This window comes from Nicotiana tabacum, chromosome 23 (genome assembly GCF_000715075.1).
Source record: "Nicotiana tabacum cultivar K326 chromosome 23, ASM71507v2, whole genome shotgun sequence".
NCBI lineage: Eukaryota > Viridiplantae > Streptophyta > Magnoliopsida > Solanales > Solanaceae > Nicotiana > Nicotiana tabacum.
The window spans coordinates 5,001,665-5,290,022 of NC_134102.1; the positions used below are offsets into that span (position 1 = coordinate 5,001,665).

Here is a 288,358-nt window from a genome sequence, read left to right on the forward strand (position 1 = left end):
ACACAGAGGTAAGTAATTAAGGATAATTATATGTGAGTAAGAATGTCAAAAAAAAAAAAATCTTTCGGGTATACGATGTAATAAGCTCGCAGCTTTACAGGAGTCAAAGGGTCTCTCTTAATTACTACAAAGAAAGACTAGATGAGGGAATAAGGAAGAAGGCTTCAACTTAAGCATAGTGACATAAGGAAGAAATGGTCTTGTAACAACAGTCTCACAACAACATTGTATGCACTCCATAAGAAAGTGGCACCTATCGTGGCTAATGAACGGGAAGAAGAAAAAAATCAAAAAGTGATATTCAAAATCATATAGGTTGCATGGAATTCCAACATGTGTGGGCACTAAGATGAACCAAGTATTCATACCACAAGTGGAAGAACGACCAGGAAAAGTCATTGCTTACATTTAAAGAAAACTGAGAAGGCACGAAAGGAAATCTAAGGTGCTAGCAATTTAAAGGAAGATTGCAAGTAGTATAGATATATATATATATGTAGGTCGCAAGCTAAAGTATGATAGAGTGACAAAGTTTTAGGTAGATAAGAGTAAGGATATAAAAAGATGAGTGAGAAGGTAACGAGAACAGGTAAGGCCTCGAGATTAAGCCATCAAAATAAGAGAGCTGGTGGTTTTCATAAGTTATAGAAACCTCGGTACAGTCTAAACGAACTCAAAGGAGTCTAAGAATATGAGCAATTAGAAGAGATGAAATGCAGTCCTGATAGTAGAATAAGGGTGTAATGGTGATAGATAAGAGGATGGCGCTTAGGCCTTTGATTAAGAAATAATTTAAAGAAAAGAGATTTCATGGATGGAACACTATTAGAATACCCCCATAGGATAAATCACGTTGGGATGATATGAAGTACGGTTATTGAAGTATAGTATCACCCCTGAATGGATCAGGAAAATCACTCCAGATGTTCCCCGATGAGACGTAAGCCCTAGTGGCAACAGTCATAAGAGATATCCGATTGTGAGACCAATAAGCGCAACAGTCAACATTCGAGGACGAATGTTCCAAAGGGGGGAATGATGTTACACCCCGCAGTATTACGTCGATGTTACACCCTGTAGTATTGTACGTTGAAATTTTCGTAAGATAATTGACCTCAGTTTAAGTACAAGATTATTTAGAGATTATAAGTATAATGCTACTTCAAACAAATAATAAGTAAATTTGTGAAGGTGAGAGAGTAAGCGAATCGAAGAAAGTGAGTTTTCGTCGAAGTTTGACAATTTGAGAATAAAATACGGTCCAAGCTATAATACCCCGTATTTATGGACTTATGCCATACAAGGTACGACATGACCATGATAGTGAGGTGTATAAGGTATGTTAAAAATGATTAGTATATTAAGTAATTTGGGATAATTCTTAATTATGTGAATAATTAGTTAATTATTGGATTAGTGGGGGATTAATAAGTTGATTAAAAAAAGGGATAAACTATTTTGGATAAACTTGATAGGCTCCTAACGTAGCAGCAAGTTTTGGCCAAATTAATAACTCCTAAGTCATGTAATTTGGTGGCACATTAGAGGACTTGTGGCCAAAGTCATCAAAGTGTGGGGCCCACACCCACTAATACAAAAAACTTCTTGAATTCACAAAATAAGATACTTACATCTCTAAAGTGACGGATGAATTTCAAAGAAGAATTATATAAGATTAGGATCAAATTCAAAAGTGATGGCAAATGGGGGTGGACCCCACTGTCCACTAACTACAACTATTATATTTACTTTTGATGGATAAACTTATGTCTTGAAGATCTATGTATATCATCAGCAACGGTTTAGCAAGTGTGGAAGAAATAAATTTTTTGCCTCTTCTCAACATAGTTTAGAAAAAGGTCCCCTTGAGAAATATGAGCTACAACGTGTGGAGGTAAAGATATATCCTTGTATGGAAGAAAAATGCGAAGAACGACATAGAGATTATGCCTACGTCGGTTTCCTCCGGATGATTTCAAATCGGCTTCGAAGCAAAGTAAGTTAGAAGAAGAGTGTAATCTTTCTCAAAAATAATATACAGGTTTTGCGCACCACCTCGATCTCGTTGTTCTGTTTTGGCATGTTGGTTAATCTGGGCTTTATTCTATGTGAAGTAAGGAGGAATAAGTGTATTTCTTGAAAAACAAGGTAATAATTTTCCTCTCCTTGGTATATTTAAATTCTTCCAGGTCATGGCTAAATTGTAGGATGAGAATTTTGGGATTAATAGTGAAAACTCGTATTTTGACGTTGCTATTGTTGTATCAGTTATTCGGTAATTTTCTAAGTTTTTTTTCGTGACTGAAAATCATTGGAGTAGCTTGGATATATAGTTGTAGTCATCACTGATATGTGTTTTAAAGGAAAGAAAATATTGAAAAAGTATGTTTGATAATCGTAGCCGAGCTTGCCGCTCGTTGTATCATAGTTTGGGTTGTAAAACTTGTTGTGGGAGTTGCTAGTTGTGTTATTGTATTACCTTGACCATGGTAGGCTTGAGCGAATGATAAGAACTGGGAGATGTCGCATGTTTCATTGTAGGATTGGTTACCTTCTCTTATGGATTAAGAGAATTGTTTGTGTGATTGACAATAGTATTATTCGTGTTATTGATAATTATGTATTGCTGGATTGCTCTGGTTATTGTTGTTGGTATATGGTATAGGAGGAGGCTCTTGTTACTGGGGAGATGCTGCCCAAATTTACATAAACGAGCTACTAGTTTAAGTTGCGGACTTAGCCTTTACTCAACACTAATTTTGAACCTCCTTATGGTATAGTAGATTGAGTTGAGTTGTTTGAAGAATTGCTTGGAAAGTATTACAGACTCAATAGAGTTAAGGTATGTTAAGGCTATCCCTTCTTTCTTTTTGGCATGATCCATATGATACAAACGAAACGTGCAAACGTAGAACTTTCATAAATGACTTTATTCATAAAAGTACTAAGGGTGTCTATATTCTTGATTCCCAATGTGAATTATTATTATATCTTATGTTCATGGGTCTCATAAAAATACGTATTTGATAAAGTTTATCCGAAAGGCATATTGATTTTATGACATTACGAGAAATTTTATTAACGTATTTCTTATGCATTTCATGCATTTATACATGTACATTGACCTATGACCAGATGGCGTTATATACGCGTATATTATATGTATATGGTATATGGGAAAATGTGGGAAAAGGTTACGGCGTTATATACGCACCACCACCTGATCAGCTGGTATACATTGATGATTTTGCCCACAGTGGCCGAGATGATATGATGGGATGCCCTCAGAGGCTTGATGATGTTATGAACGCATATACTTATGCATGGTATGGCATTTATACGCATATGCATGACATTGCAAATATAATTGATTCACAAAGCTAATTCAGACATACATGTTGAGTCTTTTACTCCATGTTTCTCTCATGTCTATTGCTTACTGATTTTCATTCCTTACATACTCGATATATTATTTGTACTGACGTTCCTTTTTCCTGGGGATGTTGCGTTTCATGCCCGCAGGTCCCGATAGACAGGTCGAGAGTCCTCCAAGTAGGCTATCAGCTTAGCGGAAGATGTTGGTGCGCTCCATTTTCTCCGGAGTTACTATTGGTCAGTATGATTAGGACATGTGTTGATTGGTATGGCGAGGCTCTGTCCCGATCTTTATGACAATTATGTATCCTTAGAGGCTTGTAGACATATGTCGTGTACGTGAATGATTGTATGGCCTTATCGGCCTATGTTCGGTGTAATTTTGATCTTATAGGCCAGTATGTCATATGTATAAGTTTGTATTCCCTCATGTTTTACTCCGGTTCATTTACCTATGATAGAATGATACTAAAGATATGTTACGTTCGTACTCGGTTGAGTAAGGTACCGGGTGCCCGTCGCGGCCCATCGGTTTGGGTCGTGACAACCTCGAGAGCGCCCCTGTTGTTTACCTCTATTTGCTGTGTTGTTACCTTTCTGAAATTTCTCGTTGTTCATTTCTGAGTCATTTCATTGTATTATTATATTCTCTGTCTCATTTCCTTTTATTCCATTATGGCCTTGACCTGACCTGACCTCGTCACTACTCTACTGAGGTTAGGCTTGGCACTTACTGGGTACCGTTGTGGTGTACTCATACTATATTTCTGCACTTCTTTTTGTGCAGATCCAGGTTCTTTTTACCATGCCAGATACAAGTAAACTCGACCATACGTGGAGACTCCAAGGTATATTTGCTAGCGTCCATAGACCTCGGAGTCTCCCTCTACCCTTATTATGTTATTTTCCCCATTCTCTTTAGACTCTAATGTATAAAGACACTTAGTATTTTCTCTTAGAAGCTTGTGAATCATTTTTATCGGGTTTTGGGAGTTGTAATTATTTGAATCGCAGTTTCTATTTATATATCATGTGTTGAGATTTGAGTTCAGTTTTATATTTAGTTATTCCGCAAATTGTTAGGCTTACCTAGTCTTAAATACTAGGTGCCATCACGACATCCTATAGAGGGAAATTGGGGTCGTGAGACTAAGCTATTAAAATAATTGCACAACTCATATATTAAAGTAATGATAAGATATTAGAGTACTTTTGTGTGATGTAATTTTTTTTATTAAATTGGCTAAGTAAGAATAGGGGTGGGTATTCGGTATTTCGGTTCGGTATTTAAGAATTTTGGTTCGGTATTTTGGTATTCGGTTTATCAGTTGTATATACTAAATACCGTACCAAATTATTTCAGTATGGTTCAGTATTTTTTATTTTAGTTCGGTACGGTTTCGGTTTAATAATTGCTAAATAAGCTTATGACGCCTGACAGCTTACAACACAATGAATTCACAATTCACTGACAGCCCTCTCCTAGCGGTTTGTCTCCTTTACCAAGAGCATGAAGCATGATGTTAAATGCATGAAAATCGGGTGAAAATCCATTTCGACCCATTCCATCTAACAATCTATGAAATTGATTCAGTGGGGCAACAAAAAAACAGAGAGGGCATCCCTCAATTCAAGTTTACACTAATAGTCTCGAATCAACTTAGTCTTAATTCTTAAATACGGATTTCAGGAAGACGCTCAAGACAACACCTAATATGCTTCCTTAAACTATATGTGCCATCCTTCTTTGGATGAACATTATAGACTCGACCACAATGTTTGCACTCTACTTTGCGAACTTCTTCGTTATCTTCTTTCACCTCAAAATATTTCCAAATATGATAGCGTACTTTAGGAGCACAGGGCATGATTGCACTTGAACCTAAAAAAAAAGAAAGATAAATCATAAGTTAGAATATTAGTTTTTTATGATAATAAAATAAAACTACAAAAGTATATCACCAAACAAATAGAGTATTAAACTTACCACTCAAGTTACAAGTTGCAACTATACATCAAACAATGCTAGTAGTGCTTTCATTATTTTTCATATCTAAAGATAGACCAAATATGTCATACAAATAAACAAGTATGATATATTATTTTGAACTAAAATACACACAAAATATTAAAGCTTACCAAGCTCGAGTTCCTCAAGATACTCTAAGTCTTCTTCAACACTAATAGGATTCTTCTCTTCTCTAAGCTAATCTTGAACACAAACAAGAGCTTGCACACATTTAGGAGTCAATGAACTCCTAAATGAATCAAGAATACGGCCACCAGTGCTAAACGCACATTCCGACGCCACACTAGAAATTGGAATGGCCAACACATCACGAGCCAACTCCGAAAGAATAGGAAATCTAGGAGCATGTATTTTCCACCAACTTAAGATATCAAATTCTTCACTAAAAGGCTCTTGTTCTTCACTAATGTATTTATCCAACTCCGATTTAGCACCCCCACTTCCATTGTCTTCCTTTTGTTTCTTCAAGTGAAGCTTTGTCCTTATTAATGATGCAGTTATAACACTCCCACTAGATGTATTAGATGCGTTATTAGATGAAGTAGAACTAGATGGAGGTTGAGGACAAGATCCAGTTGAATACTTTTTTAAATACTCTTCAAACAAAGAATTCATATAAGCATACACCTCAACATTTATTATTTTCCCTTTTTCCTCCCCAAAAAGCTCTTCAAGTGCAAGGCTAACATATTCAAATTTGTTACGTGGATCCAAGACGAAAGCAATAAAAATTATTTTTTTCATCTTTTCAGGCTCACCCCAATACTTCTTGAACTTTTCTTGCATCCGCTTAGTCATTTTTCTCAAATGCTCATCCTCACTAATTAAACACATTTTCAAATGACAATAAAGTTCAGATACATCCTTAAAATGAGAATTACAAGTGACATAACGTGAACCTGAAACTTTTTTGGTGAGCTCGTGAAATCTTGCAAGAAACACTATCACAATCCTCACATTCACCCAATCATCATATTCAAGAGGACCTGCACTACTACCATCTTCACAAAGATGAGAACATTGATAAGCAAAAAATCCATCATCAAAAAGATGAAACTTGTCAAAGGCCTTTTCAAAGTTTTGTGTCGTATCCAATATCAAATAGGTGGAATTCCACCTAGTAGGAACATCCAAATACAATGTTTTGGTACATTCTACCTTTACATGTGTACAACACTGTTTAAACTTTAAGGTCCTTGCATACGAAGATCTTACATACCTCACAATATTTCTAACACGTATGACAGAAGTATCAATTTTTTTCAAACCATCTTGCACAATTAGATTTAGTATATGAGCCATGCATCTCACATGAAGATGTTTACCACTCATCATATTAGTTTTCCACATATCTAACTTTTTAGACAATTCTTTGACTGTGACATCATTTGAAGAAGCATTATCCACGGTAATAGTGAACACCTTATCTAATTTCTATTCAAGCAAACAATTAGAAATAGCTTTAGCCATCTTTTCACCCTTATGACTAGTGATAGGGCAAAAATTTAGTATTCTTTTATGCAACTTTCAATCCCTATCAATGAAGTGGGCTGTCAAACACATATAATTTATTTTTTGCAATGAAGTCCATGTGTTTGTTGTGAGGCAAATTTTTGATTGTGCTTCTCTAAAAGACCTTCTTAGATTTTGCTTCAATTCACCGTAAACTTCATAACAATCCCTTGTTATTGTTGTACGAGAAGGAAGACGAAATAGTGGTTGAGTTATTCTCATAAATTTCATAAACCCTTCCTTTTCTATAAAGCTAAATGGTGGTTCATCAATAACTATCATCTCAATTAAGGTCCTCCTAACCACTTCTTGATCAAATTTCCAAAGTGATCCTCCATCATTTTGGCAAGATTGAAAATTTATCTTTGTTTGACTATTATCTTTATCAATGTTAAGTGGGTATTCTTTGTATCTAGCCAAATGATTTTTCAATCCTGTTGTTCCATTCCTAGATGAATTAGCAGCATAAGCTTGCTTACAATATCTACACCTTGCTTTACTGACCTCATTTACCTCAAATTTATCAAAATATTGCCAAACTTCGGATCTAGATTGCATGGCTTTTCTTTTCTTAGAATCTTGAGTATCAATTGTGTTGGTGTTGCTATCTTCAGTAATAGGTAAACTTTCAGTTGAACCGGCATCACTTACTCTACTTTTATTTGCCATCTATACAAAATTAAAACAAATATAAACATAAATTAAGACTTATATTTCATAACTTCATTCGAGTTGCTACTAGTTGCTATTGCTTAAATGAATCTCTAATATCCTTAATAGATTTTTTTCTACAATGTTGGAAATGAAATGATAAGATAAAAGAATTTAAGTCTTGTACATTGGTAAGCCGTGTAAAATAATTATATAATCAAATTAAATTTGTCTTTATAGCATACTTGATATTGTAACATGAAAATAGAGTGATAGTTTGTTATATCCAAATTAATTATAATAATTATATATTAAAAAGATAACACCAAAGTAGGCAGTATATGTAACTTAGTCCTAAATAAAAAGAAAATCTAAGAGAGAGATGAAGCCTTCATTAGTGGATATTTTACAAAAAAGAATAATTGAAACTTAACTTTAGTAATTAAGAAAGGACTTCAGAATGGGTCTAATGAAACTAATAATCCATTCATTCCCCAATCAAGCAAACCAAGATTATTCGATAAAACACTTTAAGATTCAAAATTCGTTGATCACTTTAAGTATAAACAAGTAAAAAGGAAATCAATGTATACGACTCAAATGCCCAAAATATCAAACCTATTCAAGATTCAAGCCAAGATGCAAATTGGATATGACAATTAAATTGGATATTCAGAGACAGAAAGAAAAATCAAAGGAATGGAGGGAGAGAATGCTTTTCGATTTGGTTAACGTCAGAAACTTTTATTTAACGTCGGAGGAGATTAAGGTCACCGTCGAAAACTTGTTAATAAAAACATGATACCTTTAAAGAAACTAGAAACATACCTTTGATTCTTTGAAGTCACAGTAGCCGATCTCTTAGTATTCTCACAGCAACCGTTCTCTTTGAAGTTTGAAGTCTTCGTTTTGGCTGAAAGCCTGAAAGGCTGAAACTATCGCCGTTTGCCGTTTCTGACTTTCTGAAACTATCCCTTTTTCTAAATTCCCTATCCCCTAATCCCTAATTGAATGAAAGACTAGAGATAAGGGTTGGGCTAGGGCGCTGGGCCTTATTAGGTTGGGCTGGGGTTCTGGGCAGTATGTATAGATATAGGTTCAATTTAAAAGTCTTTAAAAATTCGGTATTTCGGTACACCGAAATTTCAAGATCCTAATACCGAGGACCGTACCGTTATACCGAAATATCGAAAATGTAATACCGAATTAGACCGAAATACCGAAAAAAATGAAACCGAAATACCGAATTAATTTGGTCCGGTTCGGAATTTGATTTTTCGGATTTTATACCCATCCCTAAGTAGGAACAATATTCATCATTTTCAACAATTTGTGCTTTTTAAAATTTTATTTCAAAACTCAATCACATAATTTTATAATAATTGTATAATTTTTAAAATTTTATACTTAATCATTTTATATGTGCGCGTACCTCAAACTAAGTATAATAAAACATAATTTTATAATTGTACAACTATAGTGGGTAAAGTTATCACACCAAAAATTAACCCGATAAATTGCGATGATATATAATGAATAATCCAATGGTCCTAAGGAAGAAAAACCAGCAAATTAACCACCCATTACGCGCGTGAAGGGCAGAGCAAAAATTTTCACGCCTATCGTTTCATCTTGTGGCTGAAAAGCCAGCGAATGCCCCCAATAACAGAAAAGAGGATATAGCCTCCTCTCCTGTACAATTTCTAAGAGTGCGCCATTCGAAAATGGCCACTACGATTTTTTGCCGCCCCAAATTCATTCATTCCCCAAATGCTAAAACTCAGCAGCCGCATCACAATTGCTTTCAACTTGCCTCAAACCTCTACTTCAGTCACAACTTGAAAAGCAAACTCAGTGGAGCTCAGTCCATACGACGGCGGCGTAGTAGTTTGCGTGTGCATTGCCAAGCAGCTGCGACTGACCTTGAGCTTGCTGCCCGCGCTGGCAAAGACCGTCTATTGAAGGTCTGTTTATTGCGCCTTTTTTTTTTTTAAAGTTTAAGTTATATGCACTGGTGTTGTAAAAGAATTTGATCACTTATTAAGTAATTATAGTTAAATGACCTGGTTAGGAAATTAAAAAAAAGATTGCCCGGTGCACTAAGCTACCGCTATGCGCGGGATCCGGGTAAGGGCCGACCACAAGTGTTTATTGTACGCAGTCTTATCCTGCATTTTTGCAAGAGGCTGTTTCCACGGTTTGAACCCGTGACCTCCTGGTCACATGGCAACAACTTTACCAGTTACGCCAGGGCTCCCCTTCCGGTCAGTAAATTAAAGTTAAGCATTATTTGATAAAAATAGTAATTAACCTGATATCACATATTAAAATTCATTTTACCGATTAGGTAAATATAGGTAAATCTTTTGATAAGTATGACATTGGCTATGTAATAAAAATGGTTACTAACCAGCTATCACAAATTAAAATTTGAAATTTGCAGCTAACCTGATATCACATGTTAAAATTCATTGATAGTGTAAAGAATCTTAAACTGTCCGTGTGTCTATAACTTAAATCCTTTTTTTGGTGGATGAAAAGTCTGTTTCACCTTTTGTTTTTTACTTTAATTTATGCGCTGAAGGTACAAAAAATATTTACACGATGAGCTCACTTATTAAGTAATTATAGTTAAATCTTTTGGGTTTTCATTGTTTTATGATATTTCGTTAGGTGGATTAATTGGCATTTGCTATTTTGTATGTGTGTAGGTGCCCATCTCGAATATAAGGAATTTCTGCATAATAGCACATATTGATCATGGAAAATCGACGTTGGCAGATAAGTTACTGCAGATGACGGGGACTGTAGAGAGCCGAGAAATGAAGGAACAGTTTCTGGATAATATGGATTTGGAGAGAGAAAGAGGCATCACTATCAAATTACAGGTGCACATTATTTATTAATCCAGAACCCAACAAGAAACAAAAATGTTCTACTTGGTTTACGCGTGAGTTTTGAGTAACATTTCTGGTGTAGTTTTGGTAATTTGATAGTACATATGTTACAATATGTGTGCAGTTATACAATATTAGTCAAGACCAGAAATGGTTGCAGGTAGCAGACATAGAGGATAAATGAGAGAATATATTTTGAGACAGTTTGTCATGTACTGCATAGACCTCCAAATGCACTCATTTGTAGGCGTGGAACCAGGATGCTCGAATGTGTTAAAAGAAGATTGAGGTATGCCTAAAATAACATAAGAGGAAGTTTTCTCTAAAGACCTAAAATCTCTTGGAATCCATGCAAATTTAGTGAAAATAGAACATTACGGAAGCAAACGATTCGTAGATGATACCAATTAAAAGGTTTAGACATGTTGGTATGTTACATTAGGTATTTAGGTCCAATATTTATTAAGAGTCTTTTTAGTCTGTTTAGAAATTTGCATGTCAGTAGAAAATGTAGAGAATCTTTCGTGTTAGAGAACCCCCAAACTATTAAATATTTGGATAAAATGGATCCAAATGGAGCGGAATCGATAGTGACGATTTATATTGCCAACTCTAGTAGCTTGGGATAGAGACATAGTAGTAGTTGGTTTCTTTGATCTCTGATAGAATGGACTGGCTTCAAAAGGATTTCTTGCGGGGTGGATGTGGGGGAACCTGCATGTTGTCTTAGATTAAAGGAGGAGGCCTGCATTATTCACTTGCATGTGGCTGTTAGGTTTGTTTCTTGAGAATTGTGTCAATGAGAAATGCTACCGTTGAGAGAGATAAGCGGATACAACAAAGGGGGTGAGGAACAAACAAAACCTTTGGGTCGTGTGGAGTAATGTTGTAGAGAGATATTATGAGATATGAGATGATATTTATGGACACATTGAATTCGAAGTGGGAGATAGCACTAGTGTATGTTTTTGGAGAGAAGATAGTGGCGAGACCTTTGTATGATGGGCTACAGTAATATCACTTCCCAGAAAAAATAAAAAATAATCGTGGTTAGGATATCAAGGGTACAGGAAGCGAAAACTGTATAGGACCTCCATTTAGGAGAAACTCGCAATACTAGGAGGTTGAGTTTTAGAATTTGGCGTGAACTTTATATTGGCAAAATATCTTAGGTGGTGTTTGTTTCTGGATATTTTGTTTCAGTTTTTGCCACTAGTAAAAAGTTTTTCAGTTTTTGCAAAAAATGTAAAAACTTTTCTTCGATGGTATTTGGTCGGAAAAATATTTTCAGAAAAATCGAAAAGTTGTTTCGAAAAAAATTTCAACACTTTCTGAGAACAAAGTCCACCTATATGGGAGGGATAGAGAGATGGTCTCTTCGTAGTAAGATTATGCTATCAAAGTTCTATGAGAAGAGAAGGAAGGGGCTTTCCTAATTATTCAGTGTGAATTCCAAGAGCACCTATGTTTCTTTGCATGGCTAGCAGCAGGTGAGGCTGTCCTGATGCTGGAGAACTTGGGGAAAAGCAAGTATACATCTGGGTGTTTCATGTGCAAGAAGGCAGGGGCGGCCCAACCTCATCGGAGGCCTAAAGCAAAATCTTAATAAGAGGCCTTAATATATATATATATATATATATATATATATATATATATATATATATAATTTAATTTAATTTATATATATATATATATCACTTGTCTAAGTTTTTTAAAAACGATGTTAATTAAATTAAATTAACATCGTTTTTAAAAAACTTAGACAAGTGATATATATATATATATAAAATTTAATGAACATCGTTTTTAAAAAAATTAGACAAGTGAGGATGTGGAATTAAAAAAAATGAGAACTTAGTTTTATAAAATACAGAAAAATTAAATGAATTTAACGTTGATTGCATCACAACTGAAATGGGAGAACCCAGAAAACATAAGTGACTCCTTTTTTTTAGTAAGTCCCTTTCTATATTTGGTAACAATACAACTTTAGATTTTTCTTTTTACCATTAATGAGATAATTTCTAGCCCAAAAACTTTTATGATTTATTTAAGATTACAAGTTTCAAAAGCCTTCCTTTATTTCATAAAATCCATCTCCAGTCAAATACTTTCATACAAATTGGGATGGAGAGAGTATAATTTATGTTAGGAAAATAAATAATAAGTTAGATTATTAGATATAGTTACGTGACCAACTAATGAATAGAGAAATATAATTAATTAAAAAAAATAAAATAAGATTGACAGAAAACTGTTTTAGTTATATTAATTAGAGGAAGAAATCGAGTTATTAAAAATTAATATGACAATAAAGAAATAAATTTATCAATAATAAAAGATAATTATATAAATAATATACTACTATATATAAAAAAAATACTAGTAATTTTGGGGCCCTTAAATATTTGGGGCCTAAAGCAAGTGTTCACTTGCTTTAGGGTTGGGCCGCCCCTGCAAGAAGGCATGTGGGGATATCATTTTCTACTCCACTTCCCAGTTGCAGATGGGCTATGATTCCTAGTTTCGAAGATGGGTGGAGTTGAGGGGGTAATGCCCCAACACAAAGGAAATGCTAAAAGGATGGAAGTTCTGGAGGAAAAGCAAAGAAGTGTAGCACGGGAGGTAGCCCATGTGGTGCTATTGTTGATTGTTCAGAGACAAAGCATTTGAATGGGTTGAAATACTTTGTTCACTTAACAGTAACATTCATGTCTTTTGTAAATTTTTGGAGCAACCATGTGATACCAGTTTTTTTTTGATGAAGTAAGATGATTCATTGATGGCATCCAGAGGATGCAGAAATACAAAATAGGCCATTGTTAGCTCCGTTACAATGTGATTCAAATCCAGTCGGAGAGCTAACAACCAAAAAAAAAAAACACAAGAAACGAAAGTATGGTCCAAGTCAAAGTAAGTGAACTGATAAAATCTAGATAGGAGGCAACGTTATTTACAGGGATGAGGTTGCTCCAACTAAAAAGGTACACTAGACCCTTAGCTTTCAAAAAATGAGTAGTAGTGGAAACTCCATCAAAACATCTGCGATTCCTCTCTGTCCAAAGGACCCAAAAAATGCAAGGAGGGATCATCTTCCAGATTTTCCTGATGGCTCCGTCAACTTTCCACCTGTTCCACCCTTCAACTGCTTCCTTAATGCCCTGAGGTAGGGTCCAGCTTATTCCCATAATGGAAAAAAACATAGACCACATGGAAGTGGCTACTGGGCAGTGAAGAAGAAGATGGTTAATAGACTCCGAGTTTTGTTGGCACATGTAGCATCTATTAGCTAGTTGGAAACTCCTTCTACAGAGGTTATCTTGTGTGAGACAAGCTCCCCTTAGAGCTGTCCATGAGTAGCAGATGACTTTTGTGGGCAGTTTTGTCTTCCAAATCAGTTTCCAGGGCCAAGAGTCGATGATACCAGTTAGCATTAAGTCTCTCGCAGTTCCTGCAAAATGTATTGTGACCTTCACTACTTTAGTCTACTCACTTTTGCTTGAGGAAGAAAGCAATGTTGAGCATAGCTCTTATTTGCAGTCTGTGTTTCGAGGAAGTTTTATATGCTTTCGAAACCTTTCTTTGTCTCAGTATTGGTCATTCTGATGCAATCCAAGGAAATTCATGTAGCTTTTTGTTGCAGGCTGCTCGAATGCGTTTCGTTTATGAAAATGAGCCATACTGCCTCAATCTGATTGACACTCCAGGTCATGTAGATTTCTCATATGAGGTATGTGGCAGGAACGGTCTTAACATGAAAGTGTTGTGCTAACCCTCAATTTTGGTTGGTTTACAATATACCATCCATCCTGATCTTATAAGGTAGAAACTCTGTATGCATATGGTTGTTGTTTTCATGGTTTATATTCCGGGATAAGTGGGCAAGATGTTAATTTTGTCAAAAAAGTAAGGAATTTGTGTTGCACTCATGTGAAATTTTCTATACATGTGGAATGAATGCATCAGCATCTCATAATTGAAGTGATGAATTTTCGTATCTTATCTAACAATTTCTTTTGGTTTAAGTGATGAATTTCTCATCAAGGGTATTGTAAGTTGTTTTCACCATGACATATGTCACTTATTAGTGGTTGTTGCTAATTTGGCCCATTCTAAAAGATTCAACGAAAGCAAAAGAGATTGGAGAAGTTAAGCCTACTATGATGTACAACTCTTATTGATCTTGAAGGTGATTGGAGGCCAACAATTTGATACTACTTTAGCATTTATCTAATATAAGATAACATGTCCTCCAAATCCTTACCTGGTCACATAATTCAATATATTCCTGATCTTTTCTATAAATTTCATTTTTGAGTTGCGTGGTAGGGGGTGATCAAGTGAGTCTGGGTCCCAAATATATGTTGGTCCGACTGTAAAATACACCACTCCTTGGCGATTCTTATAATTTGGATTTGGAAATGTTCAAATATATACGATCTCTATTGACATGACCTGTTGGCTATTAAAATTGGTATTGAATATGAAAATAATGCATTTTCACTTAAAGACCCGTTTGGCCATAAATTTTGCCAAAATAAACTTGGGTTTTATTTGGCAAACACATGTTTGGCCATAGATTTTGCCTACATTTTGGCCAAATCCCAAAACCAGCTCAATAGCTGGTTTTGGGCCAAATATCACTATTATATTTTTTAAAAATTGCCCCAAGCTTTTGTATTTTATAAAAGAGCCCACCATTTATTATTTTGTAACGATGTTGCTTCCTCTTCTCGGTCATCTGATAGCGTATCATGTAGTTCATTATAAAAATGATAATTTTGTATCAAATTTATTTATGTTCAGGACTATGGTTTGCGATAATTTAATGACTGTTATTGATAATGGTATTGTTGGGTATTTATGATAGTTTTTAGAACTTGTGGGTATAAGTCATGTTTTATGTTTTTCCAAACCAAACTTCACCCAAAACAGATGTACAAACACGTTTTCATCTTCAAACCAAACTTCACCCAAAACAGATGTCCAAACACATTTTCATCTTCAAACCAAACTTCACCCAAATCAGATTTTTCAGAATAAATTTGGGAATCTATGGCGAAACGCTAGCTTAGATACAACTCTTTTGTTTTCTAGTGACTATTCAAGTGCTTTGATCTAATCACCCAATATGCTATAAATTAGCAGACCAAAGTCACCAAACTGCACAATGCATTTATAGTGTGGCGAAGGTGGTTTATTTGTGGAATTATTTCCTGTGAAGCACAGAACAGATATCCATTTTATGCCATATTAATTCTTCATTAATATCAGGTCTCTCGGTCTCTTGCTGCCTGTGAAGGTGCACTGCTTGTTGTTGATGCATCCCAGGTTTAAAGACATTTACCTCCTGTATATTTCAGAATCTATTCGTAAAATACATGCAATGATTCTAAGTAGCAGTTCTAATTAGTTGATATGGTAATGAATATGAACTGTCATATTTTATGCCTATTACAATAAATGGAGTTTTTTGCAGTGTCCAATTTTGAATTGAGTTCTTATGTTATAGGGTGTAGAGGCGCAAACACTGGCTAATGTGTATTTAGCATTGGAAAACAATCTTGAGATCATCCCGGTACGTTTGTTGGAATGCTACTGTATATCATTGGTATATCATGAATTACATACTAAGCACATACTTATATCAGACATCTCAATTATGGCAAATATCAACAGCTCTTTTCTGGTGTTACAAGCTGTACTTATTTTAATAATTTCAAGCAATTCCTGATGATTTTGACATCTAATAGGTGATAGCATCCTATTTCAAAGATGATCAAGGTTTTGAAAATTTTAAAATTGGCTTAGTTTATGCTTTCAAAACTATTGAAAGTCGAGAATTTACGAAGTTATATATATTAAAATGTGTCTGCATTCACTACATGTCTAAGTTTATTGAACTTGAGTAGAGAATCTTATGAAGAATATTCTGTAGCATATACTATATTCAATTTGTAGGAATTAATTACTTACCTTATTGTACATATACTAAGAATTGATTTGAGGTTCACAAAGAACTTTCACAACTGGGAAATGGCAGAATTCCAAAACCTAGTCTATTTGCTTCACAAACATGGAACACCGAAGGATAACCACAATGTATGGAGGTGGAGGGCGGGGAACAATGGAGTGTTTTCTGCTAAGTCATACTTTGAGAAGCTCCTGGTTATGGAGGAGGTTGCATTTCCACATAGATCTAGTTGGATCCCTAAGGTACCGAGAAAAGTGTGCTCCTTCACTTGTTTGGCAACAAGAGGGATGATATTGATGGTCGAAAATCTGAGGAAGAGGAAGGTTACATGCATTAGTTGGTGCTTCATGTATAAGTGCTCGGTTGAAGATGTTGACCATCTCCTCCTTGATTGTCGGGTAGCCTCGAGATTGTGGTGGGAAATCCTGTGTTGGTTTGGAAAAGCTTGGGTGAACCCAGGCACTTTGAAAGAGCTAATGTTCAATTGGAATTGTAGTTGGAGAATGGGAAGATGTAGGGCATGGAATGTTGCTCCACTAGCACTTTTGTGGGCTTTTTGGAGAGAAGGAAATAGGAGAGCTTTTGAAAATATAGAGATGAACTTTGTACAATTGAGGAATAGCCTCTTATTCCTTATTTCCTCTTGGTGCACCCATGAGGTTCCTTTATTTATAGAAAACCGGGTTTGTTTGTAGAAGATCATATCTTTTTGTAGGTTTTCTAAGTTTTGGTATACTTCTTGTATATGAGCATTTTTGTGCCCAAACATATGGCATTAAATTAGTACTTTATCAACAAAAAAATGTATACTAAGAATCTTATAAAAGGAGCCCCTCTTGTATATAATCAAACAACCAAATTCCTTAAGATCCCCTCTTATATATAATCAACAACCAAATTCCTTAAGAGCTTTTTCTCTTTTCTTTGTTCTCCTTTTACATGTTACCAGAGCTTCTAATTAGTAGAGACCTTAGTAACTTTGTTTAAGGGTTTCCAAAAGGTGTTAGAGAATGCTACACTTGTCCATATAAGGTTCCTAAGGGGTCGTTTGGTACGCGGATTAAATTATCCCGGGATTATAATCCTGGGAATAATCCCAGGACTAATTTATACCACACGAGAGATGGGATAAAATAATCCCACATTTGATGGGATAAGGTGGGATACGATGAGATATCCTAGATTAAGTCTGGGATTAAATTTATACCTTGTTTGGTTAGAGGTATAAATTTATACTGCCAACTATGGTTGTCCAACGGGACGGGACGACATTTAGCCGAGACGGTGGCGGGACGGGACAAATGGGACGAAACGGTAGGCCCATCCCGTTCCGCTAACAAACGGGATGGGACGGGACGGGACGCAACGGTAGGCCTATCCCGCCCCGCTAACAAACAGGATGGGACATGACGGGTTTGCGGGCCTTAAGTGCCGTTTTAAAAAAAAAATTATTTAAGCATTAAGTTTGGCAACGATTATTTTTTTGACAATGACTAAGTTTTTAAAGTTTGCAACGGTTAGTTTTTTGACTTATTTAATAAACTTAAAAATTAAACGGAAATTAGGAAACTAAGTAAAGAATTATAAAATATTAAAACAAAAGACTTGTAATGAAATATTCTAGTAATTATAAATTTATAATAAAGTTATAATTTATTTAATATAATTTCAAGCCATTAAGTAACTAAGTAAGAGTGTAAGACAATTCATAAAAAAAAATTCAACGCTTAGAGCCTTTTATTTTATTAATAGAACTTTCAAATCTCACATACAAATATAATTCTTTTGAAGAGCATATAATCTACGCAGCCACCTTCTAGGAAGGGTTCTGTTTGAACTAAGCCTCTTAGTAGCCAATTACGAATTATCATACTAATATTTGTAAGCTCCTATATAACTTCGTTGTAACTTATCTATAATTTCTCTCGGACATTGTTCTGGAATTGGCAATGTTGATTGATATTCCATGAGTTCCATTCCGAATTTTTTTTTGGGGGGGGGGGGGGGTGTTTTGGGAGGATGGAGGCCAATTATAGCCATTTTTGGCCGTTGGGAACGGCTATTTTTGCAATCGGAGCCGTTGCCCAACGGCTAGAATTCAAAAATAAAAATAAAAAATAGGACGCGTGACGGGACGGGACGAGACAAACGGGACGAAATAGCCATCCCGTCCCATCCCGTGTCCCGTTTAACATGGGCCCATCCCGTTTAGAATTAAGTGGGACGGGACGGGACGGCCCGTCCCGTTGGACAGCCTTACCGCCAACCAAACAGAATATAAATTTAATCCTACATCTTATCCCACCTTATACCTCATACCAAACGACCCCTAAGGGGTTTATAATGCCCTGCGCCACTAATCCATTGCCTTAAGGTTTTAGGTTAGGTGCACAAATTCTTTCAAAGCTGTGATGCACTAGTTTGCTTTTGTTTTTAAAATGTGCTCTATGTCATGCTAGGGATGGAGGAGTATTTTTGCTCTCGTCATTTCTTTATCAGTCATGACGCCCCAGTCTTTTGTCATCGTGGTGTTCAAATCATGTTGTTTCATATTTATTTGATTATGTATTTGCTTACAAGAGTGATGATTCTTCTCTTCAGGTTTTGAACAAGATTGATCTTCCAGGGGCTGAGCCAAATCGTGTTGCTCAAGAGATAGAAGAGGTTGGTTTATTGAGATAAATACAGTTAGGATTTTTATCTGTTAGAAGTATAGCTACTATTAGTGGTACAATTATGATTTTCTGCACTACTAAATGAATAAGCTATGGCTATTATTACTGTACAGCTCTGGTTGTCACTAAATTACTAATGCTGTTATAACCAGTATTACTTGCTTTATATGATTTTGGCAAATTTTCTCTAAGGCTAGATGACCACTAAAACGCCTTTATTGATAAGTCACATTTTTACATGCTGTGGTGTCAATGGTTTGTCTCTTACTGGTTCTCGTATTAGTTACATGTGTAACAAGCTCGGTACATATGATGTGTATGCACCGGCTTGAGGGGGAGTGTTAGTTTATAGATATGTATAGTGTAGTCTTGTCCCACATTGGAAGAGGAGTAATATCTCCTTGTAGTGTATAGCTATAAATAGGGACCTCTTGTATTGTATTTATCATCCAATATCAATAACATATTTTCTCCCGTGCCTTCTCACATGGTATCAGAGCATTAGTGAGAAAAGATCGCTGTGCGTCATTCCAGCGTTAACCGGGAAGAAAGAACTTAGTCATCGTGTAATTTTTTCGGTGACCTAAGGCTTGTCTAAGTGAAAGTCACTTTCTGTCGGTGTTGTGCTAAAACCAACACCACCATCAGGTAGATCACCCTCCGACTACCAACCCCTTGAAATTTTATCCGGCAGAAAAGCCGCCACGCTCCTCCATGCGCCGGAAACAACTTTTCCGGCGAGGGTTCCGGCCACTTTCCGGCCATTTTTTCGCGAAACTTCTTCAGGACAGTGTGTTCTCCTCAAAATTCCGAGCCTACCCATCTAATTCAAATCAAATTCCGGTCACTTATATATTTTTACGGCGTGAACAGTGACTTTTCTGGCCATTTTTTTGAAAATATTTCTTCAGGACAGCTTGCTCACAAACGAATTCCGAGTCTATCCATCCTGGTTACAACAAATTCTGACAACTTTGAAATTTTCTGGCGAGCTACAGTGTTTCCAGCGTGAACAGTGTTCTGTTTTCCTGCTGTAAACAGTGTTTTTCAAGCTATTTCTTCAGCTACTACTACAAATTGTAGCGACATGGGGACCGATGCTTTGAATAGTCGGATGGTTTCTTTAGCAGAGTATATTGAGTTCCTTCAGTATAAAGCATGTAAGCAGACATCGTCTGAGATAGCTTCTGTTGTTCAAACAGGTAATAGCGTGACTTGTTTCTCCCAATCTTCATCCTCTGAGTTTTGGGTCATTGATTCAGGTGCATCAGATCATATTTCTGGTAACAAATCTCTTTTCACTACTATTTCGTATTCTCAATCTCTTCCAAAAGTCACAATGGCCAATGTGTCTCAAACCATGGCAACTGCAATAGGTCAAGCAAGCCCACTTCCTTCCTTACCTTTAGATTCAGTCCTTTATGTTCCCAATAGTCCTTTTAATCTCATAGCTGTTAGTCGCTTAGCCAAATCACTTAAATGCGCTGTTTTATTTTTTGATGACCATGTTTTTATACAGGAACGCAGTACGGGGCGGATCATTGGTACCGGGCGTGAATCAAACGGACTTTATTACCTTATCCTTGCTAAATCACATGGACTCACATCTTGTCTTCCTTCTACAACTTGTCCTGTTACTGATTCACCAGATTTATTACATAAACGGTTGGGACATCCCAGTTTGTCAAAACTTCAGAAAATGGTATCTGGTTTATCTCACTTGTCAGCTCTAGAGTGTGAGTCATGTCAGCTTGGTAAGCATACCCGCTCCCATTTTCCTCGACGTCTTGATAATCGAGCAGAGTCACCTTTTACTTTAGTCCATTCAGATATTTGGGGTCCTAGTCGGGTCAGTTCCACCTTAGGATTCCGCTACTTTGTTAGTTTCATTGATGATTATTCCAGGTGCACTTGGATATTTTTGATAAAAAAATCGATCTGAGCTGTTTTCTATTTTCCAGACCTTCCACGCTGAAATTCAAAATCAATTTGGGGTTTCTATTCGCACATTTCATAGTGATAATGCCCGAGAGCATTTGTCTTCCCCATTTCAGCAGTTTATGAAATCTCATGGGATTATTCATCAAACATCTTGTCCGTACACATCTCAACAAAATGGGGTAGCTGAAAGAAAAAATAGACATCTTATTGAAACTGCTCGTACCCTACTCATACAATCTCATGCTCCGTTGCGTTTTTGGGGGGATGCCGTTCTTACATCTTGCTATCTTATTAATCGTATGCCATCTTCAGCTATCCAGAACCAAGTTCCATTCTTTGTCTTGTTTCCCCACTTACCTTTGTTCTCTCTTCCACCCCGTATCTTTGGAAGCACTTGTTTTGTCCATAACCTTACTCCAGGAACAGATAAGTTAGCTTCTCGTGCTATTAAGTGCGTATTTCTGGGTTTCTCGAGAACACAAAAGGGGTATCGATGCTACTCTCCTGACCTCCAGCAGTACCTTATGTCCGCTGATGTTACCTTCTTTGAAACCCAATCATACTTCACAGGTTCAGGTCATCACTTAGATATTTCTGAGGTACTACCAGTTTCATCTTTTGGAGATTCAGTCACTCCAGCTCCACCACCTACAACTCCAGTTGTAGCTCCACCACCTATAGCTCCAGTTGTAGCTCTACCACCTATAGCTCCAGTTCCACCACCTACAATTCCGGTTGTAGCTCCACCACCTATAGCTCCAGTTCCTCCACATAATCCAGTTCAACCTTCTGCAGCTCCACCATTCTTGACTTATCATCGTCGTCCACATCCAGCATCAGGCCCAGGTGATTCACGCCCCGCATCAGATTCTGCACCTACTGCGGACTTGTCTCCTCTTAGTCAACCAATTGCACTCCGCAAAGGTGTACGATCCACACTTAATCCTAATCCCCACTATGTCGGTTTAAGTTATCATCGTCTGTCGTCACCACATTATGCTTTTATATCTTCTTTGTCCACTGTTTCTATCCCTAAGTCTACAGGTGAGGCACTATCTCATCCAGGATGGCGACATGCTATGATTGACGAGATGTCTGCTTTACATGCGAGTGACACTTGGGAGCTTGTTCCTCTTCCTGCAGGTAAGTCTACTGTTGGTTGTCGTTGGGTTTATGCAGTCAAAGTCGGCCTGGATGGCCAGATTGATCGGCTTAAGGCTCGTCTTGTTGCAAAAGGATATACTCAGATTTTTGGGCTTGATTATAGTGATACTTTCTCTCCCGTGGCTAAAGTAGCATCTATTCGTCTCTTTTTGTCCATGGCTGCTGTACGTCATTGGCCTCTTTATCAGTTAGACATTAAGAATGCTTTTCTCCACGGTGATCTTGAGGAAGAAGTTTATATGGAGCAACCACCTGGTTTTGTTGCTCAGGGGGAGTTTAATGGTTGTGTGTGCAGATTGCGCAGGTCACTATATGGTTTGAAACAGTCCCTCGAGCTTGGTTTGGTAAGTTCAGCACAATTATTCAGGAGTTCGGCATGACTCGTAGTGAGGTTGATCACTCTGTGTTTTATCGGCATTCTGCTCCTAATCTGTGTATTTATCTAGTGGTTTATGTTGATGATATTATTATTACTGGTAATGATCAGGATGGTATTACTAATCTGAAGGAACATCTCTTTCAGCACTTCCAGACTAAGGATCTGGGCAGATTGAAGTATTTTCTAGGTTTTGAGGTCGCTCAGTCTAGCTCAGGTATTGTTATTTCACAGCGGAAGTATGCCTTAGACATTCTTGAGGAGACTGGAATGATGGGTTGCAGACCTATTGACTCTCCTATGGATCCGAATGCTAAGCTTCTGCTTGGACATGGGGAGCCTCTTAGAGACCCTACGAGATATAGGAGGTTGGTTGGCAAATTGAATTAACTCACAGTGACTAGACCTGATATTTCTTTTCCGGTGAGTGTTGTAAGTCAGTTTATTGGATTCTCCATGTGATAGTCACTGGGATGCAATTGTTCGCATTCTTCGGTATATAAAGTCAGCTCCAGGCAAAGGATTACTATTCGAGGATCGAGGCCACGAGCAGATTGTTGGGTACACAGATGCTGATTGGGCAGGATCACCTTTTGATAGACGTTCTACGTCTGGATATTGTGTTCTAGTAGGAGGTAATTTGGTCTCGTGGAAGAGCAAGAAATAGAATGTAGTTGCTCGATCTAGCGCCGAAGCCGAATATCGGGCCATGGCTGTGGCGACGTGTGAGTTAGTTTGGGTCAAGCAGTTGCTCAAGGAGTTAAAGTTCGGAGAAATCAGCAAGATGGAACTAGTGTGTGATAACCAAGCTGCTCTTCATATTGCGTCAAATCCGGTGTTCCATGAGAGGACTAAACACATTGAGATCGACTGTCACTTTGTCAGAGAAAAAATACTTTCAGGAGATATTGTTACAAAGTTTGTAAAGTCGAATGATCAACTAGCAGATATTTTCACTAAGTCTCTTACTGGTTCTCGTATTAGTTACATGTGTAACAAGCTCGGTACATATGATGTGTATGCACCGGCTTGAGGGGGAGTGTTAGTTTATAGATATGTATAGTGTAGTCTTGTCCCACATTGGAAGAGGAGTAATATCTCCTTGTAGTGTATAGCTATAAATAGGGACCTCTTGTATTGTATTTATTCATTCAATATATCAATAACATATTTTCTCCCGTGCCTTCTCACATATAGATTGTTGGCCTGGACTGTAGCAATGCAATACACGCCTCAGCAAAGGTAATTTCTTTTATTATTCTCATTTTCCATTCGTTCTAGTTCAAAGAATGCATGGCAGATTCTTCTTGTAACCAAACAGAAGAAATGTGAACTAGTGGTTGAATAAATGAGCCCTACTACAACTTGCGGAATTTGATGTGTGTTTTCCTCGTTAGGAAGGAATAGGTATTACGGAAATTTTAAATGCAATTGTTCAGAAGATTCCATCACCAGGTGATACTGCTGGAAGGCCTCTGAGGGCTCTTATATTTGACAGGTATATCTGATTGACAGCCCTTTGAATATATTCGCGTTAGTTTACTACTATTACAGATGTTAGAAAGCTTATGCATGGAAATACTCATTAGAAATTTGAATCATGCAGTTGCAATATCCAATATTAAGAAATTGGTTACTAATCTCAATATTACTGATGTTATCTGTTTTTACTTTGGAAGATGTTACACAGTAGCAGGAGAAATACCAGCATTATGAAAATAATTTAAAAGCTGCGAACATGCATTGATGAAAAACTTGGGATAGCACATCATAACTAACTGAAATTGTTCCCTTTATCTCTTTATGCAGTTATTATGATCCATATCGGGGTGTTATTGTCTATTTTCGAATCATTGATGGGACTATTAAAAAAGGTGATAGAGTGTTTTTTATGGCCAGTGGGAAGGTATGGTTTCTTAATCATATACTTTACCTTTTCTTTTGTCCAAGTGATCATTTGGAAAATCATCATCTAGCATTTCATGATATAGTTGCTGATTCTAGGTGCTCTACTGTTGAGAATAATAGTGCGACTTATTGTTCGAAAAGAAAGACCTTATTTGTTGCCCAAGGAAAATTTAAGGCAAGAATTACGTGGGCAGTCGACAACTTCTGCCTTTGTGTGTGAAAAACTAATCTTTTAAAGATCATAAGCTTCTTTTCATACAATTAGGGGTTCAATGCTAGAATTCCTAATATGTGTTAAAAAAAAACCTTTTACAGGAAATAGTAAGCTTCAACCCATCGAATTAGGAGTCCATTGCTAGAACCTTCAACATCCCTTGGATCTGATAAAATAATGTCATTGATCTCTTGATGTCTTAAAGAATTATACCTATTCTATGTGTTAAATTTTGAAGGCATCTTGTCCAGGAGTGTTGTACCGATCTCTACTTCAATCCTCTTTTCTTATATACAATATTTTTTTTTCATTCTTTACCTGTCTACAAGAGATGACCTTCTCAATTTTCTGAATTTTTCTCTTTTCTCTTATTTGGTTGATGGATAGATCAAAATACCTGTTGGCTTATTCTTAACTATAACAAATGCAGGATTATTTTGCTGATGAATTAGGAGTTTTATCTCCTAACCAGATGCAAGTTGATCAGTTATATGCCGGAGAGGTAGAATATCTTATCTGACTAATTTAATTCTAATACCTCTCTTCTTATTTATCAGGAAAAAGAATCTACCTCTTGTCCAAAGCATAATAAGCAATTATTCACCACTTCTCATTCAGAGTTCCCGGTCTGCTACATCCTTGATGACCAAGATAGATTGATTTGATTCTACAGTTAATTATTGAGAAATCATGCTCAACAGAGACAATAAACACTAGGTGATTTCTTCCCATCTGCCTAAGCTTTGGTGGGCAGAGTTACTCAGTATCATGCTAGTGAGAGGTAGCAAGTACCTCATGGAATAGTCCAGGTGCTCGCAAGTTGGATTGGACACCACCTTTATGAAAAATTATCAGGAAATCATAGCGTCAAATTATTGCAAATCATGGAAAAATGACAAAGAAACTAATATAATTGATGTGATAAACAATGACAAATCATGATGGGGCACCTTAAAATCTTCATTCAAATAGGTCAATTTACTTTAAGTGATGAGATTGTAAGATTTTCAGTTTATCATTTCAGGTGGGCTTTCTTTCAGCTTCCATAAGATCAGTAGCTGATGCTAGGGTGGGTGACACTATCACACACTTCAATAGAAAAGCAGAGCAGTCACTACCGGGATACAAGGAGGCTACTCCAATGGTTTTTTGTGGCTTGTTCCCAGTCGATGCCGACCAGTATATTTCTATTCTCATACTTTACATATATATATATATATATATATATATATATATATACATGAATTATACATATTTGCCACAGTAAATGGTTGTCAACAATTCTGCAGGTTTAGTGAGCTTCGTGATGCGTTGGAGAAGTTGCAACTTAATGATGCTGCATTGAAGGTAAAACATTTGCAATATAACTACTGATGGTTTTTCGATGAGTTCCTGAACTTTCTCATTGCAATGCTTTTGACTACTTGTCGAGCATTAGTTTTGTAGTCAGTGTTCAGAATCTTGTGTATCACGTATCGTTCATTCTACTCTGGCTTTTATGATGTACTCCCTATGTTTCAATTATATGGCGTAGTTTGAAGAGACACGACGTTTAAGAAAGAAATAAAGACTTTCGAAACTTGTGGTCTTAATCATTGATGTTGGAAATTGTACTTTTGTTCAAATTTATGCGTGTGCATGTAGTCGACCCCATCATAATCCTTTGACCAATATTACTTAATGAATTTGCAGATTTATGAGTATTCTTGTTTACTTATCATTTTATCTTCCTTTTATACTTATAATTTGTTAGAAATAACCGGGAGATGTAGCAATTATTATGGATATTGCTAATAAACTTGGAAGTTGCAAATTTACGCAAGATTTTTCTCTTATAATTCCAAATTTGCAGTTTGAGCCAGAGACTTCAAGTGCTATGGGTTTTGGATTTCGATGTGGGTTTTTGGGTCTTCTTCACATGGAAATTGTTCAGGTCAGAATAAGCTTCATGTTAACTTCACTGCTAGTAACTTGATTATTTTTTACCCTGACGGCTGTGCTTGTCATGTGCTCTAATATACTTTTGTTTCACAGGAAAGGCTCGAGCGCGAGTACGATTTGTCTCTAATAACTACAGCCCCGAGTGTCGTTTACCGAGTCAATTGCATAGATGGTGATATTGTAACATCTCTTGTCCTGCACTCAAGCTTTATATTCTGAGTTGTGCCTCTTTGTTCCAATGAAATTGTCAGAGTTTAGCTCTAAATGCTGACTTTTTCAAGGGTATCATAAATGGGATAATGTATTTCTGGTGTGGAAACCGGGCATTCTTTAAAATTATTTGGGTTTAGACAACCCTGTGAAATATCTGCTTGCATTCTTAAAACCATAGAATTTTATATTCTTTCTACTCCAGATAGCATAATAGGAAATACGAAAGCTTTTACCAGTAGAGCAGTTACAAGAATCTTTTCCTTGATTTAACCGCTAGTGAAAGGACTATTAGATTTGATGTTGTCATCTGGAGGCAGATAAATGGGTTAATTAATAGGAAAAAATTCTACTGCTTTAAGCGTTCTTTTACTCCCTCATGTCTAGTTGCATCCTTTTGCAAATTTATCATGGTTGTCAGGTTAATGAGCTAGTATTTATACTGTCTATCTACTAAGCACAGGTAGCTAGGAAGTTTTTAATCCTGCGGTTGATTGTGTCAAGCCATTAATACCCATTCTAGTTTACTGCAGTTGCTAGTACAATTATCCACTTAATTAAAAGTTTCATCCCGCAGACCTCCCCATAGGTTAACTGTTCAATGTTGTTTTTGCCTTTCTTCAAGTGTACTTTCTTTTAACCTTAATAGCTAAGTTGCTCCGACATGACAGATTAGGTGGCGCACCCGTGTCGACACGACACTAGTATGGGTATGGGTATGGGATCCATACCGGATTTGGTCAAACAATTTTGGGTACTTTGACCACGACGGACAGAAAAATTCGAGACGAGATACAATTTGATTCCCGAAATCAGAACTAAAACTAGGGTAAATTTGAAGAAAATAGCATACCTTATCTAGGAAATCAATCATTTACTTATCTACAACTTGAGAATAAAAAATAAATCCACACTTTACAAGCTATACGTAAGTATTCCACAAAATTTCTCATAATTTAGAGATATTTTTATATTTTTGAATTATTTTTAGCCGGATCCTGCAACTGTATCCGTACTAGGATCCGAATCCCCGAATCTTATAATTTACATCTCGAAGGATCCGACCTCTAAATCCGCACCCGTGTCGGACACCCGCACCCGTGTCCGAGCAACTTAGCTTAATAGTGTTGCAGCGTAACATTGACTGTCCTGCTGCTTTGTTTTTTCTGTACAAAATATCGATTTGCACCTTCACTTCTGACTTAAAGAAAAGAAGAACTACAAATTTAAACAACAAGATATCTACCAGGATAACAGTATCATCCTTACTGTTACCATTTTTTTTTTAAAAAGAAGAAGGCAGAATCGTCCTAAAACGCCATCAGGATTAACTGATTTCTTTAGTAGAATATTTCAGTATGCTTCTTTCTCACAAAGTTTTATTTCAAAAATAAAAGACTGATTTCATATTGAGATTGTTTGTGACATACAGGGATACTTTGAAATTATCACTGTTAGACAACACGAGGGGTTGTGTAATTTAAAAAATTACAAGGGGAACTTATGATACACTAGAAAGAGAGATCATTCTTATTGACAAAACTTTATCTTTTATAACTTAGAGTGTTACTTTTCATCTTTTAAGTTTTTCATCCTTTGAAGTAGTCTATGTTCATCTTCCAGTATTTGCAGTTTTTATATTGGAGCCTATGTTTCCATGTTATGGTCTTATATGCATGCATCTGATCTGATCCAGGTTGAGTGTTCAAATCCATCTTTGCTTCCTGAACCTGGAAAAAGACGGTCAATTGAGGAGCCATTTGTTAAGGTTGCTCTCTGAATTCATGACTATTTTCAAATTTGTCTTTTGTATGCAGTCTCAATTCTAACTAGTTGGACATCTGCTTGTGATTCTTCTCCATGCAGATTGAGCTGCTCACCCCAAAAGATTATATTGGTGCTCTTATGGAACTTGCTCAAGATCGAAGAGGAATATTCAAAGAGATGAAATATATAACCGAGAATAGAGCTTCACTGATATACGAATTGCCACTTGCTGAGGTACTATTTTGTAACTAGTTAACCAGTGCCCTGATGTAGAGCTCTTGTGGATTGAAAAAGGGTTAGGGTACAAAAAATACATGTCTGGAGGATGTAAAATATGGGTGGCTTTCGTTTTGCTTACTAGTTGTTTTTTGGTACTTCACAATGTATGTTGTGTATTCATTTTTCTTAAGGATTCCATGTTGAATTTTGTTTTGTTTTTCATTTTCTATTGTTTTTTTATCAAGGGATAATATCAATTTTCTTTTCTTTTTCTGTGAGCACGTCTATCAATGTTGAGCTGGGTCTTTCTTTGTCCAGTCATGATGTGTCAATTTTCTTCATCAGATGGTTGGAGATTTCTTTGATCAGCTAAAGTCAAGAAGCAAAGGTTATGCAAGCATGGAATACTCCTTTATCGGGTAAGACAACATATTATGCAGTGTCAAATCTATCTCCAATGATTTGATCTCCTAATATTCTGGAACTTGGACACACTTTTTAAATATTAACTTCATCTCTTGTTCTCAATTTAAATTGGCTCATGCTTCTAGTACGATTGAATTGATTCAGGTGATGAAAGTTGGTTCATTTTTTTTGTTCCAAGCTAAGGGAGACAATTCTGTATTCACATTTTCTTTTGTACCTATCCTCTTCCTCTTATGTCTGAGGAATAGGAGAAGTTCTAAATGTTAAAGGAGAATATATGAAATCTCTTTCCTCATAAAATGCCTATGTAGCTTCTTTTTCTTTTGCAGAAAGATTGTTAATTTGTACAAAATGATCTTATTACAGAAAGAAGATCCCAATTTTCTTCCCAAGAACAACTCGTAAAAATTTGTTAGGTAGATATTCTAAAGTTATGAACCCTTTTACTGTTGCCCTCCATGGATGTCTATCTGAAGAGAGCTCACACTATTTCTGCTGCGCGTGTCAATGGCAAACCTTTAGCTTGATATTCTGAATCAGGCGTACAGTTGGTATTATTGTCCAGCAGGAAAAGACGTGAATGCCCCTGGGTTAGTGATGCGGGCTGGAAAGGTAGAATGGGCCGGTCCTCTTTTAACTATCATAGGGTCGGGCAAGTTTTCAACAAATATAGGCCTGGGCCTCCACATATGGGCCCAACAACTTTTCCTAATTCTATTAAAATTGACCCCAAGGGGCCCAGATTGTATCAACTTGTGTCTGATAAGGCTCCTAAGCATATGGGAGCAGTCGCTCCTTCTTCTTCTGCCAATGTGCTTCACACAGTGGTATTTCTTCACCAAGCTCTAGTGACTTGCGCCCCTCTTCGGCCGCTGATCCAGGGGCAGCACCGGCTAAAGCTGGTGGTGTTATTCCACGACCTCTCGCCTCTGATGAACCCAGCTCCATCGCCCCCTCATCTCCCCCTGTGCTTAGTTGTGCTGAGGTTACACTACAAGGTCCTTCTTCTCCTGGGGAGATTGCTGCGCCTGCCCCAATTGATGTCAGTGGCGGTCCAGTAATACCAGTTAATATGCCGCCAAGGGTTCCATCCCGATACCCTGCTGGCATTTCTGGTCATTCCAATAGCAGCGAGGCGTTTATTTCAGAGGTTGGTGCCTCTCAAGGAAATGATGAGATCCTCCCTGCACCTAAAGTTCCTATTGCTAGCAATGCTATGGTCTTGTATTCCTCCGGTAGGGGCAAGAAAAGGGTACATACAGAAGACGCCTGTCCAATTTCGTCACGGATGGAGAAGGGGATATGTCCTTCTGGATGGAGGATAAACTATTAAACTTTGGGAAGTTCTTAGGTGTTTCTTTTGAAGGGAAGGAAGATAGTGTGCTAGAACTGTTGAGGGAGATTGAGCAACAGTCTTTTTATGAAGGTGCAGGGAGGGAGTTGGGTAAAGGTGTTAAGCAAAATAATTTAGGGGATGTAGTGTGTACCAGAGAAGGGGCCGGGTGTGTGACAGGGAGAAAGGGACCTAGGCTGGGGGGTGGGGAAAATTGGGCTATTGTTACTTATGGAAGTTAAGATTCTTTCATGGAATGTGAGGGGATGAATGACCCAAACAAAAGGGTCATTATCAAAGTGGAAGTTAGGGAGTGGGGTGCCAACCTAGTTTGTTTTCAGGAGACCAAAATGGAAGCTTTGTCGGATGCGATCGTGAGAAGTGTCTGGGGAGGTAGTTGGGTGAAATATGACTGCGTCCCAGCAGCGGGAAGTGTCGGGGGCATTCTTCTTATGTGGGATGATAGAAGCTTGGAGGTAAAGGAGATTAAGAAAGGAGTTTTTTCTTTAGCAGCTCTTGTCAAAGATAGAATGAGGGGTGGAGTGGGGATTTGGGGGAGTGTACGGACCGGTAGGGGAAGAGTCCAAGGTGTCTTTCTGGGAGGAACTGGCCAATATTATGGGGGAATGGGACATTCCATGGGTTCTAGGGAGAGACTTTAACACTATTAGATTCCCGGAGGAGAGATTAAGGTGTAGTTTGATTTCGAGGGCCATGGAGGAGTTTTCTGACTTCATCAATGATCACTTTCTTATTGATCTTCCCTTGTCAGGGGAAAGGTTTACTTGGGCCAGGGCGGAGGATTCCAACTCAAGGTCAAGACTTGATAGATTTCTGATATCGCCCTCCTGGGATGAGCTGGTGCCGAATGTGCTGCAGATTCCTTTACCTAGGCTGACTTCAGATCATTTGCCTATCTTGTTAGATGGATGCAGAGGGAGGGGGCGCGTGCTCCCTTCCGATTCGAGAACATGTGGTTGAAAGTGCCAGGATTTGGTGACAAAGTGAAAGAATGGTGGACAAGCTACGGGATATCGGGGTCACCTTCATTCCGTCTTTCGAAGAAACTCAAATTGCTCAAGGGAGATATTATTAGGTGGAATAAGGAGGTTTTTGGGAGGGTAGAGGTTAAAATGAGGGAGCTTATGTATGAATTGGGGGATTTAGAGAGAGGGGGAGGGGTGAGGGAGCTAGATGAATCTGAGAAAGCGAGATTGGGGGAGGTTAAGAGGGAAATAATCGAGTTAGCAATAGCTCAGGAGACTAGTTGGCGGCAAAAATCGAGGGCGCTCTGGTTAAAGGAGGGGGATTTGAATACTAAGTTTTTCCACAGGGTTGCGGTCGCAAATCGAAGGAGAAACTTCATAGAGTCCTTAATTGTGGACGGGGTGAGGATTAAGGGAGAGGAGGAGGTAAAAGGGGCGATAGTGGGGTTTTATGAGAACTTATACAAAGAGGAAGTTAGTTGGAGGCCTACTTTTGGGGGATAGAGTTCAACCACATAGGGGAGGGAGACAGTGAGTGGCTAGAAAGGGCTTTCGAGGAGGAGGAGGTGCACGAGGTTGTGTCGAGTTGTGCTGGTGATAAGGCCCCCGAGCCTGATGGTTTCTCCTTGGCCTTCTTCCAGCTCTGTTGGGACACCATTAAGGGGGAGTTGATGGAAGCCATTGAATTCTTCCACGTGAATGGTGTTTTCGAGAGAAGTATCAATGCTTCTTTTATCACTATTGTGCCTAAAAAACAAGGCGCATCTTGTATCAGAGACTACAGGCCTATCAGTCTCGTGGAGAGCATTTACAAGATTATTTCTAAAGTGCTCTCCAACAGACTCAAGAAGGTTCTTGACGTATCTGTCTCGTCCTCCCAGAATGTGTTTGTTGAAGGTAGGCAGATCCTGGATGCTGCTTTGGTGGCAAATGAACTTGTAGACTCCATAAGGAAAAATAGAGAACCCGGCTTACTGTGCAAGTTGGACCTTGAGAAGGCTTTCGACCATGTCAATTGGGAGTTCCTGGATTTCATTATGATGCGGATGGGGTTTGGGAAAAGATGGAGGGGATGGATCAAGTTCTGCATTTCCTCAGTCAGATTCTCTGTCCTGGTTAATGGTAGCCCGTGTAGTTTCTTTGGCAGCTCCAGGGGTCTCAGGCAAGGTGACCCCCTATCCCCTATGCTATTCATTCTAGTGATGGATCCCCTGAGCAAAATGATGGATCGTGCGGCGGGTGGAGGCTTCTTGAGAGGATTCTCAGCTTCGATCGGGGTGCTCAGTGCCCGAAGAGTCTCTAATTTGCTTTTTGCGGATGACACCCTGGTTTTCTGTGATGCCGATATGGACTAGTTGACCTGCCTGAAACAGGTCCTGCAGTGGTTCCAGACAGTATCAGGACTCAAAATCAACGTCGGCAAGTGTGAGATTTTTCCGGTGGGTGAGGTCGCTAACATTGATGCTTTGTCTCATGTTCTCAGATGTAAGTTGGGCTCTCTTCCCACTACTTACCTGGGTCTACCATTGGGCGCTTTGCATAAGGATACTACGGTTTGGAATCCAGTCATTGAAAGGGTTGAAAAAAGATTAGCAGGCTGGCAGAAACGGTACTTGTCAAAAGACGGTAAGGAAGTGCTTATCTAAAGCACTTTGTCGAGTATCCCTACCTATTATTTGTCCCCGTTGCAAGCTCCTGCGAGCATCACAGAAAAACTGGAGCGGCTTCAAAGGAATTTTTTTTGGGATGCGGCGGATGGAACTAGAAAGTTTCATCTAGTGAATTGGCAGACAGCCACTTCCCCAAAGAAGTGGGGTGGACTTGGAGTAAAAGATCTTAGGATATTCAACAGAGCTTTGCTGGGGAAGTGGCTGTGGAGATTCGGGGTAGAAGAGCATGCTATATGGAGAGAGGTCATAGTAGAAGTACGATTCCACGGGAGGGAGTTGGAGGACCAAGGCAATCACAACACCGTTCGGTATGGCATGTGGAGGAGCATCATGAAGAACTAGGAAGCTTTCTATGGCAACATCACTTACAGGGTGGGAGGTGGAAGGAAAATCAGCTTTTGGAATAACAGGTGGTGTGGAAAGGATACTCTGAGGGTCTCTTTCCCCCCACGTCTTCAGAGTTTCAAACCAGAAGGAATGGATGGTCCAACAGATTCGCAAGGAGCATGAAGGGGGTAGTATGAGACCTCTCTTTTAGAAGGAACATGCAAGATTGGGAGATTGCGGAGCTCCAAAATTTGATGGCACTGCTATACGGGCAAGACATGCCCCATCCATCTTGCGATTCTTGGAGATGGGGGTTGCATGGCGATGGTTTGTTCACCGTAAAATCCTTTTACTAGAGTATGTTGGTGAGAGAGGAGACTACTTTTCCATACTCCTCGATTTGGATTCCTAAGGCGCCCACGAAGGTGTGCTTTTTTGCATGGCTAGCGACGAGGGGAGTGATCTTGACAACTGAAAATCTGTGAAAGAGATGAATTACACTTGTTAGTTGGTGCTACATGTGTAAAAGCTCAGGGGAAGAAGTTGATCATCTTCTGTTGCATTGCCCTGTGTCCTCGGGTTTGTGGAGGGAAATCCTGAATCTTTTTGGTGTTCAATAGGTGATGCCAAACACTGTAAAGGAAATGTTATATAATTGGGCCGGTTTCCGTAGAAGAAGCAAGCAAAAGGCGTGGAAGTTCGCCCCGTTAGCTCTCATGTGGACAGTTTGGGGAGAGAGAAATAGGAGAGTTTTTGAGGGGATTGAATCTCCTTTTTCACAACTTAAGAATAGTCTTTTATCTTTGATCGCTTTTTGGTGCACCCATATAGCCCCTACTTGTGTAGAAGATTGGGCGTCTTTTGTAGAGAATCATGTTCTGATGTAAATTCCCTACTTTTTGGTATACTTCTTGTATACGGGAGTTTTTTCTCCCTTTTGATTAATACAATTTACCTTATCAAAAAAACAGTTGGTATTATTGTCATGAGTGCTCACTGTTAAATAAACATTTAGTTCGATGCACTGCTAAATCAATGGAGTATCTGGATGCATGAAAAGGTCTTTACACTGATCCCAATTGTAAGACGTAATTGGAACCTAGTTAATGTGTTCTTTGCTTTCCAATCTTTTACAGAAGTACCAATTTCCAATTCTCTAGCTTGAAAAAAAGGTTCTCTAGCTTGATGATTGTTCAGTTAAATCCCATTTCTGTTTGCATTTACTTATTAGTGGATTTCTTTCCCATATTTGAGAAAGGGAAAAACTGTTTGAAATGTCTAATTAGCATCCAAAGATTGTTGTTGAAGTTCATAAAATTGCAGATAACTTGCTAATGAGATCTGTTTACTCTGATTGTGCCTGCCAGGTATACAGAAAGTGATCTGATAAAGCTTGATATTCTCATTAATGGTGATTGTGTCGAACCCTTGGCAACAATCGTACATAAAGACAAGGTAACAAAGGGTCTAATGACATGTATATGTGGTTAAAATGGAAAGCAAATTCATGTGAGAGAAAAGAACCTACTGCATAAAATTCTTCTGCTGCACTTTTGCTCGACAGCTGTGACGGTGTTGAGATACTTCTTTTCCCCGCTAGCATTGTGTTTTCTTCGTGACAAGATTTTGGAGCTTTTTCTCGTGGTAAAAACTAAAATGCTTTCATCCAATGTCAGCCACATTATGCATTTAATCGGAAGAACTTCACAAGTACTAGAGTTGTTGCCTCATGAATATAGGTGAACAGAATAGAACTTTTGTCTTCCATGTGTAGTCATGAAGGATTTTTCAAGTCACAAGCATTCACTAGCTACCTGAAAATAGACTGGCAGACATTATCTATTGCTTTTCTTTTCTTAGTTATTGATGGAATCCATGTTGTCTTCTCCTATAATCTTTTTGACTGTTTATCATCTATTGTTGCTGGACTCTTCACTTCTGGTACCGCACCCGTGTCGACACGATGTGGGTGTGGGTGTGGGATCCGTACCGGGTCATGTCAACCGATTTTGGGTACTTTGACAAAAATCAAAAGTGAAATTTGGGACTTATACAATGATTTCTGAAATTAAAACAAAAGCTAGGGTGAAATTGAAGAAAATGGAATACCTTGTATATAGATATTTCTAAGTCAGTCCTATTCCTTTTATCTCCTTCTAGGATTCTCCTCTTGATCAATGTTTTCTCCTTTTTGGAATACCTTATAAGTTTTTCACATAATGTCTCATAATTTAGACATATATTTGTAACTCTATTTTTAGATATTTGAATTATTTTTAGCCGAATCCTTGCACCCGTATCCCTACATAGATCCGTATGCCCGAATCTTAAAATTTAGGTCATGAAGGATCCGACCTCTAGATCCGTACCCGTATCAGACACCTGCACCCTAGTCCGAGCAAATTAAAATCTTCATAGATTATGCAAAAATAAAAACATTTATTTGTTGAGTCTACCGTTCGCTGGTATCTTGCCCTTCTCCTTCGTTTACCAATGTGAAAGGTATTCCATCTTATCTGGTACAAATGATTGCCTTTGCATAGATTTGAAGTAACACTTGCATCTTTTCAGGCATATTCTGTGGGAAGGGCTTTAACCCAAAAGCTAAAAGAACTAATACCCAGACAAATGTTTAAAGTGCCAATTCAGGTACGACATCTCTTTCTTTATTTGGTCATCTTTTATGTTGTTCGTGATAATGGTAATTTTTAAGAGCTTTCATATTTCACATTGTTTTTCTTCATTACAAGAGGAAAAAGTTGTTCGTTTTTTTGCGTTTTTCGTCTTTGATAACACTGTGTAATTAAAGTGTGGGCTTTAATGAAGAAAGGCACAAATAGAGAAAAATGACAAATATGTATGTGTAGTCCAAGGCTAATATTTATAAGCATGAATATCAAATATATGGACAAAGAAATTGAAGAAAATTTATGACAAGGTGAAATATCAATTGTTTAGTGTCGCCTCTTTAGGATTACGCTCATTGGCAAGGAAACGTATGCCTTAGAGCCTTGATGACAACACTGAAGCGTCCGCTTAGCGAGGCTAAGCGCTCAACTTGTTTTGAGCCACGCTTCAGGGGTTAAGCGTGCTTTAAGCGCGCCTTTGATAGCACTGATATAGTGTTAGTATCATCACTATGCTTCTTAGGGAGAAAGGCTTGGTTACTTTGGTTAGTTTCCTACAACTATCCAAAGTGCCTATATCGGTGGCCATCCATTTGGAAGACGCTAGTGCACGGATTATACAATGTTTTCCTTCATTATATGAAAAGAATTAGGTTAGTTCTTGATTTCATGTTGCTCTTTGCTGGCTGTTTCATGAAGTATTTAAGTGAACTCGAAGAGTAGTGCATCGTCAATTAGTATGAGTGTTGCACTAGAGTAGCGCGTCACTATTTGGTATGTATTTCACATCAATCTGATTTCAGGGGTGTCTTCATACTTAGGTAAGAGTTTTGTATAGTCCACAAACTCTTTTGCTTTTTTCTTTTTGAGTTTTACGTTGAAATGTAGTGTTTTTATCGGTGGTAGAATGTACTATACATTTGAAGTAGTTATCTTTTGAGAGATTTAAGTTTAAGTCGATGCAATCTTTGATGACATTATCTTGTGGTCCCAATAACAAGTCAATTTCTTCGTCTCCACTCCCGTTTTGCTGTGTCGTTTAGAGAGCAGTCAAATTGTCTCTGAACTTCGAGTGCTGCATTAATTTTTCAGACTTTTATATTGATTTATGTGTTACAAAGGATACGTGCTTGTTTGAATGTGTACTTTGAGAAAGCATATGAAATCCACCGAGACTTTTGTATGAGCAGAAGACTTTTTTCAAAAGAGTTGCGGTGTGCTACTAATAAGCCAAAAGATATTTTACAATGGGACACATGTATGCACGTTATAGTGTAAAGCTATCAGTAATTTAAACGATGTTTTATTGTGTGTTTAAGTATCTCGTAGGCCTAGATTCAAGGTGAAGCAATGTTGTACGTGTTGATCGGGCTGTACTTATCATCTGATTAGAGCATGCTACTGTTTTACCTTATATTGAACAACTCATAGTGTTAGATGCAGCTTCTTTCACATTTGAATATCACTCTTTTTCTTTTCTACTCCCAGAGTAACAAAAAATACTTGTGGCATCCCATATTCCTCTATCATATAGTAACCAATTACATTTTGAACTCACCTTAAATTGTCATGCAAAGGCAAATCAAGACATTCAAAATGGAGTAGAACGAGAAGTTGTTTTCGCTCAACTGCAATAGAGCGGTAGGAATTTTGCTGTTACCTCATGAATACTATTAGAATGATAATGCAAGAATTTCTTAGAACCAGTGTGTCCCTTCAATTTGATTTCTGGTTAGTGGTTGCTTTACTGTTGAAGGAGCTGTGTCTCCAGCCAAAAACCAATTGATAAGGGAAAAGTAGTTAAGGATTTTACAAGATATTTTTGAACCTTTTACGTAATTAATGCTGGTAAAAAGACTAAATAAGAACTAGAGCTTTCATGCAATTTGGACTTTTATTGCTGTAACAAGATATGAAAAAAGGGCAATATGGCGAACCCAAATTATGAACTTAGGGCCAAAACACATGGCCGCTTGAATAAACCAATAGTTGCCATGGTGTAACATGTAGTAATGTCATGGATATGACAGGAGCTAATGTAGCAAATGCATGGAAGCTTTAATTTGCAAGGAGTTGACATGATATACATGATACGAGCATCAAGACTGCGCGTGCATCATTTGGTAAAGAATTAGAGTGTCCAAAGCAAAGTTTTATGGTTTTAGTCGACGATTTCACCTAGTTCCTTGGGACTAGTTTATTTTGACTCTTTATTGCATGAATGTCGGCAAATGATCCCTATCGGCTAAAGCAACTAGTCTATTTCATAAGTTAACTTCCTTTAGTGAACAATGATATTGGATAGTACCTTATAAAAAAAAAAAGAGATGGAAAAGGAAAACAATGATATTGGATAGCTTTGCTTTTGTTGATTACTTGTTTTTTCTTTTGGTTTTCTGGTCTGGAAGACGTAGGTCTCCCATTTTACTCTTTCCAAAATCATTGTTTCTGTTTTATAAATGAACACCACATAAATTATCCATAGAAAGGAATTTGTTATCGAGATATTCACTTATTAATTCATTGCATGATGCTTTTGCATTGTTCTCTGAATTTAGTTGAAATAAGGAAATCCGTATCTGAATAAATTGCTTCAAGTTTGGTTTATAACAAGCTTTCTTACTTGGTGTTAAGCGCCTTTGATTTATTTAGGAATAGTGCTATTCTTTTCTACTAATGAGTTCAAGCACTAAATAGGAAGTCGTTACTTAAATTCTGTAACAGTCTTGATCTTTGATACTATTCCTTGTATATTAGTTTTAGTGAATGCTTATTTTGTCACCACAGGCAACCATTGGCTCAAAAGTTATTGCCAGCGAGGCTATATCTGCTATCAGGAAGGATGTTCTCGCGAAGTGCTACGGTAAGATTATAAGATGCGTCCAACAGTATGATAATCTACAGTTAGAGTTGCATTGAACTGTTTCACATGCCAATGAAGTGCCTTTTATGTTATAGCTGTTAAGGTCTCTTAGTATTTTTTCCATGTTTTGAAATGAAAGCTTTCCAAAATATCCTGATTGTCTCTTATTCTTTGTGTCTTCATTTTATCTTAATGATCTGTTTCTTAGAATGATATACATATCAAAGTTGTAAAAATTCCCATTCCGCTTCTGCAGAGAATCTAGAATTTATGATGTTTCCTGCAGCATCTTAAACTCTCTTAATACTTAAGACATGTTTAAACACGTGTATGATCTCATAATTTGTTTTACATTCCATCTTTGTTCGTGTAGGTGGTGACATCTCAAGAAAAAAGAAACTGCTCAAGAAACAGGTACCTTGCACCCCTCTCCTGGGAAACAAATGCCTTATGTAATAAATATCATTGTTAGTTACAATTACTCGTGATGGATGTTTAGGCTGTATTCCATTTACAAAAATATTTGCATATGCTGTTGTTAGTTTCATGCTTAGCTGTGAAAGAAAATCAAATCTAGTTACAACACTCTTCACATTTTGGATTTTCAGACCATAGAATCTGCCAAGTCCCTTTCTGTTTCTGGATATTCAAATCAATCTCAGGGCATATTCCGGCATCTACAGAGTTGATTCGGTCCTACTGCTCTTTTTCCCCCATTTACTTTTCTTTCCTTTACCTCTCTCTTCTGCCTTCTGGTGCTACATCATCACTTAGCTCTTTTTTTTATGACTGAAAAATCCGTTTGGGCCAACCAGGTAGGACTAACCGCTGCCTTTGAAACTCAAGGATAATGGGTTCACCCCTCTACCCTTCTCCACTTAAATACCAGGCTTAGTTCGAATGGCTCAGGGCTTGAGCCTGTGACCCAAGTCACAAATCCCTCAACCTTTGCCACTTGAACTAAGCCCTTGGGGCCATCATCGTCTAGCTTTTGTTTCTTATCTTATTTTTTTGTTTAGCAAATAGCCTGGTCATCCTTTCCAATTGCATTGGGCCTTCAGTTATGATTTATATATTAGTTACTTGAGAATCTTTAATCTGGAGGAAAGAGTTGATGTCCTAGGCGCAAGACTATTTATCAACAGGTTATATTAATATGAGACGGTAATCAGAGCTTACTCTTCAATATATTTCTTGTGAAATTCTTGCTGGTAAACTATGCTTGCGTACTCGTGTCATTTCTTATGGTGGTTTTGTTTATTTGTTGTATGTAAACTGGGGTTACACAGTTTATGCATAATGATTCATTTCTCTATCTTTTTATCAGGCTGAAGGAAAGAAAAGAATGAAAGCTATTGGTAAAGTTGATGTACCTCAGGAAGCATTCATGGCTGTATTAAAACTTGAAAAAGAGGTCTTATAATTCATTCAGTAAAGATTTTTGGCATTGGGAAAATGCAATTAAGAAAGTGATGACTACATTGTCACAAATTGTGATACAAATGTCATGTGAATAGCCGTGGATTCTGGAATTTTGAGCGATTTTTCGTCAAAACAGAGTTACAATCAATGAATAGGAATTCAGATTGAGAAGTTCTCATTGTAGTGACTTTGTAAATAGAGGAACAATTTCTTTTGTTAATTACCGTAAATTTTGGTATCTATACCAGTGTAATTAGCCACAAAGTGCTATTTTACAAGGTAATTTTACAGCTTTTGCTATCAAGCAGTGATGGAGAATTATTTGTAAGATACCGCTGATCATTCAAATAGTTGATATATTCTCATTATGACCTGCTGAATAAATTTGAATTTACAGTTTATTTGTTTGGTTGAATTCTTTTTCGTCATTTCTGCTTTTTCTTGGATTTTATATCTACTTAGGTTAGTGATTTGACTGAGAGTTTTTGGTGGCATAGTAGGTACTAATGTACACACAGACACATATTTTTTGTGTGAATGCAACATTAACCTAATCAGCACGTTTCTTCCTCTTCTTTTTAAGACTACAATGCCCTAAACATCACTAATTTGTCTAACAACAAAAAAAGGTAAAATGATATATGAGATACTCAGCTGTTGGAAGGGGAAAAAACGATGAGTGAGATCTGTTATAGTGCTTACTGAGGTCTGCTTTAGTGGTTAAGCACCCCACTACCAACTAATAGGTTGAAGGTTCGAGTCACGTTAAGGGTAAGTGGGAATACTACGGATCCTTGATGGGGCTAAAAAAAATACTTTTCAACTACATAATGAACACAAAAAACAAAATGACGGCAAAATAATAAGTACATGATCGATAAAAATATCGAAAATAACCTCTCTACCCCTTAAGGTAGGGATAAAGTCTGCGTACACACTATCTTCCTCATACCCCACCTGTGGGATTATACTAGGTTGTTCTTGTTGTATAATCGATAAAAATAGTAGTAAAGGAGTTCCAAGATAAAACTGATTTGGCTACTCTTGTATCTCAGAAAAATACAGTAAGGGGTCGTTTGGTTTGAATACGGCTTATGCCGGGATAAGTTATGCTGGGATTAGTTATCCTAGTATTGTTTTTTATCCACTATTTGGTATGTTGTATTAAAAATGACCTGCATAATTTCTAAGAAGAGGTATAAGTTATCCCGACACTAATTACCCCACCCTCTACAAGGTATTAATTATTCCGGTACTAATTTTAATCCCGGGATAACTTATACCAGGTTTGCTAACCAAACAAAGTATTAAGGTGGTATTAAATTTTTATACCAACACTATAACTTCTTATAACTCATACCAAACGACCCTAAGTGTGCAGGCTATTAATTGTGGGCAATAAGGTTGAGCAGGTGAAGATAATGTTGTGCAGAGCCTAGCATTGTCAGGGGCATAGCCAGGTTAAGGCAAGAGGAGTCAATTGAATTCCTTGCCGAAAAAATTATAAATAAAAAAAATAAAAATAAAATAAAAAAATTATCGTACATAAATTGTTGAATTCCCTTAACATGAGTTCAAAAAACATGACGTGTGTCTAACCCACATAATGAGCATTGTGCTCACTGGGGTGCTAGTTATGCACCATTCTTCTTATTAACTATTTGCCTTTTGTAATCCAAGAGCAAATACTGTTTTTGTATTAGATACAGTGGTAATGTTTCTTTATCTCCATTTCAAACGATTTTAGCCAAGAGATAGACTATGTCTTCAGAAATGGATACTTTTCACTTCTGGAGGTTCGACTAAGGAAAGCAACAGTCCAATACCAAAAGGAAATGTTGAAGGCACAAGAAAGCTGTAAATGCAGAAGCGATAAGGAAAACATAAATGGATTTCCAATAAAGCTTATACGAATCTAAAAACTGAACTTAATTGATCATAAGAGATAATTGGAACAACACTTGGGTACACTTTAAAACACAATAATACAATGTAAGGTGATCTCCATTTCTTGACAAGAAAAATATTTTAAATCGAAGAACGAATCAAAACTTCAGTAAGAGTTTTCCCTCCACATTGGTTGGTTATCTACAGTTTGGAACCATGTATTCTAACCAAGCATAAGAGATATGCTATAGTTATTGCTAAGACTGTCGACTATTCTTACAAGATGCACAGGGATGAACCTACAACAATCAACTATTAACACTATATAGACAACATTTTGGAATTTACAGAGCGCCTTACAAATGAATTCCGAAGCCTTTGAGGTGCACAGCAGAGCCTAACAAACCTGGCACACATCTAAGAGCTGCAAACAAGTGAATAAACTCTACCTCTCTTTTCAAATAATAATGTCAGATCAGCAGAAGTAACCCCTGCAGAAAAGAACCAAGAAATTAAGGTTAAAAGTTTAGCCAATCTAAATACCATTGTTGACAAGAAACTAACTTCTAGCTTGTACGCATCGATGTTCTGAGAATGGAAAAGGAAACAAATTTTCTTATTTTTTCGGGGATAAATTGGACAGCAGGGCACACGATGATCTGAGGAACAACAAAATATAGCAATTATATCTTGAAAAACTTTTTTGGTAAGCATGTTTTGAAAATTCAACAAGCGCAGAAATAATTGACATTCCCAGCACGTTCCATGGAGTGATGGAATGAGTATATACCTTAGCAGCCCGAGGCAGAGTTTAGGAACTCAATCTCAGAAGCTTCACTTTGGAAGAAGAACCTAAAAAGACCGGCTTTAATTAGGTAGCTGAGCAAAAGTCCCAGTATTTGGGCTACAGCCCCCAACCATCATCTTCTCATAAACGGCATATGCACCATCCGGATCACCGGACTTGCTGTACCCTCTGATAAGAGCATTATATGTAAAAACATTGGGTTCAAGACCCAGCCGCTGAAGTTCTTCATACATCTTTCCGGCCTGCTCCAACATTCCAGCAATCCCAAGATTGAGTATTAAGGAATTATAGGTATAAAGGTTGGGGGTAACTCCTCTGCTTTGCATCTCATCAAGAAGATGCAATGCTTCCTTCATTTTACCAGACTTCCCGACTCCGTTGATCATAAGGTTGTAAGAAATCAAATCAGGATCAAGGCCAGCTGACTTCAGTTCCTCAAAGTAGTGCAGAGCATCGTCCACCTTCCCTGCAGTGCATAGGCAATCTACAAGAATAGTGTAAGTCTTTAAATCCGGTCTAACTCCTCCTTTCTTCATTCTGTTAAAGAGGCCACAAGCGGCTTCAAGATCACCTGCTTTCCCAAACCCATTTATGAGAATATTGTAGATAGCACAATTAGGTCTGCATCCATAGTCCACCATTTCCTCAAAGAAGTCCTTTGCTTTGTCGAAATTTTCAACCTTCAAAAGCCCATCTATAAGAGGACCATATGTACAAGGAGTAGGTGTAACGCCTAGACTTACAAGATCATAGTACAAATCTATCGCTCTCTCTACTTTATTAGACTTCACCAAACCAGAAATGAGGATATTGTAAGTTATCGTGATCGGCTTACATCCTCTGTGGAGCATTTCCTCGTACAGCTCAAAAAGTTCATCAACCTTCCCTGACTTACCAAGTTCATCAAGAAATAAATTATAGGTATAAACATCGGGAGAACAACCAGCATCTTTCATCTCCTTGAAAAGATTCCACGCCAATTCTTTAAGATGAACATTCAGAAGTCCTTCAACTACGGGATAATATGATCTTAGTGTTGGACGAATTCCGAATTCGTTCTTGAACTTAACAAAAAGTGCATGAGCATCAAGGGCTTTTTTCTGCTTGCACAGAACTCTAATAACAGGTACTATTATTAAGTCATTTGTGCAAAGACGATTAGATGCCAGTCTTTCTGCAAAAGAAATGGAATACTCTAATTCGGCTTCACCCAAAACACCTTCCATCAAGTGTAGCCAAAAGGATCTCTCTGACCTATTCAAACCCCGGTTAACAAAACCCTCCACAATCTTAACAGCATCCTCAATTGAACCATCTTTCACAAGAGTAGGAAGAAGAGCATACACAGTTACACAGTCGGGATATATTTTCTTCTTCATCTGATGGTATAGCAAAAATGCTTCGGTTACCCTTTTTTCTTTAGCCAACCCAAAAATGACAGTGTTATAAGTGACAACATCTGGAGAGCAATTTGGTCCGGACATTTGATAAAGCAGAGTCAAGGCTTTATCAACTTCGCCATTCTTGCAAAGACTATCTAAAAGTGTATTGTAAGTGATTGTGTTTGGAGGACACCCCTGAAGAGTCATGCTATCAAATAATTCATTGGCCTCTCGAATTTTTCCCTCTTTTCCTAATCCAGCCAGTAGAGTGTTGTAGGTCACAATGCTAGGAGCCAGTTTCATATCCTTCATTCTGTAAAACATTGCCCATGCCTCACTAGCCCGACCGTCCTTATAAAGTATGTCAATCAATGAATTGACTACAATCACATCAGGATCACAGCCCCTTTCCATCATCTCAGAGAGTAATTTAATAGCTTCATCAATTTTCCCTGCATTACTATAGCATTTCATCATCATGTTGTAGGTGATAGAATTCGGAACATATCCACTCTCTCTAATTCCATCAAATATACTTTTCGCCTCTCCAAGCCTTCCCATTTCTGCTATACTATACAAAGATGCATTGCAAGCAACAATGTTAGGCACAATTCCATGAACTTTCATCTTCTCAAATGTTTCAAGTGCTTTATCAGGCTCGCCTGACTTCCCATAATGGTCGATAAATAGGATATACGTGTAAGCTGTAAGCTTAATTCCAAGAGATTCCATACTATCAAACAGCTCCAATGCTTCATCGACTCTGTTAGTTCTTAGCAGGCCCCTAATCAATGAATTATAAGTATGAAGATTAGGTAAAATCCCTTTTCCCCTCATTACATCTAATGTAGCAAACGCTTCATTGACCTTTCCTACTTTGCACAAAGCATCAACAAGTATGGTGAAAGAAACGACATCCGCTTTATAGCCATCAGCCTCCATCCTGTCCAAGAAGTCCCTTATAGAGTCCAAGTCTCCATGATCGCTAAACCTGTCGAGCAAAGTGATGTAAGTTACTCGATCAGGTTTATGGCACCCAGATTTCATCTTGACAAAGACTTCTTTAGCAACATCCAACTTGCCAGCAATGCAAAGAGCATCAATGAGAACCGTGTAAGTAACAACGTCCGGTGCACAACCTTCATCATCCATTCTCTTTAATATAGCACAAGCATCGTCAATCTTTCCGGCCCTTCCAAGCACTCTAATGCAAATGGTAAAAGTATAAATATTCGGCCTTAATCCCAGCCCATCCATCTCGCTTAACAATCTCATGACCGTCTCAGTATCCCTTCTTTTACCACATGCGACCATTAACGCAGAATACGTTTTAAGACTCGGCTTAAGCTCTTCCGAAACCATCCTCCTATAAACCTTTAAACCTTCCTTCCAAAACCCCGCTTGAAGGATCAAATGTATTAACCCATTATACGAGTAGGCATTCAACACAAACCCCGCCTTTCTCATCCTTTCGAGAGCAAATGGAGCTTCTCGTATACCTCCCCTAATATTCAGACCCTTAAATATAATCAAATAAGTATCCAAACTCCTATATATTATCTGTTTTTGCATCAAATCAAACACTTGAGCCATATCATTAATCCTCTCATGAAACCTCAAATACTCCAGCATGTAATTACATGTCTCTGTAGTATGCACAACCCTAGGCATTTCCCCTACAGATTTAAACAAACACAAAGCTTCATTCGGTTCCGAAATAGACTTCAAATCCCTCAATACTTCCTCGGCAGAGATGCCATTTCTAAGTTTCTTCACATTAACCAATAAAGCATCATTTTTTGAACTTTTTATCACAAATCTTGAAGACCCCACATGTTTTTTCCTAATTTTCTTGCAATTCATCACATACTCACAAGGAAAAAAATTCAAGACTCTTGAACATGTTCCTCCTCTCACTAACCCATTATAACCAATTGATAAATGTAGTGTACCACTACTAGTAGTAGTAGTAAATTGTCTAGTCTCAGTTAAAGATATACAATTGAAATTATTGCAGCAAATTGTTGAGGAGCTAAGTACAATAACAGCCATGGATGGGAAAAAAAAAACAATAAGAACAATCAATGAATTTACATGCCTTTTAACAATTCTTACATAAGGAATTGTATAATCATGAGGAAAGAAAATGCTTTTTCTGCTGAATCTTCAAGCGACGCGTTTAAGAGTTGGTTATGAAGTTGAGCTAAAATTTACCTGTGTGGGTTAGGATTTTAGGATTTGAGGATGAGTAGAGATATTTTAAAATGGTTTGTGTGGGGTGAAATGAAATTCAGGTAGAAAATAAATTTAACAAGAAAAAACGAAAAACAAAAATGAGAGAGGGGAAAGGATTGGGAAATTAAGGTGGATTTGAGGAAGACGTAGATATTTTAAAGTTGGGAATTTTTTCTCTTTAAAAAAAAAAACTAGAAGTTTGGTGATTGAAAATAATTACTTTACTTAAATATCACTCCTCTGATCCACCATAATTTTTTATTTTTTTTTATTTTATGCTTTCACATATATTAAGGGATCCATCATTTAGCATTAATTAACAATAAAATTGAACATATTAACCTTAATTCATTCATTGAAATATGTCCATATTAAGGGATCCATCATTTAATATTAATTAACAATAAAATTGACCATATTAACCTTAATTTATTCATTGAAATATAATAAATACGCTCTCTACTCCAAGGGCAACTTTGAAAAAATGAAGTCAATTCCTCTTGATATTTGAAAAAAATTAAATATTATGGACCACAAAAAAAGAGCCGAAAAATTAATTAAAGTGGACCGAAGAGAGTATATTTGACAATTAGTTCTAATATTGAAGTTCAATATTCACAAATCACAACAAATCTTTATTGATAAACATTGAATTATTTACAAATAATAAATAACTATCGATGCAAATTTACCCCCCACATACTTCCTACGTTTCAATATATGTATTATAGTTTGATTAGACTCAAAATTTTAAAAAAGTACAAGAATGTCATATCCTATGGTCTTAAACTAAAAATGTAGATAATGTACCAAAATATCTTTAGATTTTGTGATTTTAAATATATCATATTCTTCCTCCGTCTCAAATTATCTGTCATATTTTTCTTTTACACACTCCTTAAAAAAATATTAATTAAGAGTAATTTGTAACTATTTCACCCTTATTTATGTCTTAATATATAATCTATATTAATTGAATATTTAACGTTTAGTCTTCAAAACACTACTATATAAAGCAAGGAGAAGCATGGACTGTCAAAGCTAAGCAAGCATCATGGCTAACTCAAAAGATTCTAGGTGCTGCCAGGTACCTAATTGAAGCAAATATTAAAGTGGAAGAGGTGATGACTGCAGATTGTTACTCCCGCTTAAAGAGCGTGATTCTTTAGTTTAATTAAGTTCAAATTAGTTAAATTAAAAGTCCTCGTTTGATTCAATTCATGAATTAGCCCACTATAAGTCTACTGCATTTTATTTTAATTATAATTATATATAATTAGATAATAATAATAATAATAATTAAGTATATCATTTGTGTCTCTGTTACAACACAACGAAACTAAATGGTTCGAATCCATCAGAGACATATACAACAAACTTAGGGGAGAATTTCCAAAGGTTGCATGGAGAAAATAATTAGTTGCCCTAAATGGATCTTTATCGTATACATAGCCATACAAGGTAGGCTATACACCAGGGGATATGCTTATCAAATGGAGTATCTTAACCAAACCAATTTGCTCCCTGTGTGAAGGTGCTGGCGAGGATCATGAGCACCTATTTTTCGAATGTAACTACTCAGCAGCTATATGGAGGAAACTACTACAATGGGCTGGAATAAACAGAGATGTCAAAGGATGGGCTTAGGAGATCAGTTGGGCTACACAGTTTGCATCAGGTAGGAGATCATTAGCAGCCATATACAGAATGCTACTAACGTGTATTGTATACCACATATGGCAAGAGAGAAATTAGAGAACTTTTCGTAATCAGAAGACAAGAAGTGAGGACATGGTCAGGTTAATGATTCAAGAGGTCCATTGTCGAGGGAGTTTGAAATCCAACTTAGCGAAGAAACTAAAAAATCTAAACTTCTATCCTTTGATAGTTTTCTTGTGTTTCATTAGATTTGGTGTTGATTAGTTACCAAGATCATTTATAGTTGGGGCTGCATGTCAAATTATAGAATGATAGTGAAGGGTTTCTGTTATACTTGTACATATTATTCTCTGGTAATAAAAATTTAAAAAGACAAATAATTCGAGACAATTATTTTTTAAAAATACAATAAATAATTTGAGACGGAGATAGTAAAGAGTTACTAAAATTAAAGAGCTACTAAATATAGAAAGAGACATTGATTACTAAAAAGTAAAGCAAGGCATGTGTTTTAGTATAAGCATGCACATGTAATTACTCTTTTGCTTTTATTGATTTAGCGTGAAAAAGCAGCCCGATACACTAAGCACCTGCTATGCGCGAGATCGGGGGAAGGACCGGACCATACGGCAGAGTCGGCTCCAATGTTATGGAAGGTAAGGCATGTGCCTTAGGCCTCCAAATTTGGGGAGCCCTATTTATAAAAAATAATAGGTTTATAGGCGTTTAAAAAATAATATTTAGTACTTTTAATATAAAAAGAAAGAAAACTTTTTAGATATATAAATAAAGTAATAACTTAACTTACTTAAAAATGGGTAGATTAATAGTTTCTCCAACGTTTTAATTTTTCACTTTTTACTCTTTCATTAGATAACGTGTAAAAATTTACACTCTGCCTTAATTTGTCCAAATCAATCTTTCTTATTTTCAATCTCTTCATATTTCAGAAACTCCTGTATATTTTTTCTTTGATATTGTTACTTACCTTCTTTTTCCAAGATTTCATCAGTTCAAGTGTTCAACAATACTTTTAAGCTTCAATAGTTCTATACTTCTATTGCTCTATAATTTTTCAAGAAAAATTAAATGATGAATTGGCTATATTATAATTGTAAAGGAATTATTGAAACAAAATTGATTATAAAAAAGACTATTAACAATTTTATATCTCAAAAGGTTAGAAGAATAGACTTCAAATAAAAACAATCTTATAACTTTCTTTTAAAAATTTAGGTCTCATATTAAACTTTGGATTTAGGCCTCACATATTCTTGAGCCGTCAATTATACGCAATCTTACTTTATATTTCTGCAAGAAATTATTTTTATGGCTTGAACTCACTACCTCAACTTTACCATTAACTCAACTTTACCAATAACTTTTACCGATTTAGTGTAAACGGATAAATTTTTGCCTAATTATTTATGGCCAAACATAAAATGAATTGCAAGTTGTACCTTATATGGCCTGGGACCATGTTCCCAAGCAAGAATCATCCAACTTTTGTAATTACTCTCTTCTTGCATGTTGCCAACTCCCCCCATTTATAGCTTTCAGTCAACTTTTGCTACTCTCAAAGCTTTGCGTACTCTTTACTGTTTCCTTCCCTCCTTACCTGCAAAACCCCACATTCCTTAAATGCTCCTCTAAATTAAATCTTGAAAAACCCCATCTTCCAATTTTGCTAAAAAAAACAAGATCCCTGTTCTTTCATATAGAAAAAAGCTGAAAGTTTCTATCTTTTTTTGTTTAAGATGAAAAAAACCCCTCTTGGGTTAAAGCTTGTAGCTTTTTTGGTTCTTGTTTTTTTTTCTGGTGTAAAGTCTCAAGAAAATGATGCCACAGTGATGTTGGCTTTGAAAAAGAGCCTAAATCCACCTCAAGAAATGGGCTGGTTGGATCCGGATCCATGCAAATGGAACCACGTGGGTTGTTCAGTGGACAAACGGGTCACCCGGATCCAAATTGGGCACCATAATCTTGAAGGTACTTTGCCACAAGAACTGTCTAAACTTACTGCACTTGAGCATTTAGAGCTTCAATGGAATAAAATTTCTGGCCCTTTGCCTAGTTTAAATGGATTAAGTTCATTGCAAGTGTTAATTATTAGTAATAATCAGTTTAGTTCAATTCCTGTTGATTTCTTTAGTGGTATGACTTCATTAATATCAGTTAATATTGATAATAATCCATTTGCTAGTTGGGGTATACCTGAAAGCCTTAAAAATGCTTCAGTACTTCAAGATTTTTCAGCAAATTCAGCTAATATTACTGGAAAAATTCCTGAGTTTTTAGGAGCTGATGAATTTCCTGGATTAGTGAGCTTGCATTTAGCTCTTAATAACTTGGAGGGTGAATTGCCTTCTAGTTTTTCGGGTTCGCTGATTGAGTCTTTGTGGTTAAATGGACAGAATCTTAGTGGAGGAATTGATGTTTTACAGAACATGACATTCTTGAGGGAGGTTTGGTTAAATGACAATGGATTTTCAGGCCCTTTACCCGACTTTTCGGGGTTAAAGTCTTTGGAGGTATTGAGTGTCAGAGATAATTCTTTTACGGGATCAGTGCCGACTTCTTTGGTGAATCAAGAATCTCTGAAAGTTGTTAACTTGACTAATAATTTGTTTCAAGGGCCAGTTCCCAAGTTCAAAGATTCAGTTTCTATGGATTTGATAAAAGATACCAATAGTTTTTGTTTACCAGTACCCGGTGATTGTGATCCAAGAGTCAATACATTGCTTTTAATTGCGAAATCGATGAATTATCCGAGGAAGTTTGCGGAGAATTGGAAGGGAAATGATCCATGTGCAGACTGGTTTGGGATAACTTGTAATAACGGGAACATTACCATTGTAAATTTCCAGAATATGGGGCTTTCAGGAATAATATCTCCTGAATTTGCTTCACTGAAGTCACTGCAAAGATTAGTTCTTGCAGATAATAATCTCACGGGTTCGATTCCTGAGGAACTCACTACCTTGGCAGGTCTTGTAGAGTTAGATATATCAAACAACCAAATATATGGTAAATTACCTTCTTTTAGGAATAATGTGATCTTGAAAACCAGTGGAAACCCTGATATAGGGAAGGACAAGGCTAATTCAACTTCCCAAGGCACTACTTCTCCCGGTACATCAGGTTCACCGGGCTCTGGTTCTGGCGGTGACATAAGTGCACAAGCTACGCATACAAAGTCCAAAAGCTGGATACAAATTATAGTATTTTCTGTAATCGGGGGCATCTTGGTGCTTTGTTTGATTGTGATAGCAGCTTTCTATCTGTACAGAAGCAAACAAAAGCGTTTTACTCAAGTGCAAAGTCCTAATGCAATGGTCATTCATCCACGCCATTCTGGTTCGGACAATGATAATGTGAAGGTCACAGTTGCAGGATCTAGTGTCACTGTCGGTGCAGTTGGCGAGACTCATACTGTTTCTATTAGTGAAACAAGTGATCTTTCAATGGCCGAAGGTGGAAATATGGTGATTTCCATTCAAGTTCTGAGGACTGTGACCAATAATTTTAGTGAAGATAACATACTAGGTCGAGGAGGTTTTGGCACAGTCTACAAAGGGGAGTTGCACGACGGGACGAAAATTGCCGTCAAGAGAATGGAAGGTGGAGTTATCACTGGGAAGGGACTCAATGAATTCAAATCTGAGATTGCAGTTTTGACCAAGGTTAGGCATAGGCATCTCGTTGCTCTACTCGGGTACTGTCTTGATGGGAATGAAAAGCTCCTTGTTTATGAATACATGCCTCAAGGGACACTAAGCAGCCATCTTTTTAACTGGGCGGAGGAAGGGCTTAAGCCGCTGGAATGGACAAATAGGTTAACAATTGCATTGGATGTTGCTAGGGGAGTAGAGTACCTCCACAGTTTAGCCCACCAGAGTTTCATTCACAGGGATCTTAAGCCGTCCAATATTCTTCTAGGTGACGATATGAGGGCTAAGGTTGCAGATTTTGGCCTTGTTTGACTTGCTCCAGAAGGAAAAGGATCTATAGAGACAAGGATTGCTGGGACATTTGGATATCTGGCACCAGAATATGCAGGTATATCTTTTTCCGCTTTCTTTTGCGTCCTTTGTGTTAAATTCCTGATGTAGTTTTTATGCTGCTTGTGGTTAGATATAAATGATTTCAATCGCCAACCTTTAAAGCATGCACTGAACCTAGACGGGTGGATCTAAAAGAAACTTGGTTATGGGTAGCTATCATTCTATCATTCGGGAGTTAGATGATTAGTGGTTAAGTCTAATCCAAAGATCTAGCCTTTTGATATTAGTTTATTAAATCTACTTGTTGGTCTAATCAATATTAGCGTTTTTCTTCTCCTACAAATTATGTATCCGAAAATTTATGTTTCTATCTCATTTCTTAGTCAATTGAGTTACGTTCAAGTCCATGGGCAAGAACTCTTGAATCATGCATTCGTTTGCTCTGTGTTAAACCACTTGATGTTGTGATTACTTAGTTAAAAATGGTAAATGTATTCTTTTTAAGGTTGAAGGAATGAGATGATACCACCTTCTAGTTTCAAAATCCCCTGTACTGATAAAGTGTGAAGTGAAGTTCCTCTTAAGGCCAGATTTACGTGCTTAATTCTCTGTCAGTTTGATAAGGCGTAAGCTAAACCTCTATTTGTAAATAAGGCATAAGCTAAACCTGTTTTTTTTCCACCTGTCTGCCAGTGACTGGAAGAGTAACAACGAAAGTGGATGTGTTTAGTTTTGGTGTGATTTTGATGGAACTCTTAACGGGAAGAAGGGCTCTTGACGAAAGCCAACCCGAGGAGAGCATGCATCTAGTAACGTGGTTCCGAAGAATGCACATTAATAAGGACACATTCCGAAAGGCAATTGACCCAACAATTGACCTCAATGAGGAAACGCTTGCCAGCATCAACACTGTAGCCGAGCTAGCTGGACACTGTTGTGCGAGGGAACCATATCAAAGACCCGACATGAGTCATGCTGTCAATGTTCTTTCATCTCTAGTGGAGCTATGGAGACCGTCTGATCAATGCTCAGAGGACATATATGGTATTGATCTCGACATGTCACTTCCTCAGGCTCTTAAGAAGTGGCAGGCTTATGAAGGTAGAAGTCAGATGGATTCATATTCTTCGTCGTACCTTCCAAGTTTGGACAACACTCAAACTAGTATACCAACCCGTCCCTCTGGCTTCGCTGACTCTTTCACATCTTCCGATGGCAGATGAATCGAAGCTTTTTTTGTCCGACGTTTCTATGTTCATTCTCTCTGCTTCTTGCTCTTTGCTGCAACTCAAAGCAAACCTTGTTTTGCCTCCATTTTGTATTATCTTACTTTCTCTTTTTCTCTTTTCCTTAATCTCAACTCCAGTCGGTTAATGTAGTCTAGAATCTAGAATCTGAGAATGGTTAATCATTCATAATTTTGGATGTAGTGGATAGGAAATTTTCTGTTGCCTTTTGACTCTCCTTTTCTCTTGTTTGTGCAAATGATAAAGTTTGCTGTTTCTTAAAGTGTGCATTTTCAGTCAAAACTTTAAGTTTTGCTTATGATCACATATTCACAGTTCAACTGCATATTAGAGTCAGACCTTTCTATAAAAGTCATTCTTTATAACAACATTTCATTATAACGGCCAAGATTTCTTGGAACCAATCTTTCATGTTATGCTATATAGTCAGACATTTCTATAACATCATCTTTATATTCTTATCAAAAAAATAAGGGCAAATATATAGACGGCCCCTTAAACTTGGTTCCAGTTTTCATTTTGACACCTTAATTTAGCGCTTTTTCTATTGAACACTTTAATTCTATTTTGGTGTATACCATTTAAACACAACGCATGTCCGGCCAAAAGAGCGTTATGTCCACACATGATAAGCGCGTGAATGTTATTAATATTTGCTTAAGTGGATATTCCAACAGTAAAAATAAAACCCACCCGTTAGACCCACTTTAAAACACCCGATTTTCCCATTTTTTCTCTCAAGAATGCCCTAATTCCTCTTTCGTCTTCTTCCCTTGCAAATTCGTCATTTTCCCCTTCTACACCTAAGCTTGAATCTTGATCTGATTTCTTCCTCATCTTTCTCGTTTATCAGTTCCACGTCACAAAAATCAACAATTTCTCGCAATGGAATGGAAATTTGCCAATGTGGATTTAATGCGCCACTGACTATATCATGGTCATCTGCAAACCCAGGTCGCCGATTTTATGGTTGTAAATTGGTAAGTCGATCGTATTGTTTTTGTTAGACCCTTGAATTTCTTAATAAAGAAATCTGTTTTTAATTTTTTTGGCCGCATTTCTTTTTGAATTTTGTAGGGTCGGGGTGGCTGCAAATATTTTAGATGGCATGATGATGAAATGTCTGACCAAGCTAAGAGGGTTATACGGGGTATGTTGAAGAGAGTCGAAAGAACTGAGAAAACAATTGCGTGGTTGAGGTGGTTATTTGTTGTTGTGGTGGTGCTGTTTCTATGGATTTGGCTTTGGTGATGCTGGTGGTTTGAAGAACAATGTAGTATTTTTATGATATGCTGGTGCTAATAGTGTTGTAGTTGCTGCTATTAGTTCAAGAAAAATGTAGTATGTTGGAAGTAGGTACTAGGAATTTGGCCTTTTGTTAATGTACACTATCTTGTTACGAATGAAATGGAAATGACCAATTTTTAATGCAAATTTAAGTTCAGCTGCACTTACATAATGTGTTATGAATGAAATGCAAATTCATATTCATGAATTGAAAACATAATTGCCTAAACATTCCATTGCATAATGTGATGGACTAGCATTTCATCCAAGCTCAAAAATAGAGCATTGTTTTGGTCTACAAATTACAAAAAACAGAGCATTGTTTTCCCAAACATATAACTACCCAAACTAGTAAACTCTAATAGAGCATAACTGCCCAAACAAAAAACTGGTAGTGACATCTTAGATAACATAAATAAAAACTAGTCTGCTTCACAGTGTAGATGCAGCTGAACTTGTTTGACTTGAAGAATCTTTTTTCCTTGCTGCACTCATTTGTTGAAGTTGTGACCTTGTCACTGCATTTCTTCCTTTAAACTTCAATCTGAGGGGCTTAAATCCAATGTCTATGTTAGTTGCAGATGTATCCTTGAATGTCCCAGCTGATATGACTCTCTCAGATGATATACCAGGCTGTAAAATACAATGAATTAGTAAAAAACAGAACAATTCCAACCCACAAAACTGCATTATAATAAACTATACACCTTTACATTCATGATAGTATTTCCAGTCATAGTGTCAGTGAAAATCCCAAAACCAGTATGCCTTGGCCTTTTATGTCCAATGGTTGTTGCATTAGTCGAGCCTCCTCCTAGTGTAGTTCCTCTTCCTTTTCCCCTACCTAGTCCATGGCCTCTTCCTTTTCCTCTTCCTCTACCAAGCTCAGTTGATTGGTTGTTGCTTTGTCTTTTGACAATATTTGTATCCTCACATATAGAGTATGGTTTACTTTGTTGAGATGGTATTTCCTGAGATGATCTTAGTGAAGGTAGTGGCATATTTTGACTTTGTTGAGTAGCACTTCTTGGAACATGCTGACAGAAGTAAAAGAAAAGAATATCAGAATTGCAAAAAATAGAATGTAAAAGACAGAATTACAAATATCAGAACTTACCCCTTTCCTACATCCAGATTTGTTGTGTCATGTTTGTTGGCAGTTTGAACAAGTCATCTTTACCCCTTTCTTTGATAGTTTACCATGCTTTTTTCTTGGTTCATCCTTGGCTTTTCTCCTACATTTCTTTGATCTACCTGGCATAGGTTTAGGTTCCGGAGGCTCTATAGATGGATTTGTTGAATCCGACCACATCTTCATGTTGGGAATTGGTTGAATGAAATACTGGTAAGCTTTAAGGAAAGTTTCCTTCCTATACCAGTGGGCAACATAATCATCTGGGTCCATTTCTCTATCATAGAATGCATATACTGCATGTTGACATGGAATGCCCCTCAACATCCATGATCTACAAGTACATGTCATGGTCCTAAAATCAACAATGAATCTGTACACACCTTCATCAACTTCAAACCCATGTTCTGCATTCCACATAACCTTACACCTCCTAGAAAGGGCTTTGTTCTCTTCCAGTATCATCCTAGCCATTGGTGCAATGTCAGTAACCCAAGTCTCATCAAACTTCCTCATTTCAATGGTCTTATTCATGATTTTATGTCTAATTTCTTCCAACATAGTTATAACAGACTTGTGCCTAGAACCTACTATCCAAGAATTGAATGTTTCACACATGTTATTCTCAATGACATCACACTTTGAATCTTCTCTAAAGTATGCCCTACACCAATACTCTTTATCATACTTCAACAAGTTTTCACATATCTTATAACCAAGCTTATTCATTGCTTCCAGTCCTTCCTTGAATTTTACTTCATAAGATGCTTTGGCACATCTCCAGAATTATTTCCTCCTTTCTTCACCTCTCCAATTCTTGGACCAGTTAGACCAAATGTGTCTAGCACACATTCTGTGTTCTGACATTGATAGTAATTCCTTTATAGTTGGTACTAGTCTCTACAAAAAATAGTAATAACTGTTAGTGGACAGTATATATAAAGCAAGAAAAAGAAAAATTAAAAGTTGATTGTAACTTTACCTTTTGCATATCTGACATAACAGTTAAGCCAACACCATCTCCCAACTGTAAATCTACAATCAAACATGTGATGAACCAGCTCGAGGAGTGTTTTTTCTCTTGATCAATTACAGCCCATGCAATATGAAATATTTAATTGTTCTTATTTCTACCAACTGCAACAAGTAACTCACCCTTGCAGATTCCCTTTAGAAAACAGCCATCAAATCCTATAATTCTTCTGCACCCTTCTAACCATCCTCTTTTCAAAACATCTAAACATAGATATAAATAGACAAACAGATTCTTGTCAGGAATAGTCTTACTATCTGTTCTGATCCAGCATGAACTCCCAGGATTTGTTTGCTTAATAATATCAGCATAATCAGCAAGTCTGTTAAATTCCATCCTCCAGTCACCCATGAATTGACTTATCACCCTACATTTAGCCCTGTAACAAATCGCCCTTCCAACATACAAACCTAACTTATCCCTGACCAAATTCTGAATCTCCCACAACTTAATATTTGGCTGGAAAATAATCCTATCTTTATACTTATTGACAATGTACTTAGAAGTACATAATTTGTTCTTATTTTTGGTGTTGCACTTATGAGCTGGATGGTACTTCTTCACAGTAAAGTCACATGAATCTCCATAATTGCTTGCATATAATTTCCAGTTACACTTGGCTCCTTTACACTTAACTCTAACCCTATCCTTTTCATTAGGCCTAATTGTTAGTTGCACTTTGTTCTCCACAGCATATGAAGCTACTGCTTTTCTAAACTCTACAGTATTTTCAAATACCATACCAAGCTCAAAAATAGCAAGGTAACCGTCAGGGTCAAACCTTACCTTTTTACTTCTCCTTCTAGGAGGTAAGTCAATACCCCTTTCAGCTAAAACATCTAACTCATATGTGCTATCATCACTTCCAATATCAGAACTGGTGTAGTAGTCTTCATCCCTTCCTAATTTTCCAGCAAACATGTCCTCCTTAGATGGTCTGCCAATATCCTCAAAGCCTTTATCTATTCCAGCTTCTCCCACAATAATCTCTTCAGTTGTAGTAGGTTTCTTTCTTTGTTTCTTCTGCTTTTTCTTCTTTCTTCTTTCATGCCTTAATGAAGTGAGCTCTTCATTCACATCACTATCATCTTCATCAGGAATGTTATCTAATCCAGACTCGCTACTTGACAGATCTGATGCCAAACTAGCATCTATGTTTGTTGTTTCTTTAGCACCTTGTAAATTCTCACCTGCAACCCCAACATCAGCTAGATTTTCCTCAGGCACAGATGTGTTATCTGCAGCACTTTCTTGGACATTTATATCCTCTGGAACAGTAGATGTTGCCCTACCCTCTTTATTTAATGTATTTTTACTTGGTTCAACAACTTCTGGCCCACATAAAAGGCCACACGGGACAGTCTCATCAAGCAACACAGGCTCATTAACTACATGCTTAATATACAAATCTAAATGATCAAGATGATTAAGATGACAAACTATATTATACAGTTGTTCATCATTTTCAATCAAGACAAAGTCATTAGATTTAGGATTAATTAAATAAAAACCCTTTACCTCAGCATAACCCATATCCTTTGTGTAGGACAGAAGCTCAAAAAGAGAAAAGTGGTCCTTGTCTATCATGTGACCATCCTCACCCCTCTCTCCTACATATCTTGGGACAAGATCCTTGACAATATGTCCACCATGGTGAAAATCGACAAGAATATATTCGTCTGCAGACATGTCTAGACCCTCGAAATTTCAGTCACGACCAACTCTAGTCACGACCAACTCCAGTTACGACTAACTCTACTCACCACCATGGTCAAAAGAAGCAAACGATTACCTGTATTAGTAGTATAATGGCCAAATAGTTGACGGAGAGTTGAATCTAACTCAAAATCGATGAAGATTCCACCGGGAATCGGTCTCAATATAGTTTATTAGGCTAAAAAAAGGGGGATTTTGGGTGGAAGATCGATTAAGTGAGGCGAGGTATGTGGGTAAGGTAAAATCGGAGTTTTTTTTATCCGACATGGATAAATAAACACGTGTCAGACTATTATTGGTATGTTATTCCATGTGGGAAGCGTTTAAAAACATGCGCTTAAGTTTTTACAGCCCGATCATGCATTGTGTTTAAATGGTATAGTCCAAAGTACAGTTAAAGTGTTCAATAGGAAAAGAGCTAAGTTAAGGTGTCAAAATGAAAACTCGAGCCAAGTTTAAGGGGCCGTACACCTATTTGGCCAAAAAATAACATCATCTTTCTATAACAATCATTCACTATAAAAGTCATTTTTTTTCTCGAAATCAATTTTATGTTATGTTATAATATATATTTTCTATAACATCGCTTCACTATAGCAGCCAAAAAATATCAGAACAAATGAAGTTGTTATAGAGATGTTTGATTGTAATATATGTTCTCTATAACAATACTTAACTATAGCAGCCTAAAAACTTCGGAACAAACGAGATTGTTATAGAGAGATTTGACTGTATTGGTTGTTCAAGAAGGCTATGAATATTAGCTTGTTTATGGTTAGATTTTCCATCTTGGACTTCTTTCTATTTTTAGCCTGTTAGGTTTCTATTTTGGGGCTTAATTAGGCCTATTTTTCTGAAATCCTAAAAATACATTTTTTTTTTGTGTAATATTGCTAAGTTCGGTTTGTTGTTGATTGAAACACTTGAGAGGTTCATAGAGTAAGTTGTAGACCTTAGTTCATCAATTAAGGTATATTTTTTCTTGCCAATGGTTTTGAGTTTTTATTCAAACTTGTGGTTTGATCTTCGTAAAAGGTTTAAATCTCTTTCTAAATTAGTTTATCATCTAATTTAGTTGTAATTGTCTATCTTTCCCAATCATAAACTTTATACAGCAAAAACGGGAAAAAATAACAATTGCCTATCATAATGTTATTAGAAATTATCAATATGTTGGCTTAAGATGACCATAATACATTCACCTCAACTACCAACTTAACAAAGGTCGAGAAGAAAGAGGGGTTCAATTTTCATCAGCAACCAAAAAAAAAATCTCACCAAAATTTTCTTTTTTCTTTTAATTTTTATGTTTCTTAAATACCGATTCAGTTTAAAAGATATTAACATCGGTTTGCTCAAGGACTAAAATAACACATTTAGGCCGTGTTTGGTACGAAGTTTTCTAATTTTCTAATGTTTGGTTGGCTAAAATATTTTGAAAAATATTTTTATCATTAACGGAGGAGAATGAGTTCCCTACCAAAAGTCTTTTTTTTTTTTTTTTGCAAAACTCTTTTTCAACCTTCCCCGTCCTATTCCCCACCCCAACCCTCTAACCTCGCCCTTACACCCCACTCCAAACCTCCACCCCCACCCCCATCCCAAACCCCGCGGCCACCCCCTACACGCTACTCTCGCTACCGCTACCCCAATCTAGTACCTTCCGCACCCTTACTCATTTCGTCTCATGTAGTGTTTGCCTAAATTACATATATTTGTCAAAAACTATTTTTTATTACCTAATCAATAACTTAATTTTATGAAAAATATTTTCTTTCGTACCAAACACACCCATAGGTTAATTGAAAATCAAATTTCAGCCAAACAAACACATGGACCAACATCGAAATAAAATAGTAACTCAAGGAGCAACATTAGGGCTCCTTATCGGGCGGATCGGACGGTTATTTACTCTTAACGGTTCGTCTTATCAGTTATCGACTTTTAAATGTATTAATCCGCTAGCCACCCGATAAGATATCGGGCGGATTGATATCGGTTTAGCTATTATCGGGCAGTTTATCAGCCTAGTTGAATATGTATTACAGAGGCCTATTTTGGTCCTTCGTGTTACATTGTTATTAGTAAATACCAGCAAAAAGCCAGTTTACTTTGCATGTATTCCCACCATTTTTTACTGTTACCTTCAATGATCCTAAAACACAAGCCATTACTTGTTACTATATTCTTTTGGCCAACAATTTGGTCCATTTGGTGGCATTAGGATCTCATTTACCTATATATTTATAACATGCAACGAAGGAGATTGTTGGCATGTTATAGGTTTGAGCAAAAAAAAAAAATGAAATTCTGATAGAGTACGGGAAGAAGTGGAAGGGTTTTTGATATTTAATATATATATATATATATATATATATATATATATATATAAGTCATGATTAAATAAGTCGTAGGATAAGGGGTTAACGGTTTATCCGATAAGAAAATTGAATAATCCGCCCCAAACTGATAAGCCGTTAATAATAAAATTTAATTCGTTCTCCATCCGTTAAACCGATAACCCGATATCAATAAGTCATTAAGCCAATCGGTTTTGGTAGGTTTGGTTTTGAACACCCCTTTGCAACATTGCTATTTTCTCTTAATATATAATTAAGAATAGGATATAAGTCATAACAAAATAATTTCAATGTGTGAGGAACGTGGTGAGCAATTCCATTTCCATCTTCTTTTGGCCTTTTGGCTCGAACAAGATTGTAATAAATTCAGAGAGGCAAAAAGAAGGAAACAGAGTCGAATAAAGTAAAATCACAAACAAGGCTACCATTGAAAAACCAGAAAAACGACCTCTTCCTCTTTGGGCGACGCATTGTTCAGTGTATACGCTTTTAAAATGGAAGCAGCAGTTTCAGTTGTAGATAAGCTAAAATCCTTTGCCAAATCTACCCAAGATTTCGCTTCCGGCGTTCTCCGCGGCGGCGACACTTCTAACCGTCGAAGTCCGGTAATTTAAATGTGACTTCTTTTCATTTATTTTGTTATCCCAGTCATTACATATAGACAAACCCAATTGCTCTAGTATGCATTGTCAAAATATAATTTTTGGGTGTCTCATTAGGGTTGTTTAAGTTTCCTTGGTTTTGTTTTCTCGTGTTAATTCTGATAAATTTCACTTTTTTCCCCTGTGCAAGCTGATTAACCTATAGAATAAAGATGAGAAATGTAAAAGAGTTTTATTTTATGCTGATTTTGTTCTGTGGAATGGATTAATTGTGTAGGCCTGAATCTGAATGGATTTTTAATATTTCAATACTATGAGGTAACTTCTCTGTTGGGTTCGATAGATATTTTTTCTTTGTAATGAGTAATGACGCTGGTGTCTGACTATTCTACTGAACCAGGTACCTACTACCTCCCATCAGCATAGATGCTGGTTAACTCTATGCCCACTATGGTTAAGGCAAACGGGAAGAAATCATCTGGTGGTTTTTGCATCAGCTTGGATTTGAACTTGAGACCTCGTTCTCCTCCCACTTCATTGACCAACGGTGCTAAAACGGTTTTTCAACTGTTAAGCCACCTCCTTGGGGACAGGTTGGGTAAATGTTGTTGTGAAAAAAAAGGAGATACTATTGGATCACATATAAAATATGAAAGTTCAAATTTTTATTTTCCCGAGAAAGTTAATCAGTGAGTCAAGGTGCACACGTGCTGGTCCGGACACCATTATCATTACAAAAAAGTTATTTAGTGAGGGACCCAATTGTTGATTGGATTTCTTTAATATTTCTTCAAGGTTACAGCTAATCTCGTTCATGTGGATCTTATATGAAGCAAATGAAAATCTATCGGGAAAATAATAAAAGTTATGAAAATATTATTTCTTATGTGAGGAGTGGCAGTCTTTAACTCTTTGTATATGGTGGTTTTTAAAGGTAGGGAGAAGGGTGAGTGTACATGTCCCTACTTTTGTACTATTGATCTAAAGTGGAGTTTATGTGTTACTCGTCATGCTTGGTTCCACTGCAGCGCAGTGATATAGAGGAAGTATTCAGAGCTTGAGCAGTCAAATTCTTACTTTACCAGTAACCACAAGATTTATTTTTTGTTGTTAATATAGTTAGCACAAGCTTTATTATTTGGCTCGCCTTATTCTGATTGGCCTCTTTAAGTATGAGAAAGCTCTGACCAGTGACTATATACCCTAACCTCATCTAGTTTCTGCCTATTCTTCTATTTTGTCTAATCTTTTTTAGTCTTAACATCAAATTCTTCTATGTTTACTATCTGCTGCTGTATTACTACGCCTGTACGATGAGCTTCCCAGGAGACAATACTGGCTAAAGACTTATCCAGATTTGTTTTATACATAGTTTGGTTCAGAACTATTTGTTAGTTGTTACTCTCATTAGCTTTAGGACATAACCATTTCCTAACCTGGCTGCCCTCGACAAGCTTTAGTTGCATATATTTGCCAATTCCTAGGTAGAAACAAGCTGTATAATGGCGCTTTACAACTCTTCCAATATTATCATTTACAGATTGAGATCTTGAAGAGATTGCAGCGAGAAGCTTTTTCAGATATTATGAAGCTAAGAGACAGACAAGAGAAGGTGGAGCGAGTGCTTGCTTTCTATAAATCGTCAAAAGGAAGTCCATTCCAAGAAGCTAGCACTAATGTAAGGGGAGAATTTGATGCTGTGGGGGCACTGTTGATGATCGGTACCATTGATGAACGCAAGCGCAATGCAATTGAAAGAACAATTAGGACTGGAATTGATTCTAGGCTGACTTTTGAAACAACTGTTCGTGAAAAAGATACACTTGTTGCAGAGTTTGTTGGCAGCGAAAGAGGCCAAATAAATATCCAGGGCACTCCACTTTCTTTAGCAAAAGTTCTTTATGCAGCAAATATTAGTGATTGGTTCTCCGCAGTTGCCATCCCAGTTGGTGGTCGGTGTAGAGATATTGCAGTACCTACAAGTTCACGTGAGGTAAATGTTTCTGAGTACTGAGCTTGCTTTCTGATTTCTAATACTAATAGTTATCAATTTCGCATTCTCGTGATATTTATATTCTTATTGTTATCGTCAAGTATCAGGGTTGGCATGAACAAGTGCATAGCTATCATATAAAAATTGCTAAACTGCTAATGTTATGCACATAACACTAGAAATGTAAAATCGAATTCGAATCTCTTTTAGCTTTAGGAAATGACAGGGATAAAAGTGGATATGGCAAACCTACAGTACTATCAAATGGAAACAGAATTTAACAAATAAATGAAAGGCATGCATAAGCTTTAACAAGCAGTAATTAAGTCTACAATCCGCCAAAATCTCGGTAGCAACAGGTGAAGAAAAGGAAAAGAAAAAAAGAACAAGGAGTTGCAGATGCACTTTACCAAAAAAATTGAATAGAGAAAAGTCAAGTTGCAGATTTGTGGTATAAAAATTCTCACATATTAGGAATTATGAGAAATCAATTAGCTAACAAGGAAGATCACATGGGAGGTCATTAGATGGTTGTTGCATATTGTATTCGATACTTGTATTGCTTCATCTTCATTTGCCTTTCTGTGTAGCCTCGTATAAAGCAAGGACAAAATGACTAGTATAACAATTTTCCTTTTGCAAAAATTTTCCAGGAAAGGGGCTTGACAGATTATTCATCATTTGGGCCGCCTCTGCTGAATCAACTAAATGGTAGTGCAATTGCTGTGATGGTAAAAAAGTTAAATACTGTTGCTTCCTTGGCTCAGTTTGTCTCTGCATTGCCACACTCCGGTAAACTTTTGTATTGTTTTGGCACTTTTGGTCAAGTTGTTTGCCAACTTACAAGCAGTACAAAGCTATCCATCTTGGGCATACACAAAGCGGCTACTCTGTCAAGTGAACAGCATAGACTCGCAGCTATGACATTCCCTATTGGCAGTTTACAACAGTCAGGGCATTCGGAGGCGCCCTTGGAGGAAAACGGCCTCTTAGATGGATCAATCGCTATAACACTAGAGTCACAACGTGTCGAAAGTACAAGAATTGGTGGTTGGGTAGAGATGAAAAGATCAAATCCCAAATATTTGCAGTGGGCAGTTAATGTATCCGATACCCCCGACGATGATTTCGGATGGGGTTTTAGCCTTGGTGGTTTGATGCAAGGTCCAAGAAGTTTGGAACATTTTCAAGTTGAAAGCTTTGTCAATTTTAACTTGGGAAAGAAATGCAAGTTGCAACCTGGTCTGCTCTATGTAAGAGATGGAGCTACTCAGTTTCCTGCACTGATGTTTTGTACTAGTTGGTCCTTGTGAACAATTCTCACCCTATCCCTAAAACAGAAATAGCCATTAGAAATTCCCACACAGAAAACAAAATAGGAAGGATTTTGTCTGCTTAGGAGGAAATTAGCTCCTATGACCAGTTACAATTTGAACAGAAGAAAATGGTCCTACATAGATCTTATGTGTTCTATTTACTGATTTCATGTGTTATTTTTGGTTGGTCTCATATTCTCATGTGAAAAGAGATATATAACTAAAATAACACTTGTAATGTGTCATAAAACCGATCTCCTCCCTCTCTGCACAGCAACTAACTAATTTTATTAATCCAATCAGTTATGTAACCAGGGGCGGATGCAGCTTTCGGGCCGTGGCCCGTGGGTTCACCTGAACCTAATACTTCTCATGAGCTGTATAAATTTACTTACAAAAATTCATTGAAATTACAATAATAGTAGATATGAAACCATAACTTTAAAAATATAATGGGTCTAATACTAAAAATTTTAAATGTTGAACCCATAAAGTTAATGTGATGGATCAAGCTTTGTTCACTATATAATATCTTTGGCCAAGCTTTTAGATACTGTTTATTTTGAAAGATGCTTTTCGTTAAATGGAGTTTTAGCATAAATATTTTGGGAAAGTAACAATTTATGTTTGGCTAAATAATTTAAGGAACACTTTTATTGTATTAGAAAAGTAGTTTGTGTTTGACACTTCTTTTCAAGGAGTGTTTTTGTAAGTATTAAATTACAAAAGGGGATATATAAAGATTCATTTACACGATTAGTTCTACTTTGAGTAAATAAAATAAATTAAAAAATTTATTACTATGAGACTTTAATTAGGCATTAAATTTTATTTAATTAAAAAATGAAAAAAATAAAATTACAAATTAAGAGATGGAGCAAGTTTTGTGAGGCTTTGGTCATAGATGTGTTGTTGACAAGGCATGGGGTTAGTTTTTTCTCATATTGTGGGATAATTTGATAAACATAAGAAACGGAAGCGCTTTCAATTATTCAGAAACTTGGCCAAATGAACTAGTTTATTTTAAGTGACCATTTTTTAAAATTTTTAGATTATTTAACAAAAATTGACATATTTTTATATTTACAAATTTTTTAAGTCTGAATATTTTATTTTATCCTTAATAACATGCTTGTGTAGCCACATAAATATCATTTATATTTAAGATAAATTTCAAAAGTTCTTTTCTTTTCTTTCTTTCTTTCTTTCTTTCTTTCTTTCTTATTCAGTGAAATAATATAAATTAAGTGAAATGAAAGAGCAAAGAATTGTCATATGAGCCTAAGAATTAATTTTTTTCCCCATCAGCATAAGAACTAATTGTGGTGAGCTTAACTAGGCGTTGACAACTGTCATAAAAATTAAAAGAAAAAAGAAGAGACAAAATAGAATTGTGAATCCTCTACGTAAGGCATTAATGTTTCGGTTCGACTGATTATTTTAAGAAATTTATATCATTTACAAACTGAACTTAAAATACTTCTTTCAAAGTTAACTTCAAATCTTTTTTTTCTTCAAATCTCAATCGAATCATGTTCATTGCCCTCATAGAATTCACCGATCATATTCAATAGTGGTTTATCAGTTGAATCTTTTTACACCTTTAGTAAATATGTGTCATCTTATATCGAAGAATAACTCATTCTTATGTATTGGAGAAATCCACATTTTTTTTTGGTAAGTCATTCTCTATCGAAGCATTATAAATGAAGAGTAAGATTTGAAAAAGATACTTATATGGAACTAATAATGAAGTCCAAGATGGGAATTGAAAAGGCTTGTAAATCGAATTAATCAATGTCCTTTATTATAACCATTGTTTCAAAAGTCGTTTTTGGGGCGAGTCCTTCGGCGAGGCACACCAAAAACGCCTCGAGTCGATGGTGTGGGGCGAAAGTCTCAATAGGCGTGCGCCCAGCAATTCGAGGCGTACGCCCGAACGTTTGAGGCGCATTTTTTTAGTGATGCAAAAGTCCCAAAGACTTTTTCAAATTAAAACAAATTTTATTGAATAAATCCTTCATATAATACCCAAATTCTCAAAAGTCAGCTTGATAATTACTCAAAAAATTTAAAAAGGAACTGAAATGTATTAAATTTAAAAGTCAAGACTTTTTTTATTGATTTCATGGTCTTTCCCAATTCTTTATCTTATCTGTTAGTCTGCTAATATCTCTCAAAAGTAACGAATATTCAATTTATTTTTTACAAATACAAAGAGAACTACATTCTCCTTCGTAGCAGAAAGTTCAAAGTTCAAATTACACGTTAGTCATCCTTCGTGTAGAAAATTTTATTCTTTTCGACTCAAGTTAGTTGTGCTTCTAAGTAGCGTATAATAGGTTGTTTTGACTAGTTTTTTTGTGGGGATGGAGCATATCTATATATATATTTTTCACACATTTATAGTTTTCTTCAATTTTTATTTTCTTTAATTTTTATGTAATTTTACTATTTATAAATATTTAATATAATTATATTATTTTATAAAATATTAAAAATTAAATACTCATGAGACTTACGCCTCGTGCCTCGGGGCTTCACACCTCGCTGAGACATATGTAAAACGTTTCGCCTTATGCCCTTTGAAACACTAATTACTGCAACAACTACTCGGTAAAATACCGCTAAAACGCTTTATTAATCGCATTTAATTGCAGTTTATGTCTGATATATAAATCGCCTAAACATCTCTGACGTGGCTATTCCTCTCTCTCCATAATCTTTGGCCTTCTCCTCCCTCTCTCTCTCCATTCTCAATGGCGGCGAGAATCGCACTGTTGAAGTACCTGAGAGTGGAAGCTCGGCCGGCACAACTTCGAAACCCTAGGCTAATTGGAGGCTCTTTCAGTCAGCTTTTCAGGCGTCAGTTCTCTGACGAAGTAAGAGGCTCATTTCTCGATAAGGATGAAGTCAGAGATCGCGTCATCAATGTCGTCAAAAACTTCCAAAAAGTTGATCCCTCCAAGGTAAATTTTCTAACATTTCTCATTATATATATATATATATATATATATATATATATATATATATATATATATACAGTATTACAGTATTTGTTACTCAGGAAATGACTTAAAGTGAAATTAGGGTTTTATTCAGGTTCCGACTAATTTAGGCATGGGAGTGTTTTGTTACACTTCTGTTTTGTGTTTTTAACGTTATCCATTGGCGTTAATAGTAGTGGAGTCAGGAATTTTATACAAGGGAATTCAGAAAAAAATACTAGAATGTCACGCTTGTCATTTGAACTTGAACCTGTTGAACCCATTTTGCCATTTCACTAGACTTTTTCCTTATATCAAGGTGACTCAACAGTTTATATATAACAAAAAAGATTAGATTTTTCCTATTTGCACAGTAAAATTTTGCAACGAATTGGATCCCCTTCCCTCCATTTAGCTCCGCCACTGGGCGTTAATTTGTTGTAAGGCTGCTGGTCCTTTTTGGTTTATACTGTGTGTAATTTTTATCGAGGATAGTGTGATTATATCTTTTAGCTAGAGAATATGGTGATAGATTTTTTATTTTAGAATTGAGAAGATAAAAATAGGAGCTGTACTGCACCTAATGGGGAATTTGATAAAATTCTGGTATTGAGTGGACGCTCAAAAGGATGCTGATGTCCATCTATTAATCAGCTTTAAGATTGATTCAGCCTCAGGGAAGTGGTGTAACTGATATCTGACTGGAGGTAAGACAAAATGCAGCAAAAGTTACGAATAATGAATATGTCCTCGTTGTGGTTCAGCAACTTGTGGATTGCCGATCTATGGCGAAGAAATTGGCTCATTACCTCTTTGTGGTCTGAAAGCCCCAGTCTACTGCCCTTTGTGTTTACTCATGCTTACAATGTTAGGTGGTACTTTTGAATAGTGATAAAGATGCAGATTGTTCCCTTGTAGTTTCTATACTAGTGTTATTAAGAGCTATCACTCCGTCATTTAGAGTGACGGAGAGATATGAGCAATGAGGTAGGGAGCTAATCTGCTGCTAAATATCATGGGGAGGTAACTTGCAATTCGCCCTTATATCTATTGTGCATAATTAAGTTATAGTATAAGTCTAGTGTACAATATGGTGAAGTGTTATCGGTTCTGAACTCTAGCAAGGAAATACAACAAATAGAGAGGAAAACTTCTTCCATAGCAACAAGTTCTTGAGGTCATTGAAGAATAGGATTCTTGTATAAGTTCTCATTATAAATAAAAAAAAGGATTCTTATATGAGCTCTGTTGAAAGGAAAGAGGTCAGAATAAGTAGAATCTCTATCAATTTCACAACTTAAAAGCGGTGTTCCGAGTCTATGACAAGGCATCGTAGGGGGAATTGTGATGACACTGCTTTTTAGGATTATTCTCTCACAAATGCTTTGTTATCATGTGAGGAGTGGATAAGAGAAGAAATATTCTAATGACTTGATAATGTAATGAATGCTACACATGCCTATTTACCGGCGTTAAACACAATATACATGTGATATTTGTATTGATGTAGACACTGTCCAATTTTTGTATAGAACTCTGCAAATATTCTTAACTCTAACGTTCTTAAGCTTATATTTTAACATTCTAGTAGGAAATTTACTTATGGAAGAGTTGAAGAGCACAAAAAGGAAATGGAGAGCTTGTCATAGTATGACTCTAGATTTTTAACCCTCGTATTTACATAAACAGTAAATATGTAGATGTGACATACAAAGTAAAAGATTTCTTAAACTAAGAGGAAAACTTCAATAGTTAAATCTCATTGAAATTATGTATTTTAGTGTTAGTGGTTAGTTTCCGTTGTCAAAAGAAGTGTTGGTGGTTAGTTTATGGGAGCAATTTCTCCCTTGTGCTTTTTGGACAAGGTAAATAATTATTAATTATGGAGAACCTCCTATACAAGCCAAATACCAAAAAAGTAGAGAACTTACTCAATATACGATTCTCACTAAAAGATGCAGGGATTTCATGGTTGCACCAAGAGAAACCGAAACATAAAAAAATCATCCCTTATATTAACAAAATCGTATTCTACCCCTTCGAAAGATTTTCTGTTTCTGTCTATCCAAACAACCCACACGAGAGCTAACGGGACATCCATGCCCTAGACCTTCTCTTTGTCCTTCTAAAAGCTCATCTATGTAGCACTTTCTTCACGTTGCCCGACATCACCCACTGCATTCTAAACCAATCCAGGGCCAGCCGCCACAAACACAACGCCACCATTGTACTGCAGAGGATATGATATATGTCTTGGCTCGAATATATGCACATGAAGCACCAACACATAAGCGATTCTCTTCTTTTTAAGGTTTCTGTTGTCAATTTCGCATCTCTAGCTGCCACCCGTAAGAAGAAAGCACCTTCGTGGATGTCCTAAGGATCCAATTCGTTTGGTTAGAGAAGTCCGAATCTTCTCTTATTGGGAATTTATGACTGTAATATTCGGCTATAAACAAACTGTCGCTTTTCAGTCTTCACCCTTCATATCTATGAGTTCAGTGTATCATTTGGTATGATGTGCTTGTGAAGTAGTTCCACCAGGTTTTGAAACTCGTTCATCTTCCAATTCTGAAGATTCCTCCTAACCACGATTTCCAATGCACATGTCTTTCATGTATTCTACGGATGTGTTGCAGAGTCATCTTTCTCCGGCATGAGTATGACACTCGAAATGTTGGGGAAGGAAACCTCTTAACACACTTCCTATCTCCACACCAACAATGTCCCCCTTGTTTCCCATGTCTATCCCATCTCCCTAAATCCTCTTCCAGTTCTATTTCACGTCAGCACATTCTTGGAATGTCCGTGACTGCTTGTTAATTTTTGTTGCTAGTGATGCTACCACTGTTTCTGTTACCTGTTTATGGTCTTGCTGATGTTTATGTAAATGTTACCTGTTTCAGCCTGGACGCATATCCTTTTCTCTGACAAAAACGGCTGTCCGAATTTGTAGTCTTTAGTTTAGGTTTACTTGTGATCTTTGAGGTTGTTTTCTGCATTTCATTCTTTGTTAGTTTCATGAAGTAGTACTGTTACTATTATATTTACAGATGTCATTTTACATTTACTTGGCAGGTTGTCCCAAATGCTCACTTCCAAAATGATCTTGGTTTAGATAGTTTAGACACCGTGGAAATCGTGATGGCCCTTGAAGAAGAATTTGTGTTTGAGATTCCTGACAATGAAGCTGACAAGATCCACTCGATAAATTTGGCTGTTGATTTCATTGCATCTCATCCTCAGGCTAAATAAAGGAACAACTGTAGCTTGATGAATGTCCATTTCCGTTTATACCTTTCTTTTCACAGTTCAAGTATGAGCTGCTCTTCATCTACTCACTTCTAGCATGTGGTTAATCTGCTCTATGCTCTTTTAAGGATTTGGGTCATTCCAGAAGATGAGTTACCATTATCGGCTAGATTTGTTATAATGTCTTAGACAGCAGTTTAATCTCTATTAGATTTGTGGTCTATGCTGTTAGAAAGATTATTGCTGATGAAAATAAACCTAGCTGCATGGTGGCATGGGACAACATGAAGTTTTTAATCCCTTGTCTTCTCATCGTTGGCTAAGCCAAACATGTCTACAGTTTAATTATTGCCCAGAACTATGATCATTTTGGTTGTGTTTTGTCGTTCTTGAGTGAATCATTTGACTAGATACTGAACATGTTCGCCAATCAGGCCTAATCCATCAAGGCCTACCCAAGCAGGTTAGACCTTATGTCACAGTTGGTCCTCAATTTCTTGTAGGTCATGTTAGCCAACAATGGCTCTACAGGTTATGAGTTTTGGGTGTAATTACACAGTTTGGCCTTTTTATTTGGCCAAGTATGGGTATAATTGAGGGGAGTCAATTACACTTTCCAATTCTCAAGGGGTTGAGAATTGGTGGTAATTACATCATGTAGTCATCAGATGGCCTTCTAAATTCTTTCCTTTTTCTCTTTTCCAAATATTTATCTCTAAAAAAAGGAAGATTCCTGTCATCTTGTCAAATTTCTCCTTAAACCCGAAGCCACATCCTTTTTTTTTTGGTAAGTAATGTATGTTATATAGCAAGTAAAAGATCTATACAGTAGAAGAACATAACAAATCCGAGTCTTGAGCTTCACGCCTCAAAGTCCTCTGTCTTCTATCTCCTACTATCCTCCAACCTCAGTATCACAATTACATATATTCTATCTCTCAGCCTATAAAATTACTTTGGATAGAAATCTAGGATCTGCAAAGTCCTTGTTAGTCGTGGCTTCATATATCCTCTGTAAAATACTTCTTGTACTATCTGTCGAACAATAGCAGTTGCACATCTCTGTTGCTGCTGGTAAACTCTAATGTTTCTTTCTTGCCAGAGAAAATAGACTGCAGCAGCCAAGCACATTCTATACACCGCAGCCTTAGCGCAGCAGTTCTTCCCCTGCAGTGAGTTGTAGCCCAATCCAGCTCACTCTTCCAATCCATGGGTACCCTGAATATGCCCAGCTATTTAAGTCTTGGACCATATTTCTGCAGAAGTTGCACATATGAAAAACAAATGGGAACTACTCTCATTTACATTTGCACATAGAGGATTGGTCCCCTTGTTTTGTAGCCTTTCATATGCTGCCAACCTAAGAATGATATCCATCTTGGAGCTCCAAAATTGTTGCACACAAGTCTTCTCCATGTGACCTTCTGAAAATCCCCTCTGAGTAATGCATACATTTTCCTGATAGAAAACTTCTGCAATGCCTTAAAAGAATCCTCCCTAAGCCCTACTTCATCAACAAACTTCCTTGCCTTCAATATTTTTTGCACCACCTAGGAATAGGGGTGACAAAATGGTTGAAAGAAAATAATTATTCACCCATATTATTCATTAAAAAATAGGTTGGATAATAAACTTTTTTAAAACGGGTGAAATATGGATAAAAACCATATTATCCACTTAGAAAATGGATAACTAATGAGTTTAAATTTTACATTTATAAAGTCTCAAATTTGGGGTTCTCAAATTTGGGAGATTAGGAATTCTCCCAAAAGTGATCACATTCAAGAAGTCATGAATAATATGTATCTATATTTTCTGATGGTTAACCCGGTTTTCTCCGTATTAAATATGGGTCGGGTTGGATAATTTATCCGTTTTTACATTACCCGTTTTCGACCTGCCCATGATCCCATCCGCCCGTTTGCCACCCCTACCCAGGAAGCTTGCTTTCCAGTGGTTTCCCAGATAGATTTACCTTTACTATAGTAGATGTGTACCCAACAAATCCACAGCTTATCCTTTTTGCCAAAGGAGCTTGCATATTGCAGCTGAGTTCCGCATCCTGATATCTAAGACATTTAGCCCCCCCGCAGATTTCGGAACACATATTTTGTCACAGGCGATTAAGCTTTATCCCAGGCGAAGCCACATATTTGCTCCCATCGTTCGGTTGGAAAGAAGTTATTCCATAATTAATTATTCCGAGATTAGTTATTCCACCTTTCCATGGGGATAAAAAAACACTACAATTCCGGGATTAATTATTCACAGTTTTCTACCAACCAAATATGGGATAAACTCTTTTTAAATTTAGTCGGAGGATTAATTATTACTTATCCTTCGTACCAAACGAGCCCTTATAATAGATAATAGTATTAGTAACTTTATAACTCCTTTAATTTTTCTTCTTCCTTTTTAAATCTTTTCTCTTATTGCTGCAATCGTAGACACTAGTACAAATTGTAGTACTTTGTAGTTTGGTGTATTGGTAATAGTAATGAACTCAATGACTTGCTATATTGCTATTTTCCTTCCCTTTATATCTTTATTGAAATAATTATTTTATCGGAAGAATTTTGGTTGATTATATGATAATTTGAAAAAAATATTAGGTTCATAATAACGAGTTTCTGTATAAATTATATTGTAGATAGATTGATAATAATGTTGGTATTTTTTTCCATAAATAGTTTTATGTTCTATTAATTAGTATAAATGTTTATTATAGAAAAGTCCTTTTTAAAATCATATTTATCTTCTTCTTTTTTAATTTAAAAAAATAAACAAATCATGATTTTCATATTATATTCACGTAAGTTGATAAACAATTATTAGATTTTTTATTATGATCTAATTCAAGTTAAAATATTATTTGTTTGAAAGATACTGATTATTCTTTACAGTATTAGTTACTAATTTATAATTCTTTAATATATTTTACATAAAAATATGTATTTTTAAAATAAACACTCATTTTCATGTCTTATATATACATATATTTGTCGTAAAACTTACTTACATGTTCACCCGGAAAAAAATCTTTACTTTTTATTTTAGAATACAAAATAGCTACTTATCTAATTACTAGTCTCTATGATCGTGCTTTGCACGAATATCTTAAGTCAAGTATCACATAATTTGTACAAAAGATATTAAAATTTTAATATATATATATATATATATATATATATATACACACATACCCCTACCTTGGGATAGAGAGGCTGTTTTCGATAGACCCTCGGCTCCCTCTCTCCAAGAACTCCCACCTTGCTCTTGGGGTGACTCGAACTCACAACCTTTTGGTTGGAAGTGGAGGGTGCTCACCACTAGAACAACCCACTCTTGTCAATCTTCCTTTTCGCAAGTCACTAATTTTCTACCGATACATGTATATATATATATATTCTAATAGTATCATTTAGATCATTACATATAATGAACTAATTGATGTATCTAATTAACTATCGTCGTTAGTAAATTAATATATCAATTCAAAGCGTAATTGGCCATTGCTTTGTAATTTATATGGAACTAGAATGATCTTTCGAGTCAAGTGAAGAGTCGTAACACCAGCATCTTCAGCGGCTGATCATCCAACACACGTTCGTTTGCAGTCAACTATCAAACCTAAAATTGAGTTTTTTTAATAAAGTAATTACGATAGTATACATCTTATTCAAACTTTATGAGAGAAAGTTCACCAGATTTATAAATCCTTAGTGCAAATTAGTTTGAGTCAGTTAGTAGATAATTCACCATTGTTCAACAATATTTTGTGAAATTAGTATGAATTAGAGCTTCAGTTTAAAGAATTTAATGTTTAGCTAGTTTACTTCAAAATATTAAATATGATTGTCCTAATGTATTACGATTTTATTCAATGTGAAATAATTTATATGAAAAATAATTTAAGCCTAATCCCAATAGATTTCAATTTCTTTCAGTCCAATGTGATTTAGTATTGATCGTGCATTTGTAAATGTGATCCTATAGTCGTTCCTTTGATCTACAGTTATGCTAGCTTATAATTATTAATATAGCTATCTTATTAATAAAAAATAAAAAAGTATTAATGTCCGGAACTTGAAAAAGTGGGTCAAAATTAAATTTCTAAAACTATAAAATCAAAGACAAAACTGTTTAAGTATGTTGGATTTGTAATAATATACAATAAAAAATATACAAAAATTCTTTTGAATAACAATGCGTTGTTAGTTTCGGATAACAAACTCAAAATGTTTTAAGAAAATAAAATTAGTCGAACCTTTGTTTTTCACGTCTTGGAATTCAAACGAAAACTAAAAAGTTTTCTTCAATTTTGTAAACTAATTATTTTTATTGTAATACTCTGAAAATATCTGACTATACACAATTGAACTAGCTTCCTTCAATTCTAAAGTATTTGTTCCACATTTAGCTAGAGGAAAGTTTAGAATATTTAGTTTTAGGATTTACTTTTTCTTATTCATTCATAACTCTACTTCTTCCACTATTAAGTCCCTATTCTACTACAACTCTTCATCCTAACGTGTCTAACGTGTCTATTTCTAGTTGTGTCCTTCCATTATAAATTCCTATCAAAATTAATATAAATAGTTAAGGGTATAAAAGTCGATTAATATTTTAAAAATATTTTAGTCACTCAACATTTAGCACGAAACATTCGTGTTTTTATAATAAACTAGTTTCTACGTTCGTGTGATGCACGAATGTTTTCAATCTACTATTACCAAGCACGTTCAAAAAGTAGTAATAAATTTTCAATTGCATAGTATTCTAAAACTAATTGTATCTAAATATATGCGAAGTTTAATAATCAGTTCCTGAAAATATAGTATTTCATTTTTCTTGTAATTCTCTTCGCATAGCAAAGTAAAAGTCACTAATAAAAAGAATGGGATATTATATTTTTTAGGACAATGCAAAAAACCTCCAATAAATATTATATTTGATCAGCATCATTTTTCTTTCTACAGTAAAAGATGTAGAAGATTAGGTGAAACCAAAACAACAATTATATTGATTTCACCAAATTATTTCATTGAATTTTAACCAATTAAATATTCATAAAAGTTAGAAATTTAAACACATAAGATTATCATGTAAATAACATAGTCATATGATCACTTAACATAACAGTAATTATACAAAAAATAAAATACTGATTATTGAAACATTAAAATTATGCAAATAAATAGCAATCTATCTTAACTTATGTATTAGAGTAGTATTCCAAACGGTATTAAAAGAAAAATAAAATAAGTACAACTGCAAGTTCCAATCAATTTTTTTCATAGATGTTTTATGCCTAGATTTTCTTGGTTATCCATCTTCCATGCGAGATAGGATAGAAGTTCGTCTTTATAAATTTAATTAGCTCTGCTTTTTTCGTGATTGTTTTTTTTTTTAAAAGAAACGAATTTGAGCTAGACTTGATATTTGGGCATCATAGAATAAAGAATTAGCAATAAGAACCAAAATCTAAAAGCATTATTTGTTTGGATTTTGGAACTCTAGTTCGATAGCCAATAGCCTAAGTTGTCTTCCAAATTGGAATCAAATTTTTCTTGCTTTGGGAATGTAATATGGCCAAATTTTCATGACATTTGTCATGACATAATATCCATTATAACAAATTTGTGGATCATGACATTTGCCATGACATAATATCCATTATTAGGCCAAGGATTTCTTGCTATAAATAGAGGAGTTTTTCCTCATTTGCAAACACACTAATTCAAGAGCTTTTCACTCTTGTCTTTCTTTCTCCTCCTTTATTTCATTATAGAGTATTTTGTAAGAGAGTGAGTATTGGAAAACACTTGTGTGAACCCTTTCTTTGGAGTGATCTTGTGAGGTTATTCTCTTGGGGTATTTGGGATTAATTAGAGTATTTACTCTAATTTTGTACTCTTGTTGGTATAGTGAAATTGCTCCTCTCCGCTTGTGGACGTAGGTCACCTTGACCGAACCACGTTAAATTTGTGTCTTCTTTATATTCTTTAATTGCCGTTATTATCACCTTCCATTATCTTTGTTATTGTCATTATACCGTTGTTTGGCTAAATTTCATACTACCCGGGTTCCCGATCCTAACAAATTGGTATCAAAGCCAGATCTAACCGGCCAAAATGACTCTAACAAAGTCTTATGTTGAGAAATTTGACCGAAGTGCAAACTTTGGAATGTGGCAATTAAAGATGGAAGCTATCCTAATTCAGGATGGCTTAGCTTTGGCACTGCAAGGAAAGGAGAAGATGCCGGATAAAATGACGGACGAGGAGTTTGCCGTCATAGACAAAAAGGCAAAAGCAGGTATTATTTTAAATCTTTCAAATGAGGTTTTGCGTGAAGTTGCAACAGAAAGCTCAGCCAAAGGCATATGGGAAAAGCTTAAAACCCTATATATGAAAGAACAGTAGAAAACATACTTTACCTAAAGCAAAAACTCTACACTTTTCGTATGGCTGAAGGTACCTCTATACTTACTCATCTTGATACTTTTGATTCTCTTCTTATGGATTTAAGTAACATAGATGCTGAAATCAAAGATGAGGATCAAGCTGTGTTATTGCTTGTTTCCTTATCCCAGTCGTTTAAACATATAAGAGATACTATGTTTTATGGAAAGGATAATATCTCTTATAAAGATATCAAATCTATTTTGAAATCAAAAGAACAAATAGATAGAGATATTACTGGGGAAAGTAGTGGGAACCAAGGGGAAGGCTTATTCATAAGAGGTAGATCCAATAAGAAAGATTCAAGTAGTGAGAAACCTAAATCAAGGTCAAAATCCAAATACAGAAATGTCATGTGCAAATATTGTCATAAGAAAGGTCATATTATTTCGGAATGCTTTAAATTGAAAAACAAAGAAAAGCATACAGAAAAGAAAAATGAGCACAAAAATATTGACACTGCCGAAGCAAGTGTAGCTGCTGATGAGACTAAGGGAACTATTTTTTTAGCAACTAATAATAGTTTCAAATCTAACAATGAGTGGATTTTAGATTCGGGTTGTTCTTATCATATGTGTCCCAGTCGGGATTTATTTACCACATATGAATCTATTGGAGGTGGAGTTGTCTTGATGGGCAACAATGCTGCCTGCAAAGTTATTGGAAAAGGTACAGTCCGAATCAAAATGCACGATGGTGTGGTGAGAACTCTTACCGATGTTAGACATGTTCCTGACTTGAAGAAAAATCTCATCTCTTTGGACACTCTAGAATCTCTTGGGTGCAAGTACACAGGTGAAGGTGGAGTTCTGAAAATTTTTTATGGTACTCTTGTGATCATGAAAGCACGCAGATCTGGTACGTTGTATACTCTTTTGGGATCTACTGTTACAGGTGCTGCTGCAGTTTCAATATCAGATAAATCAGATTCTGACATCACCAAATTGTGGCATATGCGATTGGGGCATATGAGTGAAAAATGTCTTTCCATCCTTAGTAAAAGAGGTCTCTTATATGGCCAAAGTACCGAAAATATGGAGTTCTGTGAACATTGTATGTTCGGAAAGCAGAAAAGAGTCAGCTTCAAATCTCCAGCGATTCATAGAACAAAAGGTACTTTGGATTACATTCATTCAGATCTTTGGGGTCCTTCACGTACCCCATCAAAAGGTGGTGCTAGGTATATGCTAACTTTCATTGATGATTATTCAAGAAAAGTTTGGGTTTATTTCCTGAAAAATAAAAGTGATGTTTTCTTAAATTTCAAACAATAGAAAGTTTTGATTGAGAAGCAAACAGGAAAACAGGTTAAGCGGCTTAGAACAGATAATGGCTTGGAATTTTGTAATGATGAATTCAACGAATTTTGCAAGAATGAAGGAATTGCTCGACATCGTACTGTGAGAATGGCACCTCAGCAAAATGGTGTGGCATAAAGGATGAATAGAACTCTTTTGGAAAGGGCTCATTGCATGATTTCAAATGCTGGGTTGACAAACGCCTTTTGGGCAGAAGCTATCTCTACAGCTTGTTATATTGTCAACCGAGCTCCTTCTGCACCTTTGAACTTTAAGACTCCAGAGAAAATGTGGTTAGGTACTCCTGCTAATTATTATGATTTAAATATATTTGGTTGCCCTGCATACATGCATGTAAATGATAGAAAATTAGAGCCAAGGGCTAAAAAGTGCATTTTCCTTGGGTATGCATCTAGGGTGAAAGGATACCGACTATGGTATCCTGATCCCACGACACTAAAATTTATAATTAGCAGAGATGTAACCTTTGATGAATCCTCTATGTTACATTCTAGAAAAGAGTCTTCTAGTTCTTGTAATACAGATAAAGGAAAGAGTACACAGAACCAGGTGGAGATTGAGATTGGCATTCCTTCTGAGCCAAGCTCATCAACTTTGGAGCAAAATACAGTTGAAACTCCTGAAGTTGAGACAGAAGCTGAAATTCCTGAAGTTGAGACTCCTGAAGTTGAACCAGAAGAAGAGGAGTATTCTATAGCCAAACATAGACCAAGAAGAGAAGGTAAACAACCATTAAGGTTTGGAGATTATGTTGCATTTGCTTTTTTAGTTGCACAGGAAACTGAAGAAATTGGAGAACCATCAAAATATTCAGAAGCAATTTCTGGTGCTGACTCAGCCAAGTGGCTGATTGCAATGAATGAAGAAATTGAGTCTCTCCACAAGAATGGTACTTGGTCTCTTGTGAAGCTGCCATCAGAAAAAAGAAATTGAGTCTCTCCACAAGAATGGTACTTGGTCTCTTATGAAGATGCCATCAGGAAAAAGAATTGTTGGTTGCAAATGGGTCTTCAAGAAAAAGGATGGCATTCCAGGGGTTGAAGATGCGAGGTATAAGGCACGATTAGTTGCAAAGGGCTATAGTCAGGTACAAGGAGTTGATTTTAATGATATTTTCTCACCTGTTGTTAAGCATAGCTCTATTCGTGTCTTGCTTGCCTTCGTTGCCATGTATGATTTGGAATTAGAACAACTTGATGTTAAGACAACTTTCTTACATGGCGAACTTGAGGAACAAATATACATGCATCAACCCGAAGGATTTGAAATTGAAGGAAAAGAAAATCATGTTTGCTTGTTAAAGAAATCCTTATACGGATTAAAGCAGTCTCCAAGGCAATGGTATAAAAGGTTTGATTCCTTTATGTTGGGTCATGGTTATTCGAGGAGCATGTATGATAGTTGTGTTTACTTCCGGAAGTTAAATAATAGTTCATTTGTGTACCTATTATTATATGTTGATGACATGCTCATTGCTGCTAAGGATTTAACATAAATTCATAATTTGAAAAGTCAGCTGAAAAGTGAATTTGAGATGAAAGATTTGGGAGCAGCTAAGAAAATCCTTGGCATGGAGATCAAAAGAGATCGAAAAGCCAACATGCTATTTCTGACCTAGAAGAAGTATTTAGAGAAAGTCTTGGAGAGGTTTGGCATGAAAGATACTAAACCAGTTAGTACCCCTCTTGCTGCTCATTTTAAGTTATCAGCTGCTCAGTTCCCGCAGTCAGAGGAAGAAGAAAGGTACATGGCATAGGTTCCTTATTCCAGTGCAGTCGGCAGTATTATGTATGCAATGGTTTGTACACGTCCAGACATTTCATAAGCAGTGAGCGTGGTAAGCCGGTATATGGCTTGCCCTGGTAAAGCACATTGACATGCTGTGAAATGGATTCTCAGATACTTGCGAGGTACTTCAAACACATGTTTGGAGTTTGGGAGAAATACTAACACTTTGGTTGGTTTTGTAGACTCAGATTATGCAGGTGATCTTGACAAAAGAAGATCACGGACAGGCTATGTATTTTGCATCAGGGGTTGCGCTATTAGTTGGAAAGCTACATTACAACATGTAGTAGCTTTATCTACTACCGAAGCAGAATATATGGCAGTGACCGAGGCGATCAAAGAAGCTTTATGGTTGAAGGGTCTATTTGCGGAACTCAGTTTACACCAAGGTGGTATTATCATTTTTTGTGATAGTCAATGTACCATTCACTTGACTAAAGATCAAATGTATCATGAGAGGACGAAGCACATTGATATAAAGTATCATTTCATCCGAGAAACCATTGCTAAAAGAAAAGTCTCTGTTTAGAAGATCAACACTAGAGACAATCCTACTGACATGTTCACAAAACCTCTTCTAGTATCCAAGTTCAAGATTTGCCTGAACTTGATTGGCATTTATGAAGAATGATTTTGCCCATTGGGGTTTTTGCGGAGAAGGTGGAGCAAATTTACTATAAGCCGAAATTAGGCCAAGGTGGAGATTTGTAATATGGCCAAATTTTCATGACATTTGCCATGACATAATATCCATTATAACAAATTTGTGGTTCATGACATTTGCCATGACATAATATCCATTATAACAAATTTGTGGATCATGACATTTGCCATGACATAATATCCATTATTAGGCCAAGGATTTCTTGCTATAAATAGAGGAGTTTCTCCTCATTTGCAAATACACAAATTCAAGAGCTTTTCACTCTTGTCTTTCTTTCTCCTCCTTTATTTCATTATAGAGTATTTTGTAAGAGAGTGAGTGTTGGGAAACACTTGTGTGAACCCTTTCTTTGGAGTGATCTTGTGAGGTTATTCTCTTGGGGTATTTGAGACTAATTAGAGTATTTTCTCTAATTTTGTACTCTCTTTTGTACTCTTGTTGGTATAGTGAAATTGCTCCTCTCCGCTTGTGGACGTAGGTCATCTTGACCGAACCACGTTAAATTTGTGTCTTCTTTATATTCTTTAATTACCGTTATTATCATCTTCCATTGTCTTTGTTATTGTCATTATACCGTTGTTTGGCTAAATTTCGCACTACCCGAATTCCCGATCCTAACAGGGAAGATGCCATTGGTTTAGGGAAAGTTCTTCTTGTCTTACTTTTATTTTGCTTTGAACCGGTTTATTTCTTATAATTGAAAATAATAATTTTTGTGAGATCAGATTATCTTATTAAAATGAGAAGGAAGAGTCATTGACTAACTTAAATTTGTAACATAAACCAAGTATACTTAAATAGAGAATTCTACTTTTTTAGCGGAACTCAACGTCCAGATAGTTTAACTTTTTTTTAATATTTCAAGTTTATCCAACATGTAATTTGTTTCTTTAAAGGAAATTTTAGTTTACGAAGGGTATAACTGTCGGTCAATTTTATAAGAATATTTTCTTCGTTCAACATTTAATTTTTTAATATTCGTACTTTTATAATAATATAGATAGATAATTATGCAATCAAACATGTCGGTAATTATATTATAATTATGTTAAAACAAATAATGTGACTTTGTAATTATATATTATGTAATTACTAGATTGCATAATTACAATGTGATTTTCAAACCGACACTAAAATAATTATATATAATCATGTCTCTTGACAAGATCTTAACAACTAAATAAAGTATTTTAAATGGAAAAAACTTTCGTCTGAATCAAGCTACGTACTGCTTTTTTTAAAAAACAAAAAGAAAACAAAATTGAGGCTCAAATCCCTAAACAAAGTCACGTGACCTGATCTTGGGCAATTGCCAAGCTGGCATCACCACGTTGGATTCGTCTTTCTCGTGGGCTCCACTTCTCTGCTGCCACGTGTCTAACGTGCTTGTGGGCCCATCTTAAAAAGAACATGGGTTCGTACTTGCTCGCACGCTCTCTGCACGTGACCTCCAGTTCAACTTTTATTTTTTTCCTTTTTTATTTACGTGACAACCACACATAGGCACGACCAAAATTATGAAATTTTGATTTTGGTTCAATTTTTGAAGGAAAATGTTGAGAAAAATCTTATAGTTGACGTTTAAATTTGGTTTTTATTACTGTAATAAAAGTCCATTTTCCAATTCTTATAAAATTTAGCGAAATGAATGAGATATTTTTTTTATGTTGTAGCGACTTCAAAAACAACAATTCAAACATATTATTGCAATTATGTCAATACTTCTATTTAACTTTACCTCAACTAGTTCTTATATTTAACTCTTTTTAAGTTTTAACTACTCACATGAGATTAGGTAGTAGGTATCGAATACCTAAATTAATGATAATTTATATGACCTGTTGAATTAATTTTTTATATAATGTATACACATGGAGGGTGCAGTTATAAACTTTTTTTTTGGTTTCTCACCCGTTGTTCGGTATCCGCATTAGAGCCCGATTATATCCGGATTAGCGACGCATAGGGCCCCATTCGGGAGGAAGCGCTCCCTATCAAGAATTTTTTCATACCCAAGACTCGAACTTGAGACCTCTGATTAAGGAAAGAATAGTCTCATACACTGCACCATATCTGGTGATGCAGTTATAAACTAGAGTAGAAGAATTTGACCTAAAAGCCTATATTGGTTTAGAGAAAATATGATAATAAATTAACAATAGGTCCAACTTCAAGGGAGTTAGGAGAAAGTTAGGGGACAACAATATACAAACTATCATTGTAACAACTAAAAGATTTACTTAGAGTAGTGGTAACATCTAGAAAATATAACTCCCCTCATTTTTTAATTTATGTGAACCTATTTGATTGAGCATGAATTTTAAGAAAAAATATAAGACTTTTAAATTTGTGGTGTAAAATTAGGCACGTATATTTTGCTGGGCTATAAATTATTGCATAAAGGTAAATTATTTCCAAAAATATAAAAAGTTATTCTTTTGTGCACAGATTAAAAAGTAAATAAGTTCACGTAAATTGAAACAGATGATATAATACTATTTTGTTCCATTTTATGTAGTATTGTTTTCTTATTTGTCCATTTTTAAAAGAGGTAAAATTTTATATCTAAAAATAATTTAATTTCAATTTTTTATTTTATCTTTAATGATATGTTTTTTAGACATATTTTAAAGCTTCAAGTTCTAAAATTTTGATGTTCCTTTTTAGACAACAGATCACTCGAACACTGTCACGTAAATTAAGGTAGATGATTTCTGTTTGGAACGTGTCTAAGAATAAGAAAAGGGTCTAGTGGTACGGTTCTTATCATCTGTGTTGAGAGAATTCTCTAAAATGCTACTGCACTCATGCTAGGTCCTCTAAAAATATATTACTTTAGGAGAATTCTAATATGCATCGAAAAATATTTTTGAAGAGTTCGAGCAATACAACTTACTGTAATGGAGCTTTGATTCGAAATTAGGCAAAGAAACCTCTTTATAGTTTGTTTATTAGACATTTTCTAAGGGAACGTTGATTTGATGCATGTAATGTGAAGTCTAATGTAAGTGATCTATTTCTAGATTTGCATGTACATTCCCATGTGCAGCTACCCCAATTTTCTGAAAAGGGCGGCCGACGAGTTTTGTGACATAAAGCCAAATTTTATGAGGTGCCTTAAAAAAAATTAAAGAAATTTATTTATTTATTTGAAGTCTATTTTTCTATCGTTTCTAAGATACAAAGTTATTAATAATTTTTTTATAATCAATAACTCCTAATATGTCTTTCTTAATTAACAATATAACTAATCTACTTAACCTTTTTTGAAACATTGTTGATCTTAGGTAAGATTTTATCAATTTTAATTTTAAAAACTTATTTCGTGAAGTGACAGTAACAAGAGTTATTAACATTATTCCATAAGCAATATAGGCATTGGAAGAGAATCTAACGGAGTATATCAATCAAACTGTTATCTTCTAATTGTTCTATTTTCCTTAATGCTTTTAATTCCAAAAATAAATCTAAACCATCAATACCGAATTGATTATTATACTTTAAGGAACATTCAAGATTAAGGCAATATTTTTTAAAATTTTCATCATCTAGTGATCTTAATTTTTACCGCTAAATAGAAAACCAAAAATATTTTCATATCCTTCGAATTGTTCAAATCTATTTTGAAGTAAAAAAAATAGCCTTGTCTAATATATATAAAATAATCAACTCCAAAGGATTCTTCGCAAGATTTTTAGATTTTATTATCAACATTCTCATCAAATTGTTACTTCCTATATATCACACGTTTCTTACGAAATTCGGGTTCGATATTCATTTCAAGTGCAATTTTCTTGGCAGAAATCGTAGCAGTTGCAAATACTTCTTCTCTATATTTGTAAAAGAAAAAAATCAAACTTTTTCACTTCACAAAATATTTTTTTTAAACTTATACATAACCTATTAGGTGTAACAAAAAATGGGACTCCCATAAATGTGGGTCCTAAAGCATTTGTTTTACTTTATGGAAGGGTCACCCTTGTTTTATGATAGCATGACCTCATATAGTATTGTTTTCTATTGACATTTTTTTCTTCTTCTCAGTCTAAGGATTTCTAATTACATTTGTTGAAAGCTTTTAACAACAAAACAATTAATATAATAATTATTACATGTCAATCCCAAATTAGTCGAAATTTGTTCTATGAATTTTCAATATTATAGTGCTCTGTTAGCATTCATAATATTTTTATACGTTGTACTTAAGGATTATTTATAACACTAAGGGGTCCTTTGGTTTGAAAACAAGTTATAATAGGATTAGTTATACTGGAATTAGTTATGATGTGATTAGTTATCATGATATTAATTCTTATTGACCATTTGATATGTTATATTAATCCTGAGATTGTCAATTTTAGTTATTTATCCTGAGATTACTATTTCACCATCTGCAAGTATAAATTATTTCGGTACTATTTTTAATCATGAGATAACTTTATCCCAATATTAGTAATCAAACAAGAGATAAGACGATACTAAATTTTTGTACCATGATAATTTTTGCTTATCAATCATACCAAACGACCCCTACGAGTTCTCTAATACTGTATTTTAATAATTACATCTCTAATATACGAAGAGTCTTTTTGGTAAATATTGATCTTCTAGTTAATATCACCTATTCACCTGTATGAATTTTCAATTTTCGTTATTTTTTATCTTTTACTAGATCTGCATGAATTAAGAAAGACAAAAAAAAAAAAAAAATGTCATGTGCATTTGCAGATAGTGCAAACTAGTGTAGATTCTTAAACTTATGTGACTGACACAACTACTTAATTGTTTATCTTCGAAGTGAAGGAAGTGACAATCATTAATTTGGTTTTAGTTTTTCTTATATAAAAGACTTTGTTTAACTAATCAATATGATACTTATATTTTAATTTGTTTGAGCAATTTCTTGTTAAAAGAACTTTTCTTCCACTTTCACTGAAAATAATCAAATCTTTCATAGTTAAGTGTTGGTTGTTTCTTTTATTATTTTTTGGTCGTTGAGAAATTTTACTTTGCCCATGATTAATTATTAATGAATAATTGAATAATTTTAGCACTCAATCAAACGACGTATCTTTGCATAATGAATCCCCATAGTTGAGGGCGGGGTTAAGCATCTGATTCGACAATGAACACTAAATAAAAGAGGCAAATTAATTTTTTTTACCCCGCCTGCCCTTAGATTTTCAGGCATCAAACTCTCACTAATGTTTGTGTTATTAAAGTTGATATTCTCGCTTCTGCTTCGTCCATCACCGCTCGCGCAGGTGGAGCGCTCCCTACCGATGTATTTTTACATCCCACAGTTTTGGCAGATCGCCTATCCCTGTTCATCTTCGGCACAAGAGTGCTCGAGCGAGAAAATAGAAATAACGTCTTAAGCCATTGCGTATAGGCGCTTTCCACTTATGACAAACTGCTCTCTCTACACATCACTCCAAAAACATTTGTTACCTAATATATTTTAGGAAAATTGTGGGTTGCTTCAACTGATTAATTTGTAACCATCGGACTAAAATTGAAATATAGAGATCTACCTAAATTATTATATTGTTGTTTAAACTTATTAAAATTAAAGGGGACAGTATTTTGGAAGGAAGATATTCAAAGAGTACAATCCAAGTTATATTAAAAGTGCAAGTAAAAATAAAAATGAAAAAGAAGCCCATTTCTTATTCCCTTTTAATAAAGAAACACTAGTAGTTAATATTGACAGAGGCGGCTCTACAAGAAACTATTAACTTATAATTTTATTAAACTGTTTAAATTTAAATTCTGAATATGCTTCTGAAAAATGAATTGCCAAGTATAAATGCAAGTGTATATACACATAGCCAATCATTGAAGTTATTTTATTTAGAACTAATCTGATTTGTTTAAAGTGATTTTTATTTTGCGCAATAATTTAAAGACAAGTTTAGTAAATCTGTTGCCGTTTACCGTACATCCTTTTGTCATTTAGTAACGACAGTTATACTTTTTACCTTGTTCGATTTTTGCTCCAAAATCTCCACGCGATAGGAAACGTTTCCACAACACTCGCCTTCCTAATTGGTACATACGACGTCAATCAATCTGTGTGTAATGATATCATTAGTCAGTGAGTTTCACTTGCTCATAGGATACGGAAGTCAAATTCGACAATTAAAAGAACAAACTGAAAGCATCTCAAATGTCAAAAATAACGGCCGTTAGCAATTGACGCGCTTTAGCTTTTCCAAAACCGGCAATAATTACGGGCGAACACTAACGTTAAGGTTCCGCAATTAAATCAAAATTGGAAGTCAAATTAATTGTAATCACTAGCCATAAAGTATATTAAATATTTATATTATATGCATCTAATATATATATATAAGTATTTATATATATATATATAAATTTTTTCGGTCGGCTATTATTTTTGAAAACGGCTAATAATATATATTTTTCTTCAAAATTCATGCCTATATAAATTTTTATAAACTGAAGTATATATAACTTAAACTATTTATTTTATAATGGTGAAATTCATTATAAACTGAGGTATAAATTAAACAATAATTTGTGTTGGTCAAACTTTTCAAAAAATACTTTTAAGTACCAAATTACGAATAAAAATATGAATATATTTACTTAATAATTAATATTATAAGTAAATAAATAATCTCAAAAATTTATTATTAAAGACAGTAATTAAATCTTTTTATTTTATTTTAGTAAAATATGAAAATAAAATTAAAAAATACTTTAATTCTTATAATATGATTTAACTATATTAAAAATTATTCAACAAATATAAAAGTATTCACATCTAAAGTCACTATATATTAGAGAGTTATCCTAAAAATAAGAAAAAATACTTATATATTAATATAAAAGTATTAGGTTTAAAATAAGTAAGGTTATTTTGTTAAGAATATTTTTGTTAAAAATAAAAGTCAAAACTGTTTTTCTTTTTTGGGAAGAAATTATCTTTTTTTACTTTTCAAAAAAGTGCTCGTGCTTCTTCCCAAAAGTATTTTTTTTTTTTCCAAAAAAGATTGGCCAAACACTTTAGGTTGAAAAAAAATTAATTTTTTTAAAAAAAATACTTTTGACTTTTTGAGAAGTTTGGCGAAACAGGTGAAGCCACATTGAACGAAGGGTGTCAAATGACACGCCTTTGCCGGAAAATTATTTTATATTGCTAAATAATTTTTTTTATTTTGATGTATATTTATACATTACTCGTCTTGACTTTTCGACGTAATTTTTATATTTTGATACTTTTATGAAATTTTACACAAACCGGCTATCAAAGATGACGACGGTGGTCAGCTGAGCTGAGATTGGTAAAAAGGTACAGCTAGCAATGAATAAGAGCCTCACCTACTCAGCATCTTCCTTTTCTCTTCTTCCCTTTTTTAGCTTTCTTCATTTTCATTTCTACGTATAAGTTTCTTACTCATAAACCCTTTCCGCTTCTCTTAATTCTTTTCTCTTCAGGTACACTTCTTTCATTCACACTACCTATAGCCTATAGTTTTAGTCTTGTTTTTCCTTTTTCGTTTGTTCTATTTGAATCCCCTGTTTAGAATTGCTGGTTCTGTTTATCATTCCTCAGAAATGTTCTGTTTTTTTTGTAAAATTGAGTATCCCTCTTATCCTTTCCTAAAATTTTACCGCTTCTTTTAAAACTCTGTTTATTTGAAGTTTATGAGTTTAAGATTGTAAGTCTTTTTAAGTTATTGAATTTTAAATTAATAATTTGAACGAATTTTCCCCCACAAATATATGGTTTAAATTAAAGTTAATATTGCAGTATTATTCGAAGTGGCAAAATCAGGAATTTTGCGGAGTGTGTTCAACCACATAGGCCCGTAATTTGTTGAACACATTTTGCCCGAAAATTATACTATGTTGTATAGAAAATTATACATTACTTTTTATATATATATACACGGTGACATATATTATAACATAATATAAAAATCGATTTTGAGAAAAATATAGCTTTTATAGTGAATGAATGTTATATGATGAGTATGTTGTTACAGAGTAATTTTGAACATCCTTGAACAATTTTTGTCAAATTTTTTGGCTTTGTCGCTATTTATATACACTATATAATTTTTTGACAAATGGTGTTCAATTGCTATCTTTGTACTTTTCTGTAGTTTGATACTTATATTTGAGGCCCCTGTTTAGTTGCTGGTACTGTTTTTCTTTCCTCTTGTGCTTTCAGAGTTTTTCTTAGGTATTTTTCTGCTTATCTTTAAAATTGAGCGAAGCTAAAACAATGTTATGTATTTCTGTTACCCTTTCCTAAAACTTCACTATTTTTTTTTTTTTACTTGTTTTGCTTGAAATGAGCCAAACTTTGACTTCTATGCATAAAGTTTCAATTTTTACTCTGCTATTTGCATTATTTTGATGTGTTCCTAACATTTTTTTCTTGATATATTTCAGGGGAATGTTCATTAGTGGAGTGAATTTTTAAGAAGTTTTGATTACTCAGAACTTTTCTGCATTTTAAGGGCTCTGTGACTTCCTGCATTTCTTGAGAGGTATGGTTTTGAATTTGTATTTGCAGTTTTGAATTTTCTTCGATTTATTTAAGTATTATCAGTTCATCCTCATTTTCATTAGTGTGCTTGTTCATTCTCACACCAGCTTATTTGTTTTATTTTCTAATTTTCCTTTTTTGGCCAACTGTAAATTAATTTGCCAAATGTAAGTGACAAGAATCCAAAAAGAATTTTCAACCTTTTTCTGCTAAAATGGGCCACGCTCCCCTTTGTGCTGGCTAGCATCATTGTGACAACATTGCTCCAGCTTGAAGCTATGTTGGGGCTGATGGTGGCCCCTATCCTTCACCGTATGCTTACGCCAAAAAATACTCGGTCCGTCTCATTTTATGTGAAGGTGTTTGATGGTGCAATGTTTAAGAAAAAAACATTTTTGGAACTTATGTCTTAAAATTCCGGTGAGTATAAATTCATGTCATTAAGGATAATCGCTGCATGCTTGCGCTAGTAAATTCTCGGTCTGTTTTATGTGAAGGTGTTTGATGGTGTGATGTTAAAGAAAAAAAGTATTTTTGGAAATTGTGGTCTTAAATATGCCATAATATTACTGTTCTATAAAATTATGTCATTAAGGATAAAATGAGAAGTTTAACTTAAAATGTTTCTGAATATCAAAAAGGTCAATTTTTGGAACATACCGAAAAAGGAGTGTCACATAAAATGTAGCCAGGGGCGGCCCAACCATAAAGCAACTGAAACACTTGCTTTAGGCCCCAAAAATTTAAGGGCCCCAAAATTACTAGTATTCTCTATATATAGTAGTATATTATTTATATAATTATCTTTTATTATTGATAAATTTATTTCTTTATTGTCATATTAATTTTTAATAACTCGATTTCTTCCTCTAATTAATATAACTAAAATAGTTTTCTGTCAATCTTATTTTACTTTTTTACTTAATTATATTTCTCTATTCATTAGTTGGTCACGTAACTATATCTAATAATCTAACTTATTATTTATTTTCCTTACATAAATTATACTCTCTCCGCCCCAATTTATATGAAAGTGTTTGACTGGACATGGATTTTATGAAATAAAGGAAGGCTTTTGAAACTTGTAATCTTAAATAAAACATAGAAGTTTTTGGGCTAGAAATCATCTCATTGATGGTAAAAAAAAATAATCTAAAGTTGAATTGTTACCAAATATAGAAAGGGACTTACTAAAAAAAAGGAGTCACTTATGTTTTCTGGTTCTCCCATTTCAGTTGTGATGCAATCAACGTTAAATTCATTTAATTTTCTGTATTTTATAAAACTAAGTTCTCATTTTTTTTAATTCTACATACTCACTTGTCTAATTTTTTTAAAAACGATGTTCATTAAATAATATATATATTAAGATTTTGCTTTAGGCCTCTTATTAAGATTTTGCTTTAGGTCTCCGATGAGGTTGGGCCGCCCCTGAATGTAGCAGAGGGAGTACCGCTCATCTTCTTACTCTATAATGTTTATATGCATTCCAATTTCACCTTCATTGCTATAAAGTATAGGATAATTGGAAGATGATGAATTGTTATCTAGGCATTCATTATTCATCGTATTGTTTTATTTTTTTTACAGGTAACAGCTATAGTTTAGAGGGAAAAAGAGTATATAGCATGGCGTCAAATTTAGTGGATGAGATAGATTGTGCTAGCTTCTTTGACCATATTGATGATTTGGTTGAATTTTCCCCAGAAAATGAGTGTGGTGACCTTGACTCTACTGATTGCAAGAATTTTCCAAGCATTTGCAACGACCCCTTGCCGGATTCCGGCCCACTTTTCTTCAGCAGCCACAGAAATTCACCTTCCGACTTCTCAGCCGAGCTCTTAGTTCCTGTGAGTGCAGCAACTTCACTGTGATTCTCTTAAATTTGCTATCTTGATTGTCGGATATTTGAATACTAAGCAACATTAATCAAAATCTAAAACTAGTGCGTCATAAATTTAAGCAACTGTTGAAGGGACCTATTGTATGCGAATGTCTTGTCACGTGATTGGTTGCCTTTTTTGAGCATTTGACTACCAGGTGGTGTTCAGGCCAGCTTGCGCGCATAAGTTTTTTGTTAAAATGCTTTTTGTCTTAACTAATTATCTTGATTGTTCCATGCGTAATTATCTTAAATGCATGGTAATGGTAGGTTGGATTTAAAAAATTTCTGTTCAAAATCTTGCTACAAGTGCAGTCAGTTCAATCATTTGGAGCTTTTAGAATCTGACGATTTTGTCCACACATTCTACTGATAACGACTTGTTAATAAGTTTTTAGTTCAAATTTCACTTTCAAATTCAAACCTTCTATTATGAGAGTATTTACCTTCTGATGGGTATTTGCAAAATGATACTTTGTCTTCCTATTTAATGCTCAAAAGAGTGTCCTTATAGTAGGTAAAGTCAGTCAATTTCTCTTCAATCCATTGGCACTTGCACATGGATGTTGTAAAGGTTGGTGGGTGTCTGAGGGACCATCATAATAAATGAGCAGGTACTAGTTTGCAATAATAAGTCACTTGAACTAACGTTCTGTTGAAAATCTTGTCATGATTGAAAACTAGGTGTATCGATTAGGTGCTGTTTAGTGTCCTAATCTTGATTAGGCGTTAAAACGGATAATCAGACATGAATTCGTATGTTGTCTTTTTACTCTTGTAGCTTCTAATTTGGTGATGTTTATGCAGTTTCATCGCATACTTTATAGAAACTCTAATGATATCATTTTCTGTTTTCTCTTCTGTATTTGTAGTACGAGGATATAGTTCAACTCGAATGGCTTTCAACATTTGTGGAGGATTCCTTCTCTTGTGGCGGATTGACAATGGGGAAAGAACATTTTCCTGTCAACAAGGAGCCATCTCATAGCAAATTCCTGTCCTCAAGTCCTGTTTCTGTGCTTGAGAGCAGCAGCAGCAGCTCATCAAGCTCAGGGGCGGGGAAAACGACTCCTCCTCTTAGTCCATGCCACCGTGGTACACAACGTGCTCGGAGCAAGCGTCCTCGCCCTGCAACTTTTAATCCATGGCCAGTAAGTCAACTCATGTCTCCAACATCATCCTTTACCGAGATTCACCAGCAATTTGTTGCGCCTGAAGATACATTGGAATCTGACAATTTCGGGGAGTCTCACATGAAGAAGAAAAAGAGAATCAAATTTTCCATTCCTCTAGCTCCAGTTGACACGAATCAGAATTGCCAGCGGGCACTACAAACAGTTAGGAAATGCATGCATTGTGAGATAACAAAGACGCCTCAATGGAGGGCAGGTCCAATGGGACCAAAAACCCTCTGCAACGCGTGTGGCGTTCGCTACAAGAAAGGTCGACTCTTCCCTGAGTACCGCCCTGCTGCAGCCCCCACATTTGTTCCATCCTTGCACTCTAACTCTCACAAGAAGGTCTTGGAAATGAGAAGCAACCTCATCCCCGAGGATACACACGACAAGCAGGCTGCGCCACACTCAACTCGTCCCCTAAGCCCTGGCCCGCCCGAGAGCAATGCCACAGGTGGTACTTCAACTGCGCAATCAGATTTCAACCCTGAGTAACAAGAATGCAGATAATAGTTTTTCCTAGTCTTTTTATCTCCTCTGCCTTGTCATATCAGTTCTTAGTTTAATTTGCTTACTGTTTTTATTATTGCTTTGTTCATTGGTTCTTTGTACAAATATGTAAGGAGGATAGGGGAAATAGAGAAGAAATAGATGACCATATTTTAGGTGATAGCTAGGGAGAAAAGGGTTAGAAATAGAAATGGAGTTTCAGGTTAGGCAGCTGTAGTGTTATTTAGGAGTCAGTGTTAGTTATCTTTTTGTTAGACTTATTGCTATTTCTTTTTCCCCATCCTTACAATATGGGAATTCTTTTTGCAGTTACTATAATTTGTTTTTAGCATATTCTTGAATGAGTAATGGTTTGAAATATGTCTTCTAAATCTTTTTCCTCACATCAATAATCTGAGAATACATATTAATTAATCATAATCTGAGAATACATAGTGAAATTAGACAACATGATATGGCAATTTTTTTTAAAATGATCTTTTCTATTATATTGGGATCAGGTAAAGAGATTAACCAAAAAAAAAAAAAAAAGACAATAAGAATTAAACACCCGTCTAGTAGACGAAAAAGTCACTTGGTACAACTAAATTGTAAATTTACTAATTACTTGGGATTAATTTATGGTCACATAACTTTATTTGTTATAACTACAAAATCACAAAACTATTTTTGTCACGTTATAATGTGTAAAATACTTTAGTGACTTTATTGTTACAATAGATAAAATGTGACTTCACATTTTTTCTTTCACTTGACTTGTGGAATGTTAGGGGCGGATGCACCTTCAACGAAGCGGTGTCACGTGACGCCGCTTCGTCTGGAAATTTTACTAAATATATGTATTTATACTGTGAGAAAACGAATAAGTAGAAAAAAATGACACCACTTGACACAGAGTGTCTCTTGGCATATTGGTTGTGTTTGATTTTGCTCTAAGAGGTCAAATATTTGAGAGAGCCTCTATGATTAAAATTTGTGATTAAGAGGGTGTTTGGCTAAGCTTATAAGCTGGTCAAACTGACTTATAAACTGGTCAAACTAGCTTATAAGCACTACGCGTTTGGTAAACACTCAAACTACTTATAAGTCAAGTGCTTATAAGCTAAAATCAGTCATAGGTTGGTCACCCTCAACTTATGGTTTTTCAGCTTATAAGCACTTTCAGTTTGACCAACACTTTTACTAGTTTATCCTTAATAATATTTTCTAATTCACAAAATACTTTTCCCAAAATAAATTTCTTGACTTTTTCTTCATTCCATATTCGTTGTTAATTATTTTCTTTACAAAGAAATTTTTTAATTTATATTCTTTTGAAAAAAGTTTATGAGTATTTTTGTCATTTTAACAAAAGAATAGCTTATCAATATTTTTTTATTAAACACATTAACTGTTTATTATCAGTTTCATCACTTGTATCCAAACACGTAAATGCTTATCTTAAAAATCAGTTTCAACAGTTAAAAAACTTTTCAGCACTTCAAGCTTATCAGCTATTTATAATCAGCTAATCCGAACAGGCTCTAAGTAAAATTGAACTCAGACCTTTTCTAACTTAACACTCAACAAAACCAATGGTCTAATGGTTATTTCTAGTCTAGAAATATGATAACTAAAGTTATTTATTTCCGTTCTTTTAAAAATTTCGACACCACAAAAATTTCTACATACGCCCCTTTGGAATGTAACTAATGGACGCCTTCACCACTGTCTTTGCATGGTAGGAGTTATCACTGTCAGTGGTGAAGTCAGAAAATTCAATAAAAGTGTTCAAAATTTGAATATCCTTTGTCAATGGGCTATGCAATGGTGTTCAAAGTGTATTTAATCAATAACAAGTAATATTTTATTTTATACATTATATTATTTTTGGGTAAGAATGTTCAATTGACCATCCTTGGCCATACATAACTTCACCCCACCCTTGATCACTGCATCTCTAAGGCTTTAATTAGCCAACATAATGCCTTGCCTTTGCCTTTGCCTTTATTATTTCTTATATTCTTGATCTTACCTTTGAAAAATGTGATATAGTCCCCTCTTTTTTCTTGTGTTTGATGAGTTTTTGAGGACTATGTGAGATGGGTTTTTCTTGAGGATTGAAGAAAAGGTAATTCGGTGCACAAAGTATCCCTATTTACGCAAGGTCTGAGAAAGGATGCAAGCATTAGTGGCTAATTCGAGCTGTACTCGTGACTTACGGATCACACGAAGATAATTTTACCGTTACTCCAAGGCTCTCTTCTTATTGAGAAATGAGTTTTCCACGAAAAATAATATCTTGACGATATTTATGATGATGATAACCCCCTTCTTGATTGAAGAACTCAAACAAGGTGACGAAAAGAAAGACAAACTTCTTCTTCTTGATCTACAATTGCTAACTTGTTGAATTTCATCTTTTTTCTCCCCCTTGATGATACTAAGAGATGTTTATAAATACATCTAAAAGAGAGCGTTCATTCTATTTTGACGTATGATAACTTTTTAAGTGCTTATTTGAATAAATAATAATATTTGTGAAAAATAACTGAAATCACGAAACAAACGATTAAGAATATTTTGTTAATCAATATGCGAGTAAATTAAACTATGAATATCCACTAATCTGTCTCTAAGTTATTCGTATAGTCTAGGACAACTATAACTTTTTTTTGAGTGCCATATTATGAAGTTTAAATTCACGAAGGCAAAAAGTAACATAGAGGAGAGACTCATACGCATCTATGAGTGTAGCAATGTGTATAAATTGAAACAAAAGGAGAACATAATACCCTTTACTATACATATGTAATATCTTAAGTTTACCCTTTGGTATACTTTGGATCACTCATATTATAATTCTTTTTGTCAAACAAATTGTCTTATGTGCTTAACCTTAAAGGAAATATAGCGTAAAATAAATGAATTTTGCATGTCAAATACTTTGTGACAACGATTCAGATTTATCCATCCGATTTCGATTGTGCTTTATTATTACTCTTCACTAGTTGATTATACTTAGGTTAGAATCCACATTGGAGCTCTATTAGCATCAAAACTAAATATAATATAATTTGCTAACAATAAGGATATGAATGATTCCAACGTATAAGAATGATATAATTAAAATATTTGATAAATTAAACACAAACCCTTGTAATCAACTACATTTGGATATACAACTTTTTATTTTAAAATTAAATACTTATACTCTCATACTATATAAGTTCAATATAAATATTTGACAATTAGAGTTTATTAAATATTTAACGGAGACCGAAAATACTAATATTGGCAAACTTAAAGGATTAAAGCTGCTAAAGAGAATGTTTAAGGGACTATTTTAAGTCTACTCCAAAATATAAGGACCAATTGGGTCATTTTTTCTCAGTACCCATTGATAACTTGCACGGCAAAAATAAAACTCGCGAAAATCCAAAACCCAGCTTAGAACAAAGTGTTTGAAAAATTCGTCTACAGTTTTGTGATCAAAGCCATGAGCGGAAACGAGTTCCGCTTTTTCTTATCTTGTGATATCAATCTTCCTGTCACTTTCCGTATTGAGAAATTGGAAGGCAAATTGTTAACGCCTAAGCATTCCGATTCAGGTTAATTCCCTCTTATTTTACCATAAAATTTATCTGCTATCTTCTCTTTATTCGGTTATTAAATTGCGCTTCTTCGAAAGCTATTTTTTTTTTAATTTAGTGATAATATGCGTTTATAGTTAAAAGTTCGTTTTTTGAGCTAAATTATAGTACTATACTAGACAATTTTCTGTTAATTTGAGATGATCATGTTTAAATCTGGTGTCCGGACTTAGGAGTACGTCACGGGTTTGAACCCTACGCGGCAGACAAAAGCCTGATAAGTAAGTGAAAAAGCGTAGAGGGGTGGACCCGTTATCCATCAATTTAGAACCAAGTGTGCCAGTGGCCCTTGAGATTTCTTAGTTATAAAAAAAAAGGTCTGATGTCTGAAATCCCAGTGTAGGCAAATAACACTAGTGATTTCTTTCCATATGCTTAAGCCTTTTAGACTCTATTAACTTTTTTGCCTACTAGGATTTTAGACTAGTCGCTCATTGTGTTATTTTTAGCTTCATGGATCGTTAAAGCTCGATTTTTTAGCTAAATTATACTCCCTCCGTAGTTCCATTACATTTTATGTTAAGTGTTTGACTTGGCATAGATTTTAAGGAAGAAATAAAGACTTTTGATCTTTGCGGTTTGAAACATGTCATGACATTTCTGTGGGTATAAGATTATGTCATTAAGGTTAAAATGGGAATTATAAGATAAAATTGTTTGGAGAAAGAGAAAGGTATCATTCTTTTCCGGACAGTCTAAAAATGAAAGTGTGTCACATAAAATGGGACCGAGGGAGTAGTAGTAGACTAGCCAATTTTGCATAAGCGGAGAGAATCATTGTTAAATCTAGTGAAAATGCAATCATGGGCTGACAGTATTGTTGGTTATCACAGTTGTCTGACCTCTGCATTTACGAATTTTCTATCCTTTTAATTTGTGTAGATAATGTTGATTCTACTGCTGAGGAGAAAAAGCCAGAGCTATATGTGGAGAGTACATTGTATATAGATGGTGCTCCCTTTGGGCTTTCCATGAGAACAAGGTTTCATTTAGGACAATGTGTTTGACAGTTTCTAATTTAACTACAATGGAAATTGGAGTTGAAAGAACAGTCTTTCCGAATTGTAAGTTTGTAACTTAATTTCTTAATTATTAATTGAGAACCTTTCCCTGGGCAGGCTGGAATCAAGAGGTCCATCGTTTTGCTGGAATGAACTTATCACATTGAGTACAAAGTATAGAGACTTAACTGCAAATTCACAACTGGCATTTACAGTGAGTTTTTTCGTCTTCTTGAGCTGAGGGTCTCTCGGAAACAGCCTCTCTACCCCTCTGGGGTAGGGGTAAGGTCTGCGTACATTCTACCTTCCCCATACCCTCCCCAGACCGCACTTGTGAGATTTTACTGGGTTGTTGTTGTTGTTGCATTTACAGTGAGTTGAGAGCATATTGATTATCTTCCTTTCAGCTATAAAAAGACTATTTACTATTAGTTAGGAGTTCTTTAACCCAAAGCTTAATGCTCTGTTGAGTTTATTAGTAACCATCTTAACATGTGTCTTAACTTTGTTTCGTGTCCATAGTGTTGTGCAGATTTGTTTGTCTGGCAAAGCAAGACCTTGAGTATATCCACTTTTCCTACATGTACTTGTTATGCCCTGTCTGCACAAAGAACTCATGTTTCTTTCTTGAATTGCATTAGAGGAACACCAAATCTACTAAATTAGATTGCAGAGAATTTCAAAATTCGGATTTGGTTGGGTCTAATCCTGGGGTCAACGACATTTGCCCAACAGTGCTTTCTTGTTCGACTAAGTTAGATTGATATGGTTAATTTGGGTTTCTCCTTTCACTTAAAGGTTTGGGATGTTTCTTGCGGGAAAGGTGAAGGATTGATTGGCGGGGCGACAATTCATCTCTTCAACATGAAAAAGCAGCTAAAGACAGGGAAACATAAGCTTAGGCTTTGGCCAGGCAAAGAGGCAGATGGATCTATTAATACAACTACACCTGGAAAGGTTTCTTTTGATCTTTAGCTTAGCTTCATGGTTTCCATTTATTGTTCGCAAGAGACTTGCTATGGAAAACTTTCTACTTACTCACCAAGGTTGACTTCCATTAGGTCCCCAAGGAAGAACGTGGGGAGTTGGAGCGTTTGGAAAAACTGGTTAACAAGTACGAGAGGGGGCAGATTCAACGAGTTGATTGGCTTGACCGCCTTGCATTTAAAGCTATGGAGAAAATTAAGGAGTCTGAAAATAGTCAAAATGGAAGTTCTCATTTATATCTGGTTATTGATTTTTGCAGTTTTGAACACCGAGTTGTCTTCCAGGTATCTCTTTATCAGTATGTAGTGATATATCCATTTTACTTTTAATTTTCTGGAAGCTCTTCTTGTTATTACATATGATTTATGATTTGCCAGCTAATCTTTCTTCTTATTCATCAAGTTTTTGTTGGATTTCTGACTTTCCTCCTTTTATTTCACTGTTCGTATACATTTTTTGTTTTGTTTTGATAAGTACAGTTCCTATAGAAGATTTTGTACGGCTTATTTCTGTCATGATCCAAATCTAAAGGGCTGCACACGGTTACTGCCCAAATCAATCCCTTCAAGCCATGTTTCATGCCCAAATCATACATACACATTCATATCACTTTCCAAATATCAAAATCAAGCATTCCACACTTTTCTACATGTATTTCATGTAATTTGATTAACATAGAATACGAAGCACGTCGGAAAAAAATTGATATTCTGCGGAACATGACAGCTTTTCGTGTTGCTTTTTTTTTGCAGAGAATAAAAGATGAGAATAGTTCACTGCTAAGAGATGAAAAGTAAGCACAACACAACTAAGGGAGCATAGTAGGAAAATCTGTAATGTTGTCCTTCAATTAAGTCCAATAAAATAGGAACAAAATCATGAGGGAATTTTTTTCAAAAACCGTGGTGTCTGGGCCAGCTTGCACACACCTCGACTAATTCCACGAGGTACCTGCTACCTCCCACTAGGATAAAAAATGAGATAAAGAAAACCAGCAGGATCCCAACGTGAGAACATTTTTGCCAGAGTTTGTTTTCTAGGTTTAGTTACCTGGTTGTCACCTAACTTTTTTGCCAACTGATTTCTGGTACTAAAAGAGTTCATATTAGCATTTTCTTTAGCCTAATATCTGGCGCCAAATGTGCTCATAATTTTCTTTTACTCGTGACTATCAACGTAGTGTTATAGCATGGTATTTTTCCAATGAGGTGCAGTATGTTGATTTTGTTACCTTATTGTGTAGGAATCAGGAGCAAACTTCTTATTACCATCTCCTATTGCTTCAACGAATGAACTGGTTACTGTCTACGATCCAGAAGTGGGAAAAATAAATCCCTCTGAGCACAAACAACTAAAGCTTGCTAGGAGCTTAAATCGTGGCATCATTGACCGAGATCTTAAACCAAGTTCTACAGAACGAAAGTAAGACACAAACCAAATTTTTTAACCTTTTTCAATCAATCAATTAATCAATCAACTATGCCCCATGGCAAATTAGTTGGAGCCGGCTATATGAGTCCTTTGTACTCATTCCACTGAATCCACACCTATAACCTTTTTGTTTAAACTTTGTGTTCACTTTTCTAATCCTTCAATGTATTTTCTTTCTCCACCATTGTTGGAGACCACTGTCTGGGGTGTGGATGTCCAATAGTACATTGTGTAGTTTAGTCAGATTTTTGAGCAATCAAAGAACCTTGATCTTTTTATCCTAAGCACTAACCTTAGAAACAGGGTTGTCCTTCCATTCTCTTTTACATCTCTCTCTAGTTTCTTCTTCTGTGCTTATTTCTGTAGCTTGTTCAGATTCAGTAACTTATCTTGATGCCTTCTGTCTGTACAATTTTATAAATTATGCAATTTGCTGATTCCATGATCCTTAATGTTACTGAGTTACTCTACATTCAGTTCCTATTTCTCTTTGCTTTTTGTGTATCTTGTTTTTCTTTTTTATTTAAAATTTGTATCCCTTTGGTAGAATGTAACCAGTTGTATATTGCATGACTATTAGGTCAATACAAAGAATTTTGAAGTACCCTCCAACGATAAATTTGAGTGGAGACGAGAGGCAGCTGCTTTGGAAATTCCGTTTCTCGTTGATGTCCGAGAAACGGGCTCTGACTAAGTTTCTTCGATGTGTTGAATGGAGTGATGTCCAGGTATAACACAGGCCTCTCTTTCCCTTAAATCACCTTTCTCTCCTTTCTAAAACCCAATAACTGAAGCTGGACAACAGAATAGTCCTTGATAATCCCACTCCAATAAAAACAAAAAAGGGAGGGAGAAAAGAGAGTTCAAGTAGTGACAGAATTTTATTCTTCCTCTTGTCGAAATGCTTGGCATTAGGAAGCAGCGAGACTATGACACTATATCTCAATCAACTCTCCCTCAATCCCAAACTGGTTGGAGTCGGCTATATGTATTCTCTATTCCAGATATCTTTACTATTTGGAGGATTCATCTTAATTAGACTATTCCTATGCTGGCTGTTAATCTACTGCAACCCTCATTTGTTCGGGTTTAGGACCGGCTGTGCTTTCACATACGTTGAATTTACTATCAGTAGACATAAAAAATGAAATAGAGAAAGAGACATATAGGGTTGGATGTCGGCTTATTGAACACGAACTGCAAACTTTCTGCATTATTTCAGTACTTCTCCTGAAGGAATCTCTCTGAATACAACATTTGAGAAAATCCTTTAATCTCAAAAAAATATTTATACTGTTTGAGAAAATACTCGATATAACCCCTAGTTGTTTCAGTTAAGCCCGGCATATACGGTCTCAAGGAGGAGATGCTATCATCTGTTCACGATATGCATCTTCTTAATTGATCTCTTCTGATCAAGGCTTCCACTTTTCCTCTATTTGTTTGCTAACCCTTGTATTTATCTGGAGCATGAGTTAATCAAATTTTTCTCTGTTTGGAAAAGAGGAGTACATCAAGTTTGTGGAAGTCTTCTGACTAGTATTTTAGACTTTGAATATTTTCTTTGTGCACAAATACTACTTTCATGGACCAAGTTAAATCAATTTCAAGGACAAAATTTGAATTTTTATGCAGGAAGCAAAGCAAGCCTTAGAACTGATGCACAAGTGGGAATCAATTGACTTATGTGATGCATTGGAGCTTCTATCTCCCGTCTTTGAGAGTGAAGAGGTAAGAGTTAGACAGTTATCCTTGCAAGTGAAAATTTACAGGAAATTTGCTTTTATCATGTGCACTCGAAAATAGCTACTTACAAGAGTATCATCCAAGAAATATAGTTCCAGAAATTCTACAGGTTTGGGACAGGGAGTTTTATTGGAGATAAATACTTGACCTTAAATATGCTGCCCTCAAAGTCAAGGTTCTTGAAATCTCTCTCCCAGGTGGCTACGAGTATACGGTAGTACCAAAGGAAAAGAAAAGAAACTGTTTAGTGAGAACAAAATTGTGTAGGCTGTTGATTCTTCATAAAGTTGCTGAGAATTGGTAGTAAAATTTGATACTACTTGCTTCTTCACTGGTCTTAATAGTTTCTCGAAATGGAAATCTTTTCTATAAAATGTCTCTCATGGTTATTTACGGGTTTCTTTTTCATTTAAACGATAATTGAAGTTGTATGTCTTAAGTCATTTCAGATAAATCTTTTTTTCTTTTTGCTGTTTTTCTATCATCGCCAGCTATTACATCTTATTCGGATTTGAAGGAGTTCTAAGTTGAAATAATGTGGCAGGTCCGTGCCTATGCCGTTAGCGTTCTTGAAAGAGCTGATGATGAAGAGCTTCAGTGCTACCTCCTTCAGTTGGTTCAAGCTCTTCGTTTTGAGCGTTCAGACAAATCTCGCCTTTCTCATTTCCTTGTGCAACGCTGTATGCTTACTGTAATATACACGAAAGTTTTCTAGGTGCATCGTGAAGATCCATGGCCCACTTATAGGATAAGCAGGTAACCATTTCGTTTTTTGTATTTTTTTGCAGCATTAAGGAATGTTGAGTTGGCAAGCTTTCTCCGGTGGTTTGTAGCAGTGGAACTTCATGATCCTGCATATGCAAAACGCTTTTATTGTACCTATGAGATTCTGGAAGAAAGCATGTTGAAGGTGGGAGACAGTTATTATATCATTAGTCATTAGATAGGCTATTTAGATTATCTTGTTGTGATAAGTGTCTGAATATAGATAGTTATATTAAAAAGAACTCTTGAGTTGAGTGAGATGCTAGTTTTAAAAACTTCCTTGGTTTTGACATTTCAACGGAGATACATATATATTATGAATATGTATATGTGTTTATGTTATATACATCATATATTATATCATATATGTATATACACAGACACAGACACATATTATGAGAATGATCTGGAAAGCATTAAGAGATCTTTTTTCACTTGTAGTTTTTGCATAAGGATAAAAGAACATGTTGTATGGATAGTTGGTGAAACTGGCGGAAGACAATGTACAAGCAGAGTCACACGACATCTTGTAAATAATTTTGGATACCAACTTGGTGTTTTTTAATGAAACTTTTTGACTTATAAAAAAAACTTTGGAGGGAAATTTAGCTTTAGATAAATTTGAAGGTCAGTTCTTCCGACCCTTTTCCAGTTTCGAAATTAGGGGGAAAAGCTTGGCCTCCAGGGGAAAATTGGCGTTATAAACTGTTGTCTCCTTAAAGGTAAATGGGGATATTGAGATTAAATTTAAGACTTGAATTGTTGGCTAAGTGCCCTATGAATAAGTTGCCACGGGTAGAGCAGATATGATAACATTTGGAGTAAATAACAGCGTGTTCAGTGGTTTCTTCCACTCTCTATTCTTCGTTGCTTGTGCTGGCTACTGACTGCATATATGTCATAATAGTTAGGGGCTGGTGCAAGTGGAGATGAAGATGGCTTTAAGTTGTGGCAAAGCTTAGTGCGCCAGACTGAATTGACTGCTCAGTTATGCTCTATAATGAGAGATGTAAGAAATGTCCGTGGTGGCACACAAAAGAAGATTGAAAAGCTTAGACATCTTCTGTCTGGCCTCCTCAGCGAGCTCACTTACTTTGATGAGGTAATTACATTTTTCGACTGGTCCGCCTGTCATTAAATTTGTAAACGTCTATAATACATGTATATTGCATGTCAATTTCTGAAATCATAATATGCTGATCATTGATGCTTTGCAGCCGATTCGATCTCCTCTTGCCCCTGATCTATTGATCACAGGGATCATCCCATCAGAGTCTTCAATATTTAAAAGTGCATTGCATCCATTACGGTTGGCATTTCGAACAGCAAATGGTGGATGTTGCAAGATCATATTTAAGAAAGGAGATGATCTTCGACAAGATCAGCTGGTATATGCTTGATATTGTACATTGCTTTTGCTGTAACCATTTAGACACAATGGGTTCATTTGTGATGTGCTTTGGTCTGTCTCCCTCCGAGGGGACAAGTTCTCTTTTGTCCCAACTTTCACATGAGAAAGGAAATGAGATTTACAGATAGAGGCATACCTTGCCTTCAGTTTTTGGCATCAGAATTAGTTTCAAATTCATGAGGGAGCCAACTAAATATTGTAAGATTTATTTTTAAAAAAGTGTCTGAGAGAAAAAGAAAACTGATGGGTGGGCAACTGTTTCCTGCCTCTAGTGATCCTGTTTGAAGACACAGCGTACTGACTTCTTGTTCTTGCAGGTTGTCCAAATGGTATCACTTATGGATCGATTGCTCAAATTGGAGAATCTTGATTTGCATTTGACTCCATACAGAGTATTGGCAACTGGACACGATGAGGGCATGCTGGAATTTATCCCGTCTAAGCCTTTGGCACAGGTATGTAACCTACAATGACAGTAAAAGCACCAAGTGCTGACTCTCAAACTTCTGCATTTAAGATGAATTACTTCTGTTATAGTCTTGAGTCCTTTTTACATATAAAGCTTCAAGAGCATGGTCGTGCTTAATGTCAATGTGCATCATAGTCTACGTTAAATCGCTCGTCTTGTGCTTTTTTATGACTCTTTAATGGAATTATAGATGAGGTAGTATATTTTCAATTTGAATTTTGTTCTTAAAAAAGTTTCTACATACAAATATTATATTAAACTGCAACTAAATTTACTCTTAGTTTATTTTATCAGATTATTTCAGAGCATCGAAGCATTGTAAGCTACCTGCAGAAGTTTCATCCTGATGAAAATGGACCATTTGGTATTACATCTACATGTCTTGAGACGTTTATAAAAAGCTGTGCTGGATACTCCGTCATCACGTACATATTGGGCATTGGGGACAGGTGACTATTAACTTGGAATTCTTGCTTCCCTCTTTCCTTTTCTTTTCACTATTGAAGTGTCATTGTAAGTTCTAGATAATGTGGTGCAGGATTTCTGGTAATCTTAAAATCCTTGGTCTTGAATGATAAGTTTAGATAGATAAAATATTTGACAGCTAATTTGGTGCTAAGTCAATTACGTCTAACTTAATCTCGGTCAAGTGTAGAGAATATCATTACCATGTAAGTGTAGACGTGTGTTTCTTTGAGGGCAAGTCACAGTTTCTTATGAAACTTCTAATGATTAAAACTGAAATCAGCAATTAAGGGTTGATCTCTTGGTTCTCTAACATCCATTACCATGCTTATTCGAAGTGATATGTTTCTTTTTAACTGGATCTATAATAATCATGTTTCTGATATGCAGGCATCTTGACAATCTTCTGCTAAGAGATGATGGGCGCCTTTTCCATGTTGATTTTGGTTTCATTTTAGGTCGAGATCCTAAGCCCTTTCCACCGCCGATGAAGCTTTGCAAAGAAATGGTTGAAGCTATGGGTGGAGCAGAAAGGTACCTAATTTTGCTTTGAAGTAACCTGTCTCAAGATCCAAACTGAGTTTTGTCAAGTTCGTCCTGATTTGGAAGTTTCCATTTATAAATCCTCTGTAGGCATTGTGGAAAGTGTGTGATGAAACTTGAAAAGCAATATTAAATTGTCCTCTTCTTTTCTTGCAGTCAGTACTACACCAGGTTCAAATCCTATTGTTGTGAAGCATACAACATTCTACGAAAATCAAGCAACCTCATATTAAATTTGTTTCATTTGATGGCCGGTTCCAATATTCCTGACATAGCTTCTGATCCTGAGAAGGGCATTCTTAAGGTAGCTTTATCTATTTATTTATCTATGTTACAACTCTCATGTTCGCGTTGATCGCTCCTCTTATTTCCATCTTCTGACTTTAACTCTTTATGTTTATTAGCTTCAAGAGAAGTTTCGGTTAGACTTGGACGATGAGGAGTGCATTCACTTCTTTCAGGATCTTATTAATGAAAGTGTCAGTGCATTATTTCCACAAATGGTTGAGACAATTCACCGTTGGGCCCAGTACTGGCGTTGAGTTATGGGTGAAAGTTCATTTCGTTCAAAGAGCATCCTCTAAATTAAGGTAAAGACAGCGAAATTTTCCCCTAAATCAGACCTAGTTTCCTAAAGCTATCCATATTTGGTACGCCACAATACTTGTTGTAGTGTGTCGTTGGCTGGGTCCTGGTTCAGCTAGTGAGCTTCTCTGGGTTTTATAAGCTTGTGCTTGCCAGGCCTTTATTGGTTGGAATACATAGTCACATGTTAATAATTCATCATTGGCTCCTTTCGCTACCCTTAACATGAGGGTATTACAGACCTCATTTGGAAACTCGAATTGACTTGCAATCTTTTGGTATTCTCATTAAGTAGAATAATTGGTGCTCAGACACTATCGTGTATTACTTGGTTTCTAGTGCAAACACCAACGGTATCACTTCTTGTTTCAGGTTTGGCTGATAAGTTGGCTGCTGCAGAACGGAAATGATGCATATGAGGACATGTACTTGTGTTGTATTTGTACAGTTGACTAACCTTACATTGCTATAACTATACATAATGTTTTATATGGCTTTTTAAAATTTGTCTGGAGTGTTCATTTTAACTTATTTTAGCTTTATGTTTGTATTTTAACAAGAGCAGTTATAATCATATAAAGCAGGTTAAATGAAATTCAAGCTTTCATGTGGAAATACTGGCTATACTTTTCATTCTCTTTCAAATCCTTTAATTCAGTGTTTCATGTAAGAATAGTTGGCTGTCTTTTTCATTCTCTCTCAAATCAATGTTCAAATGAACTTATGCATTCCTTGTGGTTGGACCATAATATTTGGCATAGTAGGGGCCAACTTCTTAAAAAGATTTATATATATATCAGAATCTAAAAGTCAAATTACCAAATTACCCCTTTATTATTTATTAAAATATCTTTTTATTATTATTAACCAAAAACACCGTATTAAAACCTAAACTACGCGCCATTTCAGCAAAAATCAAAATCCCCTAGGGGCTAGGAACCGACGTTACCCTACGAGACATTTCGATGTTGAATTAATTAGAGGAATGAGGCTTAAGATTCAAAGTCAGAATCTCAATTTATTCTCTAATATATTTGATTGTTGCTTCCAAAGTAATAAGCAGTGTTTAGAGTTGGCAGGCATTTTGTTTTGAAGTTTATAAGGATTTTGAGTTTTTCCTGATTAATAGCAAGTTCAACTAAAATTATTGGATCATTCCAGGTCATCATTTATTTTTTGCATTATTTCGTTTACAGTTTATTTTTCAAATTTTGAAAATAATTGTATGTTAAAATTAAATTTATAAATGTCATAAAATTATATATAAAAGAGCCATCACATATGTAAGAATAGTAATAAGAAATATAAAGGAGTTTCGCATGATCGTGAATTCAGATTGCATCTTGCCGTAGTTTATGTGTGACTTTTTATTTTTGTCCCATTTTAGTTTATTTTCCCGTCGTATAATTTTTTTTTTTTTGAACTTATGTTGTCTTTATCTAAGGCTCATTTAATTAATTGGAGAGAGCTCCTCGCAGTGATAAGGCAAATGTGAAGAAGGACCAGTAAAAATAGCACGGGTTACTCCATTTTCGGACTGGTAATTCAAAAATAACCACCGTTTGCAAAGTCATTGAAAAATAGCCACTATTTTGCTGCAACACGGACCGGTTGTTGCGACCAAATACACTCACGCAAGTATACGCGGTCGTCAAGTAATAGAGTAGTGAGTAGAGTATCGTTCCCACGAAGACTTATGATTAACTTTTGACTAATTCAAACTCAAATAACTTATCGATTCAAGCGATTTCTTATAAAATAGATAATTTTCTAATTTACTACCTAAAAACTATCAAGTAATGAAATACTAGAAATCAACCACTACATTCAGGTTATCTAACAATCATATTGCATTCTTAGCTTAAAATAACTAATTGACTTATCTGGATTGTTGATTGACAGGGTTGATATTACTCATAAGAATCTGTCGAGTCCTTACTCGCCTATTTAAGCTAACTTAATACCTATATGTCTATGGAATTAAGATTAACAAGAACGCATTTACAATTCCTGTATTGCAACTGAGCAAGGCAATTAGGTATATGTCTATCTTAATTGCGAATTCGTTCCCCGATGTCCGGGTTTAAGAACTTGCTCTATTTAATTCTATATGCAATCTAGAATTCCCACTTTCGAGTTCAACTCTAGATTCGTAGATAGTATTTCACTGTTAGCTACTCAGCAAAATAATTAAAAATAGAATTAAATAAACAACCCAATATGATAAAATCAACTTCGTCAAATTAAACTTCAAACGTCAACATTCATGTATACCCATGACCATAGAACAATAGGGTTTTTAGCCCCTCATGTTCATACAATCATCAAAAATAATGTTTTCAAACATAAAATCAATGAGTACTAGGAAAGGGATGGAAGAATTGATCAAATCCTTGCTTCCGAGTGTTTGGCGCCTCCCTCTTCTCTCTAAGTCACGTCCTCCCTCTAAAATATAGGTTTAGGTTGGCTTTTATATGAGTTGGAGGCGTCTAGGGGTCGAAATAACCGAGTTCTAGTCGAAAATGACTACTTTTCCGTCTTGAGCGTCCAGGGCAGCGTGGGGCGCTAGCCCTGGTGCTCACAAATTTTAGCTGTTGTAAATTACGCCACAGCCAGCGCCCCATGCTAGTTGTGGCCCTCAAATTTCACTTTTTGCGTTTTTGTCCCAATTTCGCTCCAATTCGCTCCCTTTCGTCTCAAATTGCATCCGAATGATCCCTACACATAGAAATACCAAAATTTAGCACAAATAATCATATTAAATATCTCAAATCATCGAGACATGAGCAAAATGTGAGGCGATATATATCAAAATATGCATACATTAAGCCGATTATCAACACCCCACACTTAGACTCTTACTCGTCCTCGAGCAATGGAACTATATTAACACCCCCAAAACGTACTTAGCACTATGAAAGAGGACTTCACAATTAATTCAGTCAAACACCCTACCTTTGGACTATGATCGATGCCGGCAATTAAGCATGAACACACAAATTTCACATTCTTCCCGATTTTAAATAGCCCAAGTATACTCAATGTTATTCAACCAACTCAATCAACTCAAGCAACCTCTCTACAACCACCTTACCTCAATAGAAGACTCGTTACCACTGCGCATCCTCAACTCACGCACTTACTCAACACAAAAAAGTGTACAACATCACCAATCCGTCATGAGATCAAGCGCCCTCTCCACAAGCAAAAAACATGAATATCAAAGTAGTCCAAAAATTCAAATATATCATTGAACATAAATTAAGGACATCACACAATTGAACAATATTCACTCACTCTCACAAAGAATTCATGTGCATCCCGTGGTCGTACCATAAACTTGCCCGTAGTGTACATCTCTACTAATCTAAGCTAGTTAAATCTAGGATCAATTAGGACTTTAAGGTTGTAATGTAGGCTAAGGGATGGGTAGGATACATTTAGGCATAATGACTAATCCTCCTAAGCACTTTAATACACTACACTCACAATTCAAGCGGAATTGCTTCGCAACCCATTTACTTGTCATACACCATAACTAACATAGCCCTATTTTCCATCAAGCACCTCTATGATTTTACTAGCACGAGTGAGAAGGATTAGGAGGTGTGTCTTTCTACATTATTTGAACTTTTGTTTGCTCTTTCTTGCAAAAAATTTCCTCTTTTTTTTCCCCCTTACACACTCCATACATTGAAGTTCATAAGCTAGTGACCTTTATTCACAATTTTAGTGCACCTTAAGGGCCTTTCCATGGTTCCACTCGAAAGCCACTTCCCAATCTCTCACCTTACTTCTTCTAGCGACTAAGTGCCTTAGGAGGTAAAGGTTCAACAATCTCACATTAAGAACAAAGTAGGAGTACGACTTGTAATGGGGGTGACAAGGAAATGGTCTATAGGCTCAAAGGGGATAGCAATGGGAAAATTTTATTTTTACAGTGACAAGCACCTTTATGGTCAAGCAAGAAACACCTACGTCATCTCCTAGACTAGCACAACTTAATGATTTCGCGTTGATTAACACACGGGAAAAGTTCTAGACTACACAGGATAGCACAAAATATCAACAATCCTTACACACACATGGCACTTGACTCACTCAAAACGGTTCTGTGTGAATCTCAGGTCAAGCAAGCATATCAAGTTGAGAATTTGTAAGCAACAATGCACTAAGTGGCATACAAGTCAATCAACTGAGAAAAAGCCGTCAAAGAGTAGGCTACTTAATCTACTTGGGTATTACAATTCAAATCATATATGCAGGAAGACATAGCACATGCCCTAACTTAACTTGCCAACACCAAACATGTCAAAAGGTATCTCCGAGCACCTCAGTTTTCTCCTTTATCCTACTAAAAAAAATAAAACAAAACACCCTGTTCGAGCTACGCCCTTGGAAAAGAACCGGCGTCCAAAGAAAAACCAAGGGATACTAACTAACTATCAAAAATAAAGCAAAAGAAAATCTTTTTGGTATTTTTAATCGGACTTTAATCCCTCAAGAAAATTGTCCAACAGATCCATTGTCGGGAAAAGTCTAAGTTTTTGTTAATTTATATATTTTTTAAAATGTAATCTAGCTAATTAGACTATGCTAGTCTTAAACTAAGCTAAAAGGTGATAAAAGAAAAAAAAAAACAATAACACTAAAAAAAAAGTTTTATACAATTCAATGAGTATTCCCCCACCCCACACTTAAACAATGCATAGTGCAATGCATAATAAATTCAAAAATAAAGTAAGGTAGAAAGAAAGAACTCCATGTTAGTCGGAGTCTGCCTCATCAGGATGCCAACCAGCTGCGGCAATGGGCTCATCATCATCTCCTAAGGGTACCAAAGCCATTGGTCCCATAACTTCATCATCATCCGCATCCTCATTATCAGATTCCTTGTAAGTGTTTTCATCCTCAGACGGATGAACATGACTGCTTGGTTCTATGCCCAACATCTCCTTGGAAGAACTGGAGAGATCACTTCGCAATCGCGTGCGCTTCTCATCTGACACCCCTAGCCTGCTCATAATAACATTGAGGGATTTGTAAAGATACCTGTTGAAATTTTTGTCCCTCTCATTCCTAGCAGCTTGGGTGAGCTTGGATGTGGACTCTAGCATGGATGTGATGTTTAACAATGTTGTGGGTGCCTCCACTACCTCATCATAGCCAGGGTACTCTGGTACCCCACGAGAGAGCATGTATTGTGTTAGGATGTTGCCAAAAAAAAAGCTTTTGATCCTTCCTCCAAAACGGGTGCGGGTCATCTCCCCAAGCATGAGCTCACCCACATTTATGGGGCACCCGGTCATCAAAAAGGAGATCACGCACACTCGAACTCGAGTGCACTTACTATTATGCTCAACGAACATTAATCTAGCTTGCACAAAGTTTTGCCAGACCTTGGCCGTTTTGTTGAAGTCGAACCGGAGCATTTCAAGGTGAATATTTCCCCTAGTTCGCGTCCACTTTGCATTAGAATCAACGCCACAAAGCGTGTGACGTATTGCTTAGTAGCGTGGACTTTTGACGAACTTTCGAAGCCTTCGTGGGTTAGGGCTATCAACTCCCAAAAAATGACACAAGGCTTCCCTATCCATTGGAATTTCCTTTCCTCTGACCCACGACTCATCATTTTTCTCATTCCAGTTGGCATATAACTCTCTTACCATGCTGAGATTTGTCGGGCCCGGACATTCGAAGAGCTTATCCATCTTCTTTTCGATCAATGTAGCAAGTACATCTGGGAAGTTCCGTTCTAAAGCCTTCACATTTATCCCCATTTCAGACACATATCTCCCATATGGAACAAAAGTATCATGCCATTTGATGGCGTTATCCTAAACAAGTTCCACCCGAGGCCGTGGTGGCCTCGTAGACCCGCTAGCCACTTGCTTTCCCTTGGCTTGTCGGGAAGAGCTCTCGCCTTGCTTGCGTTTCTTTGGAGGGGGAGCAGTAGTGGAGGACTTCCCCGCCCCTTTTCCTTTAGCGGTATCATCACGATCCATAGTAACCTACACATGATAAACACAAAGATGAGAATGAATCAAGAGATGTTGCCTAAGGTCATCGTGAGAGGCAAGATGACCCTATACTTAAAATCAAAGTCTATGTATAATCGAATCATATTATTGATTTAACGTGCACCAATGTGTCATCACAAGGCTATAGGTACTTAGACTTCCCTATGCCATAAAATTCAATTAGTCTAACATGGCCGTAACTTAACTATGGTGCAAGCATAACAAAGCTAAAGTCTACATTACTACACTATTTTAGTACACTAACTACAACTTACAAAAGTTTACAACAAGATACAATACCCCCAAAACACCCCACACTTCGCCCAAACTCATATACAACTACACTCGGCTACTTAGACTTCACCGGTGTTCAAATTTACTCTCTTAAGCATTTTAGCAAATACCTTGTGGGCATCAATTTTTCTCTTCTATTTCAACAATGGTGGGAGAAGGTGGGCCTCCCAAATTTACATGAAGTAGAGGGAATTATAGTTTACTACTTCAAACACAACTGTACAACCAATTTTGCACCAATTTCGTGTATAATCATTCCACTCACAATAACATCAAAGTATGTTTAAGAGACCTAGGGGATTTGAGGATTGGGGGAGAAAGAAGACTACAAATACTCTAAGAACTTCCAAAATACAAGAAAAAAGATAACAAGAAGAACATACCTTAGAGTCTTGAGATGGAATTGAGCAAGGAAGATGGAAGAATATGAGAACTTGAGAGAAAAGGGGAGAAGAGGAGCGGGCAGTGTTCAGCGTTTTTGGAGAAAGGAGGGGTTTTGGGTTTTAGCTATTTTAATTTAGGTGAGGGATGGGTTTGGGTAATTGGGTATGGGTTGGGTTGTGTGTATATATGGGTAATTGGGTTGGGTATTTTTAATTAAACAAAGAAAACGAAAATAAAGAAAAAATAAAAAAAATACATACCTGACCCGCCAGCCCAGCGCCCCATGCTGGGGCTGGCGTTGAAGCTTCAGACATACTGGAAAGTGCGCCCCAGGCAGCGTGGGGCGCTGGCCTGGGCGCTCAATTCACTGATTTTCAATTTTTGTGCTCAATTCACTATTTTTTTTTAAAAAATAAACAATCCCGACTACCCGAGCACTCAATATATACATTACACATATTCCACACCATTTCCACCTAAGATTTTTTTTTTTGCAACTACAAAGAAAAAATTAGCCTATTCTAACTAAAAGAAAACAAAAAAAACTATGCTTCGAAAGCGGTAAAAATTGGGTTGCCTCCCAACGAGCGCCTGATTTAACGTCGCGGCACGATTCAACACGTGTTTAAGCATCTGCCAAGTCCACTGAGGTCTTGTGACGTGCGATGTCACCGCCCCAATAATGTTTTATTCTCTGACCATTTACCAAGAAGGTACCACTTAAGCTCGTATCACGCAGTTCCACCGCTCCGTGAGGCTTCACACTTACCACAACAAAAGGACCTGCCCAACGAGACTTAAGCTTTCCAGGGAATAACTTCAACCTCAAATTGAATAAGAGAACTTCTTGACCCAGCTCAAACTCTCAATGTTGAATGTTCTTGTCATGCCACCTCTTCGTCTTTTCTTTATATAATTTGGCATTTTCATATGCGTGCAATCGAAACTCATCAAGCTCGTTGAGTTGCAGCAACCTCTTCTCACCAGCTGAGTCCATATCCATATTTAGATTTTTGATCGCATAATAAGCTTTATGTTCAAGCGCAACGGGCAAGTGACATGCCTTCCCATAAACCAACATGTACGGAGAAGTACCTATGGGAGTCTTGTATACAGTTGGATATGCCCATAATGCAACATCCAGCTTCCAGGCCCAGTCTTTTCTATTTCCAATTACTATTTTCTCCAGAATCTGCTTTACCTCTCTGTTTGAAACTTCTACTTAACCACTCGTTTGGGGATGATAGGCAGTGGAAACTTTGTGCTTAACTCCATACTTTGCAAGAACATTATTCAGCAATTTGTTACAAAAATGAGTTCCTCCGTCGCTTATTAACACTCTTGGAGTCCAAAAGCGCGTGAAGATGTGCTTCTTTACAAAGCTTACCACTACCTTTGCGTCATTAGTAGGAAGAGCAATGTCCTCCACCCACTTAGAAGCATAGTCGGCCGTCACCAAGATGTACCTGTGACCATTAGAATATGGGAACGGTCCCATGAAATCAATCCCCCAAACATCAAAAAGCTCTACTGCCAGAATATTTTGCAAAGGCATTTCGTGCTTCCTCGTGATAGTTCCGGTTCTTTGGCATCTGTCACACTTTTTAACAAAGGCATGTGCATCCTTAAATAATTTTGGCCAATAGAAACCTGATTGTAGCACTTTTTGGGTGGTTCTATCCCCACCGTGATGACCTCCATATGGCTAAGCATGACAACCATGCAATATTGCATTTATCTCTTCCTCAGGAACACACCTTCGCACCAACTGATCTGCGCACTGCCTATACAGGAATGACTCATCCCACATGTAGAGCCTCACATCATGTAGGAATCTTCTTCTATTGTCAAGTGTCAATTCTGGTGGCGTCACCCCACTTGCAATAAAATTCACATAATCTGCATACCACGGGGCTTCACTTGAGGTGACTGCTAATAACTGCTCATCAGGAAATGTTTCTTTGATCAACCCCCCTTTCAGCTACATGGTTCTGATTTTCTAATCTGGACAAGTGATCAGCCACTTGATTCTCTGTTCCTTTTCGATCTCGGATCTAAGTCAAATTCTTGTAATAGGAGGACCCAACGAATCAGCCTCGGCTTGACGTCTTTCTTTTCAAACAAGTATCTGATAGCTGAATGATCTGTGTAGACGATAACTTTGGTTCCCACTAGATAAGATCTGAACTTGTCAAACACCCACACCACTGCAAGCAAATCTTTTTCAGTAACTGTGTAATTCATTTGAGCTGGATTCATAGTTTTGCTCGCATAATAAATGGAGTGAAAGTTTTTGCCCCTTCTTTGCCCTAAATCAGCTCCGATTGCTATGTCACTTGCATCGCACATCAACTCATATGGTTGTCCCCAATCTGGGGCGATGATAATTGGTGCAGTCACCAACCTTCCCTTCAGATCCTCAAATGCTTTCAGACATGCATCATCAAACTTGAAGGTGACATCTTTCTCTAGAAGCCTGCACAGCGGAGAAGAAATTTTCAAAAAATCTTTAATGAATCGACGATAAAAACCTGCATGGCCCAAGAAACTGCGAATGCCTTTGACGGATGTCGGTGAAGGAAATTTTTCAATCGCCTCCACCTTTTCTTTATCCACCTACAGACCATTTTTTGACACCTTGTGCCCCAAGACTATATCTTTACGTACCATGAAATGACACTTTTTCCAGTTTAGTTCCAAGTTTGTCTCTTCACACCTAGCAAGCACTTTATCAAGGTTCATTAAACAATTATCAAAAGAACACCCAAACACAGAAAAATCATCCATGAACACTTCCACAAATCTTTCAACCATGTCACTAAAAATAGCCATCATACACCTTTGAAAAGTCACAGGTGCATTACAGAGACCAAAATGCATTCTCTTGAACGCATGCGTACCGTAGGGACACGTAAATGTGGTTTTCTCTTGGTCCTCTGGGGCTATAGCAATCTGATTATACCTCGAATAACCATCTAGGAAGCAGTAGTATTCTTGGCCAGCTAACCTATCAAGCATTTGGTCAATGAAAGGGAGGGGAAAGTGGTCCTTTCGGGTGACATTGTTCAATTTTCTATAATCTATGCAAATTCTCCACCCAGTGACAATTCTTGTAGGAATTAATTATTATTTTCATTAACCACTACAGTCATCCCCCATTCTTAGGAACACATTGAACGGGGCTTACCCATTTGCTATCAGAGATTGGGAATACAATACCTGCATCAAGCCACTTAATCACTTTTTTTCTTACCGCCTCTTTCATGATTGGATTTAGGCGGCGTTGTTGCTCTACACTTTGCTTGTGTCCGTCCTCCATGAGGATTTTATGCATGCGGAAAGCTGGACTAATGCCTTTAATGTCAGACATCGTCTACCCAATTGCTCGCTTGTGCTCACCTAACACTCTCAACAACTTTTCTTCCTGCAATTTAGACAAGTCAGAAGAAACAATAACAGGTAAAGTGTCAGAACTACCCAAATAAGCATATTGAAGGTGAGGGGGTAGGGGTTTAAGCTCCAATTTTGGAGTTTCTTCAATTGACGGCTTTGGAGGAGATCCACTTGGCCTATTCAGGGGCTCAAACGGGTGTATTCCCTGCATGTAAGCACAAGATGCATCTAGGATATGCATCATCTCCTCAACCTCATCATCAATCTCCAAGCTATCGAACAACATGAGTGCTTTTTCTAGAGAATCGTCTAGATATACACTCGTGTCAAGAAGTTGCTCATCCACCTCCACAACAGATATCATAGAGAGCTCCTTATAGTGGCGGGGAAGTTGGATCACTTTGTAGACATTAAAAATTGCTTCCTCGTTGTCCACCCTCATAATCATTTTCCCCTCTCTTACTTTAATTATTGCATCACCAGTAGCCAAGAGAGGTCGTCCCAATATGAATGGAACTTGTTCATCAGCCTCAAAATCTAGAATAATGAAGTCAGCTGGGAAGATAAATTTCCCAATTTGCAGCAACACATCTTCAATCACTCCTTCAGTGTAGGCTATGGACCTATCAGCTAATTGCAATATCACAATGGTTGGTCTTGGAGCTCCTAGACCCAATTGCTTAAATAAGGACAAGGGCATTAGATTTATGCTTGCCCCCAATCACAAAGAGCATGACCCATGTTAATATTACCAATTCGCACAGGGATGGTGAAGCTGTCAGGATCCTTAAGCTTTTGAGGAAGCTTGTTTTGGACCCTTGAAGTGCACTCCTCAGTAGGTGCAACTGTCTCGAACTCAGTCAATTACCTCTTGTGAGCCACTATATCTTTTATGTACTTAGCATATTTTGGAATTTCACAAAGTACATCTACCAATGGAATATTCAATTGAACCTGGCTCAATATAGAGAGAAATTTGTTGAACATGCGATCATCATTCTTTTTCTGCAATCTCTGGGGGAAAAGTGGTGGTGGCCTTGCAGCCTCCACTGGCTCTGAACCTGCATCATTTTTCTTTGACTCGTGTATTGCCTTAGGGATCAGCTCCACCTCAGGTATAGGCTTGTCATTTCTCTTCTTTGGCACTTCTTCTAATTCCCTCCCGTTTCTGAGTGTAACTGCATTAACTTGAGGGTTCTTCTCTGTATCACTGGTAAGAGCGCCTGTAGGTCTAGTGTTTTGATTTGCTGCTAACTGTCCTATTTGCCTCTCAAAATTTTTAAAATCGGTCCTGAGCTGTTGATTGTCAAGCAACAACTTCTTCAGCAAGTCATTCGTACTCTCTTTTATCTGTTAGGGTGGTTTCTGAGGTTGATTGAAATTTCCTTGGGGCCTATAGTGATTCTGATTCGGCTGATTTCCTCCCCATGAGAAGTTGGGATGATTCTTCCAATTTGGATTGTAAGTGTTCCTATATTGTGCATGCTGATTCATTGGACCTCTACTCTGTTGCCCCATATAGTATATAGATTCAGGATTCGTAGAGCACATGTCACTCATATGACTGTCACCACATAGCTCACAGCAAATAGACATCTGCTGTACATGTTGCATCTGTTATGTTTGTTGCATTGTCATTCTATTCATCTGATTTGCCAATTTTGCTATATCGGCTCTCATGGCTGAGAAGTCATCAAGCTCAATCAACCCGGCTGCCTTCTGTTTAATTGCCCTTCGTGAGTCCCCATCTTCTTGCCAATTATGGTCATTAGCAATGAAGTTATTTAGCAAGAGTTGTATTTCACTATACGGCCTCGCCATGCAACTACCCCCACAAGCTAAATCAAGATTCATCTTTGATGCCTCATCTAGCCCATCAACAAAAGTGTGACCCAATACCTCATCAGTCTGACAATGATGCGGGCAGTCTCTGACTAGCTTCTTGTATCTTTCCCAAGCTTGACGAAGTGTCTCGCCATCCCGTTGTTGGAACCCAAGAATTTGGCTCCTCAGCGACTTTGTCTTCTTAGTGGGGAAAAACTTGATTAAAAATTTCCTTGTTAAATCATCCCAAGTGTGGATTGAGTTCGCGGGCTCCTTTTGCAACCATTCCTTAGCTTCCCCCAACGGTGAAAAGGGAAATACTGTCAGCCTCACATAGTCCTTGGAAACGCTCGGATAATTATAGGTGTCCGTAATTTCCAGAAAATTCTGAATGTGCCTCTGCGGGTCTTCATGAGATAGACCCACATATTGCCCTGTGGACTGAATCAACTGTATCATGTATTGTTTGAGTTCAAAATGCCTTGTGATATCAGGCTTCACAATAGCCTGAGTCATATTAGCAAGATTGGGCCTTGCGGCTTCTATCACCGCACGCTCTTCATTACCTGCCATCTCTATTGACTGTGGTTGAACTACGATGTCCAACTCTCCTTCTATTCTAGTTCTTGCTTCGACTTCCCTCCTCACTCTGTGAAGTGTTCGTTCAATTTCAGGATCAAGAGGAAGGAGATTGTTTGCACTTTTACTCCTCCGCATTCAAAAGAAGAGCATGCATTAACACAAACAAGGTAAACTGAAAATTAGAGCTTGAACAAATAACTAATAAAAAGCTTAACTCAGTCAAGTAGCTAATTTCTAAGTCTCCGGCAATGGCGCCAAAAACTTGTTGCGACCAAACACACTCACGCAAGTATACGTGGTCGTCAAGTAATAGAGTAGTGAGTGGAGTATCGTTCCCACGAAGACTTATGATTAACTTTTGATTAATTCAAACTCAAATAACTTATCGATTCAAATGATTTCTTACAAAATAGATAATTTTCTAATTTACTACCTAAAAACTATCAAGTAATGAAATACTAGAAATCAACCACAACACTTAAATAATTTCGAATAACAATCAATAGGAAATAATATTCCAGGGTCAAGGGTTATCTAACAATCATGTTGCATTCTTAGCTTAAAATAACTAATTGAGTTATCTGAATTGTTGATTGACAGGGTTGATATTACTCATAAGAATCTGTCGAGTCCTTACTCGCCTATTTAAGCTAACTTAATACCTATATGTCTATGGAATTAAGATTAACAAGAACGCATTTACAATTCATGTATTGCAACCGAGCAAGGCAATTAGGTATATGTCTATCCTAATTGCGAATCTGTTCCCCGATGCCCGGGTTTAAGAACTTGCTCTATTTAATTCTATATGCAATCTAGAATTCCCACTTTCGAGTTCAACTCTAGATTCGTAGATAGTATTTCACTGTTAGCTACTCAGCAAAATAATTAAAAACAGAATTAAATAAACAACCCAATATGATAAAATCAACTTCGTCAAATTAAACTTCAAACGTCAACATTCATGTATACCCATGACCCTAGAACAATAGGGTTCTTAGCCACTCATGTTCATACAATCATCAAAAATAATATTTTCAAACATAAAATCAATGAGTACTGGGAAAGGGGTGGAAGAATTGATCAAATCCTTGCTTCCGAGTGTTTGGCGCCTCCCTCTTCTCTCTAAGTCACGTCCTCCCTCTAAAATATAGGTTTAGGTTGGCTTTTATATGAGTTGGGGGCGTCTAGGGGTCGAAATAACCGAGTCCTAGTCGAAAAAGGCTACTTTCCCGTCTTGAGCGTCCAGGGCAGCGTGGGGCGCTGGCCCTGGCGCTCATAAATCCCACGCTCGCTGTGGCCCTCAAATTTCACTTTTTGCGTTTTTGTCCCGATTTCGCTCCAATTCGCGCCCTTTCGTCCCAAATTGCATCCGAATGATCCCTACACATAGAAATACCAAAATTTAGCACAAATAATCATATTAAACATCTCAAATCGTCGAGACATGAGCAAAATGTGAGGCGATATATATCAAAATATGCATACATTAAGCCGATTATCAACACCCCACACTTAGACTCTTGCTCGTCCTCAAGCAATGAACTTCTAGCATATTATGCTGGAACTCCAACACGTAGAAAGTTCAAGCATAATATACTAGAGATTGGAGCACCTGTGTATGAACTTCCAGCATATTATGCTGGACCGGTATATTATACTGGAACTCCAGTATATTATGCTGGAATATTTTTCGGATTTTGAACAGTGTTTTCGTTCAGATTTATCTTTACATGAAAAGTGACTAAATTTCGATTACTTTTAAAATTGTGGCTATTTTTCAATTACCACTTGTAAATCTGGCTATTTTTGAATTTCTCCCGAAGGACCATAATCACTCTAATAAGATATCAAGTTCAAAGATTTTAATGAAAATATAAAATTGAAGCAATTTTGAGTAGCACATTCTATATTGTGACCTATTGATTACCTAATTTTCAGTCAGCAAATAAAAGATGACTCATTATGCGATTCAAATTATTTTTTCCTATGATGATATATATGCTCAAAGATTTTACTGAAAAATATAAAATTGAGTATTTTAAATAGTGCAGGGCATATGTGAATCTTTTTATTTAATTTGTCTTACATGGTTACCTATTTGTTTCCAGTCAATAGATAAAAAAGGACTCATTTGGCAATTCAATTCTTCATTTCAATGATGAAATTTGAACTCTAACACTTATTAGTGTATTAAATACATATTACTTGTAGATGTACACAAAGAAATTGAAGATTTTGTGCATGACATGTGTGTTGAAATATAACAAAGGAGGCTTCAATATTTCATAAACGACCAATCAACCTTGAGAAGATAGCTATGCCAATACACAATTGACACTGTTAAGGTCGAAGTATATAGAGAAGATAGCAATCAATTTTCATATGGGAGATGTAAACTTCTTGTATATCTAATTTTCTACTTTATAACACAATCAAATGTATTTCGGCTATGTATGCATATAAAAAATTTATAACTATTTTTTAGCATTTAGTAAGAAATTTATATGGAATACACGTAGAGAAACTAGCATATATATATATATATAAATATTTAGATGTTGTCTCTAAATTTGTACACTAGATAATTACGACTCTTTGTAACTCGAACACCGGATAATCAAGACAGTTTATTTTTTCAATATCTGATGTGTATAATTTATATCAGTTTATTAAAATTAATAAATACGGAATTCATGTTTTTTCAACAAACAAAACTTCTTGATACAATTTTATTTATCAATTTGATTCATTTGAGATCATATTTAGTATTCAGAATTTGACTTAGTTGCGACAGCTATCTTACTTAAATCACGTTGATTTCCTTTACGCAATCGAGAGGTTTAAATAACTAATCTTAACGCGGTTGAGCGCATCAAGTTGACTAATCCCAACCAATTATCAAGTAAGTACAAATAGTAGTTAAAACTTCCAACCTGCTATATTGTCTTTAGTCCAACGAGAAATACATAGAATATTTGTTGTAATCTACTTTTGACATTTTCCTATGTCAATTCTTCTCTGTCTTTTTATTCATCTCGTATTCTAAATTTACTGAAAAGTACATAAATAATCAGAGGCGGATCCAGGATTTAAATTCTATGGGTTCAATTTTAAGGTTTTTAACATTGAACCCATTATTTTTTTAAAGTTATGGGTTCATATCTACTATTTTTGTAATTTTAATGAATTTTTACATATAATTTCTTCTCTGTGTCAAAAGTTATGGGTTCAGTTGAACCCGTAGGTTGTACACTACATTCGCCTCTGCAAACAACCATTCTTAGGGCTGTTATTTAGGGATTAGTCAATACCTAATTTGTCACGAAATTTTGAACTAAAAATCTTAATTTTCAGGACAATTTAGGACATTTCTGTCCTAAAAAATTGAACTGGAAAAATGAATTTCATGACACATTGACTCATTCCTAAATAGCAGCCCTTTAAAATGGCTACCTAATGTCATTTCTACGAAATTTACTGATCTAACTAACTGAAGTTAGAATTTGATCTATAATTTGAAGTTTATGATTCTGACGACCTCTCGCTTGCCGTCAAAGCCACAACCCATTTATGCTATATGGTTCGTAATTTATTATATAGGGTCTGAAACAAAGCTATTAAATTATCATATATGGTACATACTCCTCTACATTAAAGGAAAAATAAATTTCTTTATTCTTAAATTTCTAACTCGAGAATTCTATATTTTTTTTGCCAGATTAAATTAATCAAAAGTGATTTTGGTTATTAAAGCTTTGGAGCTTTTCGTCCATTCAAATTATGCCTCGTATTCAACGGTATATGAATTAAAAAAATCATGGCAAAAAAGTCAGTGAATATCCCATGTGAATTTGTAATGAGAGTTTGCCAGCCAATCCCAATCGAGTATTCTAAATTAGACAAAAAAAAAAAAAAAAAGTGCTCCTCTTACCTGTTAGGTCAATTGCTCCAAAAGTGGCTAACGTAAGAATTTTTTTTTTATATAATTAATTATTTTTGTAACGTAAGAAAATCTTTATTTTTATTATTTATTATTTTTATAACGTCAGAAATCGAGAAAAAGTGTATCCCTTAATCAATACTGTTCTCTACTTCCCGGTACCCAATAGTGGGGTTATGTGAAAAAGAAGGGAATTAGAATGTAAGTACAGCTCTAATTCACACACAAATACTATTTTTAATGATTTTCATTTCGACTTTATTGATGAATTAATATTTTTTTCATTCTAATTTATGTGACATAATTTGACTGACGTGAAATATAGGAATTAATGAATTAAATTTTGTTTGTCTTAATCGTCATAACATTTTGTGTGACTATTCTAATTTAATTTAAGGTAAAATGTAGGGTCGGATCCAATGATTTGGTATTCGCTTGTCCAAATTCAATATTTTTGACGCGAAGTATAATTTTTTATGTGAAAACCCATAAAATATTTAACAAATATATGATCCAAACCTATAATTGTAAAAGTATTATATTTTCAGTGCTAAGAACGTCAAAACAAATCAAGTTAAAATTTTAAATTTGCCTATGATAATACAAGATTTTAAATTATTATTTTTTAAATGTAAAAAGCTAGTATTATTCTTAGAATAGTTGTGCCGAACCACCAAAGGTTATGGTGGGATAGATATGATACCTCCCTTACAACTTGTTTAGTTAGTAGTTGTGCATCGTTTCATTATGTATCTTATCATTGTGTTGTATTGTTTTGATTCATTAAATGTTTGGATAAATTACATTACGCATCGTCGTTCATGATGTCATATATCAACAATATGAAGAATAATCTTGCAATATTACAAAGAAAAAGTATAGTACGCGATAGAATTATTATATAAGAAGGTAAGATAAAAGATTAAATAATATTATTTAATAATAAGAAAGGGCAATATGAGAGGAAAAAGAAGGTAACGATGCGATACGCGATACCACCAAATCGGTCGTTACATAAAGTGACATATTTTGTCTTTAAGTAACGATAAATTTAATGATACGATGCAATCTCAGGTATGAGCCTCAGAGAAAGGAAAATATTATGGTTGGAATGCTTCCCACTTTACAACTTGTTTGGATGGTTGTTACATATCGTTTCATAATGTATTATATTGTATTGTATTGTACTGTATTGTTTTGTATTTTATTGTATTATATTGTACTTTATCGTTTGATAAATACAATGTTTGGATAGATTGTATCGTTTGCCGTTGTTTCATGATATCACGCACCATCAATATGAAGAATAAACTTGCAATATAAAGAAAATTATAATACGGGATAAAATTATTATATAAAAAAGTAGGGTAAATGATAAAATAAAATTATTTAATAATAATGAAGGGTGAGATGAGAGAAAGAGACAAGGTAACGACGCGACCACACCAAATCGGTCATTACATTTCGTCGTTACGTAACGACGGATTTAACGATGCGATACAATAAATTTTAAGTAACAATCAAAATAAACATCGTATTTTAAATAACAATACGATACAATACAATAAGTAACAACCATCCAAACAAGCTTAGTGACCTTATACAGCGTAAATTCGTATTAGTCGACAACAATGAAATTTTTTAAAAATAATTATGACGAAACCATCAATCATGCAGTGATTGTAAACCCCAAAAGGTGGATACTTAGTAATATTACCTTAGGTTAATTTTTACTTGTTCACTGTAAGTTTTGCACCCTTTAAGAGATAATAAATTAAGTGTATAATTTATCATAATACTCATATTAATTAATGCATACTTAATTTAATGGATTTGGAAAAATAATTTAAAATAAGTAATTAATATTGTGAATATAACAAGAAAAAAGAAATTATCTTCTTAATATGCTAAAAATAATAAATAAAAATAAAAATTTATTTTTAAAATACTGGACAAATAAAAGTGAACTTCAATAATAATAGTAGAAAAAGAGAAATTGAGCAGTGAGTTGACTAAAATAGTCCACTTTCAGTGGCCACAAGGCGGCGATTAAATTGGTTTTAAAATATGTGTAACTTCGTTATGTAGGAATCTTTTAGATCAAATCTCCAACTACTTAACTATAATTCCAAGAATTATTTTAGAGATCTGTGCATCTGGGTATTCCTCATTTTAGTGTGTAGTACCTTTATGTCATTTTCATTTCCTCCTGTCCAGTACTATTCAATTATTGTCTTTCTCCTTGTCTCATTATTTTCTTGAAAAAAAAATTGTGTTTTTGTCCCTTTGTTTTTCACTGTATTTGTTACTACCTCACCTTGTTATCTGTATAAATTCAAGAATTGTAATCATGTGATACATGTGCAAAAACATTTTAGCCCCCCCTGTACATAATTCTTGAAAAAGATCCCAGCTTTATTTTGTGCCTATTCATATTTTCTGTGTTTTGATTCAATTTATGGAGAAAATTCCCCCCTTTGTAATTTGCTTGTCATTGTTGTTTTTGAGTAGTTGTTATTGTTCCATAAATGTAGAACAATTGAGGGATAAAATTACTTATTTGCCTGGTCAACCAGCAAATGTACAATTCAATCAGTATTCAGGTTATGTTACTGTAAATGAACAAGCTGGAAGAGCATTGTTTTACTGGTTAATTGAGTCACCAGTGAGTAGAAATCCTGAGAAAAGGCCACTAATTTTATGGCTAAATGGAGGGCCAGGTTGTTCTTCAGTAGCTTATGGAGCAGCTGAAGAAATCGGTCCGTTTCATATTGATTCTGATGGGAAGACACTTTACTTGAATCCATACTCCTGGAACAATTGTATGTAGCGGTTTTTAACAACTCTGTGTTTTAAATTCTGTTTTTTCTTGAATTTTTCTGATGAAGTTGTGTTATTATGGGCAGTGGCAAATTTGCTTTTCCTTGAATCGCCAGCTGGGGTTGGATTTTCGTATACGAATACTTCCTCAGACTTGTATAATGCGGGTGATCAAAGAACAGGTAAGGATAATTGAGTAATTGAATGTTTGTATATTATGTATGTGCTTTCAATGTGAGAAATATTGAGGATTCATAGTAGTTATGTTGTTTAAGCTGAAATGTTGAATCCTGGCGTTTTGATTTGTAGCTGAAGATACGTACCAGTTTCTCGTTAAGTGGTTCGAAAGGTTTCCCCAGTACAAGCATAGAGAATTTTACATTGCTGGAGAAAGTTATGCAGGTAATTATTCATAACACATTACTTACGAGTAGCATTTATCTTTGTCATTCTGACTGGTTGCTTACACATATTTTGCCAACACCTAGTATCATCAGAGGCGGATTTAGTATTTTAAGTTCTATGAATTCAACTTTTAAGTTTCTTAGTATTGAACCCATTGTATTCTTAAAATTATGGGTTCAGACCTACAATTTTAGTGAATTTCTACTTCCGTGCCGAAAGTTCTGAGTTACCCGGTGCACGAGTGCTATCATAAGATACTAATTTCATTTTTCTTGTATATGTTTAGGGCATTATGTTCCACAGCTATCTCAACTTGTCTACCGAAGGAACAAGGGAATCAAGAACCCGATTATTAATTTCAAGGGCTTTATGGTAGTAGTAATGAAAATTTTAACGTTGAATGCAATGTTAAGTTACAGTCTGTTTTTATCAAGGTCTATTTCTCTGGCTGTACTTTTTAGGTGGGGAATGCTGTTACCGATGATTACCATGACTATATTGGCACGTTCGAGTACTGGTGGACCCATGGCTTGATTTCGGATTCTACGTACAAGCTTCTCCAGATAACATGTGACAAAGGATCTTCTGAACATCCTTCCACTGATTGTACTAAAGCTCTTCTTCTTGCAGAACAAGAGCAGGGAAATATTGACCCTTATAGCATATATACTCGTCCTTGTGCTAGTACTTCATCACTTCGGCGCAACTTAAGGGGTCATTATGTGAGTCTTTTTCTTTATGTTCTTATGTCACTCCACTTCGCAGTCGCAAATGCAGGTAATTGCAGAATGTTTAACTAAGACTGGAAAAGAATAAGAAGATATACTACTTGTGATAATATTGGTTTGATTCTGTAAACACTTACAAAACTTTAGTTTTCTAGAATGCCTAGAAAAACATTACATGCTTAAAAAAATCAAAGAGACAGATAAGTTCCTGCAATGTGAAAGAATTGGAGCTTTAGATTATATGGTTGAAAGTGTGCGTACTTAGAATTGATATCTCAATCTGAAGTAGAACCCTCTTTCTGGTGCCTGACTTGGCAAGTGGTTAGCTTTACCAAAATTTTACATCCTTAAAGATGACTAACAAAGATCCAAAAACATAACTGCCGTTTTCTTTTTCACCTTGTGAAGATTTTGAAGTTCTTAACCCTTCATCAAAATATAAGCATCTATCAAAGTAATGTCTCCTTATGATATGGATCCCTTTCTCAGTGGATCAGTGTTTTATGCTGGTACCTGCCAACTGTTAAGTTAAATTGGAGGATTGCATTTCTGATGGTTCGGAGGCGCTGAATGGTTTATTATCTAGGTGCCTGTATTTTCATCTGAATCTATTTGTTTGGTCATGTGTGAGAGAGAACGCAAGCATTAGAGTATCTTTCTTGTGCAGTGAGTAACACTGATCCCTTTTTTAGTGAGACAGTGCCATAAATGACTAACTTTCGCCAGTATACAAGATCTTTATGTTTTCAAATGGTCGGTCTATCTTTGATATTAGGTCATAGAAAGAAAGCTTACTGTATTTTTGTAAACTTTCCTTCAGAGGAGTGCCTCTTCAATATGGTTTTTGGAGGGAGAGGATTTGGAGTATCATCAATTCTTGAAAACTTGCATCTTTACTTTAGCACCCTCAAATAGACAGATGACTTGTGAAATAAAACCTGTGGATGTTGCTATATCATAAACATGCATCCCCATCCACTCCCTCCTTCCCCCTTCGAAAAGAAAAAGACAGAAGAAAAACTATCAGAGTTCTTTGTGGTAAAAGCTGTCTGTCAGAGTTGTGTTAGAAGCTACTAGCAGATTCCGGAGCTGTTCTTCACTTATCATCGATAACATGCTTGTTGTAGATTTCCATATACTTCTTTCCTTTTCTGTGGATGCTCCCATGCAGTAAAATCACAAATGACTTAATTTTTTGGACCTGTAAAACAAGCGCGTCATCTGCAAGGAAACCCGTCGATGCCAGCAATTTCCCTTAAATCTCCTTTCTTGACTAGTAGTCCACCTATCTTTGTTTTTGTTTCTAAAACAAGTTCTTACTTGACCCTATTTTATTTCAAGTTACATGTTTCAGATTCTTTTTATTAAAATACGTTTTGACACTTTATCATTCTAGACTTCACCATTTGGTTGTGTACACATCTGATCTTGATATTTAAGTCCTTTTGGTTATCTATTCGTTCTTGTACATTCAAGTTTTTAAACTTCTCTTCCTGTTTCAAACATGCAGCCGTGGATGTCCAGAGCATATGACCCATGTACCGAGAGATATTCTGAAATTTATTTTAATCTCCCCGAGGTACAAAAGGCATTCCATGCTAATGTAACTAAGGTTGCCTATCCTTGGAAAACATGCAGGTCTGTTTGAAAAACTTTGGCAGTTGAAAAGTTTCCTATCTTCAAACTTGTTGATAGATTTTAATTGGATCTTTTTTGGTTTCCAGTGACATTGTTGGAAACTATTGGGCCGATTCTCCTCTGTCAATGCTTCCCATCTACCAAGAGCTAATAGCTGCTGGTCTCAGGATATGGGTATTCAGGTAAGGCTAAGTAAATCCTCCTTTTCACAGTCTTCTTTTGCCCCTCTATTTTCATTGGTTATTAAACATCATTTGCACCTTTGGAAACCTTTAATTATTTCAATATCGGTAATTGGAAGTGACATGAATACTATACCATAAATTTGTCGTATAGGAGCCTATACATTTATTCCCTCTTTTATCAGTGATTTATTCTTATTAGACGCAAAAATTAAATATATTACTACGGAAAGTCCAGATCTCCCTATTGTAAATCCAATAAGCAGTTAAATCAAGCAAGAATGGTGTTTGTTGCTTGATTTTGAAATGCGTCTTTCTTCTGGTTCAACTTTCATAAAATTCAGTGATTACCTGTATCTCATAGAAGACATATTCGCACATGTACCTATCATTAATGATTAAAGTAGTCAGGAATTTAAGTTCATAGGGAGCTAGTGTAAAGTTTAATCTCAGTGATCCTTGATTTAAGCGCTATTGTTATTACTTCCCAAGAAAAAGGTGTTGAACTAGCTCGTAATCTTGAGCTGGACAGGATAACCATATGCAAAGTTTTCAAGCACAGAAATATTGTTGTTCAGACATCAGTAACTAGGTCGTCTTTAACCTTCAAATACTATGTAATCCCTATAAAGTTTACTTTAGCATCCTAGTTTCTCATCCTCTTTTCTTTTTCGTGTTTTTGTTTTTTCCCCACCGTTCTTTGTTTTCCTTGAACGTTTTGTTTTCTTTTATGTCAGAGTGAACTTTAAATAATTAAGTCATTATTGATGTATAGATAATTGTTTTAATGGACTTAGAGATGAACATGTTCCTTTTTGTAAAGATAAATTATTAACGATTAAACTTGTGTTTTACATATGTTGATACTGCCTTGATAGGGCTTAGGCTGTTTTGTTGAGAGATTTTGTCTGAACCAGGATCTAAACTTTGGTAGTTGTATACCAAATAAATGGTTTATGTGTCATCGTATAGAGGACTTTGGCTTCCTTGTTCCTAGATCTTGTCTGTTTGACACTCATCTCACTCTCCCTAACCAACTTTCATAAAAATAGGTTGCTGTATAGCAGATCCTTGGCATAACTACTACCATGTGACCAGGAGATCACGGGTTCGAGCTGTGGAAACAGCCTCTTGCAGAAATGCAGGGTACGGCTGCGTACAATAGACCATTATAGTCCAGCCATTCCCTGGCACATAGTGGGAGCTTAGTGCACCAGGCAGGCTGTATAACAGATCCCTTGCTCTTCAGTCATCTCTTTTCTTTGGTTATCCCGTACTATTATTTACGGGAAAGAACTTCATCTATAAAAATCTCATATTTGAAAGAAGTACTCCTCTTTTTCTTTGAAGAAATAGTTTTTTTTGGGCCTGTGTTCTTCTATGTGATGTGCTGATAATATTTAAGCTAAGAGTTGCTCTGCTAGCGAGGCGTACTGCATTATTTCAGTTACTCCTTTTAGGGATAAGGTTCAATATGCTACAACAAAACAACAAACCCAGTATAGTCCCACAAGTGGTGTCTGGGAGGGTAGATAGTACGCAGATCTTACCCCTACAGTGAATGTAGAAAGGCTATTTCCAGTAGACCCTCGGGACGAGAAAAAATGAGAAAAGAGCAGTAGCAACAAGCAATAACGAGAACAAGATAAAAGAAAACAAGGTGAACGGAAAAACGTGTAGTGATAGAAATTTACAATATTAGAATACAAGACTGCCACTAATAATAGGTTCAATATGCTAAAGTACTATAATTAACTTCTATGATAAGGTTCAAGATGCTTTTTGAATTTCACGAAATGATATAATAAATGGTCAATTGTCAGCTTCCTATTTTTTGGCAGACAAAGGTACCTCAAAAGAGATTCAGCAGGAATTTCTATCTATTCGCATTATATATAGCTGATTTGTGTAGGTTTCACCGTTAGTATTAGAAGTATACTATTCTGCCATAAGACTTGAGCATTTTTCAGCCCCGACCTAAGAAACATTCATTTGGCTTTTCAAATGAAGAATATCAAGTATGAAAGATGAACTGGAAACGTCTCACATTATGTGTCTCCTCTTCTAACTAAGTAATAGAATGGACTGATACGTTTGTTTCATCTAGAATCATCATCATTTATGCATAACTGCCTCGTCAGTCGTCACAGAAGAAAAAGGGCAGCCCGGTATACAAGGCATATCGCCTTCGCGCAGGGTCCGGAGAAAGGCCGCACCTCAAAGAGTGTGATGTAGACAGTCTATCCTACTGCACGTATTAATGGCTGCTTCAACGGCTCGAACCTGTGACCTATAGGCCACACGGGACAACTTTACCGTTGCTCTTAGGCTCCCCTCCAAGACAACCCGTGCCATAACGTCTACTTTTCAGCTTATCTTTTATCAGAACCTGATTTTCCTAAACATTTGACTTTCTTTGCAGTGGGGATACTGATTCAGTTGTTCCTGTAACCGCAACTCGTTATTCTATAGATGCTTTGAAGCTTCCAACTATCACCAACTGGTACCCTTGGTATGACAATAAAAAGGTTAGTCATAATTGAGAAAATGGACATGCAAACTGTTTTCTTCTTGACAACCTTGCATCTTTTCCTCTCCTCTATCGAAAATTCATGCTTTCGTTTGTCCTTGTATTTATTCTATAAATAGGTTGGAGGATGGAGCCAAGTATACAAAGGGTTGACGCTTGTAACTGTAACAGGAGCAGGGCACGAAGTGCCACTTCATCGCCCTCGTCAAGCTTTCATTCTATTGAGATCTTTTTTGGAGAACAAACCAATGCCAAGCTAAAAACTGCAGGTTCCTCTGTCTATTCGCGAACAAACAAGTGAAAATCTGTAGAATAACCATATAATCGCGCTGTTCTTTCCCTTCGACTGTCATATTTCTGCTTGCAGCTGGAAATTATGAAGTAAAGGCCGCGGGGAGATTCAAGATTGTTACACCTTAATAATGCTTTACGGTTTACATTTATATTAGAATCTGCATTCATATATTGGTTTGTATTCATTGTATAGATAAAAATATTAATTCCATGTAAATGGAATTCCCAGTTCAAGACATTCATTCTTATAGGGAATACAATTTAATCCTACTAGTTTGTATTGTAGTTTTTTTTTTTTTTTTTTCTAGAGACAAATTTGACTCCATCGGGGTGCGGTCTTTCACCGTACCCTGTGTAAACGCGGGATGCTTCGTGCAGCGGACTGCCCTTGGCCCAACTTTAGCTTTTCTAAAGATCAGTCTGTGGACAAAACTATGTATTCTTTATGAGTATTATACCTTGTGGCTTAGTACTTGTACCTTGGTTTGCTAAATTCCTTTTTTTTATCTCTAATTTTTTTTTATGAGGGTCTAGAGTTATGAGTTCCCTTAAGCATCTATATCTATATATAAATATAAAGCAGGACCCTTAGAAAGTGATGTGTCATCTCTTGTTGATGAGGAAATGTATTTATCTATTTTCTTAGAATTTTAGGGATTTTTATTCTCTTTTCACACAATAAACTCAATTAATAAATCTAAAAGATTAATTTCCTAAAACGGTGCATTAATTTTCTTATTTTGCACCTATTACGTCGCCTCTTTTTCCTCACTATTATGTATCATTACCTCTGTTTTAAAAGGCGTTTTCGGGGCGAGCCCCGGGGCGAGGCGTACCAAAAACGCCCTGAGGCGATGGTGTGGGGCGAAAGTCTCAAGAGGCGTACGCCCCGTAATTTGGGGCGCACGCCCGGGTGTTCGGGACACGTTTTTTTAGTAAGTAGTAAGCCCCAGAGACTTTTTCAAACTAAAACAAAATTTGTTGAATTAGTCCTTCATATAATGCCCAAATTCTCAAAAGTCAGTTTGATAATTACTCAAAAGGTTTAAAAAGGAACTCAAAAGTATTAAATTTAAAAGTAAAGACCCCTTTTTATTGATTTAAGCCCTAATTCATGATTTTCTCAATTTTTTATCATGTCCGCTAGTCTGCTAATATCTCCCAAAAGCAACGAATATTTAAATTTTTTTACAAATACAAAGAGAACTACATTATTCTTCATAGCAGCAAATTCAAAGTTTAAATTGTAGGTTAATCATCCTTTTTTTTCCTCCATATAGAAAACTTTATTTTTTTAGATTCAAATTACTTGTGCTTGTAAGTAACGTATAATAGATTGTTTTGATTAGTTTTTTGTGAGGATGGAGCACACATATATATAGTTTTCTTCAATTTTTATGTAATTTTACCTGTTTATAAATATTTACTGTCATTATATTATTTTATAAAATATTAAAAACTAAATACCTATGGGGCTTACGCCCCACTGAGACATATATAAAACGCCTCGTCTTACGCCCACACCTTTTAAAACACTGATCATTACAACTTTTTGTTGAAACGTGTCCTTTTTTCACCGCAAGCGTCTTCTCAACCTCTTTGTTTCGATTTCCTTCCTTGAAATATATGCATTTACTTTCTTCCTTTACTCACTTTTATGATTGCCTTTAATTATAGATTATCTTTATTCCTTTCTTCCCAGCCTCCAAATCTTCTTCTACACATTTTTTTGGTCAGGTTTAATTATATCTCACTTTTTGTTAACACCTATATATAACATTTCTAAGTGGTAAGATTAGGGAAAAAGACAAGAAGAAAGTACGTGCATTTCTTTTTCCATTTTTACCTAATCTGAAACTTTTTGATTTTTATCTTCTTCGTCTTTTTTCATCTTTTAAATTTTTCCCTTTTTCTTATTTTGTTTTGTGGGTTTATTTTCCATTCTCTTTTCTTTATCGTAAAAATAAATCTCAAAAAGGAAAAGAAGGTGTAGAGTGTAGATTTTACATATATATTCCTATGGCCAAAGAACACGTATATATTTTTTCTCTTCTTTTTTTCCTAATTAGCTTTGTTCTTTTTACCTCCCCTTATTTGAAGAATCCCGCTTGGTGAAGATTAAGGATCAGACAATCGTGTTTAATTTAGAGTAGGAAACTGATATAAGAGAAATGACTTTCTTGAAAAGTTTTTTCTCTTTCTTTTTAAGAAAATTTAAGAATACTAGAATTAGTTAAATCGCCGACCGAAAAAACATAAAGTTTTTCACGAAAAAATAGATAACAAAGATAAATATTCCCCAACCATTACTTGAAATGTAGAGACACTGAGTGAAGTTGAACGCTAGGAATCTAGGATTGCCTTGATCATATATATTCTATCATAAATGTCTTTAAATCCTCCATATATATATAGAGAGAGATCACATCTCATGCATGTAGACAGTGAATAAAGTAAATAAAATATAATTTCCTTTTTTCCCTTTTAGTAATGAAGAAGTAAAAGAGATTTTTAGTTGGAGAAATCTACTACTTCAATGGAGAAGTGTAATGTCACAATGAATATAGAAATTTCTATTGTGGTTTATAGATTACTTAATTTACAAAAGAAAAAAATTGCTAATGACAACACAATTTTACTAATTATGAATGACGAAAAAGTTAAATCATATACTATGTGTTTTTATTACTAATTATTGTTTTTTTACCACAAAAAGATTTTTTACGAAATGGTTGTATATATGAAGTTATTAAGCATATATCATTGTAGTTTTAATATCATTCTTTTTGTTGACTTCAAATTATTTTTTGTAAAACTGAGCTAACTGTTAAAAATATAAATATGTTCTACATATTCAACTTATAGAATTAAAATTATAAAGGAAATTTTTAAATCTCAATTATTTATTTTATGACCGCGCAGAGCGCGACAAATTCACTAATTGCCTAATAAAATTGCCACCAAAATTATCTCTAGTGTAAAATTATATTGTTGCACCTAGTAGAATAAGAAACGAAAATGCCATCCTTTAATCAAATTAGAATACAAGAAACTCTTTCGTGGTTGGTCATTATTAGAATAAACAATGTATAATAATGAGCTTATATGATTAAACATTTGGATTCCTAACAGCTAGGATATCTCAATTTTGTTCATATTTCATATTTTATCCGATATAAAATAATACATTACATAGAGCCAAATATTGTATATTTATTTTTATGGAGAGTTTTATATAAATTATGTTTTGTACCTATATTCCCTTCATCCCATTTTATATAATATTTTTTTCTTTTTAATCTGTCCCAAAAAAATTATCACATTTTTCTTTGGGCGTAAGTTAGCATAACCTACACCATCCATAGGAAGGAGAGCTCGAATTCCTATGGAGAAGGTGAGAATGGCGCAGGAACAAGCACAGAAAATACGCAACCAGCAACAACGACAGAAAAATCAAGCATAAAAGACGAAAAATAGTAACCCAAAAGCATCGGAGAAAAGGAAAGAGGTGAATGAAGAACATGGTACATCAAGTGGAAATTCTCAAATTATAGAGGAATGGTCTGCAATCCAAGCATCCAGTAGCAACGGGAAGATATCATGGGCAGAAGAAGTTGAAGCAGAGCCGATTGAACCGGAGAAATCAGGAAAATCGACCTGGAAGAGCTCAGTTTGGGACAATTTCGACATCAACAAGATATCGAATGATGGTTTCAAATTAGTTTTTGTTACGCCAGAGATAATCGATGAGGTACCTGTTTGTGAAATTGAAGTAGATGACATAACTTCTGAAATTGAGTATTGGCAAACTGCTGTTGTTTGTTGTGCGTTGGGGGCACACTCCCATTTTTCAGTACTGAATGGCTACATATAACGTTTGTGGGCTAAATATGAGATAAATAATATACTAATGCTAAAAAATGAGATAGTAGTAGTAAGGTTTGACTCTGTAATTGGGAGGGATGATGTTGTTCAGGGAGGCATTTATCATTTTGATAATAAGCCGTTCATAGTGAAAGCTTGTAATCCAGAGATGGAGTTCACGAAAGAGGAACTACATACAGTACCCATTTGGGTAAAATTACCTGGATTGGATTTTAAATATTGGAGTTCCAAAGGACTAAGTAAAATTGGAAGTTTAATCGGGAAATCACTTATGGTGGACCAAAATACAGAAAAAAAGGTGGGTTTGAGCTTTGCTAGGCTTCTGATTAAGGTGACATTGATGGCAAACTACCTGAAAAGATATTATTCCGGAATGAACGGGGAAATCTGGTTGAACAAAGGGTGCAATATGACTGGAGACCTACGTTGTGCAAGTTCTACCAGAAATATGGGCACACTGATGAAAACTGCAGGAAGAAGAATAAGCCTAATGGGGAGGAAACAAAGGGACCTATGCTAATTATAGTGAAGGAAACAAATGAAGGAAGACAGGTTACAGAAGAGAAAAGGATATAGGAGAACTAGCAGAACCCTGGGCAAAAGGAGGAGAAAGGGAAGGCACAGAAAGCTAACCAGCAAATTGATAAGGAAGGATGGATTACACCTCTGAATACTAGGAAGCAGTAGACAAAACAAGTGACTCAGATGCAAGCTACAAATACATTTCAGGCATTGAATATGCAAGGAACTAGTAGGCAAGGACCACTGAATAAGGACCGGAATGAGGGAGGACATCAATTACCTCCCTTGGGGAATGGATAACATGATATGTTAGAATGTAAGGGGCCTAAACAGCCCCAATAAGCAGAAGGAGGTCCAACTCCTCTGCAAAAGAGAAAGTGTGGTAGGTTTAGTAGAAACAAAAATAAAGAAGGAAATGATAGAACAAATAGCTGATAAACTATTCTATGGGTGGAGCTATGTTACAAACTTAGAGCATCACTACAATGGTAGAATTTGGATGATTTGGAGACCAGATCAATATCTAGTGCAGTATGAATCTGGCAATGCACAGGCCATCACATGTGAGGTGACTAACAAAACTAACAATATAATGGTTAGACTGACTGTGGTATATGCATACAATACAAATGATGAAAGGAGTCAAGATCCCTGAATCACAATTTGTGACTTTAATGTAGTCCTTAATATGGAGGATCGAATTGGAGGAAACCCGGTGACAATGAGGGAAGTAATAGATTTCCAGCACTGTGTGGAGTCTAGTGGTCTGATAGAATTACCTACAGAGGCGGATCCAAGATTTAATTTCTATGGGTTCAATTTTAAAATTTATAACATTGAACCCATTATATTTTTAAAGTTATGGGTTTGGATCTACTACTTTTGCAATTTTAATGAATTTTTACATATAATTTTTTACTCCGCGTCGAAAGTTATGGGTTCAGTTGAACCCGTACGTTATATACTACATCCGCCTCTGCCTGATTACCTACCACAGGGAGTAGATTCACATGAAATGATAGACAGGGAGGAAATAGAGTGTACTCTAAAGTTGACTGGGTGTTCATCAATAATGATTGGCTGAATCATATGCCTGCATATGGAGCTAGATATCTACTAGAGGGCATAAGCGATCATGGTCCAATTAAGGTAGAACAATTACACACAAAACAAAATACAAGTAGACCTTTCAGATACTGCAATATATGGGCAAGTCATCCAGATTTCTTGGGGAGAGTTAAGACAACATGGCAATTGCAGGTGCATGGATCTGCTATGCATCAGGCAGTGAAGAAACTAAACAAACGCCATTTTAGGGATATCCTAGCAGAAGTAGAGGAAGACAGAACACAATTAGAGGAGATACAAAGAGAATTACACATAACCCCCAAAGACCAGGATCTACAGAGAAAGGAAATAGCACAATACCAGAAGTTCAGAAGGTCTTCCTACCTGGCAAAAAGCTTCCTACAACAACGAAGAAAAGAAACATGGATAAGGATTGGAGTTGACAATTCAAGATATTTTTTCTCAATAATTAAACACATGAAACTTCAAGAGGTTGTTACACAATTGAGGGATGGCAATGATGGGATACACACAGAACCAAAAGAGATAGGCATGATCTTTGTAGAGTATTATAAAGAATTATTGGGGAAGAAATCAGTAGACAGAACAAGAGAAGTAAGAAGAATTATGAGGAATGGGCATGTGCTATCAACAGTACAACAGATGAACATGATACAACCATATATATGGAAAGATGTGAGGGATGTTATATTTAGTATTGACAACAACAAGAGCCCAGGCCCTAATGGATATGGAAGTGACTTTTTCAAAAAGGCATGGAGGATTGTAGGGAAGGATGTCACCATCGCAGTACTCCAATTTCTAAACAATGGGAAGCTACTAGCGCAATTGATCATGCAACAATAATAACCTTGATACCTAAAGTACCAAGCGTACAGTATGCTGATCTCGTCCAAGTCACACCTCTATTCGGGGTTGTGAAATGGTCGATTGCAATAATAATACCCAACAAGGAGTCGAGATCGAATCCACAGGGAGCTGCGATGGGATTAGTGGTATATATTTGAATAAAGCACGAGAAGTATCTTGGTTGCACTTTCACAAATATAATTTTGTTTTTACTTCTAAAATTACGTTAAGGATTACAATTCTAAAGATATAAAACTAAAGAATATTATTTTTGGATGGTTTTCAAATATATAAAAAGTCCTACGGGTATAATCTTCACCTAGGTGTTTGCCTAATGGGTTGTAAACTTTAAAACTTATTTGTTGGTCAGGGTGTATTATAGCATTCAACACTCAAATACCCACTCAATACCTATCGGTAAGAGAGTAATTTTGCTCAATTTGGCTTTCTCAAGTCCAAGTGGCTATTGAATAAAACAGTTGATAAAATGCTCAAGTCGGATTTTACTATCTCTAGGTTCAACCCTTTAATTGGGACTATCAATATCTTGATTTTATCTCAAATTCTTATTAGCCAAGTTTTCCTAGACTAAATCTCTCTTTCTCAAGTTGAGACCAAGTCAAATAGGCATAAACTAATATTTGCAACCATTAATTCTACAATTAAAGGCAAGAACAAGGCTAAATAATAAATACCCAACCATAAATAAGCCATAAATCAAACATCCATTAGGTTCACACTCTAGGGTTAGGTCACAACCCTAGCTAAAAATTTAGCTACTCATAATGGGTATAGAAGAAAATAAAGAAGAGAAAATGATAAAACTCATATTACAAGATTAAAAGATAAAAATCCAATGTTAAATAACCAAAATAAGCTAAAGTTGCCTAAAGGGGTAAGTAAAAACGGCTACAGGACTTTCAATATTCAAAATTTGACCTAATTTCGTGAAAGTAGTCTATTTATATAAAGCTAAAATTTTCGGACAAAATTACCCTTTCGGAGGTTCTGTGGCCGCACAATTATATGCGTGGTCCACACTTCTCTTCAGATCTTAACAGTAGTTGATTCTGCAGCCGTACAATTCTGTATTGCGGCCGCATCTCTCATGTTCTGTGGTCCGCACAATTCTGGGTGCGGCCGCACTGGGGTCTTCTGCGGACTGCACATTTCCTGAGTGCGGCCGCATATTTATTGTGCGATCCACATTTATTCTTGAGCTTGAAATGAAACTCTCTGAACTTTGGATCTTACGTAGCTTCTGCAGTCGCACAATAATTGTGCGGTCCGCACTTTGCACTGGGGGTCTGTTGATTTTTCTTCACATTTTGTGGCCATAGATAGAAATCTGCGGTCTGCACTTGAGCTTTTGTGCCTGAGTTTTGTCCTTGTTCAGATCACTCCTCCTTGAGTTGGATTTCATCGTAGTGGCTCATTTTCCAATATTCCTGCAGGTAAGCATATTTTCTATCTGCGGCCCGCACTTGAGCTTCTGTGCTTGATTTTTGTCCTTGTTTAGATCACTCCTCCTTGAGTGTGATTTCATCGTAGTGGCTCATTTTTCAATACTCCTGCAGGTAAGCATATTTCATCAATTTTCGAAAATACAATTAGACACATTTGGACTAAAACGAAAGCTAAAAGGCGCTAATAAGTAGTCAAAATTCCCACTTATCAACTCCCCCAAACTTTAAGATTTTGCTTGTCCTTAAGCAAATAAGGTAATTCCCACCTCTACAAGATAAGATCTATTCCAACTAATCTAAGGTGAATCAAACACACATCAATTGGGACCAACAATTATCCACAACACTTATGAATTATCAACAAGGCAATGATTTGAAGTTTTAAGCACAAATAGTTCTAATGTGACACTAGAGCATCAAGAATTGACTTTACTCATCAAGGAAGTTTGCTCTTTCATGTAGTTCATTGTGGATCCCAAACTCCTCTTCGTCTACTCTATGTTAGCATATCTCTTCAAGGATTTGTGAAAAGTTCTCTTATCTCTCTCAAAATAATGTCAGAAGTACGGCTCTAAGTACCATATACTTGCCCCTCATATAAATCACCACTAACGTAAGTTCACTCGGCTTGAAATCACGTAGGGCTTTTTTGAAATGTAATGAAGGCTTTTGGACTAAGGTAAGAATTGTTGGAATAGAACGGGTTCATCTTTCCTTAAGCACTCCATTTTCTCTTTTTGGCTCATGCTTTTGTCACGACCCAAACATATGGGCCGCAACATGCACCCAGTACCTTACTCAACCGAGTACCAATATACATATCTTTCTTATCGTACTCTCATTGGCAAATGGGCCAAACGGGACGTCATGGGCTAACTAGAATAAATATAGGGGCATACTCAATATAGGACGAACAAACCTGATATAAAAACTTATAAATGTGACATGTGGGCCTATAAGGCCAACATGATCATTTGTAAACTAAACATAGGCCGACAAGGCCATACAAGTATTCGTATACATGACATCTGTCTACAAGCCTCTAAGACTACATAAGTATCATAAAGGTCGGGACTGAGTCCTGCCATACCAATCAATACATATCCTAACTATACTGACCAAATAAGAAACTCCGGAGCAAATAGAGCGCACCAACATCTTCCGCTGAGGTGATAGCCTACTTGGAGGACTCTCGACATGTCTATCGGGACCTGCGGGCATAAAACGCAATGTCCCCAGGCAAAGGGACGTCAGTACGAAATAATGTACCGATTATGTAAGGCACTATACTGAAAGCTGAAACTGAACTGATAATATAATAACTGAAAGCAACTAGAAGTTAATAATAATCTGAAGATATTCTTACCTGCTGATACTGACTCAACTCTCTCAATATAGTAATTAAAATAGTTATCCGGCCTTATAAGGCTAGGTATATATATAAATACTCTGCCGTAGTAGGCTCGCTCATAGGCGCTCGGCCATACTAGGCTCTATTTCTCGACCAACTGGGCTCGCTCATAGGCGCTCAGCCACATTAGGCTCGGTATATAACTTACCATCTGATCAGAGGCTGCCCAATAGGGGCCTGCCCATTGATTATAGCTCGATGGTAATGAAAATATTGTAATACTATATATATAGACTTTCTGCTCTCTTGACTGGAAAAGAAAAATACTCAATTGAATATGAAGTCCCGATAAGGAGAATGTTGTAACTTACAAGGCTAGGAAAATATACGTAAATTCTGGGACATGAACGTTTTTCTTTATACCTTGTGTAATTACGAGATCATGCCAAAATGAAGAAAGAGCTTAACCTTAACATACCTGGAGTAGGAAAAAAATCCGTATGATATTCTTGGAAAAGGTTGCACCGTACTCCCCTTAGAATCGCAAAATTCCGTTGCTATTACACAGTATAATTTCGGATAAAATAATTTTGTTGAAGCAAAATCACGTTGATTTATCTCACTTTGTAAAATTTTTGCATGAAATCTTGTTTGAGACTTTTCTCGTTTCTTAGCAACACAAGTGTTCTATTTATTATTGTGATTCCCTTCCAGTTTTCCAGTAAAGCTTTTCTTTGGAGTATAATATATTTGTATATAATCTATCAGTAGGATATAATAAGTATATTGAAGTATAGTTACAGAAGTTACGACTGAGGGTTAGGTGTATCACAATTATTTTCTTGTAGTTTCAAACAATGGATTTCCTTCTCTTATTTCACATTACTTGTAGCAATTCATATGTCGACAGATTATGAGAAAATAGAGGGCAAAATAACCAATTTACTATTAGTCTTTTATGTAGTTATCCACATTCTCTTATTTTAAAGACTTGTGGGCCCCACTTTTGGGGTTTATTTAATCCAAAACTTTCCCTACACATGCCACCTATTTATCAAGACCAATGAGTCATAATGCCTTAAGGCCTTGCTGCCACGTTAAAAGCCTTCTTAAACTTATCCAAAATCTTAATTAATCTTTCACTAACCAATAATTAATCAATTACCCACATACTTAAGAATTATTCAAAATTACTTAAAATACTACTCACTTTTATACACCTTACTATCATGGTCATGTGGTACCTTGTAATGGTACTAGTCCATAAATACCGGGTATTTTAGCTCGGGCCGTATTTTATCCCAAAATGTCAAACTTTGACGAAATTCCTTTTCTTCGATTTTCTTACCTCTCACCTTCACGAATTTACCGATCACTTGTTGAAATAGCATAATGCTTATAATCTCAAAATAATCTCATTCCCGAACTTTACGTCGATTAACTTACGACGAAACTTTAACATACGAAAATGTGGGATGTAACATCATTCCCCCTTTGGAACATTCGTCCTCGAATGTCGATTGATGCACTTATCATTTTCATAACTGTTGTCTTCCGAATACTTTAGTACTCTCCTTGCCATCTAGGCAACTGTTTTGTGAATAAATCTAAAGGCCTGGGCATTCCCCCCTTTAGGCCTCTTTCTTACACCACGACTTGTGGTCAGAATCCTTCTAATCTTGTAACTGTCGCTACCTTCTGTCATGCACCCTATACGACTCTGACCTTTTAAGTGTACCTATGCGACTCTTCTTCCTTTTTTTTCCATTCATCTTTTAGCCAATCTCTAGGCCTCACTTCGTAAACATATACAGAGCTTGATAAGATATCCCTCTGGACATCTCTGAGTATACTGAATTCTTTGCTCGGTACTTTGTTGAACTTTACGAATATCGTTATACCTTATTTCATAGGTCCGTTTATCCATCCGTATGAATTTACTGCCATAACTCTTACTATGATTTATCGTTACTGAGGTCTGCTACCAAACTCCAGATTACTCTCGTGCTTATCCTATATGTATAAATCTAAGTCCTTTAATGTTTCGTCATTACTGTTCATCTTAAGAATGGTGGCCTAATCTCATCTCATAATTTGTGACTTTTGTCCATCCATTTTTGATTCACCTCAATATTGATCTACAATTTACCACTGATAACTTGAAATTTCTTACGTAATATATTGTCACTAGGGCTCACGTCTCATTGGGGAAACATCTGAAGTGATTAGACTGATCCACCTAGGGGCGATACTATACTTCAATAACCATATTTCATAGCATCCCAATGTGATTCTCCTTATGAGGGTATGTTAATCCTTTACAATTCATCAAATCATTACTCAATCGAAGGCCCAAACGTCATCCTCTATCTAACACAATACCAGGGCAGCATTCCATCTCTTTTTAAATTCTACTAGTCTTAGACTCCCTTGAGTATATTCAGACTATACTGAACTTTCTATAATTTTTGTTCTCAGGGATTAATTCCGAGGACTTATCCCTTCTCGTCACCTTCTCACTTGCCGTTTATTATCCTTACTCCCGTCTTCCTAAAACCTTATCTTTTTACCATACCTTAGCTTGCGACCTACACCTATCTATTTATACTACTTGCGACCTTTCTTCAGCTTGCTTGTACCATAGATTTTCTTATGTTATTATGGAACATCAAGCGAGCCATCGCATCGTCTCTAACTATTCTTTACTTTCTTAACTAGTCCTCTCGATACCTAGAAACCATAGGCTGGATGATATGCCACTGACGATGCCGCTATCATTACTGGAATACTGAATCCCAGCGCTTCTAGTCTTCTATCCGAAGTATAGACTATTCAGAACCTTCTGCACTTGAGTATCTCATACGTTGTTCACCTTTACCTTATTTGCTTTAAAATCTTGCATCACATCTTTTATTTCTTTCAAGACTTCCTTTCCACATAGGTATAATTTACATCCACAACTTGATGCTCTATTATAATACTTGCACCTCTAGTGCATACACAATCTGGTGGGAGCTTCATACTGACTTCTTATGAGCATGGTACTCTTCTAACTGGCTTTCTCGTAGAGCCGTTATAGAATATTATTGTTGTAATATCTCTCTTGTACCTTTGATATTAAGAGTGATTCTGCTATGTTCTCAAACACGGTTCTTGTAAGTTTCTGGGTCCAATAATCAGACTCATGATTTACTTCATTGATGTAACTTTTTAGTTTTCTCTTCCTTCTGATCAGCCTTTATGTAGTCTTAAGCTATCATCTGATCTGCGGCTCATGGTATTATTTATTATTTTAGCCTTTCATGGACGCTTTGGAATATACATGATACAATCTTCTAATAATTCAATCCGTTGTCTATGACCTTGACTCAATTTCTTCTTTTTAACTTATACCGGAGTCTTCTACGGTTGTATGATTGTCAACACATATACTGCACGGATAATACTCTGAAGTCTTATGTGCGTCCATAACTAATTCTGGATCATTGATCAAATATTTTCTTCTGTTCCTTCTCAACTTTCCTTAAATGCAAGCAATTGCTTTTCTTGGTCATTCTACCACTTGTTGCATGAATACCTGGCTTATCTTAGTGCCCACGCATATTGAAATTCCATACAACCCATATGATCTTGAATATCACCTTTTGGTTTTTTTTTTCTTCCCGTTCATTAGCCACGATAGGTGTCACTTTCTTATGGAGTGCATATAATGTTGTTGTGAGACTGTTGTTACACGATCATTTCCTCTTTAGGTCACTGTGCTTAGGTTAAAGCCTCCTTCCTTACTTCCTCAGCTAGTCTTTCATTATAATACTTAGGGAGGACCCTCTGATTCTTGCAGGGCTGCGATCTTAGCACATCGTATTATTATTATTAGTTTTTTTTATATTCGTACTCACCTATAATTATCCTTAGTTACTTACCTCCACACTTATGTGCTCGTACGATTACTTCTGAACTGAAGTTTTGACTGTCTTCCCAGTGAGACTCTCTTTTATTTTCGTAATACTCATACAGTGCCTTTAACTACCCCAACTCCTATCTGAATATTTCTCAAGGATCACGATGTCATTTCTGCGAGACTGAATTTGCCATGTTGGGTTTCACTACGTTTATCTTGCACGATCTGTTGATTTGTCTGTAACCTCTTGTCTAGCCATGACTAGGCTCTTCATGAATCAACTACTAACTACTCGGTGGCCCATACTCATGTCAATATTCCGCATAATCTTTCTTAGGTTATTTCTTTTGTCTTAATTTATGTCTCGCACTGGCTCCTTATTTATCAAAAATTTCCCGGGCCGGAACCCTTACTTCCTCTCCTTGACGTCGTTCTTGCATAATGTTCTGGAATCGTAGTATATCTGTAGGATTTGGATAAGTGCAATCCCATTCCTTTCTCATTTTGTTTTTCGCATTCTTCCTTCACTATTCCATAGTTACTAGAACCACTTAATTCCGACTTAATGCCATATCACCCATATTCCTCACTTTAGGGGAGTACTAAGAGTTGGATCCACAAGGACCTACCTATAGATGTTTTACCTTTTCCTCTTTAGAATCTTTTCATATCATCGATGACCCTTGCTTGCCTTTCGGTAATCTTTCTGTATCAAGGACAACAAAATTTCTTTACTCGTGAGGGTGGCACTTAGTGTAACTGGCATATATAGTCACTTAAGCTTAACTTTACTCACCTTGCTTGCTTTAGTGAAGCGTCTTCCTGAATGACCATTCTCTGAATTTCTCATGAATCTTCTTCTGCTGTCCACTCTATTATCGCCGGAACGAAATCTGAAATTCTCATGATGCTGACTATTATCCAATCACTCAGTCCCTAATTCATGTTTAGTTTATCTTGTTCACCAGCCCATACTGATTTCTATTGTTTTGGAGTCTAACTTTTCCTTCCGGTAGTCGAGTTGGAGTTGCAAACTTATTTCTTGAAATGAGGATATGACTTTATGGCCTATACTCTTTTGTTGTCTCAAGGCCTGTCAACTCTCGTCTTTTCCTTCGATTGACTATAGACTCTATAATACTATCATCTTTTTGATCCACCGTTGTCATTCATGTATCATATCTTACTCATAATGCTTCATTAACTCTTTTCTTATTTCCCGCTAATATTTTTGCCTATCACTTTCTTTTGAAAACTTCAACAAGACATTCTTTTGTTTTTAGCTCCCCTTGCTTCATCCATTGACTCTTCGGGTTGCCTAGCATTTTCGCTCTACTAGGGACGGGAGCCATACTAAGGTAATATTTATTCCTTCCAGGATTCCAGTGCCCGTCTTTGAACATTCTAGAATTCATATCTACCTGTACTATTCTAGAGTGCACCATCTGGGTGTCTCATAAGGAGATCTATTAGCACATTTTCTATATCCTTCGAAAATATCAACTAATGCAAACAATCCATTCCAATATTTTGGGTTACTCTAACCCAAGCCGGATCTTGATATCCATCCTTTTCTTATACTACTTCTGTTAGCTCCCATATAGGGTATAACTGAGATGGGTGTGGCCAATTATACATACCTCTGTTATTGTTGAAGGTAACTCAAAAGGCTTATATTCCTCTGTCTGAATTGTAAATACTAATAATCTTCATTAGCTGGGCCCCTCGTACCCTTCTTCCTCTTGCTTCTTTTACTTATTGAAACTTGTATCTATCTTCTGGATCTCTCATTGCCTTTCACCATAGAGGTGGATAGATATTCCTATCTTAAGGCTCCTTATCAAAAGGCTTACCCGTCTTAGTACACACATGATCTACTGAAAACCTTATATTTATCCATTATAAGCATCATGCAAAATTGAGATCCTCTGACTCGACTGTTTCACATCCACATATAATCTCTTACCAACCGTCTTTCTAGATATAGGCATCATCGTAATATGAATAAGATAGAGTTTAGGAAATTGAGTACCTACAACTGAGCGCTACCACACGATCTAGAGTAAGAAGAAAAAGTGACAGTCCTAAATGCCTTGTAGCCTCCTGCTTATAAGGGTGGTTCACAACACACCCATAAACAAGACTCTACTAGACACGGCTTGTAGACTCCCTAGGACAAAACTGCTCTGATACCACTTTTGTCACGACCCAAATATATGGGCCGCAACGGGTACCCGGTACCTTACTCAACCGAGTACCAATATACATATCTTTCTTATCGTACTTTCATTGTCAATTGGGACAAACGGGCCGTCATGGGCTAACCAGAATAAATATAGGGGAATACTCAATATAGGACGAACCAATCTGATATAAAAACTTATAAATGTGACATATGGGCCTATAAGGCCAACATGATCATTTGTAAACTAAACATAGGCCGACAAGGCCATACAAGTATTCGTATACATGACATCTGTCTACAAGCCTCTAAGACTACATAAGTATCATAAAGGTCGGGACTGAGCCCTGCCATACCAATCAATACATATCCTAACTATACTGACCAAATAAGAAACTCCGGAGCAAATGGAGCGCACCAACATCTTCTATTGAGCTGATAGCCTACTTGGAGGACTCTCAGCATGTCTATCGGGACCTGCGGGCATGAAATGCAGCGTCCCCAGGCAAAAGGGGCGTCAGTACGAAATAATGTACCGAGTATGTAAGGCACTATACTGAAAGCTGAAACTGAACTGATAATATAATAACTGAAAGCAACTGGAAGTCAATGATAATCTGAAGATATGCTTACCTGCTGATACTGACTCAACTCTCTCAATATAGTAAGTAAAATAGTTGTCCGGCCTTATAAGACTCGGTATATATATAACTGCTCTGCCGTAGTAGGCTCGCTCATAGGCGCTCGGCCATACTAGGCTCTGTATCCCGGCTAACTGGGCTCGCTCATAGGCGCTCGGCCACAGTAGGCTCGGTATATAACTTACCATCTGATCAGAGGCTGCCCAATAGGGGCCTGCCCATCGATTATAGCTCGATGGTAATGAAAATATTGTAATACTGTATATATAGACTTTCTACTCTCTTGACTGGAAAAGGGAAATACTCAATTGAATATGAAGTCCCGATAAGGAGAATGTTGTAACTTACAAGGCTAGGAAAATATACGTAAATTTTGGGACATGAACGTTTTTCTTTATACCTCGTTATCAAACTTGTGTAATTACGAGATCATGCCAAAATGAAGAAAGTGCTTAACCTTAACATACCCGGAGTAGGGAAAAATTCGTATGATATTCTTGGAAAAGGTTGCACCGTACTCCCCTTAGAATCGCAAAATTCCGTTACTATTACACAGTATAATTTCGGATAAAACAGTTTTGCTGAAGCAAAATCACGTAGATTTATCTCACTTTGTAAAAGATTTGCATGAAATCTTGTTTGAGACTTTTCTCGTTTCTTAGCAACACAAGTGCTCTATTTATTATTGTGATTCCCTTCCAGTTTTCCATTAAAGCATTTCTTTGGAGTATAATATATTTGTATATAATCTATCAGTAGGATATTGTGTACGGTCAAAACCGATTCTCAGTCATAAAGACTGGTCGAGACAATGACGTTTCAATCGAAGGGTATCCACATGACAAGCTCGGACGAATTCCGAAGTAGGGACGTCGAGCTATAAGACCAATCAACGGCAAAACTCGATATCATTATCGAGCCCGTGTCCGAATCGGACTACGAGGCAACACCGATCGATACAGGCCCTGAATATCGATGCCCCAAGGTAGAACCGAGCTCGAACCAAGACTGGGGGTTCGATCTAACATCGAGCTTGAGCCCGTGCCAAGCTCGCAGACAAGAGCCGTTACAACCGCACCGAGGGAGAGAATCTTGGCGAGAATCAAGGAAGAAACAAACCATCACGGGTCCTCCACTATACGTATTATTTTATTATGTTGTTATAGATAAAGCAGTGACCCTCTACTATAAAAAGGGGGATAGACTGCAATAGAGGCAAGTCCTCCAAGATACATTAAGATTTTATTGTGCTTGTTTTTCTAACTCATTTCAGTCTTCCCGTCCATCATTCCCATTTTATAGCAAAAATACTTGTATTGTCATTTTGTATCAAAGGAATTTGCATACCCTTAGAACCACGTCTAAATTTAACATTATCCGATTTTTCGGGTAAACAGTTGGCGCCCACCGTGGGGCTAAGGGTAACAGTGATTGTTTGATATAAATCTACAGTACACTCCAGCTTACAACTTCAAAATGGCTCTACCTATCAACCTCGAAGCCGGCCTTCAAGATGAAACCAACAACTTGGCGGCCGGGGCCGGAAGGCTACCTGACGACGGCAAAATTCGAGCCGAAGTACCATTGGATATCAATTCACAAATAGCTCTAGAAGCGAATCAGCGTTCTGAACCGGAAAGAAGCATTCAGGGCGGTGCTCGACCCATAGCCCGAGACGCCTACAGCATGGGGGAAATCGGGGTCAGCTTGCGTATGATTTTTGAAATGTTACAAGCCCAACAAACAGCGATAGCTCAGTTGCAGAGCCGAACTCATATGTAAAGCGGGCCGAACTCCAATCCGCTTCTTCGAGAATTCACCCCCAGAACGAAGCCCGCCGTAGTGAAATCAAACGAGCAGGAATCGGGGACCGCTCCTGAAATTGCTAAATTGCTCGAGGAACTCACAAAACGAGTCGAAGCTAACGACAAAAATATGGAAACGTATAACGCTAGGGTCGATCAAATCCCGGGGGCTCCGCCAATGATAAAAGGGCTCGATTCAAAAAAATTCATACAAAAGCCTTTTCCCTCGAGCGTGGCCCCAAAACCAATCCCCAAAAAATTCCGTATGCCCGAAATTCCCAAATATTACGGTACGACTGATCCTAACGAATACGTCACCTCTTACACATATGCCATCAAAGGCAACAATTTGGAGGATGATGAGATCGAATCCATGTTGTTGAAAATGTTCGGAGAGACCATCGCAAAGGGAGCAATGATATGGTATTATAACTTACCACCAAATTCCATTGATTCTTTTGCCATGTTAGCAGATTCGTTCGTAAAAGCACATGCTGGTGCCATAAAGGTTGCAACAAGGAAATCAGATCTCTTCAAAGTAAAACAAAGGGGTAATGAAATGCTGAGGGAATTCGTATCCCGATTTCAAATGGAACGTATGGACTTGCCACCGATCACAGACGATTGGGCCGTGCAAGCTTTCACCCAAGGACTGAACGGGCTAAGTTCGACAGCATCACGTCGGCTGAAACAAAATTTGATCGAGTACCTAGCAATAACTTGGGTAGATGTACACAACCGATACTAATCAAAAATCAGGGTTGAAGATGATCAATTGGGAGCTCCGTATGGGCATGTACGTCAGAACCACACAACCACTAAAAATCAGAGGCAAATCAACAGAGAACAAAGGTCGAACAGAGACCGATACCAACCATACGACACAGATCAAATGAACAACGGTTCAGCATGTGATGCAGTTCGGAACAACCGAAGGACTGATCAGGGACAAAATTCTCGAGGACTTATGAGCAAGAGCGGCTTTGATAAATATGTCGATCCTATAGAAGTCCCTCGATTATCGGAGTATAACTTCAACATTGGTACATCTGCCATCGTATCGGTCATCGGACGCATCAAAGACACCAGATGGCCTCGACCCATGCAGACTGATCCTGCCCAAAGGAATCCTAATCAAATGTGCGAATATCATGGCACCCATGGCCATATAACGGAAGATTGCAGGCAACTAAGAGAGGAAGTGGCCCGCTTATTTAACAAAGGACACCTTCGAGAATTTCTGAGTGATAGGGTGAAGAACCATTTTAGGAACAAGGAATTCGGCAAGCAAAATGAGCTAGAAGAACCGCAACACGTCATTCACATGATCATCGGCGGCGTCGATGCCCCTCAGGGACCGATGCTTAAACGTATTAAAACATCGATTGTGAGAGAAAAGCGATCTCGAACTCAAGATTATACACCCATAGGGACTTTGTCCTTTAGTGATGAAGATATAGAGGGAACCATCCAACCCCATAACGATGCACTGGTAATATCTGTACTCATGAATAAAACTAAGATTAAGCGTGTGTTAATTGATCCAGGTAGCTCGGCCAATATCATCAGATCGAGGGTCGTAGAACAGCTCGGCCTGCAAGATCAGGTCGTACCCGCAACTCTGGTTCTAAACGGATTTAATATGGCATGTAAAACCACCAAAGGCGAGATTACCCTACCAATAAACGTGGCCGGAACCATCCAGGAAACAAAGTTTCACATGATCGAAGGTGATATGAGATATAACGCCCTTTTTGGAAGGTCGTGGATCCACAGTATGAGAGCCGTACCCTCGACCCTACACCAGGTCCTCAAATTTCCAACATTGGGAGGTGTCAAATAGTGTACGGAGAACAACCGGCCGCAAAGGAAATGTTCTCCATCGAAGAAGCAAAATCAATATCCTCGTCTTCTCCGATAAAATGATCAAGTTCAGAAGGAGACACAATTGGAGAGCAGAGCGCCAAATAGCAATCATAGACATCGGCTTCGACCCAGCCAGGTAAGCAGAACATTGAAGAAGATGATAATGATCTATGGATCCCTCGATCCTTCGTAACCCCCGATGATTTCGATTCCACCAAATCAACAATTGAGGAACTGGAGCAAATCATATTGATCGAACACTGGCCCAAACGAAAGGTATACCTGGGAACGGGTTTGAGCCCCGAACTCAGGAAGAGACTCATTCAATTTCTTATCAATAACATCAACTGTTTTGCCTGGTCCCATCTAGATATAACAGGGATCCCGCCGGACATAACGGCGCACCAGCTAAGCTTGAACCCTAGGTTCAGACCGGTGAAGAAAAAAAGAAGGCCCCAGTCTGAGGAAAAGGACGAGGTAACCAAACTTCTCAAGATAGGGTCCATTCGGGAGGTAAAATACCCCGAATGGTTAGCCAATGTGGTTGTAGTACCTAAAAAAGGAAACAAACTTAGAATGTGTGTGGACTATAAGGATTTGAACAAAGCATGCCCCAAAGATTCCTTTCCACTGCCCAACATCGATCGCATGATCGATGCCACAGCCGGCCACGAGATCCTCACCTTTCTCGACGCCTATTCCGGGTATAATCAAATTCAGATGAACCCGGACGACCGGGAAAAGACTTCATTTGTGACCCGATATGGAACATATTGTTTTAACGTAATGCCCTTCGGGCTAAAAAATGCAGGAGCTACTTATCAACACCTAGTGAACAGAATGTTCGAAGAACAAATAGGTAAAACAATGGAAGTCTATATTGATGACATGCTAGTTAAGTCCGTACGCGCAGAGGACCATTTGGCCCATTTGCAGGAAACGTTCGAGATTCTGAGGAAATACAACATGAAGCTCAACCCCGAAAAATGTGCTTTCGGGGTCGGTTCGGGCAAGTTCCTCGGCTTCATGGTGTCAAATCGGGAAATTGAGATCAACCCCGACAAAATCAAGGCCATCAAAGACATCACCATCGCGGACAACGTGAAAGCTGTACAAAGGTTAACGGGAAGAATTGCAGCCTTAGGCCGGTTCATTTCAAGATCATCAGATCGAAGTCACAAATTTTTCTCCCTACTCAAAAAGAAGAACGACTTTGCCTGGACACCAGAATGCCAACAAGCGTTACAGGATTTGAAATGATATCTATCGAGCCTACCACTGCTTCACACTCCAAAAATCGATGAAAAACTATACTTGTACTTGGCGGTGTCGAAAGTCGCCGTAAGCAATGTCCTAGTTCGAGAAGATCAAGGTACTTAATTTTCTGTTTATTACGTAAGTCGGACCTTAGGAGAAGCGGAAACTAGGTATCCACACTAAGAAAAATTGGCACTTGCACTGGTAATCGCATCTAGAAAGTTAAGGTCGTACTTTCAATGTCACCCCATAAGCGTATTAACCACCTGCCCACTCCGTAATATTTTATATAGGCCCGAACTATCAGGCCGATTGGCCAAATGGGCCATCGAACTCAGTGGGTACGATATCGAATATCAACCCCGTACGGCCATCAAGTCTCAAATTTTGGCAGACTTCGTGGCCGACTTCACGCCAACCCTCATACCCGAAGTCGAAAAGGAACTCCTTTTGAAATCAGGTATGTCGTCTGGGGTATGGATCTTTTTTACGGACGGTGCTTCGAATATAAAGGGGTCCGGGTTAGGCATAGTTTTGAAACCCTCCACGGGTAACATTATTAGGCAAGCTATTAAAACTATCAGATTAACTAACAACGAGGCCGAGTATGAAGCCATGATTGCAGGTCTCGAACTAGCTAGAAAACTTGGGAGCATAAGTCATTGAGGCGTATTGTGACTCTTTGCTGGTGGTGAGTCAAGTAAACAAAACCTTCGAAGTCCGAAAAGGTAGGATGCAAAGGTATTTGGACAAACTGCTTATCACTTTACACCATTTCAAACAATGGACCCTACGGCATGTTCCACGAGAACAGAATAATGAGGCCGATGCTCTTGAAAATTTGGGATCGTCGGTCGAGGTAGATGATTTGAGCTCAGGGACTGTCGTTCAACTTTCAAGATCGGTAATCGAAGATGGGCACGCCGAAATAAATTCTACTAGCTTAATCTGGGATTGGAGAAACAAGTATATTGAATACTTAAGAAACGGAAAGCTCCCTTCAGACCCTAAAAATTCCAGGGCCCTACGGACTAAAGTTGCTCGATTCACGTTGGCTGCGGACGGAACACTATATCGAAGAACATTCAATGGACCGGTGGCGGTATGCGTGGGTCTAGGAGATACCAATTACATCCTCCGGGAAGTACACGAGGGCACTTGTGGCAATCACTCCGGTGCCGACACATTAGTTCGAAAAGTGATCAAAGCGGGGTATTATTGGATCGATATGGGCAAGGATGCGAAATAATTTGTTCGTAAATGTGACAAATGTCAACGGTTTGCGCCAATGATCCATCAACCCGGAAGAGCAACTTCACTCGGTCCTATCCCCATGTCCATTTATGAAATGGGGAATGGACATCGTCGACCCTCTGCCATCCACCCCAGATAAAGCCAAATTTATTTTATTTATGACTGACTATTTTTCTAAATGGGTTGAAGCGCAGGCGTTCGAGAAAATAAGAGAGAAAGAAGTTATAGACTTTATTTGGGATCATATCATATGCCGATTAGGGATACCCGCTGAAATAGTGTGCGACAATGGGAAGCAATTCGTTGGAAGCAAAATCACAAAATTCTTCGAAGATCACAAAATAAGGAGGATATTATCAACACTATACCACCCTGGTAGGAACGGTCAGGCCGAATCAACGAACAAGACTATTCTTCAAAACCTGAAGAAGAGATTGAACGACGCGAAGGGAAAATGGAGAGAAATCCTGCCCGAAGTCCTTTGGGCATACCGAACAACGTCAGAATCCAGTACGGGGGCAACCCCATTCTCCTTAGTATATGGTTCCGAAGCATTAATACCAGTCGAAGTCGGTGAACCTAGTCCCAGATTTTGATTCATAACGGAAGAATCAAATAACGAGGCTATGAACACTAGCCTTGAATTATCAAACGAAGGACGAGAAGCTGCCCTCATCCGATTGGCCACCCAAAAGCAACGAATCGAAAGGTATTATAATCGAAGAACTAAACTTCGCCATTTCAAGCCCGGGGACTTAGTGTTAAGAAAAGTCACCATCAATACTCGGAATCCAAACGAAGGAAAATTAGGACCAAATTGGGAAGGACCATACCAGGTGCTCGAGAACGTTGGAAAAGGATCATACAGGCTCGGCATCATAAACGGCAAACAGCTATCAAGCAGTTGGAATGTATCACATCTAAAATGGTACTACTGCTAAGGTACGACCTTTCCATTTTCATCTAACTGACCCATGCAGAAGTCCGAACAAGAGCTGAAGAAGATATTTCGCTTAAAAGCATGCATTGCACTCTTTTTTCCTTAGACCGGTTTTCTCCCAAATGGGTTTTTCGGCAAGGTTTTTAATGAGGCAACCATCGATCGTGCTGCACTTTTAACAATATCCGAGGCCTCTTTCCAACCGACCTCGAATACCGGGGGGGCATCAGGGCCCTCAAATATATCGAGTTCAGATGCAATAAAGTCATCTCACAACAATAGGGTTCCAACAGGAAAAATTGTAAGAGCCAAATGGTCAAAATGAACCATGCTCATATAGATTGGCCCAAACATAAACACATGTGCAATGACTTGAGATTTATTGTGCAACCAGAATTAAGCCTACGGGCTACTTTCATTCCGAGTTCAAAATGATCAGTCGAATATTAAGCCTACGGGCTATTGTTATTTCGAGTTCGAGCAAGCACTCACTCGACCATTAAGCCTACGGGCTACTTTCATTCTGAGTTCAAAATAATCACTCGAATATTAAGCCTACGGGCTACTTATATTACTTCAAGTTCGAATCATTCACTCGACTAAGCCTACGGGCTACCTTTATTTCGAGTTCGAGCAAACGCTCACTCGACCATTAAGCCTACGGGCCACATTATCTCGAGTTCTTCATTCGACTATTAAGCCTACGGGATACCTTTATTTCGAGTTAGATCAAACACTCACTCGACCATTGCGCCTACGGGCCATATTATCTCGAGTTTGAAACATTCACTCGACTATTAAGCCTACAGGCTACTGTTATTCTGAGTTCGAGCAAGCACTCACTTGACCATTACGCCTACGGGCTATAATATTTCAAGTTCAAAACATTCACTCAACGGCTAATAAGCTACTTTTACTCCGAGTTTACATTAACTCAACCAGTACATTACACCTACGGATTATGTTCCTTCAAAGTTTGAATCATCGACTCAACAAGCAAACCCAGGGGCTACAAATCTGATCGATCAGAGAGACTACAAGGTCAACATTCGATTAAAAGTCTTCATAAAACAAAAACAAGTCGACCTCGTTATACATATATATACAAAAATTGCCTACGTGATTAAATTGCAAACATGAAAAATTAGAAATTAAGCTTCCTGGTCGAGCTCTTCCCCGTCCTCGGATCCGCTTTTGCTACCATCATCATCATCAGAAGCCAAGGCTTCAGCTTCAGCTTCGAGCTCTTTTGCCTTTTTAACATCTTCGGTAAGGTCGAAACCTCGAGCGTATATCTCCTCGAGGGTCTCCCTCCGAGACCTACACTTGGCAAGTTCGGCAACCCAATGAGCTCGAGTATCGGTGGTCTTCGCCGCTTCCCGGGCCTCCATCTGAGCAGCCTCAGCATCAGCTCGATATACAGCAATGGACTTATCTGCCAAGACTTTCGACGACTCAACCTCCGCCTTAGCCTCAGCAAGTCGTGCTTCAAGCTCCTCGTTCTTCTTAGCTTGAACCGACCCCTTTTCTTGGCACTTCGAAGTTGAATGTTGGCCGATAATAATTTTGTTAAGATGGTTTCTTTTTCCGCTGCCAGGCGGTCGAGGGTCTCCTTCCACCGATTGCATTTAACTCGGATTTGATCGACTTCTTCTCGAAGTAACCCGATCTTTTCGATCTTTTGCTGCAACTGAGACAACGAAGGGTTAACTTCCACGGTTGAGTCAGACCCATACTTTAACAGAACGAGGCTCACCTGCTTATCGAGCTCAACCCCTTCTTCATGGACCTTAGCCAAATCCGCTTAGAGGTCCTTTATAGCCTCGTCCTTTTGGCTGCAAAGAAGCCGCAGGGCATCTCTCTCACCTGAGACATTCCGGAGCTCGGCCTTACACTAGCTAAGATCGATTTGAAACCTACTAATGGTCTGCACAGTAAGAAACACGAGTCAAGTATGGAAAAGAACAAAGAAACTAAGCATGGAAGAATCATTACCCGAGTAATGAAACGCTGAGCCTCCTCTAATAAAAGAGAAGCGTCACCAATATCGGAACCATCGTCGACTCCAATAAAACAATCCCTAAAAGGATCCCCTGCACCAGAGCCTGTGCTGATATCGGGAGCCTTCAACTCTCGAGCTTCCTTCAACGCCTCCTCAGAAAAAGATGGAAGAGAAGGCGAATGACCCATTGTCATAGCCCCGAGCAAATCACTCGGAGTACTCCAGTCTAGACTCAGGTCTTCGGAAACAACCCCGGCAGTCACAGCCGCGATCATCTCGGGAGCTCTGGCAACCTCGATGGCCTCCGTAGATCGGACTAGCAAAGCCGAGGAGCTATTTTCTTCTTCTTCTTCTTCTCTCAGTCGTTGGACCGAGTCAATCGAAAGGACAATTACTTTTCTCCTCACCCTTCTAGTTTTGGGCTTGGGGTCCTTTGACTGAGAGGAAGCTCTTCGCTTCTTATCTTCCCCCTATTTAGGGACTTGGGACTTGTTTCCTTCTTCACCACTCGAAGGCCTCAAAGCGACATCCCTGGTTACGCCTGTACAAAAGGAAATCGGTAACGAATAGAACGCAAAGAATACTTCGAAGGAAACAAGAAGCAAACCTCACCATGGTTCTTGGCCTCCCATCTGCCTTTTGCCAAATCACGCCAAGCGCGCTCGGCATAAAAGGAGGTCGAGGCTAAATTTCGAACCCAGTCCTCGAGGTCAGGCACCGCTTGTGGCATCCAAGGGGCAGCTAAACAACAGGGAAGGACATCAGAAAAAATTGAAAAAGGACATGAAAAGTGAACAAAAATCACTTACGGTCAAAATTCCATTCTTCAGGGAACGACATCTTCTCCTCCGGAATGAGATCACTAGTCCTCACTCGAATATAATGACCCATCCAACCCTGATCCTTGTCTTTATCGATGCTCGACATCAAAGACTTCGATGCCCGACGATGAAGTCTGATTAGTCCTCGAAAGATCTGAGGCCGATACAGTCGTATGAGGTGGTTCAGAGAAAAATCCAACCCCCCGGCTTTGATAGAGAAGAAACACAATAAGATCACTATACGCCATAGAGAGGGATGAATTTGGCCAAGGGTGACTTGATACCTTTTGTAGAAATCAATAATCACCGGGTCGACGGGTCCCAGTGTGAAGGAATAAGTATAAACGCTTAAAAACCCCTCCACGTAAGTGGTAACACTCTCATCGGAAGATGGAATTTGCAACACGACCTCGGAACCCCAGTTGCAGTCTTTTCGGACGGCCTCGAGGTGATCCTCCGTTATAGAGCACGTATACATCGATACGTGTTCACATCGACCTGGAACGGAGGAAGGATTCTCCACCTTAAAATCGGTCTTCAAAGTGCACGGGCCAGGAACATAGTCATGAACTGACGGCTCCACCGGCGCCTTATCATCAGACGGCCGTGAGGAAGAAGCTTTCTCCTTCTGAGGTACGATTTTGGATGTTTTCGCCATTGATATGAAAGGAAAGAGTGCAAAGGAAGGTGATGAAATAGACAGCACCAAAATTCTGGTGTGGGTGACCCCGTAGCAGCGAAATAGAGAGGATAAATAAGAAAGTTTGGAAGAAGAGAAGGCGCAAAAGTGGTAAAGGTTGTATGGAAAGACTATTTATAGACTAAGGCATGACGGTTCGGTATCAGCGGTGGCCGACCACCGTCTAACACATATTAAATGCTTCGGTAAAACCGAGTTGATGGGACAGCTATCACATATGTTAAGATCGGGTTCGATAGAAATGTTAACATAAATTTGATCGAGCCGCAGGGAAATCATATCGTTCCTCGCCACATCCTTTTCGAGAAACGAGGGGACTATCTGTGTACGGTCAAAATCGATTCTCAGTCATAAAGACCGATCGAGACAATGACGTTTCAATCGAAGGGTATCCACATGACAAGCTCGGACGAATTCCGAAGTAGGGACGTCGAGCTTCGAGCTATAAGACAAATCAACGGCAAAACTTGATATCATTATCGAGATCATGTCCGAATCGGACTACGGGGCAACACCGATCGATACAGGCCCCGAATATCGATGCCCCAAGGCAGAACCGAGCTCGAACCATGACTGGGGGTTCGATCTAACACCGAGCTCGAGCCCGTGCCAAGCTCGCAGACAAGAGCCGTTACAACCGCACCGAGAGAGAGAATCTTGGCGAGAATCAAGGAAGAGACAAACCATCATGGGTCCTCCACTATATGTATTATTTTATTATGTTGTTATAGATAAAGCAGTGGCCCTCTACTATAAAAAGGAGGATAGACTGCAATAGAGGCAAGTCCTCCAAGATACATTAAGATTTCATTGTGCTTGTTTTTCTAACTCATTTCAGTCTTCCCGTCCATCATTCTCATTTTATAGCAAAAATACCTGTATTATCATTTTGTATCAAAAGAATTTGTATACCCTTAGAACCACGTCTAAATTTAATGTTATCCGATTTTTTGGGTAAACAAATATAATAAGTATATTGAAGTATAGTTACAGAAGTTACGACTCAGGGTTAGGTGTATCACAATTATGTTCTTGTAGTTTCAAACAATGGATTTCTTTCTCTTATTTTACATTACTTGTAGCAATTCATATGTCGACAGATTATGAGAAAATAGAGGGCAAAATAACCAATTTACTATTAGTCTTTTATGTAGTTATCCACATTCTCTTATTTTAAAGACTTGTGGGCCCCACTTTTGGGGTTTATTTAATCCAAAACTTTCCATACACATGCCACCTACCAATGAGTCATAATGCCTTAAGGCCTTGCTGCCACATTAAAAGCCTTCTTAAACTTATCCAAAATCTTAATTAATCTCCCACTAATCAATAATTAATCAATTACCTACATACTTAACATTTATCCCAAATTACTTAAAATACTACTCACTTTTATACACCTTACTATCATTGTCATGTAATATCTTGTATGGTACTAGTCCATAAATATCGGATATTTTAGCTCGGGCCGTATTTTATCCCAAAATGTCAAACTTTGACGAAATTCTTTTTTTTGAATTTTCTTACCTCTCACCTTCACGAATTTACTGATCACTTGTTGAAATAGAATAATGCTTATAATCTCAAAATAATCTCATTCCCGAACTTTATGTCAATTAACTTACGACGAAACTTTAACATACAAAAATGCGGGATGTAACAGCTTTGCCGACTCTTTGAGTCATTTTCTTTTTCCTTAGGGGAACTAGAGAGACTTAACATCATTCTTTCTTGGTCATGATATTCATTTTCTCCTTCTTTGTTTTCTCCATGCTTTGTATTTTTGCTTTTCTTTGAATCCCTTCAACTCTTCAACTTATTCACTTTCTCTTTGCATCTTTTTTTCTTTTTCTTTGCCTTTCCTTTTCTTCATTTTTTTTCTCTTTTTGTACCTCGATACCACTTTCAAATTTCTCGTCTCTCCCCCAAACTTATGTTTTAGCCAATTATTTCTCAAGAGTGTTAAGAAAAGCTCGGGTGCCAAGAGAGGATCACTACAAAACGGGTAAAGGCTTATAACATAGTTATCAAATAAGAAAGGTTTTAGGCTCAAAAGAGTTGACTAGGGATAACAATATTGGTGGATCATGAAAAATTTCAAAACGGGTCAAGGAGAGCCTACAATCACTTCTCAAGCCAAGCAAAACTTAGAATTTCGCCTAGAAACACATTCAGGGCAAGTTCTAGACCATTCGCACAGGTACTTGGACTTGCAACAAAACATCTCACCTCGCACAAAGCTGGATTATTCAAGAGGATAGAGTCGAAGGCCCACAACAACCATATTCGAGATTGAAAATCACTAATGGTTCAACTAAATCACTCGATGATTGCTTAAGTCAACACAACAGTCAAACGGTCACTAACTAGAGCTATTTCTCTCCAAGAACTTATTTTTAATCATAAGCATGTACTTAAGTGTATTGGTACCAAGTGAAGAATGCTTGACTCTTCTAGTTCGACTCAATTAGGTCCTCTTATTCATTATTACTATTGTTCTTACCGATACATCAAAAACGGACTCAATCCCTTAAGAAGGTTGTCACGCCATCCATTGTTGGGAAGAGTCACCCGGTTCACATAAAAATTACCTTTGGAAAGAACCGTGGCATTAAAAAAACCAAAGGCTTATTGATCACTTAAACATGAAAAGAAACTACTAAATTAAAAAGAAGCTATTAAAGTAAATAAGAAGCTATTAGACTAAACATTGACTACTGAGAAAACAAAATAAAGAAGCTATGAAATAAACTGCTGAAAGCATAAATGAATATACAAACTGAGAAAGGGAAAGAGAATATATACATCAATAGAGAGAGAAAGAATATGTACATAATGAAAGTAAAAATAAAAAGAGAATGTTATCAGTTATTACATGCCAATGTCAAATGTCAAATGTCAAATGTCAAATCAAAATAGACTCCACCCCCTGAATAAAAATAAGCATTATCCTCAATGCTTAGCAAAATAAAAACAAGGAAGGTAAAGAATATAGAGGACTCCCTATGTGGTCTCAGTGTCCATAGAAGCATCACCTCCCTCAGGCTCCTCCAACTGGATCTCATCATCCTCTGCTCGGAGAGTAGCTGGATTGGTGAACATCTGTAGCACCGTCTCAGCCGTGTGGACAGTAAGGTCTGGCTCTTCAGACTGGCCAGTTGGTGCCACTGGTACTAATAGTGTTGTTGGGTCTGCTAGTACTGATGGATCTGTCTCCATCAATAAGTCAAATGGAAGATCCCCAACAGCTGCTATCTTGGTCACTTCTCATCTCAATTTGTCAACTGATTTCCTTGAAGCCTGAGATTTCCTCAACTTCTTCACCTGCTACCCAAACTCCTCAATTTCTCCCCATGTGCCACCAAGGTGTCCATGATAGTCTTTTGATTCTCCAATATTTTCTTTAAAGTTTCCTCTACTGACGAAGGAATCTGGGGTGCTGGGGTAGAAGTCTGAGCTGCAACAGCACTGGATAGGTCAGACAGCTTTGCAGTAGCTGCCTGCATCCAGTTATTAAGACTCGCCAGGGAGACTCGCAGCGCAGAGAGTGGATGAGTAGAGGAGGAAGGCACTGATATTGATGGCCCTGAAGATGGACGTGAAGATATGGTAGCTGTATCAGTGGAAGGCCCGGCTGTTGTGAAAGGCATGGCAGTTGAATCTGCAACTACCATCGACGGCCCATCAGACTGGCCTATGGTAGTAGTCGACTTACCCTTGTTCTTCGGGTTCCTTGGGTCCTTCATAGAGTACCAGGAGAAGGGCTGCTTAGCCCTAACCTTCATATCAAAGATCTTGGGCTCCACCCCCGTATCCGTGAGATACTCTGTGATAGTGTTGGGATACGGATAGGAGCTTTCACCCTGCCTGACAACTTGAGATATGTTGGCCGACATGATGTCACTCACATTGATTGGGTACCCGGCCATGATGGAAGCAACCAGGACTGCCCGAGGGATTGGGAGATTGTTTTCATTTCGGCTTGTGTCTATGCGACTGCACACAAATGTTTGCCACCATTTTGCTTCAAAGTTGAGGGTGTTCCGCTGAATAGGAACCCCTGTTGTGATCCATAGTGGTGGTGGTCCTGGAGCTGCTAGTATCTCAACTAGCCAAGGGCGAGCTACATCACCAGTGCGAACTTCTATAAATACTGCACCGACTCCTTATCCTCGAGCCCTAAATAAGTGTTCAGATTGGTTTGATCAAATCGTACTTTCAAGTTCCGCACCTTAGTCACCTTAGTCCCCTTCTTGATGTGCGCCACATTGGCGACTAAGTACTCATTGGCATCCAATATGCTTTTCATGAACCATTTTCACCCTTTTCTTTCCCGAAATTATCTTAACACATTCGGGTTGTATCTATCCAGATCTTTCAACACAAACTGTCACTCAAGAGTGAGCGATCTCTGCGGCCACCACTCTCGAAACTTGTTAAATGCAGTCAGGCTTACAAACCTATCTTCCCAAACTTCCTTCTTCTTTGGCCTCTCTAGGCCTGCAACTCTGGTATCCCCCCGTCCCCCGACCGTCATCCGGAATACCATCATCATCATCAACTGTGACTGGTGCAGCGGGGACATGAGTAGCTGGGGGCTTCAAAGCCTGATCGTTCCCTTCCGACCCCTCAGAAGTACTCTCAGAAGAGGTAATCTCATCTCTCAGTAAGTATCTGTCCTGGGGCAGCTGTGGTTGTGATTGCATAGTAGGCTGCCTTTGCACTGAGTCGCCCTCTGATGCTTCCCTAGATGGGGCATATAAACTTGATTCAGAGGGCTACGACTGTCTACCTCGGCCTATTGTTGCTTTTTACTGATCACTTTTTGCACGAAGAGTGGTATGGTAACCCTACCTCAGCCTCGAGATGGTTCACCCTTCCCCTTAGATGTATCACCTCGTCTCTGTGATCTAACCATTGTCTACAATACATAGCAATAGGAATCAGTTATAGTTAAATACAGGCAAGCATAAAATTTGTAGAACAAAACATGTTGCAGATTGGGGAAGTGCAGGCCGTACATTTTTTAGTGCGCCCGCAGGTGGGGTTGTGCGGACCGTATAATTTGAAAGTGCGGCCGCATTGATGATTCTGCGGTCCGCACAATTTTAAGTACGGCCGCACATCTAAAGTGCGGTCCGCACAATTTTGGGTACGGTCGCACATTGAAACTTCAAAAATGACAACTCTCTGGATACAGAGAATTGCTTGATCTGCGGCTGCACACACTTTTCTGCGGCCGCTGTTGAATTTCTGCGGACCGCACAATTTCAAGTACGGTCCGCACAATCATTCTACACCAAATGCCCTAGCCTACTGATCTGTGGACCGCACAATTCCTTGTGCGGCCACACAATTCAAAAATTTATCGGGTAGATTCTTAGGGTTTCTAATTCACGCACAATTTAGACATGGTAGTAGCAATTTAGACATGATGCACATTTTACCCATCCCCCAAATAGCAAATAGGAAGTTACCCACACAAATTTAAGCTCACATGATGATGAATTTGACATTAGGCCTAAAAATAACAAAACTAATTATGAACAAAATTAAGAAAATTGAAAAATTTAAAGATGAATTGAACATACTAGTAATGTAGTGATGCTAAGTAAGAATCAAAGATGATGAAATGAGTATTAGATGCGTGAATCAGTTGAGTGCACTGTATTTGCCTTTGTGTTAATTGTTTAGAGTTCATAAAGTCTCAACAGTAGTGAGAAGGCTACTATTTATACTTGACCGGTTAGGGCAAAAGTTTAATAGATGACTGCGGTCGCACAATTTTGTGTGCGGTCCTCACTCCTTTACCTATTACACATTACCCTTTTGTTGATCTGAGGTTCGCACATTTTTGAGTGCGACCGCAGATTTTTGTGCGGACCGCACATTTTTGAGTGCGACAGCAGATTTTTGTGCGGACCACACATTTCCTTGTGCGGCCGTACTTTGTCCATTTCTCTGACGTGCACAACTTCAGAAAGTTTGCAATTTTTGATCTCCAGTTGTGCGGCCGTAGATCCCTTTCTGATATGGCCTTCAAAATTATGCGGTCCGCAATTTTTTTTACACTTAGCCACTTTTCCTGAGCACAGTTCCTGCAAAGCACTCATTCTTGCAACACACTTCAAAACCAGTTAGCACAAAACAAGACCTATCTAAAGAAGAAAAAAAAGGAAAAGAAACATGGGTTGCCTCCCAAGAAGCGCCTGATTTAACGTCACGGTACGACACAGATTACCATCAATCACTTGAAATGAATCATTGTCACTACGTGGCCATCACCAACTTTTCCCAGATAGTGCTTTACCCGGTGACTATTGACTCTAAACACTTCATCATTTTTATTCTTCAAGTCCAATTCACCAAAGGGTGTCACACTCACAACTTCAAACAGGCCACTCCATTTAGACTTCAACTTTTCTGGAAACATCCGTAACCGAGAATTGAACAATAACACAATATCACCTTCTTTAAACTTCTTGTTCTGAATGTACTTGTCATGGAGGTACTTCATATTCTCCTTGTATAAGGATGAACTTGTATATGCATGGTACCAAAATTCATCTAGCTCATTCAATTGTGCCACCCTTAAGTTGGAGGCGACATCCCACTCAAGATTTAGCTTCTTCAAAGCCCACATTGCCTTGTGCTCAAGTTCCACCGGAAGGTGACAAGCTTTCCCAAACACTAATCGGTATGGAGACATCCCAATCGATGTTTTGTAAGCTGTCCTATAAGCCCATAAAGCATCATCAATTTACTTTGACAAATCCGTCCGGTTGGCATTCACTGTTTTTGACAAAATACTCTTGATCTCCTGGTTGGAGACTTCCACTTGTCCGCTTTCTTGAGGGTGATAAAGGGGTCGTGACTTTGTGAGTGACACCATTCTTGCTAAGCAAGGTATCAAAGGCTTTGTTGCAAAAATGCGACCCCTCATTGCTTATAATGGCCCGCGGAGTACCAAACCTTGTGAAGATGTTCTTTTTCAAAAATGCCACCACACTTCTAGCTTCGTTGTTAGGTAGAGCAACGGCTTCAAACCATTTGGACACATAATCCACAGCTACCAAAATGTAGGTGTTCCCACAAGAGCTTACAAACGGTCCCATGAAATCAATATCCCACACATTAAAAATATCAATTTCCAAGATGGTGGTGGGGGCATCTCATTTTTTTTTGAAATCCCACCAGCCCTTTGACATTTATCACAACGCTTGAATAGATCACTGGCGTCCTTGTAGAGAGTAGGCCAATAGAATCCACAAATCAACACTTTGGTCGCCGTTCTTTTTCCCCGATGGTGACCACCGTAGGGTGAATAATGACAAGCCCCAAGAATTTTAACTTGTTCCTCCTCCGGCACACATCTTCTAATCACGCCATCGGTACAAATTCGGAAGAGGTGTGGTTCATACCAATAATAGTCTTAACAATCCCGTTTGAGCTTTTTTCTTTGATTTGAAGAGAACTCATCCGGGATGATACCACTCACAAGAAGATTTGCTAGATCTGCGAACCATGGTACCTCTTTCATTGAAATGGCTAAGAGTTGCTCATCGGGGAATGAGTCATTGATTTCAAGGCCATCATGCGGCCTCCCCTCCTCCTCCAAATGAGACAAGTGGTCCGCCACTTGGTTTTCACTACCTTTGCGGTCTTGGATGTCTAGATCGAACTCTTGAAATAAAAGCACCCATCTCATTAACTTAACCTTTGAATATTTCTTGCTCATAAGGTACCGAAGTGCCGCATGATCCGTGTGGACAATCACCTTTGTACCCATCAAGTACGGGCGGAACTTCTCCATAGCAAAAACAATAGCAAGGAGCTCTTTTTTGGTCACAGTGTAATTGACTTGGGCATCATTCATGGTCTTACTAGCATAGTAGACCGGATGAAAAGATATTGTTGACACGTTGCCCCAAAATTGCTCTGATCGCCACATCACTAGTGTCACACATGAGCTCAAAAGACAAGCTCTAATTCGGGGCGGTGATAATAGGAGTAGTTGTCAATTTGAACTTGAGCAATTCAAATACCTTATGCAATCCTCATTGAAATGGAATTTGGCATCTTTCTCCAAAAGCTTACACAAGGGGTTCACCACTTTGAAAAAATCCTTGATGAAACGCCGGTAGAACCCCGCATAACCCAAGAAACTCCTCACTCCCTTCACGGATGTTGGAGGTGAAAGTTTAGAAATCACCTCTATTTTTGCCTTGTCAACCTCAATGCCATTCTTTGAAATTTTGTGGCCAAGGACAATACCTTCCTTAAACATAAAATGACATTTCTCCCAATTCAACACCAAGTTCGTCTCTTTACATCTTGCCAAGACCTTATCCAAAATTTTCAAGCAATCATCAAAAGAATTCCCGACCGCCAAAAAGTCATCCATGAATATTTCAAGGAAATCCTCCACCATGTCCATGAAGATAGCCATCATACATCTTTGAAAAGTCGTCGGTGCATTCCATAACTCAAATGGCATCCACGAGAATGCGAAAGTACCATAAGGACATGTGAAAGTAGCCTTCTTTTGATCCTCCAGAGCAATAAGAATTTGATTGTAGCCGGAATACCCATCAAGGAAATAATAGAAAGCACGACCGACCAACCTATCAAGCATTTGATCTAGGAAGGGAAGCGGGAAATGATCCTTCCTTGTGAATTTGTTGATCTTGCGGTAGTCCATACACACTCTCCACCCGGTCACCGTTCTTGTAGGAATCAACTCGTCCTTGTCATTGGTAATCACCGTCATGCCCCCTTTCTTTGGGACACATTGTGCCGGAGAGGTCCACGAACTATCGGAAATAGGGTAAACAATCCCTGCATCTAAACACTTGATGATCTCCTTTTTGACCACCTCTTGCATTGCTTCATTTACCTCCTTTGATGTTCAATGGAGGGTTTGGAATATTCCTCCAAATTAATCTTGTACATGCAAAATGCGGGGCTTATTCCCCGAATATCCACCAATATCCATCCAATAACTTTCTTACTCTTTTGTAGCACCGCCAACGTGGAGTCTACTTGTATGTTAGTCAAACAAGAGGAAAGAATAACCGGTAAAGTAGAACAAGGGCCAAGGAATTCATACTGAGATGCGGAGGCAATAGTTTTAACTCCAAAGTGGGAGGCTCCTCGATTGAGGGATTTGTTGGAGGAGTCTTCCGATTTTCAATATCCAAGGACAATTTGTAGGGTCCAAAGTGTACGACCCCATTCCTTGCAATGAGTTCACGCATTCCACATAGCCATCCATCTCGTCATCATCAAGGTTAAGCAAAACGTCCTGCAAAGTATCATCAACATTCATCGTGGCACTAGTATCATCAATAATCACATCGATCAGCAAGTCCACAAACGAACACATTTCATTGCTATTCGGTTGCCTCATAGATTTGCACACGTGGAACACCGCCTTTTTATCACCCACCAGGAAAGTGAGTTCACCGATTTTCACACCAACAAGAGCCTTCCCCGTAGCAAGGAAAGGTATACCCAGAATAATCGGCACCTCATAGTCCACTTCACAATCAAGAATCACAAAATCCGCCGGGAGAATGAATTTATCAACACGAACTAACACATCATCAATGATACCCAACAGTCTCTTCATGGTACGATCCGCCATTTGTAATCTCATAGATGTAGGTCTTGGTTGCCCAATTCCCAAAGTCTTGAAAACTGAATAGTGCATCAAATTGATACTTGCCCCAAGATCACAAAGAGCTTTAGCAAAGTCGGCACTTCCAAGGGTACAAGAGATTGTGAAAGTGTCGGGATCTTCTAATTTAGGAGCCATTGAGTGCACAATTGCACTTACTTGATGAGTCATCTTTATAGGTTCACAATTCATCGACCACTTCTTTGTCACCAAGTCATTCATGAACTTTGCATAACCGGGCATTTGCTCCAAAGCCTCAACCAATGGCACATTAATAGATAGACTCTTCATCATGTCAATGAACTTTTTGAATTGATTCTTGCCATTTTCCTTGGCAAGACTTTGAGGATATGGAGGAGGAGTCCTTGGCATTGGTGCCTTAGCCTTTAGCACTACCTGTCAACAATGTGCTCCCTAGACGGGTTCACTTCCTCTCGAGTCTCCTCCACATTATCATCAATATCAATTCTTACTTTATCATTTACTTGCACCACATTGTTCGGGATCTTATCTTCTTATACCACTTGCTCATCATCCACAATTTTCCTTTGACTTGAGGTGGGTGCATCCCCACCTTTTCCACTCCTTGTAGTCACGGCCATGGCATGTCCCGTATTGTTTTCACCCTTTGGGTTCACCACCGTATCACTTGGTAGTGCCCCCTTAGGATGAGTGTTTAAAGCTTGCGAACTTTGCCCCAATTGAACTTCCAAATTGCGAATTGAAATGTTGTGAGAGGCATCGGAGTTGGCATTCTTCTCCATCATTTGTTTGAACATATTCTCAATTCGTCTCATCTCACTGTTGGAAGAGCTTGGACCATTGGAAGGATAAATAGGTGGGTTACTCGGTTGTTGATACATCGGGGGCCTTTGAAAGTCTGACCCCCGATTTCCTAGGTTATTGTTCCACCCCCCTTGGTTGTTGCCTCCCCAGTATCCTTGACTATTGCCACTCCATTTGCCTTGGTTATTTTGACCATTCCAATTTCCTTGATTGTTTTGATTGTTAAAATTCCCTTGATTACCATGAGGTCGCCATTGTTGTTGATTTGGGCCTTGAGAGTTGTTTCTTTGCCCTTGGAAATTGTTCACATATTGTACTTTCTCCTCTTGGTCATTGTAAGATTTATCTTGATCAAACCCACTATCTTCTTGCACATAATGTTCCGCATGGTTTTGCACTTGAGGACCCTTTTGCCTTCTCCTATTTACCATCATATTAACTCCCTCCATTGCATTTACTTTCTTAGGACCTTGCACTTGTTGAAGTTGAGCCTTGGCTAATTAATTCATTGTGGTGGTCAAATCGGCAATTGCTTGCCCATGATCATGCAATTCTTTATGTAGGTGAATCATGTTTGGATCACCTTGAGGAACATTTGCTCTACTTTGCCATGCCAATGAAGTATTCGCCATTTCATCTAAGATCTCACAAGCTTCCGCATATGGCATTGTCATGAAATTTTCACCGGCAAGTTGGTTGACCACGCATTGATTTGTAGTATTGATCCCCCTAGAGAAAGTTTGTTGAATCATAGCCTCCATCATGTCATAGTTTGGGCACTCTTTCACCATAGTTCGGTACCTCTCCCATATCTCATGCAAAGGCTCATTGGGTTCTTGTTTGAATGCTAAAATCTCGTCTCTAAGAGTAGCCATATGCCCGGGAGAAAAGAACTTGGAAATAAATTTCTCCGCCAATTCATCCCATGTATGGATGGAATGGTTTGGCAACCTTTCTAACCAATCCACGACTTTCCCCCGTAGAGAGAAAGGAAATAGCCTCAACCTTAAAGTATCCTCGGAGACGTTTGTCTATTTACTCCCCCAGCAAGTGTCCACAAACCCTTTCAAGTGTTTGTACGCATTTTAATTCGGAGCCCCGATGAAGAATCCATGTTGCTCTAGAAATGTGAGCATAACATTTGTGATTTGAAAGTTGCCCGCCCTAATGCGGGGCGGGACTATAGTACTTGCATACCCTTTATTCGGCAACACCCGGTGTGGAGCCACTCTTGGTGGATTTGGGGGTGGAACGGGAGCGTTGTCTTGAGGCGGTCGGCCTCGTCTATTTGCTTGAGGTTCAAGAGAAACCTCTTCAACTTGGTCATTTTCCACGTCCATATCCTCCAAAGGCATGTTTCCGAGATAATCATTGTTGTTGAGAGCCATTGTTTCACCTACAATTGTTTCACCAAAACGATTAGTAACACCGAAGGAAAAGAAGACAATTCACATACAAAATCAAATATATAGCTAAATCCGTTTTTATGCTCCCCGACAACGGCGCCAAAAATCGATCTCGTCCAAGTCACACCTCTATTCGGGGTTGTGAAACGATCGGTTGCAATAATAATACCCTAACAAGGAGTCGGGATCGAATCCACATGGAGCTGAGATGGGATTAGTGGTATATATTTGGATAAAGCATGTGAAGTATCTTGGTTGCACTTCCACAAATATGATTTTGTTTTTACTTCTAAAATTACGTTAAAGATTACAATTCTAAAGATATAAAACTAGAGAATATTGTTTTTGGATGGTTTTCAAATATATAAAAAGTCCTAGGGGTATGACTTTCACCTAGGTGTTTGCCTAACGGTTTGTAAACTTTAAAGCTTATTTTGTTTTTGGGGTGTATTATAGCAATCAACACTCAAATACCCACTCAATACCTCTCGGTAAGAGAGTGATTTTGCCCAATTTGGCTTTCTCAAGTCCAAATGGCTATTGAATAAAACAGTTGATAAAATGCTCAAGTCAGGTTTTACTATCTCTAGGTTCAATCCTTTAATTGGGACTATCAGTCTCTTGATTTTATCCCAAATTCTTGTTAGCCAAGTTTTCTTAGACTAAGTCTCTCTTTCTCAAGTAGAGACTAAGTCAAATAGGCATAAACTAATATTTGCAACCATTAATTCTATAATTAAAGGCAAGAATAAGGCTAAATAATAAACACCCAACCATAAACAAGCCATAAATCAAACACCCATTAGGTTCACACTCTAGGGTTGGGTCACAACCCTAGCTAAAATTCTAGCTACTCATAATGGGTATAAAAGAAAATAAAAAAGAGAAGATGATAAAACTCATATTGCAAGATTAAAAGATAAAAATCCAATCTTAAATCACCAAAGTAAGCTAAAGTTGCCTAAAGGGGTAAGTAAAAATGGCTACAGGACTTTCAATATTCAAAACTTGACCTAATTTCGTGAAAGTAGTTTATTTATACAAAGGTAGAATTTTCGGACAAAATTGCCCTTTCGGATGTTCTGTGACTGCACAATTATATGTGCGGTCCGCACTTCTCTTCAGATCTTGACAGGATTTGATTATGCGGCCGCACAATTCTGGATTGCGGCCGCATCTCTCATGTTCTGCGGTCCGTATAATTCTGGGTGTGGCCGCACTGGGCTCTTTTGCGGACTGCACATTTCCTGAGTGCGGTCGCGTAGTTGTTTCTGCGGTCGCACAGTTATTGTGCGGTCTGCATTTCTTCTTGAGCTTAAAATAAAACTCTCTGAATTTTGGCTCTTACGTAGCTTCTGCGGCCGCACAATAATTATGCGGTCCGCACTTTGCACTGGGGCTCTGTTGATTTTCCTTCACATTTTGCGGTTCTGTGCCTGCTTTTTGTCCTTATTCAGATCACTCCTACTTGAGTTGGATTTCATCGTAGTAGCTCATTTTTCAATACTCCTGCAGGTAAGCATATTTTATCAGTTTTCGGGAATACAATTAGACACTTTTGGACTAAAACGAAAGCTAAAATGCGCTAATAAATAGTCAAAATTTCCACTTATCATATTCCGGTAATTTAGACCAATATACTGCTGCAATGTCCTTTACAAGTGTATGTCCACACTAATATGCAAGAGATTGAAATAAGCTTTGAACTATCTTGTAGCACCAAATCAGGCAGCATTTGTGAAAGGGAGATCCTTGGTAAACAATGTCCTTATATGCCATGATCTTATGACACACTATAACAGGAAAACATCACCAAGATGTTTAATAAGGATAGATTTAAGGAAGACATATGACATGGTGAGTTGGGAGTTCATAGCTGAAGCACTGATTGGATATGGGTTCCCTGAGACTTTCATACAGCTAGTCATGACATGTGTTACCACCATTAATTTTACAGTGAAGGTTAATGGAGAAGGTGTTGGGTATTTTGAAGGGAGAAGAGGACTGAGACAAGGGGACCCAATATCCCCACTACTATTTGTCTTAGTCATGGAGTACTTATCCAGAACACTTAAAAAATGAGTGAGCTTCCAGATTTCACATACCCAATGTGTAAGGCTCTCAAGTTAACTCATCTGATCTTTGCATATGATTTGATGATTTTCTGTAAAGGTGATCTAAAGTCCATTGCTAGAGTGATGGAGACCTTAAGCCATTTTAGCAGCACTACAGGTTTAGTTGCAAATGTTGAGAAGACTAATATTTATATGGCAGTAATTGATGCTGCTACACAAGAACAAATACTAGCTAGAACAGGATTTACTACAGGGATCCTCCTATCAAGTACCTTGGACTTCCCCTCTCTTTCAAAAAATGGAGTAAAATAGAATGTCATGAACTAGTGGAGAAGATAACTAATAAGGTCAGAAATGCCTACTCAAGATGCCTATCATATGCAAGGAGGTTACAAATTATAAATGTTGTATTGTTCCCAATATATAACTTCTGGAGAGCTGTGTTCATCCTACCTCAGAGTGTTCTGAAAGAGGCGGACAAAATATGTAGGGATTATCTTTGGGGTAGTACTGAAGATCACAGGAAACTTCCATTATTAGCTTGGGACATAGTGTGTACTCCTAAGAAGTATGGTGGGCTGAACATCAAAGGGTGCAGGAACTGGAATATAGCTGTTGTAGGGAAACTACTCTGGCAATTGGCAATAAAGAAAGATGTATTGTGGGTAAAATGGGTGCATGGGATATACATGAAGCAGGAGAGAGACATTTGGAATCACAACCCTCGTATTGATAGTAGCTTGTACTGGAGGAAATTAAATTCATTAAAAGAAGTGATGACACAATGGTACAATAATGGGAACTATGTGCTCACAGAGAATGGAGAATACTCATTAACAAGGAGCTATATAGAATGGGAACTATGTGCTGACAACAGTGAATTGCTCAAGTGGTGAGCACCTTCCACTTCCAACCAATAGGTTGTGAGTTCGAGTCATCCCAAGATCAAGGTGGGGAGCTCTTGGAGGAAGGGAATAAAAACTTAATTAAAAAAAGGAGCTACAATGCACTACCAGGACCACATGTAAGATTGCAGAAGGCAAATTTGGTGTGGAATAAAGTGATGCAACCTAAGCACGGATTTTGTATTTGGTTAGCTAACCAAGACAGGTTACTAACCAAAGAAAGAATGATTCGATTGCATATTCCAGTGGAGGATCAAACATGTAAACTATGTGATCAAGGGAGTTTGGAGACTTAGAAGCACTTATTTGCAGAGTGTACATGGGCTAGAGCAGTAAGAGAAGGACTGTCCAATTGGATGGGGATCAAGTTGCCTCAGATGAATATTCAACAAAGTATCCAGTGGATTAAAAGCAAGTATTGGAAGCAGAAGAAGAAAGAGATAGTTGCTGCAGTACGGGGAGCCATGATTTATCATATCTGGCAAACGCAAAATTAGAAGATCTTTAGGAAAACTGATGTACATATAAATCGTGTAATAGCACAGATATAAAAGGAAACAAGAATTAGAGTAGAAGATATGCAACATAGGAGAAGAGCTAATAGTTGTCAGGGATTGATTGTACGAATTTGTAATTAGTATTTGACTGTCCGAGGCTTAGCGAGATATAGCACCCTTCCTAGAAGTAGGTTATATTCCCAAGTGCAGGTGTATTGGAAAGTTGGTTATATTCCTAAGTGCTCTCCGGTGTCCAATATTCGTACTAGGGTCCGATTAAATTTGAATTTGCCTCGAAAAATCTAAAGCGAAACTTTTACTTTCGTTCATTTAAAAGTGTTTCTAAGTGTATTTTTCTCAAACTTAAAAAAAAATATCGTTGTAAAAAATTGTCCAAACACTTTGACTTAAAAAAAAATAGAATACATTTGGCCAGAGAAAAGGATAATAGTTATGCATAAGTTTATTCTAGGATTATTTTTCCTTACACAAAATCCAAACAACTCCTCAATCTGGACTGAAGGAGCGATTATATTTGTAGGGGCAAAGGGCCAGGCTACCGCCGGATAATCTGCAGCTTCATTCAACGAAGTATTGCTCAGCTCAAAGTCAGAGGGAGAAATTCATTGAGTTTAATGCTGAGTGATTGAAGGTATTAATCCATTGACAGCACCACGAAAATGAATGTTGTAGCATCGCCATTGCAAGTACCATATTGCTGCTGTACAAAATCCCTAAGCAGGAATCGGAACAGAAATCCAAAATGTGTGGCCTCAGCCTCTGGCGCTACTTCTCTTGTAATTGATGATACCATTCAAGGGCAAACTTCGACTTCAATGGAAACCCCAACGACACAGTCAGTTACAGCACGTCGACTCATATTGCTTCGACACGCAAAGAGTTCTTGGGACAATCGCTCCATTCGGGGTACCATTATTCACTCATTTCACCCCACTAAAATTTAAAAGAATTTTAAGTTATTTATAAAGTTAGTGTAAGAAAATTTAGGATTTAAGTTATAGGGGTTCAATCTTAAAATTATGGATTCAGACCTATTATTTGTTATAATTTTAGTAGTTTTTTATACATAAATTTATGTTCTGCGTCAAAAATCCGGTGTGTGAGTGCTACCGGTGGCAGAGCCAGAATTCTCATCAAGGGGTATCAAAATATAAAAAATTAGGTACCCGAAAAAGGCAAGGGGAGTCAACATACAATAAATATACATAAAACAAAAAAATTTATCTAGCAATACAGTATAATTTTCCAGGTAAGGGGTGTTGAATATGGGTCGGCCACTGAGTGCTGCATCCGCCATTGAATCAAGTTACCTTTACCTATTGTAGCAGGTGATATGTTATTTCAAGATAACAAACATAGATATCCTTTGCCTGACATGATAGTCTAAAAAATTCTTTAATATGATAGTGTAATAACTTAAAAACCAATATATGAAAAAGTTGCATGTTTTGCAGTGTGAGTAATTTTTTCACCTTTATTTGTTGTAGCAATTAACATTGTCTTATTTTTAATATTACAAATTGCCTGTAGATATCTTTGATCATCTGGTAGTGTAAATTTTTTTACAGGTGTTTATAACTTAAAACTCAATTTTTAAAAGGTTTTCTGTTTGGTGGATTGATTACAAATAACTTAATCAACTTATGGGAATTACAAGTTGCAACTTTAGGAGTTTGCAACTTTTAACAGTAAGTCAGTAAGTGACAATGGGTTTGATCGATTACTCGAGCTATATACATGAATCCTTTTCTTTTCCTGTTATGTTGGATGATTCAGCACCTAACCTATTCAAATCTGTGCCGTAGGGCACCAATTTCCGTATGTCATTTCATCTATCCTTCTATTTGGATGCTAAATGATATTATTACAAGCCTGCAAGGAAGAAGTCAAAGGCGGTTCCAAGATTTTAACTTGATATGTTTAACCTTTGAAGTTCTTAACGCTGAAAATTCGCTATACTTTTAAAATTTGAAGTGAAGAGAGACAGGAAGAACTCTTTAGATTCTGGTTTTTGTATGACTGTGAGTTGTAACAAAGACATAGCTCAAATATCATGCTCCTAAGACTTGAATTACTGCCTCGTGGAAATGTTCCTTTGTAAAAAAACAATTACAGTAAAAAGTTCATTGTGTTGCTCTATAAACAAAAGATACCAACTCTAACAATATAACCAAAAATTAAAAAAAGAGTACTTATTCATAGGTTTAATATAATATTTCATCATTATGTTTGAGCAGATCATGATCGTCCTTTGAGTAGAGCTGGACAACTAGATGCGATCAAGGTCTCGCAAAAGCTCCTAGAATTGGGCTGGATTCCAAAACTTATTTTATCAAGGTAAGTGGTTCTTTAAGAGTATCTAGAGAGGAATTTTCTATGAGATTTTTAAGCTGCCGGAAAACTTAATTTCATATTTACAAACTAAGTGGTTGTTTCTTTTTCTTTATGGCATAGTGATGCAATGAGAACGCGGGAAACACTGAAAATAATGCAGGAGCAAGTCCAAGCCTTCTTGGAAGCTGAAGTACATTTTATTTCAAGCTTTTATTCTGTTGCAGCGATGGACGGGCAGACCGCTGAGCACCTACGACAAGCAATTTGTAAATACTCGAGGGATGAGATCTTTACAGTCATGTGAGTTTTCCTTCTGCCTTTGATTCTTTGGTGGTGGCATTTGACATAATGAAAGAGCATTAGTACACTACATGGAAATCTATTATGGTGCTTGATTGAAAGAAGTTATCTGGAGCTAATATGTTTTCCTGTTTTTTAATTTGGATTTCTAACAATGGAAGTCACTCTTGTGTGAATTTTTCCCATCATTTTTAGTATTACCAACCATAAGAAGCAGTAGTTGCTCAGAATTCAGACTATATAAAGAGCAAAGAAGAATTTTATAGGACTTGAAACTCAAAAGAAATTCGCAAGACTCAAAAAAACGGAGAGCTCAAGCTGCTTGAATTATTATACAAAAACATGTCTCGCTCACTGACAAAGACCACTGAAAATATTAAGGGTAGAGGGACGGCATGTTGTTTGTGAAATCGTATCATAACAGGCTACTTAGGAGGAAGGACAGGAATTTTCTTCATTCCTCGATATGAGTGTTTAGGGTACAGAGAGAAGTGTCATTTATTGGACCCAACATGGGGAGCCATTCTTCATTGCAGAAAACTTGAGGGAAAGGACGACCCATATTTGTTGGTTGTTTTTGTGCGCATGGAGACATGAGAGATGTCAATCATTTGTTACTTCACTATCCAACTGATATGGAATATGTTGGGAGTTGAATTGGGTGGTGTCGTGATCGTCAAAGATATGCTACTAGTGTGGGCATTCGGCAGGAGGATGTGGAGGAGAGCATAGTAAATAGCTCCTTTATCACTTTTGTGGATCAGATGGAAAGGGAGAAACATAAAAGAGTTTGAAAGAGTTAATGAATTCCTCTTTACAATTGGTGAAGTTTCTTTTCTTTTTTGTACACTTTTGGAGCATAAATGATATTTCAGTCAGTATTGACGACTAGATGCTCTTTATAAAGAATCATTTTTTTGTGAAACCCTTTGCTTTTTGTATACAGTTTGTATGCAAAAGGTTTTTCCCATTATTTCGAATGATTTAACTTGATTAAGAAATAAAATTGAGACATGTACAATCTTCTGTTTCATCTTCAGCGAGAGAAATGACAGTTTGATATGTCAATTTCCAGTTATTGGGTAAAGTGCTTCATAGCAAATTACTAAGATTTAATCCTCTATTCAGGTGCATGGGTCATAATAGAGGATGGGAGGAGGCAGCCTCAATGTTTTCAGGTGTTACTGTGGAACTAAAGACTTGTAATGCTGCTTTGCTTGAAGCCACTGGGAAGTCGTGGGAAGAGGTTTGGTCATTCTTCTGTAACTTTTGGTTCCATTTTTGCCAGTCCTACTTTGCAAATTCAATTGCATCATGAATGTCAAAGTAGCATATGGTAAGTTGGTATAGAGAGTTTCAATGTGAAGTGAAAATGCTATTGACTGCAAAATAGGGCCCCATCATCCCGAGAAAATAACTTAAATCCGCAAACTTGTCAGTAACGAACCATATTCGAATCTTGAGATGTGATGATGACGACGTGCATGCTTTATTGAACTTTAATAGTTCCCTAATCTGCAAAATGAAGTTTCTAAGATATTTGATCTTATCTGACTTAAGTGCTCTCCTTAGGCATTTTCTCTGGCTGGACCTGGTGGGTGGAAACTTCAAGGGCTTGTGAAGCCAGACACTGCTGTTTAGAGTTATATCAGTTAAAGGAATATAATCAGCCATTTGAGAACCAGCAGCCACAAAATTGCAGGATAGAAGCAGAGTGAATTAAAATTTGTCAATTGTTCGTTCCGATCCGTATTCAGGTATCTTACTAACACCACCACCCAGGCCTTCACTTACGTTCGACACTGTCATTAAGATGTATATTGTCTTTGTACTCAAAGGTTGATTTTCACTCACAAGGTAGAGGCTATGCCAACAATCTCATTGTAGAATAACTTTGTTGGATAATTCAAGCCTGCTTGTCTTGCTAGATTTATACTCATGTAACCACTATGTAGCAGAACAATAAATTTGTAAATTTGAATATGGCCAAAAGTTTGTAGTTCTTGCACATTTTTCTGGTTGAATTCATAAATTTAATGCCGAAATTGATATGGAAGAGGATGTATGCAAGTGATTTTAACATCGTGTTATACATTCTGTCTTTCAGAAATATGGTCAATATGGTCGATGAAGATTCATATACTAAGGGGTCATTTGGTAGGATGCATTAACTTTGTGTATTAATAATGCATTGTTTGATACACTTTTTGAACCTATGCATAAGTTATGCAAGCATTAGTTATACACCCTATTTGGTATTATCATATGTATAACTAATGCATAAGAAATCATGGTATTAATAATGCAATGAGTTTTAATGCATGCATTAACTTAGTTAAAGATAAAATTGTCCTTCAAAATTTATGCTTGATTAAAATATGCTATTATATTAATGCAAGTTTGAAATAATCCAAGAAAGTGAGAAATACAATTATATCCCTAGTAAATAAATAAATACTTAGCATATTTTCTTTTTTTTATAAATAATAATTAAGTTATATACTACAATATAAGTAGACAAATCAAATAATTTTTAAAGCCTTTTTCATATAAAAACATTCCGCAACATATGTTTCTTTTAAAAAGATAACGTGATGGACTGATTATGATGGTATTTTTGTAAACAAATAATTCTTTTAGAAATTGTGCAATGCTTTAATATATCAAAGCAAACAATGGATAAGAAATATGTCAGCATAACTAATATAAGCATAATTAATAACTACACCATATTCAACATTATTCTTATGCATTCAACCAAACAACCTCTAAGATGTATATTGTCTTTGTACTAAAAGGTTGATTTTCACTCAAAAGGTAGAGGCTATGCCAACAATCTCATGTGTTGAATAACTTTGTTGGATAATTCAAGCCAGCTTGTCTTGCTAGATTTATACTCATGTAACCACTATGTAGCAGAACAATAAATTTGTAAATTTGAATTTGGCCAAAAGTCTATTAAACTAAATTTGTGGTTCTTGCATGGTTTAGTCCATAAATTTAATGCCGAAATTGATATGGAAGAGGATGTATGCAAGTGATTTTAGCATCGTATTATACATTCCGTCTTTCAGAAACATGCATAGTCAATATGGTAAATGAAGATTCATATAAGTGTTTGTAACTAACGCACTCAAAGCTTGCACGAGATAAACCCCAAAGGTCAAAGCACGCACAATAGGAACTTTATCGGCGACTCCTTAATATTCATGTCATTGTTTTATTGCGATGCTTTAATGTAAAATAAAAAATAATAATTTCACGTATTATAGCAATAATTTTTTCTTTTTTTACTTATAATGGTCTCAAATTTCGGCTATTCTCCACACTCAAATCTATCACCAACAGATTCAAGTCCCAACATTTGTCATCGAGGTTCCTTTTCACGTTACTATGGTCATCCGTGATCCGATAGTGAATGGACTTCTCAAGACGTACAATTTGAAGAAAGATTTCTATTGCTAATTGAGAAAAAACAAAGGGGAAAATATTCAAATTTGTCCTTATACTATCCAACTTTGCTTAATTTTGTCATCTATTAATAATTGAAGCGGGCAACTCGGTACCCTAAGCTCTCGTTATGTGTGTAATTTGGGGAAGGGCCAAACCACAAGGGTCTATTGTACGCAGCCTTACCCTATATTTCTGCAAGAGACTGTTTTCACGGCTTGAACCTATGACCAAAATAGTTATCCACTTAACCGCTTAAATTCAAAACAACTAGCAAATGTACAATCGTATATAACCAGTATATAATTTATGTATGCCGGCTAATATTAGTCAACAACAATAACAACTTAGTCGAATCTCATTAGTGGGGTCTGGGAGGATAGAGTGTACGCATACCTTACCCCTATCCGAAGGGGTAGAGAGACTATTTACGGAAGACCCTCGGCTCAGAAACAAAAGATCCTTAACAACACCGACTAAAAAAAAGTAAACAACAAAAATACACCTATGTTTGGACCATTCCTATTCTTTTTGGACTAACATCCGATATTGGAAATTCATTGGTATGATTAATTCAAGTTCATGTCAAGCAAAAATTATAACTTGTGATTAGGGATTAAGGCAGTTAATCATTTCTCTAACTTTTTTCCATAAATCATTTCTAACTTTTAACTATAATTTTAAAAAATTATGGAAACTTCGTCAAGGAAAAAAATAGACTTTCTCCTAAGGGCAGTTAATATTAAACCAAAATCTAATGGAGATTAATGTGTAAATAGAAAGTGAGGTAGCAGTGAGAGCTCCTCCAAGTAGTACTATATCCCAACCCCCAGACGTCTGCAATTAGAATCTCATCCCCTAATATTTCCAAAAATAAATCCAGCATTTAGATCGCTTTAAACTTCTCGCAATGAACTATTGAAAATTACAACAATATTGTACTGCCATTACTGTGATTTCTACTTATCTCAAATCCTCATTTTGCCCACGCGATGCAGTTTCAAATTAAGCTCTTAAACCACTAATACAGCAGCTTTAATTTGGTCTAAGTATAGTTTGGATGCGAGTTAATTTAGAATATGATTGAGCAGTTCATCAATTTTGTTATTCGTCCCCCGAGGTGAGTGCGTTTATCCACTAATTTCCTTTTTGTCTTTTTAGGGCACTGTTTGAGGATTAAATTGAATTTTACTCTAGTTGTTGCGTATTTTACTTTTTATTTGATTATTTGTATGCTTAATTGGGTAATGTAGGTTTTTGATTGCATAGTCCATGTTAGAATATTTTATGTTTTTTTTTTCCTGCTCATTATAGCTCATAAGTTCATTCTTTGAATCTTTTTCCCCTTGTAAAGTACTAAAGTAAGTGAATGCGAAGATTAAATTAACTCATATGTAACTGTCTCAGTAAAAAATAAGCAAATTGGAATGATACAGAGAAAATTAGGATTGGCCCCTGAGCAAGGATGATACGCACAAGTCGAGAAATTGTCCTAATTTTCAGCATCCAATGGTGTGATGTAGTGGCCAATAAAGTGGAAGGAGAATCATGAGGTCTTGTTCATCTTACAAGAACTACTTATAATTCTTTACAATGATCCTAGAAAATCAAGTAAAGATTCAGCAACCTGTACATAATTTTCTTTCAACACTAGCGGAGTTAAAGAAAAATATAGTGAACTAATACATTCTCTATGTATTTTCATAATATTGACATGACATGAGTTTAAACAGAGTAATTGAGTAATATGGTTAGTGAGAATTCATACAACGGACCTCAACTTGTTTGGGACTGAGGCTAGCAGAAGTAGTTGTTTTTGTATACACTACTATGCATTAACATTTTAAGATATGCCTGCAGTATGTTTGCCATTGCTTTTCTAGGTCCATGAGTTTTCAAATTATTCAGTCAACTCTTCTAACTAGGTCTCCAGCTTGAGTTATGGAGCAATCACTGCTCCATTTTGTATTTGGTCTTCGATGCAATAACCTCTAACCTAATGCTATAAAGTTTCAATCTATCATCTTGAGTCTTTTTAGTTGTTTGATAGTTCTTGAGAGGTTTGTCAACTGCTCTCCATTGTATAACAGGGCAGATTACAATCCAGAACAGTTTTTATGGGAGAAAGAGTTTAGTGTTGGGGGAAGAAAGTACAAAAGAGAAGACTTTGAGGCAAGTACGGTCACCTCTTACCTAAAGTGGTCACCCTTGCTTGTTTGTGTTGTCATGGTCTTCTATATAATTTGATTATCCTTGTTTCATCTATCTTCTTCTTCTTCTTCTTCTTCTTTTTTATTTTTTTATTTTTTTTTATTTTTGCAGCTTAAGAATGAAAGAGGGCATACCTTGCAATGCAGTCATTATACTCCATCATCGTTTCCTGATGGTGCTCCTCTTCCTTGTGTTATATACTGCCATGGAAACAGGTTTACTGTTTGCATCTATGACTTTTAGTTCATTGAAATGAATGCTAATCTGCTTAGGCTATGAGCAGTTTATGAAAGTCAAAATATTAAATATTCAATAATTAAGTGTTCCATTAGTCTTGTTAGGCTGTGGACCTTTTTTATACAATCACATACATTCTAGTATGTTAAGTATTGAGTAAATACGTACTCAAATGCATCATATTTTCTAACATATTATTCTCAAGGTTGAGCTTTTACTAACTTTCTGGACCCTGCAGCGGCTGTAGGGCTGATGCGAATGAGGCAGCTGTAATACTTCTTTCCTCAAACATCACTGTGTTAACCCTTGACTTTTCTGGTTCGGGCTTGTCAGATGGTGATTACGTTAGTCTTGGTTGGCATGAGGTACTTCCTTTTCCTTGTCTTGCATGAATTATTTTAGTGGTGCTCTTGATATATGAAAATTCTTCGTTTCTTTTTCAGAAAGATGACCTCAAGGTAGTTGTGTCACATCTGAGAAGCAACCTGAAAGTATCACGCATAGGTCTATGGGGGCGGTCAATGGGTGCAGTTACAAGGTATTTCACATTGCACTCATCTGCTCGTTAATTTGCAGTCCAAGTTCTTCTGAAAGACAAGTTAGATTTTAGCAGACAGTTTGGCAATGGTTCTGATTTTTACGTTTCTCACTAATTCCATGATCACGATTTTAGTAACTTTGTTCAATGTCCAGCCTTCTATATGGAGCAGAAGATCCTTCTATTGCTGGAATGGTCTTGGATAGTGCTTTCTCTAACTTATTTGATCTAATGATGGAGCTTGTAGATGTCTACAAAATCAGGCTTCCTAAATTCACTGTATGGATCTCCTTCTTTTCTGTAAATGGACATCTATTATGTGATCTTAAATAAGTACTTGCATATTTATGATTCTTTCTTAGAAAGGGGGGTTAAAAAGAAATTCTTTATGGTAGAAAAGGTAGTTATAAGTCATACCATGCTCGATGTGTGGTAAGAGCATAACGCATGATGTGTTGGTTAGGCACACATCACATGTTCAAACTCTGCCTTAGACAAAAGCCTTGTATTTAAGTGGAGAAGGCTAGAGGAGTAGGCCCATATCCACCGAGTTTCGAACCATGCACCACTGGCTCTCGGGAATTTCTTGGTTATAAAAAAAAGCTGTACTATGATTGTTGTTTAATGAATCTGCATGTGGTCAGATATGGTTTTTAGAATTTTGGTTTCGCAAGTATGACTTACGCTGCTGTACCGACGATGTTTCTGCTTTATGCCTGTGTTTTAAGTACTACAAATGTTTTATGGATGCGCCGAATAGGTGTTTTACCCCTGAATGTCTAGTCAACAGCTGCGCCTCCACATACCAAACCCTCCCCATTCTTTTGATTTGCGCCTCCACATACCAAATCTTTGGATTTTACAAACCAGTTGAAAGAAATTGGAGGTATTCTCTGGAATGTGATATTCCACCCAAAAGTTTGCTTTTGTTTTTAGATGGCATGCCGCCACTAGCACTCAATTATATGCTATTCCTTAATGTGTTAGTTTCATCATCTTGTGGCGGAGACATCAATTTCTGTCTCAATATAATTTTATTATTTTGTGTAGGGAGACATCGATTTGTATCTAACTATTCTTTCTGACAAGTAAATTGCTATCATGTGGATATTATGTCATTATTTTTTTGGACATTTCACTTGGTCCATTTATTTTGCATGGGAATGTGGTTTATTTCCCAGTTTTTGTTTGTTCTCTTCAAACAATTACACAAGGAACTAGGAAGAGGAAAGAAGAGACTGAATTATGAGTTTAAAATGTACTTTTCTCCTTGGCTCTACTAGCTCAAGATCACAGACAAGAATATGATTTATGGATCGTGTCTGCTGGATAATTTGCTGAAAACTAGGAAACATGCTGCATGTAATCCGCCTTATTTATGTCCTTTCTAGCTAAAAATTGCATATTTTGTCAAGGCTCCCTACTGTTACATCAAACAGAAGGAGAAGGCAACAAGAAGAGTGTTAATTGTCTTAAGAAAGTTGTAAGGTAGTCTTGAAGTACTTCAGAAGACCCGTGTCATTCTCATAAAGTAGTGAGACCTTTCTCTCTCTTTCTCTGCAGGTAAAGGTTGCTGTGCAGTATATGCGGCGCGTCATTCAGAAGAAGGCCAAGTTTGATATCATGAGCCTTAATTGCTTACAGGTACTTGAGCTCATGACTGTGTCGAGTATAATCAATTTTGCCTTTGAAGTTGATAAAAGCTTGTTTAGTTCATGTAGTTAATATATTTATAAATGCACTTAATTCTGGGCGAACATATAACTAAGCTGAGTATTACAACAGGCATGAATCTTTTTCTACTATGCACATATCTGATTTGGATTAAATAGGTATTAATCATGATGCTTCAAAATTTTACCGAATCTGGCAGGTGGCTCCTAAAACTTATATTCCTGCTCTCTTTGGACATGCTAAGGATGATAAGTTCATTCAACCCCACCACTCTGATCTCATTTATAAGTCATATGCGGTACAGAATATTTTGGAGATCTTTGGAGTAAGTTACAATGTGGTGAATTATGCATAATCTGTTATTGTTCTTTGTACAGGGTGATAAAAATATTATCAAGTTTGATGGTGACCACAATTCCTCCCGGCCACAATTTTATTATGATTCTGTGTCCATATTCTTCTACAATGTCCTACACCCTCCCCGGATTTCACCAACTTCAACTAAAATAGAGAAATATTACGATCTAGGCGACATCAAGGTCGGTGCTGGAATGGATGAGGTAATTTTTCCCAATTGCATTGTACTTCCAGATGAGAATAAAAAACTCATTAATTATCCAAGATTTGAAGTTTAGCTTATTTCTTACCAAGAATTATATTTAGCTGGTGAATTCAATGTAAAAGAATATTACCTTTTGTGTCAATAAAGCAAAAAATACATTCCTAACAATTTTGAAAGCAGAAGAAATCAAATTTGTTATATGAAATTCTTGTTTTTTTTTTGTTGGTCAAAGCGGGAGGATATTTTGAAAGATCTTATAGTTTTTGGCTATTGTCTTCGTTCGTGTAACACCACCTATGTGAGCTTTGCAACATGTAATCAGTCCCAAAACCAGATAAATGATATGGTTTGCAGTAGATTGACGGCCAACATGAAAATATTCTTAATATGTTGAACCCTCTAAATACTATATTCCTAGGAACATAACAACCTAGACATGCACTACATTAGTACCTATATGTAGTGTTAAATAAGCAACGGGGTCCATCACATTGACACATGGGAGCGAAGGAGTATGAACAATGGTTCAGACACCAGGTGTGGGTAAAGTAGCCCCACCTCATTTATGCCAAGATTTGGTGCAATGGTACCATACCTTTCGGAACACATGGAGTACCTAAATTAGTGACGCAGAGAATCATATCTTGGCTATAGACTTTTCTAGCTTATGTGAGCGGGGTTTTGGATTAATCTGGAATTGTATAATTAATTAGAGAATAATTACTTTGTCTCGAAGCTAGTTTTCTAGATTATGTATTGTTCAGAGAAGAGTGTTCATAGGATTCACGCAATTTGACTAGGCATAGTTACCTTTTTTTTTGTGGATAACTGTTAGGACCCGATTCTTTGTCAATTGGACGTGGCGCGGCTATGGCAAGGATTGGGGCGTGATGGCCTTGCCGTTGGCCTATGCGGGAGCAAAACGATCATGCGGGACAATGGACGAGAAACATTGTCATGAGAACAAGTATTGGCCAAGGTCTTGAGACAGGCAAGACGGGCTTGGCAAAGGCTTGATGAGGCAGTGCGGGCAAGTTTGGGCGGCATGAAGCGGCATGCGCGCCAAAGACAAAGGTACGGGCAGTTCAAGTTGTGGGAGCGCCAAGTACAAGCTAAGCTAAATTGCGGAGGCACGGAATGATGGCAAAGGGTTTCAATAGCCAAGGCAAAGCTATGTGAGACAAAATACAAACAATGGCATGGATGAAACAAGTGTTGACAAAGACAAGGCAGAAATGCGGCTAAGGCAATGTGCGACCGACAAGCGTCGGGCGTGTGCGGTAAAATCATGGACAGCAGGTTGCGGACGAGACATTGGCGCGGAGCAATGTCAGAATCAGCCAAGGCTGGGCGCAATGCCAGACTTGGGGCGTGCAATAGCTGACCAAGAAAAAGGGCACATGTAGTGCACATGCCAAAGCAGTGGGCCGTTGTATTTTTGTAATGACTTGTATCCATGTCTGTTTAGTGCTTGTAGCTAATGTCATTTCGTGTAAGATAATGGCCTATGTAGTTGGGGGATGTCAACTACAAGATAGGATCAGATTTAGTAATGCTGTGTGTAAAGGCTTGGTTCAGTGGGAGGTGGGACCAGTGCTCCACCAGTGGGCTAAGTGCTCCACCAGAAGAGCTGAGTGTTCCACCGTGAAGGCTGAGTGCTCCACAAACAGAAATAAGTGCTGAAGAGGGCCATTTCGTGGGTAAGTGCCCCATTAAATGATTAAGTGCTTATTAGTGCTTTGACTGGTCAAAGCACAATGACGGAATTGCCCCTTTGTATGTTGTCCCTTCAAATCTGCCAGTGGAAGCCCCTATATCTATATATATGGGGGCATTTCGTGAAGTAAATGCATCAAGACTAAGAGAGTCTTGCATCAAGCATCAAGACTGAGAGAGTCTTGCATCAAGGATCAAGACTGTGAGAGTCTTAGATCAAGACGAAAATCAAGACTGTAAGAGTTTTGAGCAGAAGGAGAGGGTCTTCAAATGAAGAAGAGGGTCTCCGAGACGAAGACGAAGTGGTACTAAGGCTGGGCATGGGCAGGTCTTAGTGTGTCAAGATCGGCTTGTGATCTTGACTAAGTGGGCTATGAACGACTTGTGTTCATAGCAAAGAAACGGAAACAGGTTAGGAAGGTGATTCTTTCTAAGTGTTTCAAAACGGGGGCTAAGGCTAGGCTTTGGGCAGGTCTTAGTGAGCAAAGATCGACTTGTGATCTTTGCAAAATGGGAAAACAAGAGAGAAACGTGAGGGTTTCTAAGTGTTTTCAAAAGTGGGCTAGGGCTTGGCATGGTCAGGTCTTTGTAGTTATGAACGACTTGTGTTCATAGCAAAATGGGAACCAAGAGGGAAACGTGAGGGTTTCTAAGTGTTTCCGAAAGTGGGCTAAGGCTGGAGCGTTGGCAGGTCTTAGTGTGACAAGATCTATTTATGATCTTGGCCGGACGAAGTGGGCTGTGAACGGATTGTGTTCATGGCAAAGAGGGGTCCTTTGTATATTTTGTTATTAATACAAAGGTTGGGTTTTTCCCGTAAATGTTGGTGTTCTCTTTATGTTGCTGCCAAATCTTGTGGGAAGCCAAACTTGATGAAAAGTTGGCTAAGTGTTGGAAAAGGCTGAGTAACTTGAGTGTCAGGTTGCTGCCGCGCGGTGTCAAGTTGGGCGCGAAAAATTGGCCCAAAATGGCCCCGTGACAATTGGTATCAGAGCAGAAACGGAATTATTCTGATACCATGGGGTACGTGCTACCTCCTACCAGCAACAGGTAACAGGTAACTCTATCCACCAAGGTTTTGATAGATGAGAAGAAATCACCTAGTATTTTTTGCTTCCGCCGAGATTTGAACCTGAGACCTCATGGTTTTCACCCACTTCATTGACCACTAGGCCACACCCTTGGGTGCTTAAAGGCATAGTTACCTTCTTAACCTTGTAAGTTGCAAAATGACAAGTGATTTCACAAATCCATGAGAGCATCCAAGAGGAGAACTTGTCTAGCTCCAAAGACCCCTTAGCCACTTTATTTGAAAAAATATGCATCTTGTTACCTTATCCAAAGTGGTGTAAGATATGTGTGTGTGTGTAAATATGTACATGTATGTATCAGTGTTTTAAAAGGCGTTTTTGGGGCTAGTCCCGGGACGAGCCCTGGGGCGAGGCGCACCAAAAATGCCCCGAGGCGATGGTGGAGGGAAGGTCTCATGAGGCGTACGCCCAGCAATTCAGGGCCTACGCCCAGGCGTGGAGGCGCGTTTTTGAAGTGAGGCGTAAGCCCAAGGGACTTTTTCAAATTAAAATAAAATTTGTTAAATAAGTCCTTAATACAATACCCAAATTCTTAAAAGTCAACTTGTAATCACTCAAACGTTTTAAAAAGTAACAGAAACATTAAATTTAAAAGTAAAGACCTTTTTTTTATTTCTAGAAGCCCTAATTTATGGTCTTTCCTAATTCTTTATCTTGTCCACTAGTCTGCTACTATCTCCCAAAAGCAACAAACAATCAATTTTTCTTTTTTTGCAAATACAAAGAGAACTCCATTATTTCTCCCCAATAGCAGCAAGTTCAAAGTTCAAATTGCAGGTTAGTCATCCTTTTTGTTCTTCATGTAGAAACTCAAGTTACTTGTACTTATAAGTAGCGTATAATGAATTGTTTTGACTAGTTTTTTTTATGGGAATGGAGCACATCTATATATATTTTTCACTTATTTATAGTTTTCTTCCATTTTTATGCAATTTTACTTATTTAAAAATATTTATTGTAACTATATTATTTTATGAAATATTAAAAATTAAATACCCATGGGGCTTAACTTGTCTGACATAAATTCTCCACACTATTGTGTATTACTAGTTGTTTCTTGTCTGGTTGATCTGATGTTAACGATGCATATTTACTTGAGTGCTGTTTTAACACATGCAATCTGATGCAATATTTTTGGTGATTTGTTCCTAGAATCTCTTATATGAGATAATTGCAAGTCTTAGGAATGTTACTTCTGATACAGCAAGCTCTTCATCTGTGCCACCTAGCATTTCTACAGCAAAGTCTGCTGCCGAACTTCTTTCTAACATTGCCCCAGTCGCCTGTCTAATTGTAAGAGTTCTCCTTAACTATCAAGTTCCGATTTTCTTCCACCCCTATCTCTTCGTCAGTGAGGTTTTCTCTATGGCAGTGATGTTAAGCTGCTTTACTAAAAGTTGATTGATATGTGTACTGATTACAGAATCCATTAACTAATAAAGGAGAAGAACTCATTGGTCATGACACTCCACAAACAGAGGTATGTGTTTTAGCACAGTTTACTCTTAAAGGTGTTGACTAGTCGATTAAAAGATTAAAGCATTAGCGTGCCTTATACTTTAAGAATAAGTAGAGCTCTTAGTTCCCAGAGAGGTTCTTTTTTCTATTTGGAGAAGTAAAAATGGTTTTCTCTTTCAACCAAATAAGTGGAAAATCTTGTGTTCTATCAGTATACAGATCCTTAGCCTCATATAATGTTAGACTTAGGAGCAGGAAATTAAAGGAGCAATACAATTTTACAAGTGCCTCTACACAAAGGGAGAGTTGAAGACCGACTCTAGATGGAATTTCAGAGCATCAATTTAGCAGAACCAAGTAAAATTGGAGAAACCTTTTGAAAGAGAGGAGGTGGAGGAGGCAGTGGAAAACAGGAGATAGAACGTCAATAGTGGATTCACAATGGTATTATTTCATCATTGTTGTGATATTTTCTGTGATGACTTGATGGAAAGATTAGAGCACTTCTACCAGACAGGCTCTTTGAGAAGAGTCTATTTTATTATGCTCACCCCAAAGAACAATGAAGTGAATGATTTAAAGGATTTCATATCCATTGGTTTGGTGGAGAATATTTGAAGAATAATAAACCAGGTGTTAGTTAGCAAACTCATGGTTGATATCCATCTATAGATATCAAAAAATATTAAAAGAAAAAATTTGTTTGACACTTGAAAAAATGGGCCCTTCGTTTTAGAAGGCTGGAATATCAGGTTGATGGCAGTTTTAAGTGTTTTAGAATACTGTACTCTTCTTTGGTGCTGGCTTTGGTTGCTTTTCCCTATTGCCAAAATTCCAGATATTCTGATTCTCAGGACAAGCAAAGTGGCCAAGATGAGGACTGTTGCTCTTACACAAGCTCAAACAGAGAGAGTTGGGGAAGGTGCTCATCTCTGGGAAGTGATGCTGAGATTTCTACAGATTTTGTAGATGCCATCGGTGGCAGTCAGGTATTTATCTTCTGCCCCCACTCTGATAATTCGATTTGAATCCACATTGCCATACTTGGAAATAGCTATTTTTTATTTGTCAGCCCTGCAATTTTATTTGTCAACCCTGCAATTTCTTATAAAATGTAAGTTTGTACCTCCCTCTTGGAGGGTGGCGTTATTTTCTTGGAAATATTGGGGAGGAAAAGCACTTTCAATCAGTCATTTTCTCTGGAAGACAAGTGGAGGAAAGTTTTCTTCTGTACTTCTTTCAATTTGTCTTACATATAATGACTATAATACATAGGTATTTATAGATACTCTTCTAACATGTACCTAATCTAAATACATGTATCTTAATTTCATCATGTGCTTCTCCCTTTTTCACGAATGCATAGGCGCTCCCCATGTTCACAGTCTGGACATGGGATCCAAGTTTAGTCAGCAAGAATAACTCACCTAAATACAATCAGATTTTTGAAGTGTTAATGCAAGAACGAGAGGGAGGATAATCACCTTTCCCGCACAAATAACACAGATTTGCTTTACACACCTGGGTTTCCTTCTCTTTTTAATAAGTCCTCACCTGATTTCATATTTATGTTTCCACCATTTATTGACATCGAAGTAATTTCTGGAAACCTGCTGGTGACTAAGAAGATTCTACCAATCAAAAGCTCATGTACATGTTCATTTAAGCTAATATGTTACAACAAGGTTAGCGTGGATTGACCACAACGAAGTCTCATTTCTCAATTGAAGACAGTCTTATAAAACTGTGATTTTCTTGTCCTAAATTTTGCCCATCTACATGCATGTGTTCACCCTCAGATACTCTTCAAGGTTATTATTTCCCTCTATCCTAATCTTATGGACCATACGTTATTTGAACGTTAACTGTGTTAAGTCCTAACCTTTGACATTTTGATATTTGACCATGTAGCATTTTTCTTTTAATTTCAAGTCCCTAAATATTATTTATTCATATTCGATATCACTCCGAAAGACTGTTACATTAACCCTCTAAAAAGGAAAGAAGCCAAGACACTTCGGGATTGGATATGATATTCAGCTGAATGAAAAATAAAACACCAACTTGCTTCATGATATAAAGTTCAAGAGCCATTGACTTGAGTCTGTTTCAACCAATAGATTTTATGCTTTACTGGTATATGCTTCTTGATAAACAGCTGCAAGTTTCTGCTTGAGTTGCAGATTACGACCGATGTGCTTGCGACCCCTCTTTGTGATAGCCAACATACTGCACTGGACTCATCAAAGGACGATGAAAAAAAGAAAGCTCCACAAGTTACAAAGAAATCTAAGCGTGAGAAGTTTGAAAAGTTGGAGGCTCTTAGCCAGCGATTACGGCTTTGCTTTATGAAGAGAGTTAACCATAGGAGATACAGCTCCTCCTAACCATCTTCTGCCATTGACAAGGATGATCGGTAAAGTTCATTTTACAATTCTATTCACAAGCTCTGTTCTATAAATGGGGAAGTTGGTAACTTCTTCTCTAGTGGCTCTTGCGTGTATGTATGGCTAGCAATTCCATTTACTATTTTATACGCAATAGCTTAGATTTATGTAACTAATTATAACTCATCCTTGTAAAGTTCAATTTGTTGCCCATTGGTTCAAGGAAACTCCAATGCAAGTAAACCACATTCATGTTTCCCTTTTCTTTCAAATGTTTGCCTTTAGTTTGATTGTGAAGTCAGCTTAATTATATGGTCATTAGTAGAGAAAATTCTTCAACAGGAAGATGGATTCTTTAGGTCTGAGATAAACAAGAGATGCAACTGAGACTGTTGAGGAGCTCAAAACGGATGTCCAAACATGCATAATCTTCTCCGTCGATATCCCAACCACCTGGTTGTCTTCACAATATATGTGATATATATATATATGTGTACGATATGGAACAATTTTTGGTTGTAACGCAAATACATGTGACCATTCTCGACTGGGTCGATATAATCAACCTTCATTGGGTATTTGGAGGAAAAGGCAAGCATATCCCCAACCCAAGAGAACTTGAACTTCATGCAAACATTTTGCACAAGCAAAAGTTCATTTGGTAAACTGAAGTATTCCCTAACATGCAGTCAAACTCAAAGCAGTTAAACATTTAAACGAAAATTATGACAGCAAAGTAAATTGAGACACTGAAAAGCAAGATATAAAGCATTACTCGCATCTCAATTTTCTTCCTTTTTTAGGATTTAATGTTCAGGGGGCGCAGTTAGAGTTAGAAAGTCATCAGCTTGCATTTACAACTTGACAAGTCCAAGGCCCATCAGTATTCCCAGAAACCGCAATATGCAGTTTGAGAATCAATGGCTGTAGATAAACTCAGCACTAATCTCTTAAGAAGAGACATTTTGAACATTAGAGCTAGTAATCCCAAAGCGATTAACTTGAAGCAGACGAACACCTGACGATATCATATCTGCTTCACCCCAAACAACTGATGCATGTGTTGAATCTCCATTCGGCCCTCGTTTTCTTCCTCCAGGTGAAGTTCCTTCTAGGGGAAGTCCAGCAGGACTCTCATGCGAAGTTAAGCAGCTTTCAGTGGAACAATCGGTGAATTGTGGATGGATTCTGGGGGAAACTTCTTCTGGACCATGGATTCCAACAAGATCAGCAGATTCCGAGGGGCATAATCCAAGTGGATTACAAAGAGGGCTAACTTGTGTCCTTGTTCCTAATCCTTGGCAAGTCTCTTGATCATTTTCAGTAACTACACCACCAATGAATTGATCAGCAAGCATTTTACAGGCCTTCTCCAGCATGCTAATATACCTTTGTTCAGCATCCTGCCGAATTTGCAAGTGCTTCTCAGCCTGTGTAACAAAAAATATGAACAATCACCAGCCAGAATATCTTTGGACTGTAGTCCATAGATAGCAAATTGAATTGCATAATGTCATCTACCACTTCCTCTTTAACCATCAAATTATTCATTCGACCCTAGCCCAAGCATATTTTACCAAGCAATTATCAACTATCAATTCCCATAGACTAAGAACGCGTTTATCTGAAAAACTTTTTTTGAAAACGTTTATTAAAAAAGAAAAGATTGTCAGGTAAACGTGTTCTAAGCATAAGTCTCTAAACTCAACTCCACCTATTTATTTTGAGAAACATTCAAAAGCAATTTACTCATCCGATGTAGTGCAGAAAACTTACTTCAACTTGCAGGTGCAATTTACTTTGCACTTCCATCTGAGCTCTCAATGCCTCCTTGACTTCATAACCTCTGCAGACATTATCCAATCCTTAAACTAGGTGGTGTATTTCAAGCAAAGCTTAAACAGAAGCATCGCTATATAATTTATTGTGGTTAGGTTAAAAACAAGTAGTAATAGTTGTCTTAGTTATAGGATGAACCCTTACTCATTCAAGTCCGATGCCGGCAACTGCTGAGGAGTACCACCAGAACAAGGGCTCTCTAATGAATATGTAGCTGTAAGTCCTTCAATGAAGAACAAGAATCCAGTTTCAAAAGAAAAGAAAAATTCAAAAAGAGCTTCTTCCTAGAGCCTTCTGAACTGATCTCTTCTCACACATAAACATCACGGTGTCTTCTTGGCTATTCTGTAAGCTTCACACATCACAGCCCAAGTTTATGCTATTTTTCCTGCATTTTTCCATTTTTAATTTTTGCCTTTTTTTTTTTTTATAAAGGAACTATTTTGGCTTATTTAAGAAGTTAGGGGGTTAATGGAGTTGCTGGAGTATACATTCCAAATGGGATACCATTGTCCCTAAGATATTCCTTCCATGTGAAGGGGGACGGGGTAGGGAGCAGTTATATCAACCCTAAGGCAGCCAAGTTAGCGAAGGAAAGATTTATATCTTAGCCACTAGGCAAATTTTGAAGCTTAATTAGCACATATATGCCTAGAGAGTTGTGAAACTACCAGCGCAACCATGTTTCCAGTTATAGGAAAATGGGAGTCAACTATACCTACCATCTTTTGAAGCCTCACCGAGATCTTTCTGAGATAGCTTACCTAGTCTGTATTTCTGCAATGAACAAAGACAGCATCATATTTAAAAATTGAGCAAAGCATACTTCATTTTAGCTCAACAAAAAACATATAAGGTTTTGCTCCCCCACCCCACCTCTTCTAACATCTGTGAAATCAATGAAGGATGTGAGGTGGGCTTGTGAGCAATAAGAAAATTTAATGCATTCTAATAAACCTGAAGGTGACTCTTTAGGTGGAAGAGGGTCAGTCCCTTGACACCCATTGTCCGCATTATCGCCTTTGGCGTAGCTTCTGCAATTGATAGTCATAGTATACGCATGAGAAAAGTTGGCGTTCCAGTAGTGAGATATCAAGTGCGCAACCATTATACTAGCAAGGACAAGTAGAGTAATACAAAGCCCCCCCCCTCCAAAAAATAAAAAAAAAAAAAAAATAAAGAACACTCCTTTCTGTATCTTTTGGTTCTCTTGGTTGGAAAAATCTATGACAATTTGAATCCAAATACAGATAATAAAGACAAGAAAAGGAGAAATCGTCCAACAAGATAACTTGTCCTTGTTTCAGCCAAACAAAGAGTGAAACCCCGTACTCAAATAAATTTTGTTAAAAGAAAAAGGAGGTAAAGGCAACTAACAAGAGAAAATAGTTACATTATCACACAATTTGGAATGAATATGTAGGTCTCTAGGAACACTTAATTCTTTTATTGCTAAGTACATCTGCACTTAACCTGAAAGATAGATATCAGACAGTACTTCAATATCTTATCTCGATTGCATATTGTTACTGAAAAATTATGTTCCGTTGACAGAGTAATATTGTGTTTGTTCGAGCTTTCAGGGTAGGGAAAGGAAGGGTAAGGGCAGAGACGTTTTTTTTTGAAAAGGATAAGGGCAGAGACTTAGGAACTCTAGTACTCCAGCAACAATTCACTTGGTACTAATGGTAACAAAATAGCACCAGATTCAGCCTTCTTTCAATTTTTCTCCAACTTAAGTCAGTAGCGTATCTTTCACAATCCGAAGCCATCTTGTCCAGATTTTCCCAGGCTCATCCAGTTAAATACTAATCATGAATCTGCCCTAGAAATTCTTGCTAGTGTTGCTAAAGCGAAAAACACCGAAAACTGCCAAAATTGGTTGGGAGATTAAGCTCGAAGTGAACGCTTTAGCAAAGAAAAGCGTATAATGAAGAACTGAAGCACAACACAACATCAATTATAGCAGTAAAGGAATTGAACTAAACTTGCAAGTGTCATTCTCTTTTAGGATAGGTGAATAAACTTGCTTGTGTCATGCAAAAGGAGAAGGCAATATCTTGTGACTATTAAGGTAAAGCTAAATTTGATGCTATCTCAAGTTACTGAAATTGCTCCTTATCAAGATGCGAATCTTCACGTAAAGACAAATATAGAAACCAAATTGAAATATTAACACTCTATAGGAGTCATTTAACTGTATTTCTAATGCTATATCAGCATTTTGAACATGTGTCTTTTTGTATATTATGGTATTGGTCAAAACTAAGCAAGATTTTCAGAGGGTAGAAAAGCCCAGTTGTTTTCCTTTTACGCACCCCAATGTAATTTTTCTTTTTCTCCTTCAGGACAAAGGCTGCGAAGTAATTGATTTCAAATATAGTAAATAATTTATAGAGAAGAGTCTTGATATCCAACCCACATGATATCACTATTAGGTAAAGTTTGGTAGGCTAATTGGAAATGTCTTAGCAGTTTAACTATGGAATTTTTTTTGATACATGAGAAATCCCGAGGGCTAGTGGCGCACGTTCTGAAGCTCGATGAATAATGGGCTCGCCCTCTACTCTTCTCCACTCAAATAACTTTTGTCTACGGCGGGTTTGAACTCGAGATGGCGCCTAACCTACGCATCACACGTTGCGCTCTAACCACTAGACCAAAGCCCTAGAATCCAGTTTAACTGCTAATTGGGTTTTTACCTTTTAAATTTTCTCCATTCTTGCTAATGGGGTATTTGGGGGGTGGGCGAATTGAGGAGAGTGGAAATAGGAAGATCTAACGAGTAGTTGGACCGAAAGGCTTTGTTCTGGTTAGAACTCATCTTAACTGTAAGAATTAACTGTCAAGTCTCCATAGAATGCTAGCCATTTGAAATCTGCACAACAGTTGGTGAACTACAAGTGCACTACGCCATTTACTCGGCAAAAAAAGAGAGACAAAGAAGCATGTTTTAAACACTAAATGTAACACAGAAAATAGCTTAGGGGTCCTCCATGAAGGAGCAACATTCTTTTTTTTTTCCTTACTAATACCGCGCTAGTGACCATACAAGCTTGTGGGCAGCTCGACTATTCCACCAGTACCTACCAGCTATCTCATCAGGTACTTGTTACCTCTAACTCCAAACTAGCACAGGTATCGAGTAACTCGGTACCAAGACTTTAGCCTAGTGTTTTTTTGTTGTAAAAATGGGATTTCAACCCTGATTTATTTGCATTCGCATCATTGACCATTAAGCCAAAGGAGCAACATTCTTTTTTTTCTTACTAATAACAGTAGTGATCGTACAAGCTCGTGGGCAGCTCGACTATTCCAACAGTACCTACCAGCTATTTCATCAGGTACTTGTTACCTCCAACTACAACTATCACCGGTATCGAGTACCAAGACTTTAGCCCGTGGGCAGCTCGACTATTCCACCGGTACCTACCAGCTATTTCATTGGGTACTTGTTACCTCCAACTCCAACTAGCACTGGTATCTAGTAACTCAGTACCAAGACTTTAGCCTAGTGTTTATTAATTGTAAAAATGGGATTTCAACCCTGATCTATTTGCATTCGCTTCATTGACCATTAAGCCAAAGGAGCAACATTCTTGATAAGTTCAATAACACAAAAAAAAAAAAAAAAAAAAAAACAGAAAAGAGGGCAAATGAAATACTAACTGCTGGGACCGCCAAGCTGAGTAACAGCATCAACGAAGCGTTCGTGAAGGTCAGCAGTCCAACGAAGTCGAGGCTTCGGATCTGACGTCAGCACAAGGCAAGGATCTCCATTAATATTATGAGTATGATGAATCCCAACATTCATATTATATTCATCTTCCCCTTGTGGTTGAATCAATCTCGGAAACATTGAGTCAGCTCAGCTCAATCTCCTTTCTCTCTGTATTTAGTTAAACAATATTTATTCGCATAGGAATTGAAAGAAGGTCGAAAAGGGGAAGCTGAAAATTTTTGAGGGCACGAAAAAAGAGAAAGAGAAAGGGCTAATCGTATCGCCTACTACTCCTGTTTATAGAGAGAGAGAGACAGAGAGAGAGAAGTTACGGCCAACCCCATAAGAGTCACTAATGAAATGTATAGTAATGGAGTTTATTACCCCGGCGATTGTCCATGTTTGAAATGTGCAACCCAAGACACATTAGGTAAAAACCTGCACTGTTATTTACACAAGCCAATCAAATAGTTAAAAGGTGGGTAACCCTTGTTAATATGGTTAGAGTTTGTGTTACTTAATCGGGGAGATTTCTAATATGTACTTAGAGTTTACTTTTATTTGACAACTATATTAAAATATATTTTTATTTTTACATGTCAAATTTAATAAGAGAAATATAATTTTTTTTGTTTTATTCGCCTAAAATTTTGTGCGCATATCAGAAATGACATAATGAAAATAATTATTTTTTCGTCATGATTGTTCTTCGTTTTTTGATGTGCTACGACCATAAAACAGGAATTCAGTACGATTTTTTATTTTTTGTGTGCTAATGTCCACACCAAACATACCCAGTATTATTTCATACCGTAGGATCTGAGGAGGGTAGTCTATACGCATGCCTTACACCTAAGGATAGAGAGACTGTTTCCATTAGACCATTGGTTTAGGAAATTATAAGCACCACATCCATGAAAATATAAACAAGAAGTGACAGTATCAAAAAGTCATATAAAAGCAGAATAAAAATAACAAGACAATAAAGGTGATCAACAATGAAAGAAAACAAGGTAATGTCCACACCATCTTCATGAATTCGGGTAACAAGCTCCAAATCACCTAATATTTTGTGGGCCAATAAAAAATGACCTAATGAACAATAACTATTGCTTTGCCATGAATGTTCCTCTTTTTGGCATTTTAATGCCATAAAACGGGAATTCAGGACGATTTCTATTTTTTCGTGTGCTAATTTCTACGACATCTTCATGAATTCGGCGACGGGCTTCGGATGCCTAAAACTCCCATCAGAAATGACCTAATGAATAATAGTCATTGTTTCGCTATGAATGTTTCTCGTTTTTTTTTGTTGCGTTTTAGGTCCATAAAATAGGAATTCATGACTATTTCTAATTTTTCGTGTACTAATATAAACATCGTCTTCATAAATTCGGGAGACGGGTTTCGAATCGCCTAAAAATTTGTAAGCCCATTAAAAATGACCTACTGAACAATATTCATTGTTTCGACATGACCGTTCCTCATATTTTGATGTTTTAGGGTCATAAAACAGGAATTCAAGACCGTTTTTGATTTTTCGTGTGTTAATATCCACACCACCTTCATAAGTTTGAGCGACAAACTTCGAATAATCTAAAATTTTGTGGGCCCATCAGAAACGCACTAATGAACAATAGTCATTGCTTTGCCATGACCATTCCTTATTTTTTGGTGTTTTAGGGCCATAAAATAGGAATTCAGGACGATTTTTGTTTTTCCCTGTGCTGTTCACGCCGTCTTCATAAATTCGGGAGACGGGCTCCGAATTGCCTAAAATTTTATGGGCCCGTCATAAATGACCTAATGAACAATAGTCATTACTTCGCCATAAATATTTCTCATTTTTGGGAGTTTTAGGACCATAAAAAAGGAATTCAAGTCTATTTCCAATTTTTCGTATGCTGATATCCACGCCATCTTCATGAATACGGGCGACGCACTCTGAATCACCTAAAATTTTTTAGGCTCATCAGAAATGACCTAATGAACAATAGTCATTGCTTCACCATGACTGTTCCTCATTTATTGGCGTTTTAAGGCCATAAAATAAGAATTCAGGACGATTGTTAATTTTTCGTGTGATAATATCTACACCATCTTCATGAATTCGGGTGACAGACTCCAAATCATATAAAATTTTGTGGGGCCGTCAGAAATGACCTAATGAACAATATTCATTGTTTCGCCAAGACTATTCCTTGTTTTATTGGTATTTTAGGGCTATAAAATAGGAAGTTAAGATGATTTCAAATTTTTTGTGTGCTAATGTCCTCGCCATCTTCATGAATTCAGGCGACTAACTCCGAATCTCCCAAAATTTTGTGGCCCAATTAGAAACGACCTAATAAGCAATGTTCATCTCTTCGCAATGAGTGTTCTTCATTTTTGCGTTTTAGGGTCATAAAATAGGAATTTAGGACGATTCCCATTTTTTCGTGTGTTAATATCCCCGCCATATTCATGAATTCGGGCGAAAGGGCTTTGAATCCCCTAAACTTTTGTGGGCCTATCATAAACGACCTAATGAATAATAGTCATCATTTTACCATGATCGTTCCTTATTTTATATATTTTAGGGCCATAAAATTGGAGTTCAAGACGATTTTTAATTTTTCGTGTGCCAGTGTCTGCGCCATCATCATGAATCCGGGCAACGGGCTCCAAATAGTCTAAAATTTTGCGGACCCATAAAAACGACCTAATGAATAATAGTCATTATTTCTCTATGATTGTTCCTCATTTTTTTAGCATTTTAGGGCCATAAAACTGGAAAATGTAGATGGCTTGCTTGTTCGAAACCATAGTCATCGGTTCGATCGGGCCTAAAATTTTGTGTGATATAGCCTACGCTAATTGCACAGGTCCGGGCGACCGGACCCAATCGCCAAAAACTTTGTCGGCCCATAAAAATGACCTAAGAAAAAATAGTCATCGTCTTGCCATGACCATTCCTTGTTTTTGGTATTTAGGGTAAAAAACGAGGAACGGTCATGCCGAGGCGATGACTAATGTTGCTTAGGTCTTTTTTGATGGGCCGACAAGATTTTAGGCGAACCAGGCTCGTGCATAATGTGGCTAGAGCACCCGAAAATATGAGAATTGGGCGAAATTCAAGTTTTATGGCCCTAAAATGTCAAAAAGAGAGGAACGGCCATGATGTGACGATGACTAAATTTTCTTAGGTAATTTTTGAAGGGCCGGATTCTTTTTAGTTGATCCAGGTCCGGGAGCCCGATCCCATGCAAATGGTGTGGGCAATAGCACACGAAAATTTAGGAATTAGGCGAAATTCTTGTTTTATAGCCCTAAAACATCAAAAAATGAGGAACGATCATGGTGATGCGATGACTAATGTTCCTTAGGTCATTTTTGATGGACCAGAAAATTTTTAGGAGATCCTGGTCTGGCTGCCTAGGCCCAAGCAGATGGCGTGGGCTATATTGCACATGCAAATCTGGGAATCGGGCAGATTCCTATTTTATGGTCCTAAAATATCAAAAATGAGGAACGGTCATGGCGAGGCGATGACTAATGTTCCATAGGTCATTTTTTATAAGCGGACAAAATTTTAGGCTATCCAGGTCTGGGCGCCAGGCCCACGTGGGCAATAGTAAACGAAAATGTGTGAATTGAGCGGAATTCTAGTTTTATGACCCTAAAGTGCCGAAAATGAGAAACGGTCATGCCGAGGCGATGACTAATATTCCTTAGGTTATTTTTGATGGGATAATTTTTTTTAGGTTATCCTGGTTCGGGCACCCAGTCCCACGCAAAATGGCGTGGGCTATAACACACGAAAATATGAGAATCCGAAAAGAATTCCTGTTTAATGGCCCTAAAATGCCAAAAGATGAGGAACGGTCATAGCGAGGCGAAAACTAATGTTCCTTGGGTTGATGGCTGGTAAAGCTTTAGGAGATTCGGGTCCCGACACCCAAGACCACGCAGATGGTATGGGTATAGCACACGAAAATGTGAAAATCAGGTAGAATTTCATTTTTATGGCCCTAAAACGCCAATAAATAAGGAACAATCATGGAGAAGCGATGACTAATTTTTCTTAGGTCGTTTTTGATGAGTCAGAAAAATTATAGGAGACATGGGATCGAGCGCCCGAGCCCGTGCAGATGACGTGTGTTATAGTATACAAAAATATGGGATTCGGGCGGAATTCCACTTTTATGGCCCTAAAATGCAAAAAAAAAAAGGAACGGTCATGGAGAGGTGATGAATAATGTTCCTTAGGTCATTTTTGATGGACCGATAAAAATTTAGACGATCCAGGTCTGGGTAGCAGAGCTCGCGTAGATGGCTTGGGCTAGCACACGAAAATCTTTGAATCGGGTAGAATTCCAATTTAATGGCCTTAAAATGCCAAAAAATGAAGAACGGTCATGGCAAGGTGATGACTAATTTTCCTTAAGTCATTTTTTATGAGCCGAAAATTTTAGGTGATACGGGTCCGGGCCTCCGAGCCCGTGCAGATTTCGTGAGCTATAGCATATGAAAATATGAGAATCGGGCAGATTCTAGTTTATGGTCCTACAATGCCAAAAACGAGGAACAATCATGGCGAGGAGATGACTAATATTCCTTAGGTATTTTTTGTTGGGCCGACAAAATTTTAGGCGATCCAAGTCCGGGTACCCGGGTCCATGCTGATGGCGAGAGCTATAGCATACGAAAAATGTGGGAATCAGACAGAATTACAGTTTTATGGCCCTAAAACGGCAAAAGAGGAGGAACGGTTATGCCGAAGCAATGACTAGTGTTCATTAGGTTGTTTTTTATGGATCGACAAAAGTTTAGGCGATACGGGTCCGGGCCCCCGAGCCCGTGCAGATTTCGTGGTCTACATCATACAAAAATATGAGAATCAGGCGAAATTCCAGTTTTATGCCCATAAAATGCCAAATAACAAGTGACGGTCATGGCGAGGCAATGACTAATGTTCCTTAGGTCGTTTTTGTTTGGCCGGCAAAATTTTAGGCGATCCGAGTCCGGGTACCCGGGCCTACGCAGATGGCGAGAGCTATAACACACGAAAATTTGGGAATTAGGCGAAATTTCAATTTTATTGCCCTAAAACGCCAAAAAAGGAGGAACGGTTATGGCGAGGCAATGAATAATGTTCCTTATGTTGTTTTTTATGGGCTGACAAAATTTTAGGCAATCTGAGTCCTTGCACCGAGCCCACGAAGATGACATGGGCTACAAGCACATGAAAATTTAGGAATCGGGCAGAATTTCAGTTTTATGGCCCTAAAATGCCAAAGAAGGAGAAACGATCATGGAAAGGCGATGACTAATGGTCCATAGGTCATTTTTGTTGGTCCGACAAAATTTTAGGCTATTCGTGTCCGTATGCCCAGGCCCACGTAGATGGCGTGAGCTACATCACACGAAAATCTAGGAATCAGGCAGAATTCCAGTTTTATTAAAAATAAGAAACGGTCATGGAGAGGCAATGACTCATATTCCTTAGGTCGTTTTTGATGGGCCTATAAAATTTCAGATGATCCGGGTCCGGACGCCCGGGCCCGTGCAGATGGCATGGGCTATAACACAGTAAAATTTGAGAATCGGCTTGAATTCTAGTTTTATGGCCCTAAAACATTAAAAATGAGGAACGATCCTAGCGAGATGATGACTAATGGTCAATAGTTCATTTTTGATGGGCCGAAAATTTTAGGTGATCCAGTTTCGTGCGCCAGGGCCCGCGTAGATGCCGTTGGCTATATATAGCACAAGAAAATCTTAGAATCGGGTTGATTTCCGATTTATGGCCCTAAAACGCCAAAAAGGAGGAACAGTCATGACGTGGTGATGACTAATGTTACTTAGGTTATTTTCTATAAGCCGGCAAAATTTTAGGCGATCCCGGCCAGGGCGTACGGGCCCACACACATGGCGTGGGTTATTAGCACAAGAAAATCTGAAAATCATGCGGAATTCCAGTTTATGGCCCTATAACGCCAAAAATTGATGAACAATCATGGCGAGGCCATGACTAATGTTCCATATGTCTTTTTTTAAGGGCCTGAAATTTTTTAGGCGATCTAGATCCGTGCGCCAGGGCCTGCGCAGATGGGGTGGGCTATAGCACACAAAAATTTGGGAATCAGACAGAATTTTAGTTTTATTGTCCTAAAATGCCATAATACGAGGAACGGTCATGGAGAGGCAATGAATAATGTTCCTTAGGTCATTGTTGATGGGCCGACAAAATTTTAGGTGATCCAGGCCTGGCGTCCGGGCCCACGCAGATGCCTTGGACTATAGCACACGAAAATTTTGGAATGGGGCGGAATTCCAGTTTTATGGCCCTAAAAAGCCAAGAAACGAGGAACGGTCATGGCGAGGTGATAACTAATGTTCCTTAGGTGGTATTTGATAGACCTGAAAAATATTAGGCGATCCAGGTTTGGGTGATCGAGCCCTTGCAGATGGCGTGGGCTATATAGCACACAAAAGTTTTGAAATGTGGCGGAATTCCAGTTTTATTGCCCTAAAACGCCAAAATATCAGGAACGGTCATGGAGAGGTGATGAATAATGTTCCTTAGATTGTTATTGATGGGCCGACAAAAGATTAGGCGATCTGGGTCCGAGCGCTTGGGCCCACGCACATGGCGTTTGCTATAGCACACGAAAATATGGGAATTAGGCGGAATTCGAATTTTATGGCCCTAAAACACCAAAAAATGAGGAATGGTCATGGAGAGGCGATGGCTAATGTAGCTAAAGGAGTTTTTGATGGTTCAGAAAAAATTGAAAAGATTACGGGTCCCGGAGCCCAGGCCCACGCAGATGGTGTGGGCTATGCACACGAAAATCTTGGAATCGGGCAGAATTCCAGTTTTTGGCCCTAAAACGCCAAACATCGAGGTTCGGTCATGGCGAGGCGATGACTAATGTTACTTAGGTCGCTTTTGATGGGTATACAAATTTTTAGGTGATTGGGTCCGGGCGCTGAGGCCCGTGCAAATGGCGTGGGCTATAACACACAAAAATCTAGGAATCAGGCACAATTCAAATTTTATGGACCCAAAATGCAAATAAAACGATGATTGGTCATGGCGAGGTGATGACTAATATTCCTTAGGTCATTTTGATGGGCTGGAAACTTTTTAGGCGATATGGGTCCGTGCGATGGGCCCGTTCAGATGGCGTGGGATATAGCATACGAAAATCGAGAATCGGTTGGAATTCTAGTTTTATAGCCCTAAAATGCTAAAAGGTGAGACACGGTCATGGTGAGGCGATGAATAATGTTCCTTAGGACATTTTTATGGGCTAGCAAAATTTAAGGCGATACAAGTACGGTCGTACGGGCCCACGCAGATGACATTGGCTATAACACCCGAAAATATGGCAATCGGGCTAAATTTCAGTTTTATGGCCCTAAATCGCCAAAACATAAGGAACAATCATGGCAAGGGATAATTAATGTTCCTTAGGTCATTTGTTTTGGGTCAACAAAATTTTAGGCGATCCAGGTCCTGGTGCCCGGGCTCGTGCGAAAGCGTTGACATGGCACACAAAAATTTGGGAATCGGGCATAATTCTAGTTTTATGGCTCGAAAATACTAAAACATATGTAACGGTCATGGCGAGGCGATGAAGAATGTTCCTTAGGTTGTATTTGATGGGCTAGGAAAATTTTAGGCGATCCGGGTCTTAGCGCATGGGCCAGTGCAGATGGCCTGGACTATAGCACACGAAAATCTAAGAATCGGTTGGAATTCTAGTTTTATGGCCCTAAAATGCTAAAATTGAGGAACGGTTATGGAGAGACGATGACTAATGTTCCTTAGGCCGTTTTTATGGGCTGTCAAAATTTTAGGTGATCCGGGTCTAGGCTCCCGGATGCATGCATATGGCGTGGGCTATAACACACAAAAATCTGAGAATCAGGCGGAATTCCAGTTTTATGGCTCTAAAACGCCAAAATATGAGGAACGGTCATGGTGAAGCGATGACTATTGTTCCTTAGGTTATTTTTATGGACCAACAAAATTCTAGGCAATTCAGGTCCAGTCGTCTGGATGCATGCAGATGGCATGGGCTATAGCACACAAATATCGAAAAATCAGGCGGAATTCTTTGTTTTTGGCCCTAAAACGTCAAAAATATGAGGAATGGTCATAGCGAGGCAATGGCTAATTTTACTTAGGTCATTTATGATGGGTCGGAAATATTTTAGGCGATCCGGGTTGGGCGCCCATACCCACGCAAATGGCGTTGGCTATAGTAGACAATAATCTGGGAATCGGGCGGGATTCTAGTTTTATGGTCCTAAATCACCAATAAATGAAGAACGGTCATGGCGAGGCGATGACTAATATTCAGTAGGCCATTTTTGATGGGACTGAAAAATTTTAGGCGATTCGTGTCAGGGCGTACAGGCCCCCGCATATGGCATTGGCTATAGCACACGAAAATGTGGCAATCAGACAGAATTCCAGTTTGATGGCCCTAAATCGCCAAAAAATGAGGAATGGTCATGGCAAGGCAATGGCTAATGTTTCTTAGGTCATTTTGGATGGGCCGATAATATTTTAGGCGATTCGGGTCTGGGCGCCCAAGCCCGTGTAGATGGTGTGGGCTAACACACGAAAATCTTGGAATCCGGAAAAATTCCAATTTTATGGCCCGAAAATGCAAAAAATGAGGAACGGCCATGGTGAGGTGATGACTAATATTCATTAGGTCATTTTTAATGGGCCTACAAAATTTTAGGCGATCTGGGTTCGGGCGCCTAGGCCCACGCAGATGGCGTGGGCTATGCTCACGAAAATGTGAGAATTGGTTGGAATTCCAGTTTTATGGGCCTAAAATACCAAAATATGAGGAACGGTCATAGTGTGGTGATGACTAATGTTCCTTAGGTCGCTTTTGATAGGTATGCAAAATTTTAGGCGATTCGGCTCCGGCCGCCCAGGCCCGTGCAGATGTCGTGCGATAGCATACAAAAATTTGGGAATCAGGCAAAATTCAAATTTTATTGCCCGAAAATGCAAACAAATGAGGATTAATCATGGAGAGGCGATGAATAATGTTTCTTAGGTCGTTTTTGATGGCCTGGAAAATTTTTAGGCGATTCGGTCCGGGCGGAGGGCCTGTTCAGATGGCGTGAGCTATAGCACACGGAAATCAAGAATCGGCTAGAAATTCAGTTTTATAGCCCTAAAATACTAAAAAATGAGAAACGGTCATGGCGAGGTGATGAATAATATTCCTTAGCCCATTTTTGATGGGCTAGAAAAATTTAAGGCAATCTAAGTCCGGGCTCACGGGCCAACGCTGATGGCATTGGCTATAACACACGAAAATTTGGCAATTAGGCGAAATTCAAGTTTTATGACCCTAAATCACCAAGAAACGAGGAACAGTCATGGAGAGGGATGATTAATGTTCCTTTGGTCATTGTTTATGGGTCGGGAACATTTTAGGCGATCCGAGTCCTAGCGCATGTGCTCGTGCGGATGGCGTGGAACATGGCACGCAAAAATCTCGGAATCGAGCATAATTCAAGTTTTATGGCCCGAAAATGCCAAAACATAAGGAACGGTCATGGTGAGGTGATGACCAATGTTCCCTAGGTCGTTTTTGATGGGGTAGCAAAATTTTAGGCGATCGGGGTCCTAGCGCCCAGGTCCATGCAGATGGTGTGGGCTATAGCACACGCAAATCTTATAATCGGCTGGAATTCTAGTTTTATGGCCCTAAAACGCTAAAAATAAGGAACGGTTATGGAGAGGCGATGACTAATGTTCCTTAGGCTGTTTTTTATGGGCTAGTAAAATTTAAGGTGATCTGGTTCCGGGCCCCCGTGTATGTGCAGATGGCGTTGGCTATAGCACACGAAAATCTAGGAATCACGTAGAATTCTAGTTCTATGGCCCTAAATCGCCAAAAGAGAGAAACGATTATGAAGAGACGATGACTACTTTTCCTTAGGTCATTTTTATTTGGCATGCAAAATTTTAAAAGATGCGTGTCTGGGCGCCCGGGCTCACATAGATGGCGTGGGCTATAACATACGCAAATTTGGGAATTGGGCAGAATATTTGGTTTTTGGCCCTAAAACGGCAAAAAGAATGAGGAACAATCATAGCAAGGTGATAACAAATGTTCCTTAGGTCGTTTTTGATGGACAGGAAATTTTTTAGGCGATCCGGGTCAGGCACCCATGCCCATGTAAATGGCGTTGGCTATAGCACACGAAAATCTGGGAATCGGGTGGGATTCCAATTTTTTGGCCCTAAATCGCCAAAAAACGAGGAACAATCATGGCGAGGCGATGACTAATGTTTGTAGGTCGTTTTTGATGAGCTACAAATTTTTAGGTGATTTTGTGCTCGGGCGTACGAGCCCACGCAGATGGCATTAGCTATAGCACACGAAAATCAGGCAATCGGACAAAATTCCAGTTTGATGGCCCTAAATTACCAAAAAATGAGGAACGGTCATGGAGAGGCAATGAATAATGTTCCTTAGGTCATTTTCGATGGGCCGATACAATTTTAGGCGATTCGGGTCCGGGCTCCCATGACCGTCCAAATGACGTGGGCTATAGTACCCGAAAATCTGGGAATGAGGTAGAATTCCAATTTTATGGCCCACAAATTCAAAAAAATGAGGAACGGTCATGGCGAGGCAATGACTTATGTTCCTTAAGTCATTTTTAATGGTCCGGAAAAAATTTTAGGCGATACGGGTCTGGGCGCCTAGGCCCACGTAGATGGCATGGGCTATAACTCACGAAAATCTTAGAATCGGCTGGAATTCCAGTTTTATGGCCCTAAAATGCTAAACAATGAGGAACGGTAATAGTGAGACGATGACTAATGTTCCTTAGGTCGATTTTGATGGGTCTACAAAATTTCGAGCGATTCAGCTCCGGGCGCCAGGCTCGTGCAGATGGCGTGGGGTATAACACACGAAAATATGGGAATTAAGCGAAATTCCAATTTTATGGCCCGAAAATGCAAAAAATGAGGATTGGTCATGACGAGACGATGACTAATGTTCTTTAGGTCAATTTTTGATGGGCTTGCAAACTTGTAAGCGATCTGGGTCCGAGCGGCGAGCCCGTCCATATGGTGTGGGCTATAGCACACGAAAATCGAGAATCAACTAGAATTCCAGTTTTATAGCGCTAAAATGCTAAAAATTAGAAACGGTCATTGCGAGGCGATGACTAATGTTCCTTAGGCCGTTTTTGATTGGCTGACAAAATTTAAGGTGATCCAAGTCTAGGCACACGGGCCCACACAGATGGCATTGGCTATAAAATAAGTAGTTCGTATTAGTATCAGATCCATTCCCATGTTCCGATCTTTCCATTTTTTGACCCATTTCTTAGGTAAAGTCTCCCAACTATATTTGAAAATGAATTGGTTATCCATAAAGAGAAAGAAAGTTTTCTTCTAGTTCCGCTTCTTGCTCTTCCAATTGAGAAAGACTTGTCGGAAATCGCTGGTTGGGTTGATCCCACCAAGAAAGGCATGGTACTTTTGGGCATTGCTTGGGCGAGTTTTGCATGTCTACCTAGTGATTTACAAGCACCCTCAATGAACACTTCCTATATATCTGTCTCCATCAAATCAAAGACGTCCATGCCATAGAGAATTAGGCTACAAACGAAAATATGGCAATCAGACGGAAATCCAATTTTATGGCCCTATATCGCCAAAACATGACGAACGATCATGGCGAGGGATGATAAATGTTCCTTAGCTCATTTTTATGGGTCGAAAATATTTTAGGCGATCTGGGTCCCAGCACCCGGGCTCGTGTGGATGGTGTGGAACATGGCACACAAAAATATGAGAATCGAGCATAATTCCATTTTTATGGCCCGCAAATTCCAAAAACAAGTAACGGTCATGGCAAGGCAATGAACAATGTTCCTTAGGTAATTTTTGTTGGGTCGGAAAAATTTTAGGCGATCCGTGTCCGTGCGCCCGGGCCTACGCAGATGGCGTCGGCTACATCAAACGAAAATCTAGGAATCAAGCAAAATTCTAGTTTTATGGCCCTAAAAAGCCAAGAAACAAGAAACGGTCATGGGGAGGTGATGACTCATGTTCCTTAGGTCATTTTTTATGGGACTGTTAAATCTTAGATGATCCGGGTCCGGGCGACCGGGCCCGTGCAGATGACATGGACTATACCACAAGAAAATATGAGAATCGACTTGAATTCTAGTTTTATGGCCCTAAAACATTAGAAACGAGGAACGATCATGGCGAGAGGATGAATAATGGTCAATAGGTCATTTCTGATAGGCCGAATTGTTTTTAGGTGATCCTGTTCCATGCGCCAGGGCCCGTACAGATGGCGTGGGCTATATATAGCACACAAAAATCTTAGAATCGGGCCGATCTCCGATTTATGGCCCTAAAATTCCAAAAAGGAGGAACGGTCATCACGTGGTGATGAATAATGTTTCTTAGTTTTTTTGTGATAAGATGGAAAATTTTTAAGCGATCCTGATCAGGGCGTCCGGGCCCACGCACATGGCGTGGGTTATTAGCACAAGAAAATTTGAAAATCGTGCAGAATTCTAGTTTATGGCCCTATAACGCCAAAAATCGAGGAACAATCATAGCGAAGTGATGACTAATGTTCCATATGTCATTTGTTAAGGGCTGGAAAAATTTTAGGCAATCTAGGTCCGTGCGCCAGGGCCCGCGCAGATGGGGTGGGCTATAGCACACGAAAATCTGGGAATCAGACGGAAATCCAATTTTATGGCCCTATATCGCCAAAACATGACGAACGATCATGGCGAGGGATGGATAATGTTCCTTAGGAAGTTGTTGATGGGCCGACATTTTTTTTAGGTGATCCAAGCCTAGGCGTCCGGGCCCACACAGATGCCTTGGGCTATAGCACACGAAAATCTGGGAATGGGGCAAAATTCTAGTTTTATGGCCCTAAAAAGCCAAGAAACGAGAAACAATCATGGGGAGGTGATGACTCATGTTCCTTAGGTCATTTTTTATGGGACTGTAAAATCTTAGATGATCCGGGTCCGGGCGACCGGGCCCGTGCAAATGGCATGGACTATACCACAAGAAAATATGAGAATCGACTTGAATTCTAGTTTTATGGCCCTAAAACATTAGAAACGAGGAACGATCCTGGCGAGATGATGAATAATGGTCAATAGGTCATTTCTGATAGGCCAAATTTTTTTTAGGTGATCCTGTTCTGTGCTCCAGGGCCCGTACAGATGGCGTGGGCTATATATAGCACGCGAAAATCTTAGAATCGGGCCGATCTCCGATTTATGGCCCTAAAATTCCAAAAAGGAGGAACGGTCATTACGTGGTGATGAATAATGTTTCTTAGTTTTTTTTGTGATAAGATGGAAAAATTTTAGGCGATCCAGATCAGGGCGTCCGGGCCCACGCACATGGCATGGGTTATTAGCACAAGAAAATTTGGAAATCGTGCGGAATTCCAAATTATGGCCCTATAACGCCAAAAATCGAGGAACAATCATGGCGAAGTGATGACTAATGTTCCATATGTCATTTTTTAAGGGCTGAAAAATTTTTAGGCAATCTAGGTCCGTGCGCCAGGGTCCGCGCAGATGGGGTGGGCTATAGCACACGAAAATCTGGGAATCAGACGGAATTTCGGTTTATGGTCCTAAAATGCCATAATACGAGGAACGATCATGGCGAGGCAATGTATAATGTTCCTTAGGAAGTTGTTGATGGGCCGACAAATTTTTAGGTGATCCAGGCCTAGGCGTCCGGGCCCACACAAATGCCTTTGGCTATAGCACACGAAAATTTGGGAATGGGGCAAAATTCTAGTTTTATGGCCCTAAAAAGCCAAGAAACGAGAAACGGTCATGGGGAGGTGATGACTCATGTTCCTTAGGTCATTTTTTATGGGACTGTAAAATCTTAGATGATCCGGGTCCGGGCGACCGGGCCCGTGCAGATGGCATGGACTATACCACAAGAAAATATGAGAATCGACTTGAATTCTAGTTTTATGTCCCTAAAACATTAGAAACGAGGAACGATCCTGGCGAGATGATGAATAATGGTCAATAGGTCATTTCTGATAGGCCGAATTTTTTTTAGGTGATCCTGTTCCGTGCGCCAGGGCCCGTACAAATGGCGTGGGCTATATATAGCACACGAAAATCTTAGAATCGGGCCGATCTCCGATTTATGGCCCTAAAATTCCAAAAAGAAGGAACGGTCATCACGTGGTGATGAATAATGTTTCTTAGTGTTTTTGTGATAAGATGGAAAAATTTTAGGCGATCCCGATCAGGGCGTCCGGGCCCACGCACATGGCGTGGGTTATTAGCACAAGAAAATTTGGAAATCGTGCGGAATTCCAGTTTTTGGCCCTATAACGCCAAAAATCGAGGAACAATCATGGCGAAGTGATGACTAATGTTCCATATGTCATTTGTTAAGGGCTGGAAAAATTTTAGGCAATATAGGTCCGTGCGCCAGGGCCCGTGCAGATGGGGTGGGCTATAGCACACGAAAATCTGGGAATCAGACGGAAATCCAATTTTATGGCCCTATATCGCCAAAACATGACGAACGATCATGGCGAGGGATGGATAATGTTCCTTAGGAAGTTGTTGATGGGCCGACATTTTTTTTAGGTGATCCAAGCCTAGGCGTCCGGGCCCACACAGATGCCTTGGGCTATAGCACACGAAAATCTGAGAATGGGGCAAAATTCTAGTTTTATGGCCCTAAAAAGCCAAGAAACGAGAAACGGTCATGGGGAGGTGATGACTCATGTTCCTTAGGTCATTTTTTATGGGACTGTAAAATCTTAGATGATCCGGGTCCGGGCGACCGGGCCCGTGCAGATGGCATGGACTATACCACAAGAAAATATGAGAATCGACTTGAATTCTAGTTTTATGTCCCTAAAACATTAGAAACGAGGAACGATCCTGGCGAGATGATGAATAATGGTCAATAGGTCATTTCTGATAGGCCGAATTTTTTTTAGGTGATCCTGTTCCGTGCGCCAGGGCCCGTACAAATGGCGTGGGCTATATATAGCACACGAAAATCTTAGAATCGGGCCGATCTCCTATTTATGGCCCTAAAATTCCAAAAAGAAGGAACGGTCATCACGTGGTGATGAATAATTTTTCTTAGTGTTTTTGTGATAAGATGGAAAAATTTTAGGTGATCCCGATCAGGGCGTCCGGGCCCACGCACATGGCGTGGGTTATTAGCACAAGAAAATTTGGAAATCGTGCGGAATTCCAGTTTATGGCCCTATAACGCCAAAAATCGAGGAACAATCATGGCGAAGTGATGACTAATGTTCCATATGTCATTTGTTAAGGGCTGGAAAAATTTTAGGCAATCTAGGTCCGTGCGCCAGGGCCCGCGCAGATGGGGTGGGCTATAGCACACGAAAATCTGGGAATCAGACGGAAATCCAATTTTATGGCCCTATATCGCCAAAACATGACGAACGATCATGGCGAGGGATGGATAATGTTACTTAGGAAGTTGTTGATGGGCCGACAAATTTTTAGGTGATCCAGGCCTAGGCGTCCGGGCCCACACAGATGCCTTGGGCTATAGCACACGAAAATCTGAGAATGGGGCAAAATTCTAGTTTTATGGCCCTAAAAAGCCAAGAAACGAGGAACGGTCATGAAGAGGTGATAATTAATGTTACTTAGGTGGTATTTGATGGACCGACGAAATATTAGGCGATCCAGGTCCGGGTGCTCGGGCACGTGCAGATGGCGCGGGTTATATAGCACACAAATGTTTTGAAATGTGGCGGAATTCCAGTTTTATGGCCCTAAAACGCCAAAATATGAGGAACGGTCATGGATAGGTGATGAATAATGTTACTTAGGTTGTTTTTTATGGGTCAACAAAAGATTAGATGATCTAGGTCCGAGCGCCCGGGCATACGCATATGGCATTTGCTATAGCACATGAAAATTTGGGAATCGGACGGAATTCCAGTTTTATGGCCCTAAAACACCAAAAAAGGAGGAGTGGTCATGGAGAGGCGATGACTAATGTAGCTAAAGGCGTTTTTGATGGGTCGGAAAAATTTGAAAAGATGCGGGTCTAGGAGCCCAGGTCCACGCAGATGGTGTGGGCTATGCACACGTAAATCTTGGAATCGGGCGGAATTCCAGTGTTTTGGCCCTAAAACGCCAAAAATCGAGGGTCGGTCATGGCGAGACTATGATTAATGTTCCTTAGGTCACTTTTGATGGGTATCCAAAATTTCAGGCGATTAGGGTCTGGGCGCCTAGGCCCATGCACATGACGTGGGCTATAACACACTAAAATCTGGGAATCATGCACAATTCAAATATTATGGACCAAAAATGCAAATAAAATGAGGATTGGTCATGGAGAGGCGATGACTAATGTTCCTTAGGTCGTTTTTGATGGGCTGGTAAAATTTTAGGCGATATGGGTCAGGGCGACGGACCCGTCCAGATGGTGTGGACTATAGCACATGAAAATCAAGAATCAGTTGGAATTCCAGTTTTAAAGCCCTAAAATACTAAAACATGAGACACAGTCATGGTGAGCCGATGACTAATGTTTCTTAGACCATTTTGATAGGTTGGCAAAATTTATGACGATACAAGTACGGTCGTACGGACCCACGCAGATGGCATTGGCTATAACACATGAAAATCTGGCAATCAAGCGGAATTCCAGTTTTATGGCCCTAAATCACCAAAACATAAGGAACAGCCATGACGAGGGATAATTAATGTTCCTTAGGTCATTTGTTTTGGGTCAACAAAATTTTAGGCGATACAGGTCCTGGTGCCCGGGCTCGTGCGAATGGCGTGGAACATGGCACACAAAAATTTGGGAATCGGGCATAATTCAAGTTTTTATGGCCCGAAAATGCTAAAACACATGTAACGATCATGGAGAGGCGATGAAGAATGTTACTTAGGTTGTATTTGATGGTCTGGAAAAATTTTAGGCGATCCGGGTCTTAGCGCATGGACCAATGCAGATGGCTTGGGCTATAGCACACGAAAATCTAAGAATCGACTGGAGTTCTAGTTTTATGGCCCTAAAATACTAAAAATGAGAAACGGTTATGGAGAGACGATGACTAATGTTCCTTAGGCCGTTTTTATGGACTGGCAAAATTTTAGGCGATCCGGGTCCAGGCTCCCATGCCCGCGCAAATGGCGTTGGCTATAGCACACGAAAATATGAAAATCAGGCAGAATTCCTGTTTTATGGCCCTAAATCACCAAAAAGAGGAATGATCATTACGAGGCGATGACTAAAGTTCCTTAAGCCGTTTTTGTTGGGCGTGAAAAGTTTTAAAAGATATGGGTCCAGGCGCTCAAGCCCATGTAGATGGCATGGGCTATAGCACACGAATATCTGGGAATCGTGCAAAATTCTTTGTTTTTTACCCTAAAACGTCAAAGAAATGAGGAACAGTCATAGAGAGGCGATTCCTAATGTTCCTTAGGTCATTTTTGATGGGTCAAAAATATTTTAGGCGATCCGGGTCGGGCTCCCATACCCAAGAAAATGGCGTTGGCTATAACACACAATAATCTGGGAATCGGGCGGGATTATAGTTTTATGGTCCTAAATCACCAAAAAATGAAGAACGGTCATAGCGAGGCGATGAATAATATTCCTTAGGTCATTTTTGATGGGCCTAAAAAAATTTAGGTGATCCGTGTCCGGGTGTACAGGCCCACGCATATGGTATTGGCTATAGCACACGAAAATGTGGCAATCGGACAAAATTCCAGTTTGATGGCCCTAAATCGCAAAAAATGAGGAATGGTCATGGCGAGGCGATGACTAATGTTCCTTAGGTCAATTTGGATGGGCCGGTAAGATTTTAGGCAATTCGGGCCCAGGTGCCTAGGCCCGTGTAGATGGCGTGGGCTATAACACACGAAAATCTTCCTTAGGTTAATTTTATGGCTTGAAAATGCAAAAAATAAGGAACGGTCATGGAGAGACGATGACTAATGTTCCTTAGGTTATTTTTATTAGGCCTATAAAATTTTAGGCGATCTGGGTCCGGGCGCCTAGGCCCACGTAGATAGCGTGGGCTATAGCTCACGAAAATGTAAGAATCGGCTAGAATTCCAATTTTATGACCCTAAAATGCTAAAATATGAGAAACGGTAATAGTGTGGTGATGACTAATGTTTCTTAGGTCGCTTTTGATGGGTATGCAAAATTTCAGGCGATTTGGTTCCAGGCGCCCAGGCCCGTGCAGATGGCGTGCGATAGCACACGAAAATTTGGGAATCAGGCAGAATTCAAATTTTATGGCCCGAAAATGCAAACAAATGAGGATTGGCCATGGTGAGGCGATGACTAATGTCCCTTAGGTAGTTTTGGATGGCCTGGCAAAATTTTAGGCGATTCACGCGGAATTCAAGTTTTATGACCCTAAATTACCAAGAAACGAGGAATAGTTATGGCGAGGGATGATTAATGTTCCTTTAGTCATTGTTCATGGGTTGGTAAAATTTTAGGCGATCCGGGTCATGACACTTGTGCTCATGCGGATGGCGTGGAACATGGCATGCAAAAATCTAGGAATCAGGCATAATTCAAGTTTTATGGCCCGAAAATGCCAAAACATGAGGAACGGTCATGGCAAGGCGATGAACAATGTTCCCTAGGTCATTTTTGATGGGCTAGCAAAATTTTAGGCGATCGGGGTCCTAGCGCCCAGGTCCGTGCAGATGGCGTTCCTCATTGTTTAGCATTTTATGGCCATAAAACGGAAAAAAATAAGGAATGATTATGGAAAGGTGATGACTAATGTTATTTAGGCTGTTTTTTATGGGCTGGCAAAAGTTTAGGTGATCCGGGTACGGACCCCCGTGTATATGCAGATGGCGTTGGCTATAGCATATGAAAATCTGGAAATCATACGGAATTCCAGTTTTATGGCCCTAAATTGCCAAAAAAGAGGAACGATTATAAAGAGACGATGACTAATTTTCCTTAGGTCATTTTTATTAGGCATGGGAAATTTTAAAAGATGCGTGTCCGGGCGCCCAGGACCAATGTATATGGCGTGGGATATAACATACGCAAATCTGGGAATTGGGCAGAATGCTTGAGTTTTGACCCTAAAATGCCAAAAAGAATGAGGAACAATCATAGCGAGGCGATGAATAATGTTCCTTAGGTCATTTTTGATGGACATGAAATTTTTTAGGTGATCCGGGTCAGGCGCCCATACCCATGCAAATGGCGTTGGCTATAGCACACGAAAATCTAGGAATCGAGCGGGATTCTAGTTTTATGGCCCTAAATCGCCAAAACATGAGGAACGGTCATGGCGAGGCGATGACTAATGTTCTGTAGGTCGTTTTTGATGGGTTGGAAAACTTTTAGGTGATTTTGTGTTCGAACGTACATGCCCACGCATATGGCATTGGCTATAGCACACGAAAATTGGCAATCGGACAAAATTCTAGTTTGATGGCCCTAAATCACCAAAAAACGAGGAACGGTCATGGCGAGACAATGAATAATGTTCCTTAGGTCATTTTTGATGGGACGATACAATTTTAGGCGATTCGGCTCTGGGCTCCCATGCCCATGCAGATAGTGTGTGCTATAGCACACGGAAAACTAACAATCACGCAGAGTTCCAATTTTATGGCCCACAAATTCAAAATAATGAGGAACGGTCATGGCGAGGCGATGACTTATGTTCCTTAGGTCATTTTTAATGGGCTGGCAAAATTTTAGGCGATCCGGGTCTGGGCGCCTATGCCCACGCATGACGAGGCGATGACTAATATTCCTTAAGTTGGTTTTTGATGGGATGGCAAAATTTTAGGCTATTTGGGTCCAGGCAGCGGGCCCGTCCAGATGGCGTGGGCTATAGCACACGAAAATCGAGAATCTGCTGGAATTCCAGTTTCATAACGCTAAAATGCTAAAAATGAGAAACGGTCATGGCGAGGCAATGACTAATGTTCCTTTGTCCGTTTTTGATTGGCTGGCAAAATTTAAGGTGATCCAAGTCTGGGCCCACGTAGATGGCATTGGCTATAAAATAGGTAGTCCGTATTGGTATCAGATCTATTCCCATGTTCTGATCTTTCCATTTTTTTGACCCATTTCTTGGGTAAAGTCTCCCAACTATATTTGAAAATGAATTGGTTATACATAAAGAGAAAGAAAGTTTTCTTCTAGTTTCGCTTCTTGCTCTTCCAATTCAGAAAGACTTGTTGGAAATCAATGGTTGGGTTGGTCCGACCAAGAAAGGCATGGGACTTTTGGGCATTGCTTGGGCGAGTGTTGCAATTACCCTCAATGCACACTTTCTATATATCTGTCTCCATCTAATCAAATACATCCATGCCATAGAGAATCAGGCTACACACAAAAATATGGCAATCGGACGGAAATCCAGTTTTATGGCCCTACATTGCCAAAAAATGATGAACGGTCATGGCGAGGGATGATTAATGTTCCTTAGATCATTTGTTATGGGTCGACAAAATTTTAGGCGATCCAGGTCCTAGCACACGAGCTCGTACGAATGGTGTGGAACATGGCACACGAAAATCTTAGAATCGGGCCGATCTCCGATTTATGGCCCTAAAATTCCAAAAAGGAAGAACGATCATCACGTGGTGATGAATAATGTTTCTTAGTTTTTTTGTGATAAGATGGAAAAATTTTAGGCGATCCCGATCAGGGCGTCCGGGCCCACGCACATGGCGTGGGTTATTAGCACAAGAAAATTTGGAAATCGTGCGAAATTCCAGTTTATGGCCCTATAACGCCAAAAATCGAGGAACAATCATGGCGAAGTAATGACTAATGTTCCATATGTCATTTTTAAGGGCTGGAAAAGTTTTAGGCAATCTAGGTCCTGGAAATATGAGAATCGACTAAAATTCCATTTGTGTGGCCCTAAAATGCTAAAATTGAGGAACGGTTATGGAGATGCGATGACTAATGTTCCTTAGGCCCTTTTTATGGGTTGGCAAAATTTTAGGCGATCCAGGTCCGGGCTCTCAGGACCGTGCAGATGGCGTGGGCTATAGCACACGAAAATTTGGGAATGAGGCAGAATTCCAATTTTATGGCACAAAAATGCAAAAACATGAGGAACAGTCATGACGAGGAGATGCCTAATGTTCCTTAGGTCATTGTTAATGGGCCGAAATTCCATTTTTATGGCCCTAAAATGCTAAAATTGAGGAACGGTTATGGAGATGCGATGACTAATGTTCCTTAGGCCATTTTTATAGGCTAGAAAATTTTTAGGCGATATGGGTCTGGGCTCCCAGGACCGTGCAGAAGGCGTGGGCCAAAATTTTCTAGCCTAAGGAACGATCAATGAGGCTCCCAGGACCGTGCAGAAGGCGTGGGCCAAAAATGCAAAAACATGAGGAACAGTCATGACGAGGTGATGACTAATGTTCCTTAGGTCATTGTTAATGGGCCAAAATTTTTTTAGGCGATCCGGGTCCGGACTCCTGGTTGTCACGACCCAATATCCATTAAGGTCGTGATGGCGCCTCACACCATTGTCAGGTAAGCCAACAATAAATACTAAATTGAGTTCTCATTTTTATTACTTTTGAAATCATATTTTTCCTTTAATATACATAGTAAAGAATGAGGATTTACATAGTAAATAATAATACTTTTAACAAATTCAATACAGAACTATCCATAATCCTCCTAAATTCCGGTGTCACAAGTGCATGAGCATTTACTAGAAATATAAAACAAAATACAGCAACTGTCCGGAATACAAATTAGACAGGAAGAATATAAATAACTCTGAAGGAAACTTTACTGGCTGCAGATTATAATATAGAATGGATCTCACCTAAGTCTCCGCATTAACCACACTTCTGCGCCCACAAGGCCACTAGACATATACGTACCTGCACAAAAATGTGCAGCAAGTGTAGCATGAGTACGTAAACAACGTGTACTTAGTAAGTATCAAGCTTAATCTCGAAGAAGTAGTGACGATAGATCGACTTTGACACTCACTAAGGGTCAATAATATTAAAAATAGAAATATTAAATCAACATGATTTATAGGATTAACAATAATTTTCTTTAACCAGCAGAAATAATTAAATTCGTTCAAAAGCTGCAATAAAATATCAAGGTATCGTGTAATTATTATTATTAGGCACGATGTCTGCCGAGGTCGTTCGGCCCGATCCAGAGTGTCGTGTACACTGTCGAGGGACGTGCGGCGCGATCCATAGATGCATCTATACTACCGAGGCGTTTGGCCCGCTCCACAAGAAAGGAGGACATTTTCTTATGTACCTCCGAAATGAGAATATATTTATATTTATTAAGATTTACACACCAGGATGTACAGTTTATAGCAACAGTTAAATAATTTGAGCAAAAATTCAAGTATGTGAATTTTCAGTCTCTTATTATTTCCTCTAACAATTTACAACAAAACATCCAATATTTCAATTAACTGAAAGATGCAATTATCACAAGTAATTCATGATTTGAGTCCTAAACTACCCTGACTTAGCAATATTAGTATCTACGCACGGGCTCTCGTCACCTCATGCATACGTAGCCCCCAAAATTAGCAATAATTATTAATTTAAATCACCTAGGGGTAAATTCCCTCTTACAAGGTTAGACAAGAGACTTACCTCGCTCCGAAGTTCCATATCCGACTCCCAAGCCTTTCAAACAACTCGACCAATGCCCAACGCTCCAAAACTCGCTTTCGCATTATTAACATTCACAAACCTTTAATCCTCTTCCGACATCGTAACATTGAGTAAAATGCTCATACGCCACCAACAAATTGATATCTACAATTACAATCCCAATTACAATCAAAATATGACTCAAAAGAAATTATCAATATCTATTTATGGCTCACAAGTTGGCTACAAGCCTCCAGCTCAAAACATCTAATAGGTTTACTTACTAGCACATTCAACTCCACTTTTATAATTTAATACCCATTTGAAGTCATCAATGATACTACATTAATTCTCCAACACCGCCAAATTACTATTCATCATCTTCCTTAACCAACATGTCCAAAACATTCAATTTGGTGATTACTTAGTTGAACACTTCCAACTAAGCTAGAAAGTGATTCCATAGGTTCATTGCATCCTTTAATTTCATTTCTAAGAACACTATTTATCTTTCCCTCATTTTCTCAAGAACACTATTCATGTCATAAACTAGGGTTTATGAAATCAATTATCCAACCATAACAACTTGAAACAAATATTAGAATTACTCTCACTGACTCATAAGAACTTGAAAGATTTCTAGGGACTTCAAAGATTGAAAGATGTTAATACTAGTGTTAATAGGATGTAATTAAGTTAAAATATCCAAAACAACTCACCTTGTATTCTTAAGTAGTCCCCATGGTCTAATCTACCATTAGCGAACCAATCCCTAGCTCAAGAAAATCCCCAAAAATGGCTGTTGCCCGTGACTGCCTTATATAGGCACAAGTGCTTCAACGAGTTGTACCTTGCGATGTGCAGGTTGTACCTCATATTACAAGTTTTCCCTTGCTGGACACCTTTTACTAAAACGTCCATAACTTCTTGTAGAAATATCCAAATGACGAACGGTTTAAAGCGTTAGAAACTAGACTCGAAGATCTTGCATTTGATAGGTTGTGCACACACACACATACACAAACACACAAACATTTGGAACTTTAGTCTATCATGTAATTTCCAACTTGACTTAAACTTAGGGCTCTCCTTAGACCCCACATCACTTATAATATGACTCGTACACTTATTAACATACGAACCTATTGGAACCTTCAAATCCCGATTCCGAGGTCGTTTACTCAAAAATCCAACCTTAGTCAATTCTTCCAACTTAAAGCTTTCGAAATAAGAATTTTCTTTCCAAATCAACTCTGAACTTCCCGAAATTAAATTCCGACCACGCGTACAAGTCATAATACCTAAAGTGAAGCTGCTCATGGTCTTAGACTGCTGAACGACGCGCTAGGGCTCAAAATGACCAGTCGGGTCATTACATTCTCTCCCACTTAAACATACATTCGTCCTCGAACGTGCTAAGAACTGCACTGGAGTTGTCTGAAGTCAATGTTTAACACATCGTGCACCTACCCGTGCTACCATAACTTAGTTGAGCTCACTAGCTCGAGCTAGTCTGAAGATTCTCCTTTCTTTTTAGTCAAATAAGCCTTAGAACCCAATTCCAACATCCGAAATTATCTGCCAGGACTGTTTCCATCATTAGAACACCATATCAATCACTACATGATGCACCAATACATGGTTGCATACCTTTGCTAAATCCACACTATGCACCGTATAATTCATATGACCATAATAACATCCTCTGATAACAATAGCCAAAATTCTACAAATCGGATGCCTACAAGTTTACAACACAACTCATGACACTATAAGTCATGCTCCAACTCTTGAAGTGCTGCCACGACGGAAGAGATGTGAAGAAATTTATAACCAACTGCCGAATTAACAAATCATGGAGTCTCTCCTCATTCTGAACTGAATAGCGATATTTGTTCTTTAATATAGCTTATATAAATCTGATTGCACTAATTTTAGGTCGAACGGTCTCGTCTCACCCAATATAAGCTACATAGGCAATAAGCCACCTCAAACACTCACCAAGATCTCGTATGACGCCAACAATGTGCCAACATGCTACAAACTCAAATGTGATGCATAAGGAAAAATGAACTCTGGAAAGAACTACTCAACCCGCGTAACTAATTTAACAACTAAAAAGATGTCATGAATCTTTCTCAGAAAATGCAGACAAAACACACAAGAATAGATATAGGGAACTGTGCTTAACATCACGTTACTTCGTCGTTCAACCCAATTTACATATGATACCATTGCAGCGTGCAACTCGATCCACGCTTAATAATCTAAGGAAAACACACATCGAAATGTAATGCTTATACTCACTAATGTCCGAATATGAACCATAAGCACGCCAAATGTATAATGAAAATCCTGGGGAGACGGGTAGCGTCATGCGATATAAAACTCAAGCACAACTAAGGTACGATATATGATCTGCATCTCGAGATCCATCTTGCTCACATAACACCACCACTGTGCGGAACCTCAATACATTGTACAAATAATCAAGTCGTCTCACAGCCCACACGACACTATAAAGTATCACATGAAATAGCTGGCGACAAAATTAAGCCCGAATATTCTTCCATAAGGAATGCTATGCCGAATGAACACACCCAGGATGGTATAGAGTACACATCCACATTTGGATCCATCAACGAACCTCAAACCGATTCTGATCATACCATGCTTGGGTAAATAGTCTCTCAAGGATCCACAATGACCCTTTTCCCATGACACGTAAGAACAACCATCGAATCCGGAACAAACTTCCACAACTAACAACCAAATTAACCGAGCGTCGTTCAGGCATAAATTCTAACATGAATGATAGTACCACAATCTCCATACTTGGTTTTAAATCTTTATTCAATCAGGTGACTCCATATCACACTTATACAATCTTCCCGTGGGATATGCTCCCATGACCTTCTGTACCAGGAAACAAGTCTGCACATCGATACCGCTGGCCACACAAATACTGTAGAGAAAAATCGGAAATCCGCAAATCAATACACAAAGCCTCTTACACATGATACCGATCTCAGGTGACGCTAAAAACAATACCAGCTTACTCTAAACATTTGAATCCTTCCGTGCTCGTCTGAGCTCGGGACATCCCTGCCAATACCGAACTGCAACCTTGATCCTCAATTTTCAAAATTCGTGCCGCTCACCACACCCACCTTACCAACACGCAAAAACCCAAGAATTTCTATCATAACTTCTGAACCACTAATAGGATACACAACTTCATCATATAGAAACCTTTCACATTACTCGTTTCAGGAGAACTATTGCAACACGTAATTGAATTCTCAAACCGCAAAAATACAAACCTCAAGTCATGATCTAAGCCGCCATAACTCTTTCGGGATCCATTTACACAATAAAGCCATTCAAATCAGATACCTCCCAAATCAACCAAGTGGTGGTGGCGCTCAAGCCCAAGTGTATAACCACAAACTACATGTATAACTTCACGCTAAAGAAACTAATCACTGCCACAACCATGCTGATTCAACTATTACTAACCGACCCCACTTCTTCCAATTTATTCTCTACTTGCCTTAGAAATAGTAACAATAGCTCCATTCCAACGTAACGAACCAAATCCGCACTCATCCTGAGTGATCCCATTTCACGAGACCACATTGTCTTAAAACCCACAAACCATCTCATACCCTCCTTGTACTCACATTCACATCTTTAACTGATACGCCCATTCTGATATTTCCTTTATGAATCCGAAGTCATCTTCTCCCATTCCTCCAATGCTACACCGCAGACCGAAGATAACATAGAACACCCCAAACCCTTTTCATAATATGCTGCAAAAGCTTGATACTTAACCATAATACAGGCTCGAAATCCTTAGGCACCACACTTTAACGTTTTGAATCCACTTGGACCATTGTTGAGAGTCACCCATTCTGACCTGGTCCCGAATATAATCAACTCCAAGGCTCTGCTAGCAATTGAACACTCTCTCAAAGAAGCACTCGGCTGAATCACCTTCCTTGTACATCACATCAACACGAAGCATAGACTTTGAGTCTTCCCAAAGCCCGAACATGAATCGATAAGGCCAAATATGGCATACATTCCCCAAATCCTTTGCTCAAATTACCACTGATGTTTTCTTTCCTTAGTTGTAATGACCCACCAATACACCGATAACCAGAAACCTCACAATAGACAACCATGCAATCCAATGTAGACGGTTGGGCTATTCCACTTAGCTTGAAGCTACAATTACATGACTTTGGAACCCACCAAGACTCCTTATCCCCCATTGACACAATCTCGCATAATCCACCCACCAAATTCCTAGAAATCCTTATGTTAAATATTTCATGAACATTCTGAATTACTAGCCACATTCACATACTTGACCTCTTACTGGATTGTCAGTAAAATTCTTCATAGAAGCTCTATCAACACCCCGTAACCGCTAATTTGCTTACAGGAGATATCCCACATGTGGAAATTCCATGCCGATATCCTCCAACAATGCTGCACCGAGTACTATTACCACGAAACTAATAAACCATCCTGAGATCGTGCTTGTTCCCCAGCTGTACAAGTCCGTTCACTCCCCGTTGACATCAACTACATGTGCGATAATACATCCCAACCCGAAGTCATGTTGCATTCCTTTTCATATCAGGCAAACTCATTTCTGTCACATCCAATCTTCCCCCCAGTATAACAACCAACATTCCAAATTAAGTTTGTAGACCTAGTCACTGTCCACCATGAATCCCAAATCACTCCAGACTTTCCTCAAGATGTGTAGTTATCCTACCCCGTAACCCATATGCTACCGTCCCACTCTCCCACTTTCGTCAAACCCTATCCTTTAAGAAACTACTCGACTTCTGTTTCTCACACTTGGCCTTCTAGGAACTTAACCACCACAAGACACCTCCCACATGTCGTTCCTCATCCTCCGCTGCCCAGTTGTTGCCTTAACTCAAAATCCGTCTCTATAGCACTTGAACCAATAGATTGATACTAGTTTTAAACCTCTCCGAAGAACATCTTTCTCGAGCCATCAACACTAGGAACACCGATTTGATCCTGAACCACCGCACACCACGATTTCTGACAACTGCTTCCCCGAGACCAATTCCTAACACTCCGCCGTGAAGGCGAGTTGAAGAAAACCATAACACCGGCAAACCTTAATGCATTTAACAAGGCGATGACACCACATCACAATTGAGAACCCTACCATGCTCGAAATTATCAAGCCTCATTACTCCATCAACCCCAAACCTGAACATTCATAGTACAATTACCTTTCCTTTGATGGGATTAAACGCCGAACCTCTACATCATGTATTGAGAAAAATCTTTTTTCAAGTCGTTCACTGCGTCAGCACATAAACGAGCACCCTGCCATTACATCAATTCCATGAGATAATAACTCATGAACATTGTAGCAACCTGTGCATAGCCTCAAAACCATCCGAAATATAGCTACTAAGCTGAAATGACAGAACATCGTTCTGCAAGGCGACGACAATAGCCCAATCAATTACGCAGGGAGAAATATCCTGCACCACATCTGTAGTACCATTACGATTCCTCAATTCCCGATTTATAACAAGCGTTTCACGTCACACAAGATTGGATAGGAAGGAAACAAAGGCATAAGCCTCAAAGGAATTAAATCGCACGATGAAGAATCAAGAAGGGAAGTGCTCCTAACAGCCCTGTAACCTCTCGAAGATAGGTACAGACGTCTCCGTACCTATCCGCAAGACTCTATTAGACTTGCTCATGACTCGTGAGACCTAAGTGAACCTAGTGCTCTGATACCATGTTGTCACGACCCAAAATCCATTAAGGTCGTGATGGCACCGGACACCACTGTTAGGCAAGCCAACAATAAATATTAAATTAAGTTCTCATTTTAATTACTTTTGAAATTATATTTTTCCTTTAATATACATAGTAAAGAATGAGGATTTACAGAGTAAATAATAGTACTTTTAACAAATTCAATACAGAACAACCCATAATCCTCCCAAACTCGGTGTCACAAGTGCATGAGCATTTACTAGGAATATAAAATAAAATACAGCAACTGTCCGAAATACAAATTAGACATAAAATATAAATAACTCTGAAGGAGACTCTAATGGTTGCATATCGTAATATAAAATGCAGCTCACCTAAGTCTCCACATTAACCACACCTCTGCGCCCACAAGGCCACCAGACATATACGTAGCTGCACAAAAATATGCATCAAGTGTAGCATGAGTACGTAAACAACATGTACCTACTAAGTATCAAGCCTAATCTCGAAAAAGTAGTGACGATAGGTCGACTTTGACACTCACTAAGGGTCAATAATATTAAAAATAGAAATATTAAATCAACATGATTTATAGGATTAACAATAATTTTATTAACCAACAGAAATAATTAAATTCCTTCAAATGCGACCATTTCCAATTTATTCATTAATTTCACAGGCTGCAATAAATAGCAAAGTATCGTGTAATTATTATTATTAGGCGCGATGTCTGCCGAGGTCGTTCGACCCGATCCAGAGTGTCGTGTACACTACCGAGGGACGTGCGGCGCGATCCATAGATGCATTCACAAAAAAGGAGGACATTTTCTTATGTACCTCCGGAATGAGAATATATTTATATTTATTAAGATTTACACACCAAGATGTAGTGTTTATAACAACAATTAAATAATTTGAGCAAAAATTCAAGTATGTGAAATTTCAGTCTCTTATTATTTCCTCTAACAATTTACAACAAAAATTCCAATATTTCAATTAACTGAAAGATGCAATTATCACAAGTAATTCATGATTTGAGTCCTAAACTACCTGAACTTAGCAATATTAGTAGCTGCGCAAGGACTCTCGTCACCCCGTGCGTACGTATCCCACATAATTAGCAATAATTATTAATTTAAATCACCTAGGGATAAATTCCCTCTTACAAGGTTAGACAAGAGACTTACCTCGCTCCGAAGTTCCATAGCCGGCTCCCAAGCCTTTCAAACAACTCGACCGATGCCTAACGATCCAAAACTCGCTTTCGCATTCTTAATATTCACAAACCTTTAATCCTCTTCCGATATCGTAACATTGAGTAAAATGCTCATACGCCACCAACAAATTGATAGCTACAATTACAATCCCAATTTTTTTGATTTTGCCTAAGGGCTAATATATAAATAAAATTTCAAAAATGGGTCCAATGCTTACAAGAGTCCAAACCAAAAACCAAAATAGAAGTTGCATGAAGCTACTAGCTATTAAAAAAAGGATAGAAAAGCTAAAATCTAATGAACTAACTATTACAACATGATAAGTTGAATGCTTCCTTCTCCTTTTAGTGCATGTGAATCCAATTGTCATTGGAAAATACCAAGCAACACCTATCAAGCTCTCACCAAGCGCCAGGGTATATTGTCCATAGGCTAAAGTGAATTCCAAACATCTCCACCGCAGAGTTGAAGTCCGCATCGTCCTCCAAGTGTCGCTACTATATGATCTCCATATGCAGTGGATTGATTTTGTTCAAGTATTAATCATGTGCTCACTCATCAAGATTAATGTATAGAAGAGGAGCCTGGCTTTAGGCAGGCTTTGCAAGGCAAAAGCCAGGCTTGAGCTGGCTTTAGGCAGGCTTGAGCTGGCTTTAGGCAGGCTTTACAAGGCAAAGGCCAGGCATGCGCTGGCTTTAGGCAGGCTTTTCAAGGCAAAAGCCAGGCATGAGCTGGCTTTAGGCAGGCTTTACAAGGCAAAAGCCAGGCATGAGCTGGCTTTACAAGGCAAAAGCCAGGAATGATCTGGCTTTAAGAAGACTTTGCAAGGCAAAGGCCAGCCCGTGCCTTTTTGTGATCTTGTAAGCTCAGATCCTTCCCTACTAGAACCTTTAATGCTGAAATCATTCAAAACATTGCTAATCCATCCTTATATTGAGCTTGAAAGCATGCTAATACCATTGGGAAATGATTCATCAATCTCCAAAAATACATATGATGGGTTCAGCATCTTCCTTAGCATTTGGACATATCAGTTTGTTCAGAGTCCAATCTTGTGATGCCATCAATCTGGGGTTCTTCTCTTTGCTATCCTAATCCTAAGGTTAGGTGATTGAGATTTGTCTAGATTGATCAATCTCATCCCTGCACTAGGCAGTTCAGAGAATGAATGAAACTTAGATGTACCTGCAAAAGAGAACACAATGTAAGCTATAAAATCCGCCACTGAGTTGCCTTCTCTGAACACATGTTGAAAGATCACATTGAAGTTGTCCTTCATCTCTATAATTTTCTTCACGTCCTGTGCAATTACCCAAGGAGGATCCCATTCTCCTTCCATCGCCTTCTTCATCACCAATGAATCAGTCTCCAGTATGAGAGGGTGAAAATCATGCTCCACACAATATTCCAACCCTTGAAGAATAGCCTTAGCTTCAGCCACCACATTAGTTGTAACTCCCAGGTCTACTGCCCTAGCATACACCACATCACCTTCATCATCCTTCACACAAAAGCCTAGGGAGCTAGGTCCAGGATTGCCCTTTGAAGCTCCATCAATATTACATTTGTACCAACCATGACAAGGAAGCTTCCATGTTACTCTTGTAGTGATCAATATAGGTTTATATCCTTCAAAGTATTGAATCATGTCTGGCCATAACAATGGAATATTAGGGATCCAAGCATACCTCACCCTTCCCAGTTGATGCAATGTCCTATTTATCTCATGAATCACCCTATTTGTGGACATTGAACCACCGTGTTTACCTGCATTTCTTCTCTTCCACAGCTCCTAAGTGATGATAGCTGGTACTGCTTGAAATAATGGCTTTAATTTTGGACAACACTGAGCATACCACCAATGCCTTATAATCTGCTTCAATTGAATCAATTGCACATAAATTCCAGCAGCCCCCATGAACAAGTTCCATACCTTAGAGGCAGTAGGACTTGTGACAAATATATGCTCAATGGATTCCTCTTGGGGCTGCTGACAACACAAAAACCTAGACATCACCATTTGCCCTTGCCTCCTCCACATGTCATCGGTGGCTATTTTCTGCCTCCACAATCTCCACAAGAAGAAGGATATCTTGAATGGAAAACCTTTAATCCACATTAACTTGAATTCCTGATTAGGATCTACCCCATGCCTTAATATTTGCCAAGCACTGCTAACACTGAACTTGCCTGAAGGAGTTGGCATCCAGTATGGCTTATCCCAATATCCCTCACTGCCTTCATAGTGCACATTTAGCCTTATATGTTCTCCAATTTCCTCATTGAAAGTTTGATCTAGCAGCTGATCATCCCATGTTTCCCCTTGCCGCAGTTCTGCCACCTCCTGAAGACCTTCATTGATTGGAAAGTCTTCAGGCAATACATGATAAAGTGCACCCAATCCAGTCCAATTTTCATGCCTATTAGTTGTTCCACTCTTCAATTCCCATACGATCTCATATTCTATTTCTTCCCTAGCATTCAGCATTTGTCTCTAAACATGAGACCCTCCCCTAAAACGCACCACAATTGGTGGCTCCTTCTTGCAATACTTATTCCACATGAAATTAGACCACAAAGATTTTGTGGTCCTAAACCTCCACCATAGTTTAGCAAACAGTGCCCTTGAGACATCATTTTAGGACCTAAAACCTATCCCCCCTTCCTCTTTAGGAAAGCAAAGATTTTTCCATGAAGCCCAGTGTCTGCTTCTCCCTTCTTCCTTTGTGCTCCAAAAGAACCTAGCAAAAGTCTTATGTAGATGCCCTAGGATGCTGTTTGGTGGATCAAGAACTGATAACATGTGAACTGACTTACTTTGCAACACACTAGAGATGAGTGTTTCCTTTCCTCCAAATGACAATAGTTTTTCTTTCCATGAATGCAATTTAGCCTTCACCTTCTTGGTAAGCTCATCATAATAGTCCTTCCTCCTTCTAGTGTAAAAAATAGGACACCCTAGATATGTGAATGGGAATTTAACTCTTGCAAATCCTGTAATAGCTCCAACTGCCTGAAATAATCCATTAGCAACCTTTGAATACATGTAGTATGAACTCTTTTCTTTGTTGATCATCTGACCTGATATCTTCTCATAGTTCCCCAACACTGCCATAATCTTGCTCAAAGAGGGAGGATGAGAAGATGTAAAGATTATCGTATCATCAGCATACGCCAAGTGGTTTAATGAATCAGACCACTTAGGCATTCCAAATCCCACAAATGACTTGTCTTCAAAAAGCTTATTCAAAGACTTGGAAAGTACCTCAACTGACAGAATGAACAATGCTGGAGATAGGGGATCCCCTTGTTTCACATCCCTTGTCGACTTAAAGAACCCTGAGGACTGCCCATTCACCAATATTGAATACCAGTTATTTGACATCAAGTTCCACACCATGTTGATGAAGTGTTCAGAAAATCCCATCTTCCTTAGCACATGCAATAAGTACTTCCATGAGACCCTATCATAGGCCTTAGCCATATCAAGCTTGATCACCACATTAGCTGGCTTTCCCCTTAACCTTATGTCAGTGACAATTTCTTGAGTCAATAAGATGTTCTCAAATATACTCCTACCCTTTACAAATCCGGATTGATTAGGAGCTATTAGAGATGGCAAAAAAATCTCCAATCTGTCATGTAACACCCTAGACAAAACCTTGTTAATGAAGTTGCTCAAACTAATAGGTCTTAAGTCAGAGAAGGTCTCAACTCTAGGTTTCTTGGGCAGCAACACTAGATTGGTGTGAGTGATGGATTTAGGCAATGCAGCTCCTCCATAGAAGTGTAGCACCATGTTGTGTATATCAGCACCAATAACATCCCAACATGTTTGATAAAACAAGCCAGTGAATCCATCAGGGCCACTATCACTCTCCCCACTAAGCTCAAAAACTGCTGCCCTTATTTCTTCAATTGTTGGCAATCTGCTAAGTTCCAAATTCTGATCTATAGTGACCATTGAAGGTACATTATTGAGCAAGGGAAATTCAGAAGCATCACCTTCATTTATGAACTGTTTTTGATAGAAGTCCACTGCAGCTGTAGCCAATTGCTCCTAGTCTTCAATCCATACCCCACTACTACTTTTGATCCTCTTCGGTTGCAATTTCTTTCTTTTGTTCATGGAGTCTCTCCTCCTGACAAGAACTATTACCTCATTCTGAACTGAATAGCGATATTTGTTCTTTAATATACCTTATATAAATTTGATTGCACTGATTTCAGGTCCAACAGTCTCGTCTCACCCAATATAAGCTACACATGTAATAAGCTACCTCAAACACTAACCAAGATCTCGTATGACTCCAACAATGCACCAACAGGCTACAAACTCAAATATGATGCATAAGGAAAAAATCTGGGAATCGAGCATAATTACAGTTTTATTGCCCGAAAATGCCAAAAACGGGTAACGGTCATGGCAAGGAAATGACCAATGTTCCTTAGGCTGTTTTTGATGGGCTGGAAAAAGTTTAGGCGATCCGGGTCTTAGCGCCCGAGCCCATGCAAATTGCGTGGGCTATAACATACGAAAATGTGAGAATCGGCTGGAATTCCATTTTTATGGCAATAAAATGCTAAAATGACGAACGGTTATGGAGATACGATGACTAATGTTCATTAGGCCATTTTTATGGGCTGGCAAAAATTTAGGCGATCTAGGTACGGGCTCCCAGGACCGTGCAGATGGTGTAGGCTATAACATACGAAAATTTGGGAATGAGGCAGAATTCCAATTTTATGTCACAAAAATGCAAAAAAATGAGGAACGGTCATGGCGAGGCGATGGCTAATGTTCCTTAGGTCATTGTTAATGGGTCGGAATTCCATTTTTATGGCCCTAAAATGCTAAAACTGGGGAACCGTTATGGAGATGCGATGACTAATGTTCCTTAGGCTATTGTTTATGGCTGGAAAAATTTTAGGCGATCCGTGTCCGGGCTCTCAGGACCGTGCATATGGCGTGGGCTATAGCACAAGAAAATTTGGGAATGAGGTAGAATTCCAATTTTATGGCACAAAAATACAAAAATATGAGGAACGGTCATGGCGAGGTGATGAATAATATTCCTTAGATAATTTTTGATTGGCCGGTCCAATTTTAGGCGATTCGGGTCCGGGATCCCAGGACCGTGCACATGGCAGCATACAAAAATTTGGGAATGAGGCAGAATTCCAATTTATGGCACAAAAATGCAAAACAATAAGGAACGGTCATGGCAAGGCAATGACTAATGTTCCTTAGGTCGTTGTTAATGGGCCAGAAAATTTTTAGGCGATCCGGGTTCAGGCTCCTAGTGTCACGACTCAAAATCCATTAAGGTCGTGATGGCGCGCGGGCACCACTGTCAGGCAAGCCAACAATAAATACTAAATTGGGTTCTCATTTTTATTACTTTTGAAATCATATTTTTCCTTTAATATACATAGTAAAGAATGGGGATTTACAGAGTAAATAATAATACTTTTAATAAATTCAATACAGAACAACCCATAATTCTCCCAAAACCCGGTGTCACAAGTGCATGGGCATTTACTAGAAATATAAAACAAAATATAGCAACTGTCCGGAATACAAATTAGACAGGAAAAATATAAATAACTCTGAAGGAGACTTTACTGGTTGCAGATCATAATATAGAATGGATCTCACCTAAGTCTTCGCATTAACCACACCTCTACGCCCACAAGGCCACTAGACATATACGTACCTGCACAAAAATATACAGCAAGTGTAGCATGAGTACGTAAACAATGTGTACCCAGTAAGTATCAAGCCTAATCTCGAAGAAGTAGTGACGATAGATCGACTTTGACACTCACTAAGGGTCAATAATATTAAAAATAGAAATATTAAATCAACATGATTTATAGGATTAACAATAATTTTCTTTAACCAGCAGAAATAATTAAATTCATTCAAATGCGACCATTTCCAATTTATTAATTAATTTCACAAGCTGCAATAACTAATAAAGTATCGTGTAATTATTATTATTAGGCACGATATTTGCCGAGGTCGTTCGGCCCGATCCAGAGTGTCGTGTACATTGCCGATGGACGTGCGGCGCGATCCATAGATGCATCTATACTACCGAGGTGTTTGGCCCGCTCCACAAGAAAGGAGGAAATTTTCTTATATACCTCCGGAATTACAAGTTGCACATAGCATGAGCTATAGCTTACGAAAATCTTAGAATTGGTTGGAATTCTAGTTTTATGGCCCTAAAATGCTAAAACATGAGGAACGGTCATAGTGAGGCGATGACTAATGTTTCTTAGGTCAGTTTTGATGGTTATGCAAAATGTCAGGCGATTCGGATCCGGCTGCCCATGCCCGTGCATATGTCGTGGGGTATAGCACATGAAAATTTGGGAATCACGCATAATTCCAATTTTATGGCCCGAAAATACAATAAAATAAGGATTGATGATGATGAGGCGATGACTAATTTTCCTTAGGTCGTTTGTGATGGGTTGGCAAAATTTTGTGATTCGGGTCCCGGCATCAGGCCCGTCCAGATGGCGTGGGCTATAACACACAAAAATCGAGAATCAGCTGGAATTCCAGTTTTATAGCCCTAAAATGCTAAAAAATGAAAAACGGTTATGGAGAGGTGATGACTAATGTTCCTTAGGACGTTTTGGATGGACTGGAAAGATTTAATATGATCAAAGTCAGGGCCCACAGGCCCACGCAGATGGAATTGGCTATAAAATACGAAAACGATTAGGCGGAATTCCAGTTTTATGGACCTACATCGCCAAAAAACAGAAACGGTCATTGCGAGGGATGATTAATGTTCCTTAGGTAATTTTTTATGGGTCGACTAAATTTTAGGCGATCCGGGTCCTTGCGCCGGGGCTCGTGCGGATGGCGTGGAACACAACAAACAAAAATCTAGGAATCGAGCATAATTCCGGTTTTATGGCCCGAAAATTCTAAAAAACGAGTAACGATCATGGAAAGGAAATGACTAATGTTCCTTAGGTCGTTTTTGATGGGCCGACAAATTTTTAGGATATCCCAGTTTTAGTGCCCGGGCCCATGCAGATGGTGTGAGCTATAGCACATGAAAATCTAAGAGTCGACTGGAATTCTATTTTAATGGCCCTAAAATGCTAAAATTAAGGAACACTTATGGATATGCGATGACTAAGTTCCTTAGGACGCTTTTTATGGGATGACAAAATTTTAGGTGATCCGGGTCCAGGCTGGCGTTGGCTATAACACACAAACATGTGAGAATGAGGCGAAATTCCAGTTTTATGGCCCTAAATCGCCAAAAAGGAGGAACGATCATGACCAGGTGATGACTAATGTTCCTTAGGTCGTTTTTGTTGGGTGTTTAAAATTTTAAAAGAAGCTGGTCGGGGCACCCTGGCCCACCTAGATGGTGTGGGCTATAACACACAAATATTTGGGAATCGGGCAAAATTCTTGGTTTTTGGCCCTAAAACGCCAAAACAATGAGGAACGGTCATAGTGAGGTGATGAATAATGTTCCTTTGGTAAATTTTTATGGGCTAGAAAAATTTTAGACGATCCGGATCTGGCGCCCATTCCCACGCAAATGGCGATGGCTATACAAGAAAATCTGGGAATCGGGCAGTATTCCGATTTTATGGCCCTAAATAGCCAAAAAACGAGGAACGGCCATGTCGAGGCGATGACTAATGTTCCGTAAGTCATTTTTGATGGGCTGGAAAATTTTTAGGCGTTCTGTGTCCGGTGTATGGGCCCACGCAGATGGCATTGGCTATAGCATACAAAAATCTAGCAATCACACAAAATTCTAGTTTGATGGCCCTAAATCGCCAAAACATAAGAAACAGTCATGGTTATGTGATTATTAATGTTCATTAGGTAATTTTCGATGGGTAGGTAAAATTTTAGGCGATTCGGGTCCGGCGCCCAGGCTCGTGCAAATGATGTGGTCTATAGCACACGAAAATATTAGAATCAGGTAGAATTCCAATTTTATGGCCCAAAAAGTCAAAAAATCAGGAATGGTCATGGCGAGGCGATGACTAATGTTCCTTAGGTAATTTGTGGTGGACCGGCATAATTTTAGGCGATCCGGGTCCGGGCGCCTAGGCCCACGCAGATGGCGTGGGCTATAGCTCATGAAAATCTTATAATCAGATGAAATTCCAGTTTTATGGCCCTAAAATGCTAAAAAATGAGGAACGATCATAGTGAGGCGATGACTAATGTTCCTTAGGTCGCTTTTGATGGGTCTGTAAAATTTCAGGTTGTCACAACCCAAAAATCCATCAAAGGTCGTGTTGGCGTCGGACACCGCTGTCAGGCAAGCCAACAATACATACTTCACTTAATTACCCATTTTAGTATTTTTTTTAAATCAAAATTTCTTTAATAAAATAGTAAAGATAGAACTCATTTAGTAAATGATAATATTTTTAGCAACTAAATTTCTAAACAATTCGCAATCATTCCCAAAACCCGGTGTCACAAGTGCATGCGCATTTACTAGGGAATTAAAATAAAATATAGCATCTGTCCAGAATACAAATTATACAGGGAGAAAAATATAATAACTCTGAAGGAGACTCTGTTGGTTGCAGATCGTAATATAGAATGCAACTCACCTAAGTCCCCGTATTTTAACCACACCCCTGCGCCCACAAGGCCACTAGACATATCTCTGTCTGCACATTAAAAATGTGTAGCAAATGTAGCATGAGTACGTCAACAACGCGTACCCACTAAGTATCAAGCCTAATCTCGAAGAGGTAGAGACGAGATGGCCGACTTTGACACTCACTAAGAGTCAATAATAATAAATGAAATAAAAATAGCAACATCTAGATCAACATGATTTATAGAATTTATAATAATATTCTTTAACAAGCAGAAATAATTAAATTCCTTCAATTCCAATAAATTTCCAATTTATCAATTAGTCTCATATACAGGAATAACAATAATTTCCTTAACAGGCAGAGATAATTAATTCTTTCAATTCCAATAATTTCTAATTTATCAATTAGCTTCACAAGTTGCAATAAACTATCAAAGTATTGTATACTAATTATTATTAGGCACGATTTCTGCCGAGGTAGTATGGCCCGATCCAGAGTGTCTATGTACACTACCGAGGGACGTGCGATACGATCCATAGATGCATCTATGCTACTTAGGCGTTCGGCCCGCACCACAAGAAAAGAGGATATTTTCTTATGTACCTCCGGAATGAGAGTATGTTTGTTATAAGATAAATTCAAGAGGATGAACAATTTCTTTTACCAATTAATTAATTTAAACATAAATTAAGCATATGAGATTTCCATCTTTTACTATCTCTCAATAACAATTTACAATATATATCAAATAATTTAATTAAATAACGGATACAATTTACACAAGTAATTCATGCTTTGAGTCCAAAACTACCCGGACTTTAGCATTAATAGTTGCTACGCACGGACTCTTGTCACCTCGTGCGTACGTAGACCCCACAATTAGCAACAATTATTAATTTAATTACTTATGGGGTAATTTTTCCCTCACAAGATTAGAGAAGATACTTACCTTGTCTCAATATCCACTTCCGATCACGATGTCATGTAAAAATCTCAATTCGGTGCCGAAAATCCGAAGTTATCCAAAAGTTATATGAAATAATTAATACATGTTAAATAATTCAAAATTTATCTATTAAATAAATTACCCTATCCAAAATGGTAAAATTTATAAAATTCACCCCGGGTCCACGTGCTCAGATTCAGGAAAATTTCGGAGGAAATCATTACCCATAACCTCAAGAACTCAAATATACCATTTCCATCCCATTCCATAGCCATTTTCGTGGTTAATATCCAAAAATACAAATTCTAGGTTTTTCTTCAAAATACCAAATTTCTACAAATGTTCATGCCTAAATCCGTGTATATTCCTTGCATGTAACTCACAACTAGTAGAAATCACTTACCTCATACTTGATGATGAAATCCCCTCTTCAAAAGCTCCAAAAATCGCCCTTAGGCCCAGCTCATCATTTCTTCTTCGCGTTCGCGTCGCATTGGCCGCGTTCGCGGAAGCTTGCCTAGATCTTGCCTAGTGTATGCGAAGGCCAAGATAGCAGCCACCATTTTCCTTCTTCGCGTTCGTAACCCCTGTGTCGCGTTTGTGATGTGTAATTTCCTCCAGCCCACAAATCCTTATTCGCAAACGCAATCTTCTCCCCGCGTTCGCGATGAAAGATACCAGAACCTACATCAGCAGCAGAAAAACATGGGAAAATGACCCGAAACCAACCCGAAATACACCCGAGGCCCCCGGGACCCCGTCCAATCATACCAACCTGTCCCAAAACATGACACGAACTTGCTCGAGGGCTCAAATTGCATCAAACAACATAGAAACCATGAATTGCACCCTAATTCAAATTTAATTAACTTTGAAACTTCAAATTCTACAATCGATGCCGAAACCTATCAAATCACATCCGATTGTCCTCAAATTTTTCACCCAAGTCATAGTTGACATTACAGACCTTCTCCAACTTTCGGAATCGGAATCCGATCCCAATATCAAAAGGTCCACTCCTGGTCAAACTTTTCAAAATTATCCAAATTTCCAACTTTCGCCAAATGACTCCAAAATGATATACGGACCTCCGATACCACTTCCGGATGCACTTCAAATACCAGAATCACTATACGGAGCTATTCCCAGACCGGTAATCCCAAACAAACATCGGTAACATTGAAATGTACTTCAACCCAAATTTATAAAATTCTTCCAAAATGCCAATTTTCACAATAGGCATTGAAACACTCCCGGGTTATCCAGAACCCGATCAGAACATATGCCCAAGTCCAAAATCATCATACGAACTTGTTGGAACCGTCAAATCCTGATTCCGAGGTCATTTTTTCAAAATGTTGACCGAAGTCAAACTTGCCCTTTTAAAGCCAAACTAATGAACCAATTGCTTCGATTTCAACTCAATCACTTCCAAATTCCGAACCAACCATCCCCGCAAGTCATAAATTAATAAAAGCACATACTGAGAGTTTTATTTAGGGGAACGAGGTTCTAAAAGTCAAAACAACCGGTTGGGTCGTTACATTCTCTCCCACTTAAATATACGTTCGTCCTCGAACGTGCTAAGGACTATTTCGGAGCTGTCCAAAAATCATTATTTAACACCTCATGCACCTACTTGTGCTACTACACCCAGTTGAGCACATTAGCTCGAGCCAATCTGAAGATTCTCCCCTTTATTTAGGCAAATAAGCCTTAGAGCCCAATTCTAACATCTAGAATTCTTCACCATGCATGTTTCCAACATATGAACACCGTATCAATCACTACATGATGCACCCATACAAGATTGTATACCTTTGTTGAATTTAAACCATGCATCGCACCATTCACATGCCCATAATAACATCCCCCGATAACAATAGCCGAGATTTCACGAATCTAATATCCACAACACATCTCATGATACATATAAGTCCTGTTCCAACTCCTGCAATGCTTCCACGATGGAAGAAATATGTAGAAATTCATAACCAACCGCCGAGTCAATAATTTACTGAGTCTCTCCTTCTGACAAGGACCATTATCTCATTCTGAACTGAATAGCGATGTTTATTCTTTAATACACCTTATATAAATCTGATTCCACTGATTTTAGGTCCAATAGTCTCGTCTCACCCAGTATAAACTACACAGGAATTAAGCCACCTCAAACCCTGACCAACATCTCGTATGGCGCCAACAATGCGCCAACATGCTACAAACTCGAATGTGATACATAAGGAAATATGAACTCTAGAAAGAACTACTCAACCCGTGTAACTAATTTAACAACTGAAAAGAGGAAAACAAATGTCATGAATCTTTCTCAGAGAAAAGAAAACACACAGGAATAAATATATGGAACTATGCTCAACATCACGCTATTTCAGCGTGCAACCCAATTCACATACGATACCCGTGGTTGCTTGCCACCCGATCCATGCTTAATAATCTAAAGAAAACACACATCAAACCGTAATGCTTATACTCACTAATGTATGAATATTAACTATAAGCACGCCAAATGCATAATGCAAATCCTGGGGAGACATGTAGCGTCATACACTATAAACTCAAGTACGCTAAGGTGCGATATATGATCTATATCTCGAGAGCCATCATGCTCACATAATACTACTGATATGCGGGACCTTAACACATTGCACAAATAATCAAGATGTCTCATAGCCCACATGGCACAATAAAGTATTACATGAAATCATTGGCGACGAGATTAACATCCCACGCCCGAATATTCTTCCATAAGGAATGCTACGCTAAATGAACACACCCAGACTGGTGTAGAGTACACATCCACATTTGGACCCATCAACGGACCTCAAACCGATTCTGATCATACCATGCTTGGGTAAATAATCTCTCAAGGATCCACAATGACCCTTTTCCTATGACACACAAGAACAACCGTCGAATTCGAATCAAACTTTCACAATTCTCAACCAACTGGATAGAGCGGCCTTCAGGCATAATTCTCAAATTAGTGATAGACCAAAATCTCTATACTTGGTCTCAATCTCTGATCAATTAAGTGACTACAGGTCATACTTATACAATTTTCCCATGGAATACGCTCCCACGACTTTTCGCACCAGACTACAAGTCTGCACATCCATACCACCGACCATACAAATGTTGAAAAGTGAATCAAGGATCTGCACATCAATACGCAAAGCCTCTTACACATGACACCGATCTCAGGTGTCGCTGAAGACAATACCAGCTTGCTTTAAACCTCTAAATCCTTTTTTTTCTCGCCCGAACTTGTGATATTCTTGTCAAAACCGAACCGCAACCTCGATCATCAAATTTCAAATTCTCATGCCGTTCACTGTACCTAACATGACAATACGCGAGAGTACAAGAATTCCATCATAACTCCCGAACCACTAATATATCAAACATTCCATCAAATAACGACCCTTACTCATTTCAGGAGAACCATTGCAATACGTGGCTGGATTTTTATATCCGTAGAAAAAGACTAACCTCAAGTAGTGGTCTAAACCACCGTAACTCTTCCGGGATCCATCTACACATAACATGCCATAATACTTGAATTCCTCCAAATAAAATCAATTACTGTACCGTCAAGCCTCGCACAAACTGCCACAATTCACATGCATAACTCAATGCGCTGAAGGAACTGATCATTTCCACCATCATGCCAATTCAACCATTGTTAGCCGACCCGTCTTTTCCCAATTTATTCTTAACTTGCCTTAGAAATAGTAATATCTCCATTCATTACATCACGAACCTACATCCGCACTTATCCCGAGTGGCCGTATTTTCACGAGACCATGCTGTCTCAAAACCCACGAATCATCTCATACCCCTTCTTGTGCGCACTTTTACATCTTCAACTGGTACACCTATTCTGATACTTCTTTTATGAATCCAAAGTTATTTTTCTTCCATTTATCTAATGCTACACCACAACCTGTAGATAACGCAGAGTACTCCAAGCCCCGTTTCATAATCTGCTGCAAATATTCGACACTCAACCATACTACAAACTCGAGATCCTTAGGCACATCACTTTAAATTTTGAATCTACTAGGACCATTGTTGAGAGTCACCTATTCCGACCTAGTTCCGAATATAATCAACTCCAAGGCACTGCTAGCAATTGAACACTCTTTCAAAGAGGCACCCGACCGAATCACATTCTTTGTAACTCACCTTTATACGAAGCATAAATCCCGAGTCTTCTCAAAACTGAACATGAATCGATAAGGCCAAATATGACACACATTCCCCAAATCCTTTGTTCAAGTTACCACTGATATTTTCTTTCCTTAGTTGAAATGACCCACCAATACACCGATAACCAAAAACCTCACAAATAGACAACCATACAATCTAATTGTAGACGGTGGGGCTCTCCCATTTAGCTCTAAGAAACCATCACATAATATCGAGCCCAAAACTATTCCTCCTCCTCATTTACCATGATCCCGCACCGTTAACCGCCCAATTCTCAAAATCCTTTTGTTAATATTTCCCCGAACATTCTGAACCATCAACCACAATTAGCTATTCGACCTCTTACCGGGTAACAAGTAAAATTCATCGTAGAAGCTCCATCAACATCACGTAAACGCTAACCTTCTCACATGAGGTATCCCACATGTGGAAATTCCATGCTGACATCCTCCAACAATGCTGCACCGAGTACTATTACCATAAACCGATAAACCATCCTGAGCCCGTGCTCGTTCACCAGCTGTACCAGTCCGTTGACTCCCCGTTGACATCATCCAAAGGTGCAACGATACATCCCAATCTAAAGTCATGTTGCATCCCTCTTCATATTAAGCAACTCCCTCCTGTCACGCCCAATCTTCCTCAATATAATAGCCAATATTACAACTTAAGTCCGTAGACCTAGTCACTGTCCATCATGAATCCGAAATCACTTCAAATTTTCCTCAAGCCGTGCAGTTATCCTACCCCGTAACCCATATGCTACCTTGCCACTCTCTTACTTTGGTCAAACCCTCTCCTTTAAGAAACTACTCGACTTCTGTTTCTCATACTTGGCCTTCTAGGAACTTAACCACCACAAGACACCTTCCACATGTCCTTCTTGATCCTTCGCTGCCCAAATATTGTATCAAATCAAAATCCATTTCTGTAACACCTGAACTAACAAATTGCTACCAGCCTTAATCCTCATGGAAGATCATCTTTCTAGAGCTGTCAGTACTAGGAACACCGCTTCGGTTTGGAACCACTGCACCTCACGGTCTCTTACAGCCGCTTCCCCAGAATCATTTTATAATATCCTTCCCCAAAGGAAAAATCAAAGGAGATCATAACACTGACGAACCTAACACATTCAATCACGGATGACGTTAACACATCACAGGTGAAAATTCCACCACGCTCGAAAATATCAAGCTTCATTACTCCATCAACCCCAAACCTGAACATTCATAGTACGATTATCTTTTCTTTGCTAGGAATAAAATAATGGACCTCTGAATCACGTACTAAGAAAAACCTTCTTTCAAGTTGTTTACTGCCTTGACACATAGATAAACATTCTACCATTACATAAACACTGTGCGATAACAACGCACGGATTGTCATAACAATCAATGCCAAATCTCAAAACCTTAGGTAGTACTGATACTGAACTGAAATGACAGAGCGGCCTTCCGCAAGGCGATGACAATAGCCCAATCAAATACGCAGGGAGAAGCATCCTGCACTACATCTGCGACACCATTAAAACTTTTCCCGATCCCTAATTTATAACAAGCGTTTCACGCCGCATAGGATTGAATAGGAAGGAAATTAAAGCATAAGCCTCAAAGGAATCGAATCGCACGATGCGGAATCAAGAAGGGAAATGCTCCTAACAGCTCTGTAGCCTCTCGAAGATAAGCACAGACGTCTCCGTACCAATCCACAAGACTCTACTAGACTCGCTCATGACTCATGAGACCTAAGTGAACCTAGTGCTCTGATACCATGTTGTCACGAACCAAAAATCCAGTAAAGGTCGTGATGGCGCCGGACACCGCTGTCAGGCAAGACAACAATACATACTTCATTTAATTACCCATTTTACTATTTTTTTAAAATCAAAATTTCTTTAATAAAATAGTAAAGATAGAACTCATAGAGTAAATGATAATATTTTTAGCAACTAAATTTCTAAACAATTCGTAATCATTCCCAAAACCCGGTGTCACAAGTGCATGTGCATTTACTAGGGAATTAAAATAAAATACAGCATTTGTCCAGAATGCAAATTAGACAGGAAGAAAAATATAATAACTCTGAAGGAGACTCTATTGGCTGTAGATCGTAATATAGAATGCAGCTCACCTAAGTCCCAGCATTTTAACCACACCTCTGCGCCCACAAGGCCGCTAGACATATCTGTGCCTGCACAATAACAATGTGCAGCAAGTGTAGCATGAGTACGTAAACAACATATACCCAGTAAGTATCAAGCCTATTCTCGAAGAGGTAGAGACGAGATGGCTGACTTTGACACTCACTAATTGTCAATAATAATAAATGAAATTAAAATAGCAATATCTAGATCGACATGATTTATAGAATTTACAATAATTTTCTTTAACCAGCAGAAATAATTAAATTCCTTCAATTCCAATAAATTTTCAATTTATCAATTAGTCTCATTTATAGGATTAACAATAGTTTCCTTAACAAGAAGAGATAATTAATTCTTTGAATTCCAATATTTTCCAATTTATCAATTAGCTTCACAAGCTGCAATAAACTATCAAAGTATCGTGTAATTATTATTATCAGGCACGATTTCTGCCGAGGTCATACGACCCGATCCAGAGTATCGTGTACATTGCCGAGGGACGTGTGACACGATCCATAGATGCATCTATCATGCCGATGCGTTCGGCCCGCTCCACAAGAAAGGAAGACATTTTATTGTGTACCTCCATAATGAGAGTATGTTTATGATAAGATAAATTCGAGAGGATGAACAATTTCTTTTAACAATTAATTAATTAAAACAGAAATTAAGCATATGAGATTTCCATCTTTTACTATCTCTCACTAACAATTTACAATCTATATCAAATAATTTAATTAAATAATGAATACAATTTATACAAGTAATTCATGCTTTGACTCCTAAACTACTCGGACTTTAGCATTAATAGTTGCTACGCATGGACTCTCGTCACATTGTGTGTACGTAGACCCCACAATTATCAATAATTATTAATTTAATTACCTATGGGGTAATTTTCCCCTCACAAGATTAGACAAGAGACTTACCTTGTCTCAATGCCCACTTCCGATCACGATGTCGTGTAAAAATCCCAATTCGGTGCCGAAACTCCAAAACTATCCAAAAGTTATATGAAATAATTAATACATGTTAAATAATTTGAAATTTATTTATTAAATAAATTACCCTATCCAAAATGGTAATATTCCTAAAATTCACTCCGGGCCCACATGCCCGGATTCCGAAAAATTTCAGAGGAAATCATTACCCATAACCTCAAAAACTCAAATATACCATTTCCATCCAATTCCATAGCCATTTTCGTGGTTAAAATCCAAAAATATCAATTCTAGGTTTTTCTTTAAAATCCCAAATTTCTACAAATTTTCATGTCTAAATCCGTGTATAATCCTTGTATGTAACTCACAACTAGTAGAAATCACTTACCTCATGCTTGATGATGAAATCCCCTCTTCAAAAACTCCAAATATAACTCCAAGCCTTGTGAAATATGGGTGAAATGAACTCAAACCCCGCTTAAAAATCGTTTTGCCCAGCCCAGGTTCGCCCTTCTTCGCGTTCGCGACCAAAGCCTCGCTGTTAAACTAAGTGGTAATGTAAGCCTGTAAGCTACTTTGCCCACCCTTTCAAGAATTTTGAAGGGTCCTATATACCTAGGGCACAACTTTCCCTTCTTTCCGAACCTCATTACACCTTTCATAGGTGAAACCCGGAGCAATACTCTTTCTCCAACCATGAAGACAACATCACAAACTTTGCGGTCAGCATAACTCTTTTGCCTAGACTGAGCTGTGCGAAGTCGATCCTGAATAATTTTGACCTTATCCAAGGCATCCTGTACCAAATTGGTACCCAACAACTGAGCCTCTCCCGGTTCAAACTAGCCAACTGGAAACGACATCGCCTTCCATATAATGCCTCATATGGAGCCATCTGAATGCTCGAATGGTAGCTATTATTATAGGCAAACTCCACAAGTGGCAAGAACTGATCCCAAGAACCTCCAAAGTCTATAACACAAGCGCGAAACATATCTTCCAATATCTATATAGTGCGCTCTGACTGTCTGTCTGTTTGTGGATGAAATGTTGTACTCAACTCAACCCGCGTGCCTAACTCACGCTGTACAACCCTCCAGAAGTGAGAGGTAAACTGCGTACCTCGATCTGAAATAATAGATACGGGCACACTGTGAAGGCGAACAATCTCACGAATGTAAATTTCAGCTAACCGCTCTGAAGAATAGGTAACTGTCACTCGAATGAAATGTGCTGACTTTGCCAACCTGTCCACAATGAACCATACTATGTCAAACTTTCTCTGAGTCCGTGGTAGCCCAACAACAAAATACATAGTGATACGCTCCCACTTCCACCCAGGAATTTCTAACTTCTGAAGCAAACCACCAGGTCTCTGATGCTCGTACTTGACTTGTTGACTGTTTAAACACCGCGATACATATGCAACTATATCCTTATTCATTCTCCTCCACCAATAATGTTGCCGTAAATATTAATACATTTTGGCGGCACCTGGATGAATATAATACCTGGAACTGTGTGCCTCCTCAAGAATTAATTCACGAAGCCCATCCATATTAGGCATACGAATACGACCTTGCATTTGCAGAACTCCATCTTCCCCCACAACGATTCCGAAGGGAGTTTTCATGACTTTAAATTGGGTAAGTGTTATATAACCAAGAGTTATTATATTTCATAAATCCATGTCTATATTCATCATTTATTTCAGATTTAGATGGAAGAAATGGGAATTTTTGTAAAACTTTTCAAAAACTAAAATTTAAGATTTGAAGGTCCATTTAACATCGGAATTTGATAATTTTTATATGGTTGGACTCGTATCGGAATGGTTGTTCGGATTTTGTAGGTTTTTCCAAGTTTCGAGACATGAGCCCCACTGTTAATTTTTGAGATAAAATTCGGATTTTAATTCGGAAAATTAGTAAATTCACTTGGAATTAATTCCTACGATGCGTATTGAGTATATTGAATTGTTTGTGACTAGATTTGAGAATTTCGGACATGAATTCGCGAGGCAAAGGTATATTGGAATCTTGAATTTGGTTGGAAAGCGAGGTAAGTATTGTGGTTAACCTTGACTTGAGGGAATAGAACCCTTGAATTATTTGTTGTGTGAAATTCCTGTGAACGACTTATAGGCAAGGTGAAGAGTGTCTATACGTCGCCAAATTAATTAGTTGCCTAATTATTTGAAAATCATAAATTGTTTAAATCATGAATTAATTATTATATTAATTATTTCTCTCATATTCCTTGCTCAATATTATGTCTTGAATCCATGCTATTATTTTTACATATTTATTTGACTTATGTGATTAAATTGCTATTTGACATGTAGTATTTGGGGGATCGGGTTGCACACCGCAACAGATTTATTTAAAGTTTATATTGGGGGATCGGGTTGCACGCCACAACAGATTTAGATTTATTTAAAGTTTATATTGGGGGATCGGGTTGCACGCCGCAACAGATTTATTTAAAGTTTATATTGTTAGAGCGGGTTGCACGCCGCAATGAAATTTAATTGAAAGGTTATATGGTTGGATCGGGTTGCACGTCACAATGGATTATATTTTAAGTTTATATTATTGGAGCGGGTTGCACGCCGCAACGAAAATTGATTGAAATAATAATTAGTTATGACTGCCGAGTTGGCTTCAACTGTTAAAATGAGTTACCAGATTTATTTCTGTTGTTGTTGTTGTTGTTATTATTATTATTATTATTATTATTATTATTATTATTATTATTATTATTATTATTATTATTATTATTATTATTATTATTATTATTATTATTACACGTTAATGTAAGTGACCTTCCTTAGCCTCGTCACTAATTCGTCGAGGTTAGGCTCGACACTTACTAGGTACATGGGGTCGGTTGTACTCATACTACACTCTGTACTTCTTGTGCAGATTCCGGAGTTGGTCCCAATGTCGTACTATAGATTGTGCTTGGATTCAGCTACCAGTAGAGACGTGAGGTATAGCTGCCCGACGTTCGCAGCTCTAAAGTCCCCTTCTACTTTATTTTGGCTGTGTGTTTTCTTCCAGACAATTTTATTTTTATTCAGACCCTTGTTTGTATTATTCTAGAAGCTCGTGCACTTGTGACTCCAGTTCTGAGATGGTATTTAGACATCGCAATTATTATGGATGTCACGACCGAATTTTGCCTATAGGTCATGATGGCGCCCGACACAACGGCTAGGCAAGCCAACTAATAAATTAAACATATATCAATTATTTTCAGAATAATTTTCTAAGAAATTTTATTATTTTACTAGCAATATTAAAGAAATTAGAAAATATACCGATTAATTTAAATCCAAGAAAAATAATACGAATCCAAATTCTACCAATCTGTGTGCCAAGACCTGGTGTCACAAGTGTATGAGCATCTAGTAGATTATACAATAATTTCAAATACTATATGCAATAAAACAGACAGAACAAAGTTTCCAGGAAGAGGTATTGGTAGCTGCAGAATGCCTCAGAAGGGCAGCTCACCACTAAACCTCGGGAAATCGTGGGAGCGCGCAAAAAGTGCAGCAAATGTAGTATGAGTACGTAAACAATGTGTACCCGGTAAGTATCAAGCCTAATCTCAAAGAGGTAGAGACGAGATGGTCGATTTTGACACTCACTAAGGGTCAACAATAATAAAAAGAATAAAATAGATTTATTTAAATCAGCATGATTCACAGGGTTAAAATAAGTTTATTCAATTAGCAGAAATAATAAAATCCTTCAAATGCAACATTTCCCAATCTATTAATTAAATTCACAAGCTACAATTAAAATAGCCAGGTATCGCGTAATTATTATTATTATTAGAGTGTCGTGTACACTGCCGAGGGACGTGCGGCGCGATCCATAGATGCATCTATCTTGCCGAGGCGTTCGGCTCGCTCCACAAGAAAGGAGGACATATTCTTATGTACCTCCGGAAGGAGAGTATATTTATTATGAGATCAATTCGAGAGGATGAACAATTTCTTTTAACAATTAATTAATTAAAATAGAAAATTAAGCATATGAGATTCCATCTTTTAATATCTTCCCTAACAATTCACAATATATATATCAAATAATTTAATATATATATATATATATATATAATTTAATTAAGTAAAGAATATAATTTACACAAGTAATTCATGATTTGAGTCCTAAACTACTTGGACTTTAACATTAATAGTTGCTACGCACGGACTATCGTCACCTCGTGCGTACGTAGCCCCCATAATTAACAACACTTATTAATTTAATTACCTATGGGGTAATTTTCCCCTCACAAGATTAGACAAGAGACTTACCTTGTCTCAAAGTCCACTTTCCGATCACCATGTCTCGTTAAATTCACAATTCGATGCCGAAAAATCCGAAACTATCCAAATATTATACAAGATAATTAATACATGTTCAATAATTCAAATTTAGGCTATTAAATTAATTACCCAACCCAAAATGGTACAATTCCTAAAATTCACCCGGGCCTACATGCCCGTATTCCGGAAATTTTCGGATGAAAACATTGCCCATAATCTCAACAACTCAAATATATAATTTCTATCCAATTCCATAACCATTTTCGTGGTTCATATCGCTTTTTATAAAAATCTAGGTTTTTCATCTAAACCTTTGATTTCTAAGATTTACTAGTTATAATTTACCCATAATCTATGTATTTAACTCAGGGTGTGTAGAATTAACTTACCTTCAAATTGCTAGTTGAAATCCCCTCTCAAAAAGCTCCAAAATCGCCCAAACATGGAAGAAAACCGGACAAAAATGAACTGAGCTTCGTCCGTTTTAAGGTTCTGTCCAACAGTGATTTCCGCACCAGCGGAGGCTTAGCCGCAACTGCGGTTCCGTATCTGCGGAATGAGCCTCGCAGGTGCGAGATTTTTCCTCTTAGACTGGCTCCGCACCTGTGCCCAAAGGACTGCACCTGCGCGCCCGCTTCTGCGCCCAAACCCTTCGCACCTACAGAACTGTCTGCTTCTGCGAGCTAATGCCGCACCTGCGGTTGGCCAAGCGCATGTGCGATTTTGACAGTATCTGGGAGCTTTAGCTATGGCCCCAAATTCCAAAATTGGTCCGAGCCTCGTCCGGTTAACACTCGGGGACCCCGGGGCCTTGCCCGAACATACTAACAAGTTTGAAATCATAAAACGGACTCGCTCGAACTCTCGAAACGTGTAAAACAACATCAAAACTAAGAATCATACCCCAAACCAAATTGAATCAAACTTAAGAACTTCAAGTTCTTCAATTTACTTCCAATGCGCCGAAACGTACTTAAACTATTCGGAATGACACAAAATTTTGCGTGTAAGTCGTAAATCACTATAAGAAACTATTCCCAAACTCGGAATTCCAAACGAACTTCAATTACTTCAAAACCTACTCCAAACCAAATTTAAAGAACTTAAACCTTCAAATAGTTGATTTTTACTATTAAGCGCCAAAACACTCCCGGATTATCCAAAACTCGATTCGAACATACGCCCAAGTCCGAAATCATCATACGAACCTATTGGAACCATCAAATCGAGATTCTGGGGTAATTTTCTCAAAATGTTGACCGAAGTCAAACTTGGCCTTTTAAGGCCAATTTAAGGAATCAAGTGTTTCGATTTCAACCCGAACACTTCCAAATCTCGAATAAACCATCCCCGCAAGTCATAAATCAATAAAAGCACATACCGGGAGTTTTATTTTTTGGGAACGGGGTTCTAAAAGTCAAAATGACCGGTTGGGTCATTACATTCTCCACCTCTTAAACAAACGTTCGTCCTCGAACGAGTTTAGAATAATACCTGGAGTGCTAAATAAGTGTGGATATTTTCTCCGCATGTCTTCCTCGACTGGTTGTCCCCTCTACTGGGCTTTTACTGCAGAAAGCCTCTTGGACCTTAACTGACAAACCTATCTGTCAATAATGGCAATTGGCTCCTAATCATAACCCAAACTCTTATCTAGCTGAATTGTGGTAAAGTCTAACACATATGATAGGTCGACATGATACTTCTGGAGCATAGATACATGGAAAACCGGATGAACTACCAATAGACTTGGAGGCAATGCAAGCTCATAAGCAACCTCCCCAACTCGTTTCAACACTTTAAATGGGCCTATAAACCTTGGGCTCAACTTGCCATTCTTCCCGAATCTCATGATTCCCTTCATCGGCGAAACCTTCAAGAGAACTTTTTCACCCACCATAAATGATAAATCACGCACTTTCTGATCCGCATAACTCTTATGTATGGACTGTGCTGTACGAAGTCGCTCCTGAATAAACTTTACCTTTTCCAAGTCATCCTTCACCAAATCAGTACCATATAACTTAGCATCACCGGGCTCAAACCATCCGATGGGCGAACGACATCGCCGACCATATAAAGCCTCAAATGGAGCCATCTCAATGTTGGATTGGTAACTGTTGTTATAAGCAAACTCGACCAAAGGCAAGAAACGATCCCACTAAACTCCAAAGTCAATCACACATTCCCTAAGCATATCCTCCAAAATTTGAATTGTCCGTTCTGATTGACCGTCAGTCTGCGGATGAAAGGCTGTGCTGAGCTCTACACGAGTCCCCAATTCACTCTGTATTGCTCCCCAGAAATGTGAAGTAAATTGAGGGCCTCTATCTGATATAATGTAAATTGGCACACCATGCAACCGAACTATCTCCTAAATATAAATCTGGGCTAACCTCTCTAAAGTATGCATAGTCATAACCAAAATAAAGTGTGCCGACTTGGTCAACCTATCGACAATGACCCAAACTGCATCAAACTTCTGCAAGGTCTGCGGTAGACCAACTACAAAGTCCATAGTAATGCGTTCCCATTTCCATTTCAGTATGGTCATCTGCTGAAGTAGGCCACCTGGCCTCTAGTGCTCATATTTAACTTGCTGGCAATTTAGACACCTAGCTACATACTCAACTATATCCTTTTTCATTTGCTGCCACCAATAATGTTGTCTAAAGTCACGATACATCTTTGTAGCATCTGGATGAATAGAATACCGAGAACTGTGTGCCTCCTCCAAGATTGTTTTCCTCAGTTCATCCACATTAGGAACGCATAGACGATCCTGGAGTCACAGAACACCATCCTTGCCAATAGTAACTTCCTTGGCACCACCCTGTAGTACCATTTCTCGAAGAACCATTAAGTGTGGATCATCATACTGACGAACCTTGATCTGCTCAAATAGTGAGGAACAAGAAACAACACATGCAAGAACTCGAGTGGGCTCTGAAATATCCAGCCTCACAAGTCTGTTAGCCAAGGACTAAATATCCAAAGCTAATGGCCTTTCCTCTGCTGAAATGGAAGCCAAACTACCCATACTCTTCGCCATTCTACTCAAAGCGTCTGCAACCACATTTGCTTTGCTCGTATGGTACATGATAATAATATCATAATATTTTAATAACTCAAGCCATCTGCGCTACCTCAAATTTAGATCCCTCTGCTTGAACAAATGCTGCAAACTACGATGATCAGTGTAAACCTCACAAGACACCACATAAAGATAATGCCTCCAAATCTTAAGAGCGTGAACAATCACAGCTAAATCCAAATCATGCACTAGATAATTCTTCTCGTGGGGCTTCAGCTGACATGAAGCATATGTAATAACTCGCCTTTCCTACATCAATACAAAACCCAAACCAACGCGCAAAGACTCACAATACACTATATACATCCTCGAACTGGAAGGTAACACTAACACTGGTGCGGTAGTCAATGCTGTCTTGAGCTTCTGAAAGCTCACCTCACGATCATCGGACCATCGGACTGGAGCACCCTTCTGGGTTAATTTGGTCAAAGGTGCTGCAATAGATAAAAAACCCTCCACGAACCGACGATAATAATCTGCTAAACCTAGGAAACTCCTGATCTCAGTCACCGAAGTGGGACGATGCTAATTCTAAACTGCCTCAATCTTTTTGGGATTAACCTTAATACCCTTGCCCGATATAATATGCCCCAAAAATGCTACAGACTCTAGCCAGAAGTCACATTTGGAGAACTTAGCATATAATTTTTGTTCCCACAACGTCTGAAGCACCACTCTTATATGCTGCTCGTGCTCCTCCTTACTGTGCGAGTAAATCAAATGTCATCAATGAAGACAATGACAAACGAATCAATATATGGCCTAAATACCCTGTTCATTAGATCCATAAACGCTGCCGGGGCGTTAGTTAAACTGAAGGACATCACCAGAAACTCATAATGACCATATCTAGTCCGAAAAGCAGTCTTCGGAACATCTGAATCCCGAATCTTCAACTGATGATACCTCAGCCTCAAGTCAATCTTGGAGAACACCCCAGCACCCTGAAACTGGTTAAATAGATCATAAATACACAGCAAAGAGTACTTGTTCTTAATAGTGACTTTGTTCAATTGACGATAATCAATACACATTCACATTGTTCCATACTTCTTCTTCACAAATATTACTGGTGCACCCCAAGGCGATACACTCGGTCTGACGAACCCTTTGGCTAGTAACTCTTCAAGCCGTTCTTTCAATTCTTTCAATTCTTTCGGAGCCATACAATACGGTGGGATAGATATAGGCTGGGTATCTGGAGCTAGGTCAATACAAAAATCAATATCACGATCATGTGGCATACTTGGAAGATCTGAAGGAAATATATTGGAGAACTCCCGAACTACATGCACTGAATCAATAGTCGGAGTCTCTACAGTAGTATCCCGAACATAGGCTAGATAAGCTAAACAACCCTTCTCAACCATGTGTTGAGCCTTCATAAAAGAAATAACCTGATTAAATGCACTAACAGACGAACCCTTCCACTCCAGCCTAGGCAATGCTGGAATAGCCAAGGTAACAGTCTTGGCATGACAATCTAGAATAGCATGATATGGAGATAACCAGTCCATGACCAGAATAATTTCAAAATCGGTCATCTCAAGCAATAGGAGATCTTCTCTAGTTTCATAACCACAGAATGTAATAATATGGACCGGTAGATTCGGTTCACAATAGAATCGCCCACTGGAGTAGACACATAAATAAGAGTACTCAAGGACTCACGAGAAACACCTAGGAATTGAGCAAATAAATATGACACATATGAATACGTAGATCCTGGATCAAATAATATTGAGGCATATTTGCCGCAAACAGAAATAATATATGTAATAACGGCATCTGAGGCCTCTGCATCTGGTCTGGACGGAAAAACATAGAATTGAGCTGGAGCGCCAGCTGACCGGCCTCCACCTCTAGGACGTCCCCTATCCACCTGTCCTCTACCTCTTGGTGGTCAGATGAGTGGTGGGGCAACTAGTGCGGTAATCATAATTGCACTAGTCTACCCCGAAGCCTGGGGTAGAATCTCTGTATGTGACTGGGATCCCCGTACTCGTAACAACTCTTCGGTGCGATGGGCTACTGACTAGGATCCTGGCCCTGGGGACCTGAATACCCACTGGAAGAACCCTGAATAGCCGGTGGGCGATAAGAACTCTCTGGTATATCACTGAAATAAGGTCGCACTAGAGCACCTCGAGGAGGCGGTGGTGCTGGATATGGGGGCCTGCTGGATGACCCTCTCACGAACTGACCTCTACCCCCAGACGGAGCACCTCTGAACTCTCTAGAATACCTAAACCGCTTATCTCTCATAACCTGCTCTAGGCTCCGCTGACGCACACCCTCAATCCTCCGGGCTATCTCTGTGACTAGCTCATAAGAAGTACCCATCTCAACCTCTCGAGCCATAGTGGCCTGAATGCCAGTATGCAAACCCGCAACAAACCTCCGCACTCTCTCCGCCTCAGTAGGGAGTATCATAAGTGCATGGCGAGATAACTCAGAAAACCTCGCCTCATAATCGATCACTGACATCTGACCTTGCTGGAGCTGCTCAAACTGAAACCTCAACTCTTCCCTCTGGGAAGGTGGAATATACTTGTTCATGAAAATACGGGTGAACCTGTCCCAACTCATGGGAGAAGAATCTGCTGGTCTGCCAAGAAGAGAAGACTTCCACCATCTAAGGGCTCTGCCCTCAACCTGAAAAGTAGCAAAGTCAACCCCATGAGACTCCAATATCCTTATGTTGTACAGTCTATCCCTGCACCGATCAATGAAGTCATGGGGATCCTCATGTCGCTCATCCCTAAAGACAGGAGGATGTAGTCTAGTCCATCTGTCCAATAGTTTCTGTGGATCGGCGATTGCAACTGGCCTAACCTTAGGTGTAGCTGCTGCCACTGGCTGGGCTCCACCCACGGGTAGTGCACCCTGGGTCTAGTATACAACAACTGTCTGTCCATGAGCCTGTGCGGTAGAGGTCTGTGCTCCCCAGCCCGCCTGAGATGTGGTGGGTCTGTCGAAAATAAACCGTCCTGAGTCATAGTATCCATGAACCGCAACATACGACCCATGACATCCTGGAATCCCGGTGCAGATGTGAAATCCACCGGAGCTGGCTCTGCCACAGGTACCTCAACCTGTTCCTCAATAATGGGATTCTTTGTTTGACCCACTGGCGGCACAACTGGAATAGTCCTGGGACGTCCTCGCCCCCTACCATGAGCTGGAGCCCTCCCTCGGCCTCTAGCAGCTGGGGGAGTAGCTTCTCCCTGGTATGTAGCCTCATTCGAGCGCGTTCTCACCATCTGTGAGAGAGTAAGAGAAAGATATTTAGTACTACATCAATTGCACGATGGAATATGAAGAAAGGTAATTTCCTAACACACTATAGCCTCTCGAAGATAAGTACAAACGTCTTCGTACCGATCCGCAAGACTCTATTAGGCATGCTCATAACTTGTGAGACCTACATGAACCTAGTGCTCTGATACCATGTTGTCACGACCCAAATTTTACCTATAGGTCGTGATGGCGCCCAACACAACGGTTAGGAAAGCCAAGTAATAAAGTAAACATATATCAATTATTTTCAGAATAATTTTCTAAGAAAAATTATTATTTTACTAGCAATATTAAAGAAATTAGAAAAGATACCAATTAATTTAAATCCAAGAAAAATAATACGAATCTAAATTCTACAAATGTGTTTGCCAAGACCTGGTGTCACAAGTGTATGAGTATCTAGTAGATTATACAAAAAATTCAAATATTGTCTGTAATAAAATAGACAGAACAAAGTCTCCAGGAAGAGGCATTGGTAGCTGCAGAATGCCTCAGAAGAGCAGCTCACCACTAAGCCTCTGGAAACCATGGGTGCGCGCCGATAGGTCCAACTATAGCACATGTCTCAAGTCCTGCACAAAAAGTGCAGCAAATGTAATATGAGTACGTAAACAACGTGTACTCGGTAAGTATCAAGCCTAATCTCGAAGAGGTAGAGACGAGATGATCGACTTTGACACTCACTAAGGGTCAACAATAATAAAAAGAATAAAATAGATTTATTTAAATCAGTATGATTCACAGAGTTAACAATAAGTTTATTCAATTAGCATAAATAATAAAATCCTTCAAATGCAACAATTCCCAATCTATTAATTAAATTCACAAGCTGCAATTAAAATAGCTAGGTATCGTGTAATTATTATTATTATTAGACACGATTTTTGTCGAGTTTGTACGACCCGTTCCAGAGTGTCGTGTACACTGCCGAGAGATGTGTGGCGCGATCCATAGATGCATCTATCCTGCCGAGCCGTTCGGCCCGCTCCACAAGAAAGGAGGACAATTTCTTATGTACCTCAGGAAGGAGAGTATATTTATTATGAGATCAATTCGAGAGGACAAACAATTTCTTTTAACAATTAATTAATTTTAACATATACATTTTAGTATAAGGGATTTCCATCTTTTAATATATTCCCTAACAATTAATAATATATATATTAAATAATTTAATTAAGTAAAGAATACAATTTACACAAGTAATTCGTGATTTGAGTCCTAAACTACTCGGACTTTAACATTAATATTTGCTACGAATTTAGGCTATTAAATTACAAAATTCAATGCTGAAAAATCCGAAACTATCCAAATATTATACAAGATAATTAATACATGTTCAATAATTCGAATTTAGGTTATTAAATTAATTACCCAACCCAAAATGGTAAAATTCCTAAATTGTACCCCGGGCCCATGTGCCCGGATTCCGAAATTTTCGAATGAAAATGTTACACATAATTTAAAGAACTCAAATATATAATTTCTATCCAATTCCATAAACATTTTCGGGGTTAAAATTGCGTTTTATAAAAATCTAGGTTTTTCACCTAAATATTTGATTCCTAAGATTTACTAGTTATAATCTACCCATAATCTTTGTATTTAACTCAGGGTGTGTAGAATTAACTTACCTTCAAATTGCTAGTTGAAATCCCCTCTCAAAAAGCTCCAAATTCGTATAAACATGGAAGAAACCCGAACAAAAATGAACTGAGCTTCGTCCGTTTTAAGGTTCTGTCCAACAGTGATTTCTGCACCTATAGAGGCTTAGCCACATATACGGTTCCGCATCTGCAGAAAGAGCCTCGCAGGTGGGAGATTTTTCCTCTTGGACTGGCTCCGCACCTGCGCGTCCGCTTCTGCACCCAACCCTTCGCACCTGCGGAACTTTCCGCTTCTGCGAGCTAGTGCCGCACCTGCGAGTGTCGCACCTGCGGCTGGCCAAGCGCAGGTGCGATTCTGACAGTAGCTGGGAGCTTCAGCTTTGGCTCTAAATTCCAAAATTGGTCCGAGCCTTGTCCGGTTAACACTCGGGACCCCAGGTCCCCCCCGAACATACCAACAAGTTTGAAATCATAAAATGGACTCGCTCAAACTCTCGGAACGTGTAAAACAACATCAAAACTAAGAATCATACCCCAAACCAAATTGAATCAAACTTAAGAACTTCAAGTTCTTCAATTTACTTCCAATGCACCGAAACGTACTTAAACTACTCGGAATGACACGAAATTTTGCGTGCTAGTCTTAAATCACTATACGAAACTATTCCAAAACTCAAAATTCCAAACGAACTTCAATTACTCCAAAACCTACTCCAAATCAAATTTAAAGAACTTAAACCTTCAAATAGTTAATTTTTACTATTAAGCGCCAAAACGCTCCCGGGTTATCCCAAACCCGATTCGAACATACGCCCAAGTCCGAAATCGTCATACAAACCAATTGGAACCGTCAAATTTTGATTTCGGGGTCGTTTTCTCAAAATGTTGGCAGGAGTCAAACTTGGCCTTTTACGGCCAACTTAAGGGACCAAGTGTTCCGATTTCAACTCGAACACATTCAAATCCCGAACCAACCATCCCCGCAATTCATAAATCAACAAAAGCACATACGGAGAGTTTTATTTTTTATGAACGGGGTTCTAAAAGTTCAAATGACCGGTTGGGTCATTACAATGGATCATTCACTCTAATTGAGACTTTATTTCCGCATTTGTTTCTTTGTTATTAATAAATTTAAAAATTGTTTAAAAATGGATACTATTATGCTAACATTGGCTTGTCTAGCAAGTAAAATGTTAGGCGCCATCACGGTCCCGAAGGTGGGAATTTCGGATTGTGACATCAACTTTTTATGATTTTCTCAAATAGTAATTAAAACAAGAAACTTCTGTAGAATAGATAAACCAATCTCTTTGGGTTCGACATCTTTCTATACTATTATTTAACACAATACGAGTTTAAACTATATACACGCCAAACGCTCGTCAGGGCTATAGTACACAAAAATCTGGAAATCGGTAGGAATTCCTATTTTTTGGCCCTAAAACGCCAAACAAATGAGTAACGGTCATGGCGAGGCGATGATTAATTGTCACGACCCAAAATTCCCACCTTCGGAACCGTGATGGCGCCTAACATTGCATTTTCTAGGCAAGCCAACATTAGAATAATATTAGTCGTTTTAAACAATTCAGTTGAAATAATAATAAATTAACCAAATATTTGGAATAAATATGAAATAGAAACTTTCCTACAATCCCAAAACCGGTAGTACAAGTCAGAAGCTTTACAAAGTTCACTAGAAAATCTCTAAATACAACTGTTCAAGAATAGAATCAACAGTGCAGGAAAATATGAGAAGGTGACTCTGAGGCATGCGAACGCGACAACATGTATACCTTAAGTCTCCACAGCAATGTCCGATCAATTAGTAATATTATCAACATCACTGAGGTACCTGGATCTGCACAAAAGGATGTGCAAAAACGTAGCATGAGTACACCACAACGGTACCTAGTAAGTATCAAGCCTAACCTTGGTAGAGTAGTGACGAGGCCAGATCAAGACACCTACCAGACATATAAACCTATACAATATGTTACATAAAGCTAACAAGGAAACAATATCAATATAAGGCCAATAACAGAAGAATTTCCAATTCAATTCAACAATGATAACATGGATGGCATCGAGCAAACAATCAAGCAATTAAGAAACAACACAGTCAGAGTACAACTATAATATAAAAATGGCACGACATCACCCATTGTGCTTTTACTCTCGTCCTTACCATGAATTGATGAATAATTTAAACACAATTAAACACAATTCCAACGTGAACATAGTAAAGTGTCAAATGAGTTATTAAGCCAATTTATGATTTAAATAAGGTAAAATAGTGGATAGGTTGTACAAATAGAATATTAGTTTAATTTAGTTTAGAAATATACGATCACCGATAAAATATTGTATTTATACAAATAAGACATTCAATCAAATCTTAACGAGATAAATATGGGATTTATTAAAGTAATATGAAATAACAATTTTCATGTAAATTACTCGACAATAAGATAATGAGTAAATTAGATATCAATTAGAGTAAAAATATAATCACCATTTAAATTAGTAAATCTCTAAATAAGATATGAGTTTATTTTTGAAAGACACATAAGTAGAACAACTTGAAAAAAAATTCATTTAAATCTGCTAAGTTTTCAGCAACTTATCATATCACATATGATGCATGATTCACCCAAGAAGTCCATATTGTTCCATTTTGAATATATTGACGATTAATTAACTATGTTCAAAATATAATGAAGTGATTTAAGAAACCACAATAACTGTCCTAACATGGAATGCATCATGAGAATCATAATTGGAATTAACCTTAATAACACAATACTTTCATATTTGGATATCCATTGCGGCGTGCAACTCGATCCTCCAATATATTCATATTAAATTTTATTGCGGCGTTCAACCCGATCCTCCAATATATTCATATTAAATTTCATAGTGGCGTGCAACCCAATCCTCCAATATATTCATATTAAATTCTGTTGTGGCGTGCAACCTGATCCTCCAATATATTCATTTTCATTTAATTCCGTTGCGGCGTGCAACCCGCTCCAATAATATAAACTTAAAATAAATTTCATTGTGGCGTGCAACCCGATCCAATAATATAAATTATCAAATAATTTCCGTTGTGGCGCATAACCCGCTCCAACAATATAAAATTAAAATAAATTTTGTTGCGGCGTGCAACCCGCTCCTCCAACAACACAAATTAAACAATCAATTTACAACCAACTACGGTGTACCATAAAATCTAAAGGAAGAATGAGTCTACACAAAGAAGTCACAATTAATGAAAAGGCTACACGATAGCTCATGAAGTCAAATAGCGAGGTAATAACAACACAGTTTATGAGCATCAATTAACAATTAAGGCATGTAGCATACAAAGCAGTAATTCAACAAGTGGCTACAATCAACAATTAGCATATAAGGGTGAACTTGACAACAAGGATGGAATATGTGCTAACAATTTCAAGTAAAGCACGTACAAATAATTCTAACAAAAACAGATATAATCATGACACGATATTTACAAACAATTGTAAATAAGGAGCCTAACGGTCCAAACCGATCAAACACCATATATAGGTCATGTACCCACTCATCACCTCGTGTACACGACCTTCACATAATACGAATGACACAATCATCTCAAATCCTAAGGGGTGGTTTCCCCCGCACAAAGTTAGACAAGACACTTACCTCGCTTTGCAACCAATTTCAAGATTCCAATAAGCCTTTACTTCGCGAATTTGTGTCCAGAAGTTTCAAATCTAATCACAAACATTTCAATATACTCAATACAAATCGTAGGAATTAATTCCATATGAAATCACTAATTTTTCATATTAAAATCCGAAATTTATTTTAAAAATTGACAGTGGGACCCACGTTTCGAATCCCAAAAAAACTCACAAAATCTGAACACCCGATTCCGATACGAGTTCAACCATATAAAAATTATCGAATTCCGACATCGGATTGCCTTTCAAATCTTCAATTAAAGTCTTTGAAGATTTCTACCATTTTCAACCCAAATTTTACCCATTTGAACACAACAATTTTCCCACAACCTTATCGGTACAAGTATGTATAACTAATACTCTCACATCCAAGAATCATCTTACTAATTACCCTTTTCTAGTTAGATTTCGAAATTGAAGAATTGGAGAAATAAATTCTTACCTCTTTGAAGATCTAGTAAACATTTGATGCGATTTCAAGGTTTGATTCAAGGTAGAGCAGTGAAATCCTTAGTCTTTCCTTTCCTCTCTCTAGAATCACTCTTTCCTCTCTCTAACACACCAAAAAATACCCAAAACATATGAACCCTAAACGAGTTAAATAAAATGGGGGTCGGGTTATGAAAACTCAGATTTTGTACAGCCACTGCGGATGGGGCGCAACGGGGTGGCTGTGTAAAAAGTGTCTATAAATGACATTTCAAAACATTCTATAGTTTTCCATATGGGCATTGGGTGTCGCGATAGTGTAAAATTCGACCAGCATTTGGTAATTTGGTCATAACTTCTTGTAAGAGTGTCCAAATGATAAACGGTTTGAAGCATTAGAAACTAGACTCGAAGATTTGTCATTTGAAAGGTTGTATATCAAAAAATCCTTATATATATATATATATATATATATATATAGAGAGAGAGAGAGAGATATGCTCGTCTAAAGTTTGGTCTTGTGCGTACTCATTTGGAATTTTAGTCTATCATGAAATTTTCAACTTGACATAGGCTTAGGCCTCTTCCTAGACCCCACATCACTTATAATATGCCGCGTACACTTATTATCATATCCAATTGATATCCATCATATTAATAGTTCTCGGTTGCACACAAAATAATATAATTAGCACACATCAACTTTCTTATTTTGCCAAAATGCCCTGAATTGTTCTATGGACTTCCAACTCCAATTTCGGACACACGCCTAAGTCTGAAATCACCATACGAAGCTATTGAAACCATCAAAGTTCCATTACGGGGTCGCTTGCTTAAAAGTCAAACTCTGGCCAACTCGTTTCATTTAAGCTTCCAAAATAAGAATATATTGTTCTTTCAATTAAATCTCGAATCATCCGAAAACCAAACTCGACCGCGCGCGCAAGTCATAATACACATTACGATGCTGCCTGAGGTCTTAAGCCGCTGAACGGGACGCTAATTCTTAAAACGACAAGTTGGGTGTTACATTCTCCACCTCTTAAACAAACGTTCGTCCTTGAACGTGCTAAGAATTATCCTGAGATTACCAAGTTGATGATTTTACTTTTACACATATACTCGTTGTTGATCCCACGTTACCACATTCAACATAAGTCTGACTACACCATCTCAATTGAGATTATTTATTTTATCCATATTTGTAAACTTTAAGACCAAATTTCTCACTCCAAACATTTTCAAAAAGTCTGATTTTAACATCAACACACGGTATTATTCTCAACTGGCTATAGCAACTCGTGCCTACGCACACATCAACTTTCTTAATAGTGCTGAAGTACTTCAAAATTTTTCGGGGTGTTATATTCTCCCCCACTTAGGATCATTCGTTATTGAATGAGAAGTAGAGTCCGCCCTCAAACACATAACATAACTTATCTCTTCTTCGCACGTGTCAATCCCCCAAATTTTACTAACTCACAAATTTTTCAAAAATTTCGGCAGAGTCTTCCATGTAATTGGGCCTATCCACTTGCCAGAGTAACATTAAAACAACTTCTAACAACACATCCACAACCCAACAAAGCACCACAATGTATATATCAATAACAATAATCTCAACATTACAAGCACTGCATTATCATAATGATATCTGGACATGAAGCACATCATATGTATGACCATAACCATATCTCTGGTCTTAATAGTTGTTCAGAATCGATTACAACATCGCCAATTAACCTCATGTTAACAAAATCTCATTTCAAACCTCCACTTTACTAACAACGAGACACGAGGCATGAAGACCTCATAATTATTTACCCAAATTAATAAGTCATATTTAACGTCACCTGGGCATTCATCTCATAGGCTAAAACTCAATAATTACAACAAGAATTTGGCAAATTATACAAAGAGAGAAATTCATACAAGGATTTTCAAATAAGCCTAACATGCATGACTCCATATAAGTAATATAGTACAAATTTAATTTCACAATGGATAATTTAAACACATAAATTTTCATCACAAGGATCTCGTCCTTATATAACTTCCACAGCAGCTTGTAGCCCGGTTTAAACATATCAAATCATATTAAAATTCTAGGATCTCGTCCTCAGTTCTGAATCACAAGTAATATGCACATCATGTCAATCGAAATATTCTTCTTTTAAATAATTTCCGTTAAACAAAATCACAACACATAATGAACCCTCATACTGGTAGGGAATATAATCCACAATTGAGATCAATTATCCGAAAATTACATCAAACTCACCGAAAAGATTAACAATAGTCACTTTTAGCCTTACAACTATTTTTAGTGACCAACACATAATGATAGACATAGCTATCTCTATATAATCTCCCAACATGAGTATTCACATAAGTAGATTTCAGGATTACGAAGCTCACTCATGAACGGAGCATATTAGGAGGACTTGCCTCGATACTCACAACCAAATCAAGTTAAGGAAATTGTTACTTTATAATAACTTGAGATCATACTTGTAACAACACCATCTGGTATAGCGACCTCAGCCATACCATATAAAATATATCAATGGGTCGGAACTCCACCTCTTAGGAGCCTTCTACCCACCTGTCCTCCACCCCTCACTGGTAGTGTAGGTAGAGTAGTAACTGTAATAGAGTATGTGGCATGATTGTTCTAATGAAATAAGTTTCTCCCATGTCTGGGATAATTTCTCATGATATGCCTACTATCACCACACTCATAATAACCCATCTGCGGTTTGGATTCTCATACTGAGTCTGTGCCGGATAACTGGAATAACCATTGTAGGAATCCCATGCCAGTGGTGCATTAAAAGATGACTGCCCTCACACGAGCACCCTGATTAACTGGAGAACTATGAGTATTCTGAAATGCGATTTAGGATGGCCGACTGCCCGAGCCTCCACCATAATGGTCCATAGTTGTAAATTAGAATTCACTGAATTCTATAGAACCTCGAGACCTCTTGGTCTCCTTAGTTTCCTTTTCCTCACCTCAAACATGTTCTAACATCTTGGCAAAATTCCACCATTTGTTGAAATGAAGTATTAACATATAGTTTCCGAGTCATATAGAATTTTATGATCATAATTGAGTCCTTTAATGAATCTGTGGACTTGCTCTCTAGCTGTAGGAACCAAAGTAGGAGTATGACGGGCTAACTCACTGAACCTACTGGCATATTCTGACATCGTCGTGGTATCCTTACACAGCAGTTCAAAATCTGTGCAACAGATATTACGGAGAGTCTGGGAAAAATTATTTCAAAGCATTTATGAAGACTAAGCCCAAGTAAGTGGTGTTGCATAGGTTGGTTTGTCCTCTTCATAGGCTTGCCACAAACACCGGTGGAGAATTATATCTCCCAAGGCCAATTTTTTCTTTTGCTATGCTGATTCAACACTACTGAGCTGAACCATTTCTTCACATACCCTTCGTTTCTTCCTTGGGGTAACTCTTCCCCCTATTTACACACAACGATCACAAAAGAAGAGCTCCATATAGACAAATCTTGGCACGAACCACACAGTCCAGAAGCTCGTCAACCATCGTACTTCCTCTGAAGCACCCCATAACCCGCAACCGAGACGTCCACACTGTGTAGACCTTCTGTAAATTTGAAGTTATTTCTCTAACTCCTCTGGTACTGAAATATGGGATTATTAAAGACGCAGACATACCGCAAGTCCCAACATTATCCTCTACAAAATCTCAGGCCTTAAATATGTGCAAATTTTGGGGAACCTTTCAGTACCACATATATATACATCTTGGGTCAAAACTGATATGACATGTGACCCCGTAATCCGTCCATTAATAGTGGACTCCCCTACTTGGCGCGAAGTCATAGGTCGCAACGTCCAATAATCTACAATATTAACCTTCACAGCTCATACAACACCAGTCATAAGACACATCAAGCCATTTATTAGGCTTATGTCATCCCGGTGACAATCAAAATTGCTTCCTCCTAGGCCTTGACTGCTAGTATGTACCTTTCACTAAATGGAAATCCCATACGAACCACAAAGTCTCTAATACCACCAACTATCTTCAGATCTACATCCACCTCGTGACCAACTTGTAATGACCCGAAATTCCCACCTTCGGGACCGTGATGGCGCCTAACATTTTACTTGCTAAGCAAGCCAACATTAGAATAATATTAGCCATTTTAAACAATTCAGTTGAAATAATAATAAATCAACCAAATATCTGGAATAAATATGAAATAGAAACTTTCCTACAATCCCAAAACCGGTAGTACAAGTCAGAATATCTACAGAGTTCACTAGAAAATCTCTAAATACAACTGTTCAAGTATAGAATCAACAGTGCAGGAAAATATGAGTAGGTGACTGTGAGGCCTGCGAACGCGAAAACATGTATACCTTAAGTCTCCACAACAACGTCCGATCAATTAGGAAGATTATCAACAAAACTGAGATACCTAGATCTACACAAAAGATGTGCAGAAGCGTAGCATGAGTAAACCACAGCGGTACCCAATAAGTATCAAATCTAACCTCGGCAGAGTAGTGACGAGGCCAGGTCAAGACACCTACCAGACATATAAACCTATACAATATGTTACATAAAGCTAACAAGGAAATAATATCAATATAAGGCCAATAACATAAGAATTTCCAAGTCAATTCAACAATGATAACACGGATGGCATCGAGCAAACAATCAAGCAATTAAGAAACAACATAGTCAGAGTACAACTATAATATAAAAATGGCACGACATCACCCATCGTGCTTTTACTATCGTCCTTACCATGAAATGGTGAATAATTTAAACACAATTCCAACTTGAACATAGTAAATTGTCAAATGAGTTATTAAGCCAATTAAGGATTTAAATAAGGTAAAACAGTGGATAGGTTGTAAAAATAGAATATCAGTTGAATTTAGTTTAGAAATATATGATATCCGATAAAATATTGTATTTATACAAATAAGACATTCAATCAAATCTTAACGAGATAAATATGGGATTTATTAAAGTAATATGAAATAATAATTTTTGTGTAAATTACTCGACAATAGGATAATGAGTAAATTAGATATCAATTAGAGTAAAAATATAATTACCATTTAAATTAGTAAATACATGAATAAGATATGAGTTGTTTTTTGAAAGACACACAAGTAGAACAACTTGAAAATTCTTTCATTTAAATCTGCTAAGTTTTCACCAACTTATCATATCACATATGATGCATGATTCACCCAAGAAATCCATATTGTTCCATTTTGAATATATTAACGTTAATTAATTATGTTCAAAATATAATAAAGTGATTTAGGAAACCACAATAATTGTCCTAACATGGAATACGTCATGAGAATCATAGTTGGAATTAACCTTAATAACACAATACTTTCATATTTGGAAATCTGTTGCGGCGTGCAACCCAATCCTCCAATATATTCATATTAAATTCTGTTGCGGCGTGTAACCTGATCATATAATATATTCATTTTTATTTAATTTCGTTGCGGCGTGCAACCCGCTCTAACAATATAAACTTAAAATAAATTTCATTGTGGCATTGTAACAACCCGGCCAGTCTCTTTGAATGCATTAGCCCCGATCCCCGATTTACTGTTTTCCCTGTATCTGGTTCTGCTTACGTGACTTGTCGGGAGTTCTCGTTTTTGATTTCGGAGTGTTTTGAGACACTTAGTCCTTAAAATGGAAGCTTAAGTCTCAGGATTTGACCGTAGTCGGAAGTGTGTGAAGACGACTCCGGAATGGGAGTTGACGAATTGCAGTTGAGTAGGAACCACAGGTGCAAGCCCGCAGAAGCGAAGGAAGAGCCGAATATGTGGATAAGGACAATCTAGGCAGAGGACGCAGGTGCGGTGGCATTTTCCGCACCTGCGATGGTCGCAGAAACGGATCTAGGTGTGCATGTGCGAGTTTGGACCGCAAGTGCGATGTAGTTCCCGAACCCGCAAAGAGCGCTGATGCGTTCACTTGATCATAGGTGCAGAGGCAGTGGTTAGTGATCTTTCTGCATAGGTAGGGCTTTGCCTGCAGATACGGCTCCACAGATGTAGAAATAGAGCCGCAGGTGCGAGAAGTCTGGGCACAACCTATAAATAGAAGACTTCGAGATTGTTCACCATTTTCATCATTTTGAGCTCGGATTGTGAGGATTTTGAGAGAGATTTCGGAGTAATCACTTAGGTAAGTTCCTTGTGACTATTTATCTTCAACAAGGGTGTTTACCCACTTAAATTTAGACCTAGTTGGTTTGTGCTTGAGGTGAGATTTGGGAAATTAGGGCTTGGGAATTTGAGAGTGAAATTTGGGGTTTGGGAGGGGCAAATGATGTCGGATTTTGATAAATTTGGTATGGTTGGACTCGTGAGTGAATGGGATTTCGGGTTTTGTAAATTTTTTCGAGTTTCGTGACGTGAGCCCGGGGGGATGGTTTGAGCCTATTTCGGATTTTGACTTATAAATTTGTGTTTTTCTTGTGGAATTGATTCTTTTAGCCTACATTAATTATATCGTACTGCTTGTGGCTAGATTCAGGGCATTTGGAGATTGATTAGAGGGGCAAGGGAATTGCAGAGTATGACTTTGCGTGGTTTGAGGTAAGTAACAGTTTTAAATATGGTCCTGAGGGTATGAAACCCCGGATGCTGGTATAATGTGATTATTTTGGAGGTGCCGGGCGTGTAGGCGTGCACCGTGGGGGATTGTAACTTGGTCCATCCCATGAGACTGTAAATTCAAATAGCCTATTGTTAATTTCCTGCTCTCTCTATGTTATAGAAATTTGACCTCAAACCATGTAAGATATCATATCTCAGTCTCTTCTTGTAGTCAGTCGTGGTTTTTCTTGTGCATCATATCTCAGTCTCTTCTTGATTCTTATTGATACACTGTTATTTTGTTTGGGCTGATCTCTATGATTTCTGAGAGCCCGAGAGACTAGAGAGGATAGTGACTGAGTTAGGGCCTAAGTTTCAAGTTGTGAGCTATATGTATGAATATGGATCGAGTTTCACGCCACAACAAGCCTTAGGGCTGTATATGGATCTAGTTGCACGCCACAATGAGCCTCAGGGCTGTATATACATATGGATCGGGTTGCACGCCACAACGAGACTTATGGCTATTTATATGGGATCGCACTGCACGCCGCATCAATATAGCGCTTGGGCTGAAGGAGCCCCTCTGAAGTCTGCATACCCCCAGTGAGCGCAGGTACCTATTGAGTGTGAGTACTAAGGGTTGAGAGCCATGTGATTGAGTTGTTGTGACGAGTTAAGTGACTGTTGCCCTGAGAGGTTGTACTTACTTTTCCATTTGTTGATGCACTTAGTCGCTAGCTGTCATTGTCGTGAAATTCTTGAAAGATTCTATATCTGGATTTACCTCCATTTTAACTGTATAAAACTGATTTGATCGACTTGCCAGCTTTGAAAGCATGTCTAATCTTTGCTAGAATTATTGAAAATGAACTGTATTTGTATAGCTCATCACTACCTTCTCAGTTCATTATTTATTTCTATTACTTGCTGAGTTTGTTGTACTCATGCTACACCCCGCACTTCATGTGCAGATCTAGGTGTGTACGGTTCTGACGATCGCTGAGTTCGTGCGCGAGCTGATTATCGGAGACTTACGAGGCAGCTGCCGGCGTCCGCAGTCCTTGTTTCTCCTTTCTTATTATCTTTTCTCTCTTGTATTGGCATTTGGCATAGACTATAGTAGACTCTGTTTCTAGATTGGTTGTTAGATGTTCATGACTTAGTGACACCCCGATGTCGGGCTATTTTTCCGCACTTATATTTTTGGGTTTTACCCTAGTTTTTATGAAAATCTCATGTTATTTTAAATGTCTTAATTCATTTATGTTAGATTTTGAAAGTGGTTTTGGAAAGGTCGGTTTGCCTAGTATCACGATAGGCGCCATCACGACGGGTTAGGTTTTGGGTCGTGACAAGTTGGTATCAGAGTCTAGGTTATACAGGTCTCACGATTCATGAGCAAGTTCAGTAGAGTCTTGCAGATCGGTACAGAGACGTCTGTACTTTTCTTCGAGAGGCTGCCGAACCCTTAGAAAATTTTACATTCTTGAATTCTTGTCGTGCGAATCTGTTGATTCTGGTGACTAAACATCTGTTGTTTCACTCTCTCACAGATGGTGAGGACTTGTACTACGAGGCAGGATGGACAGCCACCAGTATCACCAGTAGGGCCGCGAGAGGTTGAGGTCGCGGTAGAGGTCGCGTTAGGGGCAGAGGTGCATCCCGCACAACTGTTGGGGCAGTACCTACAAACCCAGTTCAGGAGCAGGCTCCAATTCTGGACGAGCCTGTGGGACCAGCTCAGGCACCACTCATGCCCATTGTGATTCCAGGCCTTTAGGAGGCCTTAGCTCAGATTCTAATTGCGTGTACTAGTCTTGCTCAAGCAGTCTCTGTTTCGGCCGCAGCAGCCACTTCTCAGGCTGGGGGAGGTGCTCAGACTCCTATCGCCCGTACTACCAGAGAAGCTGGTACAGGGATTCCAAACACCGGGGGCACCACCAGCCCATCTGGTTGCCACTGCTCAGGATTATGTTGTTCTTTCTATGCTTGAGGATGAGCAGCGTAGATTGGAGAGGTTTGGGAGGCTCCAGCCTCCATATTTCAGTGGTGCATGGGGAGAGGATGCACATGGTTTCTTGGACAGGTGTCAGAGGATACTCTATACAGCAGGTATTCTGAAGACCAGTAAGGTCTTGTTCACTACCTTTAAGTTCACTGGGGATACATTCAGTTGGTGGGAGGCTTACGAGAGGCATAGGCCAGTCGGTGCAGCACCCTTTACTTGACATCGGTTCTCCATTCTCTTTCTGTAGAAGTTTGTTCCTCAATCCCGCAGAGAGGAGTTGTACAGACAGTTTGAGAAGCTTTGTTAGGGTGATATGTTTGTGACACAATATGAGATGAGATTTTCAAGATTAACCCGTCATGCTATCTGGTTGGTTCCCACAGACAAGGAGATGATCAGGAGGTTCATAGATGTCCTCACTTTTCAGCTGTGATTGCTTATGACTAGAGAGAGAGAGTGTGTCTGGTGCTACTTTTGATGAGGTTGTCGATATTGCCCATCAGATTGAGATGGTTCGCAGATAGGATCGGGTTGAGAGGGAGGCCAAGAGGCCTTGTGGATAGGGTGGATTTAGTAATCTTCCTTCTAGGGGCAGTCCCACCACGATAGAGGTCGTCCTTTCATAAATGCTCAGATGGCTCGCCCAGTCCATCATCTAGCCATGGTTCACACAGTTATCAGTAGGGCCATTCATCTCTGAATGCCCTACCAGCTCATATTTTGTCCTGTGCTCCATCGAGTCAGGGCTCGTTTATGCCAGGTCCTTCTACCAGTCATCCCGGTTCTCGGGGCTCATTTCAGTCCCCAACACCAGCATCGGGGAATTGCTATGAATGTGGAGAGTTTGGCCACATCAGGAGGTATTGTCCCCGCCTTACGGGAGGCCTGTCCCAGCAGAGGAGCCAGTCTACGACATCAACACTGGTTTCTTCACCACCTGCTCAGCTAGCTCATTGTGGAGCCCAGTCAGCTAGGGGCCGCCCTAGAGGGGGAGGCCGATCAGGGGGCGGCCAGACCCGTTTTTATTCTCTTCCTACCAGACTAGATGCCATTGCTTCGAATGCTGTGATTACAGGTATTATCTCAGTTTTCCATAGAGATGCCTCTATATTATTTGACACTGGTTCTACTTATTCATATGTATCCTTGTATTTCACTCATTATCTGGTTATGCCCCGTGAGTCTCTAGTTTCATTTGTTTATGTATCTACTCCAGTAGGTGATACTATCATTGTGGATTATGTATATCGGTCATGTGTGGTGATTATTGGGAGTCTGGAGACTAGAGTAGATCTCTTGTTGCTTAGTATGGTCAATTTTGACGTGATTTTGGGTATGGATTGATTGTCTCCCTATCATGTTGTTCTAGATTATCACGCTAATACCGTGACGTTGGCGATGCCGAGGTTGCCGAGGGTTGATTGGAGCAGCTCCATAGACTATGTTCCCAGTAGAGTGATTTCATACTTGAAAGCTCAGCAGATGGTTGATAAGGGTTGTCTATCCTATCTGGCCTTTGTGAGGGATGTTAGGGTAGAGGCCCCTGCTATTGATTCTGTTCCGGTGCTGCAAGATTTCCCGGATGTGTTTCCTACAGACCTGTCGGGCATGCCGCCTGACAGGGGTATTGATTTGGTACCGGGAACTCATCCCTTTTCTATTCCACCGTACCGTATGGAACCGACTGAGTTGAAGGAGTTGAAAGAGCAGCTTCAGGAACTCCTTGATAAGGGGTTTATTCGGCCTAGCGTATCACCTTGGGGTGTACCAGTTCTATTTGTGAAGAAGAATGATGGTACTATGAGAATATGCATTGATTACAGACAGTTGAACAAGGTCACAATCAAGAACAAGTATCCTTTGTCACGTATTAATGATTTGTTTGACCAGCTTCAGGGAGCGATGGTGTTCTCCAAGATCGATTTGATGTCAGGGTATCACCAGCTAAATATTCGGGACTTAGATATTCTTAAGACAACTTTCAAGACCTGATATGGCCATTATGAGTTCCTTGTGATCTCTTTTGGGCTGACTAACGCCCCAGCAATGTTCATGCATCTGATGATCAGTGTGTTCCAGCCTTATCTTGACTCGTTCGTTATTATATTCATTGATGACATCCTGGTATATCGGTATGAGAATACTCAATATCTGAGGATTGTGTTACAACGGTTGAGGGAGGAGAAGCTTTATGCAAACTTCTCCAAGTGTGAGTTTTGGCTTTGTTCAGTGGCGTTCTTGGGGCACGTGGTGTCTAGTGAGGGTATTTAGGTGGATCCAAATAAGATAGAGGTAGTTTAGAGTTGGCCCAGACCGTCCTCAACCACAGAGATTCGAAGCTTTCTTGGGTTGGCGGGCTATTACCGTCTTTTTGTGGAGGGCTTCTCATCTATTATATCTCTCTTGACTAATTTAACCCATAAAGGTGCTCTTTTCAGGTGGTCGGAAGAGTGCGAGGAGAGCTTTCAGAAGCTCAAGACTGCTTTGATCACGACTCCAGTTCTAGTTCTTCCATCAGTTTTTGGTTCGTACATAGTGTATTGTGATGCCTCGCGGATCGGCATTGGGTGTGTTTTGATGCAAGAGGGTAGAGTGGTTGCTTATGCTTTGCGTCAGTTGAAGCCCCATGAGATGTGTCCATGACCTTGAGTTAGCAGCTATTTTTCACACCTTGAAAATTTGGTGGCACTATTTTTACGGGGTCCATTGTGAGATTTACACTGATCATAGGAGTTTGCAGCATCTGTTCAAACAGAAGGATCTTAACTTGCGTCAGCAGAGGTGGTTGGAGCTTCTTAAGGACTATGATAACACCATTTTGTACCATACCGGGAAGGCCAATGTGATGGCTGATGCCTTGAGTCACTGGGCGGAGAGTTTGGGGAGCTTAGCATATCTTCCAACAGCATAGAGGCCATTGGCATTGGATGTTCAGGCCTTAGCTAGCCAGTTTGTTAGATTGGATATTTCTGAACCGAGTCGAGTATTGGCTTGTGTGGTCTCTCGGTTTTTTCGCTATGATCATATCAGGGAGAGTCAGTATGATGACTCCCATTTGCTTATCCTTAAGGACACGGTCCAGCACAGTGATGCTAAGAAGGTCACTATTGGGGATGATGGTGCATTGAGGATGCAGGGCAGGCTATGTGTGCCCAATGTAGATGGTTTGCGTGAGTTGATTCTCCAGGGGCTCACAGTTTGCGGAATTCTATTAATTCGGGTGTCGCAAAGATGTATCAGGACTTGAGACAACATTACTGGTGGAGGAGAATGAAGAAGGACATAGTGGAGTATGTAGCTCGGTGCCTAAATGTCCAGCAGATGAAGTATGAGCATCTTGGGTGATTGTGGGAGCGAATCACTATGGATTTCATTGTTGGGCTTCCACAGACTCAGTGGAAGTTTGATGCATCTTGGGTGATTGTGGACCAGCTGATCAAGTTAGCTCATTTCATCCCTATGACTACCTATTCTTCCGAGCAGCTGGCTCGAGTATATATCTGTGAGATCGTCAAGCTTCATGGCGTACCAGTATCTATCATTTCTGACTGGGGTACGCAGTTTACACCATGGTTCTGGAGGGCCATACATCATGAGTTGGGTACTTGAGTGGAGTTGAGCACAACATTTCACCCTTAGACGGAAGAACAGTCCGAGCGCACTATTCAAATATTAGAGGATATGCTCCGTGCATGTGTGATGGAGTTTGGGGGTTCGGGGGATCAGTTGTTGCCACTAGCGGAGTTTGCCTACAACAACAGTTATCAGTCGAGCATCCAGATGGTACCGTATGAGGCTCTGTATGGGAGGCGATGTAGGTCTCCAGTTAGTTGGTTTGAGTCGGGCGAGGCTAGGATATTGGGGACAGACTTGGTGCAGGATGCTCTGGATAAGGTTAGGGTGATTCAGGATAGACTATGCACAACCCAGTCCAGACAGAATAGTTATGCAGATCGGAATGTTTGCGATGTTTCATTCATGGTTGGAGAGCGGGTCTTGCTCCGGGTATCACCCATGAAGGGTGTTATGAGGTTCATAAAGAATGGGAAAGTTGAGCCCGAGGTTTATCGGTCCATTTGAGGTATTGCGACGTGTTGGGGAGGTTGCTTATAAGCTTGCCTTGCTTCCCAATCTAGCAGGAGTTCATCCAGTATTCCATGTTTCTAAGCTCCAGAAGTATCACGGCGATCCGTCTCACATATTGGATTTCAGCTGAGTCTAGTTGGAGAAGGATTTATCTTATGTTGAGGAACCAGTGGCGATCTTAGATAGGGAGGTTCTAAAGATAACTTCAAAAAATATTGCTTCTGTAAAGGTTCAGTGGAAGGGTTAGCCGGTCGAGGAGGCGACTTGGGATACTGAGCATGATATGCGAAGCCGTTATCCTCATCTTTTCACAACTTCAGGTATGTCTCTATGCTCATTTGAGGACGAACGATTATTTTAAGAGGGGGAGGATGTAACGACCCGACATGTCGTTTTGAGTGTATTTGTAACGACCCGTCTGGTCGTTTCGAGAGTTATAGCCATGTTTACCCTATTTCTGCCTTTTTATATGTTATTTAGCTTTATTGTGTTATATTGGGTTGGTTGGTTCAAGTCCGTAGTGGTTTTGGAGTGGAATGAGACACTTAGTCTCTAAAGTAGAAGCTTAAGTTGGAAAAAGTCAACCGAATGTTGACCTATGTGTAAACGACCTCGGATTTGAATTTTATGATTCTCTTAGCTCCGTTAGGTGATTTTGGACTTAGGAGTGCGTCCAGAATGTGATTTGGAGGTCCATGGTAGAATTAGACTTGAATTGACGAAATAGAAAATTTGACGATTTTTGGTCGGTAATGGAAAATTTTGATATCGGGGTCGGAATGGAATTCCGGAAGATGGAGTAGGTTTATAGTGTCATTTGTGACGCGTGTGCAAATTTTGAGGTCATTCGGACGTGGTTTGCTTGGTTTCGGCATCGGTTGTCGAATTTATAAGTTTAGAAATTCTTAGTCTTGAATCCGAGTTTGATTTGAAGTTTTGGTGTTGTTTGGAGTGATTCGTAGGTTCGACTAAGTTTGAAGGATATTGTGGGATGTGTTGGTGAGGTTGGTTAAGGTCCCGAGGGCCTCGGATGTGTTCGAATGGTTATCGGATGAGTTTATCTATTGAAAACAGTTGATGATGTGTTGGTGTTGGGTCTCTGATGTTGGGAGGCATGGACCGCGGTAGGATTTCACGGAGGTGGCAGATTTCTGCGGTCAGTGGTGGAGGGTGGCACGGAGCACGGTAGGACTTCGCGGAGGCGGCAGGATTCCGCGGTCAGCGGTGGAGGCTGGCGCGGGCTGCATAAATATGGGCGCGGCCGCTGGAGATGGAGAACTTTGCGGCCGCGGTGGGAAATACGCTGGCCGCAGTGAGGCGTTCGCGGGGGCGGTGAAAGTTCGTGGACCACGTATTGAGAATTCGAGGGGTGCACTACAAATATGAGGTTCAAATTTTTATTTCATATTTAACCTAGGGAGCTCGGGTTGTGACGAATATTTGAAGGTTTTTCAAGAAACTCATCGAGATAAGTGATTCTAACTCGAATTTGGCTAATATACATGAATATATCACTGATTTCATCCTTTGATTCGTACTTTGGAGGTGGAAAATTGGGGGAAATTATAGAAACATCATAAAATGGGTTTTGAGAGTTGAATGTCAATTCGTAGTCGAATTTTGATAAATTTGGTATTGTTAGACTCGTGAGTGAATGAGATTTTTAGTTTTGTAAATTTTGTCGGATTTCGAGACGTGGGTCTGGGGGCCGGGTTTGAGCCAATTTCGGGTTTTGGGCTAATATGATAGTTATTTTTGTGGAATTCATTTCATTAGAGTATATTAATGGTATTGTACTGATTGTGAATAGATTCGGAGCATTTGGAGGCTGAGTCGAGAGGTAAGAGCATTGCGGAGTAGAGATTTGACCGGTTTGAGGTAAGTATAGATTAAAAATCTAGTCCTGAGGGTATGAAACCCCGAATTTCGTATCATTCTACTATTTTGAGGTAATGCACATGTTAGGTGACGGGCGTGTGGGCGTGTGGGCGTGCATTGTTGGGAATTGTGACTTGGTCCGTCCCGTAGCAACTGTAAAGTTGCATATTTTGTTGAAACTATATGACACTTATATGTTTTAGAAAGAGTTTCTGTAAATTGGGCTGAATGCCGTATTTGGACCTTGTGCTAGTGCTGTTTGGACCCTTAGGGGCCTTTTCTTATTATCCTTTTACTGTTTTCGATTGAAAATCAATAATCAGTCGTGGTTATACCTGTTTACTGCATAACTCAGTTTCATTACTCGATTTTGATGCATATAAATGTTGTTTTGGGCTGAGCACCCTATTTTTACTGAAATGCCCGAGTGGCTTGAGAGGTTTATGACTGAGTGAGGCTGAGGGCCTGATTTGTGAGGATATTTATGAGATCGGGTTGCACGCCGCAGCATGTTTGATATAGGCCGAGGGCCTGAGTGATTTATGCCATGATTTGGCTTGATATAACGCTTGGGCTGAAGGAGCCCCTCCGGAGTCTGTACACACCCCCAGTGAGCGCAGGTAGCTACTGAGTGCGAGTGCCGAGTGCTGAGTAACTGGGAGACATGAGTAATTGTGAGGTATGCCCGAGTGGCAAGAGTGATTGTGAGGTATGCCCGAGTGGCCCGAGTGGCACGAGTGACTGTGAGATTTGCCTGAGGGGCTGCATATGAGTGATGTTTTGCCCGAGGGGCTGTTTATAATTTCATCATTTTTACTCACCATTGCATTTAGTCTCTGTTTGAAAACTATTGAAAAATATCTTTAAATGATTTTACTGGAACTGGGTTTAAACGAGATGTTTTGATTCAAATCCTGATTTTTAAAACATGTGTATTTTACCGAGAATTCATGATATGAACTTCATATGTTTTATTTCTCGTCACTGCTGCTCAGTCTTTATTTATTGTTGTTACTTAATGAGTTGGCGTACTCACGTTACTCCCTACACCTTGTGTGCAGATCCAGGTGTAGCTGGATACGGTAGCGGTTGTTGATTATTCTGGTTGCAGATTTTCTCAGGGATAGCAAGGTAGCTGCCTGGCGATCACAGTCCTGCTCTTCTCCCTCTTATCTTCCTTTAGTTGTATTTTTTTTCCAGACTAAGTTAGTCTTGATATTGTTAGACAGATTGTTGTTGATGCTCATGACTAGTGACATCCTTATGTCGGGCTTTTCTATTCCGCACTTTTGTTTTGATTTGAACTCCTTACGAAGGTTTTTACACTAAATAGCCTTGAAATGAAAAATATCGGTTTGTTTTAGAATGAGTCGGCTTTCCTAGTTCCACGATAGGCGCCATCACGACAGGTTAGGGTTTTGGGTCGTGACAGTATTAGCCTCGATCCCCTATTTACTATTTTTCCCGTATCTATTTTTGCTTATGTGACTTGCCGGGAGGTCTCGGTTTTGGTTTCAGAGTGTTTTGGGACACTTAGTCCCTAAAACAGAAGCTTAAGTCTTAGGATTTTGACCGTAGTCGAAACTATGTGAAGACGACTCCGGAATGAGAGTTGAGGAATTGCAGTTGAAGCTGCTGTTACTGATGTAACCGCACCTGTAGAGTGGGAACCACAGGTGCAAGCCCGCAGAAGCGAAGGAGGAGCCGAATATGTGGCTAAGGAGGATCTAGGAAGAGGACGCAGGTGCGGTGGCATTCTCGCACCTGTGATGGTCGCAGAAGCGGATTTAGGGGCGCATGTGCGATGTAATTGCCGCACCCGCGAAGAGCGCATATGCGGTCACTTGATCGCAGGTGCGGAGGCAATGGTTAGTGATCTTTCCACATAAGCGGGGCTTTGCCCGTAGATGCGGCTCCGCAGATGCAAAAATGGAGCCACAGGTGCGAGAAGTCTGTGCAGAACCTATAATAGAAGACTTCGAGATTCTTTACCATTTTCATCATTTTTTAGCTCGAATTTGGAGATTTTGAGAGAGATTTGTGAGTAATCACTGAGATAAGTTCCTTGTGCCTATTTATCTTCAATAAGGGTGTTTCCCCACTGAGATTTACACCTAGTTGGTGAGTGTTTGAGGTGATAATTGGGAACTTAGGGCTTGGGAATTTGAGAGAGAAGTTTGGGGTTTTGGAGGGGCAAATGATGTCAGATTTAGATAAATTTGGTATGGTTGGACTCGTGAGTGAATAGGCTTTCGGATTTTGTGACTTTTTTCAGGTTTCGAGATGTGGACCCAGGGGGCCAGGTTTAGCCTATTTCGGATTTTGACCTATAAATTCGTGTTTTTCTTATGGAATTGATTCTTTTAGCCTACATTAATTATATCGTACTACTTGTGGCTAGATTCGGGTGTTTGGAGATTGATTTGAGGGGCAAGGGCATTGTGGAGTAGGATTTTGCGCGGTTTGAGGTAAGTAACAGTTTTAAATCTGGTCCTGAGGGGTCCCGTATGTTGGTATAATGTGACTATTTTGGAGGTGACGCACATGCTAGGTGACGGGCGTGTAGGCGTGCACCGTGGGGGATTGTGACTTGGTCCGTCCCGTGAGACTGTAAAGTCGAATAGCCTATTGCTAATTTCCTGGTCTCTCTGTGTTATAGAAATTTGACTGCAAACCATGTTAGAAATCATGCTTAGGTTATGTGATGATACTATTGGGACGCACAGAGGTCACATACTTGTTGAATTAATTACTAATTCATGTCTTGTACTCAATCGTGGTTTTTATTTCGCATCATATCTCAGTCTCTTCTTGATTCTTGTTGATACACTATGTTATTTTGTTTGGGCTAATGTTTATGATTTCTAAGAGCCCGAGAGACTAGAGAAGTTAGTGACTGAGTTAGGGCCTGAATGTCGAGCTGTGAGCTATATGTATGAATATGGATCGGGTTGCACGCTGCAAAAAGCCTTAGGGCTATTTATGGATCGGGTTGCACGCCGCAACCATCCTCAGGGTTGTATATAGATGTGGATCTGGTTGCATGCCGCAATGAGCCTTATGGCTATTTATATAGGATCCGGCTACACGCCGTAGTGATATAGCGCTTGGGCTGAAGGAGCCCCTCCGGAGTCTGCACACCCCTAGTGAGTGCAGGTACCAATTTAGTGTGAGTACTGAGGGCTGAGAGCTGAGTGATTGAGCTGTTGCGACGAGTTGAGTGATTGTTGCCCTGAGAGGTTGTACTTGCTTTTCCATTTGTTGATTCTCTTAGTCGTTATCTATCATTGTCGTGAAATTTCTGAAAGATTCTATATCCGGATTTACCTCCACTTTAACTGTATAAAACTGATTTGTTCGACTTGCCGGATTTGAAAGGATGTCTAATCTTTGCTGGAATTATTGAAAATGAATTGTATTTGTATAGCTCGTCACTACCTTCTCAGTTCCTTATTTATTTATGGTACTTACTGAGTTGGTTATACTCATGCTACACCTTATACTTCATGTGCAGATCCAGGTGTGTGCGGTTCTGACGGTCGTCGAGTTCGTGCGCGAGCTGATTATCGGAGACTTACGAGGTAGCTGTCGGCGTCCGCAGTCCTTGTTTCTCCTTTTTATTATCGTTTCTCTCTTGTATTGGCATTTGTTGTTAGATGGTCATGACTTAGTGACACCGCGATGTCAGGCTATTTTTCTGCACTTATGTTTTTGGGTTGTACCCCCGTTTTTATGAAAAACTCATGTTATTTTAATTGTTTTAATTCATTTCTGTTAGATTTTGAAAGTGATTTTGGAAAGGTCGGCTTGCCTAGTATCACGATAGGCGCAATCACGACGGGTTAGGTTTTGGGTCATGACAGGTGTGCAACCCGATCCAACAATATAATTTATCAAATAATTTCCGTTGCGGCGTGCAACCTAGTCCAACAATATAAACTTAAAATAAATTATGTTGCGGCGTGCAACCCGCTCCTCCAACAATACAAATTAAACAACCAATTTACAACCAACTACGGTGTACCACAAAATCAAAAGGAAGAATAAGTCTACACAAAGAAGTCAAAAAGCAACATGATAACTCACGAAGTCAAATAGCAAGGTAATAACAATCCACAATCAAGGCACAGTTTATGAGCATCAATTAACAATTAAGGCATGTAGCAGACAAAACAGTAATTCAACAAGTGGATACAATCAACAATTAGCATATAAGGGTGAACTTGACAACAAGGATGGAATATGTGATAACAATTTCAAGTAAAGCACGTACAAACAATTCTAACAACAAAAGATATAATCATGACACGATATTTACAAACAATTATATAAAAGGAGCCTAACGGTCCAAACCGTCAAACACCACATATAGGTCGTGTACCCACTCGTTACCTCGCGTACACGACCTTCACATAACATGAATGACACAATCATCTCAAATCCTAAGGGGTGGTTTTCCCCGCACAAAGTTAGACAAGACACTTATCTCACTTCGCAACAAATTTCAGGATTTCAATAAAACTTTGCCTCGTAAATTAGTGTCTGGAGGCTTAAAATCTAATCACAAAAATTTCAATATACTCAATACAAATCGTAGGAATTAATTCCATATGAAATTACTAATTTTCCTGATTAAAATCCGAAATTTATTTTAAAAATTGACAGTGGGACCCACGTTTAGAATCCAGGAAAAACTCACGAAATCCGAACACCGTTCCGATACGAGTTCAACCATACAAAAATTATCGAATTCCGACATCTGATTGCCTTTCAAATCTTCAATTAAAATCTTTTGAAGATTTCTACCATTTTCAACCCAATTTTTACCCATTTGAACTCAACAATCTTCCCACAACCTTATTGGTACAAGTATGTATAACTAGTACTCTCACATCCAAGAATCATCTTACTAATTACCCATTACTAGTTAGATTTCAAAATTGAAGAATTGGGGAAAGAAATTCTTACCTCTTTGAAGCTCTAGTAACCCTTTGATGCGATTTAAAGGTTTGATTCAAGGTAGAGTAGTGAAATCGTCCTTCCTTTCCTCTCTCTAGAATCGCTCTCTCCTCTCTTTAAAACAACAAAAAATACCCAAAAATATGAACCATGAATGAGTTAAATGAAATGGGGGTCAGGTTATGAAAACTCAGATTTTGTAAAGCCGCGGCGCATAGCGCACCACGGGGCACGAGGCGGCTATTAAAAAAGCGTCTGGAAATGACATTTCTAAACATTCTGTAATTTTCCATAGGAGCGCCGTAGTAGTGTAAAATTTGGCCATCGTTTGGTAATTTGGTCATAACTTCTTGTATGAGTGTCCAAATGACGGACGGTTTGAAGCATTAGAAACTAGACTCGAAGCTCTTTCATTTTATAGGTTGTATATCACATAAATAATTTTATATATATAGATAGATAGATATGCTCGTCCAAAGTTTGGTCTTGTGTGTACTCATTTGGAATTTTAATCTATCGTGAAATTTTCAACTTGATTTAGGCTTAGGCCTCTCCCTAGACCCCACATCACTTATAATATGCCTCGTACACTTATTATCATATCCAATTGATATCCATCATATTAATAGTCCTCGGTTGTACACAAAACAATATAATTAGCACACATCAACTTCCTTATTTCACCAAAATGTGCTGAATTGTTCTATGGACTTCCAACTCCAATTTTGGACATACGCCTAAGTTCGAAATCACCATACGAAGCTATTGAAACCATCGAAGTTCCATTCCGGGGTCGTTTGCACAAAATTAAAACTCCGATCAACTCGTTTCATTTAAGCTTCCAAAATAAGAATATATTGTTCTTTTAATTAAATCTTGAATCATCCAAAAACCAAAATCGACCGCGCGCAAATCATAATACACATTACGAAGTTGCCTAAGGGCTTAAGCCGCTGAACGGGACTCTAATTCATAAAATGATAAGTCGGGTCATTACATTAATGTTCCTTAGGTAGTTTTTGATGGGTCGGCAAAATTTCAAGTGATATGGGTTGGGCGCGCGTGCCCACGCAGTTATAGCACACGAAAATCTGGGAGTCAGGCGGAATTCTAATTTTATGGCCTTAAAACGCCAAAAAATGAGGAATGGTCACGGCGAGGGGATGACTAATATTCCTTAGGTCATTTTTTATGTGTCTGCAAAATTTTAGGCAATCCGGTCCAGGCACTCGGGCCTGTGCAGATGGCGTGCGCTATAATACACGAAAATCTGGGAATCGAGAGGAATTCAAGATTTATGGCCCTAAAATACCAAACAACGAGGTGATGATTGATGTTCCTTAGATCGTTTGTTATGGTCCTGTAAATATTAAGGCGATATGGGTCTGGTGCCCAGGCCCACGCAGATGGCGTGGGCTTTAGCACAAAAATATTTGAGAATCCAGTGGAATTCCAGTTTTATGGCCCTAAAATACCAAAACTTGAGGAACGATCATGGAGAGGCGATGTCTAATGTTCCTAAGGTTGTTCTTGATGGTTTGGAAAAATTGTTTAGGCGATCCAGGTGCAGGCACCCTGGCCTGTGCAAATGGCGTTGCATATTGCACGTAAATCTGCGAATCAGGCGGAATTCATATTTTAAGGCTCGAAAATGCCCAAAACATGAGAAACGGTCATGGAGAGGCGATGACTAACGTTCCTGATAATCGCTTAGAATTCTTGTTTTATTACCCTAAAATTCCAATAAACAAGGAACGATCATGGAAAGGCAAAGAATAATGTTCCTTTGGTAATTTTTGATGGATTGGCAAAAGTTAAGGCGATCTGGGTTCGGGCGCCCGGGCCCTTGCAGATGGCGTGGGCTATGGCACACAAAAATCTGGAAATCGGGCGAAATTCTAGTTTTATTTCCCTAAAACACCAAAAAATGAGGAACGATCATAGTGAGGCGATCACTAATGTTCCTTAGGTCATTGTTTATGGGCCAGCAAAATACTAGGCGATTCGGGTCAGGGTGTCATGGCCCACGCAAATGGCATGGGTTATAGCACACAAAAATTTAAGAATCATGTGGAGTTCAAATTTTACGTCCCTAACATGCCAAACAATAAGGAACGGTCATAGCGAGGTGATGACTAATGTTCCTTAGGTTTCTTTTGATAGATTGGCAAAATTTTAGGCGATCCGCGTTAGGGCGTCCGGACCCATGCAGATAGCGTGGGCTACAACACACAAAAATCTTAGAATCGAGCACAATTCCAGTTTTGTGGCCCTAAGACACCCAAAAATGAGGAACAGTCATGGAGAGGCAATGACTAATGTTCCTTAGGTCGGTTTGATGGGACGACAAAATTTAAGAAGATCCGGGTCCTGGTGCCCGAGCCCATGCAAATGGACAGGCTATAACACTCAAAAAATTGAAAATCGGATGGAATTCTAGTTTTATTGCCCTAAAATGCTAAAAATGAGGAACGATCATGACGAGGTGATGAAAAATGTTCCTTAGGTCGTTTTTTATGGCCATCAAAATTTTAGGCGTTCCGGGTCCAGGCATCTAGGCCCGTGTCGATGGCGTGGGCTATAATACATGAAAATCTCGAAATCATATGGAATTTTAGTTTTATGGCTTTTAAAAACCAAAAACATGGAATGGTCATGACGAGACAATGAATAATGTTCCTTAGGTCATTTTTGGCGAGGAAAATTTTAGGCGATCTGACTTCGGGCACTTGAGAGTTAGGGGGAATTCCAATTTTATGACCCTAAAATACCAAAATAATATGGAGAGACAATGACTAATGTTGATTAGGTCAGTTTTGAAGAGCTAGGAACGTTTTAGGAGATTCGAGTCATGGTGCTTGGCCAACGCAGATGGCGTGGGCTATAATACACGAAAATATGAGAATCCGGCAGAATTTCAGTTTTATGGTGAGGTGAAGACTAATGTTCCTTAGGTCGTTTTTGATGTGCCGACAAAATTTGAGGTGATCCTGCTCCGGGAGGCCGAGCCCGCGCAAATGACATAGGTTACAACACACGAACATATGAGAATAGGGCAAAATTCCAGTTTTATGGCCTTAAAATGCCAAAAATGAGGAACGGTCATGGCGTGGCGATAACTAGTGTTCCTTAGGTCATTTATGATGGGCCGACAAAATTTTAGGCGATCTAGGTTTAGGCGCCTGAGCCCGCACAGATGGCGTGGGTGATAGCATACTAAAATTTGAAATCAAGCGGAATTCTAGTGATTTAGCCCTAAAATGCCAAAAAACGAGAAACGATCATGGAGAGGCGATGATTAGTGTTCCTTAGGTCATTTATTACGGGCCAAAATATTTTTAGACGATCCGTGTCCTGGTGCCGGGGTCCGAGCGCCCAGGTCCACGCAGATAGCTTGGGCTATATCACATGAAAATCTTGGAATCGGACAGAATTCCTATTTATGACCCTAAAACACAGAAAGGTGGGAACAATCATGGCGAGGCGATGACTAATATTCCTTAGATCATTTTTTATGGTTCGGCCAAATTTTAGGCAATCCGTGTCCGGGCACCCAGACTCGTGTAGATGACGCGGGCTATAGCATATGGAAATTTGAGAACAGGGCGGAATTCCAATTTTATGGTCCTAAATTTCCAAAAACTGAGGAACGATCATGGCGACTCAATGACTAATGTTCCTTGGGTCATTTGTTATGGGCTAGCAAAATTTAAGGAGATCCGGGTCCGGACGCCCGAGCCCATGCAAATGGCGTGGGCGTATACTAATTTTTCTTAGGTTGATTTTGATGGGCCGACAAAATATTAGGCGATCCGGGTCAGGGCGCCCGGTCAGGTGCAGATGGTGTGTACTATAGCATATGAAAATCTAGTAATAAGGTAGAATTCAAGTTATATAGCGCTAAAATGCCAAAAAACGAGGAACGGTCATGACGAGGCGATGACTAATGTTCCTTAGGCAATTTTTGATGGGTCGAATAAATTTTAGCCGATTCAGGTCCTGATACCCGGGCCCACACAAATGGTGTTGGCTATAGCACACAAAATCAAGGAATTTGGCAAAATTCCAATTTTATGGCCCTGATGCCATAAAATGGGGAACGATCATGGAGAAGCGGAATGTTCCTTTGGTCATTTTTGATGGGCCGGAAAAATAATAGGCGATCCATGTCCGGGGGCCTAGGCCCACGTAGATGGCGTTGGTTATAGCACATAAAAATTTAGGAATCGGGCGGAATTCCAGTTTTGTGGCCCTAAAAAGCCAGGAAATGAGGAACGATCATAGTGAGACGATGCCTAATATTCCTAAGTCATTTTTAAATGGCGGGCCCATCTAGATGGCGTGGGCTATAGCATACAAAAATCTAGGAATCCGGCAGAATTTTAGTTTTATGGTAAGGCGAGGACTAATGTTCCTTAGGTCATTTTTTATGGGCCGACAAATTTTTAGGTGATCCAGGTCTGGGCGCCTCGCGCAAATGACATAGGTTATAGCACACGAACATCTAAGAATAGGGCAGAATTCCAGTTTTATGGCCTTAAACTCCAAAAATGAGGAACGGTCATGGCGTGGCGATAACTAGTGTTCCTTAGGTCATTTATGATGAGCCAGCAAAATTTTAGGCGATCCAGGTCTGGACGCCTGAGCCCGGACATATGGCGTGGGTGATAGCACACGAAAATTTGAAATCAGGCGGAATTCCAGTGATTTAGCCCTAAAACGCCAAAACATGAGGAACGATCATGGAGAGCCGATGATTAATGTTCCTTAGGTCATTTTTTATAGGCCAAAGTGTTCTTAGACGATCCGGGTCCACGTAGATAGGCAATCCAGGTCCGGGAAATTCGGGTCCGGGCACCCGGACTCGTGTAATGGTAATCATTTCTGCCACATTGTAACAGTCTTTAGTGCTTTCTGTTTCAATGGTTTGGAATGCTTATTACTTTCTTTATTATATCAGGGAATTTTATGGCATGGGCTATAGCATATGAAAATCTAAGAAACCGGCGGAATTATAGTTCTATGGCCCTAAAATTCCAAAAAACGAGGAACGATCATGGCGACTCAATGACTAATGTTCCTTAGGTCGTTTTTGATGGGCTAGCAAACTTTAAGGAGATTCGGGTCCGGGAGCTTGAGCCCATGCAAATGGCGTGGTCGAATACTAATTTTCCTTAGGTCGATTTTGATAGATCGACAAAATATAAGTCGATCCGTGTCTGGGCGCCCGGTCAGGTTATATGCCCCTAAAACGCCAAAACACAAAGAACGGTCATGGAGAAGCGGTAACTAATGTTCCTTTGGTCGTTTTTGATGGACCGACGAAATAATAGGCGATCTGGGTTCGGACGCGTAGGCCCATACAGATTTGGGTTCGGGTTTGGGCACCTGTGCCCATGCAGATTTGGGTCCGGGTTCGGGCACGTGTGCCCATGCATATGGCGTTGGATATAGCATACAAAAATCTAGGAATAGGGTGGAATTCAAGTTTTATAGTCGTAAAACGCCAAAATACGAGGAATGGACATGATGAGGCCATGACTAATGTTCGTTTGGTCATTTTCAATGGGCCAGCAAAATGTTAAAAGAGGTTTGTCCAGGCGCCTGGGTCAACGCAGATGGTGTGGGCTGTAACACACAAAAATCTGGGAATCACGCAGAATTCCAGTTTTATGGCCCTAAAATGCCAAAAAAGGAACGGTCATCGTAAGGCGATGACTACTGTTCCTTATGTCGTTTTTGATGGGATGGAAAAAGATTAGGCGATCCGGATCTGGGCGCCCAGGTCTATGTAGTTGGCGTTGGCTTTAGCACACGAAAATCTAGGAATCAGGCAGAATTCCAGTTTTATGCTCCTAAAATGACAAAAATGAGGAATGATCATGGCGAGGCGATGACTAATGTTCCTTGGCTAGGCGATGACTAATGTTCCTTAGGTCGTTCTTGATGTGCCAGCAAAATTTTATAAGAGGCGGGTCCGAGCGCCTGGTCCCACGCAGATGGCGTAGGCTATAGCACACAAAAATTTGGGAATTGGGCGGCATTCTAGTTTTTGGCCCTAAAACGCCAAAAAATGAAAAACGATCATGGAGAAGCGATGACTAATGTTCCTTCGGTCATTTTTGATGGGCCGACAAAATTTTAGGTGATCCTAGTCCGGGGGCCCATGCCCACGCACATGGCATTGGCTATAGCACATAAAAATCTAAGAATAGAGCGAAAATCCAGTTTTATGGCCCTAAATCGCCAAATAATGAGGAACGGTCATGGCGAGGCTATGGATAATGTTCCGTAGGTCATTTTTGATAGGCCGGCAAACATTTAGGTGATTCCGGTCCGGGATCCCGGACCCATACAGATTTCATGGGATATATAGCACACAATAATTTAGGAATCGAGTATAATTCTATTTGTATTGACCTAAAATACCAAACACTGAGGAACGATCATGGAGAGGTGATGAAAATGTTGCATAGGCAATTCTTTATGGGCCGGCAAAATTTTAGGCGATCCGGGTCCTGACGCCTGGACCCACGCCGATGGCATTGGCTATAACACATGATAATCTGGGAATCTGATTTAATTCCAGTTTTATGACCCTAAAATGCTAAAAATGAGAAACGATCATGGAGAGGCGATGACTAATGTTCCTTAGATCATTTTTGATGGGCAAGTAAAATTATTGGCGATCCGGGTCCAGGCGCCAAGGCCCACGCAGATGGCGCCAGGGCCCACGTAGATGGCGTGGGCTATAGCACACGAAAACTAGAAATCAGGCCGAATTCTAGCTATATGGACCTAAAACACCAAAAAATAAGGAACATTCATGGCGAGGCAATGACTAATCTTCCTTATGGTCATTTTTGATGACCTGGCAAAATATTCTGCGATCTGAATCTGGATGCCCTGGCCCACGCATATGGTGTGGGCTATAGCATATGAAAATCTGGGAATCAGGCAGAATTCTTGTTTTATGGCCCAAAAATGCCAAAACACGAGGAACGGCCTTGACGAGGCGATGATTAATGTTCCTTAAGTCATTTTTGATGGGCTTGAAAAATATTAGCCGACCCGGGTCTGGGCGCCTAGGCCCGTGCAGTTTGCAAGGGTTTTAGCACACGAAAATCTAGAAATTTAGCGGAATTCTAGTTTTATGGCCCCAAAACGCCAAAACAATAGTAACGGTCATTGAGAGGCAATGACTAATGTTTATTATGTTATTTTTGATGGGCCGGCAAAATATTAGGCGATCTGAGTTCAGGCGCTCAGGCCCATGCAGATGTTGTTGGCTATAGCACACGAAAATATGGAAATCAGGCGGAATTCCAGTTTTATGATCCTAAAATGTAAAAAAATGAGGAACGGTCATGGCCAAATGATGACTAATATTCCTTAGGTTGGTTTTGATGGGAACAAAAAAATTTAGGTGATCCGAGTTCTGGGTGCCCAGGCCCGTGCAGATTACGTGAGCTATAACACACGAAAATCTAAATATTGGGTGGCATTCTAGTTTTTGGCCCTAAAACACTAAAAATAAAGAACGGTCATGACAAGGCGATGACTAATGTTACTTAGGTCATTTTTGATGGGCTGGCAAAATTTTAGGCAATCCGGGTCCGGACACTAGGCCCTTGCTGATGGTGTGGGCTATAGCATTCGAAAATCTAACAATTTCGGAGGAATTCCAGTTTTATGGCCCTAAAATGCCAAAAAATAAGGAACGGTCATGTCGAGGCGATGTCTAATGTTCGTTAGGTTGTTTTAATGGGCCGGCAAAATATTATGTGATCCGGGTCCAGGCGTATGGGCCCACGCAGATGGCGTGGGCTGTAGCATAGAAAAATCTAGGAATCGGGTAAAATTCCAATTTTATGGCCCTAAAATTCCAAAACACAATGAACGGTCACGGTGAGGCGATGACTAATGTTCCTTAGGTCGATTTTGATGGCCCGACAAAATTTTAGGCGATTCGAGTCCGGCGCTCGGGCCCGTGCAGATGGCATGGGCCATAACACACAAAAATATGGTAATCTAACGGAATTTATGTTTTACTGCCCTAAAACACCAATAACATGACCAGTCATGACGAGGCAATGACAAACGTTCCTTAGGTCATTTTGGATGGGTCGATAAAAGTTTAGGCAATCCGTGTTCTGGTGCCTGGGCCCACGCAGATGGCGTGGTAGCACACAAAAATCACTAAATCGAGAGAATTCTAGTTTTATGGCCCTAAACACCCAACAAATGAGAAGCGATCATGGAGAAATGGTGGCTAATGTTCCTTAGGTCATTGTTGATATGCCGGTAAAACTTTAGCCTATCAGGGTCCGACGCCAGGGCCTGTGCAGATGGTGTGTGCTATAGCATACAAAAATCATGGAATCGGGCAAAATTAAAATTTTATGACCCTAAAACGCCAGAAAATGAGAAACGGTCATGATGAGGCGATGAATAATGTTCCTTAGGTCATTTTTGATAAGCCGAGAAAAGTTTGGG

The 288,358-nt window shown here is 38.3% G+C and overlaps 15 protein-coding genes and 2 non-coding genes across 23 annotated transcripts; 12 read left to right on the top strand and 5 right to left on the bottom strand.

The window, feature by feature from the left end:
- Positions 1-4,938: 4,938 nt before the first annotated feature.
- LOC107805779 (uncharacterized) lies at positions 4,939-8,624 on the bottom strand. Its single transcript, XR_001652509.2, has 2 exons — positions 8,396-8,624; positions 4,939-5,257 (listed from the first exon to the last, which is right to left on the bottom strand). It is a non-coding gene; the product is annotated as an uncharacterized LOC107805779 (transcript).
- Positions 8,625-9,119: 495 nt separating this feature from the next.
- On the top strand, positions 9,120-40,908 carry LOC107805777 (translation factor GUF1 homolog, chloroplastic). Its single transcript, XM_016629859.2, has 22 exons — positions 9,120-9,531; positions 10,279-10,455; positions 14,108-14,194; positions 15,739-15,795; positions 15,977-16,042; positions 19,040-19,102; positions 23,792-23,836; positions 23,992-24,092; positions 24,404-24,500; positions 25,147-25,218; positions 25,741-25,895; positions 26,006-26,063; positions 26,569-26,649; positions 26,751-26,837; positions 28,564-28,635; positions 28,734-28,868; positions 29,199-29,272; positions 34,963-35,050; positions 36,167-36,244; positions 39,010-39,085; positions 39,459-39,499; positions 40,413-40,908. Exons 1-22 carry the CDS (start codon positions 9,292-9,294, stop codon positions 40,506-40,508), a joined length of 2,046 nt encoding a protein of 681 aa, XP_016485345.1. The 5' UTR covers positions 9,120-9,291; the 3' UTR covers positions 40,509-40,908.
- A 1,513-nt stretch (positions 40,909-42,421) lies between these two features.
- LOC107805778 (uncharacterized) lies at positions 42,422-46,971 on the bottom strand. The gene is made up of 2 exons (XM_016629861.2): positions 43,185-46,971; positions 42,422-42,885 (listed from the first exon to the last, which is right to left on the bottom strand). Exon 1 carries the CDS (start codon positions 46,634-46,636, stop codon positions 43,262-43,264), a length of 3,375 nt encoding a protein of 1,124 aa, XP_016485347.1. The 5' UTR covers positions 46,637-46,971; the 3' UTR covers positions 42,422-42,885; positions 43,185-43,261.
- A 2,964-nt stretch (positions 46,972-49,935) lies between these two features.
- Positions 49,936-53,991, top strand: LOC107805781 (receptor protein kinase TMK1-like). Its single transcript, XM_075246641.1, has 2 exons — positions 49,936-52,537; positions 53,176-53,991. Exon 1 carries the CDS (start codon positions 50,236-50,238, stop codon positions 52,459-52,461), a length of 2,226 nt encoding a protein of 741 aa, XP_075102742.1. The 5' UTR covers positions 49,936-50,235; the 3' UTR covers positions 52,462-52,537; positions 53,176-53,991.
- On the top strand, positions 53,229-53,705 carry LOC142161753 (receptor protein kinase TMK1-like). The gene has a single exon (XM_075246812.1). The coding sequence runs from the start codon at positions 53,229-53,231 to the stop codon at positions 53,703-53,705; it is 477 nt and encodes a 158-aa protein (XP_075102913.1).
- Positions 53,992-61,544: 7,553 nt separating the features above from the next.
- On the top strand, positions 61,545-65,399 carry LOC107805780 (uncharacterized). 4 transcript variants are annotated; one of them, XM_016629864.2, is made up of 5 exons: positions 61,545-61,862; positions 62,137-62,177; positions 62,260-62,452; positions 63,400-63,852; positions 64,506-65,399. In XM_016629864.2, exons 4-5 carry the CDS (start codon positions 63,445-63,447, stop codon positions 65,163-65,165), a joined length of 1,068 nt encoding a protein of 355 aa, XP_016485350.1. In that variant the 5' UTR covers positions 61,545-61,862; positions 62,137-62,177; positions 62,260-62,452; positions 63,400-63,444; the 3' UTR covers positions 65,166-65,399. The 4 variants fall into 4 exon arrangements, with proteins under 4 accessions (XP_016485350.1, XP_016485352.1, XP_016485351.1 ...); XM_016629866.2 differs by lacking the exon at positions 62,260-62,452; XM_016629865.2 differs by lacking the exon at positions 62,137-62,177.
- Positions 65,400-67,843: 2,444 nt separating this feature from the next.
- LOC107805775 (acyl carrier protein 2, mitochondrial-like) lies at positions 67,844-71,774 on the top strand. Its single transcript, XM_075246683.1, has 2 exons — positions 67,844-68,137; positions 71,234-71,774. Exons 1-2 carry the CDS (start codon positions 67,928-67,930, stop codon positions 71,408-71,410), a joined length of 387 nt encoding a protein of 128 aa, XP_075102784.1. The 5' UTR covers positions 67,844-67,927; the 3' UTR covers positions 71,411-71,774.
- Positions 71,775-88,929: 17,155 nt separating this feature from the next.
- Positions 88,930-94,045, top strand: LOC107788461 (GATA transcription factor 8). The gene is made up of 4 exons (XM_016610141.2): positions 88,930-89,106; positions 90,070-90,167; positions 91,757-92,016; positions 92,921-94,045. The coding sequence occupies exons 3-4, from the start codon at positions 91,795-91,797 to the stop codon at positions 93,716-93,718; spliced, it is 1,020 nt and encodes a 339-aa protein (XP_016465627.1). The 5' UTR covers positions 88,930-89,106; positions 90,070-90,167; positions 91,757-91,794; the 3' UTR covers positions 93,719-94,045.
- Positions 94,046-97,105: 3,060 nt separating this feature from the next.
- LOC107788462 (phosphatidylinositol 3-kinase, root isoform) lies at positions 97,106-107,383 on the top strand. 2 transcript variants are annotated; one of them, XM_016610144.2, is made up of 18 exons: positions 97,106-97,323; positions 98,248-98,347; positions 98,484-98,580; positions 99,165-99,323; positions 99,428-99,637; positions 100,597-100,775; positions 101,365-101,512; positions 102,420-102,515; positions 103,075-103,210; positions 103,319-103,440; positions 104,203-104,397; positions 104,513-104,683; positions 105,024-105,161; positions 105,470-105,624; positions 106,031-106,174; positions 106,340-106,487; positions 106,588-106,773; positions 107,141-107,383. In XM_016610144.2, the coding sequence occupies exons 1-17, from the start codon at positions 97,212-97,214 to the stop codon at positions 106,723-106,725; spliced, it is 2,448 nt and encodes an 815-aa protein (XP_016465630.1). In that variant the 5' UTR covers positions 97,106-97,211; the 3' UTR covers positions 106,726-106,773; positions 107,141-107,383. The 2 variants fall into 2 exon arrangements, with proteins under 2 accessions (XP_016465630.1, XP_075102441.1); XM_075246340.1 differs by lacking the exon at positions 98,248-98,347 and having other exon boundaries at positions 97,143-97,323.
- Positions 107,384-125,197: 17,814 nt separating this feature from the next.
- Positions 125,198-132,272, top strand: LOC107806959 (serine carboxypeptidase-like 27). Of its 2 annotated transcripts, none has more exons than XR_012705941.1 (9): positions 125,198-126,030; positions 126,115-126,210; positions 126,338-126,430; positions 126,720-126,805; positions 126,895-127,155; positions 128,672-128,799; positions 128,886-128,981; positions 130,034-131,509; positions 131,631-132,094. XR_012705941.1 is itself a non-coding variant. In XM_016631231.2 (9 exons), the coding sequence occupies exons 1-9, from the start codon at positions 125,667-125,669 to the stop codon at positions 131,769-131,771; spliced, it is 1,371 nt and encodes a 456-aa protein (XP_016486717.1). In that variant the 5' UTR covers positions 125,198-125,666; the 3' UTR covers positions 131,772-132,272. The 2 variants fall into 2 exon arrangements, 1 of the variants encoding a protein (XP_016486717.1); XM_016631231.2 differs by having other exon boundaries at positions 131,404-131,509; positions 131,631-132,272.
- Positions 132,273-172,285: 40,013 nt separating this feature from the next.
- On the top strand, positions 172,286-173,178 carry LOC107792565 (uncharacterized). Its single transcript, XM_016614787.1, has 2 exons — positions 172,286-172,585; positions 172,741-173,178. Exons 1-2 carry the CDS (start codon positions 172,286-172,288, stop codon positions 173,176-173,178), a joined length of 738 nt encoding a protein of 245 aa, XP_016470273.1.
- A 991-nt stretch (positions 173,179-174,169) lies between these two features.
- On the top strand, positions 174,170-178,347 carry LOC107792566 (uncharacterized protein At3g52155, chloroplastic). Its single transcript, XM_016614788.2, has 5 exons — positions 174,170-174,611; positions 175,943-176,042; positions 176,160-176,339; positions 177,468-177,585; positions 177,912-178,347. The coding sequence occupies exons 1-5, from the start codon at positions 174,365-174,367 to the stop codon at positions 177,978-177,980; spliced, it is 714 nt and encodes a 237-aa protein (XP_016470274.1). The 5' UTR covers positions 174,170-174,364; the 3' UTR covers positions 177,981-178,347.
- A 2,207-nt stretch (positions 178,348-180,554) lies between these two features.
- Positions 180,555-191,919, top strand: LOC107792567 (uncharacterized). The gene is made up of 13 exons (XM_075245455.1): positions 180,555-180,909; positions 181,880-181,961; positions 182,112-182,215; positions 182,476-182,602; positions 182,681-182,775; positions 182,931-183,054; positions 184,339-184,419; positions 184,649-184,747; positions 184,827-185,009; positions 188,971-189,111; positions 189,242-189,298; positions 190,131-190,265; positions 191,460-191,919. The coding sequence occupies exons 1-13, from the start codon at positions 180,869-180,871 to the stop codon at positions 191,661-191,663; spliced, it is 1,473 nt and encodes a 490-aa protein (XP_075101556.1). The 5' UTR covers positions 180,555-180,868; the 3' UTR covers positions 191,664-191,919.
- On the top strand, positions 181,184-181,290 carry LOC142177719 (U6 spliceosomal RNA). The gene has a single exon (XR_012706280.1). It is a non-coding gene; the product is annotated as a U6 spliceosomal RNA (small nuclear RNA).
- Positions 191,920-192,427: 508 nt separating the features above from the next.
- LOC107808151 (protein PHR1-LIKE 3) lies at positions 192,428-197,581 on the bottom strand. 2 transcript variants are annotated; one of them, XM_016632646.2, is made up of 6 exons: positions 197,172-197,581; positions 194,460-194,536; positions 194,225-194,279; positions 193,647-193,725; positions 193,440-193,509; positions 192,428-193,093 (listed from the first exon to the last, which is right to left on the bottom strand). In XM_016632646.2, exons 1-6 carry the CDS (start codon positions 197,359-197,361, stop codon positions 192,614-192,616), a joined length of 951 nt encoding a protein of 316 aa, XP_016488132.1. In that variant the 5' UTR covers positions 197,362-197,581; the 3' UTR covers positions 192,428-192,613. The 2 variants fall into 2 exon arrangements, with proteins under 2 accessions (XP_016488132.1, XP_016488133.1); XM_016632647.2 differs by having other exon boundaries at positions 194,267-194,279; positions 197,172-197,574.
- A 30,472-nt stretch (positions 197,582-228,053) lies between these two features.
- LOC142177604 (uncharacterized) lies at positions 228,054-228,564 on the bottom strand. The gene is made up of 2 exons (XM_075246815.1): positions 228,229-228,564; positions 228,054-228,101 (listed from the first exon to the last, which is right to left on the bottom strand). Exons 1-2 carry the CDS (start codon positions 228,562-228,564, stop codon positions 228,054-228,056), a joined length of 384 nt encoding a protein of 127 aa, XP_075102916.1.
- Positions 228,565-228,708: 144 nt separating this feature from the next.
- On the bottom strand, positions 228,709-229,404 carry LOC142177605 (uncharacterized). The gene has a single exon (XM_075246816.1). The coding sequence runs from the start codon at positions 229,402-229,404 to the stop codon at positions 228,709-228,711; it is 696 nt and encodes a 231-aa protein (XP_075102917.1).
- Between the last annotated feature and the right edge of the window lie 58,954 nt (positions 229,405-288,358).

Coding starts and splice junctions, on each gene's coding strand:
- LOC107788461 (XM_016610141.2), top strand. CDS start 91,795: ATGGCGTCAAATTTAGTGGATGAGATAGATTGTGCTAGCTTCTTTGAC. Junction 92,017..92,920: donor CAGCCGAGCTCTTAGTTCCT/GTGAGTGCAGCA, acceptor CTGTATTTGTAG/TACGAGGATATAGTTCAACT.
- LOC107792565 (XM_016614787.1), top strand. CDS start 172,286: ATGAGTGAGCTTCCAGATTTCACATACCCAATGTGTAAGGCTCTCAAG. Junction 172,586..172,740: donor CCTCTCTTTCAAAAAATGGA/GTAAAATAGAAT, acceptor ATCCTACCTCAG/AGTGTTCTGAAAGAGGCGGA.
- LOC107805777 (XM_016629859.2), top strand. CDS start 9,292: ATGGCCACTACGATTTTTTGCCGCCCCAAATTCATTCATTCCCCAAAT. Junction 10,456..14,107: donor GCATCACTATCAAATTACAG/GTGCACATTATT, acceptor TTTTTGTTGCAG/GCTGCTCGAATGCGTTTCGT. Junction 16,043..19,039: donor ACAATCTTGAGATCATCCCG/GTACGTTTGTTG, acceptor TCTTCTCTTCAG/GTTTTGAACAAGATTGATCT.
- LOC107808151 (XM_016632646.2), bottom strand. CDS start 197,361: ATGTTTCCGAGATTGATTCAACCACAAGGGGAAGATGAATATAATATG. Junction 193,510..193,646: donor CCGGCATCGGACTTGAATGA/GTAAGGGTTCAT, acceptor TAATGTCTGCAG/AGGTTATGAAGTCAAGGAGG. Junction 193,094..193,439: donor AATTGCACCTGCAAGTTGAA/GTAAGTTTTCTG, acceptor TTTGTTACACAG/GCTGAGAAGCACTTGCAAAT.
- LOC107805775 (XM_075246683.1), top strand. CDS start 67,928: ATGGCGGCGAGAATCGCACTGTTGAAGTACCTGAGAGTGGAAGCTCGG. Junction 68,138..71,233: donor AAAAAGTTGATCCCTCCAAG/GTAAATTTTCTA, acceptor TTTACTTGGCAG/GTTGTCCCAAATGCTCACTT.
- LOC107788462 (XM_016610144.2), top strand. CDS start 97,212: ATGAGCGGAAACGAGTTCCGCTTTTTCTTATCTTGTGATATCAATCTT. Junction 104,684..105,023: donor ATCTTCGACAAGATCAGCTG/GTATATGCTTGA, acceptor TTGTTCTTGCAG/GTTGTCCAAATGGTATCACT. Junction 106,175..106,339: donor GCTATGGGTGGAGCAGAAAG/GTACCTAATTTT, acceptor CTTTTCTTGCAG/TCAGTACTACACCAGGTTCA.
- LOC107805778 (XM_016629861.2), bottom strand. CDS start 46,636: ATGGCTGTTATTGTACTTAGCTCCTCAACAATTTGCTGCAATAATTTC.
- LOC107805781 (XM_075246641.1), top strand. CDS start 50,236: ATGAAAAAAACCCCTCTTGGGTTAAAGCTTGTAGCTTTTTTGGTTCTT.
- LOC142161753 (XM_075246812.1), top strand. CDS start 53,229: ATGGAACTCTTAACGGGAAGAAGGGCTCTTGACGAAAGCCAACCCGAG.
- LOC142177605 (XM_075246816.1), bottom strand. CDS start 229,404: ATGCTGAATGCTAGGGAAGAAATAGAATATGAGATCGTATGGGAATTG.
- LOC142177604 (XM_075246815.1), bottom strand. CDS start 228,564: ATGATTCAATACTTTGAAGGATATAAACCTATATTGATCACTACAAGA. Junction 228,102..228,228: donor GAGAATGGGATCCTCCTTGG/GTAATTGCACAG, acceptor TCTCTTTTGCAG/GTACATCTAAGTTTCATTCA.
- LOC107805780 (XM_016629863.2), top strand. CDS start 61,752: ATGGAAGCAGCAGTTTCAGTTGTAGATAAGCTAAAATCCTTTGCCAAA. Junction 61,863..63,399: donor CTTCTAACCGTCGAAGTCCG/GTAATTTAAATG, acceptor TATCATTTACAG/ATTGAGATCTTGAAGAGATT. Junction 63,853..64,505: donor TACCTACAAGTTCACGTGAG/GTAAATGTTTCT, acceptor AAAATTTTCCAG/GAAAGGGGCTTGACAGATTA.
- LOC107806959 (XM_016631231.2), top strand. CDS start 125,667: ATGGAGAAAATTCCCCCCTTTGTAATTTGCTTGTCATTGTTGTTTTTG. Junction 126,211..126,337: donor TGCGGGTGATCAAAGAACAG/GTAAGGATAATT, acceptor TTTGATTTGTAG/CTGAAGATACGTACCAGTTT. Junction 126,806..126,894: donor TTAATTTCAAGGGCTTTATG/GTAGTAGTAATG, acceptor TGTACTTTTTAG/GTGGGGAATGCTGTTACCGA.
- LOC107792566 (XM_016614788.2), top strand. CDS start 174,365: ATGAATGTTGTAGCATCGCCATTGCAAGTACCATATTGCTGCTGTACA. Junction 176,043..176,159: donor CCAAAACTTATTTTATCAAG/GTAAGTGGTTCT, acceptor TTTATGGCATAG/TGATGCAATGAGAACGCGGG. Junction 177,586..177,911: donor CTGGGAAGTCGTGGGAAGAG/GTTTGGTCATTC, acceptor TGCTCTCCTTAG/GCATTTTCTCTGGCTGGACC.
- LOC107792567 (XM_075245455.1), top strand. CDS start 180,869: ATGATTGAGCAGTTCATCAATTTTGTTATTCGTCCCCCGAG. Junction 184,748..184,826: donor TCATTTATAAGTCATATGCG/GTACAGAATATT, acceptor TTCTTTGTACAG/GGTGATAAAAATATTATCAA. Junction 185,010..188,970: donor TCGGTGCTGGAATGGATGAG/GTAATTTTTCCC, acceptor ATTTGTTCCTAG/AATCTCTTATATGAGATAAT.